The sequence below is a fragment of the Crinia signifera genome, chromosome 4 (assembly GCF_055691185.1).
Source record: "Crinia signifera chromosome 4, ASM5569118v1, whole genome shotgun sequence".
Taxonomy (NCBI): domain Eukaryota; kingdom Metazoa; phylum Chordata; class Amphibia; order Anura; family Myobatrachidae; genus Crinia; species Crinia signifera.
The window spans coordinates 32,369,494-32,645,072 of NC_139220.1; the positions used below are offsets into that span (position 1 = coordinate 32,369,494).

Genomic DNA, 275,579 nt, shown 5'->3' on the forward strand with positions numbered 1-275,579 from the left:
GTTCTGTATGTTTGTGCTCTAGTACACAATGCTTCATGTAGATTAATAATATATTATTTACTATAGCTGTTAATTTGTCATTTTCTCTTAAGAAAGTCTACTTTTGTTTTTGCACCTGCATCGGATCTTTGTAGGAAACAGACTGCAGCAGCATTGGTTAACTCCCCCTGTCTTCCACCCTGGACTTTATAGGCGCTGTGTAAAGCAATGCACTGGGGAGCCTACCTAACCAAGTTCAGGGAACCAAGTTAAAAAAGCATTACTTACCCCTGTGGTTCCACAGCATCTCTCTACATGCTGTCATACAGTCAATTGTTGCCAACACTGTGATTGGTGAATAGATCCAGCCATCCACCAATAGCATGCTGACAGCCATTCACAGTCTGCCCTCAGGCTGGAAGGCAGTTAGAGAAGGGCCCCCCCCCCCCCCACTCTGATTGTGTGACCACCTTCCGCCCCTGCTGCTCGGCCCCTAGACTTCTCGTACCATGTACGCATTGAATGCCAACATAGGGACCGATTCAGGATCGCTTGTATCGATCTGAATTTGGCCCCATCCCCAATGGTCGGGCACAGTGGACCCCCACAAGGGAGAATAGCCATGGCCGCCGGGATTCTGAGTGTCAGGGTTTTAACAGTCGGGATTCTGATGTCGGTGTAATGACTGTCGGAATCCCGACTGTCTGTCAGCCATCCGGTACCCTAGACAGCGTGGTGAGATTTTTTATATATACGGTATATATTCCTATGAATGTGTGGGTGGGAGCCCCAGTGATTGCTTTGCCCGTGGCCAACAGTGCTGTTAAGACGGCTCTGTTCTTTATAGTGCATCAGCTGCAGTCCCCACAAGCCAGGCATCACTGGCATTATACAGTATATTAGAAACAGCTGGCTTTCCACTGGAAACAGGAGGAAGCACCTCTCACCAGGGGAGTCGCTAGAGGGGTGCTGTAGCACAGTTCAAAATTCAAATAGGGGAGCCACACCCACTGCCACCAACTGCCATTCCAATCTGACTCACTGACAGTTTGTCTTTCTCCCTTATTTGAATTTTGAACTGTGCTGCAGCCCCTCCTCTGGAGCTGCCACTGCTTCTCACAGAGGGTCATATGCACTAAGTCTCAAAAGTGATCAAATGGAGAGTGATAAACAACCAACCAATCAGCTCCTGCCTGACATTTTTTCAAACACAGCCTGTGACATGACAGGTAGGAGCTGATTGGCTGGCTGTTTATCACTTCATTTGATCACTTTTGAAGCTTAGTGCATCTGGCCCTCAGGCTGATAATCTGAAATGCTACAACCTGAATACAGGCACAGGCTACAGCCTATCATTCGCAGTGGGAGGTTCTTCATTGGCTCTCCACCATTGGCTAATTGAATCTAGGGGCTGAAGACCTGCAATTCCCTTCACCTCTGCCACAGGTAAAGTCAATCCAAACCAGCATGCTACTACAACAGCAATAAATATCTTTTAATAGGAGACATAATATAGGACGTCATACTAAACATTATGCAAATCACTGGAACTCCAACACACCCAAACTTTTTGCCAGTGACTTTTCTAGAATCTAATTTTTATTTGTTAATTTATTTATTTTTTAATACCCTGCAATGTTTTTTTTACTGTAATATTATATAGTTAGTTATTTTATATTACTTGTATAAATTGTAGTATTCTGCAATCCTGTGTATGTTTTTTATTTTTATTTTGCATAAATATAATATTGTCATTTTACTTAATACAATTTGATTACAGGTCCCTGTATTTTGATGGGATACTTTAGCGCCATCTTCTGGCCGCTGAGTTATAGACCGGCGTTCCCACAAATAAAATGCACGATCATGTAACCTCAACTGGAAGCATCTCAATTCCAGAAGAGAATGAACTCTTGATGGACATTTCCCAGTACATCTTGTAATTATTGTAATTTATTTTGTTAATAATGTACAAAGGGGACTAATCTAGACTGTCAAACCACAGCCCGCTGTGCTTCATTGAAAGATTGATATCATTTAAATCTGGTGAATGCTTGAAGACACCAGTACATTTAATTTTATCTTCGAGATACCATTTATGTACATTAAAATAGCACAAGCACAAAGGAGTCTTAAATATCTTTTAGTCTTAATTGCTACAGCTTAAGGCACAGAATTAAAGTCTTATCTTGTTTTTGGGGCCTGTATTCAATCTTCTCATCAGCTCAAAAAACAAATTTACATGGCTAATCGGAAACTTCCCGTATAAGCCTTTGACAGTTATTAAAAGTGACAATGACTGAGCTAATGAAAGGAGAAGATTTCACTGTTTAGTAAATATTCACATAGAATTCACGTGAGTATTTGAATGCAACATTCTATGATAAGCTATGAAAGCAAATTTATTATCATGAATGTGACATAAACAGAGGGTGTTATAGAGCAGGGATGGCCAAACCGGTTCTCGAGATCCACCACGTTTTCCAACCCCCCCGGGGTTGTGGGTGCAGCGCGCAGTCCATGACGAATACATGGGAAGTAGGTGGTACTTGGGCAGCGTGGGCTCCAGGCAGCATGAAGCACCTGGGGGCTGTGGGTGCAGCGGCGGTCAGAGCGGGCAGTCTACAGTGTCTAGGAAGTGCTGAGTGAGCGGACACTGCGAACAGTGGTGGCAGAGTTTGAAAATTCTAAAGCTAGGCCGGCCGTTGATTGGCTGAGGAAGAGCACTCACCAATTCCCGGACACTGTAGACTGTCCGCTTCACCGCTGCACCCCTGGGCGCTTCACGCAGCCCAGACCCCATGCTGCCAGGTACCACCGCACCTCCCCTATAACAGTCCCTGACTGAGGCCGCCCTTAGGAGTCAATGTAATTACATCAAATCAAATGTGGTTGACTTAAAATCTGTTTGTTTTGCCATCTGGTTGTTCCGCCATCCTGCCCAACCGCAGCATGTTGTGTTTGTATCCTGCGGATATGGCCCCATTCCATTCCTTTTAACCAACCATCTATAGCAGGCATGTCCAAACTGTGGCCCTCCAGCTGTCATGAAACTACAAGTCCCATCATGCCTTGACACAATTTTGCAATTAGGGAATGCTAAAACTATTGCAAAGCATGCTGGGATGTGTAGTTTCATATCAGCTGGAGGGCCACAGTTTGGACATGCCTGATCTATAGTATATCTCACCACCATAATTCCACTGCTATTATATATAATAATAAGTGGCTAACATTTTGGTAAGCACTTGGATATTGTGCTCATCGTTTAAAACTCATTAGCTGCTTATAATGAGAGCTGTATCAAACCTTCTAAAGACTGTAGAACATGCAAAGAAGTTTCCCCTAGCAACCAGCTTCTGCAGTAGTTAGGATTATCAAGTACATTCTATATCAGTGGTTCTCAACATCAGTCCTCAAACAATGCACGATTCCTAGGTGAAATAATTAGCTCCCCCTGTGATCTTTTAAAATGTGTCAGTGAATAATGAGTGAACCTGTGCAACTGCCAGGTGACCTGGAAAACGTGCAATGTTATGGGTCCTTAAGGAACGAGGTTGAGAACCACTGTTCTACAGCATATGATAGGTAGAAGCAGGTTGCTATTGGCAATTTCCCACTTGTCCGAATCTCCACCTTGTTAGAAGGTTTGATACATCTTATAAAATTACAGTAAGTGCTGCTTAAATTTAGACCCATTCTTGATCCCTTATAGATATTAATTAAATACAGTATCAGTGTCGTCGTATCTGGTCGACCGATCTACCATGTATAGAGCAACCATGTTATTAGTCATACCCATCTAGTTAGATGCTTAAAGGAAGCAGACCACGTCTAGAACAACAGTAATGGAAGTTAGACGCTAGTGTAAGAATGACGGGAGCGTGGATGATGGTCACATGGTTGAGTTTTTCACTTTTTTTGTGTCGAATGTCACAGGTCGACTTGGTTCATGCTTTGCTATCCAAGTGGACATAGAGTGAGGTTATAATAGTGTCCAGAGCGTAGCAAGGGGACACTGTGCACATATACACTATCCACCGCGACCGCTTTGACATTCGGCACCAAAAAAACTTGAAAAACTCATGTGGACCATGTGACCATGTACCACGCTCCGTCGCTCTAATACTTCAATTACTGTCAATCTAGATGCGGTTGACTATCTTTGGGCACCTAAGTAGATGGGTTCGACTAAGGGTGGTCAACTATACCATGGTCTTTCTAGACAGCTTCGATTCCCTACACCAGTGGTTCTCAACCTTGGTCTTCAGTGCCCCCCCCCCCCCCGACAGTTCATGTTTTCCAGGTCTCCACACAGAATCACAAGTGAAGTAATTAGCCCCACCTGTGGATCTTTTAAAATATGTCAGCAGGGCATAAAGAGGTCATCCAGAGGTGGGGGAACTCATTTCTCTTTGCCACCTAATTACACCCCATCCCCTCCCCCCATTAGGCAGACACAGGACCAGTGGTAGGGTTTTTGGCCTCCCCCTGCAAGCTAGAATGCTTTTCTGTGAGAATTACTGTGTAGGGCCAATGTGGAGGTTAAAATGTTCCACCTCACCATCAGAGGTGGTGGAACTCAGTTCCACCCCGTTCCCCCTCACTTTAACGCCTGTATGTCAGTGAATGATGTGTGCACCTGCAGGGTGAACTGTTGAGAACCACTGCGCTATGACCTCACCCTGTGTCATACAAGATAAGCGTTGTTTTTGAACTTCAGTGCACATTCTAGTACATTTTTTCCTGAAAAAATAAATGTTAGGTAGAACAAAAACTTTCTGCCATTTGGAATAACCCTGGGCCTACCTATAAAGCATATTATCCTGGCTCACGAATGCTGATGCTCAAAGCCTTTTGTACTGAAGTTACATGACATAAAACAGGGTTTTTGCTGCACGGAACATCCACCGAAGATAAATTATTATGTAGAGAAAAATATTTCAGTGCGTTAACCCCTTCATTCAAAGTTTTCGATGTGATGTCGGATACATGTTTCTCTAGTAACAGCTAACCCTGCTTTGTTCGCTATGTACCGTTTTTCAAAGCAGCACCAAAAAATGAAGCTGCAACAGCAATATGTTGTCAATTGTGTACATTTAGCCCCGTACCTTACCCACAATGCTGTTCAATTCAAATTAGCTTTCGACTCTTCAACAATGTATTTGCTGCAGCAAAACCTCACTGTGATAACTATACATTATTATGTGCATGCATGAGAGCACTCTGTGTATTTTGAAAAAAGCAAAACACTGTTCTGTTTGTATTCTCATTATACAGGTTGAGTATTCCTTATCTGAAATGCTCGGGACCACAAGCATTTTGGATAAGAGTTTTTTTGGGATTTTGGAATATATTTATTTTTTCCATACTTACCTGGTCCCTTGGTGGTGCCCCAATGGTCCCCCGACGTCCACAGTGTCCCCCAGCATCCATTGCAGCCTTCTGGCTCCTCTTCAGCGGCATCTCTGGTCCCAGGGGTGACATCACCGGCGCACTCGTGCAATGCACCCCTGGGACCGGAGATGCCAATGAAAAGGATCCCGGGGGGCCGCCATGGACATCGGGGGACGAGGTAAGTATAAAAAAAGGGTGGGGGAAACAAAAAAAACCCAAAATATTCTGAAAAACCACAGTTTTCAGAATATTTTGGTTTGTTTTGGAATACACGGATAAGGGAGACCTGACCTGTATTGTAAATGTCTAATACCCCTTTCAGATCGCACCTAATTGCTGGGTTCATGTTGGTTGGTTGCCGGTTCGACATGGTAAAACATCTGAAAGTGCAAACCTGCAGAAATCTGGCATTACGAACCTGTAAAAAAAAAAGAATGGTTCTTACTGGTTCGTTGCTCTAATGCTGTGCCTTGTGAAGGAGTTAATCAAGTCAAGCGAGTCACACTGATGGAGGAGGCAGTGCTTGGAGCAGCATCAGCTCCAAACACTGCCTCCTCCCATGCCCCCGATAAAGCTAAGCCACTCCACCCCACCCCCTCATGACGTCAGCACACCGGCAATAAATGGTTCAGAGGGAGCAAAATGCAGGGTTGCATTGGGACGGAACTGTTACATAGTCCCGGTGTGACCCTGCATTTTGCGATTTGTGATATGTCAGCCCATATAAGTTATTAAATGCTACTTTTTCTGTGCAAAATGAATTCCAATTGCTTTCAATTTTATTACTCAACTCTGAAGGGTTGTACAAGACTTTCATATAGATACAGATTGAGCAGGACTTATCTATCCAGGGGATGGCGATGGCAACGCCAGCCGCCATCCCCTGCCCGGCGCCATCTGTATGCCGGAAGGGGACACGCGCGCACAAGGTGGGCACGCGTCGCGCACGCGTCCCCTTCCGACGGTGCTGTCGGCGGTCACCCGGTGTCTACACTGGGTCCCCGCACCCCCCGCAGCCCCCTGAAGCGGGAGGCGGACAGGATTGCGTCCGCCTCACCGCCCTGCCACCCGGATACTGAGACGCGTGTGCGTGGGGGACGCACGCGCGTCTCAGTCAGATGGAGCAACATGCTGCTGGCGATTCGCCAGCAACAATAACACCCGCTCCATCTGTAGTGGCAGATGCTCAATTAGCTTAGTAATACCAGTCAGGTGCCTGGAAAGGAGGGGTAATACTGAGTAATACAGATGGAGCCGGGCGTCCCCTTTCGCACAGTTCACCCGGGTCCCCGCCGGCTTGTCGGCGGTCACCCGTGGTCCCCACCGCCTCCCCGCACCCCCCCTCCCCCAACCCTGTCCGTCTCCCTGAAGCGGAGACGGACACGGTCCCGTCGCCCCGCCGCACGGAAAATGAGACGCGCGTGCGTCAGATGGAGAACCGGGCTGCTGGCGAATCGTCAGCAAGAGGGAGCCCGGCTCCATCTGTAAGTAACAATCCATGGTTTCCCCAGCTCACTGAATGGCATTAGTAACCAGTCTAGAACACTACATGATAATAGAATTCAGAGATATTGGTTACACATATTTGCGCAAATTATGTATATGCCCCCATGCACCTGAATGCATACCTCCCAACATGACCCTCTCCAGGAGGGACACAATGCTCTGTTTCACTCTGGACTTCGCTCTTAATGTGTGATTGCCTCCATCTGTTTTATACAGGTTCATGTGTAAGAAAGGTATTTCCACACAGATGATAGCAATCAAGAATTAAGAAGGAAGTCCAGAAACAGAGCATTGTGTCCCTCCTGGAGAGGGTCATGTTGGGAGGTATGTGTTTTCCTGTGTCGTGACCTCCGACAAGTGGGAAGCCGCTGACTCAAAAACACCCTACTATACTATTGCACACACACACACACCTAAACAACACGCACCCACACCTCACACCCACAAATGTCACTGTACCCTCCACACTATCTTACTCTGCAACCGCTTTTTAATTAAACAAAACAATACACACCCCCTTCCAAATCATATGCTCTCTATTCAACACGTTTCACCTATAACTCAAGTTGCAATACAGGGCATCTTTCATACAATTCTAACCATATTTCTCACAATACAAAAGTTCACAAATTAAGGGGGCGCCTAGTAAATATATATTTGCTGGCACTCGGTGGTCTCATTTTTCTTTTGCCATGGTCTGCGCCGTCTCGGGTCAGATCAGTCATATTGGCGTCTCTTACCACCATACACCCAATTGTAAACTCTATGGTCCTCATAATCGGTGACGACCGCCAGCTTTTTACTTTTCTTGAATTTTATCAATTCCACTCTGTATTGCTCACATTGGTTTGATGGTGAATTCTTTGTGCAGCGTAGGGGGTGTGCCATGGGTTCTTCTGTGGCACCCTAATACGCTAACGTTTACATGTTTGCCCAGGAGGAGGACCTGTTTTTTCGAGATCCACTAATCAGTGGGCATGTCGCTATGTACACAAGGTACATAGATGACGTGTTCCTGATGTGGACCGGGGGGGAGGAACTCTTCCTGGAGCTCATGCATCAGATTAATGAAGCTAGTCCTCACATCAAGTTTACATACACTTGTAGTCTTGTGCAGGCAAATTTTCTGGATGTGACGGTTACAGTTAAGGATGGTAGGCTGTCAACTGGGGTATTTGTTAAAGATACCGATAGAAATACGTTATTAAGAGCCTCTAGCCACCATCCTTCCCCACTTAAGAAGGGATTGCCACTATCACAGATGATGCGGGTGGCACGCATCACCAGTGATAGGAACTGCCTCGATACTGAACTGGATAAAATGGTTGTAAAATTCTTGAACAGAGGCTATGCTCATCATAGTCTTCTGGAACTTAAAAACAAGGTGCTGAATATGTCCCGTGAGGAATTGTTGAAGCCGAAAACACATAAAACAGATAATGTCATTCCCTGGGTGAATGAATTTTCACTCTCTAGCCCTATTATACATCGGGCCACCAAAGCACTCTGGCCTATAGTGAAAACGGATAGGGAACTGCCAGTCTTTAACAATCAGAGACCCCTTATTGCCTACACTAGAGGTAGGAATTTAAGAGATAGGCTGGTTAAGGCCGATATTACTGATACCATTCCTAAACCTATCCCTAATGTATATGTAAAACCGCCAGGGTGTTATTGTTGTAGGAATTGCATCACCTGTAAATTTATGACAACTTGTAAAACATTCAAACACCCCCATTATGATAAAATTTATAACATCCGCTATGTACTGGGGTGCAATTCCTCATTTGTGGTATACGTGATTGTATGCCCGTGTGGTCTGTTCTATGTAGGACAGACCACAAGAAAGTTCAAGGAGCGGATGGCTGCCCACCGTTCAGCCATCTGTTGGACATCTAGGGGCAAGGATATAGATCAGCCGGTGTCCAGACATTTTAAAAGTGCTGGACACCCATTAGATACCCTGCGTTACTTTATCATAGACCATGTCCCCCTTAGTCTTAGGGGAGGTGACAGAGCCAAGACTCTGTTGCTCAGAGAGTCCCAATGGATTTTAAGGCTGAAAACAATCAATCCCATGGGGCTTAATGAAAAACTGAACTGGAACAGTCTTCTTTAATTGGTATAACCTTATGTAGTGCTTTGTGCATAGTGTGCTTAAGACATATATAGTACGTATGTTTCCGTTTCATAGCAATTGATTGTATTCTATTTGTTCTCATCTGTTCTCTTTTGTATTTATTTTGTGTATGTATGTCTCTTATATATTTCCACTTGTATGCCCCCTAGGTGCCTTTGGTTCCCTCCCTCTTCGGCTAAGGAGTTGCCGGGACAGCGCTGCTGCAGTTTCGCATCAGCAAATTGGATAGCCAGGTGGAACGCGGAAATGTCCAGCTGGAACGCATGCATGACGCTCCGGAGTTGAGCGCATGCGCAGTAGTGACCTGAATGGGACACCGCATCCCCCGGAAGTCCTAGACCTGTGGATTCCGGTAGCTGGGGTCCCGGCGCTGAATGGCGGAGGAGGTATGAAGGCTTCAGGAGGTATTTAACATGGGGTGCTGGGGGGAGATGTTTGTTACACTGTTGCTTGTAATTTGTGGATTGTACCCTGAGGAAGGGGCGCCGACCCCGAAAATGTATCAGGGTTGCCTACTTGACCACCTCCTTCAGGGAGAAAATGCTCTGTTCCTGGACTTCCCTGGTAATGTATGATTGTCATCACCTGTGGGGAGCTAGGTAATTGATAAGAAAGGTGTCACCACAGGTGATGGCAATTATACATTACCAGGGAAGCCCAGGAACAGAGTATTTTCTCCCACATGGAGAAGGTCAGGTAGGCAACCCTGATTTGATATATATATATATATATATATATATATATATATACACTAGGTGATTCATCGCGCCCTACGGGCGCTCTTCACACCGTCGTAAGGGGCTGCGCCCCCTTAATTTGTGAACGTTTGTATATGAGAAATATGGTTAGAATTGTATGAAAGATGCCCTGTATTGCAACTTGGGTGTCCGCGAATTGCGGGAGGGGGGGTCGCGGGGGGTGCCGCGAATTGCGGGAGGGGGGTCTCGGGGGGGTTCTTTTTGCCGCGAATCGCGGGGGGGGGGTGTTTTTGCCGCGAATCGCGGAAGGGGGGGTCGCGGGGGAGGGAGGTGTTTTTGCCGTGAATCGCGTGGGGGGTGTTTGCCGCGAATCGCGGGAGGGGGAGTCGCGGTGGGGGGGTTTGCCGTGAATCGCGGGGGGGTCGCGGGGGAGGGGGGTGATTATAAGAGATTGGTCACTAGTTTGACAAGCATTAGGTCGATCATGACTGAAGGTCAACATGTATAAAGGTCGACATGGGTCAGGTCAACAGGGACATTAGGTGGACACAAGATTACATAATATTAAATAAATTCAAAGCTAAATGTGACGTAATAAACTGCTGTGATTCTGATACATGTATTGGAAACAAATTATAAGCACAGTATATACAAAAGTAATTTGAAGCGCATGATAACACCACAACTCATTTTCCTCTATCTCAGGTAGATTGTACTGTACTTAGGAATTCAGCTCTTACAGTACATCTGTTTCCAATCAAGGCGTCATTTAAATCAATTCTGTGAGGACACTTTCCTATTATTCCGCCAAATGTTATTGTTTTTTCAATGCCCATTCACACAGCAAATTCCACAGAATTTGTTTTGCTCTCTCTATAGATCCCCACAGCAAACTCCGTCTTCTGCTGAGCACAAAAGCAAACACAAACACACACTAAAGAAAAACAGTCCATTTTCTTTCAGCAGCTAAAGTTCATTAAATACGAATTATAGCCGCATAAGCAATTCCGTGTAAGGATTAACCAGCGATGGCTGCTCTTACCTCTGTGGAGGCGGCTGGCTGCAATGCCACCCTCACCACCCCCCCCCCCCCCTGCTCTTCCTTGCTGCCAGTCCCGACCCCCGCCCAAGTCGGGACTTACTTCGACATGGACACCATTTAAATGTACTGCATTCCCTCACATAGCTCGCTATTTTGTTTTCTCTCAATGACCTAGGGTATTTATTAACAGTTATTTACTACCAGTTTCTTCTTTTTTTTTTGCTACACATATTAAATGCCCAGCTAATGTACACAAAAGAGTCATAACGCAGGCACGCAGAGCCACCTTTTCCTCTTTCCATGTACGAAAAGCACAATATATTCACTTGTCTCGTTACTCTGTAATTTCCACCCTGCCTCTATTTCATTATGATAACTTAATCCTTCCTTGCCAATATCTTACTGCGCAAAGACTTACATTCACAGAGAAAAGATGTTTCAGAGACAAGGCATAAAATCCTCCATCGACACCACAATATTTTTAAAAACCAATTACTCTATCCTAGAGATGAGTGAAATTTGTAAAAAGTTCTCTGTGTGTTATAATTTCTCTCCTTTGGTATTTGGCAGAGAAATTGAAATTTGTTGTAAGTGTTCCCAGCCAATACGTAGTACACCGCACAACAGAATGAATGCAACAGCCTCCTCACAGATCTGTGCTTAGACAATCCTAAGTGCACAGATATAGGGGGTATTCAGTCTCTGTCAATATTAACCATTTTTCGACAATCTGAGGCCGTTTTCTATACACTTTCCAACACTTGACAGTCAGAACATTAAATTCCGACTGTAGAGTTAGTGGATCAGGCGAAAAAGGCCGGAGATTCCGACTGTCATGAAGTCCGCTCCTAGATTGAATACCCCCCAGAGTTGGGAGTAAAATAGATGTAGAATATGTTGCTCCAAAAAAAGCAAATCGTTCAAAAACTGTATTCCTGCTCAGGGCAGTCGAGAGCCGTAATGGGCCTGTGTACTAAGGCGGATACAATTCAGCCACTCGCTGGGAAGGGTTGCAAATTCGTCCTCCTTGGCCAGAGTGAAGATCGAGATTGGGGGCATGTTATCAGTGCGAGTCCAATGTCATTGCTACATCTGTTCAGGACTACTGGGGTTCCAGACTTTGCCCACGTTGTGTACAAGGCTGCACCGTAGCTCAGGTCACCCTTATTCCCAACAATAATACATGATGGGTTCTTTGCTCTCGTTCCTTTGCTTTGAAGTTGTCAGTCACTGATGTCAAATTCTGGGCAGCCTGACAGTAACGACTGCCGCGCGTAGCCCATACGGGTCTATGCATGAGGAATTACTTCATTTATAAGAGTTTATGTGGTAAATTTGCTAAGATGGGAGTTCTATTGTAGTTGAGATGTTGCCCATAGCAACCGATCAGATTATGGCCCTTTTTCTGATTGACTCGCAAGGCTGCAAATTTGCAGCCTTGTGAGTCCCCCAAGCGCCGCCCGCCAAATGCCGCACCCCTCCCCCTCGCACGCCGGGGTCGTTTGCACAGCCTGCAAATGGATGTTTAACATAAACATCCATTCGCAGGCCAGGGGGGACACCCACATCATTCGATGCTCGCCGACCATCCATTGATGTGGCAAGTGCACGCAAATCTAAGTGACTCTCAGGTCACTTAGATTTGTGTGCACCCTCAACAGGAATTGGCCTGGCAGCTGTCACCCAGTGATATCAGCTGCCCGCCTCCCGCACCCGCACAACGTTTTTATGGGAATGCCGCCCCATGCCCCCCGTCCCCCATTCCCAGTCTTGGGGGCGAGGGGCAAACAGGCTTTTCACCATGGCCACATGCACCCGGCACATACACAGAGCAGCCTGCCAACATTGGCTCTGTATAATAGTAATTTCCTCGCCTCTGTGCTGTGTACACACATAAAGTAAGAGAACAGAGACCGTATATTACCCTCTCTCGCCCATATCTTTCTCCAGACAGGCGACTGATCGGGATTTCTGTACATTTTTCATACAGTATACGTGTGCGGCTTAATGTAGAAAGTCAATGCTGCATGAAACAAATGGTTTGCATAAATCAAGAGCGATGCTATCCATTTCATTTGCAATGTCATCGATTATGTGCCCTGAGAGGTGTAGGCACCGCATTAAGCGGCTATTACGCATATTCATTCTTATTCCATTTCTGCTTCTGCCAACCCTGTGCATCGCAGTGTCAGATTCCATATTGCAGGCGCAATTCAAGATTGCTTCTGTACGCTGCTCTGAAACACAGCTGTTCCTGCAAACCCTAGCTCTGGCAGTTACAGCATGCCAATTAGTAGCGGAGAACACATAACCATAATTATTTACTGTCTTCGAAAGGTGTGGGAGACTCCAGATTTTTCGCGCGGTCTCCCGGACCCCTGGAAGAGTGGGTGGATCTCCCACATCCTGCCCGGTTCCTAATAAAGTGGAGAGAATGGCGAGATAGTACCAAGCATTGAAAGTCTGAATGAAGGGCTTGTTAGATTGACACATTTTGCATTTTATTTCTGCACCACCTCTACAGACCCCTTGTTCGCAGAATTTTGTCAAGACGGGGTGAGGCCTAATGACGTGAAGAGCCCCGCCTCTTAAGTGGTCATCTGCGTCTCATCTGCAGACTTCTCCCGGAAAGTAGAAATCAAAAGACTTGAACATTGAGCTTTACAGTATTATATAGGGACTGTGGAGAGCATTGGGGCCGACAGGTATTATTTTTATTATTATTATTATTATTATTATTATTATTATTATTATTATCATCATCCTCATAAAAAAGTCAGCAAAAAAAAAAAAAAAATAAACTATATAGGATAGGTAAATGGTATATAAACAAAACTGCCTCATACCCCTTTCACACCAGCCTAAATTCCCAGGTTGAGCCATGACTAGTGCTGGTTTGTAAGATTCCTGGGCCAAAATCCCAGAAAAATTTGCTGGGATTTCAACCGTGCTATGAAGTAGGGTTGTTCGGGGTCCTGCCGGTGTGAAAGGGGTAGGGGGACTCACCTGGGTTGCCGATCCTCGGTGCGGGCGGTCAGGCCGGGGACCCACACAGGCGGTGGACGCTGATGACAGGACAGGCGGCGGTTGAAGATGACGCAGCTCTCCGGCGCCCTCACTGCAGCCGGAGAGCTATGTCATATGCGCCGCCGGTTGACCTGTCATCTGCGCCCGCCGCCTATGTGGATCACCGGCCTGCACTGTGGACCCTATTCTGCCTCCTGCCCGCCTCCTCCCCACCTCCTCCATGCCTCCTTCCCACACCAGAAAATGCAGGGACTTTTCTGGTGTGAAAGGGGTCAACCCTGGAATGCCCCGGCATGATTCCTGGGCCTAATTCTCGGATGGGTCCCTGCATTTTCTTGTGTGAAAGGGGTATCAGTGGTCAGAAATGGAAGGTTAGGTGCCATTGTAGCGAGTATGGATAAGAAGGTATTCTAAGTAACAATAGGAAAAGCATATTAGGGGAGAGGACCCTGCTCGTGAGAGCCTACATTAGTCGGTAGGGCCGCTGAGAGGGAGGGGGAGTGGGTACTGATTACACAGGCCTGGGCTTGCTGCCAGGGCACGATGGCGACCCAGGTCCGACCCCCCACTCCCTCTCTGCCACCCGGGCAGCAGCATGAGCTCTCACACTGTCAGTGTTGACAGTGTATGGGACACATGCTGAGCCTGTCATGTGGCTGAGCAGAGGGGAGGATAACACTCTCCCTCAACTGAATTAGACGCTTTTCAGTTTTCCACTAAGAAGACATGACCACGCCTCCCGTAAATAGGCCACTCATCCGCAATTACGCCACGCCCCAAATATTACCAGGGCCTGGCATACCTCTCTATGGCCCTGTTTGAAAGGGGAGGGGCAGATAGACAGGGGTAACACAGGGGTAGAAAGTGAGCATGGAACAGAGAGGATGAGGGTTGGCTGGATTTGGTGGATCTTGAGAACCTGTTTGAAGTTATGGAGAGATACTGTATGTGGAAAGTCTGATAGGGAGAGGTAGAGAATTCCAGAGGTAAGGAGCAGCGTGGCAAACTCTTGAAGGCAGGAAGGGGAAGAAGTAATTCGCTGGCAGGAGAGGAAGTATGGATTTGTAGAGTGAATAGGGAGATGTAAATGCCATGTTACAGGCTGGCTTTGAAAAATGAGAGGTAGGAGCTGATTGGCTGGCTGTTTGTCACTATCCATTTTATCACTTTTTTGAATCTTGATACATTTGGCCCTTAGGACACTCCCCTCTGCCAGATTATATGGGGCGAGAGACTGGGTACTGTTCCCCCCTCACAGTGAGACACTGTGGTACGCTCCGTACCCAGACAGCTGTGTGTGTGTGAATGCTGGCCGGTGTCCTGACATAGGTGGGCAATGATAACAGCAGACTACCACTGAAGTTTCTGCTCAGGCTATGTATGCCCGGGCTGAATGGAGGCGAGCACACTGCTATACCTGTCCGGAGTTTAGAGTTGCCTATTCTGATTTTAATTTACTTGGAAAAAGTTCAAATTATGTGTCCACAATAATTGGGAACCAAACAACAAGCTGGCTGACACATTATATAATAACACCTCTATATCATATTGACAATAACATTAAAGTGGATGGGGGCACCACAAGTCACTTGCCCTGGGGCTACCATATATATTAATCAGCCCCCTGACCAGTGGCGTAACTATAGCTCCGCGGGGTAATAGTTACCCACTGCTGTCTGCGGTACCTGCCTGCCGTGCCGTGACTGCCGTCACAGTCCCGTCTCTCCTAGCGCTGGCTCCTGCTTCTATAATGAAAACGGACACTTAGAAAATGGTTGCCCCCATACTGCAGACAGTTTTCTGTCTGCAGTATGGGGGCAGCCATCTTCTAAGAGTCACGTTTCATTATTAGCAGCAGGAGCCAGCGCTACGGGACCGTGACGGCACAGCAGGCAGGTACCGCAGACAGCAGCGGGTGGGCAGGTATGGGCATGGGGGGGAGGGAGGCTGCCGAGGGGAGGGGAGGGGGAGTGGGGGCAAATTTTTTTGAGCGGCGGGGGTGGGGGGGGGGGAAATTAAGTAGCTACGCCACTGCCCCTGACGCTTCTCCATCTTTGGTAATATAAAGATTGGATTCTGAAGATGACAGGACAACGAGCTGCGGATGTACATTCAGCTTTATCCGACACCCCGGCTGACTTACATTCACATCCCCAATCCTGCCGGCTGCGAGCAGGATTCATCAAGTGCGTCCATGCGGCAGAGTGTTGGCGTGAACTATAAAAGTGCGGTTCACTTCTGCTGACCCTGTGTTATAGAGTTAGCGTAAAAGGGTCACGCTACTTCTGCTTCTGTCTTGCTGCAGACTTAAACTTCTGTTCTGTCCTAGTTCTCTGCTAGAACATTGGGGTAGATGTATTAAGCTCGGTGAAGTGATAAAGTGTCTGGTTTTTATCACCGGCCAATCAGCTCCTACCTGTGAAGTTACAGGCTCGGTTTGAAAAATGACAGGTAGGAGCTGATTGGCCGGTGATAAAAACCAGACAGTTTATCACTTCACCAAGCTTAATAAATATGCCCCTCAGTTAGCTATACTCTACCTACCCCCAGACCTCCCAACTGTCCTGATTTTTACGGGAATAGATGCTGTGAAGTTCTGAGTGCATGGCCAGCACTAGCTATGCCCCCAATGGCATCAAAAACAGGAGTGCCGTGATCGTAGGCCACGCCCCGTGACCATGAGGCCAGGCCTCTAATTCCATCTCGCTTGCTTCCTCAGTAAAGTTGGGAGGTACGTTCCTGACGTACTTTCAGCTCATCGGTCTGATCCAGCATGGATCCCAAAAGCAAACCCTTTCTCTAAATGGCGAAACCATGTTGCGCTGCAGGTGAGGCAGGTTAGATTTGTGTAAGTTATTATGTTTCTGTGCAGGGTAAATACTATAGATGAACGCCTGGCCGAAGATTTTTGAATTGGATTTGTCACCGGGATTTGGATTTGGCTTTGTCAGTGGTGAAAATACTTTTTTTTTTTTAAATGATCGAAAACGCACAAATCGCGTAATTTTTGCGTGTTTTTTTTGTCCCTAGAGTAATATTAACCTCAATAACATTAATTTCCAGCCCTTTCCAGACAATTCTGACCACTTTACACCTCACAATATTGTTTTTAGGGCAAAAGGTTGCACCAAGGTAGCTAAATAACTATGCTAAGCCACACAAGTGTGCGGCACAAACACGTGGCTCATCTAGGAGTGGCACTGCAGCAGCAGACAGGATGGCAGTTTAAAAAAATAGGCCTCAAAAAGCACATAATGACAAAAAAGAGGTGGTAGATGGAATTGTCCCGGGGCCCACCCACGCATCCTTAGCTTGAAAAAATGACTTACACATTGCACACTTGAACACAAACCAGCAACGACTTTAGTATTAGTAGTAGCACCATGTTGTCACCATGAATGATGGCAGCAGCTGGTGTGGGAATATTTGGTCCAAGCTGTTTGTTCTCCATTTTTAAATTAAATTTAAATTAAATTTAAATAAGAGCAAAATATTTTTTTTCTTGTTTTTGAGGACAGAGCTTGTATAACAATCACACACCCACCTTCTGACAGTATATTCTATGGGTGCACTACACACAAAGAATGAAGAAAGACGAGCAAAAATTCATTAGGATTTTTTTAATTTAATTTGTTTTTAATGCACAGCTGCATGAAGGCCGAACAATCACACACCCACCTTCTGACAGTATACTATGGTTTCGTCCTCGGTACTGCGCATGTGCAGATCCCGATTTATGAGCTGCCACTGTAGCAGCCCATACAGGCATCCTGAGGGGAGGTAACACCTCCCAAGGGGACTGCCTTTTGTAACTGGCAGGTCAGACTTCCAATAGGAAGCCACTGCCAGACATAGTGAAGCCAGTGCAGTCTCACAGACTGCATTTGGCTTCACACAGTGGCAGAATTTACCTGGGGGAGGGAAGGGATTTGCAGTCCTGCATCCCATAGGTAAAAACCACCACTAGTTAGATGTAATTATGATGAGAGGCTTCAATGATGATGTTTAGTACGTTTTATTCCTCAGATACCTCGTGCATATGAAGCACAGTCCCAGCTGATGAACACAATGCTACAGATATATTTTCTAGTGGCTTACTACGAAGATGAATGATTTTGCCCTATGTCCTACTTACTTACATGTAACTGAGAGCTGCAGAAGATACATTGTTGCAATTTAGAATCCGGGCACCTCCCTGACAAATGGACGGCCGCAACAAACATGATGGATAATACATGGGGAACGGAAGCCAATCTTTAATGGAAAGGAAAATGGAATAATTGGGCAAAGTGATGCTTTCCTGAATGTTCTATTTAGGCTGTCGGTACAGATGGCTTTACCTTCATGGGATCACTGACAGTGTGTCAATTTAGAAGATGTTTTTTCCAACATTTGCCTGCGGTCCTGACGCTCTTCCTGCTGCTAATGAAAAATGCCTCCAACAAAATGGATGCCCCAAACACCAGACCGTTTTTAAGGATGCTAGAGGAGGCCGCTGACTCTAGCATCAGCAAAACCTGTCTGCTGTAAAAGGGTGGACATTTTGTTAGGGACATTTTTCATTAACAGCAGCACGAGGAGCGCCGGGAGTCTGGACTGCAGGCAAATAGATCTGCAGGTTCCGGCAGGCAGCAGCGGTGCAGCGATAGACCTACAGACCCCCGGCACCGCGGGGTCTGCAGCGGTATTGTTACACCACTGACTAATGGATAGAACGTTGTGGGTTATGTTTTAGTACATAGACTATGGGTGTGAATTAAAGTGTGCCCCGACTTAGGCCTGGTAGGGTAGAGGTGCCCGCAGGGGAAACCAATGTTACGTTTACAGCATGTTACGCACTCTATATCTGAAGACACAGCATGGGTACACCAATCACATCAGCGGGGCCGTCAATAATGTGTTATAATGCCACCACAGCCCATGCAGAGTGGTGGAGCCATCGCCACAGGAACGCATGGTCGTGGCAGATTCCATGCGATCTGGCCATCCGCATGTAATCTGCAGAAAATGTCCCTCCATTGTCTAGGATATAGATCATGCTAGAGATCCTAGTGGACCACTAGTGTCTGTCAGGGTAGTGCAGAGCATACAGCGCTACCCCACAATAGTACAATGGCCCCCACAGTAGTAGAAACACATTGACCCCCCCCCCCCCCAACCACACAAATCTAACAGAGGAGCAGCAGCAGCATGGAGGACTACCAGCAGGGAGCAGCAGTAGACGGGCAGCCACTCCAGGCGTGAAGACAACATGGCGCAAGTGACCTATAAGTCACCACTGGTCATAGGCCAGCCCAGAAAAACACAGCGCTTCTAGAGCCGGGCCGTCCGGCTACTGATAGCGACGGTAGCCCCAGGCATCTCAAGCGTTCAACAGGCATCTCCTAACGGATAGCAGAACACCTCGCAACTGTTCACATCGGTTTAAAATGCTGCTCTAGAATCAACTAGATAAATGACAAATAAAATTAGGGTTACCAACTCATTCCTTTCATTCTGGACATATATTAATTACACATGTTCTGTGGATGATTAAATTCAGGTGAAATGGAGTCTTGAAGTCAGCCAGCCACAGAACCTGTGTAATTAACATGTGTCCAGAATTAAAGGGATGAGGTGGTACCCCTAACGAAAAATTGGTTGCTATTGGCAACATCTCTCACTTCGAAAAACTAGTCCCTAGAGTGAAAAAGTGCATTCATCTACCTATGACAAGTCCACTTTAAGAACATTTTTTAATTATTCTGCTTATTTTCATTTTATGCATTTTCTCTGTTAGATTGGATTGTTTACCTTTTAGCTATATAGCCGTAATAGTATAAAACTCATTGTAATTACATTTTTCCTTTCATAAAACAAGAATTGACATTTTATAAAAGCATTCATTTTCGGAAAAATATTCCCAGACAAAAAAATATATAAATCATCCTTTTGTGTCAGAAATTCCCCAGGGCGGTGAACATGGTCAGGAGCATTGAGGGACTGGTTTTTAATGAGAATTAACTTGTTCGGTGAGATGAGATTCTTGAAACTTATCAAATCATAAATGTTCTGTGCCTGAACCACAGAGTTTCTCGGGCCCCATGAAATGTCATGCAGTTTTATTAACCGAGAACGGTAATGTTGCTGGGCTATTCCTTGCCATATAGTATAGATGAGGCATAGTAAATAAATCAAAGACAAATAGGTGAAAATTCACACAGTACCGTAGCACAATTTCAAATATAACTGATTTTAGATATCTAATTTGGTAATGGTATCTATAGTCCACTAAGGATAAAGGGGCCCCATACATATGCATGCTCAATCCCCCGATCTTCTAACCTGATGTTCCACCGGTCAGTGGCCATGGATGATCGGCGATATGTCCATAGGCAAACGCATGGGGGGTTTCTGGTTGCCCGGAAATCCCCCTCCTTACGGCAAATGCCTTAAATTATGACAACAACAGCACTGGTACTGTATATAATATGATCAATAGAGCTGCCGCTACATCATGCAGTGTAAGGGACAGAGCAGAGCTGTTGCAAGTGTCTAGTGTACCAGCTTCTTCTACCACATTTACTGTATGTGTGGATCTGAGACCTGAAGCATCACAATGGACCAGAGAGCAGCTGTCAGGAGGAAGAGACAGGAGCCTTACCATGAAGTGGGAGATTGTGAGCTCAGAAATGCAGTACTGGTTCTATTATGTTTGTGTATATATTTATTATGTGAGGTTTAACCTTTTCCTGACCACTTATCTTATTTAAATGTTTGAAACTATACTATAGACCAGGCATGTCCAAACTAAGGCCCTCCAGCTGGTGTGGAACTACAAATCCCATCATGCCTTGTCACAGTTTTGCTATTAGGGAATGCTAAAACTATGGCAAGGCATGCTGGGATGTGTAGTTTCACAGCAGATGGAGGCCATTATTTGGACATGCATGCTATAGACCATCTGTACTGTTAAATATTAATACTCTATTTCATACAAGACCAAGACCAATTTTTAGGACTGTTACGGCTCCCCCAGATTCCCATACTTACCCAATTCACTGCAGATTGAAAGATTTTGGATTACATTTGGAAACCCCCCTCTAAAAATCCTGCATTTGCCACTGCCGTCAGAAGATCAGGGACATAAAGCATGTAAAAAAAAGTCTTAATTCTGAAATTCCCCCAGGATCGGGGAACCAGGATTTTTACGTATGTTAATTTCCCCAATATCCCGGAGTGATCGTCTAGGGATCTGGGGATTGTCCCAATGCATGGCAGGTGTATGGGCGTCTTTACTGAATGCTGCCTATACCTGATGGCTCACAGGTGCCTAGTTTGTTGAAGAAATATATTTAATGTGTTAGTGTTATTAGGGATAATATTTCTATAAAATATCTGATTGATGTTATGCTCACCGTAAGGGAGACAGGAGCCAGGTGTCACCGACGGGGACTGGAGGACTGAGGTGAGCCAGTGGACATGAGGAGGGCCCTCCCAGGACCTATGGGAACTCGTGGATGAGAGCTTGCGATCTTCCTGGAGTCTTCTGGGTAGTCACCCAGAACCCCCTCCAGCTCAGCCCACAGAGCACACCAGCGAGCCTTCTTGCCTATAACAGCCCTCTTCCCTTAAGACTGACTGTGATTACCGGTACTAGTATGCCGACAGCACTTTCATCGACAGATGACAGTATGGGCTGAACCGGGGGAACCAGAGTGAGCTACCGGTAGGTATTTGTGGGGACTACCCTAACTCCAGGACTAAAGAAATGACAAGGGACAGAGGAATGGGCTCTTTATCTCACTAAAGAGGATACTCAGTGTAAAAGACAATAACAAGTGCTAGATTGGCGAACCACACAAACACACAGGACATACAGTATAAGTGAAATAAGAGAGCACACAAATGACAGGCTAAGAGCCTTCTAAAAGGGTGATGGCCCTTTAACTAAGGCCTCTGCAACAACTCCCTAATTAGAGAAAGCTGTAGAAGCAAAGGACACAAGCTATAAGTGCCCATCGCCTAGGCATCCACTGCAGAAGCGGATGTGCAGGCGGAGGGAGGCGTCCAGGTTGCCCGGCAACTGATGCAGCTGCGCCATCCCCCATCATAGCAATTGACAGGTGTTGGGTGTAGGATTCGTCATTTAGGATTGCATGGGAGGGGGGTGGAATTATATAAGACATTAAGGGTTTGACCTAATTTTTCCTCCATGGAAACATGACTGATAATTGTACTTACAGTGATTTAAAATGGGATGGGTGTAAGTCCCGACATTGCAGAATATAGCTCGGTACTCTTTACCTAGAACGGCGCCAGCGATTGAAATCGCGGGCGTCGGGGGTAAAAATCGCGGTGATCGCGGGCATCGCGGGTAAATCGGGATGGCCGCGATGCCCGCGATGACCGCGATCACCGCGATTTTCCCATAGGGAACAATGTTAAAACGGCTGATTGACCGCGATTTTACTGTTAAATGCCTCAATGGACCCGATTTGGGGCCAAATAGGCCAAATTAACCCTTAAATGTCCCCCCAAATGTTTAACGCCACCCCACGATCCACGCCAACCCGAAGCGTGGCGAGCGCAGCGAGCCCGCGAGGGGCGGCGGTACGCGTCCTCCGACCTTTTCATGCCCTACTATCCACTAGGGCGTGGTGTGAGAATATAATAGTGTGGCGAGCGCAGCGAGCCACCGAGCCCGAAGCGACGGACACCTGTGAAGCCCGCGAGGGGACGCGTCTACCTGTGAAGGTATCCGCGTCCCCTCGCGGGGCTCGCTGCGCTCGCCACGCTTCGGGCGCGGTGGCTCGCTGCGCTCGCCACACTATTATATTCTCACACCACGCCCTAGTGGATAGTAGGGCATGAAAAGGTCGGAGGACGCGTACCGCCGCCCCTCGCGGGCTCGCTGCGCTCGCCACGCTTCGGGTTGGCGTGGATCGTGGGGTGGCGTTACAAATTTGGGGGGACATTTAAGGGTTAATGGGCTCTGTGGCCCATTTAACATTGATTCCTATGGCCAAATCGGGTGGATTGAGCCATTTAACAGTAAAATCGGGTCCATCGCGCCTTTTAACATTGATTCCTATGGGAAATCGGGAGCATCGCGTCGCGGGCATCGCGGGTACATTTATGGACGGCCGCGACGCGACCGACACGATTTCAAAGTTTAACATTGGTTTCAATGGGAAATCGCGGGCATCGCGTCGGTCGCGTCGCGGCCATACATAAATGTACCCGCGATGCCCGCGACGGGCGCCCTTCTAGGTAAAGAGTACCTATAGCTCTTATCAAACGAACTGTCCTTTGTGATACTACTTGCATAAGTTAGTACATATGCGATTAGTATGGTTGCAGTAAGTGGCAGAATGTACGACGTTGCAAGTGTAATGCTTATTACATCCCACTCAATGAGTGGGCGTTATGTTGTAGCTCCTACTATGCATCGAACTCGAAAGTTTCTGTTGACCTTGAGATGTACTGTTAAGATTGTATGTTGAATGAGTTGGAGCAATGGTGGTTCCACAGGTTGATTATAATTCGTTTAAGGGCTATTGATCTAGGTAAGGGATCTGAAGTTGGCCTTGAAGGCTACAGTTAAATCTTGGCAGAGTTTATGGGTTTTATTTGGATCATCTGGCAATATAGTTATGCATCTGATGGTTAGTTTGTCCTTGATAATGGTGGGGGTGTTGTTCGTCCTCTCCACTACTTTATTTCAAGGACTCTTGTCTACTTATCCAATGGTGTTTCTTTTGCTTGGGGGTTTGATTTTCACTATGGCATATAATTGTAGATTTTTTGGGTATCGTCTTCAGTTCTTTTAAAACCTGCTTATGTTAGGAAAGCATTACTTATGAGCAACCGCAGTGCCGGCCACATTCCATTTCCTTGGGCGAAGTCTCTGCCTTCAATGGAGGACCTCCACTTCTTCATTTGCTGTAACTTGGGCCCAGATGTGCTAAACTACCTAACTGGTGACTGTTTAAGGTTACTGCTGGGTGTTGCGATGCGGTCTTGTCCACTCATTTGTTTATAAATTACATTGTAAAATAATGTCACTCGCGCTGTATGTGCACTCAATTCTGTTTAAGCTTTAATGGTGCCCACACACGCACCGATCCCGGCGTGCGTTGTGGGCTTAACTAGCACACATAGCATTGCATCGTATGCCTTGTGCATACGAAGTGCATGCGATGCGATGCTATGCTAGAAAAAGCTAGTACAAAAAGTATGTGCAGCACATACTTTTTGTACTGTACGATGAGGTGCCGCGGGAGCGCGCACCCCATCGTACAGCATCGCACCGCCGGGATCGGTGCGTGTGTGGGCACCTTAAGGGCTTAGTAATGTTCTAGGTTGGCCAATAAATATTCTCATCAATCTGAACTTTTAATTAGATTGTAACCAAAAGTTCAGCATGCATGTGGTCGACATTCACAGTCAAAAAAGTTTAAACAATGTGTCAACATTATCATGTGTCGAAATTTTCCATGTAGACCGGTTGCTTGTGCCGTGCTTTTGCTAATGTTGACCTACTGAATGTCCAATTTATGGTGTCGAACTATTGACTGTTGACCCAGACTTGATTGTCAACCCTTTGCAGTGCACTGCAGAGGTTTCTTCATAAAAAGAGGTTTCAAGTAAAGTGGCCAATCCCGGGATTGAGATTGGTTGGATCCCGGGATTTAGCCCTAAAAACGCTGGGATTTTAATCCCGGAATTGGAGTTTCCAATCCCGGATACCAAGATTAGCCTGTGTATGCGCAAAACTAATGCTGGGCAGCGATGAGAACCAGCTCAGACGCTGCCTGGCTGCTCTAGACCCTGGCGCACGGTTCTGCGGCTGTGCGCAGCATGACCTAATGTCAGAGGTCATGCTGCATGCAGAGGTCAGGAGACCCACCTATTTCTTCACTGCTGCTCTGTTGGACACCCATTGCCAAACTTTGGACATACAATATACTGGACACAATACCAACTCACCATCTCCACTGAACTGCTAATAGTACGACCGGAAAACCTCCAGTGGCTGTGGAACTTGATTTCTTCTTTCCGAGGCCATTTCCTAGAGAGGATCCAGCGTTTAGGAGCCATTCACCCTCCTATCTTCATAGATAATAGGAAAACTGCATTGGAAATCATTGGTACATTCATTCCCCACAGCCAACTGGCAGGAGGACTCCTATCACCAACGTCACATATCATCTTTTGGAGTGGTAATTATATCCATACAATACTAACTGTATTATGTCCATCCAATCGTTTTCCATCTTGGGTCTATTCACTAATGTCCAACATGCAAAGTGTGCAATATAATGTTTAATATCATGCTTTTTAAGTATGCAAATTTTTAACCATTGTCTATATTTTAATAATACCAGTTTATTAAATTAAGAAATTACATCCATTGTAATAGATCATCCAATCTGTATTTTATTCTAAACATATTGCATTTTTGAACCATACATATCCCAATAGCGCTGCTCTAGAACCTTGTGTTCCATTTTCCTACTCATGCTGCACAGGCCGCCTGCCACTCTCTCCCCTCCCGCCACACCACCACCTTGCTCACAAACCGACTCCCTCACCATCGCCGGGCTCCCGACCACCGAACTGCTGCTGGGCTAATGACCACTGCACCACCACTGGCCTTCCATACCACCGTCCGGCTCCCAAACCACTGCCTGAGTAAGTGGAATTGGTTTGTGGGGGGGGGGGGGGGAGTTAATGTTCATTATATTGACAAACTCATTACCGGGTATCCCGGGAATCTCGGGATTAGGCATTTTTCAATCCCGTAGGAAACAATGTCTAGGGATTGGCATCCCTAGTTTCAAGGAGACCATTAATGTACGTAAGGATAACGGGGTGGAGCAGACTACAAGTGAAATGAAGACGTCCTTTTAATAAACCCATGTAGCTGTTCTTGGCAGTGGCAGGGACACTTAATATTGAATGCCCAGTAAAATATCTATTCGGTCTTAATTATATCACGTAATGGAAGTAGAGGCTTGAAATCTTCAGCAAAGTATCCACTGACAGAGGTCTTTGAAGGTAACAAAAAGTCGAGGTCCCATCTGGCCACAGAAATTTGTGAAGCAGTAACATTAATAAAGCTGCAATATACATACTAATCGTCTTATTAGAGGCAGCTGTTTTTGTGCATTCCCATTAATCATCTCCGAGGTTTTGCTGCAGTTTTTCTCTACAAAATATTTGTTCTGACTAAACGTCTATATTCTACTTAAATACAATGTTTTTTATCCAGGAACCTCCTTTGCCAGCAGCGAGCAATTTGGAGATTTTTTGGACAATGTTGCGAGCGTGTGTGCTTTTGGTTTACCTGTATGTGCTGAAAGCTTGTTTATATTGTCTGTGTGTAATATAATAAGGTTTAATTGTATCTGAATGCTTTGCAAGCTGTGTGTGTTTGGCTGAAAATCACAGCTCGTGTTTACTGGTAAATGCATTTTGATATGGTCTTCTGGCAGTTTAGGGCCGTGTTCAGGGGCGGATTTAGGGATGATGGCACCCGTAGGCACAACAATAACGGCTGCCCCCCCCCCCCCGCCTAATTGTATTATTTGATTACTTATAAGCCCTCATTTGATAATAGCCAATTTAATGGATTAATTTAAAAAAAGACACCAACTGTGACTTTTTTAAAATTATGTATACATATTTACTAAGTAGGACAGTTTACAGGGGCAGTGTCTGCATGTCCAATCCATTTGCACTCTATTCAAGATGGAATATGGTACAGTACAGTGTATATTTTGCACTTACGGGTACATTTCAGGTTGATAGTACTATCACAAGCATACAAGTGCCGCCCCCAAACATGTGCCGCCCCTAGGCACGTGCCTCGCGTGCCTAATGGGAAATTCGGCACTGGCCGTGTTGGGATGGAAATGACAGAAATACTTGTTGGGGTTACCATAGAAAAACAGACAAAAAGGTATTATGAACAGTGGCGGCTCCTACCTTAAAGTAGGAGGGGGGCTGCCGCTGGCCGCGATACCGGCTCCCCGCTTCCACCGCTGCTCCTCCTGGTCCCCACCGCATTGTTCCCAGTGCTTGTAGAATAATGACAGGCACCGGGACTGGTGCATGCTCAGTACCAACCTCTGTACTGCGCATGTTGCCAGCTTCTATGGACTGCTTCGGCAACAGCCGTAGAAGTGAAATCACAGTTCCAGTACAATACAGATGACAGGCACCAGGACCAGTGCATGGACAGTACTGACGTAGGTACTGCGCATGTGCAGACACCGGATTTTATGGGCTGCCCCGCAGCAGCTCATAGAGGCATCCCAGCGGGCAGGGGTACTTTCATGGGCATTCCCATGATAATGCTGGGCGTTCCCATGATAATCGCCCGGTGACGTGTGCGAATAAACCAGAATAAACCTCAGTATGGAGAGTGTAAGATAACACCAAGTAATGAGGCAGATGTGTTAATCCTGGTAGAGATAAAGTGGAAGTTGATCAGGCACCAACCAATCAACTCCTAACTGTTATTTTTCCAAACATAGCTGATTGGCTGGTGCTTTATCACCTTTTACTTTATCTCCATTTTATCTCCACTTCTCTTCACCATGCTTAATACATCTGCCCCATGGGAGGTAAAGTTGAAAGTAATATCTAAAAGGGAAGAACATCGCTTTGACGAGTATCATAGCAACATTTGGATGGGGATAAGCAATACCATTGTAGCCTCCCAGGTTCAGAGGCTCTTTTACATCAGGTATTGGCAAAACCGGTACTCAAAATCTACTAATGGTTAATGTTTACCAAACCACCTAGCTGGTGCACAGGTGCAATCATTAAATCACATTACCAGATCATCTAGCTGGGGTGCAGTCATTACTAACTGTCACATTATCAGGCCACCTAGCTGGTGCTTAGGTGAAGTCATTACTAACTCATATTACCAGACCATCTAGCTTGTACACATGTACAATCAATACTAACTGTTACATTACCATTACCAGATCACCTAGCTGGTTCAGAGGTGCAGTTACTAACTATCACATTACCAGACCACCTTGCTGGGGCACAGGTGCAGTCATTACTTACTCACATTACCAGATCATCTAGCAGCTAGACAGGTACAGTCATTACTAACTGTCACATTACCATTACCAGATCACCTAGCTGGTTCAGAGGTGCAGTCATTACTAACTATAACATTACCAGACCACCTAGCTGGGGCACAGGTGCAGTCATTACTTACTCACATTACCAGATCATCTAGCAGCTAGACAGGTACAGTCATTACTAACTGTCACATTACCATTACCAGATCACCTAGCTGGTTCAGAGGTGCAGTCATTACTAACTATAACATTACCAGACCACCTTGCTGGTGCAAAGGTGCAGTCATTACTTACTCACATTACCAGATCATCTAGCAGGTACACAGGTACAGTCATTACTAACTGTCACATTACCATTTCCAGACCATCTAGCTGGTGCACAGATATATTCATTACTAACTGCAACACATGTGTAGAATTCATTCCTAACCGACACATTCTACAAATCCACAGGTGGCCTGGAAAATATGTACTGTTTGTAGATGGCAAGGACCGATTGGCAACCCCTTCTCTACATTCTACAGTGCTGGTCAGAAAAGGCTAAATATATAATTAGATTTTTCAATAGGTCAACATTTTTATATTGATTTTTAAGTGTTCGCAAAGTTGCCAGTTAGCAATGACCACGTCCCAAACAAGGCTCAATATGTAAACCCTGCCTCTGGCTCCTCCCCTTTCTCGGCATGGATGCCAGCCCTGCCCCCTGCTTCTTCTAGCCACGCCCCCATTTTCCCTGCTGTGGGGGCCTGGCCAGCGGCTCTCTATTTCTCTACATTTACTGTATATCTACAAAGATAACATGATTAATGTTTAGAGTGATCAGAGGACCTTATTCTGGTCCGTTTGCAGCCAGCGTTCTTTCGTACTGAGAGTCACTTAGATACGCGTGCACGTTCTACATCATTCGATGGTCTGCGACCATTGAATGATGTGGGTGTTAGCCCACAGCCTGCGAATGGATGTTTATGTTAAGAATCCATTAGCAGGCCCTGCGCTCGAACACACGCTGTCAGGGGGGGCGCACCACCATTCACAGGGCGGGTTCTGGTTGACTCGCAAGGGTACAAATTCGCATCCGAGCGAATGAACCACAATAACCCCCTCAGTGTTGACATCCTTTACCCTCACGCTGGCTGTTACATGATTCCTGACAGCAGATGGGAGAAGTCACTGCAGTCAATCACAATGATTGACCTATGTGCCTGGGGAGATTTGCGAGGGATGAATCACACGCACCCTCTTCAATTAAACTGGTTAATAAACAACTCCAAATGTGCCTTGTATGTATACTGTGAGATGAGAAAGTATCTGTATTCCTCAGCCTTAGACACTTGGGGAGCAGCATAAATAAGTAAGTCTCAGGCTCGGTCTCTGTGTTATTATCCCTGCTGCAAAGAACAGAAAAGACCTTGTTTTAAAAAATTTAAAATAATTCCTGCCCGTGGCTTTTTTTAAAATCCGTTCAGTATTCTGCAGTGGGAGAAACATGGTTCTGCCATTGGAGTCAAAGGCTTTAATTAGCTACAGTGAAGGATGAAGGGAATTACAGCACGCAGGAGAAACAAGGGCAGAGGGAAACGGAGTGATGTATAGTGTTGCAGATAGGGATAAACAAATAAATGAAGATTAAGGGGGTTTGCTGGAGTGCGGCCACAACGGAGGGTGGGCGGTAAGGCAGCAACATCGCATAATGGAGCGGGGAAAAGGGGTCAGGGACTGAGGCCGTGCTGGGGATAACATTGTAGCAATACAAACAGATTGGAAGAGGGTAAAACCGGGTATTAATTATTTTCCTCTTCACGGTGCTGAGTGTGCGGATAACGCGATAATATGAGTATTTTTATATATGGCTGCGGCGGAATGTGAAAGCAGCTGTTCGCTTCTATATAACTTATTTAGGAAAATGCAGCTTTGGGAAAGGAGCTCAGAACAGGACTCAATAGATATGTATCATGGGACTGCACGGTGCAATATACTGTATGGTAATGCAGGAGAATTAACAGCTATGGGAGAATGCAATACTGTACAGTAAGGTGTTTATTTACTGGGAGTTATGTTGAAGAGGGGATGTTGCCCATAGCAACCAATCAGAATCTAATTCTTATTTATTTAGCATGGTTATTGCCAGGTTGGTGACATATGGGCCCTGGTCGAGGTGCAGTGTAAAAACACCATGTTTATAAACCCGGGACAACCATCCTGGGAATTTGATCGGGGCTATAAGAAGGGTTAAACCCTGGTTGCCCTTTGTATAATGGGAGACCAGGGATAAGTGTGAAAGCACCGGACGTGGTTCTGAGCAGGGTCACACCCAACCGCGGGATGGACAGGTAGACAGTCTCTAATTAGCAGGACCGTCCCGCTGTAATTGGGACAGTTGGGAGGTATACTCAAAGTAATGGTTGGAAGTGGAACCCTAGCTGACTGGAGGTGGTTTTGAAGCTTTGCTGGACCGGCCCTCGAGTCAGCAATGGATCAGTAATGTGGGGGTGGGGTCTGCCAAAAAGGAGGCGTGTACCCCTTTCCATCCACAACCCTACAGCACACAAGGATGCAACACCTCCTAGCTCCTGGTGGAAATCAGAACGTCCCGATAGTGGGACCTCAGCCGGTCTTAAAATAAGGGACTGTCCCGTCAAAAGCAGGATAGTGGGATTCCATTGTACTGGACGCAAAATGTTGTTTTATACTGTTATAACGCCGCGGTAATACACTTACCATAATGTGGCCAGTGGGAGGCAATGAAGTCATCTGCCGCCGGGCTCCTGCTCCCAAGGGGGCACCTCTCCTCCCCTGCCAGTTTGAATTAGTTAACTAAAAGCCATCAATATCATTTCTGTGGCTGATTCCCCCTCCTAACGTCATCTTTGCAAGTGTCACATCCTGTATTAGAACCCGAGACCTGTCTTACTGGACAAAGACACCGCATTGATTGAGCTATTTGGGGAGCACCAATATTTATCTTGCCTCCAGGCAACTGGGATGAACTTACACTGCTGAATGTGGCTAGTTTTTTTTTTTTTGCAGAGACCATGATAAGTCCTAGACCAGTTTGTAGCTCCATAGTTTTAGCGAAACGTCTATTAATACTGCATAAAGCAGAATCGTCCCCTTTGAATGTGTCCCCGCTTCAGGGCCTTCTAATGCACTACATCCAAAGAGTAAAGGAACAGCTGCAGAATATAATATAGTACATAGCAAGGTCATCACCTTACACGGAACACTTATAAAATGCTGTATGACTTTATAGTGAATGACTCCTCAGAGAGCAGCAGAGTGTTTAAGGGGAAGAAAAAATGGATAGGAGCAAAGGTCCCTCTCAGGCCTTTTCCTCCGGTAACCCAAAAAAAATCAGTAAAAAAAAATCTTTGAAGATTTTCATTCTGTTCTCGCAAAAAAAAAAAAAAAAAAGGCTTATGTTTATATTTAAGATGTCTCCTTGGATGTGTTAATTGCCTACAAATTAGCACATTCACTTGACATCAAATGTTGAAATGTATGAATTAAATGAGTAATTTAACTGCATGTATATATTTTCTGTCCGAGCTAGTTTATAGTCTTCACTATGATGGTTTAGAACCTAAATATATTTGTTCTTGTTTTTTTTTTTTTTTTTTTTTTTTATGCCGCAGACAAATTGTAGGGATTTCTGTATGAGGCGAGATGGCCTTTGTATGACACAGCCGAGGACCAACACTACCTATCAAAGATTTAATGACTGAAAATATTACATCTATCACAATAAAAATCTCTGTTGAAGTAACACGAGGACTCGTAGTTCCAGGATCAGAAATACAGACAGAAATGACAAAAACTGACTGCTATATGGACAATGGTGCTTGAGATGAATTGAGAATTATAAATGGTTTAATGGGAATAATAAAAACGAAATCCATTTTTGTACCGGGGATGTTACGAGGGTACTTGTGTATGATCACGGCGCCCAGGTTTTCTACGTACGGAAGCGTAGTGAAATTGCATCGCAGTGCATCGCATGTATGCCATACAATGCGATGGGATGCGATTTTATATCACACTCTATCTTTTTAATGGTCTATACCACTAAATGATATAAAAATGCCATTTAGGGTGGCCCCCCACTATCCACGTCCCCCCCACTATCCACGTAATCCCGAAGCGTGACGAGCGGCGGCGGAGCGCGTCCTCCGACTTTTTGTCATACCTCCACTATCCACGTCGGTGTGGAGTTGATTTTATATAGTGTGGTGAGCCCGAAGCGTGGCGAGCGGACGCGGATTACCTCACAGGTATACCGCATCCCCTCGCCATGCTTCGGGCGCGGTGGCTCGCTGCACTCGCCACACTATAGAAAATCAAGTCCACGCCAACGTGGATAGTGGGGGTATGAAAAAATTGGGAGGATGCGTTCCGCCGCCGCTCGCCACGCTTCGGGATTACGTGGATAGTGGAAGGGACGTGGATAGCGGTGGGGGAAGTGGATAGTGGTATAGAATGTGATGGGTGCTTGTACAATTTTTTTATCTCATCGCATCTCATGCCTGTATACAATGCTGTAGAATGCTGTACAATGAGACACAATTTTTAATCGCGTCGCATCGCATTGTACACATCGTACAGCATTGTACACGGCATGCGATGCGACTTCCCTAGCGCAGAATAACACTGTACGCTAATAGAGCAGTGGGCGCCGTGATAATACACAAGTACCGTTACGAGTTATGCATATAATGGTAGGCCAATAGCAATAGGCAGGCTACTGTAGTTGTGATTTTTTTTACCTTTAGAACTCATGAGGGCTCAGTTAAAGGCCAAATTATGGCTTGGGGGGCCCAGGGGCATCTAAGTAGTGGGGCCCCCTACAATAAAATAATTTCCTACTCTGTTTCCCTATGGGCCAATCTGACCCTGCCTCCATTTCTGAAATCTACAGTACTAGTGAGTGGAGAGGGAAAAAAAGGTTAAAAGGATAAACCCAATATTATGTCCAATGTTAATGCACCAATATTTTAAAAGGCAAAACCTGCCAGTCACCCGCAGTAAGGCAGTTCCATCGGGAGTGGTTTGCTATCTCCAGGACTGCCAGTCCAGGCTGTGATAAGCCGAAAGCTGACCTCCTGTCGGAAGCCACTCCCTGCCTTACCTAGCAGACCTAGTCAGCTTCTATGGGCTGCAGCAGAATGCAGTCTCAGTCTAAGGGCGGTTTGTAATGGTCAAGAATCTTTGTGGGGATGGGGCTATGGATGTTGTGAGACTTCACACACAGCCGCTGCTTTCCAGACCAGAGGTAGCTATCAGCACATGAGTAATGGCTACCAAATGCTCTGGAAGTGAAAGCCAGACATGGGTTTCCATGTAGAGATTCAATCAAAAAAATACTTTGTTTATAGAAAAAATAATAATAATAATAAAGCCATGTTTTCTGGTAAACACCCTCTCTGAGATGACGACCGCTCTTTGTGATGAAGCTGGCTTCTCCATGGTGTAGAATGGAAGGAACCCCCTCGTGAAGGCCAGCATCAGAGATAGTTGGAGATAATCATCACCAGGAGGGGGACGATAATGAAGAGACATAACACTGTACTATGAAAGCATGACTACTTCACAGGACATGGGGCTTATTGATAAATAGAGCCCTTAGCACTGAGTGTGCTGAGCATTAGCAGGCTGGTAAGTGTTGATGGTGATCTGTATACTATTGCGGAGACTGCTCACAGTCTAATGTCGCCATTTAATCTCTTCACAAGAGCGTTAAACAATTAATCTCATCCATACAGATTAATGGGACAGGTGATTAATTGCTGATCCCAAGAGAGGTTAAGTGAATCAATTGAAATAAAGAGGATACAGGCTTTTGTTTGTTTGTTTTTTAATTCTTTCCATTTGAGCCATTAAACTTATTGTAGCATTTAGTGTCCTATTCATCATTAAGTATAAGTGGGATTTTCCCCAATCCAGCTATTTTTAGCGGATGTTCACAAATATTAACTATACCCAAGGTGTGCTATGTAGACATATCTCTGATGTCTACTGCTGTTCCTCCAAGTGCTGTTCTGACCGTTTGTACCGGCCGACCTAATTCATGTCAACTATATGATGAAGACCTATTGACCTTTTAACAGTAAAACATTTCCCTTTAAAAGCAATACAGGTGCAGTTTCATCCTTAATGAACCTACAATGTAATACCTTCTTTCCTAGCGTGCTTTAATACATTACGAGGTCACCGTGTTCTAAATAAAGAATAAAAAGAGGAATGAGAGCTCGTGGACAATTCCAAAGCCGCGCTGGGCAAACACTCATCTTTTATCCAACTCAAATTGACACCGCTGATCTTCCCTTAATGAAACAGTTGACCCTCCCTTGTACATATTACTCTGCCTGTGAATTTTTCTTCCTAATCAATACAAATGTATGCGCTTACTTCCTCATTAGCTCCTTGATCTAGTCAGAGGCTCATTTGCGTATACAGGACATCAATGATTTGTATTGTAAGGCTCACGGCACATTCCATCTGTTGATCTTCTGTTTCCAGTTCTGCTTTTATTATAGATTTTCTTTGCTTTATATGTTATTTAATTCGCAGGCGCAGGGGGGAAGAAAAAAAAAAAGTGAAGCAAAGAGCAGTTCTTGTTTGCCCTTTGCTGTCATTTATAAACATTACATAGCATGACCCGCGGGCCTCCCTGCAGATGTGCTGTTGATATTTCTAATTTCCCAGGCCCGCTCTCTGGTTTTATAGCCACTGTATGGCTGAATATGCTGCTACACAATGCGTGTCTTTTCATATATACACAATACCGTCCGGCTTATCATAGGATTTTACAAGAAAGGCATATAAGGGCCTTGAGAGACAGTCACCTGTATTTCTGTATCTGCTGCATGAATTAACCCCTTGAGTGGTGGGTTTTGCTGGGGTAGGACAAACCTGTCCTGCCCCAGAAATACCCACCACAGCACTTAGGGCAAGCCGCCACCCCTGTCACGCCCTCCCCCCCCCCATTTGTTGCTCACTGCAAGCCAGTCATGAGTTCCCACCCCAGATTGCTTGGTTTCTCCTGCCACTGTCCCCGTGGCCATTCACAGTAGTGACCAGGTGGCAGGCTCGAGGATGTTTGGGGTGGACTTGGGTGTCTGAACTCCACAGCGCTCCCGAGTCCCCCCGAGCCACCAGGAACATCCCCGAGTGGAGCCTGCCTCCTGGTCACCGCCATTAATTGTGGCGGGGGCAGCAGCAGGGAAGCTCCAGCGTACGATCGCCAGAGTGATGCTGAGCAATGGGGGGAGAGTGGAGCAACAGGAGCGGGGGAGCAATGGGGGGGGGGGGTGCACCTAGAAGTGGTGCACAGCTAAAGGCACCACTGGTACGCACCTACTGTATCCTGGTATGCCCGGGAATACCACCGAAGTGGTTAAATAATTTTAAATCATTTATATTGACTTGTGATTATTTTATTAGCAGAACTCTCCCAATGATTGCGGAACAGTTACCTTTTTTGGGTGCTTTCCCGCAATGGGAGGAAGGGTAGCTATGAGACCGTCTGTCACTTGCTACTCTGCTTAGCATCTGTTTTTCCATCCAAAGCTTTAATCATCATTGTTATCATCATCATCATCAGTATTGCACTTGCTCATGACCCTACTGGACTCAGGAAAGTCAACAGAAACAGGAGTCCCTGTTTAAGTCTCTGTTTCTGAGTCCCCGGACTTAAAGGTCATGCTTATTAAACTGCAGGTGTATGTTCTTTGCTTAGCTCTTTAAAAGACTTTGCATTTGCCCAAGCCTGTTGCTGTGTTATTGGAGAAAAACGGCTGTACATTATTTGGCCCAAGAGATATTGTTACCTTATCATAGTGACTGCTTTTTAACTTCTTGTGCCTGTATGCTCCTATATTTATATATACAACAATCTATTTTGACATTGGATACAATGAGTGGACTAGCTTTGTTGCTCAAATTTGCTCTGCACCTACCAATTTGTAGGCATCTGCCAATGAAAATGACATGTTTAATCCGTAAACAATTACTGTTCCTACTGAGCCTGATAATGGAATGCCTAATATCTCTGTTTAAAATAAATAAAAAAGGAGACAAAAACACTGTGCATACTTGTTTCTGGAGAGGTTGCGCATTTATCGCTGGCATAATAAAATAAACAGCGACTTGTGAATGTGCGCTACATGTATGAGCCATATGTCGTTTAATGAACGGTCATTAAAATGAGCAATCCTGATTACGGTGCCCTGCGTACCAAACCCAAAGCTATTTAAATCTGAGCCTATTGTTTTGCAGATGTTGAGAAAACCATCAGAAACCGAAACAAAGGTTCTGCAAAATGACACCGAAAAAAGATAAGCACTCACACAAGCAGAATATATTATAAATGTATCAGTGTGTGTATCAGTTAGAAGAAAAAAATAACATTTATTTTTTAAAAATAATTATTGAGAAATGTCAAAAATAAATTGCTAACAAAACTGTTGCGGAAATAAGTTATGTAAGATTAACACTGATTGCGTTCCCCGATATGCTTAGCTTCTGTGCAGCAGATTTTCCAGCCTTATGGCTTTTTACGTAATGGTATATACACAGCAGTATCATGGGAAGCATATTTGTGTAATGTATGCTAATTACGTGTGCTGCACAGGGCATATTTGTGAAAATGAATTTCAGAGCTGTAAAACCTACAGTATATCTCCTGTATTTTCCTTTCCTACTGGATAACATGGCAGGAGACTATGGAAACGTGTATCCCATGCATTGTCACATACGGTATATTGTGTGTGTCAGGCATGTCCAAACTATGGCCCTCCCGCTGTTGTGAAACTAAGGCCCGTATTCTAGTTGACTCGGACGGATGTGTAATTTCAGACGGCCACCGAGTGTTCTTAGTCCCGCCTACCGTACGGATCGCTCACACCGTCCGAATGCGGTAAGACACCGAGCGAACGGACCGTGAGTGGATGTTTCATGTGAACACCTCCTCCATCTGTGGGAACCTCCCCCTGTCTCCGATGGTCGCCGACCATCGAATGATGGACCGAGCGGTCAGGCAGCACAGAGTGCTCCAGACCACTCTTACATTTTTCCGTATGAAAGCAGGGATATGGGCGGGCAGCTGACATCCGGCTATGTCAGCTGTCTGCCCCCCACACGTGCGTCACGGCCGGATTACCATACGTACACCCAGCGTTTTCATGGGAACGCCCATGAAATGCGGGGCGTATGCATATGGTAATGAGCCCAAACAGCCCTTCACGCCCCTCTCCACCCCCTGTTTGGATTGTTCCGACCGATCCTTTTCTGTATGGAATTCAAGCCGTATTTGGACGTGCGCAGGGTACGCACATGCGCAGAAACGCCTCTGCACATGCGCAAACACAATACATTGGCCGTCCGACCGAACACGCAGCCGTCCGACTCAATTATGCTTTACCACAGATTTGCTATTAGGGAGTGACTAGTTAATATGGTACTTGTATATTAGCACGGCAGCCATTACGCAGTTAGCGTAGCTGTGCTGTCAGAATCAGCGTAGGCTGCGCAAATAGCATAGTCAGTCAGAAGTAAAACCCCCACTATCCACGCCAGCCCAAAGCATGGTGTGCTCTGCGAGGGGATGCGTTACGCGTCCTCCCGACCTTTTCATACCCCCACTATCCACGTTGGCGTGGAGTTGATCTTATAAAGTGTGGCGAGCGCAGCGAGCTACCGAGCCCGAAGCGTGGCGAGTGCAGCGCAAGGGGACGTGGATTACAAGGGGGCGCAAGGGGAGCTGGGTGCAGGGGACGCGGATTACTTTACATGTATTCCGTGTCCCTTCGCCAGGCTTCGGGCTGGCGTGGATAGTGGGGGTGACCTAAATCCCATTGCATTGCATCGCACGCGATAAAAATAGTATATCCAGTGCTTTACTGTATATATTGCAGTATATCTAGTGCTGTTCATCGCATCGCTCATCGCATTAATCGCACGGCCTGAAAACGTGCCATGCGATGCACAATGCGATTTCACTACGCATACGTACGCTAGCGTAGTGAAATCGCATCGCATGGCCCATTTTTGTGCCATGCGCCATGTGATGTACGATGCGATTTCAGTACGCAGAATTGCCCACTAAGCAAATAGCGTAGTGGGCGCCGTGCTATCACACCAAGTACCAAATATGTTTTTATCCTTAATACATAAACATCATATTAATTGACTTAATAAATGGATTTCTCAATTTTAACGTAATAATGTAGGAAAGCTTCTCCCCAGCATCATTCTCCTCAAGCCTGAACATCGCTGTGCATCCAGATATTATATGTAGGAAATGCATGGGTACAGTATTAAAGGCGGAGATCATTAGGAGACACTCAGCAGGTGACATCTCACATATGTCCATGTGATACAGACAATCAGAGTTTGATGAATATTAAAGTTTATTTTGCTATTTCGGTCCATATGACCATCATACCAGGATGTCATTACATCTGATGTATTGTAAACTACTCTTACTAATGATCTGTGTCCAATCTAAGTCAACTGACTGACACTTCTATGTCACTGCGCAGGAGGTAGACTCAAGGTGATATCATTAAGTGTTTCTATGCTTTCTACAACTAGATAGGCCGTCATGCATAGCCTGTAGGAATCTGTACACAGCAGAGACATCGATGGAGCATGTTCAGTGTAAACTAGCTGTGGTACCCAGCTCTGCTCTGGTAGAAGGCGGTGATAATGGAAGTGGGTTATCTAGGTTTTGGTAATATATATGGTGACGTGGTGGGTGTTAAGACACTTACCTATGAATAAGTATATCCAGAGCCGGCCCTAGCCTAAATGACATCCCTAGGCAAGATTTTGTATAAGACGTCGTATAACAAATTCATCACGTTTTGCAAAACCCTGAAGTGCCATGCTTTGGAGGGACAACAGGATCTCCATAGCACCTACATACACACACACACACACACACACACACATATATATATATCCATCTAAAACAAATAGAGGGGGCGCTTCATAGTGTAATACCGTTTATTTAAAACAGGTGGACAATGCTAACAGCAAATCTCCTATTAGGAAGGTAGAACCCGTACCGAGGTGTTCCTCCGGTGTGGGCTGGCTACCACAAGATATATATCAAATAACCACTGGCACAAACTGCAGGCACTTGTAGCTCACTCACGGGACCTCTCACTGCTCCAGGAGCACTATGTCAATTCCGGAACCCAACGCCTCAGCGTCTTTGAGCAAAAGCAGCCACACAGCACGATCTCCAGCGGCACTCAATGCGTCACACAGGCCACGCCCCTACGCGTTTCGTCATAGGACTTCGTCAGTGGGGTCCTAATAGGAGATTTGCTGTTAGCATTGTCCACCTGTTTTAAATAAATGGTATTACACTATGAAGCGCCCCCTCTATTTGTTTTAGATGGAAATGTTCTGAAGTTCCCGTGGGAATCGGGTTCACCAGAGGGGAGCTGCTGCCCTAAACAAGTTAACCCATTGGACTGAGTGTGGATAAGGATCACTTTTAAAGTATTTCTATAAGGACAGAAAAAGTGTCAGCGCACCTATAATTTTATTGATATATATATACTCTCTTATGCTGTATGGGAATACCTACCTGACTGAGCAGATGTGGAGCCAGTATCAGATAAGCAATGATTTTTTTAAAACATTGTATGCATTCTTGTTATTGATGCATTGATAATAAAATTATTTTAGCAATATTATACTATTCTGCATTCTTCTATCCTTGTCGTTGTATGTAATGGTGTTAATACACGTGGAGGAGAAATATCCGTTAAACCTGGTTATTTGGTATATACGTTGTGACAAGCTGAAATAACAGTGGTGGGATACCACTGCATACAGTACTACTATATCTGTGGGGTGCCGTAACTTCCTATAGTGGTGGTGGGAGCCACATTGCACTATAATACTACACTAGTAGGCGCCCCTTCTCACCCTTTTTATTTTAGATTAATCAAAAGGGTTTCTTGGAGCAGAAACCTTCAGGAGAGGAGCTGCCGCCCTGAAGAAGAGGGCCTGTGTTAAAAAGAACTTTAAAACACAAAAACTGTGTTTATTTGGACAGCATCGTGAAACTATTAGTATCAGGGTTTTCAGCGCTAGTACCACCCCCTGTATTTGGATATATATATATATATATATATATATTTCCACATCCAAGTATTGCAATACTTGGATATGGAAATATATTATTACTAACCGAGCACAGACCTATTCACTGCAAGTGGGTGCGGCATAACTATATATATATATATATATATATATATATCCGCATGAGGCCGCCGGGAATTTTTTTTTGCCGTTCACAGATAAAACTTGAGAAAAAAGGTACCTGATATCCACAGCGAACTCACCGTCTCAGCCCAGGATAACACCAAGAAAAAGCTTCCACCACAAGTAGCATGCTAAGCCTACCTATTAGTCATCCTTTAGGGTGGTGATTGTCAACATCAGTCCTCAAGTAACCCCAACAGGTTATGTTTTTAAGATTTCTATATGTGGAAACAGCCCATTTAGTTTTGATCAGCCGTCCAAATTTGCTATCAAAGACCTGATATATGCGCTGTTTTGATCTTTTTCATGTGAATGGCCTGTGAAAATGAAAAACGTTGGAAGTGTTTTTACAGTACTGCACTATGGTTTTTCTTTTGTGTTCCGAGTTTTTCAGATATTAGTTTCTGATCCACTTGTTACCAGAAACACCTAAAGGTGCAAGCCTATAATCCAGTCTCGCCAGTGGGTATACCATTATTTTATCGTTCACAGATAAAAGACAGTCTGAACTCTCTTGCCCGCTGATTGCCGAATTAGGGGCGGCGCTGATGTCAATTGACATCATTGCCTGCCTCTAGCAGGTAAAAAAGGTAAAAAAAAAAGAGCTGTGAGCCGTCAGTAAAGCTCTGAGCGGCCAGCGAGATATGAGCCGCAAGAGCTGAGCCGGGAGAGCAGAGTAAGGAGAGCCGGTGGGAGGAGTCCTTGACCCGTGAATGTGACTGAGCAGAGGTTCCTGGAGCAAGATAGTTCTTCCAATCACTGACAGTCAGTGATTGGAAAAGAAGAACTTTATCACTCCAGGAGCCGCCGGTCAATTCAAACAGCTCACGGCCCAGTCGGCTCATTTCGAAGATCCGTCTCTTTGAGCCGGTTCAACTGTGAGGCCCCTAGTACATTTGTCTAAAACGTGGCAGTTTTACATTGCGCAAACAGAAACCTCTTGTTAGCGGCACGATCATTACAGCGCTATTTCCTGAGCACATTGTCCAGCAGTGTGAAGATACTTCAAGATTTCTCTTCCGCAGCGCTGCTGTACTCATTGGCATTCTGTGCATGAGGGAATGAATGCATTTTCAGATATTCAACTAATACAAATGGGCTTGCAAGACAGAACAATGTACGAGCCTATGCTCATTTATAGACTAATATATGACCCTTTCAATACACTGTCCCACCAAAAATTAATTGAGCTGAACAAAGTACTCTCGAGATTTAAGGTTTATCTCTTCCGCGTGATCTATACTTCCCACATTGCAGCGTCAAGTTGCGGAAAGTGGCAATTGTCAAGATATTAACAGGAGGAAAGATTTGTTATAGATAATACCGGCAGCCTATTTTTATTGAACGCTCAAAAATATTCTTAAGATGCATATTCATTAACATCATACAGTAGGTCACACTTTTTTTCCATTAACAGAAGAGATCATTTATAAATGAAAGCTATGCTTTGCGACGTTAGAAACCGTATCCGTATGAAAAAATACGATAAAATCGGGTCTCGGGGTACAAATAAAGAGAGTGAGGTTTCAAAATAAATATTTCAGGAGAACAAATAAATATCAAATAAATGAACAAGAGAAATAAGGATGGCGTTTAACGTACTTGTAAGACTATATTTCAAATGTATTTGATTTATTTATCTATTTATTTGACTATTTATTTGTTTATTTATTTATTGTTGAACCAGTGAATGCAGAACACAGATATCTGCAATTGCCGAAATCTCCCAAAAGCTTAATTCAGTTATACAAGTTTATTAGATCGTTTATCAAAGTCTTCTTGTTGTAGCATTCCCGAATTACTAATACAAAGAGGCAATAGATTTTTCAGAGGAATAAAACTAAATTAAAAAAACAATGTTTCTGTTTGCATTTTAAAACAGAGATTGTGACAGTTAAATCTTTAATGCTGCAGTAATGCACCGTAACAGGCGATTGTGCTGGGGCTCAGCAGTCGCAGCTGGAGCCCTGGATGACATCACAACCCTCAGTCAAGAAATTGCTGGTTGTGATTGGTCACTCTTACTGAAACACCCCCCCCCCCCCCCCCTCACACACACACACACACACACACACATACGCCATCACCACCACCATTATTTAAACGCTTATGACCCACTGCATGTTTTCAATGTATCCGATTTATGACGATGGTAAAGTGGGCCCTACTGTACATAACACCAAAAAATATATGATTTGGTCATTTTCATTTTTTAATACATAAAGCAGTGCAGCTCGGACACGAACATTGCGATTCATTCTGATTCGTTATTTTGAAACTCTAGCGGTATTTTCTTACATTTGAACAGACATTGGAATTTGATTGACCACTATCATCCCAATACAGTATCATTTTTTTATTTTTTATAATGTCCATTTAAATGGATAAGGGGTCATAATGGTTAATATTGTATAACCAGATTCAGTAACGCAAACTGCGGTAAAAATACTCTTTTAGTGTTTTTACCGCATTTTTTTATGTATCAATCGCCGGCCACCGAGTTTTTGATGCGGAGGGTAACGGTAGATTTTTCTGGCATTACCTTACAGAAGCCTATCGGCATCCCGCTGACCTTCCTCCATCCCACATCGCCTGCCCAGGACCTTCTCACCTCCTGTCCGGGTAGGCTCCTGGTGTGCTCCCCAGACCCTCCTCCCATCTTCAACTTCCGGTGCAGGGAGGAGCCCGTGAGAGTCACTGCAGCCATCTGCAGCAGTGACTCTCACCTGACACTGTCGACGTTGCAAAGAGCAGCTCTTTTTGCAAGAGATATCCTTTGAGATACTAAGCGCATATGTGACAAGTTTCGTTGCGATGCTTGGTGGGATGTATTTTTCAATGATAATACATCTCGCTCTATATGTTTAAAAGGCTATGGTGGAAAGTTACTAAAATGGGAGCATAGGCAAATCTAGGGGGTGGTCCGGCGGTGCACCGGACCACCCATTAGACCGCTGGCCGCACACAATTTAAAGTAGGGATGGCCATCGACTATCGATGATTTAAAATCATTAATGGTTTGTGGCCAATGTCAAATACTTTTGCCATTAATGTGGTAGTACCAGATAGTTTCCCTTAATCGATGGCAAAGGAGAAACAATGTTTTCTTTTCTTTTTTTTTCTCAAGGTGCCGGGATCACAGAGTATAACTCTGCCCCCTGATACATATAAGTCCCGCCCCCTAGTTCTGATTGGCCCACGGGCCATTCAGTCAAATATAATGGATGATCATTGATAGCTAAAACTATTGATGGTTATCCATCAAATAGTTTGCCACTATCGATGGCTGGGTGCAGAATCACCATTGATGGCGTCTGCACCAATGGCCATCACAAATTTAAAGCAATTACAGCTGGGCAGAGAGAGCTGTGTGCTGCCTGGCTGTATATGTTGAAGAGGTGCGCTCTGCACCTGGCTGTTTCCCAGAGCGGCAGTAGGCTGTTGCAGCTTCAGAGCAGCCCACAGGCTGATTTGTCCCTCTATGCCTCCCGTCCCCTGGTGTAGGTGGTCCCTGTTCCCCCGCGCGTCAGTTATGCGCGCCCTGTGATGTTAGTGTCAGTGCAAAGCCTGAGGGAAGCCCAGGCGCCCAGTATAGAGTGTCCGCAGCGTGTTCTGACTCCAGGCAGCTATCCCCGCTGGGAGCTGCCCAGTTAATCACTGCCTCAAAGCTATTGGCTCGCGGTCCAGCATAGAAGAGCCACTGATAGGACTGGCTGACAGGGCACGGTGGCAGCCGGGAGGTGAGCGGTGCAAGGCGGAATTAAAGAGGCAGCGCACCTGACCTTTACCCCTGGGCGCACCCGCACGGAGGGACTGCTGTTGGCGGTGCCTGGCCCAGCATAAGCCAGGCAGCAAGGGTTCATGGGAGTCGGCCACACCACCAGCAGGACATACCTGGCCCTGATGACCCAGGAGAAGTGGGCAGTGACCAAGGTACAATCCAATTCCACTTGGCATCGAGCTTGTGTTATGATCCGCCTCCAACGGATCGGTGTTATGTACTATTCACATTTTCTGTGTGTAGTTCATGTTCTCCCTGGGTTTATCTCAGCCTGGGTGTGTGTGTACTCGCTAGTGGCATCCAGTGGTCAGCCTGGGCCATTGCAGGTTACTTTCAGTACTGTGTGTGTTCTGGACTCAGGTGTCTTGATTAGGCTCCTAGCCTGCAGTGCACACCTTCAGGCTATGTGTAATCAGCACCACATTGTGCTCTCTATATAAACCCTCTGGTTGTTCAGTCCCATGCCGGTTATAGCTTGTACCTCAGGGTCTCAGGTGTTCCTGGTTCCCAGTCTTCCGTATTCCTGGTTCCTGTTCCCAGTCATCCTGCATCCTGTCGTTGATTCCCAGCTGTGTCCCCCATCCAGTCTCCTGTCCTCCCGGTGTCCGTGTGTCGTCCTTTATCCGTCTCCCGGTCCCTGCAGCTCCTGTTGGTCTTTGTGGGATTCCTTCTCCAGCGTGGTGCTTCCTTCGGCTGGTTCCCTGCCTTGTCCGCAGCATCTCAGTTCCAGCTAAATTGATATCCCTCGGTTTCAGATAAGTTGGGAGATTCCCCCTCTTTGTCTCCTTACTAATCATTTGCTTATTGTGTCAGCGTATAGTGTATTGTTACACCTGTCAGCAGTACTTATTGTGTCAGCATATTGTGTATTGTTACACCCGTCAGCAGTTCTTAGTGTGTCAGCATACTGTGTATGGTTACACCTGTTAAGCATTAGCACAGCGGGTGCCTCTTTAGAGTGCTATCCACTGGCACCCCTCTCCGCAGGGCAGGGTGGTCCTCGCCTCTTTGTTTATAGATAGGTTTCCCCTTGTTCATCACTGGCCTTGGCGTGTGTGTTGTCCTTAACATAAGACCAGGTGGCATCGAGGTGGGAGCCTGACTAACGGGCTCCCACGAACGCGGCTATTATTGGTGAAGCCTAGCACCCCGCACACACACGTCAACTCCATCTGAGTACAACGGAGGTAGGGTAGGCGAGATCTCCCTGTTCCTAACATTATAACCGGCCATACAGCACTCTGGAGCTGAGTTCTGCCCTCTCAGTCCAGAGATTTCCAGTCGTGTCAGTTTTTTGCCCGTGTCAGTTTTTTGCCCGTGTCAGTTTTCTGCCCGTGTCAGTTTTTTGCCCGTGTCAGTTTTTTGCCCGTGTCAGTTTTTTGCCCGTGTCAGTTTTTTGCCCGTGTCAGTTTCTTGCCCGTGTCAGTTTTTTTTTGCCTGTGTCAGTTTTTTGCCCGTGTCAGTTTTTTGCCCGTGCCAGTTTATTCTTGTATCAGTTTTTTCTTGCTGGTGTATAAACTTGCATGGCCATATCATGCAGGCCATGCAAGAGTCATTAGCGGCTCTAAATTTGGCATTCAATGCCGTAAAACCTGGGCAGTGGGAGATTTTGCAGCAGTCTCTTCTGCAGCTGCAAAGACTCATCACTGATATTTTTCTGATCCTCCCAGAGGTCACTGGGGTTCGTTCAGCCCCTAATGAGGCCCTGCCTAGGGAAGTATTAGGCAGCAAGTCCTCAGACCCAGAGGGTCAGGTAAAGCATAGAAGTTATCTACGACCGAAGCTTCCGTTAGAGGAGCGTCAGCGGCGTAGAAACCTTAATCTATGCTTATACTGTGGAGATTCTGGCCACTTCTTGCAGACGTGTGGCTTGCGTAATTCCGGTGGTGCCGACAGGGTATCTCCTCTGGCCAGGTCTGAGCAGGTTGTCAGATCTAAGCCTGTCTCCACTGTGGCAGAGGAGCTCTCTGCCGAGTCTCCCAGTAAAAGCACTCTGCCTTTTTCTACTGGTTCCAGTGCTGATGTTTTAATGACCAGGGAGTCAGAGTTGCAAACCCTTGAAGGGAAAACCCAGGTGGTTGACTCAGATACCGGGGGCCCGCTGAGCCAGTCAGATGCCGGGGGCCCGCCGAGCCGGTCAGATGCCGGGGGCCCGCCGAGCCGGTCTGATGCCGGGGGCCCGCCGAGCCGGTCTGATGCCGGGGGCCCGCCGAGCCGGTCAGATGCCGGGGGCCCGCCGAGCCGGTCAGATGCCGGGGGCCCGCCGAGCCGGTCAAATGCCGGGGGCCCGCCGAGCCGGTCAGATGCCGGGGGCCCGCCGAGCCGGTCAGATGCCGGGGGCCCGCCGAGCCGGTCAGATGCCGGGGGCCCGGAGGCCGCAGCCCCGAGTGGGGGCCCGGAGGCCGCAGCCCCGAGTGGGGGCCCGGAGGCCGCAGCCCCGAGTGGGGGCCCGGAGGCCGCAGCCCCGAGTGGGGGCCCGGAGGCCGCAGCCCCAGAAGGGGTTCAAGTTGGTGTCACCCCAGAAGGGGTTCAAGCCTGTGTCGCCCCAGAAGGGGTTCAAGCCTGTGTCGCCCCAGAGGGGGTTCAAGCCTGTGTCGCCCCAGAGGGGGTTTAAGCCTGTGTCGCCCCAGAGGGGGTTCAAGCCTGTGTCGCCCCAGAGGGGGTTCAAGCCTGTGTCGCCCCAGAGGGGGTTCAAGCCTGTGTCGCCCCAGAGGGGGTTCAAGCCTGTGTCGCCCCAGAGGGGGTTCAAGCCTGTGTCGCCCCAGAGGGGGTTCAAGCCTGTGTCGCCCCAGAGGGGGTTCAAGCCTGTGTCGCCCCAGAGGGGGTTCAAGCCTGTGTCGCCCCAGAGGGGGTTCAAGCCTGTGTCGCCCCAGAGGGGGTTCAAGCCTGTGTCGCCCCAGAGGGGGTTCAAGCCTGTGTCGCCCCAGAGGGGGTTCAAGCCTGTGTCGCCCCAGAGGGGGTTCAAGCCTGTGTCGTCCCAGAGGGGGTTCAAGCCTGTGTCTCCCCAGAGGGGGTTCAAGCCGGTGTCGCCCCAGATGGGGACGCTGTCCATCTAGTCCCTAAGAGGGATTCTGATTGTCCTGTCTCTGAACAGAGTTCCAGCCATGTCGGTAACATGGAGGAACCATCTGTTGGTCTTTTTTTTGTTGCCCAGCCAGAGTTTCACTATAGTGCTGCCCACTTAGAAGTGCGTCACAGTGATGATCAGCCAGAGACTCATCATAGTGCTGCCCAACCAGAAAGACCATCAGACTTGGAAGAGGTCATGACCTCTAAGGGGGTCCCTAAAGTCTCAGCCTCAAGGGCCATAATTCCAGCTATACAGTCCAGTCAGTTAGCTGATAATGAAGTTACTGTTGATGCTTTGAACGATATCTCTACATCTATAGTTTTTGATGGGGACCTAACCCAATTTGTTGCGCTCACTAAATATTTTATCACTATTTTGGAGTCTAGACCATTTTTAGGTATCACTTCAGATAATGTGGTGCTCTATTTAATTTATTGCTTCAGAGGTGAACCTTTCAAATGGGCGTCCAAATTTATTGAATCTGAGGATCCCATTCTTAAGAATCTCCCAGCATTCAGTGATGCTGTATTGAAAAAATTTGGTCCCAATAAAAGTGGTTCACCTGCCTCTGGACTGACCATCTTCTCTGCAGAGACTCCATCATGCATAGGAAAGTCAGTACAAAAGTCCCAGCCCATAGCTATGGTCGCTGGGTGTGCTCGTTTTAACAGGAATGCCCCTGGAATCTTAGCTTTTACAGCAGTGGAATCCAGGCTTGATTCTGTCTTGAATTCCGATTCAGAGATCGATGGTTGTCCAGTGTCTTGTCCAGTGTCTACTCAATCTGTCAAGAGTCCTGCCTATGTTCAGTCATGCGATACTACTTCTTCTCCAGTGCCAAATGTTACCAAGATTGAAACCATAATCCTTCCCTTAGATGCGGACTCCAACTCAGATTACAACTCTGAAATCGATGAAATGCCTTTAGTTGAGGGTACCGTTAGTTCAGACAATATTTTTGGTATTACTGTGTTTACTCCCAGGCAACCTGGGAAGAAGAAGAAGAGGAAGAAGAAGAAGTCTTGTCGGAGACATTGAGTCTGTTTTTGTTCTTGGTTCCCCTTGATCAAGCTGGGGTGTCCGGAGTCCACCTTTTTTAGGGGGGGATTCTGTTATGATCCGCCTCCAACGGATCGGTGTTATGTACTATTCACATTTTCTGTGTGTAGTTCATGTTCTCCCTGGGTTTATCTCAGCCTGGGTGTGTGTGTACTCGCTAGTGGCATCCAGTGGTCAGCCTGGGCCATTGCAGGTTACTTTCAGTACTGTGTGTGTTCTGGACTCAGGTGTCTTGATTAGGCTCCTAGCCTGCAGTGCACACCTTCAGGCTATGTGTAATCAGCACCACATTGTGCTCTCTATATAAACCCTCTGGTTGTTCAGTCCCATGCCAGTTATAGCTTGTACCTCAGGGTCTCAGGTGTTCCTGGTTCCCAGTCTTCCGTATTCCTGGTTCCTGTTCCCAGTCATCCTGCATCCTGTCGTTGATTCCCAGCTGTGTCCCCCATCCAGTCTCCTGTCCTCCCGGTGTCCGTGTGTCGTCCTTTATCCGTCTCCCGGTCCCTGCAGCTCCTGTTGGTCTTTGTGGGATTCCTTCTCCAGCGTGGTGCTTCCTTCGGCTGGTTCCCTGCCTTGTCCGCAGCATCTCAGTTCCAGCTAAATTGATATCCCTCGGTTTCAGATAAGTTGGGAGATTCCCCCTCTTTGTCTCCTTACTAATCATTTGCTTATTGTGTCAGCGTATAGTGTATTGTTACACCTGTCAGCAGTACTTATTGTGTCAGCATATTGTGTATTGTTACACCCGTCAGCAGTTCTTAGTGTGTCAGCATACTGTGTATGGTTACACCTGTTAAGCATTAGCACAGCGGGTTCCTCTTTAGAGTGCTATCCACTGGCACCCCTCTCCGCAGGGCAGGGTGGTCCTCGCCTCTTTGTTTATAGATAGGTTTCCCCTTGTTCATCACTGGCCTTGGCGTGTGTGTTGTCCTTAACATAAGACCAGGTGGCATCGAGGTGGGAGCCTGACTAACGGGCTCCCACGAACGCGGCTATTATTGGTGAAGCCTAGCACCCCGCACACACACGTCAACTCCATCTGAGTACAACGGAGGTAGGGTAGGCGAGATCTCCCTGTTCCTAACAGCTTGAAGCCCCAGGCATCAAGCAAGAACCCCTAGCAATGAGCATGTAGGTAAGTGATACTTATGTGTCAAACATGTAATGGGCATTATGGTTTGTTATATAGTATGTAATGGGCATCATGATGTGGCACAATGTGTAATGGACATTATGGACTTGTGTGTAAATGGCATTACGGAGTGTGGCTTTATGTGTAATGGGTATTACGGAGTTTGGTAAAATGTGTAATGGGCATTATGGTGTGTGGTCTAATGAGTAATACCAAATACCATATCTTTTTGTGATAACACGCCTCCTTTTCATGAGACCACGCCCCTATTTGCCTCCCTGCGCAATGGTCCCACATACTGAGTGGTTGAGCCTTGGACCACCCATTACCATATTTCTATGAATGGGACTTCTATTTCAGATGGGATGTTGCTCTGGGCAACCAATCAGATAACATCTATTATCTTCTAGAAGGTGCTAAACAAATAAGAAGTAGCTTGTGATTGGTTGCCCATAGCAACTTCCCATGTGAAGTAGAACTCCTATCTTAGTAAATTTCCCCATATATGCTTAAGGGCTATATGAATTCTATCAGATGAGCTGAATTTTCTCTTTTTAAAAGCACGCTCCCATTTAGCTACAAAAAACACAAACCCCTTTTCATAACTAAATGAAGGGGGTGGTGCCAGTGGTGGCTCTTACCTATGAGGAGGAGAGGGCCTGCGGCAATGCCGGCCCCCTCCACTGCTGGTCCAAGCCAGTCCCAGCTACTGCCATCGCCACCTGCTGGTCCCGATCTCCACCGCGGGACCGGTGCATGCGCACTTGCTTTTTCGGTCCCCAGTCTCTATAGGCTGTTTCAGGAGCATGTGCTCTGGCGCATGTGCAGTATCATCCGTGGAATTGTGCATGCGCAGAGCCCGTTTTTATGGGCTGCCCCACATCCTGGAGGGAGGGAACACTTCTCAATGGGACTGCTTTGGTCGACTGGCAGGTTGGACTTCCAATAGGAAGTCACTGCCAGTAACAGTGAAGCCAGTGCAGTCTTACAGACTGCATATGGTTTCACACAGTGGTGGACAGTGGTGTATCTAGGTGCCACAGTTCCTGAAACAAGGGCATGCCCCCCCCCCCCACCCTCCCCTGATTTGCAGTAGACGGGGCTCCTGTGCGGTGAAAAGAAGGCGGGCCTAACATTATACAACACAACGTAATGCCTATTGCACATATTACCAAACTTCGTTATACCCATTACACATAAAGGCACATGCCGTATTGCCAAGGCCACAAATGATGCCCATTACATACTACAGTATATAACAAACCATAATGCCAATTACATACTATAAAACAAACCATAATGCCGATTACATACTATATAGCAAACCATAATGCCCATTACACATTTGACACATAAGTGCCACTTACCTACATGCTCATTGCTAGGAACTTCATGCTCGATGCCAGGGGCTTCATGCTCAATGCCAAGGGGAACTGAAATTGCTCGTTGCCAAGGGGGAATAAAATAACTTGTTGCCAAGGGGGACTAAATACTGTAGCTCATTGCCAAGGGGGACTAAATAGCTTGTTGCTAAGGGGGACTGTAGCCTGTTCCCCGCTGTGCCCAGCTGAGCTGCCCTGTCCGCCGCTATTTTTATTTAAGTCTCCCTCTGGACCACTAGCCAATAGGCGCTTGCAGTCCAGCACCAATCAATGCTGCTTCTGATTGGCTGCTGGACCGCAAGTGCCTACTGGCTAGCGGTCGAGTGGGAGACTTAATTGAAAATAGCAGCGGACAGGGCAGCTCAGCCGCTGGCGGGCAGAGCAGGGAGCGGGTGGGGGAGCAGGTGGACAAGCCAGCGGCACAGCTACTGGGCACGGCTCCAGCGCCCTTTGATCTCTCGGCGCCCGGAACTCGTGCTCCGCCCTCCCTACGCCCCTGGTGGTGGATTTTACCAGGGGGAGCTGCAGCCCATAGGAAAAAACTGCCACTGGTGGTTGACCTCTTGTATATACACACACACACACAAGCTAAAGATCAACACGCGTATACTGAACCTCTACTGAGAAATTATCACTGACATAAGCAGTAGTATCCTTTTTATCCCTTACACAAGCCAAAATAGATGTTTTGTATGAGCATAAGCACTTGTACGCAATTGTGACCTCTAGGTTCAAATCCAATAAAATAGGTTCTGCAATAACTTTTATTTGTTGTGAAGGCTCCTAGATTATAGGATAGAAAAACAGCAAGTCAACAAACGTAAGTAATTATAAATCACAGCTGTTTCTTGTCGGCTGCGGAGTAATTAGTTTTCTTGGATCTAATGGCCTCTGGATAAAAAAAAAATCAATAATTAATAACCCCGAATTTGGCAAAAAAAGAAATAAAATAAATACTTTTTCTTTCTAATTCTTGTTACACTCTATATTAAATTGTAGCGGAATGCTCTTGAAGTGTTTTTTAACAGTGATTTTTTTTTTGTGTTTTTTTTTTACAGATTTCGGCATTATTCTTGTGTTTTAAAACTTTTATTTTCTAAAGTGCCACTTTTTCGTTTTGTGTTTTTTTTCTTCAAGCCTGGTTACTTTCAAAAAATAATATCCCCCCCCCCCCCCCAAAAAAAAACATGACCTTTAGACATGGCCACCATTGAGAATAGTAATTTGCAACTCTGGGTTGGAAGCAAAGCCTCATTATTTCATCAGTTTGATATCGTACCCTTGGTATACTGATAATAAAAGTGACATATTTCATTGCAGGACAGATTTATTCCATGCAGAAATCAGGGCTCTTTTTACATAGTTTTGTATTATTCTGCACCAAATGTAATGTTCAGTTTTATGGCTATTCTAGATTATTTTAAATTTTTACGTACTGCACTGCATGATTTTTGATAAGTCTAGCAGGGCCTATTACTATATATGTGTAGCAATATTCCTGATTATTCATGCGGTACTGTGGGAAATAACGGCGTACTCATATAGAATTCTCACTTATCTTCACCAGCCATTAATTAAAACAAGATATCTCTCAGAAAAAAAAAAAACTTCTTGTTTAATTCTGTACAGAGAAATACAATAACTAGAATCCATTTATACGGGTGGTCATAATAGTTGTCATCCAAAAAAGGGTAAGTACAAAGAACTTTGACCCTGATTTCACTGGGGCCCCACGGTTACCAAAAAGTCCTCATCATATCCCATGATGGCATAGGAATATATCATCAATTCACAGAGGCAACTGATTGTGCATCAACAAGTGTTTCAGCCAGGGCTGTTGAGAGCTGACAAGGGCTCGGGTACTGCAGTACCTGGGAACTGACGACACTGGTTATCTATTGCTAATATAGTCCCTTTCTAGTTCATTTCAGAGCAGTTTCGGATGGTGAGATTGACTCTGTGACCTTTTTGTTCTAGAACACTAATGACTATGAGATTTGTTCCCTTATCTGGTTCTTAAAGTACATTTTGGATCTTTGTAGCTTCGGTTTTAGCTTAAATTTTTAAGTGGGTAGTGACTGCCCCAATGTGTGAAATTGTAAGCACTTCATTTGCAATTAATTTAATTGTTATAGGATCACATGTGGCTAATGTAGGTAACCATTGAATGCCTGTTAGCACCCGGGTCAATATACCAGCAATCTTTTCTGCATCTGTCTGTGATACTGATTTGTCTGTGCAGTTGCACTTCCTATTATGCATAGCATTTACAGTCTTCTGCTTAAACTCAAATTACCTTCTTCTGTATACCATATAGCACTTTTACTTGAATTTTCTAGGCTTCTTATTCTAATTAGGTGTAAGTATTTGCCCGCACATTTTTTTTTTCCTGTATGTGCATTTCCAATACCCATAGAATCCAATTTATAACAATGCATGGTTTTCAACTTTGAAAACCTAGTGGTCCTAAAAGAAAAGAAAAAAAATTCTCCTGATCCTGGGGTGCAGGGTAGTGGTGGTAATGTCACATAGCGGTTGACTGAAAAGCAAAAATGTAATACCTGCGGAAAAAAATCTTGCAGGTGTGAACTTTTTGCTATTATATATATTTAGTGTGTAATGCAGTATTCTCATTCAATGTTCCGACTGTCGAGTGTCAAAAAGTCCATGGATTGGCGGAAACGGCTGCGGATTGTCGAAAAACGGTCATGAATATGACAATCCGAGGGCGAGAATTTGACAACGGGAACATTGAATAGGTGAATGATGATATTTCCCCTGTCGGGAAATAACAGTGCAGATTAAATAGCTCCCTTGGTCTGAAAATATATTTACTTAACTCAGGTATTAAATTCTGCAATATCGCTATGGCGGGCCCCTTGTCATCCACCTAGACTCCTACAGATGTTTTCTGCTGGAATACGGACATCATACTGTGAATTCATAACACTTGGTTTATTATTATACATGCCTCAATTAAACTGCCCACATGTATTCTGCTGTCACAATGCACACATTGCTCATCACTTAAGCCAGTTGTTCCCATCCTATAGATTGTAAGCTTGCCTATAGATTGTAAGCTTGCGAGCAGGGCCCTCCTACATTTTGACTGTCTGTAAATACCCTGTTTTGTTGTATCACTGTCTGCTATTGTAAAGCGCAACGGAATATGCTGCGCTATATAAGAAACTGTTAATAAAAAAATAAATGTCTCTCTCTACATCATCTGGGTTTGGGTTGTCACCACGATCAACTGAAACTTTCCAATGTGTGCTGCTGGGCAATTCAGATGCATAAGGCCTGTTTGCAAGGCACTTGTACTCCTGGTGAATCTCAATAAGTGGGCATATTTGGGTGGATTGAAGTGGAGTTAAGGCAGATCTGGGTTCGGGCTTAGTTCTGATCTCACCTCTCTATATGGTAGAGTAGAATGTGCCAGAAATTTAACTTGTTGCCCATAGCAACATCCCATATGAAATTGAACGCCTGTCTTAGTAAATGTATGCCAATGGGTTTTTTTCCTCATATTTTTGACCAATTATTTTCATATTAAAACAGATTTCCACCTTTAGGGAAATTCATGGTTTAGACCAGGCATTCCCAACCACGGTCCTCAAGGAACACCAACAGTGCAGGTTTTGTAGATATCCAGGCTTGAAGCCTGGATACCACTAAAACCTGCACTGTTGGTGTTCCTTGAGGACCGTGGTTGGGAATGCCTGGTCTAGACAAACTAGGGTTCTAATTGCCATTGTATACAACAGGGGTTCTCAAACCATTTTGCTCTAGACCACTCAGACAATAGAAAATTATTACAGCACCCCAGCAAGTTACCACAGAATGGCCGCCATTTGTGGTCAGTGAATTAAAGTGACCGTTATTGTGACAGGGAGGAAGTGGGTAATGGGGGGATGGAAAAGGGTGACAGGGGGATAAAAGAGGGAAGCAGTTGGTGCTAACTTAATGAGTTTTTCATTAAGTTTCCCCCCCTCATAAGATACATTAGCCAGATGGTCGTGACCCCATGCTTAGGTGGTCGGGACCCACTTTGGGGTCGGGACGCACAGTTTGAGAACTGCTGGTATACAACAACAGATCTAACAACTATTTTTGGATACAATTGTTTTACATCAGCTGTATTATTTAACAAAAATGTACATAAACAATTCATACCAGACAATGGGATCCGTGTAGTTTTCCCTGGAATTCATCTCTATTACCCCCAATACTACCAAAATCCTTGTCACAACTGAGTCGAGCAGCTTGTAACCCCGGTTGGACTCAGGTTGGTGGTGGGTCTTCCAGATGACACCACCTTCAAATGCCGGTGAGCCGCCTCTCCATAGGGTTTTAGCTTGATCCTGGTCACTCATTTACACCGCAGGCTATCCGGTAGCTTCCAAGGGTTGGATTCCTGGATAATTGGACCATTTACACCAAACTGCAACTAGTGTTGACCTGGCAATATCTGGGTTATTATTGCAGCAGTGGAAAGGGGTATAAAGTTAGTAAATACTTGTGGTTCATTCTTTTTACAATCAATGAGGTATTTTAGATATTGGACAAAAATTTCCAGAAAAAGTTTATGATGAATACCAATTTTTATTTCCTTATATACTGACAAACCATTATTTATTATACGTTACATTACAATTCGTTCTAACTGCCGGAATGAGTCACTTAGACAGTTCCCGCTTTTGTTGTTTTTGATTCGTTAAAGTATTTTTCTTTTTCTTTCATGTCCTGCCCTATTCGCTTCCTTTGTGCTGTCTTCTTATCTCTGCATTTTAACTTTATATTTCCACTCATCAAATTATCTCAGGAACGATTCAAACCGCTCTGGCTTTTTTTTTTTTTTTTTTCATTTACCATAGGTCTAAAAAAGCATCTGATTGTCTGTCTCCATTGTTCTACACCTTTGTATCATTATCTCCATCTCACTCCTGTGCAGTCTATTTTCACCCTGTCGTTCAGCTCTTCCGCCATCCCTCTCTTCATATCTCTCTCCTGTTGCCTATGAGCAAACGGCAAAGTGTGAAATAATTAGGTTTGGAAAGGTCACGGAAATTGGCGGAGGGGCTGTTGTTTCTGTAAATGCTATTTTCTAGCTCACTGCCCTGTAACTCTCTATGACTGTTGTGTTTAAGTAAAACAAACAGTGCATTTTAATCACACACACACCGATGCTTTGGAGACACTTAACTCACATTTGTGCGGTTTAATATAGAAGACAGATATCGCTTATTTTTTAGCTCAGATGGAGAGAAAAAAATGACTCATTGGAACATTATAATTTTCTTACTTCTCAATGTACAAAATTGTTTGGACTTGTAAATGTCAGAACATATAATGTGGTTCGATAGAGAGAGCAAAGAGCATCTAAAGGAGAAACACCAATGCCTCTTGGAAACCTTTAATGCAAATATCTGATTGCTATTTAATTTATAGGAAGATTTACTCTTCTACAAATGCAGCTATTATGGAACTGCTGTAGATCTTTAAAAAAAAAGTCTTTCGCCACCTGCTGGCCCGAGAAGGGCCCCGCCGCCATGCAAATGGATATATTCGCATACACATCTATTCGCATTCGAGCATGTGGGGGAAAAGATTATTTGATGGTCGCCGACCATCAAATGACCCCCCCCCCGTTCCCAAATAACAGTCAATTTATACCCAAGAATAGGACGGCACTGTGGTCATGTGATGTCACCCGTCCAACCCGTGCAGGCTTCGCCATGTCTTCGTGCACATGGGGACCCCCAGGGCGCATCCACCATTTTTGTGGGTATGCCCAGGAAATGCTGGGCATCCCCATGCACCAGTCACATGTCCTCCCCCTCGATTCAAGTGAATACCTCTGCGACTCTGATAGTCACCAAAGGCATTCGCACAGGGGGCATGCGCAGTCCCCAAAATATCGGAACAGGCCAAATTCATTAAAAAAAACGAATGAAGAATAATCACCTCCAGAGTGCTGGACTGTCAGTGATCACAGCTTACGGGTGTTGGCTCAGCCTGCAGTACTCACCTGAGTTTGTCGTGCATGTGACCCATTATGACATCAGACTGAGAGGAGCCAACCGGTGACAATCAGTGAAGATGGTGAAGCTGTATCTGCTTGTGGCATCATCTTTCTTGCACCAATCCTGGGAGGGGAGTGGGGATGTCATACTGACTGGGGGGGGGGGGGACTAAGAAATAGTGCAGGTCACCTGGGTGCCACTCCAAAATGAATGCTTACACACTGCATTTGCATATAGAATCGCTACTGGCACTGACTAACACTGCCATGTAAAGTTCTACCACTAGTAATATGCATTGGAATCAGCTGTGTTAAAGTGCCCATACACTGTGCGATGATCCATCCGCTATGGGCTGGATCGCATTGCATCGCAACGCATGCGTTCTGCATGCGATTTGCGTGCGATGTGATCTGAGTGCAGCACACACTTTTTGTACTGCGCGATGCGATGCCTGCGGGAGTGCGGATCGTATTGCACGGTGCTATCGCAGCGTGTATGGGCACCCTTAGGGAAAGTGGGGACAGTTGCTGTTCGGAGCATCCTTCCTAGCTCCCGGAGCAATCATGAATTGCTTCAGTAACATGGTATCCAATTTGCGTCCAGTTGCATACCAAAGAATCTGGGCACGTTGGGGGCTTATTAGTAAACTCATACAGTATGACCGGAAAGCCATGATTAAAAATTGGTCCGTAAAAAAACAAAAGAAAAACGCAAAATTAATATTTTGTAAATACGGTGAATTCATTTTCTGTTTACATTTGAAAACCATTTAAAATATCAGATTTTATTTTTGATTTGAAAACGGTGGTAACAGGTGCTCTACCACCGCATCAATTCCCAGAAGCAGCTTCAGGAGCGCAGTTCTCCTTTCTCTATAAGTATCTATATAAATGTCTTTTTAGCTATTATTGCAGAGTGCCCTTTGTCCATATTGCAATTTCTTCCATACTGTACGTCTACATCTTATTTCCCTCCCTCTAGCTCCTCACAGATCCATTTATTTATCCATTATAAATTCACTCTGTGTCACTTCACCCGTTTCTTTATGATTATTCTAAATATGGCTCTACATAGCCTTCGCGGAGAAAGCGCAACTTTCCAATCACTCAGAGGAAGAAATGCAGGACACCTGAGGCTTCTGCAGCAGATGGACAGAGAATACTTCTTCAGTATGGCCCTGATTCTTATTTGAGTGGTCCCCCACGTGTTGGCACGGGGGGGGGGGGGGGGGCAATGTTCAAGCACTGCTCATAAGCATAATCGGTGATGCGCCTGTGCAGGGCTTCTGTGCGGGCTCCTTCTCCGAGCTGCACTGCCGCACAGGGTGGGGTGGGGCAGGGGGATAGCGGACAGGGGGCGGTGGTGGCGCACCGACATGTGGACACACAGTGTTTCACTAGGCGTTCACTTGTAAATTTGGCTGTGACGCAGTGTGCCGAGGCCAGGTGGCTAATGTCACATGACGTCAGCTTTCATGATATGGACCCTTATGATCTGTCTCACAGGGGCAGATTTATTAAGCCTGGTGAAGTGATAAGGTGGTTGGTGATAACGCTCCAGCCAATCAGATGCAATGTTACAGGCTGGGTTTGAAAATTACAGTTAACAGCTAATTGGCTGCTACATTATCACCTTCCACTTTATCACTTCACAGGGGGGTTTATTTTCAAAGCTGGGAGTTGTGCTTTTCATGGGATGTTGCCCATAGCAACCAATCAGAATCTACTTTGTGTTCCAAACCGATCTGGTGCACAGCTGTGGACATTACTAACTGTCACATTTTCAAACCTGCTGCATTCATTCCTACACGAGCTGTTGGTAGATCTTGAGGACAGGTTTGGCCAACCCTTGAGTAGGTGGATATGGGATGCACATTTCGGATGCATAGTTTGTGCCTAGCATGGAGTGGGTGGAAGAACAGAAGATGGTACAACTACAGTAGTATACATAGGTGCCGATTTATGCTTTTGCTGGTGGGTGCTCAAGCCAAAAATATAGGGGAGTAGCTTCATGGGAAAGGGGCGTGGCCACAAAATAATACTGATTTATATTACACAGCACAGATGTCTCCAATATTCAAATTATGGCAACAGTGCCAAATACATAAATGCACACACAGTGCTGGTACAAAAATCCCCCCCCACACACACAGTGCCAAATACATAAATGCCCCCACAGTGCAGGTACATAAATGCCCACACAGTACCTGTGCCAGCGACGAGGGAGGGGGAGTGCAGTGGGACACGGGTGGGTGGGGCGCTGCTGAGCGGGTGGGTGCTCATCAATTTCTGTGGGTGCTCGGGTCCTCAAGCACCCACAGAATCAGCACCTATGGTAGTATATATAAGACAGATGGATTCTCCCATTACCATAAGGAAGTAAGGGATATATGCACTTAGCCTTTGAGAGATATAAAGTGGACATAGATAAAGTAACAACCAGACAGCCCCTAACTGCAATTGTTTTAAACAGCCTGTAACATGACAGTTAGGGGCTGATTGGCTGGTACTTTATCTACGTCCACTTTATCTCTCTCCAATGCTTAGCAAATAGTCTCCATGGTCAAAATTTACTAAGATGGGCGTTGTATTTCATATGGGATGTTGCTATGGGAAACCAATCAGAAACTACTTATTTATTTAGCACCTTCTAGAAGATAATACAGATGTAGCGCCTTTCAGCCGGCCCAGGGAATCGCCAGATTCCCTGAGCTGGCAAACGCTGGCAGAGAGGAGCTGCATCTGACGGGATGCGTGAGCATCCCATACGCCCGTGCGTCCCCTTTACATGGTGGCGGAATGTCCCCTTCACGGGTGGCGGAATCCCTGCCTGCCTACGATTCCGGGATGGGCAGGTTTAGGGGGTTGTCAGCATCAAGCCCTCAGTGAGGGCCGTTTAAAACAAAAATTCACAGACAACTTTAAATATATACTGGATACCTTGATCCACAATATGATAATCCTAATGAAAAAGTCACAGAGAGGAACAGGAAACATAATTCTCTTTTAAGCATGAGAAAACATAAAAAAAAAATTGAGGAGAATGTAGATTTTCCGTAGCAGCATGTATACGATACAATGCTCCCAGTCGCGTTATCAGATATAAAAATGTAATTTATCCGGAGCAGCGAGCTGTATTTGTTTTGCTAATTAATGCCTGTTCCTGTGAAGACATGGAGCCATTAGACTGACAAGAAATATGCAAAAAGAGATAAAAAAAATGAAAAGAAGGAAAATGCATATAGATAAACTGCCGCTGCTAGAGAGATTTAAGGGGTTTTGGTAAACACAAATGTTGGGATAGGGAAAACCACACTGTTTTCATTTATATTTGTATTGTTTTCAGCTCTATATCCAAGTGCCTAAAAGTCATTATAAACAGAAATGCATTTAAATCTGAAGAGGCTAAATATGACAGGCGTGCCATACAATCTGCTTTTTCATACCATCCAACTGTAACTTTTTGGCTGGTACAGTCTTCATGGCCTGTACCTTTTTTTGGGGTCTCCAACTGCCCATTGTAAATATAGGAAAGGAGAAGTGGCCACGCACCCTTTACCTGTGGCCGCGCCCCTTTCCAAATTTGTACCGGTTTTTGCTCTTCAGATGTTGGAGGGTATGATTTTGATCTACTGTAAATGAGCCCCAAAGCATTTACATAACCGACCTGTTGCTGGCTGCAGGAAAGCCGGCGATGACATCACAGTTGGTCGGGGGACATTTAAATGCACTGCGCCGATATTAGGAATGTCTCATGCGTCATGTTGCAGTATTAGAGATGTGTGGTTTGGTTTTCCAGAGGCATCACACCTCTTGCTGCATTACTGATCCGAGCAGCATCCTGGTGTGTAGCATCTGCAACACTATTGGCCGGCTGCGTGGTTGCGCAAGCTAGCCCATGTAAATTCTATCTAGAGGCTGGGAAATCTCTTTCCTCCAGCGGGAATCCTGGCCTCATTCATTACTCCCCTGCAATGATAGTGATATAAAGGAGGTTGCTGCCCTCTCCCTGCTTACCAAAGGCATCAGAGCAGGGGAGGCTTCAGAGGGGGGAGCTACATCGAGTTCAAAATTCAAATGGGGAGACGCAAAACTTCCACCAACTGCCATTCCAAACTCACTCACAGGTAGTTGCTGTGGCTCCCCTATTTGTATTTTGGACTGTGCTGTAGCCCCTCCTCTGGAGCCGTCACTGCATCTGAGTGATGCCACCCTGCGTCCATGTTTGCAGGACCAGTTTGCACATGCTCAGAACGAGTCCTGCAGTTGCGCAAAGTATTGATAATCAGTTGGCGATGGACAAAGCTACTTTAACCAAATCTGTATTATTCATGTTGGTATGTACCCAACAAGTGGTGGGAAGTACCGCTTCACAAATGCGATGCTTAGTAAATCCCACCCGTTGGGTCTAACTTTATTGCTATAAGTGTTCTTGACAAAAGAGGATACATAGGTAATTTTTCAGGTGGTCATTGTGTTGTGTACAACAAAGGAATGACAGGATATTATAACACTACAGGAAGTTGTAATGTCAGACATACTGTACCTGAGCTGTAAGTGTATAGATGGTGAATCAACAGCTATTTACTCCGAAATGGTATGACAAAGAATGTGCAAACTTCACTTGCTGTGTCCCCCAAACTCTCCACGAGGCAATGTCAAGCAATAAGTGGTCCGAATGGAAGTCTGCTGTAGGAAAGGACAACTTTAGATGGAAATCGCAATCTTGTAAACACGACAACACACTTTAAACAACAATTAAAGGCAAATAGATTTTCTGTAGAAAACGAAATACAGTTGACCATTACAAGGCTTGGGTTGACGCAAATGAATTTACTCAGCGGTATGAAACTGACTATTGTAAAGTAGGAGGATTGTGTCCGGTGTCAGCTAAGTGAGATGGTGTCTCTGCTGCACTTGAGACACCGTCTCACTTAGCTGACACCGGGCAGAGACATAAGTCCCCGACAGGGATTTATGGGCACAAGGGGATCTGTTGATACCCCCATTCCCACAAGGGCTCTCCCGGACAGCCAGGAACCACCCACCAAGTGAACACTCCACACTGTTATCCACTAACTGGTGGCAACAGTGCAACGTTGCAGCTAGACATTAACCCCATGGTCGTTGGTAGAGACATACTGTAAGTCCACTCAGGATTTATGGTACAAAGGGGATCTGTTGATACCCCCATCCCCACAAGTAGAATTGTCTCATTTGGAACTCATCCAGGCCGACTGCCCCTCACAGGTCCATGACCCCCTCCACACAACTGTGTACCAGCTTCTTATACCACATTTACTGTATGTGTGGATCTGAGCCCTCTGTAATGAACCAGAGAGTAACTGCCAGGAGGAAGAGACAGGAGCCTTACCATGAAGTGGGAGATTGTGAGCTTAGAACATGCAGCATAACCTGACCACTTACTGCAACTTATTTAAATATTTCAAACAGCCTATACAATAGACCATACTGTATATACTGTTATATAGTAATACTGTATTCCATGCAGTATCCAGTGTATAAAAATACTAATTTGCAGTGCTGTTACCGCTCCCCAGACTCCCGTACTTACTCCAGTGCCCTGCAGAGTGGGAGATTTTGGATTATATTTCGAAACACCCCTCTAAAAATCCTACGTTTGCGACTGCACATCTTAATGGTGAAGTAACTGAATAGAGCCACCAGAGAGCATTATGATTTAACTATTTGTCAAGTAAGAAAAGTTTGCCTATTTAAGAAGCAGATGTTATAACATCAAACTAGACACTGTTGCACTGCATTACTAAAAATGGACTTTAAAAGATCAAAAACCGATGATTGTCTATACAAAAAAACAAAAAGGAAAGCTATTCTTTATCTTTGTGTACAGTACGTGAATAATTTGCTTCTGATCAAGAAAGTCATGCTGAAAATGGAAAATGACTTGTAGGACCTAGCTACTGGGTATAATGATTTAGCAAAATCTAAAAACAAACTATCACTTCACCTACCCATAGCTGCTATAGGTGTCAAGCAGATAACGCTGATATATACCATTGCTTGTGGGCATGCCCTAAAGTCTGGGCATTTTGGTTTAAAGTACACAGGTATGCCTTCGATAACTTAGGGGTAGATTAATTAAGCTCTGTGAAGTGCTAAAGTGTCTGGTTTTTATCACCGGCCAATCAGCTCCTACCTGTCATTTTTCAAACCAAGCCTATAACTTCACAGTTAGGAGCTGATTGGCCGGCGATAAAAACCAGACACCTTATTACTTCACTGAGCTTAATAAATCTGCCCCTTAGTAAATGATGTCCCTTTTACTTCAGAATGGGGCGATCTTAGGCATTTTACCACAGGGACAACGGGTATCAAGAGGATGCCGGATATTATTGTTGATAAGTTCTGCTGCTAAAAAGACTATTCTGCAAGTGTGGAATCATTCAGAAATACCACCGTTTTCTCTATTTAAGGAAAAACTATTCTTTCTGTTTAGAATGGAGTGGATAGAAGCATTCATGACAAAATAATTAAAAGTGGAAGAATTTTTTGAACTGTGGGAGAGCCACATATCAATCCTTCCCATATCCACTAAAAATGTATTTAAAAAATGTTTCTCAAATACTTCTTGGTGTATTACAAGATTAGAGGCCAATGATCCACCAATATAATACGAGAAGTGGCGGCGCGGTATGTCCCACAAGCAGGGGTTAAATAGATGGGAAATTTGGGGTATAGAAGAATACGAATTTTGATAGATCATAACATGGTTTGATTATGTTTTTCTGTTAATGTACAATTAGGAAAGATGGAAAATATTGTATTTATTAAGCCACTAGATCACTAATAAAGAAATAAAAAAAAATCAGTGTAGATAAACAAAACTTTATTGAAACTGCTAAAACTTGGTAGGTCAGATGCGAAACCAGTGCGTACATCTGTCCACAAAAGTTCAAAACTAACTAGTACGCACATCTGTCCACAAAAGCACAAAACTAACTCGTGCGCACATCTGTCCACAAAAGTTCAAAACTAACTAGTGCGCACATCTGTCCACAAAAGTACAAAAATAATTAGTGCACACATCTGTCCACAAAAGTACAAAACTAACTAGTGCGCACATCTGTCCACAAAAGTACAAAACTAACTAGTGCGTACATCTGTCAACAAAAGTACAAAACTAACTAGAATAATGACACCGACTACAAAATCTGAAATCAAGGAGATGAGAGCTATCCCATATCAAAACGCATTTGGGAGTCTGATGTAAGCAAGTGTTGGAAGTTACCCAGACATTACACTTACTGTACTGTCAGCCACGTTATCCAGTTTTGACTGAATCATGGAAAATATAATTGGTTATTTGGTTAATAGGATCTTGAGATGCCGAAAATGTACTAGATCATAAAAAAATGAAAACTCCTTGAAACATTGGGCAAATTCAGGTTGGTTTGCAAGAACAAACTCCTTTAATGGACAAAACCATGTGCACTGCAGGTGGGGCGGGTGTAAAATGTGCAGAGAGAGTTAAATTTGGGTCGGTGGGTGTGTTCTAATCTAATTTGCAGTGTAAAAATAAAGCAGCCAATATTTACTCAGCACAGAAATAAAATAACTCACCCAAATTGAACTGCAGCATAGTTTTGTCCAATAAAGAAGGAATTTGCTCTTGCAAACCATCCTGAATCACCCCCATTCTGCAATGAAGATTGGGTTGCAGATGAATATGACGGACATTCTTATTATAGTTATGTGACAGCCCTAGAGAGTGCCTTGTAGATATAGCTTTGTATATGTATGTGTTTCAAGGTAAACTGGTGTATGTGCTTATAGTGCTGATAATGCTGTGGACTCAAGTGGTCTACATGTCCCAGTTATGGCAGAGACATTTAATGACAGGGCACGGAACTGTTGCCCCACGCGCAGGATGGGCTGTAATGCCGGGGACACTTGCCAATAAAGTTATGGAGCGCAAGGGGTCACCGGTGGTACGAAGCGCGTGAAGGGGGTTAATGCAGGAGCCGTTGAGCGCTCTGTCGCAGTCGGAGATTGAAAGGATTACCGGGCAGAGCTACGCAGCGGGTTAAGGTGGCTGAGAGGGAAGCGGAACAGACTTACCGACTTGGGGGTTGTCCCGGCTATGAGGATCAGTCTGCCGGGTCCTTCCGCTTCTACCGGTGGTCGGTGTGGAGTCGCGGTGCCGAGGCATCCCAAGCACGACGTGGCGACATCAAGGAGGCGGGACTGGCAGCCGGGAGCTAAGCCGGAGATAGCCGCAGCAGTACCGTTGGGTGGTGTCCATTACGGAAGGCCAGACCAGAGTGACGCAGCAGCGACCTGACAGGCCGGAGGCTTATGGAGGCAGACCTGTCATTGTGGTGAGTCCCGCCCAGTTATCTCTGCCATTGAAATAGTGACAGCGCCACCTAGAGGCAGGCTAACGGAGTTAGTACAGAATACACACTACAGAGAGGCAGAAAGTGTAAAAGACTAGGCAGTTAAAGTAGCTTCACCCTCATCAGCGGCCCAGCACATTGTTTAGACTGTGTCCCGTTGCAGCTAGGCTGTACGCTGACAGTTCACACCAGCTATAAATTGTCAGTCCTAAGGAGTTGCACGGAGAGGTGTCTCCAATCACCTTCAACGTTAAGGAGAGCACATTCCTGAATCATAGGGGCTACTCACCAGGGCTAAACCCGGCGTATGCCAGGGGACGCCCCTGCGGTGGCAAGAGGTAACCAACCGGAAGTGTAGAATCTGCATAGACAGTGTTATCCCTGCTTAAACTCAGGTGTACCAGGGCTAAACCCGACCCAAAGGTCAGGGGACGCCCACAGGGGACCCAAGATTCGCAGCATCGTAAAGAAAGTACAGACAGAGTACTCAGTAAAGCAAACTATTTATTCATCGCTCACACTGCAGGACAATTCTGGTTTCCTGTATAACAAAGCCTGTGCACAGTGAAGAATACAGCAGGACTTATATAGGAACTCATATATACAGCCAGGACCAGTTACGTATATTTAGGAATAGTTAAGTGTAATAGGATTGTATGGTATTCAGGCTTACCTGTTAATAAGGAGTAGTAGAGATGTAGTACCCGTAACCTAAGGGAAAGTAATACCGTTGGTTAGAAAGTTATTATATACTTACATAAGGGCAATATTATTGCGCAATAATAGATTAGCAAGAGGTGGAGCTTAATACAGGAGCTTATAAACGTCTAACTGTTTGAAACTATTGAATTGTTGTTCACATTAATGCATTATAGCCATTAAGGTAAGGTTGTTGGAGTTAAGAGTAGCGGAATAAGAAGAAGGATCCGGTTCCCGATATTGGATTCACGTTCCGGTTAAATAAAGATTGAATTGTAATCTAACTGTTCATTTAATGGGCATATGTTTGCCACTCCTATGGTCAATGTGATTACTATGATATATTTATGATTGTTGAATGTTTACAATAAAAACCTGTTATACTATACTTACGTGTGAATACCTGTGGAGATAAAGGCATCAAGTCATCAGCTACAAAGGAGAAACTTACCTGACCGTAAGAAAGGTGACAGTTATCTAGTTGAATAGCAGGTGCGGCTGTACGTTGGTCAAGTAAGAAATGACCAACAGTTGCTTTATCTTGAACAGAAGCAGACTGTTGCCCTTATTCAGATCTGATCGCAAATATGTTCTCAAAATGGGATAAACCATGTGCACTGCAGGTGGGGCAGATGTAACATGTATAGAGAGAGTTAGATTTGTGTGATTTATTTTGTTTCTGTGCAGGGTAAATACTGGCTGCAATATTTTTACACTGCAGTTTAGATTTCAGTTTCAACACTCCCCACACATATTTAACTCTTTCTGCATGTTACTGTACATCTACATGATACTTTTCTTTTGATTGATGCTACTGTATAGGTTTTTAATAGGAAGTTTGGGATTTTCTGGATCATTTCTGGATTAAAAACAAGAGGCTCTTCTAAGCAAGGGGGGATGTTGACATGTAGTGAAATAGTTCAACCTAGCAAGTTATATGTTAACTAAGTTCTATTGTGTATGACCCACCTGCCTAATTGTTATTATTTCCCAAACTTCAACACGAGAATGTCTAGACAGAAAGTGCATGTTGCTTTATTTTCTCTATCAAAGGATCTTCATTTGCCCAAGGCTGTTAATATGTTTTTGGAGCATGAAAGTGCTGCATGGATGTATACTACTTAACCCAGTACGGATAGATACCTTATCACATAGACTGCAGATTATCCTTTATCACCTTTATCCTCTATGCTTTAATAAAACCTACTCTGGATTGAAGTCATCTTGTGGACCTACCTACTTGCTCACATCCACTATGTATCCACCAACTTCATCTGTCAGTAATGTTTGATTTATCTGAAATATACAATTGCTGTTGTGTGATTTAACAGTACTGATGATGATTAGAATCACAAGACTGAAACGTACCTGTCTCTTGCTTATATCCATATCCAGAATGGCCAAATAAAGTTGTCATTTAACTCTTACCTGTCAGCCATAATCACCAAGAAAGCTGAGTACAGTTTATATTAAGGGAATAGGAGGCTATTTATATCTGCAATAATAGTTGCTAGAGGATCAATGCTGCTGCTTGTTGTTTATACTAAATATTTAGCATAATACATGTAAGTTCACCCATCAACATTTACAGCCCGTTATTTATCAGTCCCATACACACACATATACAAAGACTGTCCAAGGTTTCTTGGCTCAGTAATTAAATATGGTTTTGATAGCATTTACTTGATAATGAGCCCAATTGTGAGTTCTTAGATTGAGAAATAAACACAATCTGCTGGATCTTATAAACAGCAGGCAAACATTTAAAAATATCAGTTAAAGTGATAAATAAAGTATAGCAAAAAAACAACCACACAAAAATAGCAACAAAAAAACAGCAATAACTAAAAAATTTGTACAGGTTGAGTATCCGTTATCCAAATATCTATTATCCAAATTATTCCAAAAACCATACATTCCAGAAAGCACTTTTGGGGAGATCTGTAAGAGCATTACTGGGGACACGATATTTAACTGGCACTACTGGGGACACGATATGTAACCGGCACTACTAGGGACATGATATGTAACTGGCACTACTGGGGACACGATATGTAACTGGCACTACTGGGGAAATGAAATGTAACTGGCACTACTGGGGAAACGATATGTAACCATCACTACAGGGGACACAATATGTAACTGGCACTACTGAGGACATGATATGTAACCGGAACTACTGGGGACACGATATGTAACCGTCACTACAGGGGACACAATATGTAACTGGCACTACTGAATACATGATATGTAACCGGCACTACTGTGGACACGATATGTAACCGTCACTACTGGGGACACGATATGTAACCGGCATTACTGGGGAAACAATATGTAACTGGCACTTCTGAGGACATGATATGTAACCGGCACTACTGGGGACACGATATGTAACCGGCACTACTGGGGAAACAATATGTAACCGGCACTACTGAGGACATGATATGTAACCAGCACTACTGAGGACATGATATGTAACCGGCACTACTGAAGACATGATATGTAACCGGCACTACTGGGGACACGACATGTAACTGGCACTACTGGGGACACAATATGTAACCAGCACTACTGAGGACACAATATGTAACCAGCACTACTGAGGACATGATATGTAACAAGCACTGCTGAGGACATGATATGTAACCGGCACTACTAAAGACATGATATGTAACCGGCACTACTGGGGACACCATATGTAACAGCACTACTGGGGACACGATATGTAACCAGCACTACTGAGGACATAAAATGTAACCGGCACTAATGAGGACATGATATGTAACCGGCACTACTGGGGACATAATATGTAACCGGCACTACTGGGGACACCATATGTAACAGCACTACTGGGGACACGATATGTAACCAGCACTACTGAGGACATGATATGTAACCGGCACTACTGAATACATGATATGTAACCAGCACTACTGAGGACACGATATGTAACCGGCACTACTGGTGACACGATATGTAACCAGCACTACTGGGGACACAATATGTAACTGGCATTACTGGGGACATGATATACAACTGGCACTAAATATGTGCAAGAAAATGATTGCTTGGCATTGAAATTCAGTATCTGTACACAAACTTTGTTTAATGTTTTGAAACCTTGTTTTATACACAAATAAAATATATTTTTGTGTATTATTTTCATGTGTTTGATTTGTTTGTACAACATAAATGCAAGATACCTCATTGAAATATAAAAATATTCTGAAATACCGAATAATCCGTTATCCAAAATTCTTCCGGTCCCGAGCATTTTGGATAAGGGATACTCAACCTGTAGTAACAATTAAAAGTGAATCAGAATATATAAGCGGACTTAAGACCAACGGTCTGATTAAAACCTGCTCGCTAAGCAGAGTTCTTTCGCTGCTTAGCAAGCGGGTCAACGCAGACTGCCTCCATCGCTGCCCACGTCCCCTCTGTAAAATGCAAGAGGATGTGTCTGAGACCACATTCCCTTTCATGTGGGGAACAGAAATCATTTAGTGGACGCAGTTCGCCAAATAGGGGCGGGCACTGATGCCATGTGATGTCAGCCACCTGCACTGAGCAGGCATCGATCCGCCTGTGTTCCCAAAGGGATGCCCAACGTTCCCCTGCTCCTGCCCATTGCCCCCTGGAGTGTAAAACTCGCCAAAGCCATTTGCTCCCTGGGCCTCCACATGCACATGAGCAGGCCTCCCACTATCGGAACGGGACGAATTCGTCCCCCGTCCAATGAAAACTGAATCACCCCCTCCCCCCCCCAAGCAACCAGTAAAGATGACAAAATATATAAAACTAAAAAGCCCTAAATAAGCAATGCTGGTCCCCACAATAAAATAGCGAAGGATCCAATAATAAATGAAAACATAATATGCCACTGACAATAATAGATTAAGGAGGAAAAAAAGCTGAGACGGGGGATAATTTAGAACCATAATAACCACTGTCCATAAAATACTGGCTGATTTTAGTCTTTTTTTCCTGCTTTCCTTAGAAAATAGAGAAAAAAGTTTGTTCCCTGTAACTTGATTTTCTTCTGAAATGCAATTTGCTACTGAGTTTTTCTCTGTGGCTCGAGCTGCCTTCATTTTTCACCTCTCTATTCGATTAGAAAGATAAAATAAAGGGAGTTTTTTTCCCCCAGCTCCCTCCCACGGAGAAATTCTCAATCAGCTCAGCTTCGCAGGATTGCTGTTGGGGTCATTTATTCCTCATTACTTCACTTCCCTCATCTAGGGCCTCCAGCTGGGAAGAAGACCCACAGCAGTGCCCTGTCAGAGCCTAGTAAAGCCATTGTGGTAAATATTATAATTTCATCTTGCATAACGCTGACACTGTGCGCTTCAGGATTCATGATCTAGATGAGAGCGGAAGAGTGATAGAGACGATGTCTGTGTCAGGCAGTCGATTTTAGACTTTGCTTACAGCTTGAAAGTAGCAAGAAGTTTCTCCGTAAACTTGGTATAAATCTCATTTCTTGTAAGTAAAAAAGAAGAACAAACCTGGATGATTAGGTTTGGAGTCAGGGTGTTGCCTGGTGGACAGAAGACATATTGGATATTGGATCCATATTGGGAAACACAAAAATAGAATTTGATGGTACAAAATAAACTAGTTTTTATTTTTGTGCGCGTGTTCTATGTCTGATGTTTACTTTTTTTTTATTTGTGCGGGGTTGTTTATTTTATGGCATATCTATCTCCAGGCTCAACATTTCTATCTAAAGGCCCCCAAACATTAGGCCAACTTGTCCTGAGGACAAGTCGGACCCAATTTTTCTTGAGCTCCCCGGGATGGCTCACTTACAATTTGGCACCGATGTGCCATTTTTGCATGTGATAAATTGCATGTGATTTATCGCATGTAATGTAGACTCCCGGGAGCTGCAGCACCGGCGGCGGGGAGCAGGAGAATCAGTGGCCGGCCAGTCTTTTGACTGTTTTTTTTTTTTATTTTAATGCCTGCCCCGCTGCTCACCGGTTGCCTCCCACCCCGACCTCAACAGCTGCCACCGGACCTCAGCAACTGTCGCCTGACCTGCCACCAGACCTCAGCAGCAGCCGCCAGCCCCACCGCCGGACCTCAGCAGCTGCCGCCAGCCCCACCACCGGACCTCAGCAGCTGCTGCCAGCCCCACCGCCAGACCTCAGCAGCTGCCGCCCACCCCACCACTGGATCTCAGCAGGTGCCGCCATCCCCCTACATAGGATATATTGGATCAAACCCAAAACTTTGCGGGTGCTAAAAAGCACCCATGTTGTGCTGCGGATGGAATAGATCCTAACATGTTGTGCTGCGGATGGAATAGATCCTATGTGCAGGAGGTTTAATCTCTAGGGTCCGATATGATGCATCGGTTTGGATGGGATGTCAAACACATGCAATTTGGTTTGATTTATCGACGAGCGACAACAGGAGAGGGGAATCCTGGCCATGTTGGGTAGATAACCTCACAAAGGAGCAGATGAAGAGGCAAACCCACTCAGAAGCAAGTCATACTTCCTTATTCTCCCTGATCCCGTGGGAGACACCAGCTTTTTGGGTAGTCTCCCGCAACCCCAGAAAAAGTCTCATTACATGATTAGGCCTGGTCACTACCCTTCTGATTCTCCGCTCCGAGCATCTCCTGGAGAGGAAAGCACTAATGTCAGCAAGTACGCAATAAGTGCACCCAAATCGTGCCCAAAGAGAAAAATGTGGAAGATCGCTATTATTAATTGTACGCATCATCTGATCGATCACAGTATTACTTCCCATAAGCTTCATTCTTTGCTGTCATCATTTTCAGTGCGCTCTAGTACTTGTCCTTTCTTAGTGCTATAGATCTGTCTAAAAATGCAGAAGGTGTGACTTCACAGAAACCCAACCGCATTGAAACACCCTTGGCCACAAATGTTCATCTTCCTAATAAGACAGTGGGAATGGAGGATGTAAAACTTTATGAAATGTACAGATTTCTATATTCCATAGAAAAATGTTCATAAAATATGATACTTTTTTTAAAAATTCATAGACGAGTCATATTTTTGGAGAGCATTTTAGCAACGTTGTCATACTCAGTGGCATAACTAGAAGAACGTTTCTACCTACCTGTTATATGCTCAGTGCCAATGGTTTCTTGGTCATCGCCAAGGGTTTCTTGTTTGCAGATGTGTAAGCATCAGCTGCACTTTCAGGTAACGCTGTACACGCTGTGCTCCCCTGACAGGCACTAGAGGTTTAGTAAGACTGCTAGTATCCATCTTCTTCAACCATTTTGGAGGGTCATTTTCAGCAGATTCCATGAAGACACTTAGACCACAGGGAATATGCTAAGACCCTATTGACCCCCCCCCCCCCACCACCAATGGTGCCACCTCCCCCAAGCCACCACTTGGACTGCGCTGCGGTGGCATTGTTATACCACTGGTAATACTTGGAAAAGTAAGTTTGACTAGGAATTGCCTGAAGAAACTACGGTCTATAGATTTTATCTTGCAAAACTTTTTTTTTCTTTTCTTTTCGGAATACTTTTTCTTTATTCCATCCAGTTAACAAACAAATTAACTTCAATCAATAAGCATCAGTGTTCTCTGCGTGTAATCTGTACACAAAAATATTGATTTTATTTTTCCACAATGAAGAAACTTCAAGGAATCTGTCACCAAGAAATAATTATGACCTTTGGGCTACACAAGGAGTTAACCCAAAACTCAAGTTGATCAGTTTCTAAATTTACAAATAATTCGCTGCAGGGTCAAACAAGCACATTCAAGTGAAAGTACTAATCCTGCCCCTAGACAAACAATTAGACCGAGTCAGCCACCCCAGGGATTAGTTCAGAGTCACAGCTCGCTGGTAACATTGCGCTCTGCCAGACAGAGAGGGCAGGCTAGGTTGTGTATTTATTTCTAACGCTTGCACATGTAGGATTCAGGGGTCAAATTGGTCAAATAATTTGAGCAACTAAACAACAACGCTCATAAATATAAAATCTATTATCATCTTCCATTGTTCCAAATTATTTCTGATTTGTATTCTGATGCAACCTGAAATTCTAATTGGATGTACAGTATATATTGAAAGAGCTAACCAATTCACAGTTATTAGCATAAAGTATTATTAATAACAATAGTAATAATAATAATAATAATAATAATAATAATAATAATAATAATAATAATCTAATAATAATAATAATAATAATAATCATAACAACACATAAATAACATTAATAATAATAAATCTAAAAATAAATATAATAACAAATGCATTATTATTACTATTATTATTATTATTATTATTAATAATAATAATAATAATTTTAGTTCTATAGTGTTCTTTCTCCAATATGACTCAAGATAGAATAAACATATATTGCACATAAACAATAAAGAAATGTAACTGTTTATGAAATGCAGAGACCATGGAGACACTGCAAAGGGTGTGGCAGCCATTTTTGGTCATCAGATGCAGGATTGTTTACCCGAGTCATGCAGAAACAAAATGAGGCAGCCATTTTATGTGCGCTAAGTAGGATTAAAGCGGGGTCCCTGCTGTCCTCATAGGGCAACAACACTTGCAGCTACTGTATCAAAATCTATAGGGGCAGGCGCCCGAATGGTCAGTGCTACTGCTCGATCAAACATTGCCCGCCATATAGGCATTCTATATTGTAGACTGCAGTGCCGATATAGGCAGAGTGCGTAGCACCCCCGTTACCTTGCACACATACATGGGAGAGCAATAGTATCAGTGAAAGGAAGATCATATATCTACCCCAAAACTGTGCAGGTTTAATTCTACACAGAGTACCATATGAGGCAGCCATTTTGGATGCACTACATTGGTTATAATGTGCGAATAAGTATTGCAGGGACTATAGGACATACTAAAAGAAAATAAACATGACTTTAACAGAAGGCCCCTGCGTGAATAATTCCATGGGTTGCTCATCCTGCTCTTGAAGTACCAGATGAGGCAGCCACTTTGGGCGTTGCTACATAAATCCAAACTAGGGTGGCCAATCCTGGGATCAGGATGAAGGGATCCTGGGAATTGGCCCCAAAACTTCAGAGATTTCAATCCGGGGATTGGATTCTGCATGCATAGTCTAATGCCGGGCAGCTTCTGAGCACCTGCTCAGAAGCTGCCGGCTTTCCCAACCCCGGCGTGCAGCCTGTGCAGTGTGACCTCTGACCGTCACGCAGCACAGGCCGCACGATCCTGTCGCAGCTGACCACTCCCTGACTGTAACTCCTGGCCTCCCCTCCACTGCTCTCTGCCCCATTCCCAGCCACCGCCCGCCCATGGAAATAAATCTGTGGAGCAGCACCAGGCACCCTCGCAGCACTGCTCACTTCCCCGCTCCTGGCCTCTGTGCGCCCGTTAATGTAAGTAAGTCTGTGGGGTGGATAGGGAGTGGGGATTTTTTTAAGGGAAGCCAATCCCGGGATCCCGAGAAATCTGGGATTGAAAAAATGCCCTGGTATTGGCATCCCTAATCCCAACTGTCCTGATTTTTGTCATGCAGTTCCGTTTTTTGGGGACGGCCCTACGTTCCAATGCTGGGCAGCAGTGTCATGCAGTGGTGGGGGAGGTCAGTTTGGAGACCCCCCTTTCACTCGCTGCTCTGGACTGCCCTGGCTTTTTCGTTATGGGTTATACATGCCTACAAGGCATTGGACTCACTCCCTTCATGTCTCACAATAGGCCCTTGATCATTTTCAACTCCAGACCCAGTAGGCCACTAATCCGGTCCTGCCTCCGCTGAAATAATCTGTCCAACATCCTTGCTAGCGAACGCCGGCAGAATGGGCTACACTGAACTGGGACGTGTGTGCATTTCACACGTACGCGCGTCCCAGTCTCTCGGCGGGGACGCTGCGTGTCCCTGCCCGTCTCCGCCTTCATGGAGACGGGCAGGGTTAGGGGGGCGCTCGGGGCGGCAAGGGGTACCTGTGGCGACGGGCGGGGAGACAGCAGGGACCAGAGGCTCGCGCGCCCCCTGGCAGGGATGGTGTGGTGGCAGGGCTGGCGTTAGAAGCGCCAGCCCTGCAAAGATGGGATGAGCTCCTGTACCTGTACCTTGCAGTCAGTGGTATTTTGAGAAATAAGGGGGCTCATATGTACAGATTGAGGCCCTCTCATACAGCGCTGGGAATGGCCAGAATGCCCCCTCTGGCGATCGGCGACGGAAAGGCACTCCATCTGACTGGGGCACACGAGCGTCTCACACGCACACGCTCCCCAGTCACTCGGTGGTGGGGAGCGGAAAACCTGTCCGTCTTTACTTCAGGGAGACGGGCAGGAGACAGGAGGTGGCAGAGAGCTCCCTCGGAACATTGCTCACAAGCGCCTTGTGCACATGCGCCCCCTTCCTGCGGATGGCGGGGCTGGCGAAGGCTAGCAGCTGGTGGCTCCCAACTGAACAAATCCCGCTACATCAGTAAGTTTTTGTGTGTGAAAATGACATCAGCACATGTGCAGGAGTACACCATGACAACGCTGACATATTTATTAAGAAATCACCCAAAAAATGGATTGCAAAATGTATGATGTGGGTTCCTGTACATCCAGGTTGATGAGATAGTCTTTATGCAACCGAAAAGGTATAGGAAGTGTACGTTTAGGTTCTGTTTAATAATGTTCATTACTCAGCGAGCCCCTTGCTCAGGGTGCAGGTTGTTTGTCTCATTATGTTTTTCATAATCTCACCAGTATCTATATGAACTAAACCACTTTATGATATAGGTCAAGATTGTGACATAAGTGTTATGCAGCCCACACACGCACCGATTCCAGCGTGCGTTGTGGGCTTAACTAGCACACACAGCATCGCATCGTATGCCTTGTGCATACGATGTGCATGCGATGCGATGCTGTGCTAGAAAAAGCTAGTACAAAAAGTATGTGCAGCACATACTTTTTGTACTGTACGATGAGGTGCCGCGGGAGCGCGCACCCCATCGTACAGCATCGCACCGCCGGCATCGGCGCGTGTGTGGGCTGCAGAAGTGTTGATGGCTTATACTTTAAAGTAGACATGGGGACCTTGTTATCATAAACCTTCCAAAATTTTTCAAAAATACATACATATAAAAATGTATGACCATAGAGCAATGCTCATAGTAAGCTTACTTCATCCCCGGCGCAGTCCTTTTAGATGTTCTCATGCATGGACTGGGTTGCGGAACTGAATGGCCACATTGTGCTTTATAGACTAAAAATAAGTATAAAAATAATATATATTTAAAAAAAAAAGATATTTTAAAACATTTCAAATACTCCTGCAATACGAGAGTAAAGTGTTTTTTTTTTACACTCCTCGGTTCGGACGCCCGGCCAGCCGGCATTACTAGAGATGAGCTAAGAATAACTGGAGAGGAACGTCTTAATAATTGTTTAAAATATGCAAATTTATATTTTTCCCCATTTAATGGAAACAATATTTCAAAATAAATGATATTTTATCATTATACTGACAGTTGACGTGTAATAATTACAGCCATGTTTTCTGCCATTAGCCTAACCCTTTTTTAAACTCCAATTAATAGTAAGCAGCTTTACCATTAAACAATAAACCAGATTATATAATCAGTAATAATAACAGGGGGGAGGGGGGCAATTACGAACACCTCTGCATTAAAACAATTTGAGCACAAAGGCGAATCGAAATGAATCAGTAATTAAAAGGACAGAAAACAACGTGCATAATCGTAATGATAAACAAAACAAAAACGATCGCAGTTGTAAAAAGCTTATCATTATTTTCACATTAATTACATTTTCTGATATATGTGAATCTGACTTTTTTTAATCTGGGTATAAAACAAATGAAGCAATGTTTTAATACAGCGGATACATTTTCTCAATTCATTTTCATCTAACATAACTGATTGATAACCATTTACGTGACTCACTTCTGTATAAACCAATTATTGTATATAGAAAGAAAGAAACTGGTATCCTGCTGAATGTACCATTCATATTGTATTTTATACTAGGTGATTCATCGCGCCCTATGGGCGCTCTTCACACCGGTGTAAGGGGCTCCGCCTCCTTAAACTGTGAATGTCTTTATTGGGTTGTGGAGGAGAAGTGGGTGTGGAAATAGTGCGGGTGCGCGAGGGGCGGGTGTGGTGTTTTTTAAGGTGGAGGTGTGGGTGCTGCGGGTGGTGGAGTGGCAGGTGTGGTGTTGTGGTGGGTGGGTGTGGCAGTGGTGTAGGGGGTGAGGGTTGGGATGCCGTGTGTGGGAGTGGTTGATTGGTTGTGGTGTGGGTGGGGGAGTTGCAGGTGTGGGGGTGCCCCATGTGGGTGGGTGAGGGGCAGTTGTGGGAGTGCTGGGCAGCTAGCTCTTTAAGTTGCAGCGGCGCAGCATTTTAGCCAGGGGCAATCGCAGGTTTTGTAACGGGTGTTTTCCAAGTAAAAGAAATAATAACAATGATATGCATTTGGCGGCACAGCACTCTCCTGCATAAACCAGCGACCCCAATGCCCATTGAAGTGAAGATAGATAAATGGAGTATAATAAATGGGTGGAGTCTGAGGACATTCTCAAACTGGGTGTATTTTGAAAGGCTAAAAATGTAGAAGTTTTTTTTGCATTTTTAGGGTTTGAAAATTATTTTAAAAATTGCTCAGAGTACAACCATTTACTAAACTCCATTGAGAGAGATCTAGGCTGCGGGGGTGGGGGTATATAGATAGGCTTGGGGATGTATAGTTAGGGTGTGGGGAGTATAGGTAGCCGGAGGGGGTGGCAGGTGTTTTAGTTAGGCTGAGGGGGTTGGGGGTGTATAGTTGGGGTGTGGGGGGGTGTATAGTTGGGCTGCGGGGGTTGGGGTGTATAGTTGGGCTGCGGTGTGGAGGGTGTGAGGGGTGTATAGTTGGGCTGCAGGGGTGGGGTGTGTATAGTTAGGCTGCAGGGGTGGGGGGTTTATAGTTAAGCGGTGGGGGGGTATAACGCATAGGGTTTGGGGTGGGGGGTGTATAGATAGGCTGTGCAGGTGGTGGGTGTAAAGTAATACAGGATATTAGGCTGTGGAAGTGGCGTGGCTGTGTTTGGTGCAGACCCCGGCGGCCTGACTACTGAGCAGCGGCAGAGTAGGTGTGCGAGACGCTGAAGGGAGGGCCTGGGCTGGCTGACAGATACGGCTGTGCAGGCACCAGGGGTTGTGGGTCACATGGTGTTTAGCTGGGTAATAGATCCGCCCCTTGCCTATGAAAGCGGAGACTCCTGAGGCATGCAGGCATGCAGGAGTGTGCCCCATGGATGGGCAGTGACACATTTATAGCCACGGAGGTCGGAGGGTAGGGGCAATGAACAAATGGAGACAGCGCTGCAGATCAGCGGCCAGACCCAGTGCCAGCGGGTCTGTAACGGTAACGCAGTCTCCCCACTATAGTTTGTGTGCCTGTAGGAAGTAGGGTGCGCATTTATCCCTGGGCACTATTGGGTGGTTTGTAGGAGATGGCATCCTTTCAGCACTATGGTGCGTCTCTGTGACTTTGTGTTGGCAGAGTCAAACAGGCGCTGATAGGCTATTAGCCTATGACTCCGCCCATGACTCCACCCAGCGTTATACACACATGATTGACAGATCTGGCTAAATATATAGGAGATGAATGAATGGTACATATATTTAATTTTATATGTATATACATGCATGCATGCACACATGTACACACGTGTTTTTATTTTTTGCAGGCATGTTTGGAAAACTAACATTCAGATGTCATGGTGAATGACTATTGATTGGACTCTCCTGATATTGTTATATTACAAGGAGATGTCCACTTTTCATTCAGCTACGCTTCCTCGATTGATATTAAGATCATTTGCAAACATTTAAATCATTCCCCGTTGTGTTCTAGCTTATAAACAGAATAATCAGTTCTCAGCAACATTTGGAACTAAGCGCTTTGTTGCTGCAATTTGAGAGAAAAAAATTTGTGATAACAGTAGGATATTTTTCTTCCATAATTATAATCAATGAAGAAAGAGCTTATCTGTCCTATGGGCGATAAAAGAAAACTGCAATTTTTTTTTAACAATTAAATGTTTTGAAAAATGAAAATTTTAATATGTTTGATACACAGGGCCAACGGGAGATCTTTTGAGCCCTGTTACTTTTGGTGCGGTCGAATGTGAGGGGTGTGGCCACCAGAGGAGGGGCCGCAGCACAGTTCAGAATTCAAATAGCAACAGCAACTGCCACCAACTGCCATTCCAATGTGATGCAGTGGCAGTTGGTGTAGCTCCCCCATTTGAATTTGGAACTGTGGAGCTGCCACAGGTGGCTACAATCCTTTCTAAATCCCGGGCAAGTTTTACTGTATGTACTTGCACCAATAAAGAGGAAACAGCCCAGCGACTGTGGATATACTTAAACAAGCTTAATTGTTGGTTCAATCTAAAAATAAAATACAGGTTGAGTCACCTTCAGGATCCTCTTCAGCACATACACATATTGTCCACAGTTGTTCATCTTAACTTTATACTACATACGCCATGCCAGAAGAAGAAGCCGTTGGGACAAGATTTTCTATTAGAATTACTGTTCAGGACTGTGGTAGAGGTGGAACTCAGTTCCCCCTACCATTAGAGATGGTGGAACTCAGTTCCACCCAGTTCCCCCTCACTTTAACCCCTGCTCTCGCGCAATGCACAATGCTCACCTGGGACCGCATGAAACAGCAGTATCACTGGCAGTGGTTGGCTGTCGCTGAGGAAGTGGAATCACTGGACCTCACCGAGGTGATAAATAATGTTTAGAACCAATGGCGTATTCCGTAACATCACTGCGATCCTAAATGAAATAAATACTTTATGCGATTGGTAAGAAGTCTCGTTATTGAGAGCGGCCCATTATTTCAGCATGTGAAAAGGACAGATAATATAGAAGTTCAGAAATGTTCTCCTTCTACCTTTACTTATTCGCTGATACAGAGAATCCTGGCAAATGTCTTAGATATTGACATCCCAATGTGATTGCTATTTAATATCCAGATTGCTCCAATTGTGCTTAAAATTCTAATGACATTTTGTGATAGGATGTATGAGGAGGCTTATGACTTGATGAGGGTAGTGACAGAACATTTTATTTCTGACTTCATTCATGAGAAATGAAATAGTATCTTTTCGCCGGTTAATATACTTTATGAGACATTCAGAATATGTTTAAATAGGAAGAGTATGACAGATGTTTTTCATTAGAACATTTTTTTTTCTGGCAAATCTTTTTTTTTTTATTATTTTTTGTAAATGAAGGAAGGAATGACTCTGATTAATGACATGCCCAAAGGGAGAGGATGTGCCATCATCGTCTTTTACAATATAACATTTTATTCTCGCTGCCAGGGAGTGTGATGCTGTGATTCAGTATAGAAAGGTACCAAATTACACTCAGGAAATGAATGCATTGCTGTCCAGTGGCATCGGGGAAGTCAAACAGTGGCCCTTTTTCTGGTTGGCAAGCAAGGCTGCAAATTTTGCAGCCTTGTGAGCACCCCAGATGCCGCCTGCTGACCAAACGGCGGACCGCTGCTCCCCCCCCCACCCCCACCCCCGCCTCACACGCCGCAATCCCTCGCACGGCTGCCAATGGATCTTTACCGTAAACATCCATTCGCAGCTTTGGATGCGGGGGAAAAATCATTCGATGGTCGGCGACCATCGATTTATTTCTCCTGCGCTCGCAGATCTGAGACACCTCTGTGGTGTCTCAGATCTGCGAGCGCCCTGCGTGGGATACAGACGGGCAGCTGACAGCCGCTGATGTCAGCTACCCACCCCCCACACCCGCGTCACGAGTCATTTGCATGGGAACGCCCAGCTTTTCATGGGTACGCCCATAAAAGCTGGGCGCACCCATGGACTGTGTCCCCCTGCCGCCGCTCCGCCCCTCCGCCCACACTGCTAGGTGCGAGTGGGACGGCGAACATGCAGATAGAATAGTTAACAATATTTGTATACAGAATGCAACACTTAGAGACGAAAGGCAAATCCTGTAATGATCCAATGGAAACGTCAATGCAACACTCAGCAAACACAATACATCGTTTGGAGCGTTGAAGCAATTATGCTGGGTACACACCAGGACGACTAGGGCCCGATTCTGTCAATTTAGATCCAATTCCGACCGGTTGTATGCAGATTGTATGTACTATCGTGTGTTTTTGACATTTATTTGATCCGATTCCGATCCAATGCGCGTTCACGCCGCTCGTTTGGTCGCATCTTTGGTCCTACGTGCTGCAGGTAGGATCCGTCAATCCCAGGCCGACCGACCGTCAATCGTATGCAGATCGTGAGTGTTTTTTGCCGCCTCCGTCGTCCGTCCGTCGGTGCGTCCGTCGTTTGATCCAGCCTATTTGAGTGGCATTTCCTAAACACTCCCCCGGCGCCATGTTTTTCCACATAGCAAACAGCGCTGGCGCAGCAGTTGGACTCTCCTTCTTGTCTCATCTCCCAGAACAACAACCTGGTATGTTTGCACTCCCAATGCTCTTCTATGCATGCCCACTGATGCCACCAATGTATATAGTGTGTATAAAGCACTGGTTTGGCAACCGTGCACCCGACCATGTCACTGTTTTTTTTGGGTGGGCCCCATGTGTGTGTGTATACATATAACCAATGTCCACCATTGCAGTATTCCAAGCACTCCTCTCTGCTAGGCCCCATTCACCTGTGTGTGTGTGTGTGTTTGTGTATATATAGATATATATACATAAACCATTGTCCACCATTGCAGTATTCCATGCACTCCTCTCTGCTAGGCCCCATTCACCTGTGTGTGTGTGTGTTTGTGTATATATAGATATATATACATAAACCATTGTCCACCATTGCAGTATTCCATGCACTCCTCTCTGCTAGGCCCCATTCACCTGTGTGTGTGTGTGTGTTTGTGTATATATAGATATATATACATAAACCATTGTCCACCATTGCAGTATTCCATGCACTCCTCTCTACTAGGCCCCATTCACCTGTGTGTGTGTGTGTGTGTGTGTGTTTGTGTATATATAGATATATATACATAAACCATTGTCCACCATTGCAGTATTCCATGCACTCCTCTCTGCTAGGCCCCATTCACCTGTGTGTGTGTGTGTTTGTGTATATATAGATATATATACATAAACCATTGTCCACCATTGCAGTATTCCATGCACTCCTCTCTGCTAGGCCCCATTCACCTGTGTGTGTGTGTGTTTGTGTATATATAGATATATATACATAAACCATTGTCCACCATTGCAGTATTCCATGCACTCCTCTCTGCTAGGCCCCATTCACCTGTGTGTGTGTGTGTGTTTGTGTATATATAGATATATATACATAAACCATTGTCCACCATTGCAGTATTCCATGCACTCCTCTCTGCTAGGCCCCATTCACCTGTGTGTGTGAATAGCAATCTGCACAATAAAATGTATAGTGGTTTTCATAAAAGTTTATTAACATTTTAAATACTTAAAACATAAGAACTAGGTAAACTGGTAACTATAACTATAAAAATTTAAATATGAAACAAAACATGGGTATAACTATAACAACTAAAATGGTTTTATCTTTTTACAGTCCCAATGTCCAACGCAAAGGAACAAGAGTTTCTTGAAGGGTTTATTGAAAAATATCGTTCACACGAATGCCTGTGGCGAACAAAATCCAAGGAGTATTCAAACAAAATGAAAAGAAACCAAGCCTTGGAGGACTTGGCACGCTACAGTCTTCCATTTCACCCAGAGGCCAATGTTGAATGGGTGAGGAAACGCATCCAGAATCTGCGCACGGTGTTCTTAAAGGAACACAAGAAGGTGGAGGCTGCAAAGAAGTCTGGTGCTGGAGTCGACGAGATGTATCAAACATCGCTCTGGTACTATGACCGGTTGACATTCACCCTCAGCCAGGAGTCGATGAGGACAGGAGTAGTCCTTATGGTAGAACATGAAAACCAAGAAGTCACGGCGCAGGAGGAGGAGGAGAATTCGCAGTCTGCATCGGTGAGTCTATTTTTTTGGCTATCTAATTGATTCCTCCTGCCAATCCACAGCGCCCTCCCCATTAAAGTAGGCCATGTACTGTTCCCTCACCTGTTTGGCTCGTGCACTCCCTGTGTAGTGTTGTGTTGGGGTTTGCAAGGAGGATATCTGCACTACCTCCTCTGGCAGTTCTTGGTCTTCTTGGAGTGCTGTGCCTGTAGCCCTTTGCTGTGTGGCTTTTCTGCGGAGCAAATTGTGCAGGACACAGCACGCCGTGACAACCCAGTCAATTTTGTCCACCCTCAGGTTAATGGCAGTGTGGAAAATGCGAAACCGGCTTGCCAGGATGCCAAAAGCATTTTCCACAACACGCCGTGCCCTGGATAGCCTGTAGTTAAAGATCCTTTTGTCATGGTTCAACCCCCTTTGCGCATATGGCTTCATGACATGCTCGTGCAGGCCAAAAGCCTCGTCAGCCACAAAAACAAAGTTAAGCCCCTGTTTAGTTTCCTGGACAGACGGCAAGTGAAGGGTGTTCGCTATGAGCCTTTCGTAGAACTTTGTGTCCTTGAAAGTGCCACCATCCGATGCACGGCCATTCCTTCCTACATCCAGGAAGATAAACTCATAGTTCGCATTAACAACAGCCATTAGTACAATGCTAAAATAGCCCTTGTAATTAAAATAGTAGGAACCACTATTGATAGGCTGGGCTATGCGGACATGTTTGCCATCAATGGCTCCACCGCAATTTGGGAAGTTCCATCGCTGTTCAAACTCCTCTGCGATGACTTTCCATTCATTCACGCTGGTAGGGAACTGAAATTAGAAGTAAATAGAATTGATTAGTAAACATGTTCAATTTTTTTACAGCTTGGTGACTACCCACCTGCAACCCCAGACCTATCTGTCCTATCTGAGAATGCATGCACATCGAACGAAGTTCCTACTCCGGCACGCACTCCGCCACCCACCCTGGAACCCACTCCACCACTCCCCCGTGCCAAAAAAATGCGTGGCAAAGGAAAAAAAGGAGAAGCAGCGGCACATGAAGAATTTATGATGCGGGCACATCAAGTCCTGCAAAGAAACCCGGACAAACATGACAACTACTTCACTTATGTGGCAGAGTGTGTTCGCAACATGGCTCCTAACCAGCAACTTACTTTTGAAAAGTTATGCATGGAGTTGGTGTATAATGGCAGTTTAGGGTATCTCAACAGTGGCACTAAAATAGTTGGCATTGGTAGTGCACCAGACACACCACTGTCATTAGAATCACCAGTGCCTACTCCGCCTGCCACCGTAGCAGGCCAGTCGAGCACAATTCCAACACATACCCAGTCAACACCTACACAGCCTTCTCAACCCCCCCAGTACCGTCAATTCTACAGTTCTTTACTGATAGAAGATCCAGAGTGTCCTGTTTTTGAGGATCTGTCTTAAAAAATAGGCTACTTTATCATTTACCATCGACATGGTCTCAGCTGCAGGTATGTGATGGCCACTGCTCACATGGCGTATGGCGCACATCAATGGGGCCGGGACCATTGCATCTGCGCCATGCGCCATGTGGGCCGCAGCCTTTACATATCTGCAGCAGACATCCTCTGCCACACAGTAGCCCGTACTTATTGGGAAAGTTTAAACTGGGTCATACATACTTAAATCTTTATATATAGTGTGTGTTTTTGTACAATATCTTTTATATATGGTATTATAATATATTTGTGTTGACACAATCTATTTACTATTTTACATGTTTTAACCATGAAAGGCCTAAAAAACCTGTTTCTGTCCTAGGCCTAAATTATAAATAAAAATATTTTGTTTGCACAATAAAGTGTACAGTGTATATTTCATCCTTACCTTGCAATACTGGTACTGCAGCACCTTCACAATGGCTTTGCAGGTCTCCGGGATGATGAGGCCCAAAGCTTGCGGGGAGATGAGGGATCCAAACTTTAGGTCAGCAAGAGACCGTCCTGTCGCCAGAAACCTCAGGGTCACCACCAGCCGTTCCTCAGCAGGGATAGCCATGCGATACTTGGTATCCTGCTTCTCGATGTGGGGAGTCACCAGACGCAGCAATTCCTGGAATGTGGCATCATCCATCCTCAAGAAGTTACGAAAATCGTCTGGGTTATTCTCCCTGATGTCCCTGAGCAGTGGCATGTGCGAACGAGTCTGACGCTGAAGTAGCCACTGCTTTGTCCAGCATGATCTTTCTCTCCTGCGCTGGGCTCTCTGACGCCTGAGCTTCAAAACTGCATAATAGAGCAGGTACTGTTGCTGGTGACTACCCATCACTGCATTCTCCATAGTGCAGGGTTAAAAGACACTTTGTAATGGCAGGCAAAACAAAGTAATGTGTAAATAGCTATGTCCAGCAGGTATAAACCAAGCCTCACTAGTAACAAAGCAGAAATACACTGGTTTAAAATGGCTGCTGCTATTCCTATCCCCCTCTGCTAGTCCTCCCCCTCTGCTAGTCCAGCCCCTTCATTACAATTTCAAAGGCCCATCTGACGACGGTCGCATGTGTTCTTGCAAAAAAAACAAAAACCAGCGATCCGACCGTCTTAACGACCATCGCGGGCACATCGGGATCGGATCTAGATCGTTCCGCAAAAAAACCCACAATTTTTGCTAATCGTTTGCTGGGGACTGCCTGGGAGCTCCCGGGAAGTCCAAGGGAAATCGTTCCATGGTCGTCTATCGGTCGTGAACGACGGTGGTCGTCCTGGTGTGTACCCTACATTAGACTGTGTATTGATAGAACTCCAAATGGAATATTGATAAATAAGGGTTACCGACAGGTTATTGCATATTAGAAAATCCCAGTTGCTACATAAACAGCATATTAAACCACTGTTTGACTTTAATATATATCAAAGGCTGTGTATTACTGAATTGAATAAAACAGCTGCGGTGTTAATACTTAACTAGATACAGTAGAGTAGGCGCATCTTGTTCTCCCATTTGCAGCATGTTACTGAGTCAGGAGGAATATCAGCCAGCACAGACCTGCAGTGCATTAATGTGATATTCTCTATGGTGAATGTATGAGGGTGACCCAATAAATAAGGTAATAAGGCATTGTGTCCATTTAGAGTCCAGTGGCGTAGCTACATATGCGGCAGACCCTGCAGTGGCTATTGGGAGCAGCGCCAGCAGGGTCTGTGGTGGGCGACGCTGGCTGATCTGACAGGTGACCCAGGCAGCAGTGAGCACTGAGCTGGTCCCGCCCTGTACATATCTAATGAGCGGGACCAAATGCAGTGCATATTGAATGAGCGGGTCCCCACCCGTGCATATGTAACTACGGCTACCATAGTCCATTGTTTCACTCTTCTTGGGGGGGGGCGCCAGAATTTTTTTGGGCAGGGGGAGAAAAATGTATAGCTACGTCACTGTTAGAGTCAATTGTACTTTTGCGAAACTTTGAGGGGGTGCCCAGCACAAGGCAAGGCTGTCCGCTTACCGAGTCCCTCCCCTTGATGTGCCCACAAAAGAAGCGCTTCTCTCTGCAAACGGGTCCCGGCTTGGATGCACTGGGTTACCCGTTTAAACTGCCCCTGAACACAGGTCTCACCTGTGTTCTACCTGGGACATTTTTGAGCCTATTGATTTATATTGTTTCTGTGCATGGTAAATACTGGCTGCTTTTGCATGTAACTAAGGAAAAAAACTTTTCATGCGCTAAAGCATCCAAGACTAAATAGCATCCAATATATAAATAATTAGCAATGAGCTGCAGGGTTTTAATATGCCTGTGATAGCATCTAAAAAATCCCCAAAAGGGTAAACTTTCAGAGCCCGCATAAAGGGAGTAACTGCGCTGAATATCAGCAGACCATGCGCTTGCACAGACCCAATAGGATGTACCCGCGCTGACACTACTGCCAGCTTAGCCCAGAGGTCTAACTTAGGATGGCTCCGGACATCCTGGCTCATTCGGCTTTCATCCGACTTTACTGGGTATTGAGGAGAGGTAAAACAGGTTATAAGACCCAGCTGGCCAACTCCTGCCTCCCGTAGTGGAGTTGAGGAGCACCGTGAAAGTATTTGCACATGACTCATTTATTATATACTGTATGGCCATTTTACTGATCTCAGCAGGACATATAGGGGGCAATGGCGTAACTATGGTGTGGCAGCCCCAGCTGTGGCTTGGGGGAGCCAGTGGTCTTGGAGCACACTGAAAAATACCTGCTGTCCTACACAAATGCACAGTTTGCTATCACTCAGTAGTAGTGGGCGGCGGCGACTGTGTACTGTAGCTGCATACCGTAGGTGACAGCCCATCCCCCCTCCCCAGTCTCCTTGCCTCCTTTGCGCCTGGGGGCGGCCGCTGTCATTACCCGTACGCACTTCCGCTAGTATCCCCGGTCAGTCCTTGGAAGCTGAGGCTGGTGACGGAAGGCTACCGTATCTCAGCAGATGGGATATCCTATATGTTACGCCTCATGGGCGCACGTCACTCCTGGGGAGCTGCAGCACTACACATGGCGGCGCACAGTGCCCCAGGTAACCAGTCTGCAACATTGTCATTATTTTATTAAAGGAGGGGGGGGGACTGGGGCGCCACAATTTTTTTTGGCAGGGGAGCTAAATTTATAGTTACGCCACTGATAGGAGTAGATTTATTAAGCTCGGTGGAGTGATAAAGTGTCTTGCTTTTATTACTAGACAATCAGCTTCTACCTGTGAAATTACAGGCTTGGTTTGAAAAATGACAGGTAGGAGCTGATTGGCCGGTGATGAAAACCAGACACTTTATCACTTCACCAAGCTTAAAAAATTTACCCCATATTTTTTATTGATTTAAATGGAAGCTTCCAAATGATTTTTATTTTAAATTTTTAATGCATGATCCACCTCAATTATACCCCTTTTCCACTAGCAACCTGGGTCGGACCCGGTAATTTGTACCCGGTTCGAACCCGGGTGGGACATGGGTATGAGACACATTTCCACTACAGTGCTACCCGGTAAATTGCCTGATCATCCCCTTTTACACTTAACCCGGGTAAGGCCTTTTTTTCCCTATAGATAAACATAAGAAAAAGCCTTTTTAAAGGGCTTTACCATGGGAGGTCACAAAATAGGGCCACCATTACACCAAAAGGGCCACCATTAAAAATTAAGACCATTAAGAAGAGACCACACTCATTCCTTTTAAAATAACTTTTTTTTTTACTGGCAAATATTACCACACTCATTTCTTTTTAAATAACATTTTAAATATTTTACTGTAAAATATTAAATATTTGGAACTTTTAAAAGTTTCTTCACACAATACAAGAAAAGACATGCCAAAAAAGGGTAACAAACAGAGTCCTGGGTGCTTCTTTCTGGTGTTATGCTGCCTTGCCTTAACCAGTGGTTCCCAACCCTGGTCCTCAAGTACCCCCAACAGTGCATGTTTTGCAGGTCTCCACACAGAATCACAAGTGCTATAATTAGCTCCACCTGTGGATCTTTTCAAATGTGCCTGAATAATGAGTGCACCTGCCAGGTGACCTGGAAAACGTGCACTCTTGGGGGTACTTGAGGACCAGGGTTGGGAACCACTGGTCTAAACCTGAGGGCTATTCCTTCTTCGCCCCAATAGAAGCAATGCAAATAGGTATTTTGGTAAGGAATCTGATGTAGCGCCTTATTCCTTACCAAAAAACCTATTGACAAGAAAAGACATGCCAAAAAAGGGTAACAAACAGTCAGGTAAAATGTTTGCCGTACACCTGAGCCTTTGGCATACATAACAATGAAAAAAGTGCACGTAAACATGTTAAAAAACAAGTGCCCATAAGAATTTTTAAAAGTGCAAGATGTAGGCTTTAACCAAACTGTGCCCACAAGGCGACTGAATGCTATAAATGTATTCAACATTGTTATTGCAATAATGCAATAGCACCAATCACCAATGCAATAGCACCAATAAGCACCAATCAGTGAAGATTTTTACATGCTCAGTCAAATAACCCGGTTAGGGAGCGTTTTCCACTACCCTTGAAGCCGGGTGCGAACTGGGTGCTACCCTGATCATGACCTGGGTAGGATTGCCGGGGAATCCAAACCGGGTTATTTGAAAGGGAGCATTTCCACTAGCAGCAAAACCCGGGTAGAAGCGCGTCCCCGCGGAGATTACCGGGTTATTTCTTCTAGTGGAAAAGGGGTATCACTTTGATTGTGCTGTATACATTTTGTTTATTGGTTATTGTGAACGTTTTAGCAAATAATGAATTTCTTTAAAACAAATTGTGGCCTTTTATATACCAGTCTTGTTCTTTACAATTTTTTTTTTATAGAAGCACAAAGTTTACCTTTTATTTTTCTTCTGCATGTAGCACACAGATAATACACAGGGGTATATTCAATTGATGTGGGATCCATTCCGAAATTCTCAGGTGAGCACGGTGGGAGGGTGCGGGAGGCACCATGTAAGCTGCTGCCGCTCACACGGTGCCGTCCTCCCTGCCTCAGTCTGACATATTTTCATGTCGGATAGAGATTGCTGGAAACGTGGCCAAAACCTTTCGGATTTTCCTGTGTCAAAAGCAGGTGGATTTGCAGCTATTCCATCAATGCACCTGGTTTCAGACAGGTCGGAACAGTCCGACCGATTGAAAAAACAGCTCGCATCAAATAGGTCGGAACCCCTTCCGACCTATTCTAGTCTACAACTGCTGTCTTTTCGGCAAGACAATAATTTCAACATCAATTCAATATATCCCATAGCCTTCTTTTTACACTGCAATTTATAATTCAGTTTAAACACCCCACCTAAATCTAACTCTCTCATGTTGCATCTGCCCCACCTGCAGTGCAGCATGGGTTTTGCCCATTTGCGTGTTTTTTTGCTTTGCTAACAAATCCAAAGCCGGCCCTGTATCCAAGGCCTGGCTGTTAAGACCTTCTTCGACATGATAAAATTCAACAAAACTTTCGTACTGTAGATGTATAATGCACAAAGCATTAGAAACTATTTAGGAAACTTATGAATACTTCATTTATTCCATTCAGAGGTCTTTTTCTTCCGTACTCATCTTGAGCAATGATCAAAGGCAGCGGCTGAAACAGTCATATAACGCGGTGGCACCTTATTATTAGCACTAGGCTGTAAATTCAGCAATATAAGCAAAGTTTCCAGAGAATATTGTCCATTATCGAAGTTCCAGCACATTTTCATAAATATTTATGGGGATTTTCATTTTCCTTTATGTTTTTTATATTCCAAGCTACTGTATATAAAGTGCAAACAGACTTTTTTTCCGTCTTGTCATCTATTTTACTGGTCTGTAAATTGTATCCGTTCCTAATGTACGTAGAATATCCTTTACGTTGTCCCCGAGTCGTGTGTCTGTCGGCAGGAGCCCCATGCTGATGTTACTAAACACCTTTTAGAAAACAGGACGTAGGTATAAGTCTGATCTTGTTTTTGGGCTTCCTTGTTTACGATTCCAGGCTCCAGCGCTTGCATAGTGTGAATTATTAATCCAACACTCCTGACCCCTGGATGCCATCATCTCCGTTGATTTTCACATATTCGTCTCCTAATTTCAGATATCTGCAGTATTTCATTTTACAGCTTCCCACATCTAGACATGATCTGTAACCAATCCCAGTGATGGCTTTGTGTTTGCTTTATATTGACTGTTTATGTGTGGAACTGGTCATGTAGCAGGGCACCTTCCTAAAATAAGGCTGCTGCAGGGCAATATCTGGGTATCCGGTAAACGGAACTACTGTATGATGTCTAGATTGACCATGTTATAGTCCACCATGCTTAGTTGATCCCGTCTAGTTAGCCTAAATATAGTCGACCAAGTCTAGTTTGGTAGTAGCAGAAGTTAGACATTAGCCTTAGGACGACGGGAGCTTGCTCGACATGAGTTTTTGACGTTGTTTTGGTGCCGAATGTCACAGGACAACTTGGTTCATATTTTACTATCCAAGTGGACATAAAGTGAAATTATAATAGTGTGCCGAAAGTAACGATGAACCGTGCCCGAAGCAAGGGGACACTGTGCACATATATAGTGTCCACGGGGAACCCCGTGACATTCAGCACCAAAAAATAAAAAAAACTCATGTCAACCATGTGACGATTCTGCCTCTCTAACGCTGGTGTCTAACTTCCGTCATTGTCAATCTAGACGCGGTCAACTATATTTAGGCATCTAACTAGATGAGTTTGACTAAGTGTGGTTTCCCATAACATGGTCAATCTAGACAGCATAGATCCACTATACCATAACCCTATATCTAGGGGTGTGCACCCAGCAGCTCAGGCGGTAGCCATAGCATCTTTTAGAAGCTCCAGGTAGGCACCCTGTACACCCCCCCTGAGTATACTGAGGACACTTCAGGCAATGCTGTACTCCCAGGCACCTGTGGTCCAGCCCCCTTTGTGATGTCATCTGTCCCAAGGGGCATGGCCAGCACCTTGCCTGTGCTGCTGTCTTTAAGATCAGATATTTCCCGAATGTTCTTATCAAGAGGCTCTTATGCTGGGTACACACCTTTTTTTCCGGTGGTGTGACCCAGCAAAGTGATGTGCAGTAGTGATGCATCACTTCTGCCATACACACTGCTGTTTGGTGTTAAACAGAATAATTCCTCCCTCTCCCCCTATGTCAAGGGGAGAGTTTTGAGTTCAGAACCGGCAACCGGACATTAAAAACCCAGAAACAGAAAATCCAGTGACGTCTATATCTGGTTCGTGACCCACATCCACTGGAAGTAGCGGTAGATGGAGTGCAGCCCAGAAGTGCCATATGCCACACGGAATAGAGGAGCATCACAACGCAACTCCATTAGGCCCCAACCCCACACTGAGAAATTGCTTCGATTGGATATTATTTGCACATGGGTGGAGCCAATATTATTCTAATAGCATGCAGTCACGTCATTAGGATACACCCTGTCCACCAGGGCAACGGCATTCTGCCCACTTCACTAAAAAGTGGGCAGAATTCGCCGGGAGGGGTGTCCTCTTTATTTCTCTACTCTCTCTCCAAGATTAGATACATCTACCCCTGGAGCACACCCACGGCTAGCCCTGAATACTCTTAATAATATATTACAATGTACTATATTTCAGTTAAGTGCAACGATTTCTGCTCCGACTGTGGATTTACACATATATACATTTTGAAATACATAATGCACATAACTCCATTTAACATTGTTTAGTGACTTGCCCAAGGCTGGTTACGCATAAGGCAGAAGATAGGCCCAAAACATGTTCTCCCAGATTGAATGTAATTAAGTTTGCTCTTTCAAGGGGAAAAAAAAACTTAAATACCCTACAAGAGCAGCTGAATTATATTGTGAAGGAGAAGTACTTTAATGCGCATCCATCTTTTCCTCTGGAGAGAAGGAAAATGGGAATTAGTAACTTCTGTAATTTAAAATTGGAATAACAGAGGACAGTCGATAATTTGAACGGAGAGAAAAAAAAAAAGAAAAAGACGGTTAAAAAAAAAAAAATAATAACACCTCTGTCTTGCACAAGCGCCAATGTAATTCAAATGGATTTTTTGTGTAACCTGTTTTGCTATGAATTATAATGATGCAGCTTGGAGCATCGAGACATGCTTCTGAAATAAAGTGCCACCACCACTTTTCCTATTGCGGTTAAAAATCACAATAAGGCAGACAGAAATGAGAAAAACACTCATAAGCTATAAAAACATAATACTGTGCAGGTTTAAGGTCTCCGTTATTGAAATTGATTTTCTAACATCTTGTTAAACAGTTTCTTAGAAGCTTTGGACAGAGATTGTGAAGTTTTTTGTTGCGTTTTTTTTTTTTTTTTACCCTACCGCATCCAATATTCCTCACTAATGGTTTGTTATTGACCTGGTCTAGGATAGTTATAGAATTCTGCTAGACCTCAGCTGCCCTCTAGTTAACAAAAGCCGTAGAGACTGCCAGTCCTCTAACACATATACCGATTTACTAAAAAAGATAAATACAGACCTGAATATTGTTGATCAATTCGGCGATTTGTAGGAGAGATGAAAGGAATCATAATATAAAGTACGTTTGAAGGAATTTGGCTATTTCCCTGAGATAACAGCTTTGAATGCAGAGATTCCATGTAGACTTGCGATGACAATGGTCAAATCTTTTCAATGTGCCAGGAAATATTTCTACCCACATAAAACCATTTTTTATGTATTGCCTGAATCTACTCATCGCACTTTTGGTGATAGAGGATGCTGGGACAATGGGATCCAAGCTGTATTCCCACTGTTATCCATTAATAAATATTTATCCAAATTTCAATGGGGGTTTTGGTATCTGAAAAACTCAATTGAAATGAATGGACAAGTGAAATGAGAAAAGGCCTCCAACCACCCCCTCCCCCCAAAATAAAAATGGATGTCTAGCGCTATATATAGCCTAAGATCTTGCAAAAGTGTAATAGACAAGGGGCAGGGCCATCTTAGTGGCATTTTGGGCCCTAGTCAGAGCAATGCAGTGAGGCCCCAACTGAAGTTAATAAAAAATCATAACTATAAATGTCTCTCCACCTGCAAAGGCACCAGCTAACCCCTGATCAAAGACCCTTAGAAGTGTGGGGCTTTAGGGCAGCTGCCGTGTAAGCCCAAGCACTAAGATGGCCCTGACAAGGGGTCATCTGATACCCTTTTTATACACCTTTCAGATATACTGTACAGCAAAATCCCAGGTGTTTGCCTGTGAACGCACATTGACCCTGGTTTTGTGTGTGTGAACAAAAACTACTTGGGTTGAAGTCCTGGGTCCCCGATCCTGCCATGTACTAGGGTTTCTCCCGAATGTGACCCGAGTCTTTTGTAGTGTGAACGTATCCAACCCTGGTTGGAAGAAAAGTGTATGATTGGTTTTTAGCGTCATCTTTAAACACACACCAAATTCCAGAGCAGAACGGTGTTCAGTGTGAATGCATCCAACCCTGGAATTTCCTGGGTTTTTGTTGTAGTGTGAACGGGGGTCTTGGACTGAGATTCTGAAAATACCTGGCTTGATTGAACTGGGATGTTTTTGTGTATTTCAAGGGTCTAATGTTTGAAAGTGCTATTACTGGCATGGAAACAGGGACCAGAATTGGGTTCCTATACATAGTGAGGATCAGCCGGATTATCCTGGTCCTATAGCCTGATTATCCTGATACTCCCTTTCCTGTGGGTATGTGGTAAGGATATGGAACTACAGTAGCTGGCACTGGTAAAAACTGTTCTGGTTTAATGGAAGAGTACAGTATGGGAACCTTAGCAACATTTTTGCCGTGTCAGTGGCAACAGTAATATGGATGGAGGTCCATACCAAAATAGTAATATATTTAAAAAAATTAAATTGCTCTTTGTTATTACGTATATTATACAATAAATTTCTTCTTGAGCCATCTAAACCCAATGGGAAATTTATATTTCTTTGAGCGTGCCCACAAACAGCGTTGGGTGCGTCCATAGAAAAGCTGTGTGAGCCCCAGGGAATGCAGGCGTTCAGCTGCCTGCTCAGGGCTGATGGCTAACATCCCATGACGTCAGCGAATGCACCAAACCCAATTTGTACAGCAAGGTGCCGCCGAAAAAAGTAAGACCTGGGCTACCATTCAGCTGCAAACAGAGGAAAATAAATTTTCCTCTGTTCGGGCGCTTGTGAGCGGATGTGTAAGCGTACACATCTACTCGCAGCGTAGCAAGGGGATTCAGGTGGCGGGGCGGCGTTAATTTACTTGTTAGGCTTCGAATATATGCAACCTAGCAAGCATCATGCAGTGTAAGGTACAGAGCGGAGCTGCGGCACTTGCCCAGTGCACCAGCTTTTTCTATCACATTTACTGTATGTGTGGATCTGAGCTCTTAAACATCACAATGGACCAGAGAGCAGCTGCCAGGAGGAAGAGACATGATCCTTACCATGAGGTGGGAGATTGTCAGCTTAGAAAGTAAAATACCGGTTCTGATATGTTTGTGTATTTATTTATTATATGTTAAACCTTTTCCTGACCACTTATCTTATTTAAATGTTTAAAACAGCTTATACTATAGACCATCTGTACTGTTAAATATTAATAATGGGTACTCTTTACCTAGAACGGCGCCCATCGCGGGCATCGCATGTACATCGCATGGCATGCGATACGACCGACGCGATTACCGCAATTTTACATAGAGAACAATGTAAATGGCCCACAGACCCCAAATAGCCACCCTGAAGTGTGAAATGGCCCCCCCAATTGTTAACGCCACCCCACGATCAATGTCAACCTGAAGCGTAGCGAGCGCAGCGAGCCCGCGAGGGGCGTCGGTACGCGTCCCCCGACCTTTTCATACCCCCACTATCCACGTCGGCGTGGAGTTGGGAATAGAAAGTGTGGCGAGCGCAGCGAGCCACTGAGCCCGAAGCGTGGCGAGCGTACCGAGGGATTGTGGATACCTGTGAAGCCCGCGAGGGAACGCGTATACCTATGAAGCCCACGCTTCGGGCTCGGTGGCTCGCTGCGCTCACCACACTTTCTATTCTCAACTCCATGCCAACGTGGATAGTGGGGGTATGAAAAGGTCGAAGGACGCGTACCGCCGCGCCTCGCGGGCTTGCTGCGCTCGCCACGCTTCGGGTTGACGTTGATCGTGGGGTGATGTTAACAATTTAGGGGGCCATTTCACACTTCAGAGTGGCTATTTGGGGTCTGTGGGCCATTTAACATTGTTCCCTATGTAAAATCGGGTCAATTGGCCCATTTAACATTGTTCCCTATGTAAAATCGCGGTAATCGCGTCGGTCGCATCGCATGCGATTTTTTGGCCGCATGGTATGCGACCGACGCGATTTTTTACCTTGCGATGCCTAAGATCAAAATTGTTGGCGCCTTTCTAGGTAAAGAGTACCAATAATGTATTCCATTGCATATCCAGTGTTTAAAAAGACCAATTTTTAGGGCTGTTACCGCTCCCCAGTACTCCAGTACTTATTCCGATACCCTGCAGAGTGGGAGATTTTGGATTACATTTGGAAACCCCTATCTAAAAATCCTGCGTTTGTCATCCAGTTTGCTTCAGCCTTCTCCCATTCCATTACAAAAGTATTTGCATTTTATTATACAGAAAGAGGAAGATTTTGTTTTAGAATAATGTGACGATTGAGCTTTTCAATTAAACTTTAATTAAATTTGCTGTTGCTGATGTGATGCGATATGGCCCAGGATGACTGGCAGGTATTGACTGGAAGGGCATGCCGGTGCGTGCGGATCAAGGGGCACCAATATGCCATGCAAGTCAACGATTGCCAATGCTCTCTGGGACATCTACATCCACAATAACAAATCAGTTTGTAATAAACATTTTAATTGAACAAAACTTTCTCCAGGCAATCACTGTCTCTCTCTCGCCACTTTATTGTAAAACTTCTGATTTAATTTTTATACAATTAGTTAAAATCTCATCAAAATGACCACTCTTATGGGTAAATTCACTAATGTTTCCTATAATTAAAAAGTGGTGATGTTTCCCACAGCCTTCTATTCTGCCTAGATCCATGGTTGACTCCGCTCCTGTTTTAATGGGAGTCTCCAGCTTTTTTATTCTTTCTCCCGGTCCCCGGAAAGTCCCGGTTTTGAAATTTAAATGAACTGTGCAGGTGCTAGCTATCATACCCGGCGTCATGGCGTCGCTGTCCTGTTAAATGATGGCCGCTGCGGAGACTGGAAACATGGAGAGGAGACCGTGAGTGGTAACGGTAGTGGTGAGTGACGGCCACCACAGGGCTCTGTGGGACTGGTAGCACAGAGAGGTGAGCGGCTGGAGCGGCAGTGGTGAGTATCTTATTTGGTTAGTCCCGCCCATGCATCCACCCTCTTTTGTGTCAAGCCTGCCCTCTACTTGATGGAGCTGGCTGCCCTCTCCCGAAGAGGGCAGCTGAAAAGTCGGCAACCCTGCCTATATCTATAATGCAACAGAGAAATGATAGACAGAAACTAATTGGTTGCTATGGGCAACATCACTTCTTTTCCTTTTTAGAAGATAAAGTAAATTTACCCCTTAAAGGCGAATACAATTACGTGTGAAAAAAATAAAAGGTATTTGTGTATTATCACGGCGCCCCCGATATTGATCGTGCAATGTTTTTATCGCATCGCATGCCATATACCCGATGGCATGCGATGCAATGCGACGCGATTTGAGACCCCTATTCGATTAAAAATTGTATAAGCACCCTAATGGGTGCTTTTAAGCATTAAGTATACCTGTGAAGTTATGCGCGTCCCCTCGCGGGGTTCGCTGTGCTCGCCACGCTTCGGGATCGGTGCGTCGATGCGCTCGCCACACTATATAACATCAACTCCACGCCGACGTGGATAGTGGGGGTATGAAAAGGTCGTAGAACGCGTACCGCTGCGCTCGCCACGCTTCGGGTTTACGTTTATAGTGGGGGGTGGCGTGGGGGTGCATTTAACATTGTAAGCACCCATCAGGGTGCATTTAACATTGTAAGCACCCATTAGGGTGCTTATACAATTTTTAATCGCATCCCATCGCATTGTATGCCATTAACAATGTCATACAATTTTAAAATTGTATGACATTGTACAACATTGCTCGATATCGCATCGCATACCATCGTATGCCTTATGGTATACGATGCGATGGGCGCCGTGATAATACACAAGTACCCAAAAAAATATATGTATATATATATAAAGAGAGAGAGAGAGAGAGTTTAGGCAGAAAGGTGGCACTCACGGATTTAGCAAGTGAAAAAAGGCAATTTTATTGCTGGTAGGTGTTTCGGGCACAATCCGCCCATCCTCAGGGATCAAAGTACAAGTGGCAAACAACCGTTTTAAATACAGACAGGAAACCCACCCCCAACAATCATTAGTGTACATTCTACTCACCTGTGTTCCCCCAGGGTCTAGCTCCATGCCTAGCTCCACACGTCTCTCAGCGCTGTGGGTGACGCTAGGCTTAGCGCTTCCTCATCATCGGCGCACCGCCATGACATCATCCCGCACCCCCGCTGCTGCGTATCAGACGCCGGCATCCAAGCCTCGCTCTGGCTTCCACAGGTTTCTGCAAAAAAAATCAGAAACATAACATTATAAATACAAAGTGCATAGTGCATAAATCTAATCATGAAATATACGATGTACATGACAGCCTAATAAGACAGTAAAACACTACTGATATGTGCAAAAAATATGTGATAAAAAATTATAGTGTTAAGCTATTGTAAAAAGATGTGATTAAAAAAATGTATATGCGGCACCATTATATCAGATCCATTTGATTTACATTACAATTAATTTCAGGCTGATACTGATAACCTCATTGTTTCGTGTACCTAAAATTTTTAAATAATTAAATTAGGGAACACATCATTTACAGGAGCACCCTTAATTTTGGTGTTCAGAAAAAATGATGTAATCCCAGTTGCTCATTCAAGCCTCTAGGCGAGATGGTATCAAGAAGGAAAATCCATCTTGATTCTGCCTGAAAGAGCATCCTACCCCTGTTCCCTCCTCTTTTGGGAGCGGGAATATGGTCACTGATTTTTTACCTGATGCTGGCTATGCTATGTCCTTTTAATACACAATGTCGGGCCACAGGTTGATCACTGTCACCCGAATTAAGTGCATGGCGGATGGCCGAGCGGTGGTTGGCCATCCATTCTTTGAACTGGCATTCCGTCTTGCCCACGTAAAAAAGTCCACATGGACAAGACAGAACATAAATCACGAACCGGGTAGTACACATAACCGGGTACCTAATCTTGATCTTTCATCCTGTGTGCGGGTGAGCAATCGTATTGCCCACCAACATAGAGTTACATGTGGTGCACCCAACGCACTTATAGCACCCAGATGGTCTGCTCAAAAAGTACTTGGGTGCTACCTCCTTGGTCATCTCCGTGACATCCACTTTATCTGCCAGGTTTCATCCTCTCTTGTATGCTGGCATGATCTTTTTGTCCTACCAGGTCCTTATCTGTTGAAACTAGAGGCCACAACTTTTTGACCTGTTTGGTGGTTTCATATATATATATATATATATATATATATATATATATATATATATATATATATATATATATATATATATACAATGTGTGTGATGGGACAGCACTCCAATCGTCGGTAATAACTTGCCTCCGGTGCCCGCCAGAAGACCAACAAGGTCCCCCAATATAGCAGCAAAATTCGGCGGCACCTGGAGTTTAGAAATGAAGAGTCTTAAGTGGTTTAGTGATCAAACGTTTTCAATGTTATTGAAACATCTTCATCAGGATAACAACGTGATATGACAAACATACCTATATAAGCATCAAGAACCCCACGTGTAGACACCCCCACCGGAGCCGGTCCGCTATGCCAGTAGATGACGTCATCAGCCGGTACCCCCAGGGGAAATGTACCCAAAAGTACGTACCAAATAGACATAGTGAAAGGTACATGTTACATAACACCATAATGACATATATATATATAGTCCAGGTTGGTATCCTCGGATACCCTAGGGCGGCACTCAACGGTTTATTTATGTTGTCTGTTAGTAGCTGTCGAACCCTTGTAGCGCAATCTAAATAAACTATAATAATATTAATGGCGGTGAATCAATTTACAAATTATTATATTAATTTTGTAATGTAAAGCAGGGTTATTTTAAAGTTGATATGTTATATTATTGCACAACTTTACACCTAATATTTGTTTATTTTTATATATACCCCTTTCAGACCACAAATAAGGGTCGCACCGGGATTGGGAGGGGCCCTTCATTTGTGGTCTGAAAGCTCCCGGCTTATTGCCATGTTGCTGACTCGTGTAGTGGGTGGAGTGGCGGCACATCATCGGGAGGTGGGGGAGGAGCTAGCGCTTGGAGCTGACGCTGTCTACAAGTGCTTCCTCTTCCATATTTGGAGTGGCACAGCAAAAAGGGGCTTTTAATACATGCTCTTAGATTTCTATACACTGAACTCATGATAAATACACACACACACACATTTTATTTATAATATACACACATTTTATTTATAATATTGGCATGCAGCAATAGTGATTAAATACCGTACTTCTATCTTTGTATTGTGTAATTGTCCACTATGGAGGGTACTGGTGTAGTAGATAAAAGGGTTGGTTATCTGGCTTCTTTACAATTTTATTGACTTAAAAAGACCAGTAGATTCACACAGCATTACAAATAGTCCGAGAGACCTTGACTGCAGGGTTAGAGAATAAAACAGACAGCTGGGCTGTAGACAGAGAATACATACAAATTACTGAGCTGTCATTGGGAGAAAGGTATTATTCAGTAGCAAACAGCAGGGCATCTCCGCTGCACCTTCCTGCTACAAGATGGACATCTACTGTATTTAAAGTGAAACAATCGCCTCTGTAGCTTCAATTATTTTATGTTGTAGTATTTTATTTAAGTCGGTATACAGTATGTATTAAACTTGCACAAGTTAATTACATTTGCCAACTACTGTACACAGTCTTCTTTGTGCGATTGGATGCGATTCTCATTGCATCCGATCACATCTCAAGTGCTTTTTTCCAGCATCTGCGATGACACATCGGGTGCTGGAAGAGGGCTGGCAGGCGTTGGTGCAGATGAGCAGGTGGCAGAAGGACTGGCGGGCGGCGGTAGTCAGCGGCAGGTGGCAGAATTTGAAAAAAAAAAAAACATTTCAAAACACCTCTCAGCCAATCAGAGGCCTCATGTTCAGGCGATCGCTGATTGGTTAAAAAAGCTCTCTCTCAGCCAATCTGAGGGTCTTATGAAATGTTTTTTTTTTTTTCAAATTCTGCCTTTCCGCTACCGAATACTGCTACCCGTCAGCCCTCCTGCATCCCTCTCCGCTACACCAATGGTGCCAGCCCTCCTGCCACCGGCTCCGCTACACCAACACATCCCAGCATGCCTTGCCCTAGTTTTAGCATTCCCTAATAACAAAACTGGCAAGGCATGATGGGACTTGTAGTTTCACAACAGCTGGAAGGCCATAGTTTGGACATGCCTGGTCTACAGTGACTACTGTAGGTCAACGCCTTGAAATGGTCGACATACCCAGGGTCGACATTGACATGGTCAACATTACCAAGGTTAACGTGAGTTTTTCACGTAGTCCATAGTTTTTTTTTTTTTTTACCCTCTGGCAATGGCTCCTGGTCATTCTCCATTCGCAGACCCAACAGGAGCATGCATTAGCTTCCTTGTTCTCCAACCCTCCCCCATGACACTCTGGCAATGAAAGTGCAAACACGTGTGATCAGTGGCGTAACTAGAAATTATGCTCCCCCCTGCCAAAAACAAATCTGGGTACTTGTTTCCTAGCACGGCCACACCGATTTATATCGGGGTGGTCGTGTCGGAAAAATCGGGTCGATCGCATCGCATGCGATTTGGTCGCATGCGATGCGATCGACGCGACCGACCGATTTTCGACCCGATTTTTTCATTGAATGAAATGTAAATCGGGTCCCTGGGACCCGATTTGACATTGGATTCAATGTAAAATATTCCCAACCCCCCCAAATTTAACGGCGTACACCCCACCCCACGATAGACGCCAACCCGAAGCGTGGCGAGCGCAGCGAGCCCCGCGAGGGGACGCGTATACCTGTGAAGTTATACGCGGCCCCTCGCGGGGATCGCTGCGCTCGCCACGCTTCGGGCTCGGTGGCTCGCTGCGCTCGCCACACTATTCTATTCTCAACTCCACGCCGACGTGGATAGTAGGGGAATGAAAAGGTCGGAGGACGCGCACCGCCGCCCCTCGCGGGCTCGCTGCGCTCGCCACGCTTCGGGTTGGCGTCTATCGTGGGGTGACGACGGGGACATCTATAATGTGAAATGGGTCATATTGGCCCATTTCACATTTTTCACATTTTTTCACGATTTCAATGTTTTAACATTGAAGCCTATGTAAAAATTGGGGGCATCGCGTCGGGACCAATGTTAATGGTCCCGACCGACGCGATGCCCCCGATATTTTACCTTTCCCGACACGATTTCAATGTTAAAATATTTTTTAACATTGAAGCCTATGGAAATATCGGGGGCATCGCGTCGGTCGCGTCGGGACCAATGTTAATGGTCCCGACCGACGCGATGCCCCCGATATTGTGTCCTAGCCGGCAAAATGGACCTGATTTCAAAGGAAATCGGGTCCATCTTATGGATCGTGTACCTTAACTTAAAGGTACACGATCCATAAGATTGTGGCCGTGCTTGGAAACAAGTACCCAAATCTGCCCCCCCCCCCCCCCCTTCCCGACTGCAGAGGATATGTCCCAAGCGCCGCCATATTAGGTGATTATGTGTATTTCTTTTTTCCAAATGCCAGCAAATAGCTGGCGGAGTAAGCAGTGCCTCATTGGGATCAGGGGAAGGTGGCTGGCTTGGAGCTCCCCCTCCTTCTTACCGTGTCCTGCCAGATCCTGCCCCTGTTTTTCACCTGCCACGCTGCTCCTGGCCACAGTGATCACACAGCCTATCTGATAACTGTGTCTAGGAGCGGCGCAGCAGGTGGAAAAACAGTAAATTCTCTGTACTGTCCCGCTAACTGCCCTCCCTACCCGCCTTCCAGTACTGCACCTTACATCTGATGCCCCTATCTGCCAGCGTATAGCAGGCAGCCCCACTCACCCACTTGCCCACACACAACTCCAGTCACAAGCTGCAGACCCCATAGTCCAGTGTATATCTATGATATTGGTGCGATATGTCAGGGGATTCAAAATTTTCTATTTTAAAGAATTTGGAACAAAATAGTACACTGATCTTCATGTGTTGGCCAATGTATGGAGTATAAAATAATCTTTTTGTGCAAGACCACGCCCTTTGCAGCAAGGACATGCCTTAATGCATTAAGGGCAAGCCCCTTTTTGCAGGTGAGCCTACGGTGCATGCAATTTATTTCTTTAAAATCTCAAAAAATTGGAGCTGGGAACACTCATTACAAACTTTACTTTCCATTTTCGCCTATGCATAAAAGCCAAAGGAACAAACAAACCTGACAAACTTGGGTGACTGTCAGGTCGGACTTCCGTGGCAGTCTCACGGACTGCACCTGGCTTCACTTCAGTGGCGGATTTTACCGGTGGGCGCTGAAAAAAGCCACTGCTCTCAGGGATGGATTTAAGTGACTGGCCGCCCCTAGGCACCCCATTATTTGCTCCCCCCCCCCGCACGCACGCACCTATTATAGGGAGATAGGGTGGGAGATGTGGGGTAGCCGCACACAGGGTGCTTACCTAGGCTCAATAGATGGCTGTCTGAGAGGCCCCTCCGCGGACTGCTCCCATCCTCCAGCGGGTCCCGGCATCTTCAGCGGCACTTCTCCCCGACATCCACCGCTGTCTTCAACTGCAGGAGGGTTCACTGCAGCCGTCTCCCTCTCTGTCAGCGGCTCCCAGCGTCTTCAGTGTAGCGCGCAGCCTGGAAGCTACACCCGTGGCCGGCTGCCATCTTCACCTCTCGGGTATGTTGGCGGGTCCCAGGATCCCTCGTCCATCAGCCACTGGTGTCTCTCTTCCGCCAGCCACCTGGAAGCTGCAGCTGTGGCCGTCGCCATCTTTGCTGGTCTATCAGAGCCCAGGGACATCAGCAGCTACGGGATCTCTTCTCCGCTAGCCACCAGGTCTGTCACTCTACCAGGGGCAGATGTAGACCCCCTGTTTATGTCCCTGGTCTTCAGCAGCTGTCAAACCCGCAACAGGGTTTTTAAAAGAAAAAAATCACGGCACTACTTGCCGCCCCCAGCAGGTGCCGCCCATAGGCCCGTGCCTCACGGGCCTAGTGGGAAATCCGGCCCTGACTGCTCTGTATACAGTGTTTGTTTGTAAGCGTGGGAGTGTACACAAGTTCTACAGTAACATTTCATTTCTTGTATATTATGTTGTATTAAGCCGCCTGTGTGACAGATAGATCCTGACTTTCAGCTAACCCAGCATTGTACACTTGCCTCTCTGAACTAATGACTGATCCAGCTAACTCACAAGTAATTCTCTCTACAAAGCCTAAGTGACAGTGTTATGACAATATCTACCATTTTACCAGCTGTGGCTATTGACAGATATTCCTTTAATAATAAATAAATCTGGACACCACTCCTTAGACATCAGACAGTCAGCAGTTTTTGAGATGTCCGGTGTTTGACAAAATGAATTTGTCAAAACTTAAAAAATTTAGTTTGAGAGGCAGAACATTCAGTAGAATCTCTACACGATGACATCACAGAGTACTGCGGGCCCTATTCAGACCCGTTCGTTAGGCGGAGTGTTTTCAGAGTCTAGCGAGCAGGTTATTGCCGTACCGCCGAACGTGCACCGCCCCCTACCCCATACGAATCCCTGTGCAGGACTGTGAACGCACACATCTGTTCGAGAGCGTCTGCACAGAGGAAAAATACTTTGATGGTTAATTACCATTGAAGAATTTCTCCTCCTCTGTCCGATGCTCGCAACAGTCGCGTGACCTAGGGGTCATTTAGCGGGTGCATGTGCATGCCAAGCAGGGAGGGGAACGCCTGCGTTTGCTGGGGCCCTCCAATATTTCTATGGGCGTGCCCACTGTTTTTGGTCTTTTAAACACCAGGGGTCCACCCTGGAGTGCCCCCTGCCTGTCGATCAGGATACGAGTGCCTCAACGAAGGAATGTACATGTGCAGGGGCCGTATTCGGACTTGTGCGCATAGGACTGAATCAGCTCCTGTGAGAGGCTGGGAAGAATAAATGAGCAAAGACTGGCACGAAGTAAAGCACGTTACTTCTTTGTGTCATTGTTCTGTATGGGGTAAACTTACTAAGATGGGAATTCTATTGACGATGGGGTGTTGCCCATAGCAACCAAACTAATTCTATCAGTTATCTTCTAGAAAGGGCTATATAAGTAGGAAGTAGAACATGATTGGTTGCTATAGGCAACATCCAATCTTCAGTAGAACTCCCATCATAATAATAGTAATGCCGACCAGCAGCCAGACACAGAGGGACCTAATTCCTGACCGCACCCTACTCCGCCGCTACTCCTTAATATGAGGACACGCATTCCATTCACTTCCACTCCACTCATAAGTACTGTGGATATTACATATTGACAGGAGGGGGTACTCATAAATGAAAAGCCTAATCAAGGGGTATGGGAGAGAAAAAAGGTTGGGAACCGCTGTTCTAGAAGGTTCTAAATAAATAAGAAGTCGATACTGGCCCATCTTCAATAGAACTCACATCTTAGTAATTTTACCCCTAAGTATCTGCACCGTTCCAAGACCACCATAAAGATACTAAAAAAAGTTAGATTTTTTTTTTTTATGAAAAATTTATATATGACGCGTTTCGTTTATGGCACTAAAATCACACAGCAGAAAGTCTTGGCTGCCTTGACTATATAGTGCAGATCTGCAGTATATAGTCAAAATTGCATGCCATCGCATGCATGCAGTCAGGGATCGCATCGCATGGCACATCTAACCGCGTGTACACACCAAAAATCAGAGTTTATTTTATTTTGCATTTATATTATTTGCTGCACTTTAAAAAAAAAACTGTCAGTGTTTTTTTGTTTCCTTGCTAACGTCGTACTTCATGTCCCATTATAACCACCATCCGTTTACTCAGGGTAGGAGACTGAAGTGTCCCAGCATTAATCAAGTCTTAAAAACTAGTATTTAATATTCTAAAGGAAGTATTTTGATCATTTCTATGGTAAAATGCTTTCAGTTGTGCAATTCATCATCTATGTTAATTTTATTATAAATTATTATTGAACAGCTCATTAATTTAAAAAAAAAAGTTTATTTTTTGCCGCGAAAGGAAAAAAAAGAGTTAACTACTGAGAATTCTGCAGATTTTCTGCCGGGGAAGAAGAGATTAAAAAATAAGTGTTAGATTTTTTTTTTCCCCTGTTACTCAGATGTCTGGTTTTTTTTTTTTTTTTTGGAAATCAATCCAATGCAAATGACAAGATAGATGAAAGTAAATGTGCATTTAATGAAGTAGAACAAGCAAAAATCAAGAAATCTCAACTTATACAGTTGTGTGTCTCATAGCCTCGAGAACATATGTTCAGAACTTCTTCTGTTTGTTAATAATCATTTGTAAAATGGTGATATCAGTAGCGGCTCATCGCTCCACTTTCCGCTGCTATTGAAGATCACCTGGCTGAATTTAATATGGATTATATTAATTTGAATACAAAAAATATTCAGGATGAGATACCCCCTGGTGAAACGCTGGCAGAAGTATAGAGCAGATATTCTTAAGATATTAAAGGAGAACATCTAAAAAACAAGGAATAATCAATGTGTTTACTTCTGTGCGTGAAGCATCCATTGTTCACACTTTCTCTAATTAACTTTCTTTTGGTCAGAATACGCGTTAGCCGCAGACAATGGGGGTTATTCAGACCTGAACTCAAAGCACTTTTTTTTTTAGCAAATTGGCAAAACCATGCTGCTCTGCCGGTGGGGCATATGTAGCACGTGCAGAGAGAGTTAGATTTGGGCGTGGTTAGGGGCAGCAACCCCGTTTGTATCATTTTTGGGGGTGTGCCCAGCGCTCTCCTAGCAGAGAAGAACAGCAGTGTCCTCTGCCCCCCACACACACACACACACACACAACTGCCCCTCCACCCGCAGGACACTGCCACTCATGGGAGGGACAGTGGGACAGTCTCCAAATAATTGTAATTGGGACAATTGTGAGGTACGGTAGTGCAGAGGAACAATCTCATGTGCCATGCTGCATGTTACCAGTGAGTAAAATACAATCCCAGTTTTGGACTGGCCCACTGCCTGTGGGCCCACCTTAATATAGCTGGTCACACCCCCTGTGGAAACTGGCCACACCCCCTAAAGGGGTCCCCTATAACTTCATCTCCCGGTGGGCCCTTCATACCCCAGTCCAACACTGTACAGTACAGTATATGGGAGAGCTGCTTACTCTTCAGGGGCTGTGAGGGACTAACTGAAAAGTCGGGAGCCTCCCGCAGATTCTTGAAAGGTAGGCAATCGTATATATTATATATATATATATATATATATATATATATATATATATATATATATATATATATACACAAATATAGAAAAATTGTTAGAGAACAAGCAAAAGTATGCCGGCACTGTCCTTACAAAGTCCATCATTCACCATTGGAAATGTTGGATGATTTAGCGGAATCTGGAAGCCATAAGCTGAATTGGCCCTTAATTGGACTTGCCTGTACAGACACCTCACATGTTCCTTAATGTATTTAAAATAGAACTCTTAGCAACATTTCGTTTGGCAGTAAAATTGTTTTCCCCGGTGTATTCAATAGTTTGTTGATTTCTTATCCATTGTAATTGAAATAAACAGGTCTAAGTGGGAGTGCTACTTTTATTCCTGGCTTCTGTTCTTTCCAATAGATATCCACAGCCATCCGCAGACACCCTCAAAAGCAGCTGAATCAACAGAGTTAATCAATACCATCAGCAAAACATGCTGCTAAGTTCTTATCAGCTCAAGCACACTGTCAAATACAAGCTTGTTTCCTACTCGGAGGCTCTTTGTACTCGACAAATTTGCTTGAATGTTTGTTTAACCACAGGGGGATAGCTAACCCACAGATTACCTTTTTTTACTTACCAAAGCAGCAGCGGCAACAGCATGACCATTCATAGCAAGCAAACAGCACACAAGAGTTCAGCAAAATATACAGAAACTACTTAAACATACTTTCTGCTTTCACTGATTGCGTGAACTAAATTCAAACGGATAGGGCTATTTCACACGCTCCGGCTCCTGCCGGGTGGCGAAACCCCGCACGGCCAGGAAGCCGTGCCGCACATAGCAGTTTACAATGGTGGAGATGGCCACAGCCCAGCAGCCGTCTCTTCCAGTGGTGGGATCCGGCTGCAACCGGGCGGCCGGGCCATGGCCGTCCCGTGTCAATGGACACAATCGTGCCCATTAACAACTACTGTGTGCAGCAAGGCATTTGGCCGTGCATGGTTACGCCTCCCGGCAGGAGCGGGAAAGTGTGAGCTAGCCCATACGGTCTAGTTGTCCAGACATCATTTGGCGTGCAGGCCAAATAGGTAATTTGCAGGAGCGGATTGAGAATTAAAAGTGGTCTTGGAAAAAATGATAGAAGTGGCCACAAGTGGGTGGCACCAAATCAATTCTAGGCGGGGCCAAAACCAAAATAGGCGGGACCTATGTGGAAGCCGTTGGTTTCATTATGTTTGGCAGTGTAGTTGCCCCGAGAACTTTAAGCTACTGTGACTGACCTCAAACCTCTAAATTTCACATAATACCCAATGGCGGGGATGACCTGACGCTGCCAACAGGAGTGTGTGGACGCTGCCGGCAGGGGTGTGGTGCCGCATGCAGCTCTTTTTGGTGTCACCCTCCAGTGGGGTGACACCAGAAAAAGCCGGGTGTGGGCTGCACCCCCCCTTGTGATGCAACTGAGCATATGGACCACCAATTAGTGTACTGCGTCTCAATGCACGGCAAGTGGGCTGCCACTGTGCGCGCCACATTTTACCATTCTCATTTGTAGTCCACATGGATAGTAAGGTATGAAGTTCAAAAAATTTAAACAATTAGGAAAAACTCACTACGCCCATATTCTACATCTACTTTTTGACCCTTTTGACCTAATGCATGTTGACCAATAGTTGTCAGCCTATTGACTGTCAACCTTATTATTGTTGACCTAAAGTCCAATTGCCTAGTCGACCTACTTATACAGATATAGCCAAGGCCGTCGGTGCCACAATATGGACGCTTAGTGCCCGCTTGGCTTAGCAAGTCGCACCCGCGGCTCAGAAACACCGCGCTGCACCGTGTGCCAGCTAATGCTTTTCAATGAGTCATGGGTGCGACTTCGACATAAGAGCACGGCGGCTGATGCGCGCCTTCCGTCATGCTTTCTACATGTGCGGCATGAGCTTGGTGATCATGGAAATATCTTTATGTCTGCAACGGTTGCATTTGTTATGTATTCTGTCTCTGAAATGAATGAGCACTTTGTTTACAAACAATAATAATCCATTTTCGAAAAAAGAATTAAAATTGGTGGATAAACTCATTTAACGGTGTCATTCTTCAAAGCAAAACATAGCTTTAATGCCATTTAATATAACTGTAACAACTATAGCAGATTCCGTGACTTGGTGCTAAATGAAGTGCAGTATACACGAGGATGACCTGCTTTTATGTGCCCATATTTGCATAAAATTAAGTTTAACTTTTATCTCATGTCCTGTAACATTAACCTGATCAGTCAGAGCCTTCTCTGCCACATTTGGCTAGCTCAGTCACGTTCGACATTCCACAGCCCCCACGCTGCGTTGCTGCTTCTTCACACAACATCAAACAAAGTGCGATACACAGCTGGAGATTACTCCATGGCGGCAGAAGATGTAAAGTGCTTTGACAAATAGGCATATTTCCTATGTTGCATCTTGCAACCATATTTATCAGTGATATTCTGTAAGACTAGAAATGGAATATAGCTAAAGGTTCAATCAATACCAACCACCAATTAAAAATTCATAGAACCCCCTCAGTGCTTATTTTGATTTTCAATAATCTGTTGATTAGCGTGGAAAAAGCATAAGTCATAGTCTTTCATTCAATTATTGAAATTACAAATAGCATGAAACTACTATGAGAAGTGTCATGTTTGTAAAAGCTCAAACCAAGAGTAAGTGTGTGATACTCTAGTGACTGTGGCACTACAAATCCCAACATGCCTTATCTTCACATTTGTGGCAGGGCAGGCTGGGTGGTATACTGTAGTTTCACAGTAGCCGGAGTGCCACAATTTGCCTTCCTCTGGCTTGACCCAAAAGCCATATATGGGTTGATGATGAGCTTATTACACAACAACTTACTGTAGATGTTGACAAAGGTCAATTCATTTATTTAAGTCAATAATAAATCCAACTGGCCGATTGGCTGATGAAAAAAAGCATTTCAGCCAATGATTGTGGCCTATCAGTACATTTAATGCACAGGTGGAAAATCAACTCCCAAGCTCAAACAGGCTCCTCCTAATGGTCTGGATTTGACATGCAGTACGTTGATGGCATGACTACAATAGATGCCACCTCAAGAGAAGGACATCTTGCCTTACTTCAATCCTGTAAACTCAACTACTGTATGCCCACTGGAGACCAATGTTTTTCAAACAACTTCCAGATTCTTTAGAATTACAGCCCATCACCAACTGACCTTCACTAGCCAACTACAAGAAAGAAAAACAACTGTTCAATAAACAAGACCACTCACTGAAATACAGATGGAGCGCCTCTCATATAGCCGGGTCCTGGCGATTCTATCGCCAAGCGCCAGGACCCGCCATTAGACGAAAGGCGGCGCGCACGCACGAGACGCGGCTTTGAACGCCCCATTTCATCAGAGCCCACCGCCGCCTCCTGTTGCTTCCCCGCTGCTCCCCTGTGCCGCCCCGCACCCACCTAACCCTGCCCATCTCCCTGAAGCGGAAGCGGGCAGGGATTCTGCTCCCCACCGCCGAGAGATGGAGACACGGGTGCATGTGAGATGCTTGCGCGTCCCCTTCAGATGGAGTGCCTCTCCGTCTGCTCTCGCCAGCATAGGGGATCTGGCATGGACTGGAGCTATATAAGAGGCCAGTTGGCATTGTACAAGCCTTCGATGGCACAGTTGTACAGGTGCCAAATCATAACACAGTCTAAACTAAAATTGACTAAAGTGTGCATTTTGAGAATTGAAAGAAGTTGCCCATAACAGCCAATCGGATTTTACTTATCATTTATCTAACACATTCTAGTGGATAATAGCTAGAATCTGATTGGTAAAAACTCACAATTTACCGTAAGAGCATTAACAACCAACTGGGGACTCCTCATCACATAAAACTCAAGCGCACCCATGTTCACAAAACCTTCCAAAAAGAACACCCTAAACTACAAACCAACAGACGAGCAAACCCAACATGATAAGCGTTGACACCCACTCCAATAAATAAAAGAATGACCAAGAAAAAATACCAACTCGAGGGGACATACATGACCTGTAAAACAAAAATGCCATCATGTTAACAAACAATGGCCAACCAAACAAAGTAACAAAATAGCAATAACCCTGCACACTACATTTAGCCAAGGCTTATCCTCTGCTCAAGTCATCAACGGTATGTTCTATCAAAGAAGTCTGCCTTGGTCACCTCCGCTGATGCGTTTCGGTCTTCTTATGCTTCTTCCTCATAGCTTCATGAGTAAAGATGAGTAGAAGGTTTAAAGCTGCAACAAAACAAAATCTACCAGAGGGCAATTAGCATTTATATGTGTAATCCAAACTACATTTCTGACATTGGGGCAGATGTATTATGCCTGATGAAGAAATAAAGTGGAGATAAAGTAGAAGGTGATAACGCACCAGCCAATCAGCTATGTTTAAAAAATGAGAGTAAGGAGTTGATTGGCGTGTGCATTATCACCTTCCATTTTATCTCCACTTAATCTCTTCACCAGGTTTAACCCTTTGCGGTACAATTTTTTTTGCAATTAAAACAGTCTGGTTTAAATGTTTAAATGAATTGTAATTTTTTTTTTATTAAAAAATGGTCTACATTGAATGTTGAACTACGTTAATATTCTTATTTTAAAGTGGCTCACCAGTGGATCTGCTATTAGCTCTAGGGCTGTTTAGCCTGATCAGGCGTTGGACCTGAAAGGGTTAATACAACTGCCTCATTGTCCTAAAAATGACCATTGGGTTTATGATGGTTTTCAACCTTTTTTTTTCACCTACTCAGATGTCACATCGTCATCTGGATGTAATACTGTAACTCCTTCCTTTCTAGACGGCACTTGAGTGACAGTAGTAACAGTTAAGTAAAAAGAAAAATCTGTTAATTGCAATACTCATTGATCATGTAATTGTTTTATTAGTTTCAGTACATATATGTTGTATTGTAATTTTGTCCCAGATGGTGGATTCCCTAGCTTCTGAAATGGGCCAGATCCTAATGCTGGAGAAGAAGACACCGCTTTGGAAAGTGAGCAATTACAGACTGATTAAGATTATTGGATACTTCATCCGCTGTCAGGATACCTGAGCAAGTCCCCGACATTTTTTCTAAAAATAACAATTTTCGGAAAACAATAAAAAATGTAATTAAAAAAAAAAACAATGTGGTCTTTTTACATTTTACACCCTCTATTTAATTCTCCCATAAGAAGATGGATCCTGTGACTGATTCTGGAAAGCCCTGGAAAGTCACTTGAGCATATGATATACTGTATTTACCATAACATGTACCTAAAAATCACTTTCGGATAACTGGAGCCATTTAGAGCACATCCTACAGGTAGAGCCATCCTCATCTAGCCCTCCGGGCTGGTGTTTAAGTGAGCCACAGCTGTTGGACTTAATTCTATGCTAATCCCCTACTGTATTGGCTATCCAGAAAAGGCCAGCTGAAGAAGGCTCCATCTGAAATTCCCTCAGCTACACCCAGGGCCCATGTTAGATTTCACCCTAGGCAAAACTTCAACCTACTGCCCCCCTCCAACCCCACACTGACACCAATACCCACTTTCTAGATCCCTCCTCAAGTCAAATATTGGAGGTGGCATCAAAGAAGTTGAGCTACAGCACCAATTGCTTTAAATACAACAATTATTCCTCCTTATGGTCCCTACACACGAGCGGACGCAATTTCAGTGCCCCTACATCTCCCCATGTGTAGGCCCCAATCAATTCAGATATAAATTCTGGAAATCGAATTTTAGACAATTGTACGATATTTTGGGCTAAGCCTAATCATATCTTGGTTAATGCTATTAGTAATTGATTCCATTAACGAATTTACTTTAACCATTTTTTTTTCTTGAAAATACATAACGCCTTCAGCGTATGAGAGTTTTTATGGTTTACTTGTTAATTTGTTAGACAGATAATTATACAGCGTTTAAGTACTGTGTATAGATCTTTAAGTATTTTAATCAAGCATCTCATTAGATGGAGATTGGATGACATCATTTAAGATCTCCCCATTTATCTTCTCATTACTTGTCTACCACTCATGAATAGAGGTCATTTTATATTTGACAACATCAACAACATTATCTGCTATAGAAAATATACTTTTTAAGGGTATAGAGAAACCATAAAATAATCATTTTAGTAATTATAGCTTTTCCTGTAGCAGTTAATTGATGCCTTCCTGCTGTAAACATAGTATTAAAAAAAAACCTCTCTGTGGATCTATTTTGTTTTAATAATTGACAAATCAGCTTACAGCTGAAAAGAAAAACGTCAAATATTTTTTTCTATATCATTTTTCTGGAAGAATTAGTTATTTTTACAACCCCGTCCATGCAATGGGCAGTAGGACTCATGTGATATGCTGAAACTGGTACAATTATGCTTTAAAAGAGAACATCATTCTACAAGGAAGCAATCGGAGTATTCAAAATGTGAACACCTCAGGGTTGCCTACCCACCCAGAATGGTCGGGAGGTTCCCGAAAATTGGGTCCTCCTCCTGGCCCCCCGGAAAGGTGGGAAACCCTCCCGGATTCCGTGGGACCGCTACGCCACCCCCTGATTGTGGCGTCTTCCCCCATACCTTTGGATTTAAATGCGGCAATCTGCGGGTCTCAGAGGAGGGGGCGGAGCTAAAATGTCCACAATCGTGTCATTTTAGCCCCGCCCCCTCCACGGAGATCCGTTAATTGGGGTTTTTTTTACATCCTGGGGGTGGGGCTTAATGATGTAAAGCTCGAGCCCCGCCTCCCGAACTACAGCTGGATGTCTCCTCTCAGGGCTTCTCCCGGAGAGGAGATAGAAAAAGTCGGCAACCCTGGAACACCTATAATACATAGTTGCCTACCTTTGATTGTGTCTCTCCGGCGAAGCCCACACATGGGGGGGGGGTAGACGATGAAGTCACCAAGCCCCACCCCGCACAAACTCTGTGATTCACTGGTCCGTAGAGAGGAGGTGGGGCTTACATGATGCAAAATAAAGATATTCACTTCATTTTAGTCCCACGCCACCAACCGTGAATTACGGCATTTGAATTAGCGGCTCCAGGAGAAAGCACGGGCTCCAGGCACACACGGGAGGCTTGTCCATCTTCCCGTGGAGCCAGGAGGGGACACAATTTTCGGTAGCCTCCCGGGCCATTTTGGGAGGGTAGGCAAGTATGCTATAATATCAATGCAACAATGATGGTCGAAATGTTGACATAGAACATGTTGACATCTGCAGACTGTTGACCAATTCACAACATCAACTTGTTGAAATCATCAACATATTAAAAATGTCAACATTCCACACAGAATGTAAAAACGCATCTTTCCAGGTATATCATTTGTACCAATAATAGGACTGTTGCAATCTAATAATAACCACTAGTATCAGACCTAGAAATGTGTCATTCAGAAAGATATGTACAGCCAGGGGTGTAGCCAGAACTTTGTTGGGCCCAAGGCAAGATTTTGAATTGGCCATGTCCCAAAGTTTATGGAGAGACACATTAGGGGGGTTATTTACTAAAATGAGAGTTTTTTTGTAGAAAAGTTGTTGCTATGGGCAACAACTCATTTTCTATCTATCTATTATCTTCTAGAAGGTGCTAAATAAATACGAAGACTCTGATTGGTTGTCCTTAGCAACATCCCATCCTGCCTTAGTAAATGAACCCCTAGTTGTTAGTTTTATGATCCATAATAGTGCCATAGTTCATTTTATGAACCATGTTAATGCCTTAGTTAATGTTCTACCCCAATGTAGTGCCCTAGTTTATTTTATGAGTAGTATCCTAGTTTGCATGATGCCACACAGTGCCCCCAATTATACATACAGTGTCCCCAAATGACATACATACAATAGCCTTCATTCAGCAGAGGACGTAGAAGTAAAAATATTGCAAACGGGCGAATTTCTGACTATTGCCCATGTTTACAGACTGTAGCGCACGTGTGTGTGACCTTTCAAAATGTGATTGTATCTCTGAAGAATGCAGTCATACTATGATTAGCGGTGGCAGGCAGAGGGGGGGGCAGTATTTTTGGAGGTCCATCACACGCAGCAGGTACAAGTAGAAAGGATTGCGCTATTTGCTGCAGATGCGGCAAGTCCTGTGATACATTTGCAATTACAATGCGTCTTAGTTCATATTATATAGCATTACATTACCCTCCAGTTCATTTTATACCGCATAATAATGACCAGGTCCAGGGGCGTAACTAAAAATATGGTTAACCCTTAGGCACCCAATGATTAATAATGAACAGTATATAATACATGTAACCATGACAGCTAGGTGCCACGGCGCCCGGTGCAAGGGCATGTTTTGCGCCCCCCCCAAATTTGTAGTAGGTGAGGCTCCTGCGCAGTGAAAAGGGGGCGTGGCCTAACATTACACCACACGCCGTAATGCCCATTACACGTTATACCAAACACCGTGATGGCCATTACACATTATGCCACACACTGTAATGTCCATTATATATTATACCACACACCGTGATGCCCATTACATATAATGCCACACACTCTAATGCCAATTACACCTTATGCCACACACCGTAATGCTTATTACATATTATACCAACACACCATCATGCCCATTACACATTATGCCACACACTGTAATGCCTATTATATGTTATGCCACACAAATGCGGCTTACCTAAATGCTTGTTGCCAGGAGTTACATGCAATGCCAGGGGTTTCATGGTCGTTGCCATGGGAAATTCATGCTTGTTGCCATTGGGGATCACATGATCCTTGTCCAGAGGGTTATATGTGTAATACCCCCATAGTAGATACTCCTTTTACAGACTTGTGGGGGTATCACTGCTCTAATAACCCCATTATGGTTGTGGTTGTTACCCCCATTTCCCCCTTGGCAGCAGCAGGGCAGACAGGTATACACTCATATTCACCTAATTACAGGCCAGCAGAAGAAGGGGAGCCCACCCCCTATGTTTTCCAACTCCGAGTTATTTTATTAAACTAACAGCAGGGCAGGGAGGATAAAGAGGGGAGCCCAGCCCGTATAATGTGTCCTGAATTTGCAGAGTATTGCAGCGGAAGGGGTAACAAGGGCAGAGTGGTGCAGCAGAAGGGCATGTGGAGTCTTACCCTCTGTTGTGGTGCACGTGCCCCCTTCGATCTCCAGCTGCTGTGATCTTCAGCGCTGCCCGGGATGCCAAGCACCACTCCAGGCTGTGCACTTTGTCCAGGACTTTCCTTCTGCTCCAGACGCTGGGGTGAGGTCCTTCACGGAACTCGGCGGTTTCTTCACTGACTTGCGGTACAGGGAAGTGCAGGGCTGGCGGCGCCCTGCATGTCACCCGGGCCCTGGCACAGCGGTAAATGTTGAGCGGGCGGCAGAGCAGGTAGGGCTGGCGGCGCCCTGCTTGTCACCCGGCCGACACAGTGGTAAGCGGGGAGGCGGGAGTGACTGGGGTAGCAGGTAGGGCGGCTGGCGGTGCAGGACTGGGATGCGATGCAGGCAAGGCTCCGGCCCCTCTGCTGGGCCCCAAAGTAGCAGCACTTCCTGCACCTATGGTAGCTACACCCCTGTATATAACACACATAACTGTGACAGGGAAGGTGGCCCCTCTCAGCTCTGGGCCCCATTGCAGCTGCACCCCCTTCACCTATGGTAGCTACACCCCTGTATATAACACATGTAACTTTGACAGGGAAGGTGGCCCCTCTCAGCTCTGGGCCCCATAGCGGCTGCACTCCCTGCACCTATGGTAGCTACAACCCTGTATATAACACATGTAACTCTGACAGGGAAGGTGGCCCCTCTCAGCTCTGGGCCCCATAGCAGCTGCACTCCCTGCACCTATGGTAGCTACACCCTTTATATAACTCCTGTAACTGTGACAGGGAAGGTGGCCCCTCTCAGCTCTGGGCCTGATAGCAGCTGCACTTCCTGCACCTATTGTAGCTACACTCACTTTTTTTATCAATAATGAGCCCAAAAAAAGCCAGAGCTGTAACAGGTGCGTAACTACAGTAAACATGAACATTTTTATGCAAGAAGAGAGATCTCCGCATGCTATGATATAAAATAATGCTGATTAGTTTGTAAAGTCGGGGGCCTGCAGTGACTTGAGCACAGGACACTCTGCAGCAATTCCTAATTTAAATTTACCTTGAGACCAGGGTAATAGGACTGTAAGTTATCACAAAATATTACATGTGGTATTTAAGAGGAGCGCAGGACTGCTCCAGTGTCTGTGTTCATTAAAGCTGAGATCTTTATCTAGGCTATGACTACATAATTACCTTCAAATTATTATCTCATCTCTGTTGAACTGTGCTCATCCCTAGGTCTGCGTCTTAAAATATTTAGAGGACGATTGTAGTAAAGTGCAGCATTACAGTGTATTGCCATTTGCCGGGATGTCTACGATCTGCAATAAAAAAAATGTTGTTTACGGTTCCGGAATAGAGTTTAAAAAAAAATTGTCTTTTTTTTCCTTTGGTTATATGTAGCTTTATTTAAACAAACATGGAAACGAGAGTTTATTTAAAACGTAGATGAGGCTTCACTAAAGTACCAAAAAAAAAAAAAAAAACACTCATCCATAGAGCTATGTATTTTATTTTTTAATTTTGCCATTCCCCAGCCCTCCTGATTTTCCTCTCATCCCATGACACATGCAATGTTGACATCTGGTTCTATGAAATTGGAAGTGACAGCCTGGGTACATTATGTGTCAGTCCACTGCAGGAACAATTATCTTCTATTCCATGTTCCTTCAGTTTCATTCACACGGCGACTATGAATTTGCTTTCAAATTTTAACTCTCGGCAAGTGTTGCTTGCTTTATAGATTGCTTTGTAGACTACATTATCTCATTTTCAGCATTAACTTCTATTTTTGTAGCTTTAAGACAATAGGGTTCGTGGCTTGGGCAAAGGTCTCTTTTTTGTTGTTGCATTGCTTTGTGGGCTTGATTCGGATCTGGTTGGTGATGCCGTTGCAGTGTCTTCCTTTTGCCGCCATCAATTGCAATTATATGCCAATATTATACCTCCCAACTTTGGTTGTTTTTTTTTTTTTTCAAAATTGGGACCTGCCACACTGAAGGTGTGGCTGGCCCAAGAAGGGGGTGGAGCAACTGACAGGGTGAGCGTGGCCTTCCTTGAAAAGAGGGGTGTGGTCTAGCACTACCAGAGCAGCTGGTCCTCCAGCTCCCTTCCTGCAATGAAGAGATGCTGTGTGCATGTATAAGGCGTCTCTTCAGCAATCACTGTTGCTCTGGACTGTAATGGGGACAGTTGGGAGGTATGTAATATGGTCATAACATAAACTTTCTATTGGCAGATATGTATTGTGTGACATCATTGCACAATAATCTTATCACTAATTAACTAACTTAACTAGAAATAATCACACAGAAAACTGAAGCGCCTTTTAAAATTGGTCAACCAGAATTTATTAAAATCTTTAAACTAAATCTGGTGGCAATAAGAAAGAACGGCCAGACCCACAGTGACACTACGACTTAACGCCGACACTCATGTCCACGACATGGTATTCTTTAATTTATTGGCAACGCCAACCAACGCCGGGTCTCCGACTCTCTCCCCAATACACCATAATAGAGCCGGCCACACAGCCAAACCCCAATGACCCCCCCAGTAGGAAAGCCATTGTATACAATGTATTGGGCAAAGAGCGCACCCTAAAAACAGCAGCGCAATAGCCACTGTAACTGCCGTTCTTTCCCGCCACCAATAGGTTGACAAACCCCAACCGGCAAAGAAATAGAAAAAAAGCGGTTGGGGACAAACAGGTGACCTGGGGAGGGAGGGTGGGGAAAATTCCTGAGAAAGAGATGGAAAAATTCAGTGCATCATACAAAATGTCTATTAACCCCTCACTAACACACCCCTTATTTAAATTACCTACATCTCTAGCCTTTTAACTGTTTCCCTACCGGAACAAAACAATGCAAAGCTCACACAACCCCTCAGCCTAGAACAGGGATGGGGAACCTTCGGCTCTCCAGATGTGGTTGAACTACACATCCCAGCATGCCCTGCAACAGTTTCAGTATGGCCAAATAGCAAAACTGTTGCAGTGCATGCTGGGATGTGTAGTTCAACCACATCTGGAGAGCCGAAGGTTCCCCATCCCTGGCCTAGAAGTTTATCATCGCTTGCACTATTTGCACTCGCTTTTCAGAACCTGAACATAGGGACGCCCACTGCTGTTGCATAATTTCCATCTGACGGCATATAATTCGTGAAACATTGCTACCGTCTTTGCAGACTAGGTCAGAGGTGCCGATTTATGTTTTTGCTGGTGGGTGCTCAAGACAGTTGAAAGGAGGTGTGGCCTTGTGAAATGGGCCGTGTCATTTGGGGAAGGGAAATTAATGCACCCAGTACTGTTGGCCAGGCACTCTCAGCTGTAATGGTGCAGAGCAGCGTCTTGTATGTGCAAATGCGTATGTGCCAGCCACTGGTTATGGTGAACTAAGGAGCCTGCCCTCGTCCATGTATTATTCCGCGGATGGAATACACTCCTCTGAGTCCCATTATACTCCCCCGCCATACTGTCCCCTGGGTGGTGGTGCGATTGCTGCAGCATCACATGAACAAGCAAATACAGTGGCCCGGCATCGGGACTCAGGAGTTACGGGCACGTGGGTGCTCATTAATTCTTGTGGGAGCTCGGGCCCTTGAGCACCCACGGAATCGGCGCCTATGGACTAGGTAATGTTGCAGAAATATATATATATATATATATACATATATATATATATACATACACACATATATATATATATATATATATATATACACACACACCTGCTATCTCCCTGTCCCCCCAGCTTCCCATGCCCCCCGCTATCTCTCTGTCACCATTGCCTCTCCAGTCATCCCAGCTTCCCCAGGCAGTCACCCGCTATCTGCGTTACCCCAGCTTCCCCAGTCACCCGCTATCTGCGTCACCCCAGCTTCCCCAGTCACCCACTATCTGCATCACCCCAGCTTCCCCAGTCACCTGCTATCTCCATCACCCCAGATTCCCCAGTGACCCACTATCTGCCTCTTCCCCAGTCACCTACTATATCCTGGTCATTACTTCATTACTGCTCCTGGCATGTGGTATACTATGTAATGGGTGTGTGACATGTAATCGGCATTACATTGAATTTTTTTGTCCTTGTTGTCCCTACTTTACAAAAGCATTTGAGTACTGGCATCATAACGAGTAATGGGCATAATGGTGTGTGGCATAATGTGTAATGGGCATCACAGTGTGTGGCATAACGTGTAATGGCCATTGCGGTGTATGGTGTAACATGTAATGGGCATCATGGTGTGTGGCATAAAGTGTAAAGGACACTACAGTGTGTGATATAACGTGTAATTGGCATTACGGTGTGCAAAATCAAGAATGGAATTGAAGCAAAGGTTAAAAAAATTATAGGGCGGGTCAAGGGGAGGGGCTTGGGTGGGTCAAGGGGCGGGGATGGGGGCAGGGATGGGGGCGGGTCTAGGGGCGGGCCACTGTCCGGAAATCTCTAAACACAAAGGTGGTAACCCTAAGTGCACTTGCAGGGGTTGCCTGGAAAACATGGCCTGTGTGGGGTCCTGAGGACCAAGTTGAAGAAACGCTTGGCCTAATTTAAACCTGATCGCAAAGCTTCTTCTTCTTTTTTTTTTTCTTTTTTTTTTATCAAATGGACAAAACCATGCTGCACTGCAGGTAGGACAGATGTAACATGGTGAGATATTCTATTTCTGTGCAGAGTAAATACTGGCAGCTTTGTTTTTACACTGAAATTTAGATTTCAGTTTGAACATGCCCCACACTAATCTAACTCTGCACAGGTTCCATCTGCCCCACCTGCAGTGCAGCATGGTTTTGACTATTTGCTAAAAAAAAAAAAGCAGCGATGCGAAGTCTGAATTTGGCTACATTGGGTGTTGAAATACTATATACATACAATACTGTGAGAAATTAATTTATTCATAGTATCGGATGGAGAGCGTTATATTTTTCGCCCTATTTTTGTATAAATTAGATTTTTTTTTTCTTCCTTTTCTATTGCAATCAGGCCCATAAACACTGGGCGATTATGCCAAGCATGTATGGACAGCGATGATCGCTATCATCTCTGGGTGGGAAAGCCGCACACACACTGAGCGGCTTTCCCCCTGCCTGGCGCGGTCAGCAGACGGGCGGACTGGTTTGCATAGTGCAGAGCTATGCGAAGCTGTCCTCAAAGCCGCTCATCTGCTGGTAATACAAGCAGATGAGCGGCTTTCCCATGATGATGCGGGAGCACGCATCACCGCTCATCGCTGGGGCACACACACTGGGCGGCTTTGAGCTGAAAGCCGCTCAAACTTGGTGCTTTGAGCGGCTTTCAGCTCAAAGTCGCCCAGTGTGTATGGGCCTTTAGATATTGTTTAATAGCACCAGTGTGTTAGGTACCTTTTTTGTACAGTGTCAGTGTACCTCCCAAATATCCTGATTTTCGCAAGACTGTTCCATTGTTTTGGAACTGTCCCACCCGTATGTTACAATAGCATACGGGCTGTGGGGGAGATTCTCTAAGAATCTCCGCCCCCCTTCGCAATTATAATTATTGCATATGTTGTAACATATGCGATAATTATAGCAAAGGACAGCTCTTGCGTTAAGAGCTGTCCTTTGCGGTGAGAGTCGCCGGGTCCCAGCAGGTCCCGGCGGCTCCCCCTTCCCTCCCACACCCGGCGCTGCTGCTGCGCCGGGCTCTCCTTCTCCCTGCACCCGGAAGAAGATCAGTGCAGGGAGGAGGTCACAGGTCCGAGCAGCACAGCTCTGTGCTGCCTGGACACAGGTGAGGGGGCGATGCGGGGCGGCGGGGGGTCGGCGCGGGGCGGCGGAGGGTTGCGGTAGAAGCCCATTGGCTTCTATGGGGCAACGCCAGATTTTTCTGGCGATGCCCCCCGCCGCGATAACCCGGCTGGGGATGCTTACAGCATCCGAAAATGCGGTAAAAACCCTGATAACAGGGTTTTTACCGCATTTTTAGCTTAGAGAATCTCCCCCTGTGGCCTGAATTCTGTTATAGCACAGTAGAATAGCGGATCCACTTTAAGCATATGAAGCCTAGACTGTTGCATAGAACTCCGGCTGGCAGTATGGGTTTCCGTGTTCTATAGATCTGACTAATGCACCTTTGATACATTTGTAGATATCAGTAATCCCGATGCCCAGTACACACAAGAAGACTGGAAAACCACAGATCTGCTGGTGATTGTGATTTCTCCTGGCTCTGCATGAAAGTGCCCAGTCTGGTTTCAACTACTTCAAAGGCCAGCCGAGCCAATTATTTTGAGCCAGTCTTTTCACAATACTCACCTGTGGAACAGTGACACATTTCTAAAGTAAATGCTCCTTATTGTAATCTAAAGCACATTGGAGGCCACTCTAAATTCATGCCTGCAAGCTTGCCCTTATTAGATGTTCACATTTAAATTCAGGCTGCGGCCGCGGAGCTGTTCCCCGCTGCCGAACTGCACAAAATGCAAATGTTGAGCTAGTTGGATCTATTAAAAGAGAAAGGAAATGCCAGGCATTGTCCTGAAGAGTACGGGGCTGGAAATTAGAACGTGTTCTTCTTCAGGACCATCTGATTAACTAGAGGGAGCATCTACGAGGATAGTTTGGTGCATGTTTCAACTGCCCCCTCCAGCTATCCTGGGCTCATCTCTCTCCTCCATGTAATCACAGGCACACCATAAAAGGGTTAGGATGGGCTTATTACAGAGCAGCGGTGACATGTAATAGGGTGCGATTTTCTGACTTTTGCGAATTTTGGTAAAAAAAAAGTCAGAATTCGCTGGTTTTCATACATATAACAGGATGCAAATTGCGGTATAATTCGCACTTTTTGCTGGTGAAATCGCACATTTTGGCTTGTCAGGGTTTTTTTCACACTGGAAGCACATCCAGATGTTTTTTCATTATAAAGTATACAATTTGCATATGTAATAGGGTGCAATTTTTGGTAAACGTTACCAAAATTTGCAAACACAATAGACCAGTTTCAGATGGTTTCATTTGACAGAACCATGCACAGATCAGTGATATCTGTGCATGGTTCTGTAAAAAAAATGTGTTAAAGTGAAAATGTAAAAAAAAATTGGCATGGGGTTCCCCTTTCCTGAGCCAGACTAGCCCTGGACTCATTGAGTCAGTCCTGGTTCCAAAAATATGGGGGACAAAAAAACATGAATAAACATAAATAAGCGGTCTCCCGTATTTCTGAAACCAGCCCCAGGCTCTTGGACCGGTCCTGGTTCCAAAAATATGGGGGGGGGGTCAAAAATCCCCCGTATTTTGAAACAAGCACCGGTCTAAGAGCCCGAGGTTGGTTTCAGAAATACAGGGGGGCCCCTAAGCTTTTTATCGCCCATATTTTTGGAACCAGGGCCAGCTCAATGGGGGCTGGTTTGGTTCAGGAAGGGGGTCCCCACGCCATTTTTTTTTAAATTATGACTAAAAACCATGCACAATTTTGCACTTGTGTAAAAAATCGCACATTTCCGTGACCAAAAATCACCATAAATTGAATGCAAATTCCATTTCTACCCATAAAACCGCATCCTATTACATTTTTGATTTGGGTAAAAATGTAGCGATTTTCAAACAATAGATTTAATGCGATTTATGGAACCTTACCAAAAATCACATCCTATCACATGTCATCCCAGGTGTCTATTTTGAACGTTGTTCTACATTCCTACATAGCATTGATATTACCTACTTCACTTCTTAAGTTATAATAGACCCTTGAACATTTCCAGCTCCAGACCCATTAGGCTCTAAATCCGGCCCTGTATCACGTCATGTTATGACATCACATAGACCTGCCCACATGCCCAAGGTCTTTGTGATGTACTTTGATAGGATAAAAACAAAATGCTCTCTTCCACTGTATGCGCAGTCAGTTTACTTTAAATATTACATACTTTACATAGATATTAGGCCTATTTCCTAGAGCATGATTCAGATTTGTACGCAGTGCCGATGTTCACGCAGCTGAGTATTTCTCAGTAGACTGTGCACGCACTAGAATAGGCGAATCTAGGGGGTGGTCCGGGGGTGCACAGGACCACCCATTAGCCCATTTTGTAGCTGAGGGATGTGACTTTCCAACGAGCCCAGCCCTGTGTCTCTAGCCCCCTGGGAACCGGAGATACGGACAGGCAAAGCTGGAACGTTTTCCCTATAGGATAACATGGGACAGCTAATTCCGACCCCCACCCAGTTCAACGGCTGCCAGTTCCCCCTTCGGCATCACTGAAGCTTGAGGTTGATCTCAGTCGAACCCAAATCGCTGGGCCTTCAATCTGATACCAGGCTGGATCCATATGTCTTAATTGGTTTCAGGGATATTGAGGTTAAACCATTTTTTTTTTCATTTCTTAAATGTAATTTCTTGACTGTTTATGTTCTTTGAGGGCAGATTTCTCTGGAATCAAACAGCCCAGTTTCACGGGACCAAAATCATTCGAAGCCAACTCAAAAGTTCTTCAATATGATACTGGTCTCATGTAAATGGGTCAGTTGGTTCCGAAGATATACTGTAGCTGGTTGGTTAAAGGGGGGGTAGGGAGAGGGAAGTGGTTGTCTCTTCCCCTCACACCAGAAAATGCAGGGACTAGGCTGGTGTAAAAGGGGTCAGTCTGGGAATGTCCCTGCATGATCCTGGGACCATATTCCTGGGTAAATCCCTGCATTTTCTGTTGTGAAAGGGGTATTATTTCAAACAGCCGTGACCTGCAGTGCTCTGAATACAGCCGGGCAGCCCCCTGCTCTCTGCCCAGCTGTCAATGACTGTCACCCCTGCAGCTTCTGCTCCAATTCTTCTCCCCGCTTTCACCTCAGCCCGCCCCCCCCTTTAATCATGTGGTGCCGACGCCAGGCGTGCTCCCCCGACGTCACGCACAACAACAGCGCGCACAATATTTCAAATGTCCACTCGGCTAGAGGAGACACCAGGAGGGGAGTGGGAGCGTGCTCTGCGCTGCGCTCTGCTCCTCTCCCCATAGAAGCAGCTGCACCGCTCTCCATCTCTCCCTGCAGCAGCGAAGGCTCATATAAAAATTTACAGTGGCACGCTACAAGTGGCGGTATGTGGGGGCATTACGCATAATGTGTGGCTTAATGTGTAAGGGGCATTACGGTTTGCAGCATCATGTGTAAGGGGCATTATGTGTGCAGCATCATGTGTAAGGGACATTATGTGTGCAGCACCATGTGTAATGGTTACTATGGTGCTCGGCATCATGTGTAATGGGTACTATGGTGTGCGGCATCATGTATAATGGGTATTATGGTGTGCGGCATCATGTGTAATGGGTACTATGGTGCCTTCAAGCAAGAACCCCCTAGCAATGAGCACGTAGGTAAGCAGCACTTATGTGGCACAATGTGTAATGGGCATTATGGTGTGTGGCTTTATGTGTAATGGGTATAACGGAGTTTGCTAAAATGTGTAATGTGCATTACTGTGTATGGTCTAAAATGTAATAAGTTCGGCCCGGTCCCGATGTTTGGGGACTGTGCATGCGCTCAGCCCCCTTTACAAATGGCTTCGGCGACAGGGGCAGACGGTGTCGGGAACAGGGCTCACCCATGGGAACGCCCAGAAGAGCGTCCCCATGAAAACTCTGGGTGTACCCATGAGTATACGAGCGTGGGCCGATGCCTGCCCTGTCTTCATTCAGGCAAACGCAAATAAAAGTCAGTTTTCGCTGTCTTCTATTTGGGAAGGCAGGAGAAATTATTCGATGGTCGGCGACTATGAAATGCTTTGTCCTACAAGGTAATGTTTTCGTTACACATCCTCTCGCATGATACTGAGGGGAATCATCCTCAGGGGGAGATGGGCATTCCGACAGGTGGGAGCGGCGTCTCAACCTAAATCGGCTCCTTTCTTACTACTAGGAATAACTGTTACAATAATGCTGGAACATTTGAACCCAAAGATCACAAACACGTAAACCTCGCAGCCATGGAGAATTGGAAAGAACCGGGAATGACGAAGATGGTGCTCGTCACACATGGAAGCCAAGAACTGCCTATTAATGAGTATGGAAAACAGAGGATGATGTGGTAGATGGTTAGGAGGTATCACTGTTGGCTCCCGGTACGTTGATGAGCATCCAACCTGACAAGCCTATAGAGATGATCAAGAAAATAGATGATGATTATTTAATCACAACCCAGCTGGATGCGCGCTATATGCATAAAAAGTTTTTGTCACTTCAAAAAGAGAGTCTGTGATTTTGCATCGCTGTGATATTCTTACACAAACTTGTCAATTGTTCACACAGCCAGACAAAAAAGAACTTCTGGAGAGAAAAAAAGATCAGCAGGTTCACAACAAACGCACGATGCTCAACATGCTAATGAAACTCACCTGTGACCAAACTTGGCTGTCAGGGAAAGAGGACAAAATCTATATGGGTTGTAAAACTGCAGGACGGTTTTGGAAAACACAATTGTGCAGCCTGTAGACAGTGAGATGCAGTAGGGTCAGTCAGCGGCGTAACTACATTTTGGGCGCCCCCCCCCCCCGCCGTTAAAGGGAGGGCGCCCAGTCACTCACCCGCCCCTCCGCCCGCTGGCCGCCGCCCGTCGCACCAACGCCCACAGTCTTACCTAGGTTCAGTACTCGCTGGTCCCGGCTCCCTTCTTCTGCTATGAGGACCACCACAAAATGTCCGCCCCCATACAGCAGACAGTTTCAGAGAACTGTGTGCTATATGGGGGCGGCCATTTTGTGGTGGTCTTCAGCAGAAGAAGGGAGCCGGGACCAGCGCATACTGAACACAGGTAAAGACTGGGGATGGGGGGGTTTGCGGGGGTTGGTGCGGCGGGCGGCAGGGTGTAACGTAACTATAGCACTGCAGCCCCCGGCGCCCGCACATGCATAGCGACCCCCGCGGTCGCGGGGGCTGTGGTGCTATAGTTACGCCACTGGGGTCAGTGGTTGGTTAGGCACTGGCTAATATGGCGTGGATTAGTTTTGGCTAAGAAAATGATTTGAATAAAGATCTATGTTCTAAATGTATTCTCTGTATTACCCTAATCATTTTTAAAGTCTCAACTCTGGCATGTCTTGGGTATGAGAGGTGAGGCTCTGCCTCCCCTGCTTCCCCTGATCGCATCTTAGGCCAAACATGCTAATAAAAGGGTTGGAGTCATTAAGCTATGAGGACCGATTAACCAAATTAGGAATCTTTAAATCTTTATGCTGGAAAAGAGATGTTTATGGAGAAATTAACTTTCAGACACCCTTTTTAACTTAGGGTCAGGGCAGTAAAAGTATGGAACTCTCTTCCAGAAGAAGTGGTGTCAGCAGATACGATAAATACATTTAAATTAAAGCTGGACAAACGTTTATTGGTTAAAAACATCCAGGGGTACAACCGATAAACATAATTTAGGCCAAAGTGGAATCGAAGTAAAAAATCCAAAAGGGAATTTAACATCTAGATAACACCCTCTAAGTCAGGGGTGGTCAAACCGGTCCTCCAGATCTACCAACGGTCCACGTTTTCCAAATCACTTAGCTGGTGCACAGCTGTAGTCATTACTAACTGTCACATTCCCCAGATCACCTGTCCTAGCTGGTACACAGCTGTAGTCATTACTAACTGTCACATTCCCCAGATCACCTGTCCTAGCTGGTGCACAGCTGTAGTCAGTGGCGTAAGTTCGTTCCAGTTGCCCGGAGGCAAGTTATATATATTGGTGCCCCCCTACACACACAGACAACCCTATATAACCTTATATAAAATATATATTTCTGTCTAGATAGATAGATAGATAGATAGATAGATAGATAGAGAACACATATATATTTAAGAACTCAGCCACAGAAGCAATATCGTTGGCTTTTAAATAACTGATTTAAACTTCCAGGGGGAGGAGAGGTGCCCCCTTGGGAGCAAGAGCCCGGCGGCATATGACTCCATTGCCTCCCAGAGTTCTGCCTCTGGCTGTAGTTATTACTAACTGTCACATTTTTAAACACCTTGCATTCATTCCTACTATAGATCTACAGGTTGCCTGATATACATGAACTGTTGGTAGATCTTGAGGACAGGTTTGGCCACCCCTGTTCTAAGGGGTCCTGCAAAAAGTTGAAAATCGATGGATGTAAGTCTTCTTTCATACTAAACCAGGGTTGCCTACCCTCCCGGAATGGCCTGGAGGGTCCCGGAAATCAGGTCCCCCTCCCGGCCCCCTGGAAAGAGGGGCAACCCTCCCGCAATACTGCCTGGCTCCCACGACACACACACACACACCCCCCGCCGGCACCCACGACCCCCGGGTGAAATGACGCGAATAGCGCCATTTTAGCCCAGCCCACTGTAGTGCAATGCCATAAAAAATGGCAACCAACAAGTAGCCCCCAATAAGTAGCGGCCCATGTGGATCCGCCCCCTCCCCAACCCTTTTCCCTCCCCCCCTGAGCTGGCTGCCCTCTCCCAGAATGGGCAGCCAGAAAGTCGGTAAGTATGACCTAAACTACTGTATTACTATGTTACCCCACTGCCTGTAGACTTGAAATGGTGGTTGCATACCTAAATGGTGATATTACTACTTGATTGTGATCCTTTTAAATACTGGCATAGTAAGCATGGCCAGGGGGCAAAGTTTTCCATATTTGTACAAGAAACTCCTCCCTGCCCATGGTGTAGTATACGCGTAGGATTTTATCGTGCAAATTTAAATTTCAGGCGTAAAAGTAGACCACGCCTCCTGCCGCATTACTGGTACAATCTGCATCATGGGGCACAGATATAGATCATGGGACAGATGCACTAAGCTTCAAAAGTGATAAAATGGAGAGTGATAAACAGCCAGCGAATCAGCTCCTACCTGCCATGTCACAGACTGTGTTTTAAATATGTCAGACGGGAGATGATTGGTTGGTGGTTTATCACACTCTATATTTTATCACTTTTGATGCTAAGTGCATCTGGCCCCATCTTCGAGACCATTAGCCGGCTGTATGACCTATTATCGTGCATTCCGGCCACCACAGACGCTACCTAGAGCCAAGGAAATCTCTGTCCTCCGAAGGAGATCTTGGCCTCTTCCCTGCAATGGCGGTAACAATAGGCAATCACTGATGGTCTGATGCCGATCAGCATCTGTTGTCGCAGAACGGCTCCGGCACACACATTACCGGTAATTGACACTTTGTGATGGACAAAGCAACTCTGACAACATCTAAATTACCTCGATCCAGCCCCTGCAATGCGATTTACAGGGGTATGGGACATTGGGTTGACCAATATTAGGTTGAAATGCCTAAGATCGACGTAAGGTTGACACAACATTAGTTTGACAATGGCTAGGTCAACTGTCAAAAAGTCGACATTGGGTTTTTCACTTTTTTTGTCCCAAATGTCAACATGGTCCACATGGACATTGTATCGGTGTACCAGGTCCCCTCCCATGGGTTGCTATGCTAGGCACACTAATATTCTCCTTCCTTGCCCTAGGGGATAGTAGGCCATGAAATACCGCCTGTCGGCACATGTCGGCTCAAAAAATAAGTGAGAAACCCATGTTGCCGTTTTGACCTTCGACCTAGCCATTGTCGACCTCAAACCATGTCGAACTTAGGCATGTCAACCTTCAGTAGTTGACCCAATGCATGTCAATCTTATATGTGTCGACCCAAGGACTCTATACCGATTTACAGTCCAGTCAGTGATACATACAGAGCTTGCTTGCGGACATATTACATAAGGCTACCGTAACTTATAGGGCCTACACACATGTCGAAATGATGGCATTTTCGAATCGACTGCTTAGTTTGGCAAAGTCTCTTAGAAAATGCCCCTACATCGGTGTGTGTGTAGGGGCTATAGCGAGAGCATTGCGCGTCCCTGCGCATCGCTGGCTGAGATTGATAGACAGTGTCCATCAATCTTACTGGTTGCCAGTGTCCTCCACCGGAGAACACTGGCACTGTCAGCTCGCTCAGCATACAGCGCTCACAGCTCGCTCTGTGTGTGGGCTGTCACCGCTGTGTACTGAGCAACAGCGGCGCAGCAGATCCCGACCTAGCATACCTGGGTCTCCCTGCACACAGCGCTATGTGTGTAGGGCCCGTCAGGCTAATTATCTGTCACTGCTGGTGTGACCACGAGACTAAATATTTATACAATGTTGTTTATTTAAATGATCGCAGCTCAGGCAACATAAACCAGTTATTATTTTGATGTTTGAACAGAATTTTACATATATAATTTCTTGCCTGCGGGTTTACCTTAAGGCTAAGCTAGAAGAAGAGACATTTTCTACAGAAATATCAATTTTAGCCACTTGACTTTGCTGCTGTCAGACAAACATGACAAAAGGCCACAAATCACAGCAGAACAGAAACAAGGGAGCCTCATCTGGAGAACACAAACAAGGAGCTTTGACAGGGATACGGTCACTAGGTCTACAAGCATTAGGTCGACACCACTAGGCCGGCATGCAGGAAGGTCGACATGACTGAAGGCAGACATGACTGAAGGCCGACAGTGGTTAGGTCGTCAGGGTCATTAAGTTGACACAAGCATTATGTCGACATGGAGTTTTTCATTTGAGCCGACATGTGCCGACAGGTGGTATTTCATGCCCTACAATCCACTAGGGCGCGGTGGGAAAAAAAAATGAGTGTGCCAAGCGTGGCAAAAGTGAAAAACCCCATGTCAACCTTTTGACTGTCGACCTTCCCCATGTACAATAAATGCTTGTATTGAACTAATGACCCTGTCTACCTAACCCATGTTGACTTTCAGTCATGTCGATCTTTATGCATGTTGACCTAGTGGTGTCGACCTAATGCTTGTCGACCTAGTTGCTATCTATCCTATGATCCATACCCCCCCCCCCCCCTCCAATGACATACGCCCCACCGCCAGCACCTATCCCCCCACCCCCATCCCCGGCTGCAGCCGCCGCCAGCACCCCCCGGGCTGCTACAAAATCTGTCTTTCCCAGGCTGAATTGCACTCCCAATCCGCTTCTGCCTGGGGCTTCTTCTTTTCAAACATTCTTTCTATGGCATAGTAATATTTATTTAACTGCCATCCTATCTGCCACTTCTGAGCAACAATGTTTCAAAGATGTTCTATATTTTAAAAGTAAATGCCGTGTGTTTGTGCCGCTGCTCTGTTACTTGGATTAGACTACCAGCCTTTGGCCAATATTGGTGAACAATACCTGTGACTGCCGTGTTACCGGAAGTGCTTGAAAAACTACCAGAGCTGATTGGTCTAGAGCTTACTGTATCTCTCACTCCGGTTTATCACTCTCCAAGGCTTAGTATATCTCCCTCAATAACCTTTATTGAAAATACTTCAAATAATGTTTGTAGCTGAACAAAAGAAATGATAAAAGTATATCAGACAACAGTGCATGTGAGGTAAATGTTTTCTATCTAATCCCCCTATCTGTGGGTCTGCGGTTGAGAGGAACAATGTTTTATTTTTGTTAATTAAAAATGTTGTAATTATTGAAGGTTAACGTTGACATTCTCTACAAAAATGTATCGAGTCACCAGAGGAGAAAATTCACAATCCCCCTCCCTACTCTGTCCCTTTATTGGAAATCAGCAGCAAAGAGCAAAGTAATATTTTTAGACTTGTATATCAGTGAATATATCAAAATAATTTAAAAAAAAAAAGTGTTTTATAATTATTATTTTATAAGGAAAATGTATCACTGCTCAAACCAACCTGTTGATTAAAACAAGTGTTGACTTAAACTTTTAGAAATACCATTGCTGATAATCAGAAAGGTATTTGAGAAATAGTTGTGTGCATAGTGCACTGCACCCAGGGGTTAAAGTGAGGGAGTATGGGGTGGAACGGAGTTCCACCACCTCTAATTTTGGTGGAACATTTTAACCTCCACATTGGCCATGCACAGAAATTCTCATGGGGCAGTATTCAATGAGAAAAATTTGCCGTGTTTTATGGCGAGTTTGTGCTTTTCTCGCGTTGGACGGAGACTTTTGCTCTCAAAAAGCGAGCAACCCTATTCAATGTGCACTTCTCACTGTCTTTCTGAGTGATTTTCGCCGTGTCTCTCCGTGTTGCAATTCTCCATCTTTTCATGGAGAAGTGGAATGTGAGCTATTAAAATAAAAGGTTTTTTGTTTTAATTTTGGTGTCAAAAAATCAGGAATTTTATTCTGAGAAGGGGCATGCTATTTTTATTCATGTGCTTATAGCACATGAATATATATTTTAATTTTAAAAAAATATATATTTTTTTTTACACTGAGCAGCCAGCAGGGGGCCGGGAGCCGAGCCGCTCATTAGATATTCATATATTCACTGCACCCGATCATTACATATGCATGATCGGGAGCAGTGAATATACCCGGCCCCCTGCTGTCTCTGGGGGGGGGCAGCTTGTGCTGCCTGGGTCCCGGGGAGCCCACCTCCCCCCACATACGTTCTGGGGCAGGCAGGGAGACTTCAATCTCCCTGCCTGCCACCGTCCCACGGCTCCCTGCCGCGGACGCTCGTCCGCTGCAGGGGTTAAGATTCGCCGCGAGGGGCAACTCGCCCCTCCGACATTGAATACGGAGAGAGCGAGTGGCAGCCAGCCCTCCGGAACACAGCGAGTGTGCAGCAAATCCTAAACAGGATTCGCTGCACACGGCGAAATTTCACATTGAATACTGCCCATAGAACAGCATTCTAGTTTGTAGGAGGATGCCAAAACCCTTACCACTGGCACTGTCTCTGCCTAACAGGGGGAGGGGGGTAATTTGGTGGTTTAGAGAAATGAGTTCCCCCACCTCTGCATGACCACTTTAACCCTGACTGCACAAAATTATTAGGGTTTTCGTTAATAAAATATTTCATGTCTTAATCTATGCCCAGTCCTGGGCTTCAAGGTATACATTTATAAAAGTAAAAACAGTAGAAAAAAAATACAACACTCATTTGAAAAGCAAAGATACATCCTTAATTCTAGTGCTAGATGTCCTCAGTGGCACCACCTGGCTCCAGTGCCCTCGGCATCTACTGAATTGGAGAATGGCATTGACTGTAAGTAGAGATGTGCGGTTCTGTTCTGCAGAAATCTGAATCCACACCAATTTTGAGGCTCTAAACCAAACCATAACTCGGGAGATCCTCCGAGAAGATCCCAGAGGATCCCCTGCAGTAAACCAATCGGATCCAAGTCCTGGTTGGAATCTTACTGAGGCTAAGAATTCAGATATGAATTCCACATTTCTGGATTTGGTTTGTAAAATTTACAAGATTTTCGCTGTTTTTATCAATGATTATCGATTCTTTTGTCAATTTTAAACCAAAACCAAAGCATGATAATGAATTAATACAAAAACTAAAATATAGTGGTCCGCACACATCTTTAATTGTTATGATAAGGTGGCTAACTTTTATCATGTCTGGTAGCCTAAACAGCCATTTTCTCAGGTAGAATCTACCACATTTTTCATATCATCCAGTCACCTTTGAATTGTAATTTTTGTAGCACAGCTGATGAAATGACAAAAGCTAATTGGTTGCAACTCCATTTTATTTCTCTAGAAGGCCTGGTACCACTTCCCCCTAGATGTAGAGAGTAAAAGTCTTATTTTAACTTTTTTGAATCTAGAACTTTCAGTTGCATTTAGGATATATATTTTTTTTTTACCAAACCAAAAACTGAATCTAAACAAAAACATTTGAGGGTGGTTTTTGCCTAAACCAAACTCCAGTGTCCGCACTCATCTTTAACTAAAAGAGATTGGAGTTATTCATCCAAACTTAACTTTATTTATTATGTTAACTCATGGAGTGGTTGGCCAAGGATCAAAAATTGTCATTACCCCATAACTCTTTTGAGTGTGAATTGTTCCTGGACCTCTATATCCTTCTATTTATACAGCAAATTTGTTCATTAAGTATGTGTGCACATAAGTGGGTATTCAATTATGTGCCTTTTTTGACATTTAAAAAAGCAAGACTTTAATTGAATAGGTTGAATGCAAATTTGACTTATTCAATTAAAGGGCCTCTTTCTTTACTATCGAAAAATGCGCCATGATCCAAAACACGAAGATCAGCAAATTACTTGCTGAGCCACGTGTTTTAGTCAAAACTGCGGGTGTTTTCAACTATTATTTAGTTATGTTTCCCTGGCGCAGTTTCAAAACTGCATCAGGGGAACCTGAAGTGAAACTGAATCTGCAAAACATGTCTAAAAACGGCTACAATTAAATACACATTTTTTTTCCAGCTACCCGAAAATAACGGACTTAATTGAATCCCCCAATAGTATATTACTACATATATAGCAGATTTCCTTAGGACTTGGTTTGGGAGACCCCTGAACCAAAAAGCAGTTGTTAGAGGGGAGGTAATAAAATGTGCCACTATGTATACTTGTACGGTATGTATACTTGTACGTATCCAACGTTGTGTTATATCACTGTAGTCCAGGGGTTTCCAATCTTCTTTGAATCACGGCACCCTAGAGTATCAGAATTTTTTCACGGCACCCCTAGGCCAAATATTTTTTTAAATTCGACTGGGTTTATATGTGATTCTTAGAGTCAGTTATGTGGTAAAGGGCAGGGCTTACTTCTGTTTGTACACATGTTATGATTGGCAGCCACCAGCACTGGTTTTGCTCATAAATAATTAACTATTAATAATTTGAGTTGGTCCTGGACCACCAACCCAGGGCACCCCTGCATGTGTCCCGAGGCACCCCAGGGAGCCACGGCACACAGTTTGGGAACCACTGCTGTAGTCATTGAAAAGTTTAAATTTGTGCCGATATCATATTTTATCTAATGTTCTACTCTACTAAAACCATTTCGGAAAAAAGTGATAATGGATCTTTAGAAAATATAGCTTTATGAAATACCATTTTGCGTATTAGTCATACAACCACTTATCATCCACTAACTAAGACAGTGATAAACTGATTGTACAATGTACCAGTAAGCCTGAACATGATTCTATTTCCCAGATTAAGAGCAAAGCATCATATTCCTGGAAGAAGCATTAAATTGAAGTCGTATACTTACAACTATATTTATCTGCAGCAAAAAAAAAAAAATTGCCCAGGGTAATAAAAAGCAATTATCCTAAAAACAGCCATATTAAATTCATTACATATAAACATTATGAATCATGATGAATGTAATTATTACTTTTGGAAGATCATATATGATGTATATCTATCGCTAGGTTAGATTCCAAATTCTATATGCGTACCTTTACTAAGCCTATTGCAGTAGTACCGGGCCTAGAAATGAAGGCATTTAAATTTTAATTTTGGATTTAGAAGTTTTATTATCTACTTCAACTTAGAAATGACAACAGTTCCAGAAATAGTTGGGCAAATCCACTATGCAGTAAAAAAGGCCATTTTGCATAGGTGCAAAGTAGCGGTAATACAGACTAAGGGTGGGAATCAGTAAAGCAAATGAGCAAGCAATTTTTTTTTTGGGACAAAACATGACGCTATGCATGATGATAAAATACTTTTATATTAATTCTGTGCAGGGTAAATACTGGCTGCTTTTGCATGTAGCCCACAGATGTTACACAGCTTTGTTTTGACACTATAATTTAGATTTCAGTGTGAACACACCCCACCCTAACAAAATGCCTTTCCGTCCTGTGTTTGTAAATCTGCATTTCCCAGAAATTATAGTATATAAATTAGAGGTAAACGTATGATGTATGGAGGGGTTTCCAGGGAGAGGGTTGAGACAAGCAAGGGGGCTAGACACATTATCTACCAAGTCTGCAGCAGTTGGTCACTGATTGCAGCAGTACCTTGGTGCACGTGCATCATGTCATTAGGCCCCACCCCCATGCTGTGTGATTTGTGGGTCTTTAAAGAGGGGTGGGGCCATACACCATGAGGGGGCATGGATAATATATTGTGGAGTGTGGCGTCGTTTCCTTGCAAAAAAAAAGTGGTCTGTCAGGTAGGGTTTCTGGGTACCACTGTTCACCCCTGAAAACTGGTGCTGTTGGAGTAAGAGAAAAGATGCATTCGTCAGCACATCATTGTCACAGCAATACATAAAAAAGCTGGAACTCACACAATTGCTCTTGTTTTGATATATCAGATTTATTTCCTATATTTTTCCAACTGGGAAGTGATATCTGTGCTCCTCTGCACATGATCTATGAGGGTTATGTAACAGGTGCCAATTTTGCAGAATCAGTGGGACTTTTGTGCCTTGTGCCTTGTGCCTTTAAATTTAAACCAACAATCTGCTAAACCACCTTACAGCTTATTGCCGCTTTAAATGTAGCTGCAATCTTTATGAAATCTGACAGGTTCTGTAAAATTGGCACCTGTTACGTCATATTCTATGTGTCAGACATGCGTGCACAGTATTGCAGTTTAGGGGCCAGATTTTCTAAGCTTCAAAAGTGATAAAATGGAGAGTGATAATCAACCAACCAATCAGCTCCAGGGCCGGTGCTAGGGGGTTCGGCGCCCTCCTGCAAACTAAAAAATTGCGCCCACCCAAACTTTACAAAGGGAGGGGTTTGGCCACACAATAATGCTCCCACTCCAAATTACACCACACAGTAGCACAATCTTATTCACCTAACACAGCACCAGTGCCGTAACTAGCGATTTTGGTGCCATGTGTGAAAAAATAGGGACAGTGCGCGCCGAAGGCGCGTGCAAAATTGTAGAAGCGTGGCTTCATGGGGAATTGGCGTGGTCACATAAAAGTACCAATAACACCATAATCCCCATAACACATTATGCTTCACACCTCAAAGCCCATAACATATTATAGTAACCACACACAGTAATGCACATTATTCGTAATGCCACACATCATGATGCCCCTTGCACAATATGCAGAACACCATAATGCCCATTACACATTATGCCACACACTGTAATTCCCCTTACATAATATGCCATGCACTATAATGCCCATATGACATTGACACACATTATGCTACACATAATGCCCCGAGTACTCCTGCATATGCTTGTAGCGTTGCTTATTCTTAACACCCACACCAGTTGCGAAAAGTAGTTGCTCTGCTTACAAGTAGTGCCCACATCAGTTGCCGACAGTAGTAGCGCTACGTAACCATACACCCACTCCAGATGCTGACAGTAGTACCTCTGCTTATACATAACACCCACACCAGTTGCCAAAAGTAGTTGCTCTGCTTATACACATGCCCACACCAGTTGCCTGAAAGTAGTACCTCTGTTTATACGTAGTGCCCACATCAGTTGCCGACAGTAGTAGCACTGTGTAACCATATGCCCACACCAGTTGCTGACATTAGTAGTGCTGCCTGTACACATGCCTACACCAGTTGCCGACATTAGTACCGCTGCCTCTACACGTGCCTACACCAGTTGCCGACATTAGTAGTGCTGCCTCTACACGTGCCTACACCAGTTGCCGACATTAGTACCGCTGCCTCTACACGTGCCCACACCAGTTGCCGACCGTAGTAGCACTGTGTAACCATATGCCCACACCAGTTGCTGACATTAGTAGTGCTGCCTGTACACATGCCTACACCAGTTGCCGACATTAGTACCGCTGCCTCTACACGTGCCTACACCAGTTGCTGACATTAGTAGTGCTGCCTCTACACGTGCCCACACCTGTTGCCGACAGTAGTACCGCTGCCTACACACTTGCCCATACGAGTTGCCGACATTAGTAGCGCTGCATATAGACGTGCCCACACCAGTTGCCGACATTAGTAGTGCTGCCTATACACGTGCCCACACCAGTTGCCGACGTTAGTAGCGCTGCCTATACACATGCCCACATCAGCTGCCGACATTAGTAGCGTTGCCTATATGCGTGCCCACACCAGTTGCCGACATTAGCAGTGCTGCCTATATACGTGCCCACACCAGTTGCCAACATTAGTAGCGCTGCCTACATATGTGCCCACAACAGTTGCCGACATTAGTAGTGCTGCCTACAAACGTGCCCACATCAGTTGCCGACATTAGTACACTTACACTTTACAATGGTGGCAGCTCATCCTCTCCTGTTTCCTGGTGTCTTCAGCCAGCCTTGCGCCCTTGTAGCTCCGCCCCTTCTGGTCCGTGTAGCCACGCCCCCTCCGTCCGTGTAGCTCCGCCCCCGTTCGGACCCTGCCGATGACTGTCTGATAATGAGCCAGGAGGGATCTCTGTGCCTCCGGCGCTGCTGCCTGTGATGAAGTGTGACAGGCGCAGCAGCAGCAGCCGCCAGGCACGGAGGACAGCAGAGGATGCAGAGCAGGGACAGTGGCGCCTCTCCTGCACGGCGCCTACCTGCTTTGCATCCTCTGCTGAGTGGGTAGCGCCGGCCCTGATCAGCTCATACCTAACATTTTTCAAACACAGTCTGTGACATGGCAGGTGGGAGCTGATTACCTGGCTGTTTATCACTCTCCATTTTATCACTTTTGAAGCTTAGAGAATCTGGCCCTAGGTCTGGGTATAATATACAATTTCAGTCAGTGGTGTAAGTTCGTTCCTGTTGCCCAGAGGCAAGATATATATAACCCCCCTACACACACACACACACACACACACACAACCTGAAATCATCTGTCTATCTATCTATCTATCTATCTATCTAGTGAGAACACATATATATTTCAAAACTCAGCCACAGAAGTGATATCAATGGCTTACAATTAGGTTTTTAAACTTGCAAGAGAGGAGAGGTGCCCCCTTGGGAACAGGAGCCCGGCAGCAGATGACTCCATTGCCTCCCAGAGTTCTGCCTCTGATTTCAGTGCAAAATAGGTATTTCACTCGCTGGCTATAAGTTGGAGAGATGCCTATTTATCAAATTATCACTGTGTGAGAATTGCTTGGTTTTGTTGCATTAAGCAATTTTCTTTCACAGCCAAATAAAAGGGTCTCAGTGGTCCTTGCGTATTGCTGGTCATCATTCATCACTGCCTCAATCTCAGATCATATGTGCATAACATATTCCTAATTAGTACTGCCAGTCCAAGACAGCGTACTGAGAGCAGCCCTCATTCTTCTTTAGCAGCACCAGAACCACATAATGCTCTCCTTTGGTGCCCCAATTAATGCCCACAATATGCCTAAAATACTTACCCATTGTGAGACTGCTCTCTTTGCCGTAGCTTGTGCAGAACGAAAACATGCACAAAACCTTTCTCAGAATAATAAGAAATTGCCCTAACATCTAATTCTATGTGGACTATTGAAGCTGCATACACTTCTGTGCATTCTCCATACTGACCCCTTCCAAGATGGCCGACCATGTATTTCTGCACATGTGCAGCGCCATCTTGTGATTGTTTAAAGCACCACAGTGCTCTCTATTCCGTTCAAGCTCATCTCCCTGCTGAAAGTCTATAAAAGCAACTATGGGTGAGGCTGAACAATTCACATTCTAATAAACCACCACACTGGTTGAGGACTGGGCTGGTCCCAGTCTCAGGGCATCCTGGAATCCTGTACTTACCACAGAGGGGCTGCTGTGACTGAGATCAGATAGTGAAGACGAAGATGAGGGGCTGAGGAAGGTCATATGTGGGTGAGGATGGTGATGAGGAACAAAGTAAGGTTATGAGGGGCTTCAGTGATAAGTGCAGTGGAAGGTGAAGACAGGCTGAGGGCCCGGGTGAGCGAAGAAGCTGGACCAAGTTCCAAACCACTGGACTCTTTGGCGGGAGGCACTCACGGGTCTGGATCATCTAGTATGAGACACTCACTGGTCTAGAGACTGGTCTTATTCCATTAGCTCTGCAGCTATCTGTGACAACCTAGATGTTGCGGTCACTCAATTTTCTTTAGGGGGCTGCGGGGAATAAATATTTGTGTGTTTGTTTTTTGCTGTGACTGTGATGTGCTTTTTTTTTTCTGTGGGGTCCAGTGTGTTTTCTTATTTTCTGGAGGTGACAATGTTTTTTTTCATGTCAGGGCTCATGTGTTTATTAGTTTTTTATAGGGGCCAATGTGTGTGTTCGTTATACTATGGGGACCAAAGTGTTTTTTTGTTGTTTTTTGCAATATTTTTAATCTTGATGGCTGCCTATTTTGTCAGTCCCGGGAACCATGAATTCTGACTGCTGCAGTGGTACTAACACGCCACCTCCTTTGCCACCTGTACACACACATATTAATATACATCGCCGCCCTTCGCCGGCTGTCCGCCGCGATGCCGCCGCATATGTACTAACATATGCGGCTGGCATCGCGGTGCGGTAACGGAGCCCCCCGCAAAACCTGTACTCTGGTCCACGGGGGTCTCCGTCACCTCTCAGCCGGCTCCTGATGCCTACACGATGGGGACAGCTAAGCAGGCTATCCCTGGTGCCTCCTCCTCCCCCCTGCAGCTGGAAGGACATCCGGCTGCGTTGATAGGGGGAGGAAGGGCTTACCTTCCGGGGTCCAGGAGGACCTGCAAGAAGGTAAGCCCAAAGGAGGGGGAGAGGGGGGGTCGGCGAGGCGGCGGGGTTGCAGCGGGCGGCGAAAAAAAGCCCAAAGGCTTCTATAGGGTATCGCCACCCAAAGGTGGCGATACCCTGCCCTGCGATAACGGTGCGGCCGGGTAATAGTACATAGGAAAATGCAGTAAAAAGGGGGTTTTACCGCATTTTCCCTTTAGTACATCCCGCCCACTGTATGAACAACCTTTCTGCAATTAGTTTTTTTGCACGGTTTTCTAATGCTTCCAAAACCTGCCATATTCCAAATCATACCAAATAATCTTCTGTCTTCATAGAGAAGATAAATTTATATTAGTCACAAAAACCATGTAACACACTGAGATATTTTCATAGTATTTTTCAGCAGGATTTATGCAAACAGAATTTCACCTAACAAGAAAAATATAGCAATTGGAGGAGCACAGCAGGAAGTCTCTCAGATAGGATACAATGCAGCATTTTTATATAATTTTACTGGAGGCGACATCATACAGTGCATTGAATATGGCCTTCTTAAGCCATTTGCTCTGCATCTTAAGTTTCTTAATGATGGCAAATACGTGACATATAGTACTGCTCACTATTGGAGTGGGAATACAAGTAAATGCAAGAAGTGGTGGATTTAGGGGGGGGGGGGGGGGTACCAAGACACGTGCCCCCTTGTCATTTTCTGGCTTTTTTTTTTTTTCAAACAAATGCCTGCTGCGCTGCTGGTGAAGCTTTTTTACTGGTACTAGCCAGTTACACAGTAGCTGTGCAGTAGGAGGAGGATGAGAAGCTCCACCTCTGGAGCTCTGGGGAACTTCCCTATTCCCCACTGCTCTATGTGGTGCGTTGAGGTGGACATGTTGCCAAACAGCATCTCTATGGAGCCCAAACAACAGTGGCAGGAAGCACAGCAGGGTTAGTCTGTTAGGGTGCTGCGAAGAGCAAGGGGTGGGGATATACAACCAGGGAGAGCCGGGGAAAGGGGTCCAAGACCCAAAGCGCCCTGGAGGGGGAAGGAAGGAGGATCAGAGGGCGAGGATGTCTGCCACGAGATGGCAGATTGGCTGTTCTAGTAGGAGGATCCCATGTCCGTCCCCGGGTGCCGGACGGGGTCCCGACAGTCGGGATCCCGACAGTCATTAACCCGACGTCGGGATCCCGACTGTTAAAACACCGACGGCTGGGTTCCCGACGGCCGGCGGCTATTTTCCCTCGTGGGGGTCCACGACCCCCATAGAGGGAGAATAGAATAGGTGGCGAGCGCAGCGAGCCTGCAGGGGGCTTTGTTGCGCTGGCCATGCTGTCTGAGGCCAGGCAGTCGGGATCCCGACGTCGGGATAATGACTGTCGGGATCCCGACTGTCGGTGAGTCATACCACACCCGTCCGTCCCCTATCTTTGTGTTGTCAAAGCTCTCCCCAGTCACTTATTTTTTTATAAATATGGCGTATTCATTTGTATGAATTCGTATTACCAGCCGTATATACGGCCGTTAATACGAATTCGTATAGGCAGTCTGCAGGGATCAGTCAGATCCGTGCAGGCTGCAATGTGTAAAAAGTAAACAAAATTTAATAAATAAATTTAAAAAAAACGGCGTTGGGCCCCCCCTCACGGCCGTAACCAGCACCTGGCTCAAAGAGCCGGGTCTGGTTTAAAAAAATCGGGGAACAATTGGCGTAGGGCTCCGCTGACTTTTTAAAACCAGCCCCAGGCTTCAGGGCCGGGTCTGGTTCTCAAAATATGGGGGACAAAATGAATAGGGGACCCCCGTATTTTAAGAACCAGCCCCAGGCCCAACCAGCCAGCATGGTAATGTCACAGCCGGGGGGGAGACTTTTTATACAAGTCCCCCGGCCAAAGCATTCATCCCTACTGACCAGTCAGCCTGGGCAGGGGTCCTGGGGGAGTGGGGACCCCCCAATGAAGGCCCCCCCCCCCAGAACTTACCTGCCCAGGCTGAAGCCTGGTGCTGTCCCCGGTTCCTTTGGGCGTAGGGTACTGGGCTAATTAAAGTGTAAAAAATTTAATGAAAAACCATTATCTAATACTGTGGAACTATGAGTCCCAGCAAGCCTCCCCCACATGCTGGGGCTTGGAGAACCACAAGTCCCAGCATGCAGGGCATTAAAGGGCCCGCTGGACCTTGTAGTTCCACAGTAATAGAAATATTTAAAAAAACACACTGGCACCTAATAAAAATAAAGCTTTATTACATCCAAAGCCCACACATACTGATACTTACCTATCTTGAGCCCGTAGGTAGGTCCCCGGGTCCGGTGTCCTAATGTCCTGTGTCAATCAGATCCGTGCAGGCTTCTGCCAAACATGCCAGGAAAATTAAGTCTATTTTCCTGGCGTATTTGGCCAGCAATTAACGGCAGTTTGCCAATAATTAGCGCCCGTATTTTAATATGGCCGCTTAGTAAATTAGGGATCACCATTCGTTTGAATGGTGATTCCTATTTGTATTTCCCGATGGCACATACATTCTTGTGCCATAAATACTAATACAAATATGTGTATTTTTGGCATAGTAAATACCCAAAATGATATCACTTTTATCACCCAGTGTGTATGGACATACACACCTGCCAATAAAATGAGTGATATCGCTCATTTAATCACCCAGTCTGTGTAGGCTCTCTAGTTGATGTGCACTCCCATTGGTCTTTAACAACCCCTTCCGTGTCTATACATGTACAGATGAGGGAACGGATCTTTATCGAGGGCCATACTGCAGATGCAACACACACACACACATACATCCCCCAGCAACCACAATGCCCCTTTTACCCCTATTCACGGTGCCCCTCGTAATTTTTGGGGGGATCAGTCTCTGAATGCAAGAAATAAGCCATGGAAGTGGTAATTAATATTTACATTGTTTTTGAAGATGGCAGAATAATTATTCTTCAATAACTTTGGGTTTGATGTTGAAATTATTAGAGAAGCGGCACTTTGCGCACTAGACTAGGGACAGCGCTAGGGGTAAAATGACTAATATGGAAAATCTATTGAAAATGGGATGTTGCCTATAGTAGCCAATCAGATTCTATACATTTTTAGGAGGTGTTAAATAAATAAGTAGCAGATTCTGATTGGTTGCTCTGGGCAATGTCTAATTTTCAATAACACCTCCATCAATAAACCCCTTAAGGGGGGATCATTTACTAAGTTGGGAGTTCTTGTTCCCATGGAATGCTGGGAATTCTTTTTGACATGGAATGCGGCTTGGGGCAACCAATCAAATACTGAGCCAGATGTTTTACATTTCTATAGTGATAAAATAAACAACAAGCCAATCAGCCCCTTACTTCCATGTCACAGACTAAGGGATGCACTAAGCTTCAAAAGTGATAAAAAGGAGAGTGATAAACAGTCAGCCAATCAGCTTCTACCTGCCATGTCACAGGCTGTGTTTGAAAAATATCAGGCAGGAGCTGATTGGTTGGTTATCACTGTCCATTTTATCACTTATACAGCGAATGCATCTGGCCCAGTATTTATTATCTTCTAGAAGGTGCTAACAAAATACTGAAGTAGATTCTTACCCATAGCAACATCTCATGTGAACTAGAACTCACCCCAGTCAGGATTCTGACCAATAGGATGCTGCTGTTTGTCTCCTGACTGCTGGCATAGCAACCGCCGGCCATGCATTGGCCTAATTCAGTACTGGTCACTTAAGGGCTAAAATCGCCATTCAGCGAGGGCTTAAACTGTGGTCACATTCTGGCAAATGCAACCACAGTCTAACCAAAAGTGGGGTGGACCATGGCGGGGTTAGGGGCAAGGCTGTAATGTGTGGGTGGTGATGCAGCATTTGGAATTGGGCGCGGTCTGGACAACAGAGGTGTGTCTGGATCATTTTCACGGCGGTTTGTTATGGCAGTCGGATGGCAGTGGGACATCACATGCAGCCGATGTGAAATAAAACATGGCGGCCAGGCGCCTCCCTTTGCAGCTAGGCCGCACAGGCAGAGGCTACCATAGATATGTTCGCACACACATCCCCTCCCAAGCTAGCGAGGGGCATCGGGTGTCAGGGGGCAGGCATTCAGCTAGGGGCGGCAGGCAGCGTTTACCTGTTCGGTAGGCTGCAATTACATGCAGCCTAGCAAACAGGTCTGAATCTGGCCGATTGTTTTCTCACTTAAGATTTGGACATGCCATAAAAAACTATCTACTATTTTCCGGCATAGATGCAAGAAGTGTTTATTCCCACAGAAGTTTGTTGGATACAGAAAATCCTTTTGCTTCTCGCCGGCACTAATTGAGACTCAATAAATGAGATGCGTACGAGATGAAGATCAGCCGTAATGAGGGGAAACTCAAGTCAGGAGGTTTAGATGAAAGGTAGGAATCGGCAGCAGAAAATGGGTTAATCACTGTCTAGTATTACATAACACACATGATTAAAAGAAATTAGGAAAGAAAAAAACTTCACACAGCACTCAGCGTTGCTCTCGGTAACCTCATTCCTGCTGCATTATACCAATGATATATGGCAAGTGAACATCATATTAACCCTCTATAGCTAAACATAAAGCTGGCATCTTGCAATGTCATTCTGTAATCCTTTAAAGGTACTGTAGATAGGTACAATATGTAGTTTCTTATTTCCTCATTATCCAATACTACCTCAATGGTTTCCCACTACCTCAATGGCTTCTACTTAGCTACCCCCTGCCCCCCCCAACCCTTGTTCCCTGCATCCTAATCCCCCTCCCGGCAGTCTAACCCCCCCACAGCCTAGCCCTAGCCTTCCCCACCAGTCCCTAACCATAACCCCTGTACCTAGGGTTGCCACCTCTCCCGGATTTCCGGGATTCTCCCGTTTTGGGTGCCAACCCTCAAGGAGGCTTTTCCAGTCTCCTGGATTCCGGGATTCTCCCAGAATCTGGGTATCTGAAAATGCCTCCAGCCCTATATCCTCTCCCCAGAACAGCCGTGTCCCATCCGCCCCTGCCTCTGCAGCCTGACGCTCACGAGATGATGATGTCATCATCTCGCGAGACTTTGTACTGCAGGCCCGCCACTGCCGACTCGCCTCCGCTCCCCGCTGCGCTGCCTCCGGCCACGCTGCACAAACATCATCCGGACCGCCGGCGGCCTCCTCTCTGCTGCTACTCAGCATAATACTGGTCCTCCTGCCACGGCCAGCGCAGCTCTGCCAAACCAGCCAGCCATTATTAGGTACCATAACTAAAGTTTAGCAGTGTGTGTGTGTGTGTATATATATATATATATATATATAGGGTGCAGAATCCGGCACTCCTCTTAACCACCATGATTGTTACTCCGGTGCCTTTGTGATGCCCCAGCCTCCTGCTGGCCACACAACCCTCCTTCAGCGCGCAAGGGGTTAACATCCCCCCAGGACTTGGCGCGCTTGAAGGTGATTGGCTGGAAGGGGGACAGGAAAGAGAACTCACGTGAGGTGCAGAGCGAGGTGAAGAAAGACGGAGGAGAGGAGAACGCAGCAGCGTGACCCCCGCTGACCTCCAGGCGGGAGACGGCGCCGGAGGATTTGTCACAGCCCTAGCGAGAGGGCACAGGAGCCGCAGCACGCAGCGGCGTGACCCCCGCTGACCTCCAGGCGGGAGACGGCGCCGGAGGATTTGTCACAGCCCTAGCGAGAGGGCACAGGAGCCGCAGCACGCAGCGGTGTGACCCCCGCCGACCCCTGGGAGGGGAGTGTGAAGGCGACAGAGCGCAGGTTCCTTCCCCGCCGCAGGCAGAGATAGCGGCGCCAGTGACGTCAGCGACACCCGCTGTTCCGACGTAGGGACACTGAGTGGGGCAACGCTGCTGCTGTGGCGCCCCCACTAGTGAGCCCCGCCAAGTGGAGAACCCCCGACGAGAAGCTGCAGGAGAGGACCGGGCGCACGGAGCCAGAACACGTGACGGGCGGAAGCCTGCAACAGTGAGCTGCATACAGGTACCCCCGTTCTGCAGACAGACTTCCCCTGCCCATCCGTGCCCAGCACCTGCCGTCCAAGTTACTACCCCAGGCACTCCCCCGCACCCAGCGCCTGGCATCACAGGCAGCCACCCTGTCAGTTCCCAGGAACCCAGACCCGGACACCTCGGGCAGCTAGCCCAGTTATCTATAGACGCTGACCGGCAGCCATTTCAGGTGCTCACCTGTGCCCGTACCCGGAGGTACTCCATAGCTCAGGCAAGATCGCCTTAACCAGAGGAGAGAGACACTAGAGAAGAGTTGTAGGAGCCAGTCGACTCACAGCTCCCTGTTAACTATCATTCCCCACCAGTGTGACCACGCCGCCACCTTGTGGCCCAACCACGGTATTGCACTACCAAAAACTGATTGCTGGACCCCTCAGGAGGACAGCCATTCCTCAGACCCCTGTGCACAGGTTGGCCAGGACTGGGCCTCATACAAGGTGACGTCACCTCAATTAAGTAATTACCCTGGTGCACCAGTTAGTTAGATTGTTGCCTACCGATATAATTGTTGTTATGATATTTATGTACGGTCTGATATATGTTTACACGTTGAACGTAGCCTTCAGTGTTAACGGTACCGTGTCGACGTATTAATCCAGTAGTAACGTCAAAGCGGGGGTGTTTGACCCCGACTGCCGTCACGGTACTTCGAACACGTGAAGCCTGTAGACCCGAGTGGGTACGTACGCACTACTATTGTTTCATTGTGATCACCAATTGTATTCAGGAAAAGTGTTTCGTAATTACCTGTTGTTCATTCCCGTTGCCTTAACCTGCAGTCGCTGCTCCGCCGTGAGGGTCAGTGGGCAATGGTTGCATCTTATTTGTAATAAATCCGAGTTGTACCGTAGAACGTGTCCTCTTCATTGAAGTGTCCCTCTCCTATCCACGGGGAATCCGAAGAACCTGAAGTGCCCGAAGACACAAGGTAAGAGGGGAAACCCCCTCCTTTGCACTCCGGCCACCACATCTCTTTTGGCGTCACGAACAGGATCCGTGTTAACAAGGAGAGCGACAACCCAGTGAAAAATGGAACAGCAACAAGGCGGAGGGGCGGCACAGCCGCCAAACCCACAGAATCAAGAACAGGACGTTAAAGACGCAGAAGATGCGACACCGGCCGCGGCCATCACCCTACCGTACTATTTCGGAGCCCCGTGGCTCCTGACCTATAGCGGAGACGATGACCAGCTACAGAGAACCCCATTTGTGGACTTCAGGAACAACATAGAATCCACGTTCCGGATGTATAAGCCTAGCGAACGGCAGAAGGTGGAAATGCTGATGGGGCAGCTGACTGGATCGGCGCGCAGAGAAGTGGCCTCATGGTCAGCGGAAGATAGAAAAAGTGCGACAGACATGCTAAAGAAAATCTTCATGACATTTGAAACGAAGACCATCCCTGAGCTGAAGATGAAATTGTATGCTCGCAAGCAACAGCCAAATGAGTCCCTACGGGACTACGCCCTGAGCCTACAGGAGACGTTAAAGGCTATCCAGGCTGTGGACCCAGAGGAGGTGCGAAACGCCGACGAGGCCTTAACAGTTCAATTCGTCGAAGGGGTGGCCCAAGAAAATGTCAAGGTCCAATTACGGCTGCTGAGGTCGCAGATGCCTGGCAAGACCTTCCGGGACTTCAAGACGGCGGCCCTCGCTATCATTGGTAACCCTAAAAATAGGGAAGAGGGGTATCCAGAACTGATCGGCTTCAAAGAAGGAGCGAACTCAACCGGAGCCACAGCCAGTTCCACTGACAGGGCAAAACGGACCCAAGACTTGGCGGTGCAAGGTGGCCAGCAGCCCGACAGAGATGCGATGCAGACGCTCCAGAAGCAAATGGAGGAACTGGCCGTTGGGATGGCGGAGATGCAGAGAGAAATGCGTCGGATGGCAAGTGCACCGGCACCGAGCTATGCAGAACCAAGATGGAGAACCGAAAGACGAAGTTCGGCCCGAAGCGGGTGGGAACCGCCCCGAGAGTATGGGCGGCAGCCTCCCGACCGGTTGGATGGGCAGGGACGCCCGACGTACTACCGAAGCCAGGAGGCCGGAAGCACGGAGAGAGACGGCAACCGGGACGAAGATTTAAACCCCAACACCCCGAGGTCGAGGGCCGAACCTCGGGGAGCACGGGAAGCTTAGGTCCAGCCCCAGAAGATGGGCAGGCTTGCTATGGCAGACAATGCTACATAAGCGCGAGCGAATCACCTGCCACCTCGGATCGTTACCCTTCAGCCCGCGTAAAGAACCAGGGAAGGGTGGTCTGGTTCCATGTACGGCGGGGATACGGTTTTATCAATTGTGCTGATACAGAACGGGATGTCTTCGTCCACTTCACCGCTATCCCAAAGAAGAATGCGAGAGATTTGTACAGAAGCCTCGAAGCTGGGGAGCCGGTGGAGTTCGACGTCATCAGGGGAAGAAAGGGCCTCCAGGCAGTCGACGTCACCGGCCCTGGTGGCGGTCCAGTCAGGGGCACCCGATATGCCGCAAGAAGAGGGCGCCGTTGGGATTACCCAAGCCACAGAAGCCACCCACGGTACTACCCCCCGAAAGATCCGCCCCAACGGAGTGAGCCAACGAGGAGGAAACGGCCACACCCAGAAGTGAACCCCAAGCGGGGGCTGAACTCGCATGCAGTCGAATCCATGTTGATAGTGGCGGGTGGCCGGACCTCGAAGTTCGACGGCGCTCCTCCAGCATCGGCCCACGGAAGTCAGCATAGGCTCCGCCTAAGGCCGGACCGGAAACTAAAGGCAGCACCAAAGGATGATGGGGATGAAGAGCCGAAGGGCGAAGCGGTTCTCTCGCCTCCCCTGCCCACTGACCCTCTCGAGCTATTGATGATGGTGGGTTGGTCCACTATGCCACGGCGGGCCCAGCCTAGGTCGCCAGTTGAATTAATCGCGCCTCGCGCAGCCGCGGAGGTGGCCCCCGAGCCTGAGCTAAGGCGCTCCGAAAGGAGTACTCGGGGTACACTTCCCCGGCGATACCAGGATTAGATATTTATTGTGTACGTACTGTGGAATGTAAGGCACTGTTATCCTAATTGTTGTAAATATGTAATTGGAGACAAGGGACACATAGTTATTGTGTTATGATGCGCGGGGACACGCATCCGTTAAAGCGGGGGTGAATGTCATGCCCCAGCCTCCTGCTGGCCACACAACCCTCCTTCAGCGCGCAAGGGGTTAACATCCCCCCAGGACTTGGCGCGCTTGAAGGTGATTGGCTGGAAGGGGGACAGGAAAGAGAACTCACGTGAGGTGCAGAGCGAGGTGAAGAAAGACGGAGGAGAGGAGAACGCAGCAGCGTGACCCCCGCTGACCTCCAGGCGGGAGACGGCGCCGGAGGATTTGTCACAGCCCTAGCGAGAGGGCACAGGAGCCGCAGCACGCAGCGGCGTGACCCCCGCTGACCTCCAGGCGGGAGACGGCGCCGGAGGATTTGTCACAGCCCTAGCGAGAGGGCACAGGAGCCGCAGCGCGCAGCGGTGTGACCCCCGCCGACCCCTGGGAGGGGAGTGTGAAGGCGACAGAGCGCAGGTTCCTTCCCCGCCGCAGGCAGAGATAGCGGCGCCAGTGACGTCAGCGACACCCGCTGTTCCGACGTAGGGACACTGAGTGGGGCAACGCTGCTGCTGTGGCGCCCCCACTAGTGAGCCCCGCCAAGTGGAGAACCCCCGACGAGAAGCTGCAGGAGAGGACCGGGCGCACGGAGCCAGAACACGTGACGGGCGGGAGCCTGCAACAGTGAGCTGCATACAGGTACCCCCGTTCTGCAGACAGACTTCCCCTGCCCATCCGTGCCCAGCACCTGCCGTCCAAGTTACTACCCCAGGCACTCCCCCGCACCCAGCGCCTGGCATCACAGGCAGCCACCCTGTCAGTTCCCAGGAACCCAGACCCGGACACCTCGGGCAGCTAGCCCAGTTATCTATAGACGCTGACCGGCAGCCATTTCAGGTGCTCACCTGTGCCCGTACCCGGAGGTACTCCATAGCTCAGGCAAGATCGCCTTAACCAGAGGAGAGAGACACTAGAGAAGAGTTGTAGGAGCCAGTCGACTCACAGCTCCCTGTTAACTATCATTCCCCACCAGTGTGACCACGCCGCCACCTTGTGGCCCAACCACGGTATTGCACTACCAAAAACTGATTGCTGGACCCCTCAGGAGGACAGCCATTCCTCAGACCCCTGTGCACAGGTTGGCCAGGACTGGGCCTCATACAAGGTGACGTCACCTCAATTAAGTAATTACCCTGGTGCACCAGTTAGTTAGATTGTTGCCTACCGATATAATTGTTGTTATGATATTTATGTACGGTCTGATATATGTTTACACGTTGAACGTAGCCTTCAGTGTTAACGGTACCGTGTCGACGTATTAATCCAGTAGTAACGTCAAAGCGGGGGTGTTTGACCCCGACTGCCGTCACGGTACTTCGAACACGTGAAGCCTGTAGACCCGAGTGGGTACGTACGCACTACTATTGTTTCATTGTGATCACCAATTGTATTCAGGAAAAGTGTTTCGTAATTACCTGTTGTTCATTCCCGTTGCCTTAACCTGCAGTCGCTGCTCCGCCGTGAGGGTCAGTGGGCAATGGTTGCATCTTATTTGTAATAAATCCGAGTTGTACCGTAGAACGTGTCCTCTTCATTGAAGTGTCCCTCTCCTATCCACGGGGAATCCGAAGAACCTGAAGTGCCCGAAGACACAAGGTAAGAGGGGAAACCCCCTCCTTTGCACTCCGGCCACCACACCTTTCCAGGGTATTATGCCAATATAAAGTCCAGAGCTTGCTATAGAAAGCAAAGGCATCATTAGGGGATTCGAACAAGCAGAGATTTATTCAATCATGTGGGTATGGTCCAACAATTGTCAGGGATAACCCTTCAGTGTTACAAGTGTCATGTTTATACCAGCAGTAACCACCTCCTAATTGCATTAATTCATTAACGCTCACATGTATTGTAAGCGTAAAAGAAAAGAGTGGTGTACAGCGCTAGGTTTAACTGAAAGAAATATACACTACCACATGTACATATGTATATAACATTTATTATTACAAGAAAAATAATATTGAAATGAGAGCTCTCATAAAAACATATATAGTAAAATTATGTAATAAAATCAATGATAGGCTAGAGGCTCTCTGATGAGAATAAAACTCCACAGTGTGTGCACCAGCACATTAATAGTTACCAGGGGGAGACCAGAGGTTTTGAACGGTCTCCTTGGTGATGTAACTGCATGGATTATGTGGTTGAAGAAAGGGGGGGGGGGGGGGGAAAGAAAAGAGGGAGGAGGGTGGGTGCAGGAAGAAAAAGCAGATAGGGATGAAGGTGGGGTATGAGTAGGAAAAAGGTCCCGGTCAGCCAAATAGGTATGGGTGGTCCCACCGACTTTATATACCCATAACAGAAGGGAGAGTCTGGTTCGGGTAGGAAAGTCTCCTTTTCCCCTCTAGCAGGTGATCTGCTCCAACTGTCAGCTGCCACTTGGTAAAAGTGGGCTTTTTAGGGTATTGTGGGGGATGTTGCCACCCTTGTAGGGTACCGGGGCAGAAGAAAACAGTGAAAACTGCTCTAGGTGATCCTCTATCGTAAGCGGCTGCTGCCCGGCCTTGTATACCTATGGGCTCAGGGTGGAATACTGTTCCATGGGAGAGGTCCCCCTTCTCTCATAGGACCTTCATACGCCCTGGGCCGGTTACCGTCAGTTTATCGGCGGACCTCAAAGGTATGGCGGGTGAGCGGGCTTACTTAGGCGTAGCAGGACGAGTGTAACACCAGAGCGGTCAAGTGGGGAAACTGCTGTCGGGGCAGACCCAAGGATTCCCCAGCCTGGATAGTTTCCAACGCAGGGTGAGTCGTGGGTACCGTACCCAGATGAGTTTTCCCAGAACAGGGAGTAATGCCCTGATTAGTATATAGTCAGTGCTGTGACAAGTGTGCTTAAGTCCTCCAAAATGTAAAACGTCACTGTTAAGGAGGGTTCTTAGGCAGCACCTATCAATAGGTCAGCTAATGCAAGGCAGTTTAAGTCAGATAGACAAGAGATTAAGTGGAAATAAGGTAGAGGACAGGGGGAGTGAGAAGAGAGGAGAAGAGAAAAGAAGAGGGGATGGGAAGGAACATGAGGATGAATGAGGCAGATTGGGAAGGGTAGCGGGTAATGCAGGAGAGAGTGATACCTGCTTGTGTACAGCGTACACACTTGTGGTATTGGGGACGTCCTCTGTACGGGCTAAAGGCTGCACGAGGTAGCGTCCTATTTTTGACCTTGTTCCTTTAGAATGGCTGTGCGGGCTGCGTTGTGGGAAGCAGGAGGGTGCTGGAGAATCCCTCTTCAGCGTGGTTTCAGGTAACTCGCTGCCCGATACCAACGGGCTTTTGAGCAGACTTAGGTAGCTGCTGTGGGGGACACGCAGTGTCAGTGCTGCTCCCCCAGGATTGCCCGGCGGTCGGATCCACGGGCGGTGTAGTGATCAGCATCGGGGCTGCTTGCTGCTGCGGGAAGCGCTGAATACCGGCGTCTATCCCTGTGTCTCTCGCGTCAGTGCGGCTGCTAAGGGAGGCGCTTGGTAGTAGCGTCACTCCCTCTTACTACCAACGATCGTTTCACCTGTGGGCTTCGTCAGGGCGTATGAAGGTCCTATGAGAGAAGGGGGACCTCTCCCATGGAACAGTATTCCACCCTGAGCCCATAGGTATACAAGGCCGGGCAGCAGCCGCTTACGATAGAGGATCACCTAGAGCAGTTTTCACTGTTTTCTTCTGCCCCGGTACCCTACAAGGGTGGCAACATCCCCCACAATACCCTAAAAAGCCCACTTTTACCAAGTGGCAGCTGACAGTTGGAGCAGATCACCTGCTAGAGGGGAAAAGGAGACTTTCCTACCCGAACCAGACTCTCCCTTCTGTTATGGGTATATAAAGTCGGTGGGACCACCCATACCTATTTGGCTGACCGGGACCTTTTTCCTACTCATACCCCACCTTCATCCCTATCTGCTTTTTCTTCCTGCACCCACCCTCCTCCCTCTTTTCTTTCCCCCCCCCCCCCCCCCTTTCTTCAACCCCATTGCTACTCTCTGGCGGGAGAATGATTAAGTGAATTTATACTGCTACCTTTTTCCGGCTATGGAAATATACTGCTCTTTGAATTTAAAGCAAATATCACTCGTAAATTCAGTATAGCTTCATTTCATGAATCTTGTTACTGTGCGGGTCTCACGTGATCTAGTGAGACAAAACTGTATGTCTGTTGGGGAGGCCAAATAACCAAATACTCACCCTTCCAAGGATAGTTTGGTAAACCAGGCCATAGCAGGCCAGGAATTTCTGTCCTCTTGTATGAGTAACACGATATCTGTATAAGTAATTGTATGGCGCATGGAGTCAATAACAATTTTCTCTGTTTTAGAATGGTATATTGGTGCATGTGGTGATTTGTAAATAACTGCATACACAGTAGCAAATTTCTGCACAAAGGTCATTCCTTTTTGTAACATTGAATTTTGAAACAAATGCAACAGTGTGATCTAATTAGGAAATATCTGCACTGTATTTCCTTTTAGGGATTAAACGGTGTGACTTATGATTTATGCTGGTATTTTCTGACCTCTTTCGCCAAACAAAAAGGCATGTCAATTGATTTTTGTCTATCTATTTTTCAAATGTACCTACTAAACTTTTGACCCCGTTATTATTGTCAAGTGTCACTTGGAAACGAGGGACTTCCTTAATTAGAGATTTAGCCAACATTGACAAGTGACAGAGACTCCAATACGCCACCCACCTCAGAGGGGACTCTTATTCCACCCCAGACACTGTTTAAAGTTGACCTCAGTGGAGGTGTTACAGGAGGACAAAGTGCCCCTAGGGCACAGATATTTGGGTATTACCCTTATTTGTTTAAATGTTTTGTGTCAAATGTTTGTCTGTCTAGTAACTATTTTAGCCTATATTCAATAAAAGTTTATTTTTAAAAACAAGCTCATAACTCACCTTAGGGTGGAACAGTCCACCCACGAATAAACTGTGCGACTAGCATTTATCCACTCTACTCCCCATCCCTGAGCTAGTACCCTAAACCCTCCACATATCCATTTCAGACAGTCTGGTAACCATAATTTTATAGGCTACCAGTCATTATCATTTACTAAGAGTGCCCCAACAAAAAAGAGAGTCGTTCCTTCTCCTTCTTTTGTATTTATCTTGCTCTCTAGGGTGCACCTCCACACTCTTGATTCCCAGGGGAACCTCCTGTTCTCTAAATTTACCTGTATTGTGGATAGCTGTATTATTTGCTTACGTATCAATTCACTATCTTCTGACCTGTGCACTGGTCCATCTCCCTCTCCCCCTTTCCCCTCAACGTCACGTATATTTACAGTGTTTCCTGTAATGCGTTGATTACAATGTTCTCTATGCGCAGTAACATGCAAGCATGTCATTTTATACAAATATGTGCATTTTTAAGAAATAATATATGGTTGTTAATTGATTGAATATATATAAGATGGACTGTAAGCGAGGATAAAGAACAAACATATTGTACATTCTGTATTTGAAATGCTGCTCAACCTCAACCAATTCTTTAGAGTCTCCCATTCGATACACATACCAATGTAGTACCACCTTGTCGCATTTTCTAGATGTAGCGGTGTCCATCCAGAATAATCAAATTATCACAGATGTTTATTATAGAGAAGTGGCGCGCAACACCTTTTTAATGTCTAATAGCCACCATCCACCAGCACTTAAGCGTGGGCTTCCACTCTCTCAAATGATTAGGGTGCTAGATAAGTCAGTGACCATACAGTCTTATCTGACAGACCTATTGAGAAATATTGCTGCAGAGGATATGATTCAGTCCTCCTCTTAGAACAAAAAAATAGAGTGATGCAGATGCCCCGCGCTAATTTGTTGGAACCAAAGACGCGCTCCACTGCTGATGTGATACCCTGGACCATCAACAGCCAGCCCCAGCTATGCCACTAAATCTCTCTGGCCCATTGTGAAATCTGATACAGATTTGCCAGGATTTCATACATCACGTCCTATGGCAGCATTTAAACGTGGCCCCAACCTTAGGGACAGCTTGGTTAAAACAGAAATTACGGGCATGGGCATTCCTAGGGCATCCAATACCACCTTCAAAGCTGCATGATGTTATAGCTGTTCTAACTGTACAACATGTAAATACATGATTACGTGCAAGAGTTCTAAACATCCACATACAGGGAAATTAGCGTTTCACAGTCAGATGCATGTACGTGTCATTCATACCCACTTATCTAAAAATAAAGACTCGGACAACTGCATTTGGCATGAAAGGGGTTGGCTTTTTATTTATTTGAAGAGGAAGGCCTATTTATAACAAACTCTTAATAAAAGGTCCCTTCCTCTAAACTAAGGTGGCGGTGAGAAGAATGGTTAAAATATGGACAAAAATGTATGCAAAAAAATTATATAATTCAAATAAGAAAAAGGGGGGCAACTGCTCTGATGGCCAAGGCTTGACCATCTGCCACTATCCTTGGCCACCCTAAAATGAAGGATCGGCCTTCTGCCACTATCCTTTTCAAACGATAAAATAACACCAACATTAAATTCAATCTACTAATGGGCCAACTGCCCCACAATGGTCAGGAATAAAACATCTGCCACTATCCCTGACCATGACCCAATCGGTAATGGCAGAGCTGATTACTCCACCCCAATAATTGGGCCAACTACCCGTCAATGGCCAGGGATCGACCATCTGCCACTATCCCTGACCACAGCACAAATGGCAAAGCTGATTACTCTGCCGCCTACGGGAATAATAATTGGGCCAACTGCCCCATTCATATAATTATGGCAGCCAATCATAAAGTGGTGCGTGGACCCACCTGGACCGGTGATGCCCACCTTCGTGAGCTGATATACATGCCTAGCCACTTATATGACTAAACTGTCCTTCAACCAATATTTTAAATATAAGCAAAACATATAACCATTCTGAACCGGCCACCAATAAAGCAGACACAATGATTCCAATGTAAGAAACCCAACCACTTAGGGCGGGAGGGTGGGCAACGAATCTGACTTAAAAGAGATAGAACCTTCTAGACATATGCATATATCAGATGTAGAGCCACTCCCCTGATATACCATCAACCAATCAAATCAGTACTCCCTTCACACAACGTTCCTCCCCTTAAAAGCTCAACCCCCACATGCCAGTGTATATGATTCCTTGTCACATGCCCATGCTGGTAAGCTTATGTTGCTTCAGATAAACTAGTTATCCTCTGCAATCTGAGTTTTCAATCAGACATGTGGTTTCCTGCCACACGGCTTTTGGGGTGTACATTATTGTGTGTCCGTGTGGGCTCTATTATGTAGGCCAGACCACCTGTCCATTTAGAGTCAGGATGGCACAGCATAGATCGGCAATTGATCTGTCACTCAAGGACAGAATTGTCGATCAACCTGTGGCGCGCCATTTCAAAACTTTATGCCACCCTCTGGCCTCATTAAAATATTTTATTATTGATTGTGTGCAGGAATCCCTGAGGCTGAGAGATCGGGCCAGGCAGCTACTAAGGCTCGAATCCAAATGGATTCTGAGATTAGATGTCACGCATCCGTGTGGCTTAAATTATAAAATCAATTGGAATGCCATCATGTGATTTAATGTATGTATGTTCTTTTGTATTTTTGTTTGTTATTTATCATGTGCCCTGATTTCTTTCAGGTCCAGCTTCTCCTGGCACCTGTCTTCCGGCTTGCAGTGCTCTTCATTGAACAGAGGTGAGACGCAATGTAATTCTCAATACAAACGTTCTCTTTCATCAAACTTGAGTGCTGGTCTGCTCCTTCCCTAGGATCTAGGTTGGGTAAGTGCTATATATATATATATATATATATATATATATATATATATATATATATATTATTTTTATTTATATACATTTAGTCTATCTATAATACTTTAACTGACCCGGCTTTGCTCCGCCACTCTGGAAACCCCCTTCTGAAAATCCTGCGTTTGCCCCTGAGAAGGGCAACTGAAATGGTGCATGGCCTACATCACAAAACGTACCAGGAAAGACTAAAATATCTTAATATGTATACTTAAGAGCAGAGAAGGGAAAGGGGGGACATGATAGAAACTTTCAAATATATCAAGGGTTTTAACAAGGTACAGGTGGGAGACATTCTTCACAGGAAGAGAAGCAGCAGAACATGAGGACATGCACTGACACTAGAGGAAGGAAGATTCAGGGGAAATGTGAGGAAGAATTACTTCACAGAAAGAGTAGATAAGTGGAAAAGCCTACCATCAGAGGTGGTAGAGGCAAATACAGTAGTACAATTTAAACATGCTTGGGATAGGCATATTGATATCCTTACAAAAAAATAAGGATCAAATATGGTTTGAGGTAACATGTTTAAAAAAGGGGCAGACTAGATGGGCCAAGTGGTTCTTATCTGCCGTCAAATTCTATGTTTCTAATACATGTGGCACAGACTCCGCTGTTACTATAATACAGGTGGCATAGACTCCACTGTTACTATAATACAGGTGGCATAGACTCCACTGTTACTATAATACATGTGGCACAGACTCCGATGTTACTATAATACATGTGGCACAGACTCCGCTGTTACTATAATACATGTTGCACAGACTCCTCTGTTACTATAATACAGGTGGCATAGACTCCACTGTAACTATAATACATGTGGAACAGACTCCGCTGTTACTATAATACATGTGGCACAGACTCCGCTGTTACTATAATACATGTGGCACAGACTCTACTGTTACTATAATACATGTGGCACAGACTCTGCTGTTACTATAATACATGTGGCACAGACTCCGCTGTTACTATAATATATGTGGCACAGACTCTGCTGTTACTATAATACATGTGGCACAGACTCCACTGTTACTATAATACATGTGGCACAGACTCCGCTGTTACTATAATTCATGTGGCACAGACTCCGCTGTTACTATAATACATAATACATTCAATGGCGAGCGGCTTCTGAAGAATTTAGAATGAGGCCCATACTCCCCCCATTGATCAGTTCTACTGCTGACACTTCACAACCAAGTGCTTTACGCAATGTAAGCATTAAGGCAGGGCCGGTATAAGGCTTCCCAGCACCCTAGGTAAAACTTCCACCCACTGCCCCCTTAGCCCACAACGCCACCAATATCCACTTTCCTTGCCCCCCAAGTGAAAGTGTGGAGGTAGCATCTGAGAAGGTTCACAGGCCCCGCTTGCATTAAGTACAACAATGATGTCTTCCACATAGACATCCTTAATTTATGATACTGTAGCAGCAGACTCAGTGGCACCCCCAGATCCCAGCGCCCTAGGCAGCTGCCTAAAGTTCCCTCATTGTAGATTTGACCCCGGCCACGTATCTTTAGTGCTACGAGTATGACAGAAAACCTCTACCATGTCACTCATACAGGAGTATTATTTATACACATTACAGGGGGGGGGGGGGCCCTGGGTGCAACCTGGCATCTCATATAGTGCTGGGCACGCCCCCACATTAATGTAGACAGGGGTATAACAAGGTCCTGCCCCTTTTCCCAAGCTCCACCCCTTTTGGCATCAGTGTCCCGGTTCACTGTGAATATATGTTGGGAGTAATGTAAATATATACCTACAGTACTGTACATACAAGACAGTATTGGAAGACGTATTTTCATGTAGAATCAGTTTAGTCTGTTTTCATAGTTTAGAACTAGTGGGTTTTAAAACTAATCCTGTATCTACTGTGAAATAAATTTTGTTTTTCCTACCAAGGAAACAGACTCATAGGAACAGTGACATTATCTGTAGAACACCAAAGTCTACTTTCAATGGGAAACTATTGTTATCACAACCTACTTTGCACCTTTCATCCCTGATCTGCTTGCAGAAGACAAACTGTGCCAACAAGAGCGTCTGGGAGGCTTTGAAAATAGGCCTAAAAATTGTGCGGCTGTAATACCGGATTAGGCGTTCTTCCTTTAGCAAGGCCACTTCATTTATCTTCTCGCTGACACTCTCCTGCCTTTAATTAACTGTTTTCAGAAAGCTTTTCTGCATTTTTCCCTTTAGAATCACATGCTTACTTCCTTTGTTTGTTTTCTGTGACATTCTTTATCCGTTTTTTTGTGAGGGGAAGGTGGGTGGGAGTTTATTTTAACTGGGCACCAGAACCGTCCCTCGCTTCTGTAACGAATGTGCTCTACCAAAGCTTTATCCATCATTTGACAGAATTTTTTTTTTTTTTTTCGCACAAAATAATTTTTTTTCTCCTCCCCAGAGCTGGATAAAAAATAAAAAAAGGGAAAAAAGATGAAGTATGTGGCTTCTCGGCGGATGATTTGCAATTTAAATAGCAAAGACAAAGAGAGAATATAAATTTGCTATTGGCAAGTAAACAATAGAGATGTTAAGGACGGGACCTTTGAGGGCAAGAAATGGAACCGCGCGATACGCAGTGAAACACAAAGGCTTTTCTTGCACTCTGCCATTATGTTATCTTAAAGGACAAATATATCCAACCATACAAAAGCTTGGGTCGCAGTTAAGACATTGGCTTATTTCCTAGGATTATGGCGAGTTTATCGGAGATATTATTTCAATTATAATATAAAATGACTGGAATCATAGAGCAACCCCAAATAGAACTTAATTACTTCTGAGGTTAAGAGCTTGGTGTATTAAGAGGGGAAAAGAGCGGAGAGGATGCCTGTAGCAACCAATCGGCTTTGAGGTAGTATTTATCAAGTATATGCTGTAAAATGAGATTGGGCGGTTAGGGCAACTTCTTCTATACTTTTATCCTGGACGGAGATTGGCGAAAAGGGGGCGGGCGCTGATGTCATGTGATGTCCATTGTGGCAAGTGCAGGAGTCTGGGGGGGGGGGGGGGGTAGGAAGTATAGGCCCTGAACATTTATATACACACACTGGAGAATCTATCGACCCAATATCATTATTTTTTTTTGGCCTAGGGGTGTCATGCAAAAATGTTGATACTCTAGAGTGCCTTGATTGAAAATAGATTGGGAACCCCTGGTATAGGCTATAAAACCATATGGAACTAATATAAATTACATAAGTGTTCTTGTTAGGGCTGTGTGTTAGCCAGTAATGGTGCCCATTTCATTTAGGAATATTGCTCTGAGAATCCAGACCATAGCTATGTAGAAGATCATGGGCGATACTGTACAACCTTGTCTGACACCAGCTGATACTGTACAACCTTGTCTGACACCAGCTGATACTGTACAACCTTGTCTGACACCATCTGATACTATACAACCTTGTCTGACACCAGCTGATACTATACAACCTTGTCTGAAACCAGCGGATACTGTACAACCTTGTCTGACACCAGCTGATACTGTACAACCTTGTCTGACACCAGCTGATACTGTACAACCTTGTCTGACACCAGCTGATACTATAAAACCTTGTCTGACACCAGCTGATACTATACAACCTTTTCTGACACCAGCTGATACTATACAACCTTGTCTGACACCAGCTGATACTATACAACCTTGTCTGACACCAGCTGATACTATACAACCTTGTCTGACACCAGCTGATACTGTACAACCTTGTCTGACACCAGCTGATACTGTACAACCTTGTCTGACACCAGCTGATACTGTACAACCTTGTCTGACACCAGCTGAAACTATAAAACCTTGTCTGACACCAGCTGAAACTATAAAACCTTGTCTGACACCAGCTGATACTATACAACCTTGTCTGACACCAGCTGATACTATACAACCTTGTCTGACACCAGCTGATACTGTACAACCTTGTCTGACACCAGCTGATACTATAAAACCTTGTCTGACACCAGCTGAAACTATAAAACCTTGTCTGACACCAGCTGATACTTAGGGGGAAATTTACCAATATGAAAAACCTAGTTTTTCGTATTGGTATTTCCCCTCCGACTGCATACGACTGTTTCAGTCGTATGCAAAGTCGTGTTCCGGAGGGGAAATTACAAAGCAGTCATATACGACTGCTTTGTAACCCTCCGATGGTGTAACCATTCGTATTGGCGGCACATATCTACGGCCGCTAATACGAATTCGTACAGGCAGTCTGCACGGATCAGTCAGATCCGTGCAGGCTGCAAGGTGTAAAAAAATAGAAAAATTAAATAATAAAAAAAAAAAAAACAGCGTGGGGTCCCCCCCACAGCTGTAACCAGCACCAGGCTGAAGGAGCCTGGGCCGGTAATTAAAAATCAGGGAACCCGACAAATAGGGGTTCCCCGATTTTTAACAACCAGCCCCAGGCTCCAGGTCCGGGGCTGGTTCCCAAAATACGGGGGACAAAATGACTAGGGGTCCCCCGTATTTTAAGAACCAGGCCAAACCAGCCAGCAGGGTAATGCCACAGCCGGGGGACACTTATGATATAAGGTCCTGCGGCCAAAACATTAACCCTACCGACCAGTCAGCCTGGCCAGGGGCCCTGGGGGAGTGGGGACCCCCCATTGAAGGGGTCCCCCCCCTCCAGGACTTACCTGACCTGGCTGAAGCTTGGTGCTGTCCTCGATGCCCCTGGGCGGTGGGCATCGAGCTGATTCTGGTGTAAAAAATAGAATAATCGGTACTTGTTTCCTAGAACGGCCACAACGATTTAGATCGTTGTGGTCGTAAGATAAAAAATCGGATCGATCGCATCGCATGCGATTTGGTCGCATACGATGCGACCGATCCGATCGACCGATTTTTCACCCGATTTTTTTTTTTTTTCCCCAGATTTGTTTAAATTGCCCCCCCAAATGTTAATAAGTGTGCTAGACCCCACGATAGACGTGAACCCGAAGCGTGGCGAGCGCAGCGAGCCCGCGAGGGGCAGCGGTGCGCGTCCTCCGACCTTTTCATTCCCCTACTATCCACTAGGGCGTGGAGTGAGAATATAATAGTGTGGCGAGCGCAGCGAGCCACCGAGCCCGAAGCGTGGCGAGCGCAGCGAGCCCCGCGAGGGGACGCGTCTAACTTCACAGGTATACGCGTCCCCTCGCGGGGCTCGCTGCGCTCGCCACGCTTCGGGCTCGGTGGCTCGCTGCGCTCGCCACACTATTATATTCTCACTCCACGCCCTAGTGGATAGTAGGGGAATGAAAAGGTCGGAGGACGCGCACCGCCGCCCCTCGCGGGCTCGCTGCGCTCGCCACGCTTCGGGTTCACGTCTATCGTGGGGTCATGGCGGGCACATAAAAAATGTGAAATGGGTCATATTGGCCCATTTCACCTTTTTTATCATTTTTCCCTATGTGAGATGGACTTAATCAAGTCCATCTCATCTTGTGCCATTATAATGGCACAAGACCGACCGATTTCAATGTTAAAAGATTTTTTAACATTGAAGTCTATGGAAAAATCGGGTCAATCGGTCGGTCGCATCGCGGCCGATTTTAATTGGTCGCGACCGACCGATTGACCCGATTTCTGTCAATCAAATGGAAAAAAATGTAAAAAATCGGCCACATCGTGAGGATCGTGTCCCTTAATTAAGAGCCACGATCACTCACGATTGTGGCCGTTCTAGGAAACAAGTACCGAATAATCTATTGTCTAATACTGGGGCACTATGAGTCCCAGCAAGCCTCCCCCGCAAGCTGGGACTTGGAGAACCACAAGTCCCAGCCTGCGGGGCATTAAAGGGCCCGCTGGGTCTTGTAGTGCCACAGTATTAAAAATAGTACAATAAAACACACTGACACACATTTAAAATAAAACTTTAATACATACAAAGCCCACACATACTAATACTTACCTATCTTCAACAACCTATCTACAACCTTGTCTGACACCAGCTGATACTGTACAACCTTGTCTGACACCAGCTGATACTATACAACCTTGTCTGACACCAGCTGAAACTATACAACCTTGTCTGACACCAGCTGATACTGTGCAACCTTGTCTGACACCAGCTGATACTATACAACCTTGTCTGAAACTAGCTGATACTACAGATGGAGCGCCTCTCATTCAGTGCCAGCTCTCGCCAGACTCCCAGCGCTGGCGAGAGCCGGCGGAGGGGTGCTCCATCTGATGGGGACGCGTGAGCATCTCACACGCAAGTACGTCCTCATCACTCAGCAGAGGGGAGCTGAATACCTGCCCATCTCCTCAGGGAGACGGGCAGGGTTAGGGGAGTGCTGGGGAGTTGCAGGCAGCAACGGGTAAGCGGCGGGGAGGTGGCAGTGGGCTCAGATGGAACGGGCGCATGAGCGTCTCATGCGCGCATTCCCCCTTCCATCTGATGGCGGGTCCTGTCGGTTGGCGATAGAATCGCCAAGACCCGCAATAACCAGAGGCGCTCCATCTGTATACAACCTTGTCTGACACCAGCTGATACTATACAACCTTGCCTGATGTCAGCTGAGATTATGAACTGTTGGGGCATCTGGCCTCGATATTTAAGCAAGAATTGTATCAGTGACATTTATAGGATGTCGTTGTTTGTGCAATACATAAACAAAACATAAAAATAAATCCTAGCCAAAGTGGGCACTAACTTAACATAACTTCCCCTCACTCAAAGTTCCCTTCTCAGACAGCTTAAATCAGCCTCTGCAGCCTAATTAGCCCGTTCTCTGGCTGATATCCTAAAGACCCGAACTGGGCCATGTGGTTGGTGAACCCTCCCTCTCTTCAACCATCCAACCTCAGGACCCTTATCCGCCTTTTACCGAAAGCCAACAATGTAATCAAGGCTGTTTTGCAGACACAGACATTTCCTCAGGTTTACATCACACAAGACAGAGATTTGGGCAACACATATCTCCTATTACACAATATCCATACTTGAAAACAGGTGATTTCATTAGTATATTAATTATATTGAATTAATACATGTGCTCAAGCATGGATATCACAAAAATCTGACTGTTGATGTGCCTTGCGGACTAAAGTTGCGAAACATTCATCTATACCCAATACAAAACAGATTGATCAGCAAAGATAATAAACATGTAATAACAAATGGTGTAATCGTATAGTACATCTTGCATAGGAGACTGCTAGAGAATAATGACTTCAATAAATAAATCACAGAGGCCGTAAGCATTGTCCCCATCAGCCCATAGGCCCTTATTCTGATTGATGCGGACTTTACCGCGTTCTTACGGATAGCGTCTTTACGGCGTCTGCGCATGCGTGGAGAACGCTACGCGCATGTGCCACGCCTTGACTCGGTACCAGTTCGGACAAAGCCCGTCCAAAACTGGTCCCCGCAATCAGTCGGGAAATAGGGGCGTATTGTGGGCGTCATGCGGAATGACACATGGGCGTAGTTTCAAAGTGGGCAAAACGGGGCGGAAACATGGGCGGACACGGGGGAGTACACTTATGTTGGGGGGCGTACATTCGGAAACCACTCCGAATGCACGCGAGCAAAAAGGGCTGAAATGTGCGGTGTCCACAAGTGTACTATTGCTTTGCGGACACCACTCGTTCATGCGGTAGGCGAACGTACGCCTAATGACTACAACCATTAACACCTGAACCCAATACAATCTACTCCTTTACTCATTACTCACTAATAGGACGCTTGTCAGTGCTTTAATTGAAACCATTGCTGCTTCAAGGAAACCTTGGCTCCCGGTCGGATGCGGTATTCCCGAGCATACTCTGTAATACTCTGTAATACCGTGCCGAATCGGAGTGTTTCTCCCGCACACGCATGGTTTGTATGTCGTCCGTAAACACGCCCTGTTCTTAAAGAGTGAGTCCGTCCGAATGCGGAGGACACGTGGGCGTTTCTACGGACGATGGCCGCACGCGGCAAAACACCGTGGCGTGCGGACCGCTCCGTAAGAATGCGGGAATTTCCGCACAGATCAGAATAAGGGCCATTGTGTCCAAGGGAAAGTCAATCTATTTCTATAAGTACCAGACTAAATAAAAATCATATATTATACTGTAATCGTATTCACTCCTGTGAGATTGTGTGTTCTGCAGTGCACAAAGTGCACATACCATTAGCAAAATGAGCCACTCTGTATGAAACTATTATATGTCACATCTGCTTGCACACAACCCAAGAAGAGAATTATCCTTTGATGTCCATTTCATTGAATTACTTTCCAAACTGTTCCAGAGGGCCTCAGTACTGAGACCACATTGCACTATTCTCCTCCTTTTTGCAGCTTCCAAAGAACCTTCTTATCAATCTTTTTTTTGTTCCTAGAGAAGATTATTTTGCAGTGAGGTTTGTGTCAACCTGCTTCTGCCAGAGGCACGGAAATGAAACAAAAATGCACTGTGTTGTAAGATTTATTTATTTATTTATTAACAGTTTCTTATATAGCGCATACATATTACGCAGCGCTTTACAGAGAATATTTGAACATTCACATCCGTCCCTGCCCCAGTGGAGCTTACAATCTATATTCCCTACCACATGTACATGCACACACAGACATTCTAGGGTTAATTTTGTTGGAAGCCAATTAACTTATCTGTATATTTTTGGATTGTGGGAGGAAACCGGAGTACCCGGAGTAAACCCACGCAAGCACGGGGAGAATATACAAACTCCGCACAGTTAGAGCCATGGTGGGGATCGAACCCATGACCTCAGCGCTGTGAGGCAGTAATGCTAACCATTATCATCATCATAAGCCCCTTCTGTCGTACTGTCACTGCTCAAATCACATACTGATGTGTGCGCAGTAACGTAACACGTAATAATACTGAGTCATAGAGAAAAATAGTAGAACGGTTATTTCATCAGCTGGAACAAAATGTATTATAAAAATTCTGTTTCTTAGTTAAAAAGAAAGGTAAGAAACAGAATAAATACACATTGCAATACATTTTCGGCCTTATTCTGGTTGGAGCGGCCGGGCCGTACGCGTACGTCCCGGGATTTTTTATGATCTGCGCATGCGTACATTCGCTAATGCGCAGGCGCGAACACTCCACAACGCTTACGGACGGGTCTCTACGTGCGAAAAAACCTATACGCGAGTGTACGGGCATTGGGGGCGGCATAGGGGCGTGATGAGGGGAGCGGCCGAAGTAATGAGGGAAAATGGGCGTAAACATGGGCGTACACGGGGGTGTGCACCAAAAATGAGCGGTGCTACTACCGCACGATCGACTAAAGCACCGTTCATTTCGGACACAAAACAGGCGGCCGCCAACCGACATCTCAAACCACCCCTACAGATACCGCATGCCAGCGTGCGCCTGGGTTAGCTAATTTACGCGGATTACTACCAAACACATACACCTGAATGTAATAACCAATGCTGCAGTCTATTAAGTCCAAACCATGATTTCACTACCTGCAAGCCACACACAGCACTCTAACACATTGGAAGCTTATCTTTCTATACTTCTCTACATTTAAAGGTTTGTTTAATTTAAGGTAAGAATCTTTTTAAGACCTGCTTATATATGCTAAGGTAGGTATTTGTTAAACAGTTATACACATTCACTACGTGCTTTCATAGACTTTACACAGTAGCACACTCAATCTACACAAGTCGACATGTGTCAACGTGTTCACTCTAATACAAACATAGGTTTTGTATTTATGATACAAGAACATAAACCACATCTAACACCTACAAAGGATGTTTCAGCAATGTTTTAAGCCCATGGCCACTATTTTGCACATTAATTATTTCAATCAATTAATTAATTTTCATAATTATAGTTGAAAGGCAAGATTTGCAGGTCCATATATGTGAAGGGTATGTCAGCGTACACGGACGTACGCTCACTCTCACGAGCGGTGACATAAGCTGACTTTTCTATTGAAAACAATAGGGACCCGTCCGTGCAAGCTGGCGTACGCCTAGATAGCCGCAAGAAGTCGGTGGGAAGACGGCCGAGAGACATCCGTAAACGGTGGTGTACGCTCAATTGTACGCCAGTTGTCGGAGTGTAAGGGCTGGCCCGTCCGTGTACGTTGGCGTACGCTCAATTGTACGCCACTCCCCTTTGCCGATGTTTCTGGCCGTACGAATGCGGCTGAGTTGTGGGTGGACCTAACCCCAACGGCCGCGTACGCATAGCGTACGTTAATAGCGAACGTACGCACGTTTGGCCGCTACGATCAGAATAAGGCCCTTTGTTCCAGCTGATGAAAAAACTGTTCTACTATTTTTCTCTATGGCTCAGTATTATTACGTGTTACGTTACTGCGCACACATTAGTATGTGATTTGAGCAGTGACAGTACGACAGAAGGGGCTTAGAATGATGCACATATATCTTACAACACAGTGCATTTTTGTTTAATTTCCGTGCATCAGCTGCCTCTGGCACACATCTATATATACAGTGGGGCAAAAGTGTATTTGGACAGTCACTGATTGTGCAAGTTGACTAGGGTTGCCTACCCTCCGGAAATGGCCAGGAGGGTCCCAAAAATTGGGTCCCCCCCCAGGCCCCTCGGAAAAGTGGGCAACTCTACCGGATACCGGCAACCCCCCCCCCCCCCCCCCACACACACACACACACATATCTTTCCCCCACACACACACACACATACACACACACACATCCCCCCCCCCATGGCATTTCCTTACAGGGGTGGGGCTAAAGATGCAAATCGCAAGGCTTGATGAAGTCTACATCAGGCCCGCCCCCGAAGAGCTGCTGACAGTCTCCTCTCCGAGCTTCTCCTGGAAAGGAGACTTTAAAAGTAGGCGACCCTGAAGTTGGCGCACTTAAAAAAGAGAGAGGTCTGTAATTTTCATTACGGGTACACTTCAACTGTTAGAGAAGAAATGTGGGAAAATAAAACGGGAAATCACACTGTAGGATTTTTAAACAATTTATTTGTATATTTTTGCTGAAAATAAACATTTGGACAATAAAAAAGTTAAACTCAATACTTTGTAATATAACTTTGGTCGGCAATTACAGAGGTCAGACGTTTCCTGTAGTTTTTGACCAGGTTTGGACACACTGTACTAGGTATTTTGGCCCACTCTTCCAAGCAGATCTTCTCTAGATCTGTCATGTTTTGGGGCTGTCGCCGGGCAACACGGACTTTCAACTCCCTGAACAGATTTTCAATTGGGTTAAGGTCTGGAGACCACCCTACACATAAGTTATAACCCAACCAACTGCCCATCAGGGAGCCGCCGTGCTTCTGGGTGGCAAGATCGCATATGATATATCGTACACGCTGCTTTTGGATTTAATTTATTTTATATGATGCCATTGAATCCGTCAAATCCTTAAGCAGCCACGGTGATCTCCGATCCGATGCGCACGGAACCATGATGCAGATGTAAAAACACATACGGTATGTCACTTACATGATTTCTACCAAATGGGTCGAAACCATTTAGAAAAGGGCCAAATCATATCAGTGTATAGCCACCTTAAGACGCCACTTCCACACTTCCACTTGAGGTTCTGGAAAGTGGGCATTGGTGCCGTGGTTTTGCCTAGGTGGCTGAAAAACGTTGCACCGACCCTGCTCACAATATATTTTACCTTCTATACTATTTTTTTATACAGAACGTCAAGGGTTAAAAAAAATCTATGCATCAAATGTTAATAAAAACATTTCATACACGTTTAATACACAAAATCCCGGATTGGCCAGGTGATAAAATGACTAAAAGTGCAAATGTCTTATTTGATGCAGTACAAATGTAATTATAACAACTCAAACGTCCAAGATATGATTCCAGATTGTGTATCTTGTAGGAGAAAATATGTTTTATCTCTCACCCTTCTGAGAAAAGAAAGCAGAGAGGTTAAGGATTATGCTGCTAGGAGGATGGGGATGTGGGGGGGGGGTGGGGGGGGCGGGATTCCTTTTCGATGCTTCCTATATATTTTCGAATGTTTCAAAGAAAATAAATACGCAAAACACATTATATTAATTCAGGAATAAAGAGCTTGGAGCAACGCTGGCCCGTCTCCCACAAATGAAGCCAGTTATTATAACGCAGATAGGAATTGGCAAAACCCCTGGCTTCTGATGATCATCCCAGCTTGAATATTCATGAGACGTTGTGTGAAAGGCACCAGTTCAAAAGCTGTAGACTTAAAACGCTGCAGACATGGAGAATATGCTACGAAGAAGAAGAGGGAAAGGGAATGTAAAGCAGGGTTAGTGACGGAGAGCAACCTGCAAAATTGAAATATCAGACGAGACAGTGGAAAACCAATCTGCTTAAAGAAGACGTATAAAGCAGGGTATTTAGGATCAACGACACGCCTTTACAGAGGAACAAAGGGCCTCAGAAATGAGAAGATTATAAAAAAAATACACTTATGGGCATAATGAGAATGAAGTAACAATAGGGTGGGAAATTCCATATCACTTGGAGAAAGAAAGGATAAAGTGTTTGGATAAAGTAAGAGCAGATAAACAGTATAGTAACAAGAAAGGTTACACATATGTCAGGAATAAAGCAGAAAATTATTAGGAATCATTTAGGGGGGGGGGGGGGGGTTTACACAATGATCTTCCAGTTAAAAAAAAAAACCACAAACACAAAAAAAAAAAACAAGGAATCAAATCAGTCAGGGGGATTTGCAAGCAGAGGAGAACTGCTCTAAAACACATCTCCGCATTTCTCAAATCTGATCACAAGTCATTACCAGCTTCGTGTTGAATCTTGTTATGTTTCTTCTTGTTGCCCTGCAAAATCGTCTTACACGAGAGAAATGTAATGTTTATTTTTCAAGTTAGAGTTAATTAAAAATGCAGCCACGGACTAGAGCCACGGATAATGGACCTCATTCTGGTCCGTTCGCATCGGTCTCTTTGTTCACACGGGGCCGATATTTGGCATCTATGCATGTGGATGCGGGCATGGTGAACAAACTGTTCCCCGTGTGCACGCACCCAACATTACGAGTGGGAGGCGTAGAGGGGCGTGGGGTGGCGGGCCGGCCATTTACATTTGGGAACGCCCAGCGTTTCATGGGCGTTCCCATGCAAATGCCCGATGACATCACAGGATGTCAGCTTCCCACCCACTTCATCGTGAGCGTCCACACGTGACTTGGCAGTCACTTTTATATACGTGCACCTTCGCCATCATTCGATGGTCGGCAACCATCGAATGATGTTGGTGTTCCCCCGCAGCCTGCGAATGCATGTTTATGTTAAACATCCATTCATAGCAAGTGCGTTCGAAGGGGGGGGGGCTGACGTGAGGCCCGACATTCGCCGAGTGGGGTTTGGTGGACTCTCAACTCGCAGCCGTGCGAATCAACCAGAACAACCTCCAATATATCCCTAGAATTATTTGCACAATGGGCCTGAGTCATGTTTGTTAGCCAGAGATAGCATAACTGGTTGGGACCATGTTTCGCTGCAGATGGGGATGATGTAACATTACATTTAACAGCAGATAAGAACCACCTTTTTATTTTTATTAAGTTTTTATTGAATGTTTCAAAACAATACAATTACATAGTAGATACATTACAAAGTAAAAAAATAAACAAGAGTTAAACGGGATGGGGAGGGCATGGGCAGGGGAGTGCACTAAGCAGTCCTAGTCAATAATCAAATATGTAGAGAGAGACTGATGTTATTGAGTCTGCACCATATATAAATACAAAAATACCAAATTTCACCAAGAAGTTTTTCGAAACAAGAGGAGCAACTGGTGGTTGGGCACAATACAGAAGGTCCGCGCATATCAGCATCCAAATCAGTTCAATGGCTTTGGGAGTTGTGTTAGTGTTGATGTTGAAGTTGAATGAGGACCGGAGAAGGAAACAGATGTCCAGGAGAGCCGGTACTCAATCCATTGGTACCATCGTATCAGAGGGTTAGATGCTGATGGAGAATAAGTAATCCCAGCCACCCAGCCATCCCAGCCACCTCAAATTCACAGTGCATCTTAACGTTTGATTCTACCATTTCTATAGTGTTGTTTACCAATGGTATTTTTATTAAAGGTCAACAGAGGTCACACATTAGTACAGAAACAGTATCAAGATGGCCAAGCGTGTTAAGGCACATAGGCCCTTATTCTGGCTGACTCGGACGGATGCGTATTTTCGGACGGCAACCAAGTGTTCTTAGCCCCTCCTACCGTACGGATCGCTCACACCGTCTGAATGCAGTAAGACGCCGAGCGAACGGACCGCAAGTGGATGTTTCATGTGAACAACTCCCCCATCTATGTGGACCTCCCCCATCCTCTGATGGTCGTTGACCATCGAATGATAGACCGAGTGGTCAGGCAGCTTTGAGTGCTCCAGACCACTCGGACATTTCTTTGTGTGAAAGCACTGATATGGGCGGGCAGCTGGCATCCGGCTATGTCCAATGTCCGCCCCCCACACGTGCATCACAGCCAGATTACCATACGTACGCCCAGCGTTTTCATGGGAACGCCCATAAATGTGGGGCATACGCATATGGTAATGAAATTTTTTAAATGAAAAGTGAAGCAGCGCTGATATTACAATGTAACAAATTTATTCACACAATAAAAACAATAATAAAAGACATTAAAAAGAACCAATTGGTGCAGAAATTGATTGACACATATGTATAAAGATTGGACCCAATATTATAATCACCATTGGTGGGAGGTAATGAGACCTGCTCTGATCCGGAGGAATTGGAAGGAGTCCTTTACGGCCACTTGAATGGTGTCCTGAAGCGAAGATGTTATATATGGACTACAACCGATGGCAAGAGTGGAATTAGCCTGATCGGGAGTCCCGCTGATGGAGATGGTCAGGTATCCAAACAAGGAATCTTGGCTTGAGACTCTGAGACTGGTGGGCTTTGGATCAGAAGTTTTTAGCAGGTGGGGCAATCCTTGGTGCAGGTGGGGGTCCTTGAGGTGATAAGGGTCCAGGTAAGAGTATCACCAACGCGTTTCGCAGTTCTCAGACTGCTTTGTCTGGTGGGCTTTGGATCAGAAGTTTTTAGCAGGTGGGGCAATCCTTGGTGCAGGTGGGGGTCCTTGAGGTGATAAGGGTCCAGGTAAGAGTATCACCAACGCGTTTCGCAGTTCTCAGACTGCTTTGTCAAGGTGTCTGTTTGGGTCAATGGGGGCCATTTTTATACCTGACTTCCCATGTGTTGATTTGCATACCACATTGGTTCATAGTACAAAAAATACATAAAACATTAGGTAGAGTTACTCGGAGACAAAAGGCATTAGTCATAATTGTATATCAGTAATCAGGTGACTGTTTTGATTTGAATACACGTGGAAAAACATGTTTATAAAGACTAATGCCTTTTTTCTTTCTTTCACCCTCGGCTAAACATTTTGGGGCGTGGCCTAAGGGCGGGAGGTGCCCACACCCCCACACTTAGGCCACACCCTCAACATTTTACCGGGGGCTCGTCATTCCTCTCGGCTGCCCTGTTCATAGGTACCATAGCAAAAGTTGGTAAGGGCCCCTTATTTACAAACTGATGGTGATAAATGCATGTAAAACATATTAGTTAGATGGAAAAGATGGGCCCCCTTCAGATCTGGGCCCCATAGCAGCTGCACCCCTTGCACCCATGGTAGTTATGCCCTTGTGTCACACACTCTTCTAGCATCTGTGATGGGCACTACACCGTCACTACACATCTGTCATCTAATAGACCTTTCTTCAAACATAAATGTGCAAAGGAACTTTTTTCACTTCAACCCAGGGGCAAACGCAGGATTTTCAGAAGGGGGTTTCCAGAGGGGCGGAGCAAAGCACGGAGATGGACACTTAGGTGACCCAGTATATGCCAGGTCAATTAAAGTATTATAGATAGACCAAATGTATATAAATATAATAATTATAATAATATATACAGTATATATATATATATATATATATATTTATACATACACACACACACACATATCTCCTATATATTTGGCTACATCTGTCACTCAAAGTGTGTGTCTGTGTCTATAACGCTCTGTTCCTGGACTTTCCTCTTAATGGCCCTTATTCTGCATCGTGCGGTACGGCCCGCGTGCGGCCGTACCGCCGATGTTTTCAGTCTGCACATGCGCAGAGGTCAATCTGCGCATGTGCAGCCCAATTCGCCGCAGACGTAGTTCGTCCGCCGCAAAGGGGGCGTATAGGGGCGTGAGGGGCTTCATACCCTCATTTCCCTATGCATACGCCCCGCGTTTCATGGGCGTTCCCATGCAAACGAGGGGCGTATGCATGCTAATGAGGGTATGACGCCAGTGATGGGGGCGGAAAGCTGACGTCGCCGGATGTCAGTTCTCCGGCCCCATACAAGCTATCACACGGACGATTGTCCGTGTGGTCTCAGCTTGCGGGACCTGGTGGGGCGTGCGGCCCTGCCTTCGATGGTCGACGACCATCGAATGCAGGGGGCAGCTCCCACCATGGTGGAGGCGTACGCCCCACCATTTTCTTGCGGATCGCCAGCCGTCCGTGTACGGACGGCCGTGGCGATCCGTATCGTGGGCGGGGATTGGTTTGTGCGGCCGGAGCCCCGTGTGCGGCTCTGGCCGCACCAACCAGAATAAGGGCCAATGTGTGATTGCCTTCATCTGTGCTGAACACCTTTCTGAGAAATTAACCTGTTTAAAACAGGTGATGGCAATCATACATTAAGGGGAAGTCTAGAAACAGAGCATTGTGTCCCTCCTGGAGAGGGTCATGTTGGGAGGTATGTGACAGAGAACCAGCCCAGTGAGCCCACAGACAGTGCCAGACACCCACTGCCTTCCCATGTTGCCCAGCACTGCTACTCCACAGCCACCAGGTGAGCGCCCCCCCTCCCGCGATTTGCGGCAAAACCTCCCCCCCGCGCGCCCCCCCCTCCCGCGATTCACGGCAAAAACACCCGCTCCCCCGCGACCCCCCCTACCGCGATTTGCAGCAAAAACACCCCCGCGACCCCCCTCCCGCGATTCGCTACAAAAAGAGCCCCCCCAGGACCCCTCCCGCAATTCGCGGCATAACCACCACCCCGCGACCCCCCCCCCTCCCGCGAATCGCGGCAAACCCTCCCCCGTGACCCCCCCCCCCCCCGATTCGCGGAAAAAACACCCCCCTGCGACCTCCTTCCCACGATTCGCGGCAAAAAGAACCCCCCCCCCGCGACCCCCCCTTGCACGATTGGCGGAACCCCCCTGCGACCCCCCTCCCGCGATTCGCGGCACCCCCCCCCCCCGCAATTCGCAGCAGCCCCAGGATTAAATGGCACATGCAAAACACTGACATGGCTATGGTCGACAATGAAAAAGGTTGACAAGATTTATTTTTCACTTTTTCAATGTTTTCATATTCATTCTCATGTGTCGACATGGACACCAATGAAGTGGCACACTTATGTCAACATTTACATGTGTTGACCTTTCTGTGTTGATTTTTTTCTTGTGGCGATTCGCGTCACACCCCCCCGCAACCCCCCTCCGGCGATTTGCGGCACCCCCCCGCGACCCCCCCCCTCCCGCAATTCGCGGCAACCCCCCACCGGAACCCCCATGAACCCCGCTCTCCCGCGATTCGCGGCACCCACCCCCCGCAACCCCCCCCCTCCCGCAAATCGCGGCACCCCCCGCAATTCGCGGCAGCCCCAGGATTAAATGGCACATGCAAAACACTGGCACGGCTATGGTCGACAATGAAAAAGGTTGACATGAGTTTTTGAAGATTTATTTCATTTTTTGAATGTTTTCATATTCATTGTCATGTGTCAACATGGACACCAATGAAGTGGCACACTTATGTCAACATTTACATGTGTTGACCTTTCTGTGTTGATTTTTTCTTGTGGCGATTCGCGTCACACCCCCCCGCAACCACCCCTCCCGCGATTCGCGGCACACCCCGTGACCCCCCACCTCCCGCAATTCGCGGCAACCCCCCACCGGAACCCCTGTGAACCCCGCCCTCCCGCGATTCGCGGCACCCAACCCCGCGACCCCCTCCCGCAATTCGCGGCACCCCCCGTGATTCGCGGCAGCTCCAGAATTAAATTGCACATGGAAAACACTGACATGGCTATGGTCGACAATGAAAAAGGTTGACATGAGTTTTTGAAGTTTTTTTTTTCATTTTTTGAATATTTTCATATTCATTCTCATGTGTCGACATGGACACCAATGAAGTGCCACACTTATGTCAACATTTACATGTGTTGACCTTTCTGTGTTGATTTTTTCTTGTGGCGATTTGCGACCCCCCCCCCACAACCCCCACTCCCGCGATTCACGGCACACACACACACACCTCCCCCGCGATTCTCGGCACCCCACCCCGTGACCCCCCCTCCCGTGATTCACGGCACACCCCCGCGACCCCCCCCTCCCATGATTCGCCGCAACCCCCGCCCCGTAACCCCCTCCCGCGATTCGCGGCACCCACCCCCGCGACCCCCCCTCCCGCAATTCGCGGCACCCCCCCACGATTCGCGGCAGCTCCAGAATTAAATTGCACATGGAAAACACTGACATGGCTATGGTCGACACTGAAAAAGGTTGACATGAGTTTTTTCATTTTTTTTTTCATTTTTTGAATGTTTTCATATTCATTCTCATGTGTCGACGTGGACACCAATGAAGTGCCACACTTATGTCAACATTTACATGTGTTGACCTTTCTGTGTTGATTTTTTCTTGTGGCGATTCGCGTCACCCCCCCCGCAACCCCCACTCCCGCGATTCACGGCACACACACACCCCCCCGCGATTCTCGGCACCCCACCCCGTGACCCCCCCTCCCGTGATTCACGGCACACCCCCCCGCGACCCCCCCTACCATGATTCGCCGCAACCCCCGCCCCCGTAACCCCCCTCCCGCGATTTGCGGCAACCCACCCCGCGACCCCCCTCCCGCGATTCTCTGCAATCCCTCCCCTCCCGCGATTCGCAGCATCCACCCCCCCACAACCCCCCCTCCTGCAATTCGCGGCACCCCCCGCGACCCCCCCTCCTGCAATTCGCGGCACCCTCCGCGACCCCCCCTCCCGCGATTCGCGGACACCTAAGTTGCAATACAGGGCATCTTTCATACAATTCTAACCAGATTTCTCATATACAAACGTTCACAAATTAAGGGGGCGCAGCCCCTTACGACGGTGTGAAGAGCGCCCGTAGGGCGCGATGAATCACCTAGTATATATATATATGTTATACACATACATATACATATATATATATATATAGTCCAGGATGTTCCCACAACTGTTCAAGGTTGTGGAATGTCGGGCACTCGCCTCATAAAGAATCCAGTACAGGTCGAGTATCCCGTATCCGAATATCCGTTATCCGAATTATTCCGAAATACGGACATTCCAGAAAGTGAAAAAAAAATTTTTTTTTTGCTAAAAACTCACTGGGGACATATGTAACAGCATCACTGGGGACATGATATGTAACTGGCACTATATATGTGCAAGACAATGATTGCTTGGCATTCAAATTCAGTGCTGAGATAGTACACACATTTTGTTTCACGTTTTGAAACCTTGTTTTTTGAACAATTAAAATATGTTTGTGTGTATTTTATGTGGTAATAAAATATATTTGTGTGTATATTATGTGTTTATACAGCATAAATGCAAGATACTTCAAAATACATCATTGAAATATTAAAATATTCCGAAATACGGAATAATCCGTTATCCAAAATTCTCCTGGTCCCGAGCATTTTGGATACGGGATACTCAACCTGTACAATATGTGTAAAAGTCCAAAGTAACGAATTTTATTTTCAATCGGTCAAGTCGATTTTTACTGACATGCAGATAGGTTATGCCCCGACGTTTCGGTCCTATGCGGACCTTCTCAAGGAGCTTTCTCAATGAAGTTCAATGCAATCAACGTAGCAGGGAAGAAAAAACCCACTGGTGCCTGGACCCAGTGGGTTTTTTCTTCCCTGCTACGTTGATTGCATTGAACTTCATTGAGAAAGCTCCTTGAAAAAGGTCCGCATAGGACCGAAACGTCGGGGCATAACCTATCTGCATGTCAGTAAAAATCGACCTGACCGATTGAAAATAAAATTCCGTTACTTTGGACTTTTACACATATTGTACTGGATTCTTTATGAGGCGAGTGCCCGACATTCCACAACCTTGAACAGTTGTGGGAACATCCTGGACTATAATTGGTTGCATGTTTATTATGTGCACCCTTTGTCTGGCACCCCGTGTTGCACTATATTCAGTGTGAGTGCGGTCTATACATAGACTATATATATATATATATATATATATATATATATATATATATATATATATATATATATATATATATATATATATATATATATATACATACAGGGGCGTCAACAGCAGTGTAGACCCCTGGGCATAGCAATGTATTGGGGCCCCTACCGATCCTCCAGCGGTAGGGGTGGGGGAAGTTTTGATGTCCCGCGGGTGGTAGGGGGTATTATATCAGCCGCTCAGCATGTAGGGCCTGGATCAGTAATTTACACTAATTACCCCTTTACTGCACAGATGGTGGGAGATGGGGTGGGAGAAGGGGGCATTGGGCTGAATGAAGGGGCCCTGATACATAACTTCCAGGGTGGTACAGGATGTTTAATATGCAGAGGAGGGCTGTATAGTGGAGTGGGTTTATTATCCATAATTTTCTGGTGGGAGGACAGCTTGCTTGACTGCAGATATCTCCAGTTTCCGGAAATAGATTTCTTAGATTTTAATGGAATAAAAAACTAGAGAGTCCCACCTACCAAATGGTACTGGGGACTAGGGGATCAGACTTCAGGAGGCAGAGCAATCTGTTAACAAGTATATAAAACTACATACCAGGTATGTGGAGCTGGAGCAGTAACCAGCTACTGGAAGGCCGATATCTCTGGTTCTGAGAATAGTAGAGACAAGCTACTAGTGTTCTTCAAAGGGGGAGAGTCCCAGCTTTTGGAATAAAAACTCTGTCAGACAGAACATGAAATATCTGACTTGGAAGAGCAATTAATAGAATGGATGGGGACCACTGTTTGAAGTCAGATATCTCCGGTTCCCAAGGGCCGATTTTTTAAATTCTTATATCCATGGAAAGAGGGAACCTTCAGCTTTCAGACTGGGGCCCTTAGACTCCTTGGGGGGTTTCTGGGTACTCAGAAACCCCCCCTGCGTGCGCTACTGCAACCCCTGGAGCCATGGTAACAATACAGACTAAGAGCTCAGTACATGTTGGAAGGCACGGTACCCGCACCACCCGATATTACTTGTCTGCAAATAAGTCTGCTCCATTTGCAGGCCTTAGATGCTTTTTATACTGGTACTTACATGTTAGTTGGGTGCACACTATAGTTAGTACGATCATACCACCACTATCCATGTCGGAGTTGATGTTATATTGGGCGGTATTCAATGAGAATACCTGCGAGGTGCAGCGAATCCTTTTTAGGATTCGCTGCACATTCGCCACGTTCCGGAGCCAGCGGGCTCCGGTATTCAACGTGTCAGGGGCTCGCTGCCCCTGACAGGCGAATATGAGCTCCTGCGGCGAATGCCGCAGGGAGCCTGAGGAGGGTGCCAGGCAGAGAGATGGAAGTCTCTCTGCCTGTCCCTGAACGTTTGTGGGGGGCAGGTGGGCTCCCCAGGTGCCAGGCAGCACAGGCTGCCCCCCGGGGGTGCCAGCAGGGGAGCGTATATTCACTACAAACGATCGTAACGATCGGGTGCAGTGAATATATGAATATGTAATGAGCGGCTCGGCTCCGGCGCCCCCTGCTGGCTGCTGTGTAAAAAAAAATTAAAAAAAATATATATATTTTTTAAAATTAAATATATATTCATGTGCTTACAGCACATGAATAAAAGTAGCATGCCCCTCCTCAGAATAAAATTCCTGATTTTTAGACACCAAATGTAAAAAACAAAACACTTTATTTTAAAAGTTCACATTCCACTTCTCCATAAAAAGATAGCGATTGCTACTCGGTGAATCATGGCGAAAAAAACCTTCAAATGTATTCGCCATGTGGTCATTGAATAGGGTGATTCACCGTTTTAGTCAGAAATTCGCCAAACAGCACAAATTCGCCATAAAAACCCTGCGAATCAGGCTCATTGAATACCGCCCATAGTGTTGCGAGCGCATCGAGCCACTGCGCCCGAATCGTGGCGAGCGGATGCGGAAAACTAAGCAAATAGCTTAGTGGGCGCCCAACTAACATATAAGTACCCCACAATTTATTTACCAGCAGTCCTGTTAGAACCGTTGGAGGGTGCATTCCATTTGATTGGCTCTCATGTCTATTCAACCCTTCAAATTCAAAGATAATTTATGCGTGTTTTGCAACATGAAAACCAAGGGTTAAAATATACATAATCTATGAAAGCAGCAAATTAAAGTGTTCATAAAGAGCTGGGGAAGAATATTATTTTCAATAAAAAAATATTTCAAATTCCATAGCAGAATCCTTAAGTGTTTGCTGGATTATTCCTATTCAGCAGTTCTTCAGTGAGGAAAAGTTGCCGGCGGCATTGAGAAAACTTTTACACCGAGTGCAGACAATGAGAACTCTGCTTTGCATCCTCTTCCGCGGCGCTCTCCATTGTAGTTGGGGTCTATTCAATGGAGTTTAAAGCTGCCTTAAATCAGCAGTTTTCACTGTGAAGTGTGGTTTTCAGACCCGGCCTAAAAGCTATTGAGAACATTTTAAATGACTTTGGTGCCACACTAAGTAAGATTACCTATGTGTGTACCCAATATTCAGCAGAGGCATCTGGAAACAAGATAACAAGTCCCACTACACAGCGATACACAATTCAGCCTTGTTGTTTTTATAATATATATGCTGGTTGCTAAAAAAAAAAGAAAAGGCCAAAAAAGGAATACAGTACAACAGAATGTAAACTTTTTCCGATTGTCCCACTGGAAGCTTAAAGGTTAAAAAGATTTCAGGTCGAAAAAAAAAAATTCTGTTTAAATACCGTTCAGGAATATATTTCCAGTCCTGACATAGTGATTTGACAAATCAGCAAAAATAGAAGCGGAGTAGCAGTTCTGGGCTTGCCGCAAAATTATAGATTAGTCTGGTCTGTTTGTGTAGAGAACCCCCAAGCCACCAGATTGCTCACTTTACCGGGAGGTGGGTGGTATACGAGGGCTGGCCTACATCTCTATCTTCAAACAGAAATTTGCGAGTCTTCCTGTAGAACATAAGACAGAGATTCTGACCCTGAAATTTGTCAGGTACTTACTCTGTGTGAATGGGTCTACCCAAAATGGTCATGTCCTGTCAATCACGTCTCCATGAAATACTCTTTGAACGTGATTGCAGCGGCACCTTGATGCACGGGCATTGCCATCCTAGCACATGCGCAGTCTGATATTCGTTCCGTTGTGTGAACATTGGCCAGTGTGTACAAACATGAAGTACGCACCCAGCTGCTGTGTCTGCATCTACATTCAATGGTCTTTCATGGTGTTGCGAGTACATGAATTGCCCTTACTGTGTTTGGCCAATCATCTCCACTCCGCCCTTCTTTCCCGATTCATCCTTTGCCCTGACACCGCCGCTGGACTCTGGAGAGCATTAGAAAAATGAGTGCAGCTTGTGCGGTGTGGGCCCCGTGGGACTCAGGGCCCCGTGTACCTTGCACACTGCAACCCTTATAAATATGCTAATGGCGTGGCACCGGTCTGTAGATGTAGATGTTTCTCTTTTATAGGACTCAGAATTGGCCTGATTTGAGCAATATAACGATTGCCGGCAGCAGGTTGGCCATTCAGATTCTACTTCTTATTTATTTAGCACCTTCCAGAAGATCATAGATTGAATCGTATTGGTTGCTATGGGCAACATTTCATCTTTAATAGAACTCCCACCTGCTCAATCGTCCCTGAATTTGTTCTGGTTGACCAATGTTGTGGGTCTGCACATGTGGATCGGTGAAAATATGCATGTGCAGACCCACTGTACAAACACCTTGGGCGAGTATCACACTCCCCGAAGCGTTCCCACAGAGCGAGTGGGAAGAGGGCGGTTAGTGGACTGTCGTATGAAAACGCCCCTGTGTTTCCTGGGCGTGCCCAGAAAAACCTGGGCGTCCCCATGAGAACGCAGGCGCGTCGAATCGGCTGACTTAACATGGTTGGCGGCTGACTTAACATAATGTCAGGGCCCACCCCGAATTCGCCTATGTCCGAGTCAAATAAAAGTCAATCTACAGATGAAGCTCTCTCCATCCAGCCGGGGGGCTGACGTGTCTATCGCCAGCCCCTGCTACCTATCGCTCGCGCGCCCCATTGCAATGGAGCTCACCACCGCCGTCTGCCTCTCCCGCCATCATCTCAGTCTGACGGAGTCCCTCTCCGCCGGTGCTCGCCAGCGGGGACGTTCTGGCGAGCACCGGGCAAAGAAAAGAAGGGGCTCCATCTGTACATTGACTCTTATTTGCGAATGGGTAACAAATAATCCGATGGTAGGAATTTACCCACTCACTAAGCAGTGAATGAATGCTGCTTAGCGAGCAAGTCTGAATCAGACTCTTAGTAAATTTACAGGAACAACAGCAAAGCCAACTGGGATATCTGCAAGCTAAACATGACCCAAAATGCCAAACTACAGTACGAGAATATAATTCTATAAAAGACACACATACAACTTTAAAATAATAAATGTAAAAAAATATATATAATTCCAATTCTCTAAGATAAATTTAAAAAGCGTATTTATAAAAAGGAATTAGTTGATAGCTTCCAGCTTGCAAAAGTTGACAAGGTTCTACATATTTTATGTCATTATTGCTACGGGGGTTACACTTATTGAGTCAGTGACTTGTTTTATCCTGGAATAGGTAAAGCACACGTTGTCACGTCGCTACCTGTGTCAGTAGTAATGTAATACTATCTATCTGTGTCTAACTGCTTGGCGTAAAATCCCCTCTTCGTAAGCTCGTAACTGTGTAAGGTGACTGCCCCACTAACTGTGCGCTCGTCTCCTCCAGACAAATCCCACTGTGTGAGCCCAGCACTCCTCCACTTCACTGTGCAATCATCCAATTAAAACAGTTGCAGGTTGAACATGATGTTCCCAGATGCGCATACGGCTCAGACTTCATCTGGGTGACACACTGAGCTGCTGTGCTAGGTTGCTGCATGTACGTATGACACCGAGGGAGTATTAAACGCTATCAGAATATACTTAGATAATTATTATGGTGGTAAAAGCAAATCTGAATGCTGAAAGCAAAAGAAATCCTGGCATAATTAGTGACTCGGAGCTATTATTAACAGATCATTTTCTATTGCCCTGCTGATAATGTACAGTACTTATACAGTGATGTTGGGCATATGCTGCTCCTGACACAGTTAACGCTTATGAGGGGAGGGGGCACAGATGCACAGTGGCGTAACAAACAGATTTGCATCCCCCGACGGAAATTTCGGCAGCGCCCCCCCCCCCCCCCCCAAGAAAAGTTAATCTCCTCCAATAAAGTTAACAAACCACCATCCCCGTGCCTTAGAAACCCCTCCCCCTTCCCCGAGCGCACAGCTTCTGTAGCAGGGACCCGCAGATCTTGGCTGCCACCTCCTCTAGCATCCTCAAAAACGTTCTGCTGTATGGGGGCGGACATTTTGTGATGGTCCTTTTTCATAGCAACAGAAGCCAGGAGGGGAGCCGGGAATTCGACAAGTAAATCTGCGGGTCCTGGCCACAGCACAGACACGGCACCAGCATAACAATAACCCTGCAGACCCCAACCGCGCTTCCCCGCCACCGCAGGGTGTGCGGGGCTATTGTTACACCCAGGGCACTTTACAGGAGGGTGCTGCAATCCCGGACCCTACGATTCCTAATGGCAGCCCTGGTTACGCCACTGCAGGTGCAGTCTCTATGCAGGCCCCCTCCTCTCCCGCGGTGCAGTTCAAAATAGGCTCGCTACTGCACCTGTGCTATTTTCTGGGAAAATGGAAGTCGCGCCATCTTTTTTTTTTTTTAACACTGGCTGTGGAGAACTGAGAATAATCGATGGGTGCCGGCCAAAGCAAATTGTTTATGTAAAAATTTGTGATCACAATTTTTACATGCACCACTGTTTGCCTTATGCAAACTGTAACTCCCAACTGTCAAGGTTACATTGGAACTGTCCTGCTTATTGGATACTGTGTCGCTGTCAGAGGTGTCACCGGGAGTGGTGACAACAGGTGCGCACTGATGCCATGCTGAAAACCCAAAAAGGGCCTTTTTCAGAGGTGCTTGGCCTTGCGGGAAACACATTTTTGGCACACCAAGCGCGTTACAAGCATCCACAGAGATGCTGGCTGCCCAAAGAGATTGGGATGTCTTCAGTGGTGAGACTTTGGTGTCATCCCTTTTGAGGGTGACACCCGGGCCGCACCCCTTGCACCTGGGTAGTGATGTCACTGCCCGCTGTCCCACCTGCGGGTCGCAGTGCCCTGTGGGCTGGGGAGGTTGGCTGAGCCGGTGATCACTGAATAGATGCACAAGGCCATGACCCCAAAATCCCCAAAATGGGGTTGTGGCATGAGCCCAAACACCCTCCACCCAATGTCTCAGCCACTCCGCAGTGAGGCCTTGATCCTCTTCTGATGCTTGACAAATTATTGAAACAAAAAACATTACCTGATTTTATATGAGATACAGGGCCAGATTCTCTAAGCTTCAAAAGTGATAAAATGGAGAGTGATAAACAGCCAGCCAATCAGCTCCTGTTTGATATTTTTCAAACACAGTCTGTGACATGACAGGTAGGAGCTGATTGGCTGGCTGTTTATCACTCTCCATTTTATCATTTTTGAAGCTTAGAGAATCTGGCCCACAGTTTGGAAAGTATTTAAATGAGGGATGAGTATGTATCATATCTATCTATCTACTATCATACTTGCCTACTTGCCCATAGTGAAACGCCCCCTTATGGGGAAATTGCCAAGATTGAATACAATTTGGGGTGAGGTTAGCATTTACAGTCAAGTCATTTAAGCTACACAACACCAGTGCCTTCAGCAGTGGCACAACTAAAATTTGTTTGTCCCCCGCCACTAAAATGAATCCCCCCCCCCACCACCCCCACCCTCCACCAGACAGATCCTCCTGTCTGCAGTCCCTGTGCTCCTCCTATTAAAATGTCACTTTCAAAATGGCCGCCACCTTACACCATTATTTAGGACACAAGAGGAAGTCGCTGCCTCCTCTAACATCCTTAATAACCATCTTCTGTGAGGGGGGCAGCCATTTTGTGAGGGATATTTATAATAAAAATGAGGAGCACTGGGACTGCAGACAGGAACCTTCACTGGTCCCGGCGGGCCGGCAGCAACAGATTTGTCGATGGCTTCTCCATTAACAGAGCAGCAATAGCTTTCGCAGACCCCTTACCCACTTACCTAGTGCCTCCAAGCCACCGTGAGGTCTGCTGGGCTTTTGTTAAGCCTTTAGTGTAATGCCTCCAAAATCGCTGAATGACAAGTTGGCTGCACTTAGCTGCAATATGCTGCAATCTGTTACTATGTTCCTCTATAAGGCTTGCTCAGATGATACACTTGTATAACTGGTAGAATGTTTTGGGGCATTTAAAAGTACTGCATTAAGCTCAGTCTTTCTTACTTCTATGCCAGTAATATTGACTTGTTTGTATAAAATATTTACTACATCACTCATAAACCCGTATGTTGTTGACAAACTTACCACTGCGCTTGTCTTCACCCCTGTATCACTCAAATATAGACTGCAAAAGAAAAAAAAAACAGCAGCTATGGGTTCGCCGACTTTACTTTACATACTGGAGAATGAGAGAAAATAAAATTCCGTATTTTGATATCTTAGGTATCTGTGTGAAACGCACTTCCTCTGATGCAGCTGGGAGCCAGACTCTACAAGAATACAACATAAAGCCTGTTAAGAGATGTTGCTCTTCTGTCATCCTCATGCTGTTCACCTTTATCCCAATTCAAGAAAGAAAATACTTCGAATTCCACAGAATATAGATAGAAAACGCTGTCTACATTGACTCAAGCATCTACTAATGGCATTTATCAGACATTCTGTTCAAGCCAAGTTACATTCCTTTTCTGCAAGCATTTTATATAAGGGACTAACTAAAAGCACATCAAAATGACGGCTTCTGCGGTGTACTTTCAGTTTGAGCTGTGACAGTTTTTACTTTCACTTTGAGCTGTGACAGTTTTTAGCCCACAAACTCTCCAACCCACCCTAAGTTCCTATCTGCTCCTACCTGTAATATCTGTCTTCACAGCTCCCTCTCTCCGTGTCCAGTAAGTCTGAAACAGATTAGCGTCCCTACAAAAATTGCTTTTACTTTCTGTTGGGACATCTTTAAGCACAAAAAGGAGTTATTTAGCCCATTGAGTGGCCTTCACCTCATAGAGGTGAGGAGTAGTGAGCCTTTTATATACAGTATATAGATGTCGAAGAATTCGTATTCATCATCTTAATCACTTTTTATATTGGGGATGCATTTAACATTTGGAAAGGGCATGTTTTTTACACCTCTCAGTACGGAGCCTTTTCAGCATCGTGGGCAGGGGCGCAACTATAGCACCGCAGCCCCCGCCACCGCGGGGGGACGCTGTGCATGTGGGGGCGCCGGGGGCTGCGGTGCTATAGTTACCTACCCCCCAATCTCCCGCAGACTTACGTATCTTGCTGGTCCCGGCAGCTCCGTTCTTCTGATGAGGACCACAACAAAATGGCCGCCCCCATATAGCAAACAGTTCTCTGAAACTGTCTGCTGTACGGGGGCGGCCATTTTGTGGTGGTCCTCAGCAGATGAACGGACGGAGCCGCCAGGACCAGCGCGATAGGTAAGACGGCGGGGGAGGGGGTTAGCATAGGCGGCGGGGCGACGGGGCGGCCGGGGGGGGGGGGTATGGGCGCCCCCCCCCTAACGGCGGGGGGTGCCCAAAACGTAGCTACGCCACTGATCGTGGGGCATCCATTTCTGAGAACCAGGCCCTAGAAGTGCCGATGTACAGTATTTGGATCAATTTGCAAACTGCTCGCATTGGTTGAGGTTGATGAGAGATGGGGCAGATTTATCAAATCTTGGAGAGACATAAAGTGGAGAGGGATAAAGTACCAACCTGTCAGGTTCTCATATACAGAAGGAGCCACATCCATCTTTGCCGCTGGCGCGCCCGAGTGACCCTTCTTTGTAAGCTGATTGCCGAGACGGGTATGGGTGCGCATCCCACATGCTCACGTTCGCAAGAATCTCACAAGCATGCGCGCCTCAATCGCGGTGCGCAGAGAGTGGCATAGATGGACGCGACTCCATCTGTACATATAGGTTCCAACTGAGCTTTATTTTACCCCATATCTTTGCAGATTACCTAAAAAGATAAATGCACAGTCATTAACATATTTGACATTTTGGCACATTACACTAGCTTGTCAGTGTTGACGTTGCATGACTAGCCATGGATAAACTGTGTAACATACGTATATATATATAATATAAAATAATTTTTACTAATAATATACATATTGGGGATTATTCTGGTTCATACACAGCAGGGCTGCGTTCGCCAAGGACCAATGTTTTTGTTCTGTGAATGCCAATGGACATTTCTGAGCATATGCATAAGCAGGGCAAGTTCACCCATGGTGAACAGGGTGCATGTACCCAGGACAGGGGTCCAGGGCAGCCCCATTAGTATATGGGAATGGCTAGCATTTAGTGGGCGTTCCCATGCTAATGAGGCCATGTCAGCTGCCCCCCCATTTCCTTTCCAGTGTGCACGCATATGTAAGAGACTTCAGAGTCCCTTCACAACCGTCGAATGATGTGGGTGGATCCAACTAGGCTGCAAATGGACATCCATTTACAAGCCCCTGAAAGCGAGTTGCCCTTGTGAATGGGGGGGCACCAGCCAATTATTCGCAAGGCGGGGTTTGGTGGACTTGCAAGCCTGCACATTTGCTGCCTTGAGAATCGACCAGAATAACACCCATTATTTATTCCATACATTGCTACAATGGGCAGTATATATAGTGTACATCATACTTGCCTACCCTCCCGGAATGGCTGGAGGGTCCCGCAAATGGCGTCCCCCTCCCGGCCCCCCCGGGAAGGTGGGCAAGTCTCCCGCATTTTCGCAGGAGCCCCTGCTCCCCCCTTCCCTGCGGTAATGAACTCTGAATTTTGTGAGTCCGTGGGGAGGGGGCGGGGCTAATATGATGTGAGTCGCGTCATTTTACCCCCTCCCCCATCCAAGGACTTGCAAATTGATGCTGGTGCCTGTCATGGGGGCGGGGCTTGGTGACGTCAGCCTCACCCCGCCCCCAAAATGTATCCTCGCCCCGCCCCCTTTCACTCCTCTCCGGGCTTCTCCCGGAAAGGAGTTTTACAAAGTCGGCAAGTATAGTGTACCTACAGTATATGTATATACATACTGTACATAGGTGCCAAAATGAAAAGGAGACTATGGTTGTACAGTATGTAAAGAATATTTTAATTATTTATATTATTTTAATTAAAGAAATAGATGGGTCAAGCAAACACCCATTCTCGCCAACGTCTGATTCTCTGACAGATGCTTGGGCACCCACTGTGGACAAAGCTTGTAGTGGATTATGTGATGCACTTTATAGACAGTGCAGCAGCAATTTCACGTGTGGTGATCTGACCATTCCGAGGAATGAGATCCTCCACAGCCCAAATCATGGCAACGTTGACAACGTGCGCCTGCCCGGGCAGTGGCAAGTCCTTGATGCTTTTGTGTCCCATCTCATAATGCTGACATCACCGGAATATGGTGCACCATGCGAGACACCGCTCTCCCTACACCACCTTCACCCTGCCATAAATCTCTGTAGCATGCTTGCCTTCTGTGCGGCGAAATTGGAAAACAGCTCTTTGTGCCGATCTGGAGGACTCCATCATGCATCCGACTGCGCAAAACAACTTTCCAGGAATGAAGAAACTGAGGCAAAGCCGTTCACTACACATGCGCAACTGGGAAAAACGCCACACCATCTGTCGGCAAACACATTAACCAATGGAGGCCAATAGGCTGCAGGACGGCAGACTCCCCAGGTAAAATCCGCCACTGTAGTGAAGCCAGATGCAGTCTGTGAGTCTGCACTGGCTTCACTGTGACTGGCAGTGACTTCCTATTGGATGTCCGACCTGCCAGTCACCAAAGCAGTCCCATTGGGAAGTGTTCCCTGCCTCCAGGACACCTCTATACGTTCCACCGAGTGTAAGCCCCTAAAACCTGGGAATTGCGCATGCGCAGTACCTATGTCAGTACTGCGCACGTGCCGGTCTTGATGCCTGTCATCTGTATTATGCAGGCGCCGGGGCCTGTGCTAGTCCAGGTATCTATCATCATAGTACAGGCTCCAAGAATGCAACGCCTGAGGCGGGGACAGGGAGGAGTGGTGGTGGCTGCGTTAGGGGTGGGGGGTGCCTGCATCATGGCCAGAGGCAGCCACCCTCCTGCCAAAAGGTACGAGCCGCCACTGACATTAACCCACTGTGATCAGACACAACGCCACGACAGAAAAAAAAAATATATATATATATATATATATATATATATATATATTACCCATTGTAGGAAAGTATGGAATAAAATAATACATGTTTAGCAGAACAGGATAACTGATCTTATAGATGCGTCGATGATTAGCAGAATGGTGCAGGCAAGTCCAGCATTTTATAACCATTTTAACTCTGATTTAAATGCACTTTGGTTCCTGTCTGTTCTCTCAATTGAATTGGATGATTTTTTTGTGTATTATAATTTCATTTCATTCGGTTAAGCAGGATAATTGAATTGAGGCTGAACAGATTATTGATTTGAACCGGCAACTGTAACAATTATACGTTCAATCATCTTTAACTTTGTTTGCAACGATCTTTATACATATTCTTTTTGTCTTATGAGCCGCGTTTAACAGCGATGGTACGTATGAAACTGAGCGTCTACCTTTTTTTTTATAGAATGTACTTGGTGGAAGCTTCAAACAGTGATATAATGGAGAGGGATAAACAGCAAGCCAATCAACTCCTAATTGTCTGGGTACCCATCATTTTTTAAACCCATTACTGGCTGGGTTCGAAAAATGACAGGTAGGAGCCGATTGGCAGTTTTTTTATCACTCTCCACTGTATCACTTTTTGAAGCTTGATACACCGGGCCCTTAGTGAGGTTTTATGTAGTTTATTTATTCCCATGACTCCTAATTTAAACAATTAAATCCCATAAGGATCTTCAGTTACCAAGAGCTTTCCAGCACTATTTCCAGTGGCGGAAAGAGGGGGGGGGGGGGATACTTCTTGCCCGGTCCCGGGTCCTGCTCCCCCTCCCCCATTGCAGGAAGCTGGGCAGTGGGGAAAGAGATGGCAGGCTGCCGCCACTGCACAACCAAGCCACGCCCCCTCACTGAGGAACATCTGACAGCTCCTCCCCTTGTGCTGTGTTGTGCAGCACAAGGGAAGGATTTCACAGGATTTCACAGCTTCACATTTCACAGCTCAGCACATGCTGTCCTGTGAAATATGCTGAGCTGGGGAGAAAGACAGCTACAGCAGCAGCCTGATATTTCTCTCCCTTTGTGTGTGCAAGGAGGAACCCGCACAAATTACACAGGGCATGGCCTCTGTGAGGGGATAAGCTGGAAGCGTTTCACCAGTTAAACTGGTGAAACGCATCATTGGCCAACTTACCAGCCTCTCCTTGGTAGGCGGATATCCGACTACTATTGGACCAGGATCATCCGAATCCAGACCCCTGGACCCCATATTGGGCATAAGAATTCCCTCTGGATAAAGAATCTCCACTCCAGGAACTCATTGCTCTATTTGAGTCAACTACCAGTGAGATCTGCATATATTGAAACTTTGGGGTATGTTATAAGGTCAAAGGTCATTCTCGGAACGGGACTATACCATATAATCATTCCACAATGTTAGAGACTGCCTAATCTACCACGCCAATGAATCATGGTTACAATACAAGCCTTAACTCATGCTTTTCATTATTTTATTTATTATTGTTTTAATATAATTTTTAAAGTACATATTCTAAGTATTTGAAATATCCCATGGTATTTTAATTTGATCTCCCTCCTCAAAACAAGCGCTGTGTTTTCTTGTATTTTTGTTTTTAGCCTCTGTCAGGGGCTTGAATGTTGTTGTTTTTCTGGAGGGATTTTTATGGGCCAGAACTACAGGCATTCGTTCCCTTCCTTACCAGTTGGGGCCATGCCTCGAGGCCAGGCCACACTGACTCGTGGCACACTCCTGTACTGTAAACCATGGCCTCTCAAACACTCACAGAGCACTAAAGCAGCAAGCTCCGTCCCTGGCAACCTGTAGGTTCTATACAAACTTGTGTTTGTTCCAGGTGCTCCAGTTCATACTGACCTACTTTGTAAAAAGAATACTCCAAATGATTAGAATAATACAAAGATATTTATAACCGTTAAATTTCCTCTAACCGATAAACATCATCACCAAATTTCCTGTGCTCTTCTGGAAATACCGGGACTGCCATGGAGAGAGCAGTGGTGAGTCAGTTATGAGCTCAACCTCCCCTCTGTGACAGCCATACACTGCCTTCAGTCGTGGAGCGGGACCTCACCATGGCCAGTAATGCTGAAAAACACAGCACAAGGGGAGGAGCTGTCAGATGTTCCTCAGTGAGGGGGCGTGGCTTGGTGCCATGGCAGGTGACCTATTCAGGAAGCAGCAGGATGTATAGTGGTCTGAGCACCCTGTCAGAGTAAGGGTGCTATTTTAAAGTGGATTTAATTTGTAATAATAATTCTTATATAATAATATAAATCATCATATTATTATTAATAATAATAATAATAATAATAATAAAAACACATAGCTGTGTGTCGTGGGAGCAGTGTTATTCCTCGTAGTGTATCACTGTACAGTCCCCAAACCCCTTTATAATAATAATACCGAATATCAATGAGAAGTTTTTACTCATAGGTGTTTAATTAAAGCCAATATTTATTGCGATGGTGCTATTACCCCCGATCGCTGGCACTTAGGATCTACAGTAGTTCCCAAATTCTCTCCGAGGACTGATGTTGCACATCTGTGCATGTGTATTGACGAAAATACACATGTGCAGATCCGCTGTGTGAACGCCTTTGGCAAGTATCACACCCGCCGAGGTGTTTACACAGAGAGGGGCTGGTAGGGGGTGGCGGGGGGCTGTCACATGGGGACGCCCAGCATTTCCTAGGCGTGCCCACAAAAATGGTGGGTGCGCCCAGAAAAACGCTGGGTGTCCCCATGCGAATGCAGGCATGTCGAAGCCTGCACTGGGCGGGTGGCTGAGGATGGATGTATCAGCGTGCACATTCATTGGAATGCCGGCACGCACATTCGCTTGGCAGCGGGGGGCGGGCAATCAGCCGCACCAGCGGGCGGAGTTTAAACGCTCGCTAAGCAGCAAAAGAAAGCTGGTTAGCGAGTGGGTCGGATTCAGACCCTTACTGGGGGTTTGGGCCCTTATTCTGATTGACTCGCTCAGATGCGAATTTGCCTCCTTGCGAGTCACTCTAACCTCGCTTTGTGAATGGTTAGCTGGTGCCACCCACTCACACGCGGGATGCGTTCATAAGGCTTGCGAACGGATGTTATACATGAACATCCATTCGCATGCCAGTGGGGACCTCCCCATCGTTCGATGGTTGCCGACCAACGAATGATGGTGAAGGCGCACGTTTATGTAAGGGTGGTCCAGACCACCCTTACATATGAGAGTAGAATTCCAGGGAATTGGGCAGGCAGCTGACATCTGGTTATGTCAGCTGTACGCCCCCTGCACGTGCGCCACGGACTATTAGCATATTTACGCCCAGCGTTTTCATGGGAACGCCCATGAAACGTTGTGCATTCACATGTACTAATTACCCAGGTCAGCACCCCACGCACCTCTCCACCCCACGCTCGCAAGTCTGGATGCGTGCACCCGGTAAACAGACTTTTTGCCGAATTTGCACGTACCCACCGTATACACATGTGCAGAAATGCTGCTGCCCATGCGCATATACAAAACATTGGTCCCCGTGCGAATTTGCGGCTGAGCGAGTCAACCAGAATAAGGGCCTTGGTTCGTCTTCCAAAACTGTAATAAGTGCCCTATTTCTGCAATAATTGTAGCAAACGCTGTAGTCGACAACAATGAATCCAATGGAAATAATGTAATATAAATGAGCAATCTGCATGACGGACAGGGCGTATCGTGATATTGCAGTACAGAAAAGAACACTATTATGGCACACAGTGTTCTAATCACACGCTGCATGTTTCTCATAACACAACTGGAGCTACTGTACGTCAAACATTTCCTGAACCTATGATGCTTTCTCAAACTAATATCTGTGCAGGGGCCATGCAACCCCAGCTCATTATCACTATGCAAATTTCCCAGCAGCTCTAGCGCCTCCCCTGTCTCAGCCCGTCAGCTCTCGGCAGTAATTGGCTGTTATTGTCAGACTACATTACGCTCACATCCTAGGCAGGGGGACAAACAGTACTTTTGGTTTCTTATTGAAACATAAATCTACCAGCTGGTCAGCAATCAGCACTCTTGTAAAGCTGCCCACGTGCCAACCCGCTTCTTCCTGCCAGGGAGGCTAGTCTTCCTCTGGGGTTATCGATGGAGATGTTTTACCATCTCGCTGCCATCAGCCCAGCTGTGTGTAATTTCCTAGTGATCTCCTTAGCATGCAGCGTGTTGGTGTTTGCTGCAAAATACAACTGTGTTTTACTGATTGTTTGCTCTTTTGCAGCGCATAAACCCCCAAATGCAAAACCGCTCTGCAATACTTTATTGTATTGTTGTTTGTATTGTCTAATGACACGTCAAAGTGTAATTGTGTTTTTTTTTTTTTTAATTCCTAAATTCACTTATCATAATCACATTTACTCTGATGTAAAAGTAATTGAAGCTGCTTTTCAACACAGGAGAAATACGTTGTTTTACAAAATGTTTCTCATGCGGTTTTCTTCTTTCAAAAAAAAATATGAAAGAAAACAAGAAACGCGGCAATTCCATTTTATGCGGAACACAGGTCTGATTGCGTTCTAAGGAATTCATGTGAATCCATATTTAAACAGTATTTACAGTGCAGCGCAAAATAAAGTGGGCCTGATTCAAGACTGATTGGAAGGAGCCGAATCCAGTCCCGTTCCAATGGCGGGGGTCTGCGCATGAGTGCATTGGCGTATGTGCGGACCTCCAGTGCGAACACCTTTGGCAAGTATTACACTCGCCGTGGAGTTCGCACCGGGGAGGGAGGGGGAAGGAAACGTCCAGCGACATAAAAACCGCTGGGCGTACCCCTGGGAACATAGGCGTTCCCTGCTCAGGGAGGGCGGCTGATGCTCCCTAAAAAAAAAAGACACCACACTGTCTCCCTGGGCCGGGCAGCTCTGCTAAACACTATGTCAGCTGCTTCCCTGCCCCGGCAATACGCCTCTGCCCTTGGCAACCCCGGCGTGTCAGAACCTGGTGCCGCAGTTTGTAACGCAACAGCCAGGGGGCGGAGTGAGGAGAAGGCACGGTGGAGGAGAGGGAGGGAGTTCAGCGATCAACTCAGCAGCAATGCCCGGTGCTAAATAGTGGCAATCCCGAGAATTTTCTGGGTTTACCAGTCTGGGCACTGAGGTATAGTCCGGATAAATTCTCAGGATTAGCACTGAAGGGGTTAAATACCAAAGGGGAGATAAATTACTCCATGGTCAGAGTCCTCTTCGGCCACATACAAGTGGATGTGATCTCAGACACATCCCCTTGCATGTTACCATGGGGAAGAGAAAGCGGGTGGCACTGGCTGTGCAAGGGGGTAAGTGTTTGGCATAGCAGTAGGAGGCACTTACCCGCTAGGCAGCAAAAAAATGCTGCTTAGCAAGAGGGTTGCCTAACATGATTGGAGCTCTCAAAAATGGTTACTGCTCCTGATCAAGGGTTGCTGCCATTATTGAGTCTTCCTGCATCGAGGTAGGATGAGGCTGAGGTCACAATTTTATTGGCTTGGTAAGTACAGTGCATACCTGTAAATGCAGGGAATGGAGGGGAGGGGGGTTTGTGATGTAATAATGTGTGACATAATATGTAAGGGTATTACTGTGTAGCATTATGTGCTACTATTGTTTTGCATTAGTGGTGCTACTACTGTGTGGCATTATGTGTATAAGATGCACTACTGTGTTGCATTATATGTATAAGACACATTACAGTCTGTGTAATGTGAATAAGAAGCAATACAGTGTTTGGTATAATGTGAATTCAGATGGCTACTGGATGGTGTAATGTGACTTAGAACATTACTGTGTGGTGTAATGTGAATAAGGTGCAATACAGTGTGGTGTGATGTGAATAAGGAGCAATATGGTGTTTGGTGTGATGTAAATAAGGAACGATACTGTGTGGTGTAATGTAATATTACTAAGAAACAATACTATGTGGTGCAATGTGAATAAGGAGCAACAATGTGTAGTTTAATCTGAATAATGGACACTACTGTGTGACAAAACCAGAATAAGTAACACTATTGTCTGATGTAATGTGAATAAGGAGCAGTACGGTGTGGTGCAGAGTGCATAATGGACATTACTGTGTGATGTAACTAGAATAAGGTAAACTATAATGTGATTTAATGTGAAAAGGGTTTCAATACTGTGTGGCATAATTTGATTTGGGGTTCTATTGTGTGGCCCTTTTTTGGTATGTGCCTTCAGTGCGCCCTGTCATTACTTCAAATATGGGGCTGCTGCTGTGATATATGCTGCTGGGTAATAGGTGCTGTGCTGGGATGGTATTATGACGGTCATTAGACTCCGGCAGGGATGCGAGCGCCACAAAGCCCCATGCTGCAGGCCGGTGGCTCGCTGCACCCACCACAGGTTCTATTCTCCCTCTATGGTGGTCAAGGGAGAATAGCCCCTGTAAGTTGTCATCCGGCACCCGCTGTGCTGGGAGTCTGGTGTTTGGTCAGTCTGATGCGGAACTAATGGCAGGGCTAGGGGTCACCAACCAAAATCTTCCCTAGGTCATCAAATTGGTTAAGGCTTTCTGGGTACTTCTTTACTTTCACGGCGCCAGCATGGCGCCGCGCGTCAGAGTCCCCTTGCGGGGCTCGCTTCGCTCGCCCACGCTGCGGGCTCGGTGGCTCGCTACGCTCGCCACGCTAATTAAAATCAACTCCATGCCAACATGGATAGTGGGGGTATGAACTATCCATGTTGGCATGGCGTTAACCCCGTTTATTTAACTTAATTAGTGGCGAGCGTAACCCGGAAGTACGCGCGGCGCCATGCTGGCGCCGTGAAAGTAAAGAAGTACCCTTTCTGAGATATCAATAACAACAAAATAAATGTTAAATGAAAATCATTGCACTGTTACACATGACCACCTAAGAGAAAACTAGAACAAGTCTCCTTTCAAATTTCGAGAAAAAGACAGTCAGTAATTTTACTGACCCAATTTTCTGTTCCTTATTTCCAGTGAAAATAGCGGATTCTATTCTTAATGGTCTGAATGCATCGCTCACGCCAGCAAATTACCATAGGCTTTGTTGTAATGTGTGCTTGTTTTGGACGGGGCGATGTTTGGAAGGCTTTGCTGGACATTGTAAAAAAAAAAATGAAATTTACAGTTTGTACGGAGAAGGTCAGCTGTTTACTAGCACATAAAACTGTGCATTTCCATAGGCTGCTTCCCATGTGGGACAGACTGGCTGCGGAGAGGGAACCTGGCTGGTTTGTATCTCAGCTGCGTCCTTCAGTTCTTGCCAGGTTTTGATGGGATTTAGCAAAGGGGAAAAGCTCAAGTAGTTTTCCTAATTAAAGAGGCTACATTGCTCCGGGACACTGTAAGAAGGAACAGCCAGCATTTAGGAAATTCGTGGAAATACACTACAAGTCCTAGTACACTTCCCCTGCTCATAACACGCCTCAACAAGCATCGCAAGGGCAACAGGATAGCGGTTGCCAGACTTTTCACAAATAACGTTTGGCTGTTCACGCTTCATTTGATGATGGGACAATGAGAACATGGGTTAGCCCGCCAAATCAACAGACTCTTTTATGGTGCCACAGGACATGTCAATACATTGTATACACCAAAGACTATTACTTAGACACCTGGGGCCACATTACTTTTAATTCGTTTCAAATGACGTGGCGACATAAATGCCTGAAGTAAAGACTGCTTGTTCTGATCATGTCGCATTAGATGTAAAGTGGTAATGTCTATTGAATTTACCCACGTGGGCGGCACTTCCTGCTGTAGGTAGGTGACGCTTCATCTAGCAATTGGCATCGACTTTGCAGATACTGTTACGAGGCCGGGAAGATGAGGCACCAGTGTGTAGGGCATATTTGATTAATTAAACATATTAGGAACATAATCCCAGACTCTGCACCTGAGTATCATTATTATTTGGCTACGGGATGATAAGAATTCGGATAATAGACATTAGGATTATTATTATTATTATTATTATAATTTTATTTATAAGGCGCCACAAGTGTTTCGCAGCGCCGTACAAAGGAACAATACAGGGAAACAAAACTTGGCATAACATTGAATAAATAACAAAAATACAGTACAAATAAAGAGCGCCACAGATCAATACACATTACAGCTTGGGTACAAGTAGTGAGGACTCAATCAACATACAACTAGAGGCTTGAGGCCAATGATGGAGAGGAGTATGCAGACGAAGATGGTCACTGAGTGTTGGAGTAAAGGAGAGCTGTGAGTGAGATGTGAAGAGAAGTGGGCTTTGACAACAGGAGGGAAGAGGGCCCTACTCGGAGGAGCTTACAATCTAGTAGGAAGGGGAGACAGACAGATTACAAGAGGATGTGTAATGAGTCCAGCTATCAGGGACAGAATATTACCAGTAGGGAAGGGCACTCATATTGGGGGAGCCTTCTGCTCTAATGTGGGGTACACACCAGGACGATACGGCCCAAAACGAGCCAATTTAGATACAATCTCGACCGGTTGTATTTAAATCGTCCGTGTTTTAGGCCATTTCGATGCCCTTTTGATGCGATCCCGATCCGATGTGCGGCCCCGCGGGTCGGTCTTTTACGAGATCCTACTTGCTGTGCAGCGTAGGATCTCAGAAACGACAATTGAAGTGGGTGGGGGTCGCGATCGGATCACGATCATATTAGGGGCATTTTCGCGGCGGGTCGGCGGCGCCGTCAGCTCTTGAGCGGGTTGTACGTTCCTGTGACGACCCGCTCACGAGCGCCATCATCCTGGTGTGTACCAGGCATCAGGATTTCTGGATCAGTGACACTTTTGAGAACACTCATCGGTACTTATGTATTATCTGGGCTCCCATGTTAAATGCACCCCCATTTTTTCATACCCCAACTATCCAATTACGCATGGAGTTGATTTTATATAGTGTGGCGAGCGCAGCGAGCCACCGTGCCCGAAGCGTGGCGAGCGCAGCGAGCCCCGCAAGGGGATGCGGTCTCATAAGAAAAACGGGAGCCCAGATATTACATAAGTACCCACTCATCTATTGTGAGTGTTATATATATTTGATGGCTGGGGAATATCTCCATTTTCTTTTTAGCATATACTCTGTGAAATGGTTAATGCTTATCACAGTGGCGGGTCCAGTGGATGGGCTGCAGCACAGTTCAAAATTGAAATAGAGGAGCCACACCCACTGCCATTGAGTCAGTTTGGAATGACAGTTCGTGGCAGTTGGTGTGGGTCCCCTATTTGAATTTTGAACTGTGCTGTAGCCCCGCCTCTGAAGCCTCCCCTGCTTATCAAGGACCATTTCAAGTTTGTCCACCTTATACTATGACCTGCTGGTATGTGTAGATGTATTTAACCCTTTGAATGCCAAGTGAATATGACAAAATAGGTGTGAAAATTGGCAAGCAAAAATTTATATTCATCATAATAATGACCTGTAATGTTTACCTTATATAGGAAATATAATCTTTTTTGCACAACATTCTTTATTTGAATTTATATAACAAATGGCATTTTTAGCTGATATTTTGCACATCTCTCACAGTTATGTTGGCATTAAATGGTTAAAGCCCCTCTGCTCTAAATAAATGTATACTAACCTGCTCATTAACCCTGTATTGTTTGCAATATAACCTCCATGAGCTGTTCAAACTGAGTTATATTCCCCATAAATCATAAATCAATGAAAGGGATCTGATAGGAGTGTGCCCCTTAGCTTCACCACAGGTGCAGATCTAGACTTTTTGTTTAGAGGAGGTGGTTTAACAATTAATCCTGACTCACAGCACAGCAGCCACTGCACAGGGGTCTAATGCTGGCCACACATCAGACCAACTTTCCCCCAACCATCCAACTAGTTGCTTGGATGGAACAAAAATATGGTACTGGATGGGCGCAAATGTAATATTTACTTCAGAAATAGACGCTCAGACACTGTACTGTAGTTGAACCTGTTTGATTTAAACAATTTTACTGAATGTTTTTGTCCATTTTCCTGGGTTTGTGAGCACATTTCTGATTGTCCTTTGCTCCCATCCAGTACCATATTTTTATTCCATCCAAGCAACTAGTTAGATGGTTGGATGAAAGTTGGTCTGATGTGTGGCCAGCATTAGAGTGCCCAGGTTCATCATCACCTCAGCGCTCAATAAATCCTGGCAGAGGCAGGTTTTCCACAAGGCAACTTAGGCAGGTGCTTAGGGCCCAGTAGGTCACAAGGAGCCACATAAAGATATACTGTTCACCCAAAACACTACCGGAGGAGCATTAGGCAACTACCCCATGACGTCATGACATCACATGGACCTGCGCACACTCTCAAAGTCCCGTTGATGATTTTGTGATAGAATAAAAAGTGTTTGGACACAATAGTGGTTTCATCCACTGTATGTGAGCAGTCAGTTTCTTTTTTTTTTTTTGCAATATTCTTTATTAATTTTCATTTTACCAAGTGCAAAAACCAATCCATTCAATCATAAACATACACTCGATGGATGGGCAACATTGAAATACAAAAAAAAAAAAACATACAATGTACTACATAAAACTTTTAGAGGTCTGGCAACAAACACCGAGGGCTCTGTTCAACTCAGTCAGTTTCTTTACATGTAATCTACAGATGGAGCGCCTCTCATTCATCGCCGGGAGTCGCCAGAATGCCCCCGCTGGTGATCGCCAGCGGAGAGGCGCCCCACCTAACTGGGAGGGGTGAGCATCTCACACGCACGTGCGTCCCAGTCACTCGCCGGGGGAGTGAAAAGTAAACCCTGCCTGTCTCCGCTTCGGGGAGATGGGAATGGTTAAGGTGGGGGTGCGGGGAGGCGGCAGGGACCCGCGGGGAGGCGGCAGGGACCGGCAGAGACCCGCTGGCAGGCGGCGGAGAGCTCTGTTGGAACAGGGCGCACGAGTATCTCATACGCGCGCACCCCCTTATGGTGGCTGGCGGAGGCTGGCGGCTGGCAACTCTATCACCTTTTGAACCTGGTAAAGCTGCCATACAGGAAATACAAACAGCCGCCACACAATGCTAGGGAGGGTGGGGCTATCGCCCCAGTCACCACCCCCTTGATCTGCCCAAGCTTCCATATGGGCTGGCTGATGGCCACACATGTGTAGAAGGACTTCCAGGTCATAAACTCGGAAGTCCTAGCATCCCAAAGGATAGTTCTTATCAGAAGAGCTGCCCTCTGCATAAATAATCATATATCTTTATGCATACAGACAGTGCCAGATTAAGCCTCCTCGGGGGGCCCAGGGCACTTTAGACAGGGGGGCCCCCTTGCACTTGTCATTGTGATGCACTTTTGTTGTGATATCTTCTGGTCCTGACGAAGGGTTAAATACCCGAAACGGCGTAGACCATGGAGAAGTAATAAATCTCACTTTGTTGTTTCACTAAAGTCCCGGAGTGACGCCCATTATTTGGAGGATATATATATATATATATATATATATATACACACATACATACATACATACATACATACCACATGAAAAGCCTGTGTTTGTCCCTCTGCACCTTACTCTGTAGGCGACCTCACAGTCCCAGTGCTGCCTCTGATTAAAAACCCTCCCATGACTATGCTGCTGCTGTTATCCATGGGCCTGAGAAGCATGTAATGAGCTACACCAATCAGAGCTCAGCACAAAGGTCTCAGCCTCTGCCCTCTGGTGCAAAGTGTCATGGGACTTAGTCAACTCCCAGTAATGCACTGCACACTTGGTTCCCAATGCTCAGCACCATTAATCATTGTCACATTGGCAGATAGGTGAAGCTGCAGCATTACCCCACTCCCATGCACAAAACCTTTAGCAAAAAATTTTTTTTTTAAATACATGCCAACCACAGGGGGCCCCTAGCTAGAGGGGGGCCCAGGGGCACTGACCCCTTGTGCCCCCATTATAATCCGGCCCTGCACACAGTGTTAATATAAGTAGGGGAGGGGGGTGTATCACATTCGCACTTTTTTTGTTAAATACAATTTGTTTTTAGAAAATTACCTTTAAATATAAATTCAGGAATTCTTCTGGAATATACTGAGATCCAAAACTATTTTTTTATTTTTACAGTCACAGGATTTTATCAAAACTCAAAATGTATGCAGTAAAATATATTATGTTAATGTAAGTTATAAAACATGATGAATGGTGCATATTTGTAATGACGTAATGAGGTGGTTCCCAACCCTGGTCCTCAAGTACCCCCAACAGAGCACGTTTTCCAGGTCTCCACACAGAATCAGAGGTGACATAATTAGCCCCACCTGTGGATCTTTTAAAATGTGTCTGAATAATGAGTGCAGCTACTGGGTGACTTGGAAAACGTGCACTTTTGGGGGTACTTGAGGACCAGGGTTGGGAACCACTGGCGTAATGGTTAGCATTGCTGCCTCACAGCACTGAGGTCATGTGTTCGATCCCCATCATGGCCCTAACTGTGCGGAGTTTGTATATTCTTCCCGTACTTGCATGGGTTTCCTCCGGGTGCTCCGGTTTCCTCCCACAATCCCAAAATATACTGGTAGGTTAATTGGTTTCCAACAAAAAATTAACCCTAGAATGTCTGTGCGCATGTACATGTGTTACGGAATATACAGTAGATTGTAAGCTCCACTGGGGCAGGGACTGAAGTGAATGGTCTAATATTCTCTGCGGAAGAAAGAAATGTATATAAGAAATGTAATTAATAATTAAATAATAATGTACCATATGTTAATCATTAAAATGAAAATGAGATATTGCAGAACTGGATTCTCCTGTATTAGTTATTATAACAGATCAATAGCATTTAGGTTCCGGAAATCATTAATATATCTAATCAGCTCCCCTATGACCAGAAATATTCCTACATTGTGGCCAAGTAGGAACCCCCTAAGGTACGGATTGAGAATCAATACCGTACAGCAATCATGCATCGTTTAGTAGTTTCATATGTATGAGATACCACAAATAGGGCTTCCAAGTGTATAGTGTATAATTGGAATAGTGGAAAGACACATGAGGAAATGGATTTCCATTTCTTATCATGTGCTGAGCTTAATATAGGTCGTAGAGGGTTCCCGGCTTTCCAGCACGTCTCCATTACCGAAGACAGTCTACCCGTCCCTAGGGGATGGACTCCTAGTCATCATATTTGGTAGGAAGACAGCTGTCACTGAAAGCTGCTCTAGTACACTTAACTACCCATGCAACAATTACACCTGGGACCAGCGAGTACATTGTCATCTCGGCTATTAGCTTCAATCAAATGAAAAGATGCAATTGGCCCCCCAACCTTATGACAGTAGAATCATTTGTATTCTCTACTGAGTCAGGGAAAAATGAAAGTTCTGCTGGGGCTATGGTGGGCTTCTTTCTGAGCTCCAAAAACTGCAGCTAGCTCGAGATTTTCAAAAGAAATCTATTTTATTCGGTACAATAGATACATTTTGATATTATATACACTTTTATATATAGTAAGAATCTGAAGCTGCAGTGTTTTAAATGGAAATATATGGGCAGATTCGGAGTTTCGGTAGATGCAGCGATTTCATGATGTGTAATAGAAGCAGAGACGGCCATTGCGGTCATTGTGAGTGACAGGTAGGGGGTATTTGAGGGAAGTAATGGGGTAAATGTCTATTCAAATGCAGATGAGTCGTGACCAGTAAAGGCTCCAGAGGTAGAGCTGAAGCACAGTTCAAAATTCAAATAGGGGAGCCACACCTACTGCCACCAACTGCCGTTCCAGACTCACTGGCAGTGGGTGTGGCTCCCCTATTTGAAATGTGCTTCAGCCTCCCCTCTGGAGCCACCACTGTTTGTGACCTTTTCATGACTGCGAACCAGTGCAACTCAAAAGGTTGACTATTGACCAATGTGCAGCAAATGCCTGAGTCTTGGAATACAAATTGCAGATCAGAGCAGGCGCCTATTAAGAGAGAGAAGGAGGCCGTGAGCAGCCTCCTCTGGCCTGGCCCCCTCCTCTCGGCCAGGAGCAGAGCTGTGTAGTAGGGTCTGAGCACTAGAGCACTCAGACCCTACTGCATGCACACATCTTCAGAAAAATGGAGCTGCGGCCATTGTTCTGGTGAATTTGCATCTCTGAATTTTGTGCTTATCAGATCACTGGTATCAAAATAATGGCAGTAGGGGTCTCGATGGTCAGAATGCCAGCTGAAACCCAGTAAGGATTTTAAACCTACAAGAACCCTAACCCACCCCTCCCGCAACCTAACCCTAACAATTCGTCAGAGCCAGGAACAGAAATGTTGGGTATACAGAGTCTGTTCTGCTTCTGTAATTGTGCCGGCAGAGGTGCCAGTGGGAGGCTGGACACACACACACTTGCTGGACTGTCTTATGAATGCTTTGCAGATTTGGCAGCGGCAAGAGACAAGAAAGGGCCAGCATGGGGTCTGGACGGACTAAATGACAGTGTGTAAGAGGCATGGGAGGGAGAGATTTTTGCGGCCAGACTGTTACATTTTTTTTACTTCATTTGCGTTCAGGCAGGCCAACAGTTTTAAACAGTTTAAATGTTACTAATAGGTGCTGCGGCGGTATTTTCTGTATCTGACCGGTATGGGTTTCTGCTTTGTCCCCCCTATGGCCAAACCTGCCATTAACTCGCACAGCCTTAACCTAAGCAACAGCAGACTAACCCTAGCCCACCCCTCACCCACAGCATAACTCTAACCACTTCCTCCCACAGCCTAACTCTTAATATTCCCTCCTGTAGCTTTACTCTAACCACTCCCTCCCTGAGCCTAACTCTAACCACTCCCTCCCGCAACCTAACTCTAACCACTCCCTCCCCAAGCCTAATTCTAACCACTCCCTCCCGCAGCCTAACTCTAACCACTCCCTCCCTGAGCCTAACTCTAACAACTCCCTCCCGCAACCTAACTCTAACCACTCCCTCCCCAAGCCTAACTCTAACAACTCCCTCCTGCAGCCTAACTCTAACCACACCCTCCCCAAGCCTATATCTAACCACTCCCTCCCGCATCCTAACTCTAACCACTCTCTCCATCAGCCTTACTCTAACTTCTCCCTCCCTCAACCTAACTCTAACCACTCCCTCCCACAGCCTTACTCTAACTTCTCCCTCCCTCAACCTAACTCTAACCACTCCCTCCCGCAGCCTTACTCTAACTTCTCCCTCCCTCAACTTAACTCTAACCACTCCCTCCCGCAGCCTAACTCTAAATGCTCCCTCCAGCAGCCTTACTCTAACTATTGCCTCCCTCAACCTAACTCTAGCCACTCTCTCCCACAGCCTAACTAATCACCCCCTTTCCACCCCGTAACTCTAACCACCTTTCTCTAACCACTCCCTCCTGCAGCCTAACTCTAACCACCCCCTCCATCAACCTAATCCTAGCCCACCCCTCTCCCACATCCTAACAGTCACCTCTAGTGCTTATTTCTAATATAAAACTGACCCTAACCCTAATATTGACCATGGACATCTCTCTGCAGCATTGGGATGCCGGTGCCAGGATTCTGACAATCCCAACCGCTGAAATCATGACTACATCCCATTTACAATTTACCCAGCTGCTTTAATAAACAATAACAAAAGAACTCTAATAGGTAGCATGTATGAGGAAGCAAAATAGGATTAATTTTAAATTCATTTGATAGCGTTTAATACATTAAGTACTTTCCATCCAGCAGATGGTGATACAACAAACACCAATGATGTTTTAGAAACAATGTCATCATGCATTGATTGATATATCGTATCTTCATGTTTCCATCGGGGATGAAAAAAATTCAGTTTCGTCTTAATGATTTATGTACAGGATCGTACACACAAACAACGAAAAACAACACCTGTTAAAAATAATAAATAAATAAATGGTGTATTCCATCCTGGCTTTGCCATTTTATACATACATGCATTTCTCAATGCCTTCCTGCAGCAAAGCCTATTATTCCCTTAATAAATGCTCATATAGAGCACTTACAGATGGAGCAGGCTCCATCTTTGCAGTGGATGGCAATTCTACCGCTATCCACCGCCGGCGACCGTCTCAGTGTCTATTGACAGCGCCGGGCAAAAATAAAGCCGGCTCCATTAGCACTGCAGGCAATGTTGTAATGAGTGCAAAAGTAAGGGCCCATCTGCTTATTGTTTTCACCATTATGGTTCAATCACGTTTACCATGCTTCAAGTTTTATTATTGCCTGTACATACAAGGGTGGATCAATAAGTAGACAGGTGGCGTTGCTGAGGAAAGCTCTTCGGGGGTGGGGCTTGTTCATGACATCATCAAGCCCAGCCCCCAGGATGGCAAATAACCCGATCAGCAGATTTCCATGGAAGGGGTCGGGCTAAAATTATGCAATTAGTACATTTTAGCCCCTCCTTGGAGACACATGGATTGCAGTATTTTAACGATGCGTTTGGGGAGGGGGGGGGCCTCCACGATCGTTGGGAGGGGGGGCAAAGCCGGTGCGTCTCAGAATCCGGGAGGGTTGCCTACCTTTCCAAGGGCCATTCCGGGAGGGTAGGCAACCCTGAGTTATCTTCTTAACATTTTAACATATTCCACAAATAATTGTAAAGATTCCCCCTGTCTTTTCCTTACACTGTATACTGCCATCCAGACGGAGCCATGTTTGCTTGCCAGTGCTCCTTGTGGAACAGCACTAATACAGTATATAACACTAACAGTATACTGTATAACACAAATACTGTGTATAACACTAATACAGTATATATAACACCAAAAACAACACATATATCTACATGAATTCAAATTTTGTGCAAACAATACTGAATACCTAATGAGCAACTGTCCACAGAACTGAAGCATCTATTGTATTTCAGTATCCAATTTGAACTAATTTGGCATTATTGTGATGCCATCTGTGGCTCATGATACTGTGGGGGAGATGTACTTGGAGAGTGGTAAAGTCATACTTGCCTACTTTTGAAAACTAGTTTCAGGGAGATTATAGTTGGTAGTAGAATTTTGCACAGCGCCCCATGCTCCACCCAAAGGGCGTGTCTTCTTCCATATATGGAGAGATAGTGAACGTGGCACCTAGAAGCGTAGGTGTGTATCTTTTAAAATGACTGATATCCAAATGTAGATGAGCCCCAAAGCAGTTAGTAAGAGCTACTATACTTGGTAAAGTGCTAGGAAATGGCGCCGATGATTCACTGTAATTGTATCTATCTCTCATTCCTTTTTCCCCATAAATGTAACAGTGTAATGTGGGCTAGGTGACATGAGGGAGATTGCTAGACTAATGAGGGAGAGAGGGAGATTGCTGCTATTTCAGGGAGTCTCCTGCAGAATGAAGGAGGGTAGGCAATTATGGGTAAAGTAGAGGTAGATAAAGTGAGTCAATCAGTTCCTATCTGACTCATTGCTGCCCTTTATTCCAGTCCACTTTATCTCTGTGCAAGGCTTAGTACAATTGCCCCTGTATGTGATAGGAGGACGCAATTGCGCTCTGCAGCCTGGGACGTTCTGCAGCAGATTAAAAGGCATTATTTAAAACCTAAAGATTTGCCAAGCCTCTGTGTGTGTGTGATGGAAGCTGTACTGTGTACTGCATGCACACTGCTCTGTAGTTCTCTGCATTGCACAAAGCAGCCTGGCCTGTTTCCTTACTGTGATTAAAAACAATCTCTTCTAGACAGGCTCCTGATCCAGGGAACCACATGCCCCGTGCCCAGCACACTACATTATCTGCAAGAGACTTCCCTGCCATACAAACCTGTCTTAGCTGTCTTTTCTCTGATGCAATCATTTCCTCGTTAATGAAACGAGTCATATTCGCCACCATGGAGGCAATGAAAACATGATTTCGCTGTGTAATTTAAGACCCTGTCAGTTGATTTTATTGTATCATTAAGTGGTGCTGCAGAGTTCCACGGAATCTATTTTTCATGGTGCTACTTTGTTCCTAGATGATTTGTACTCCTGAACCTCAGTCTTGACCAGTATTATGCCATGAAATTACTGCAGTATCCCCGTGGGATGTAATAACCGAGCATCTCTGATATGCTGTGCAAAACAAGAAAGTAATCATTCAGTTCTAACAATTAACCAACCACAACAGGGCCCTTGGTGGCACATCAATAACCCATTACAACAGAAACCCATTCATAATGTACAATTGGACTGGCCCAGGGATACATAGAGGACTGCAAAATGAAAGCCCCAACAACTGATTAAACATACATTCGATTGTGGCCAACAGACCCCATTTGTCATGCAATAAACACGAGGGGAGCTAGATTCCATCTCACATTAACCGCCGTCCCTCGGCTCGTTATAACAGGGAAGAGTACTGTAAGACACGGGCTGTAGTCTTGTAAACGGTATCAAAAACTCATTAGTGCCCTGCACTATAGTTTTGAAGGCAGTCAGAAGCAGAGGATGATGGGTAATGTTTATGGTTCATTGTCACCTACTCTGGAAAAAAATTACCGGATGTCCTGTCTCTTTTATTATACGGTTTTGTTAATTTACTAACAGCTCCCGCTCTTATTTTACAAGAATTGTGTACAGACTTGTACTAGTGTTTGTGGTTTTGGATTTAGATAGTCATCAGGTTGTGGTTTTGGATCTGTATTGGCCACATAGGCCCCTGAGTCACAGACACACACTGCACCCATTTGTTTAATACTTGTCATCCAGAATCCAGCAGTGGTGGCAGCAGCAGCGCTGCAGAAATAACCCAAAAAATGGCAGCAGAGCTCAGACTCCACAGTGTTGCACTACGGCCGGCAGAGAGGAGGGGCCCGGAAGGAGGAGGCTGCACACGGGTCTCGTCCTCTCTTAAAATGCCCCTGCCCTGTCTTCAGGAGTCACAAATCAATTGGATATCGGTATGCAGTCCGGAGGTCAACTGTGACGTCACAATGGCCCTTATTCTGATTGAGTCGGACAACTGCATCTTTGGTTGGACGGCTGATGTATTGTGTTTGTGCATGTGCAGAGGCGTTTCTGCGCATGTGCCAAAGCTTCGCATGTCCAAGCACGGCGTGAATTCCATGCAGAAAATGATTGGTCGGAACCGATCGAGCAGGGGGTGGAGAGAGGCGTGACGGGCTGTTTGTGCTCATTACCATATAGAAACATAGAATTTGACAGCAGATAAGAACCACTTGGCCCATCTAGTCTGCCCCTTTTTTTAAACATGTTACCTCAAACCATATTTGATCCTTATTTCTTTGTAAGGATATCAATATGCCTATCCCAAGCATGTTTAAATTGTACTACTGTATTTGCATCTACCACCTCTGATGGGAGGCTATTCCACTTATATACTACTCTTTCTGTGAAGTAATTCTTCCTCACATTTCCCCTGAATCTTCCTCCCTCTAGTGTCAGTGCATGTCCTCGTGTTCTGTTGCTCCTCTTCCTGTGAAGAATGTCTCCCACCTGTTAAAACCCTTGATATATTTGAAAGTTTCTATCATGTCCCCCCTTTCCCTTCTCTGCTCTAAAGTATACATATAAAGATCTTTTAGTCTTTCCTGGTACGTTTTGTGATGTAGGCCATGCACCATTTTCATGGGCGTTCCCTTGAAAATGTTGGGCGTATGTATGGATATTTGGCCATAACGCACGTGTGGGGGCGGACAGCTGACATAGATGGATGCCAGCTGCTCGCCCATATCCCTGCTTTCACACGGAAAAATATCCGAGTGGTCTGGAGCACTTGGTGCTGCCTGACCGCTCGGTCCATCATTCGATGGTCAACGACCATCGGAGAATGGGGGGGTTCGCACAGATGGGGGAGGTGTTCACATGAAACATCCAAGGCCACGTCTTACCGCATTCGGACGGTGGCCTCGGTGGCCGTCCGAAATACGCATCCGTCCGAGTCAACTAGAATAATTGCCTATATGTGATGCTCACTATGGCCCTTATTCTAGTTGAGCTGGCCCGGGCAGCTGTCCACAAGACACCCCCCCCCCCCCCCAGCACACAGCCTCTCCCCACACCGGCACCGGCGCCAGGCATGCACAATACACAGTGCAGCCTGCAGAGCGCCGAGCCTAGAACACAGAGGGGCTAGGCGCTCTGCAGGCTGCACTGTGCAGTACGCGCTTCGGACTGTGGAGGGTAAAGGAGCCTGAGGACGGTGCCGCGGGTGATGGTAAGTAATCGTAATGGGGACAGGGTAGGGGGAGGCAGGGTGCTGGCAGGCAGGGGCCAGTGGGGGCGGGGGCGGCGCGGCAGAGATATGGCGCTGTGCTGCTGGGGGCCCGGACTGTAGGTCAGTCCCGGGCCCCAAAATTGCTAGTGGCGGCCCGGCCCAGTGGTTTCCTACTCATGCCTGCGTTTTTCTTAGCACTCCCACTAAAGGGATGACTTCCACCCCCAGACGCCTTCTTCCTGTCTTTCCTGGCGCTGTAAGCGGAGCAATACGCATTTAGCTGCGGCTGCTGAGGAATAAAACATGAAAACAATAATAGGAAAAAAACCTTGTGGACAGCTTGCATATAGAAAAATAGCAGGATTACATCGCAGCACGGCTTTGCGCATGCATACTGCTGGCCATACACATGCACAGTGTATCGATAACCAGCCTCCGTGCAAATTTGCGGCCATACAATCAGGCCTGAATTACCCCCTACGTTATAACTAACCCATGTTAAAACCATTGATGGTAACCATTGATGTAGGGTGGTATATTGACAGTCCATTTTACCCCTGGGCGCACACATTCTTCAGCTTTCCCGAAGTGGTGCAAGAATGAACAGCAGAGAACAGCAAACAAACATGATTACAAACAGCAATCTGATATACTGTACCTGGTCGTTTAAATCACAGTAGCCATATAGTAGTTAACATGTAGTGTTCTGATTCCCTGTTTAATACAATGGGCATTTCCGATGCATGTTTGCTAGGGAGACATGTCCAAATTTTGATCGATGCCTCTCACATGACTGACAGGTATAAGACGTCCCTGGTCTCCCATTGATCACTTTCCGTTTGCTTCACATTCTCCTCTCTCTTCAAAATTCTGTTGTATTTTAAAGAGTTTTCATGGCGCTGTAAGTGGAGCAATACGCATTTCGCTGTGGCTGCCGAGGAATAAAACATGAAAACAATAATAGGAAAATTTCGGTTCTCGCCCCGAGAGGCATCTTACGCAACTGATTATTTTCAAGACTAAAATATAGCACTCACAAACAAGCATCTCCCTCTGTCTGCCTCCATCTCTCGCCATGTTCTCCCTTCACTCTCCGGTCCCTGTAGTCTGGGTTTATTCATGCACAGAAAGGCAAGCAGCTGCTCTTCACACTCTGTTGATTAGAATGGATCACTCTTACACCAATGGGAAATGGTTTATCAATACGAACTTGCGAGCCTTTTACGAGAACAAATTGTACATAGCAGCACATGAACTGCCAAGTACACCATTTTCATACACATCTCTTGTCTGATCTCCGGAACTGGCACATAGGATATCTGGCAGCTCTTTTAGTTGCAGTGACTTCTGTTGGGGATGAAGAGTGTGTGTTACCAGAATATTTTTGGTTTCAGTTGTAATACAGGGGGAGATTTATCAAAGATGGAGACCACGGCAGCTATGGTACAATACTAGGGGACTGTGTATAAACCGGACCCGGACTAGATCCCGGACCGCCAGACCAGACATCAAAATCTGCAGTCCGGAGCTTGTAATGTCCGGTCCGGGGGGGGTGTCCCATCCAGGGGTTGTCTTGTATGGGGGGTCCATATGCCTCCCAACAGTCCCGAAAACCGTGGGAATGTCCGGGTTTTCGGGGACATTCCCGCGTCCCTCCCGTGGCTGGCAGTGTCTGGCCACGAGGGGGGGCTGTTGGGAGTCCCCCTGTCGGCTGCTGAGCACGTGCTTGCATTTGCACAGCGTCTATTCCCGCAGCCAGGGGGCATGGCTAGAGGCTCACAGAGCCTCTGGGTCATGCCCCATAGCGTCAAAACGGGGGCGTGGCCTCTCGGGTGAACCGCGAGTATAGGCCACGCCCCCCAAATTAGACCATGCCCCCTGAAGATTTGCGGCGCACAGTCCCCTGTACCTCCTCCGGCTCCCAAGAAGTTGGGAGGTATGGGTCTCCATGTGATAGCTTTCACCAGGGATATGGGAAATGGGAGATCATAGCCTCCCAGTGTGGTCCGGACCATTCCGGTTTTTACTACATGCCAGGACCATACAGGGAGGCTCTATTTTCTCCCTCCTCCTCTCCCTGGTGATAGCTGTCACAGGCAGCCCCCCAAATATGACACCGCCCTCGTGCGCGCGCGTCCCCTTTCGCAGATACAGATGGCGGGTGGCGGGGATGTCGGCTGGCATCGCCACCGCTGTTCCCTGCAAAGAAAAGACCCGCTCCATCTGTACATGTGTAGATGCCCGCAGGCCCTATAGCAGGAGCCTCCTCTGCTTATGAGGAAAGCTAAAGAACATGTTGTCCAGGAGGAAGTTTCTCCAGCCTTGGGTGAAAAAGAGCCCAATCTGAGCTCTGTGGCAGAAGCTTGGTTGCCCATAGCAACATCCCATGTGAAAAACAACTCCAATCTCAGTCAATTTCCCCATTGTCTTTAGCCTATGAGCAGATAAAAAGCTGTGGTGTTCTTTTGTTTCTTTAAGTGGGTGCATAATTATAGTTTGTAGGGTAGGCGCTCGACACCTTAGCACCGGTCTTGGGTAGAACTTTCTGAGTGTAGAGTAGATTGCACCGGTGATCCTACTTTCAGAAAGTTATGGAGTGAGATTAATCAAATTAAATAAAGTGTGGAGAGGGCACATTGTTATTGTTATCATTGCTGGCTTATATTTTTGATGCACTATTTTCCATGAAAAAAAAATTCAAATATTTAAGTGACCCATTAAATAACAAGAGTGCAAATATTCCCATGTCCTCATGACGGCTCATATAAAACACTAATGAGTAGAGACAGGATTATATGCAACATAAAAAGCTTGAAATATGCATGCAAATATGCATAAAAAATACTTAAAATATGCATGAAAAGTGTTAAAATATGCTAAATTAAATAATAAAAAAGTACTTTTTAACTTATTTATTTAAAAATCTGCATACAATTAGTTGCAAATAAACCTCAAAAATAGGCCCACAGCATCTGCAGATGTCTAGTGCTGTACACAGGATTTTTTTCCCTGGCTGCTACAGCAGACTGCAGCATCCTAGGCTCTTCTGGGATCAACTACACGGACCCTCATCTCCAGCGCTGATGGATCAAATGTCAGCATAGCGTGTGAGGGCAGCGCAGTGGAAGGCTTCCCTGCGCCGCATACTCACTGTGACACGGCATTTTCTCCGCGCCGCGTGATGTCACAACCCTTCTGCCTGCCTCCTCTGCTGCAGAAGTCTGTCTCTTAGTGTAAAGTCCCAGGCCAGGGGCAGGCAAAGGTTCAGGAGCTTCGTAATGGCATCCGCCCGAACTGACTTTTATCCACATGGATTGGCAGCCTAGAGCAGTGTCAGACATAGCGTACATCCAAGGTTCCCCACACTGCGCACATATTGCCCGAGCCTGCACACTCTACCACTACCTGGCAAGCAGCAGCAGGGAAAGCAGTGCTGTGACTCGCAGGTGGAAAGGGGGCGGGGCATAAAATATGCACCATCACTAGATTATAGGTAAAATATGCAATAACCAGTGAGAATGGGCAAAATATGCAAATGCATATGCAAATATGCAAATGCATATAATCCTGTCTCTACTAATGAGGCTTATTGTAGGAAAGAACCTGAAAAGTTGTATTTGCACAGATGTCTCTGCAGAATTTCTGACCTCCCTTTAGTGCCAAAGTTTCTAAAAAATGAAAGAGGTGATATTGGCCGTAGCAACTGTCTATTATTTCTCTGTTGCATCTTTGAAAATAACCGATAGAATCTGATTCGTTGCTATTGGCAACATCACCTTTTCTTATTTTTGGAAGCTTTGCTAAATTTGCACCTAGAACCAGTGGCATAAGTTTATCCCAGTTGCCCGGAGGCAAGATAAATATTGGTGCCCCCCAAATAGCTCAATCAGTAAGGTCATGGGTTCCAATACAGGGTGTGGCACTAGCAAATATTATGCTGGGAGTGGGGGTCGGCCACAAAAGCAATATCTACGAATTTCAATGAAATGATTCAAACTTGCAGGGAAGGAGAGGTGCCCCTTTGAGAGCAGGAGCCTGGCGGCAGATGACTTCTTTGCCTTTCCAGAGTTACACCTCTGCCTAGAACCTAGGTAGACTTCTGTAGTGTCACCCATGTGTGGAGAACAATCCATCTAAAGTGTAAAGGCCTCGCATCTGATACCTTGGCTACTTCCTGCTGGGGAGCCGCTGGGCTTCTCGGGCAGCAGGATCCCAAACGACACATCAAATGCAGGTATATTGCATACAAAGTATCGTATGCGATCCAAGCAAGGGCTGCGGGATCCGACAATCCTACGTGCAGCCATTGCGATCTCAGACTCTTATCCGATGCACACAGAACCGCGTATCAGAATCGGAGTCACGTACGATTTGGACACTTTTTAACTGATTCATCAGCCAGATTCGTGGGAATCGGGTGAAAGTGTTCAAAAAGTATAAGTGTATGGGCACCTTAATGCTGCACTACGTATATCAGCTCCATTGAGTTTATATATGTATCTCATGACAAGTGATTGCTGCAGTGACTCAACAAAGTCTAAACAAAGGTCTGTGCCTGCAGCTGAAGTATAATCTGATTTGCAAGGTGTCACTGAGCCGAGAAGTAACAATACTGTGGATGTGACGAATACCAAGAAAAAGTAATATTCTGTAATCTCTTCTGCAATGAGTACAAGTGTCCTTTGCAACCATCAGCAGCTGCATTTTCGTGCCCTTAGGAGGGGTGTACGGAGTTTAAAGGGACAGCGCTATTTCACACATTACTGTTTATTTGTTTTTTAAGGATTCAAAAAGAACCAAGCGCTCCAATATTTTCTGAAAGAGGTTTAATTTGCACACATAGAAGGTCATCCGTAGTTAATAGTTTCGAGATTTGGCCCATACTTGCCTACCCTCCCGGAATGGCCGGGAGGGTCCCGCAAATTGGGTCCCCCTACCGGCTCCACGGGAAGGTGGGTAAGTCTCCCGCATTTTGACCCCAGCTTCTGCTCCCCCCCTTCCCCTCGGTATAAAATTCTATTTTCACGAGTCTGCGGGAGGGGGCGGGGCTAAAATGACGCAAATCGCATGATTTTGCATCATTGATAGATGACGTAAGCCTCACCCCGCCCCCGAAACTTTGCCTCCTCCCGCCCCCCATTCACTCCTCTCCGGGCTTCTCCCGGAGAGGAGTTTTTAAAAGTCGGATGTGGCCTCATTCACCCATCCAGTTTTATGCCATAAAGCATGAGATGCAATGTATAATTTAGACACTCTGCCATTCCCGGACATTCGTGCCCATTTATTGATTTAGAATCTGTGTTGCATCATAGGTGAATCCAAAGTCACTTAAAGTGTAGCGGTCACTTAGGATTTTGTTGGAGTGGAGCTGGAAAACAGTAGCAAAGTAGGCTCAATGCAATGTGGTGGGAGGTGTGGTGGGAGGCAGAGCATGGATCACCCCTATTGTTTCTTAGGGTGGGTATTCAATCCCGGGTCACGCTATCGATCGTTCCGACAGCCTTGACCCTGACCCATTTTTGTTTTGCTCGACTGCATTCTGCCAGGTGGGATTCAATGTCCCGCCTGCCAATCGGCAAAAAGGGGCGTGTTCACGGAAATGGCCTTGGATTATTGAGATATGGCCGTGATGGCGAAAATTCACAGCCATCCTCGGCAAAACTGTCGGTCCCGTTCTGTCGATCTGCCTCTTCAATGCTGTCAGGCAAGACAGCATTGAATAGGCACCCGCCGCTATTTCCCCCATTGGAAATCGCGGCAGGGATGGAATACCGTCCTTAGTCCTTAGCCTTTTTCCCAGGGTTGGGTCTGAGTCGCACACAGCAGTTGCAAGCAGTGTCCAGAATTCCTGCACATACTCTTGTTGCATTAATAATGCCAGAACCAGTGCTCGAAGTGGAAATTTTAAAGTGGGGGTATGGTAAAATAAAGGGTGCAGTTAAGCGCGCGCCAAAGGCGCGTGCGCTCCGGAAAAGGGGGTGTGGCCACTGGAAAAGGGGGCGTGTCTTTAAGTGTAGTGTACCCCTTATACACATTGTACACCACACTATTAGGACCCCTTATACTATCTAGTACTCGAGCACTGGACTACAGGATGTATAGGTGCAAAAAGGTGTTATAATTTACTTGCTCAATATGGATCCTCTATAATACAGGAAAGTGCAACACTATACAATATTGTATTTAAATATAAAACCTTGTGGAAAGTGGCCATATTGTACAATTGCTACTCACCAGCTCACTGATCTTCATCTATGGGCTCCTTGGGTTGCTGTCTGTGTCCTGAAGTGGAGCACCCACTGGATCAGAGCACCAGCACCCACTGTCCCTCTGCCCCCCCTGCACCTCGCTGTCCCCATTGCACTTCTCCATCCTCCTGTCCCTCTGCCCCCCCATCCTGCACCTCACTGTCCCCATTGCACCTCTCCATACCCCCTGTCCCCCCTGCACCTCTCAGTTATGGATCTGTTGTAAAGGTCTTCCCATGGGCTCCCCAAGTCAGCAGTCAGGGAGAGATGCAAAGTAAATGGACAACTGTCAGGGACCGAAGCTACAAACATGCCAGGCGAGGATACTGTATATGGAGAGCCGTTAACAGCAGATACCAACTGCAGGCATCCAAGCTGGAAAATCACATGGGCAAGATGGCGCTGCCGCCTCCACGCAGCCCATGCCAAAAGGGCGACATAGAAGAGGTTGCAATGAGGCACACACTCACCCGCCACCGGGATTGAAGATGGAGCCAGCGGCACAGGAGGAGGGCAGAGGAGCACGGTCTACACAGCCGTGTTCACAGCAGCTTCCTGCTGCAGACTGCAGATCGGAGGCACAGCGACCCGCAAAGCAAGTCCTACAAGGCAGGGGACCTTCACACTGCCGCACTGACACTGGAGGTATCAGGGGGGTCACCGGGGGTTCAGCTGCACACATTGGGATACTCTCGCCGCTGTACAAATTAGTGGATGGATGTTGGCAGAGGCGGATTGGGGACTAAAAGTGGCCCTGGACAATTTCTGGAAGTAGCCTCACATAGGCAGCAACAAATCAATAATGGGTGGAGCCAGCATAACAGTAGGCGGGATTACTACATCATTATACTTAAAGACACCGGCGACAGGCAAGACTAAAACATCAATAGTGTCTGTCTAACCATCTAATGATTTTCCTCTCTGCGTCCGCATGCGAGCAGGTGTGTAAGCATACACATATGCTCGCATGGTAGTGAAGCAATTCGGGTGGCCAGGGAATGTGCATTCTTCATTAACCTGCTCGCTAGGCATCGAATATATGCAGCCTGGCGAGCAGGTCTGAATCAGCCACTTTGTGCAGTGCAGGGAGAAGCAGCCGGTAATTCAGCTGCAATGTGACTAGAATAGTGGAAAGTGCAGGCTCCATCTATACAGCAGAACATTTACTCAGTAAGAGGCTTACGACCCATTGGTGCCCTTTAAATTACATAATGCCGGAGTGGATGTACCAATCGCCACAACAATTATTATATCAAGTGAAAGATGTGACGCAAAGTGGCATCTCCCCCTGTGTAAAACATACCCCTCCAAACGCAATACGTCCTTTACACATTATGCCACATGGAATGTGCCCCAAATTTACATTCTGACACACGGAATGAGCCCGATATTCACATTCTGACACAGGGAATGAGCCAAAAATTCACATCCTGACACAGGGAATGAGCCCAAAATTCACATCCTGACACAGGGAACGAGCCCGAAATTCACATTCTGATCAACATAAATCAACATAAAAGCACACACTGCAAATATGCACAAATATGCACTGATTAGATCCCTGGCACGGATTGAAATCAATTGCAGCTGGTATTGGCTAGTGGCCGAGCTTTATTTTAATTATGCGCTGCTGCTGGGCTTATTGGCGTTACTTATCTGACATCTACGGTTGTGGGTAAGGTGTGCTGGCAGAGCACTTGATCCCGATCTACCGGCGGGAGCTACATAATCGACTGGTAGATCGCGATCGAACTTTTGGCTAGCCCTGCTTTAGAGTCTCCACTCTGGGAGAGGCCCGGAGAGAAGACTCTGCAGCTTTTCCAGGGGTCGGGCTTACTGTCATGGAGCCCCACCCCTCATCCCGGAAAATGCCGCTCTTCATGGAGGGGGTGGTACTAAATGACGCAATTTGCCATTTAGCCGCACCCCCTCACGAAAGAGGCGCAAATCTCGATATGAGGGAGAGGGTGTAGAGGCCCATGTGAAAGGCGGGGGGAGGAGGTGGGGGGAGGAGGGGGGGGTTGGAAGGGGGACCCTATTTCCGGGACCCTCCTGGACAATTCGGGAGGGTAAGCAACGCTGGAGGAAGCAGGCAGTGGAAGCATAAGAGGGCACAAGCATAAGAGGGCACAAACTAATCTACAACAATAATTCTACTTAGTCAGTGGCAGTGCTGACTTACTTACCAGTTAATTACCACTGCTGTTACTGGTACTCTTCTGTTGCTGCACTGCACCAGCACTGCGCACTGAACGGCAGACAGCACAACACTTTGTATTCAGGAGAGGAGCAGGCAGAGGGCGTGACTTCGGCTGCCAGGCGCTCAGCCATTTTCTGCTGATTGCTGTATAACAGGGGCAATGCTCTCCCCCACATCTCCTCCCCCATCTCCTGTCACACATCTCCTCCCCCATCTCATGTCACACATCCCCCCATCTCCTGTCACACATGTCCTCCACCCATCTCCTGTCACACATGTCCTCCACCCATCCCCTGTCACACATCTACCCCCATCTCCTGTCCCACATCTCCTCCCCCCCATCTGCTGTCCCACACCACCTCCCCCCCCTCTCATGTCACACATCTCCTCCTCAGCACCCCCATCTCATGTCACACATCTCCCCCCATCTCCTGCACCACATCTCCCACCCCATCTGCTGTCACACATCACCTCCCCCCTTCTCCTGTCACTCATTTCCTCCTCAGAACCCCCATCTCCTGTCACACATCCCCCCCATCTTCTGTCACGCATCCCCCCATCTCCTGTCACACATATCCTCCCATCTTCTGTCACACATCTCCACCTACCATCTCCTTCACAGATCACCTCCCCCATCTCCTGTCACAAATCACTTCCCCCATCTCCTGTCACAAATCACTTCCCCCTACCTCCTGTCACACATCAGCACTTCCCACCCATCCTCTGTCACCTGTCCCGACATATGCCTGGCTACACTCACCTGCCAGTTACAGCAGCAATATAGCCATGCAGTTTGGAGAGCCCCCGTCCTGCCCAAGCACATTTTGTGCATATGGTAATGTGCCCGTGACGTCATGACGCCCCGTCACACATTACATATGCAAGAGAAGGAGGGGCTTAGGGGCAGCAGTGGGGTGCTGATAAACGGCGGGGACAGGGATTCAGGGGGTGTTATTATGGAGAGGTGGGGCCACACGGGGACAATATGCATACAGATAAGGAGGCAAGGCGGCTAAGGTCAGGACGCACGCCCTGTGAGGCCCCGCCTCCACCTGGCCGCTGCAAAGAGCAAGCCCTTTTAGCAGCCCCGCCACCTCCTTTCCATATTTACTTGCCGAGCCCCTGTCAGCGCCGCTGCGCCGCACAGTACCCCGCTGGTGGCTGGCTGGCTGCATACAGTAGTCTGAGGCGCAGTTGGAGGCAGCGCAGGCTCTGTAACCTGAGGCACTCGGGGAAGTCGTGCTCGCTCTTGAAGTCATATGTAATTGTGTGGGCGGAGCCAGCTCACTACACCAGCCCCAGCCCCACATGATCATCTTTCGGTGATTATAATGGCCAATCTGCCCCTGGTGGGAGTGATAGCAAAGCGCTGCACACCCCGGACCTGTACATGAGTGACAGCATAGGACGTGCTGCTGATGTGTCAGAGCGCGTCCTGAGGGCTTTTTTTTTTCTCGACAGATAGAAGTGGCGGTATGACATACCGCTGTATACCGCCTCACTTCGACCACTGGCCAGAACCATAACTAGCGAAATGCGGCTGGTGCTGTTGCATAGAGCTCAATATACCATGGAGATGGAACCAACCGCTGATGAAATGTTTATTCTCTGCCTGCTGCATTGTATGCTGATAGCGGTGCACATGGCACAGGAAGTGATGCAATGCAGCAGCATGGAGGGAGGAGCAGGCGGGAGTGACTGAGTGAGGGGAGAGTTATGGCCGCGGCTACAGTGCATTCTGGGTTTACAGGCTGGTTGTATACAGTACTGTATATGAGGAGTAGAAAGACTCCTTCTCCTATACACAACCTGCCTGTAGCAGCTGCCTGCCTGCCCAGAATGCGCCACAGGTGCAGTGCTCCTCACTGCTACCATGTCACATATAAATGCGTAAGGGACAATACTGCGTGTGTGGAATAATCTAAAGGGTGAATAACTGTGTGTGGCATAATGTTTTAGGGGTCAGTACTGTGTGTGGCATAATGTATAATGTTTAACACTTTGTATGGCATAATTTATAATGAGTAACACTTTCTGTGGCATAACGTATAAGGGGTAATACTGGGTGTGGCATAATGTATAAGGTGCAATACTGTGTGACATAACATGAATAAGATGCACTACTATATGGCATAATTTAAATTAAGTATACTATTGTGTGAGGAGGGAGGGGGGTAGCAGAAGCGCCGCTGAGGACACCTCCTCTGCTCACACTGTACCCCCTGTAGCTGCCTGTGCTGCCCCTCCCCCACCACCATAGCTGCCGGTGCTCCCCCCAATATACCTGTCTGTGCCCCCCCGTGTACCTGCCTGTGAAGTCACCACTCACTCTGCAACATTGTAACACTCCCTCCTGGCACAAGATCCTCTAAAACTTTCTGCTACCTGCGGCTCATCCCGGACCTGTGAACCCGCCTGAGCTGCTGCGGACAGGGGGCGATCTTCCATCAGGGGGGCAGATTGAAACTCAGTCACACCCCATGACTGGGCGAGAGAGCTGAAGTTGAGAGCAGCACATGTCCTGGATGGGATCTTCTCTGTGACGATGCTGCTTTCACACCAGAAAACCTGCTTAGACCCAGTAATATGTGCAGTCTGAAAGGGGCATTAAGCCTGCTTTGACCGGTTTTAAGACCCATTTTAAATACCTGGTCTAAGCAGGTTTTGCCGTGTGAAAGCAGCATAAGTGTTACAGATAGCAAAAACAGTGATACACAGAGTACACCGCACAAGTTAAAACACTGCTTAATGTATTGGGCGTTAGAACTCACTCATAACAGGGATGATGACTAATTAACTACAGGTAAGGATGATGTGGACCACCACAGTATTGAGACGGGCACTTTGCGTGCTCCCAGATGTAAGGATCCCAGCAAACCTGTTGCATTGCTATAGAGTAGAGAGGTGTGCGCGTTCAGGGCTGCATCAGAAATTGTGGGGCCCGGGCCGTCCCGACACCCCCTCCCTGACACACTCCACTTCCCTTCCCCTACCAACACCCCTGCCCGCTGTCCACCGTGTATTAAAAGCTTACCTGCGGGCGCTGCGGTGGTCCATCCGAGTCCTCCAGCATCTATCATCTGGCTGCAGCATGCTGTGCGCCCGGACTGTAAGCCGTGCGATGACGCGCAGCTTACAATGCGGGCACCCAGCATTCCTGCCTGTGCAGCAGGATGATCCGGGCCAGGCCCTGGGGACTGTCTATGTGCGGTGTGCTGCGGAGGACCTGCGGCCCGCTGCTGTGTAGTGGGGAGGGTGGCAGAAGTGAATGGGAGTGCTGGAGTGCTGCTGCCCGGGCCCTACTGTCTGTCAGAGTGGCCCGGGACAGTTGTACCCCTAGCACAGCCCTGTTGGCGGCCCTGTGAGCGCTGAGTCTTGATACCCATCTACAAAATTCGGGTGGGTTTTGGATTTCTATTGAACCAAACTACACATCTTTATCCAGCAAGAGTCTGTTACCTTCATCAAGTTGCTTAATCAGATGCAACATTTGGTGGAAGCAGTTTCAGGTTTCTACATGAAGGACCCACACAGTAAAGGCCCATAGGCGAGATGTACTAAGCCTGGAAAAGTGATAAAATGGAGAGTGCCTAACAGCCAGCCAATCAGCTCCTGCCTGACATTTTTCAAATCCAGCCTGTAACATGGCAGGTAGGAGCTGATTGGCTGGCTGTTTATCACCATTTTATCACTTTTGAAGCTTAGTGCATCTGGCCCCATGAAAGAAGTAGGACAGATGAGAGGGTGTGCTGTAGACAGAGGCTAAGAAATCATAGATGCAAATGGTAAAAGATAGGAGAGGTAGAGGTGCGCGTGCAAAATTAGAGACAGACACATAAAGTGGTGGGAAAACAAAAAGTAGGGGGGGAAAGGATCAGGTACAGACAGAGATGGATGTGCACACATACATAAGGGGGGACAGAGTGAGAGGGGCTGGGGTGGAAGGGAAGAAGAGATGGGTTGGCGCAGACAGATAGGCATAGGCTGGTGAGAGTATGAGAGACTGTAGAGTCAAGCTGGTCATGCAGTACATAAGAACAACATGCTAAAACACATACGATCTGCATGCGATCTGCTTACGACCACAACCCATCCCATCGCCATCGTGCCAAAATAACTCATCACAATCGATCAAGCTATCAGCCGAAATTGTGCATCCGGGCCTAGAATCCTTCTGTTGTATGGCCAGCTTAAGTCACAGGATGAGATTAGAGCAGTGGTTCCCAAACTGTGTGCCGTGGCACCCTGGGGTGCCTCAGGAGACTTGCAGGGGTGCCCTGGGCTGGTAGTCTAGGACAAATTCAAATTATTTATGATCAATTTAACAGGCAAAACCAGTGCTTGTGGCTGCCAGTCATAACATATGTGGACAAACAGTAGCAAGTCCTGTCCCTCACAGCAATGCTGACCCGAAGCATCACATATAAAAAACTATTTACTTTAATATTGTTTTGGGAATTTCTCAATAAGAAAACATTCAGCCTAGGGGTGCCGTGAGCATTTGTTTGATGCTCTAGGACGCCGTGATTCAAAAAAGTTTAGGAACCACTGGATTAGAGACAGAAATAATTATTACTAAATTTACAGTTTATTTACTAATACAATAAAGGGGGCATTCATTTCATTTAATAAACTAATAAAAATAATTATTATTATTATTATTATTATTATTAGCACTATTGCATTTTATTTATAGGGCGCCAGAAATGTTTTGCAGCGCCGTACATAAATGGTAATAATAATAATAATAATAATAATAACTTTATAAATTATAAATAAATAAATAATCTGGGGGGGGGGGCACATGACATGATGTATACATTTCGTAAATGGGAAACAGTTTTACTACAGTAAATTGAACATATTTGTTTTTTGCCCCTGGTACCCACCAGAAGGGGGTCAATGCTATCTGGAATTGGTCCAGCATCATATTACCAGAAAACAAGACAGTATTGCCGAATAGAATGAGTCATTGTAGGAGAGTAACTGTTTTTTTTTTTTTTTTTTATCTTTTTAACCTGTTGTCAGCAAGAATCCTTTGGTTTGAGCTACATTATCTGCCACATCCACCTCTGGTTTTTGACTTTTTTGGTGGGCTTAAATAAGATAATTGTATCCTGATCGTGATGTCTCCTGATTCTCCCACCACGCCCTAGTGGATGGTAGGGCATGAAATACCGCCCTGTTGGCACATGTCTGCTCAAAAAAACAGTGAAAAAACCCATGTTGACCTTGCCCATGTCGACCTAATGCTTGTGTGTGTCACCTAATGACCTGTCGACCATAGGCGAATCTAGAATTATGGTAATGGTTGGTCCCAGATCTAGACATAATAGTAGGGGGACCTTTGTGCGGCACAGCCGCGCGTTAAAAATGGGGCATGGCCTCATAGGAAGGAGGCGTGGTATCACAAAAAGGGGTGTGGTATTACACTTTAGACCATACACAGTAATGCTCATTACACATTTTAGCAAATTCCGTAATACCCATTACACATAAAGCCACACACCATAATGCCAATTACACATAAGGCCACACACCATAATTCCCATTACACATTGTGCCACACATCATGATGCCCATTACATACTATATAACAAACCGTAATGCCCATTACATATTTGCCACATAAGTGCTGCTTACCTACGTGCTCATTCCTAGGGGTTCTTGCTTGATGGCACCATAGTACCCATTACACATGATGCCACAAACCATAGTACCTATTACACATGATGCCACACACCATAGTACCCATTACACATGATGCCGCGCGCCATAGTACCCATTACACATGATGCCGCGCACCATAGTACCCATTACACATGATGCCGCGCACCATAGTACCCATTACACATGATGCCGCACACCATAGTACCCATTACACATGATGCCACACACCATAGTACCCATTACACATGATGCCGCACACCATAGTACCCATTACACATGATGCCGTGCACCATAGTACCCATTACACATGATGCCGCACACCATAGTACCCATTACACATGATGCCGCGCACCATAGTACCCATTACACATGATGCCGCACACCATAGTACCCATTACACATGATGCCGCGCACCATAGTACCCATTACACATGATGCCGCACATCATAGTACCCATTACACATGATGCCGAGCACCATAGTACCCATTACACATGATGCTGCACACATAATGTCCCTTACACAAGATGCTGCACACATAATGCACCTTACACATGATGCTGCATACCGTAATGCCCCTTACACATTAAGCCACACATTATGCGAAATGCCCCCACATACCGCCACTTGTAGCGTCCCTTAAGCAATGCCCCCAAAAGTGCCACTTACTGTGAATTTTTATATGAGCCTTCGCTGCTGCTGCAGGAAGAGATGGAGAGTGGTGCAGCTGCTTCTATGGGGAGAGGAGCAGAGCGCAGCACAGAGCACGCTCCCACTCCCCTCCTGGTGTCCCCTCTAGCCGAGTGGACATTTGAAATACTGTGAGCGCTGTTGTTGTGTGTGACGTCGGGGGAGCACGCCGGGCACCGGCACCACATGATTAAAGGGGGGGCGGGCTAAGGTGAAAGCGGGGAGAAGAATTGGAGTGGAAGCTTCAGGGGTGACAGTCATTGACAGCTGGGCAGAGAGCAGGGGGCTGCCCGGCTGTATTCAGTGCACTGCAGGTCACGGCTGTTTGAAATAATACCCCTTTCACAACAGAAAATGCAGGGATTTACCCCGGAATATGGTCCCAGGATCATGCAGGGACATTCCCAGGCTGGCCCCTTATACACCAGCCTAGTCCCTGCATTTTCTGGTGTGAGGGGGAGAGACAACCACTCCCCTCTCCCTACCCCCCTTTAACCAAGCAGCTATATCTTCAGAACCAACTGACCCATTTACATGAGACCAGTATCATATTGAAGAACTTTTGAGTTGACTTCGAATGATTTTGGTCCCGTGAAACTGGGCTGTTTGGTTCCAGAGAAATCTGCCCTTAAAGAACATAAACAGTCATGAAATTACATTTAAGAAATGAAAAAAAACGGTTTAACCTCAATATCCCTGGAACCAATTAACCCATATGGATCCAGCCTGGTATCAGATTGAAGGCCCAGCGATTTGGATTAGACTGAGATCAACCTCGAGCTTCAGTGATGCCGAAGGGGGAACTGGCAGCCGTTGAACTAGGTGGGGGTCGGAATTAACGGGTCCCATGTTATCCTATAGGGAAAATGTTCCAGCTTTGCCTGGCAATCTCCGGTTCCCAGGGGGCTAAAGACACCGGGCTGGGCTCGTTGGAAAGCCCCATCCCTCAGCTACAAAATGGGCACATGGGTGGTCCGGTGCACCCCCGGACCACCCCCTAGATTCGCCTATGCTGTCGACCTAGACCCATGTCGACATAGAGCCATGGTGACCTTGACCCATGTTGACCTAGACCCATGTCGACTTTCCTGCATGTCAACCTAGTGGTGTCGACCCAATGCTTGTCGTCCTAGTTGTTGTAGACAATATGACCGTATCCTTTTTAACGGATATTTTAAGGATCTCCCACAGCACCGTTGGCCCTGAAAGGGTTTAAGAAATGTATCTGCACTGCTGGCAGAGGCAGACAATTCAGAGGACTATCCTATAACTTTAAACGTAATGTTCTATAAATGTTCCCCATCAACACTTTTTTCCTCTCTCTAGATTTTGTAATTTAATTGCACGTTCCTTTTTACGGACGCCTCCAGAATAGCTAAAATAACCTCCTCTCGCTGCCGAACGTATTATAACAGAAATCTCTTTCTTTATCACCAAAGCACTTGCACAGTGTCTTATCACATCACTGAAATGGGCATCTATCCTTTGTGATTGCTTCTGTATCACCCAGCTGTCTTGCGTTCTCCCTATCTCAAAAGCACATCATAGCGTGAAATCTTAGATACTCTCTCAAAAGATGATAAAATAGCTCATATTAAAAGAGAGGATTTAATACGTGTGCTAACCTTATGTGGGGATCTTACTGCTGCTACTACTGAGAAGGAATTAAATCAATATGTTAATTCAAAAATATTTAGAGGCGATAAGAAAAGAAATAACACTGTTTCAATGGCGTCGTCTTTCATTTGTAAAGCAATAATGCACGCTGCAACAAACTGTGTAGTTTAGTAATAATAAAACAAAATTTTTTCTCTACATTTTGCTTAGTAACGGAGCTACAGTATGTGATTGACTATATAATACACATATTGGCTATACATAATATATATATATATATATATATATATATATATATATTTCTAGAGAAATAGAGACGAGCGCTTGATAGTGCATAAATATCGTTTTAAAAGGTTTATTCACATAAAAAGACATGAAACATAGGAATGGGTAAACGTACCGACGGTGGCGGTTCTTAATCACCGCGGTCAAACAGCATGTAAGTGGTGCACGCAGGCACCCACAGACTGGAGCCAGTTACCTCCGTTCCCGGACAATCAGCAAGACAGCAAGTGGTGGTGTTCTCCTGCGCGGGGGCGTGGCCTAGCGCAGGAGAACACCACCACTTGCTGTCTTGCTGATTGTCCGGGAACGGAGGTAACCGACTCCAGTCTGTAGGTGCCTGCGTGCACCACTTACATGCTGTTTGACCGCGGTGATTAAGAACCGCCACCGTCGGTACGTTTACCCATTCCTATGTTTCATGTCTTTTTATGTGAATAAACCTTTTAAAACGATATTTATGCACTATCAAGCGCTCGTCTCTATTTCTCTAGAAATCTCCTACCTGCTGGATACAGGTGCATTTACCTTATAGGAGACGGAGCTGCTGGGATTATCATCCTATGTGTTTACATAGACTGTCCTGAAAGAAGGATTGGACGATTGTTGGACATTTAAAGGTTTTCTCTGGACTTATATGTGTACAGCGCATTGTTTTATTTCTTTTGCATATATATATATATATACATCATACTTGCTGACTTTTGAAGTTGTCTCTCTGATAGAAGCCCAGAGAGGAAACCCAAATCTGCACTTCGGGGGGCGGGGACAAGGCTGGCATCACAAAGCCCCACCCCTAAGCCACATAAACTCTGCGATTCATCTCTCTGGGAGGAGGGGGCTAAATTAAGCAAAATTATGCGATTAGTGTCATTTTTAGACCCATCCCCTCATGCAGACCCGCAGATTCTGGAATTTGTTTCAGCAGATGGGTGGCGAAATGTTGGTATTTTTTGGGTCACCCTCAATACACTATTTTTGAAGAGTCTCTGAGTCCCGCTGATTTATTCACACACACACACATATATATGTATATATATAGCATACACTGCTCCCATAGTTTCATACTCACTTCACTGGAGTGAGTCCCCCACCCAGAGATGCAATCGTACCAAAAATCGCCGCCAAACTGGCCACCGCGCATGTACAGTACTGATTTTAGTATCCGGAACATGGTGGGCGCCATGTTTCCGGAGACTTGCACATGCACTTGCACATAGCATTCAGGCGGTCAGGATGCCGATGGTTAGTATACAAATGGCGGCATCTTGCTAGTCGTGGGGGAGAGTTAGGGTCAGGCTGCTGGGTGGTGGGGGGTTTAGAGTAGGCAGTGGGGAGGGGGTAGGATGCTAGAAGAGAGGGCTATGGTGGGCCAAGGGGAGAGTAAGAATGCTTGGGGATACCGGATAAGTCTCCAACAGTCGGCATTCCCATGGTCGTTACTCCAACATCGGAATTCCAACCTTCAGGAGCCCGACAGTCGGAATCCCGACTTAAACAGTCTACTTTCCCCCGTGGCAGTCCCCATAAAGGGAGAACAGAATATGTGGCATGTGCAGCCCTCAAGGGGCTTCAATGTGCTTGCCCCCTTGTCGGCCTCACGACAGTCAGGATTCCGATGACGGAGAAACGACCGTCGGAATCCCAACTTTCGCTAAGTTATACCACACCGGAATGCTTACCTGAGAGATTCCCTCTTTCAGTATGCCTGACCACCCATCGTCCGTATGTATCCAATAAATTCATCCTTTCAACAATAAGCTTCCTCTCGCCTTGCATTAGCAGAATGCTATTAGGAATATCTTCATAAATGAAGACTTCATTTTTAGTTAATTCACTGTATGTGCAATGCTACTAGCAGATCAATAAAGATGAATCCCTAACTAACCACCAAAATAAGAACAATAATAGCAGCACCAGCAGAATTAGAATTCATCGGAACTGTCTCACCCAGCCCCTTCCCTACAATCCTTTTTTCATCTTTCGCTCAGCAGGATGTTTTAAAAATATAAAAGTACAGAATTGAACAAAACAAGAGAGCGGTTCTTTAATCAGTATTAGGGAAGATATTCTACAGCGGCATGATTTACATTTACCTACGCCTCTAAAAAAGCCATTCTGCTATCCTTGCCCACCCCTCTCTTATTAAACAGTTGATTAGGGAGTACAGAAGCTTCTCTCAGTGCTGCAGACGGAACTTAAGCATGATGGAATCGTTCTGAGAAAAGAAGCAGCCTTTAAGTTGCTAATTTACTTTGGCTGGCGTGCCGGGCTCCAGCCAATATATTTGAAATTACGTCGAGCTTTACAGCCAAATACTCTCATAAAGAGATTTAGGAGTGTGAGTGAGATAATTAAACCACCCTTCCAGGAGTACTGACTACAAACCGAACAGAGACGGGAGAGTGGGGGTCCGGGTGGCGGGGGGTGGCAAGAAAGGAGGACATTTTTCAAAGGGCCTATGAATCACGAAGACTCCGTAGGATATGAGTATCTTCTTCTCTGATAGCTTTTCTTAGTCTTCTTTACTGCATCGTGATCATTTATTCCTGGTATTTGGTTCAATATTGGTTTTATGAGAAATGAGTAGGGAAGGCGAATGGGCTTGTGCAGCCTTACAGGAGACCGATACAAATGTTTTCCTATAAATGTCTCCCCAGATGTTTTCTGTCCAGGAACTACGTGAGCTCGGCTGATCTACTAAGTGTTTTGCTGGCAAATCATGCAATCTAATCCGTAATTCAACATGAACAAAAAAGAACATTTGTAACTATTGTTAGGTCTACTTTTTTTATGTTTATTTGTTATTTTGCACATAGCAAATACTGTATAGGGTATAAAAATAAGTAGAGCGCAGTGTTTTTCAACCACTGTGCCGTGGCAACTAGTGTGCCTTGAGCTGTTCTCAAGTGTGCCCCCAGATCTAGAGATGCCCAAACCAGTTTACAGCCACCACCAGTTCAGCTGTTATTTACTCTCTTCTTTTCATGTAAAGGGCCAATTCGTTTTATTTTTGTTACCTGTGGGGACCAGTGTGATTGTTTTTTGTTTTTTTATGGGGACAATAGGTTTGTTTTTTTTCCTGTGGGGGCCAATGTGTTTTGCACTGTGGGGATCTCATGGTGTGCCTTGGCAATTTTAAATTCTTATTTAGTGTGCCGCAAGGTAAAAAGGTTGAAAATCACTGGTATAGCGGGTCGGAAATGTCTAGATCAACAATAGCATGGTCGACCACTAATGGTCGAACACGTCTAGTTAGATGCCTAAAAAATAGTCAGCAGCGTCTACATCGACAGTAACAGAAGATTGATGCAAGCAAAAGGTTGACGGGAATGTGGTGACAGTGCCAAGTTTTTGACGGTTTTTGTTTCTTTGTCGACATTGGTTATAATGGACACCTTATAAAGATCTTATACCTTATACAGACCCGGCATGCTGACCGCTGAGAATGGGAAGCGATAGCATCTCACGCACACATGTGTCCCGTGTCTTCATCTATGTACAGTGGGATGGTAAAGTATGAACAAGTCAGTTAAAACAAAAAGATCATGAAAAACTTTTTTGACCACGTTTCTGTCACCCTATTGCTTCCATCGATCTGCTGTTGATATCGATCAGTCTAGACACTGTCCACTATTTTTCGGCCTTCAACTAGATGCACTCGACCATTAGTGGTCAACCACATGATTGTTGATCCATTGACCAGATACATAAAAATAATGCATGGGTCATGGACCATATAGACTTGTCCGGCATATGGAATAGGGTCCGAGATTGCTGGGGGTGCGAGATGCCGGCTGATCATGCAGCAATCATTTAAAAGACAAAGCCAACCTGAGGCCGAGTTCATCTGGGCATCCCGCACTGGCTTATTTATACAGACGACCGCCCATCAGAACACACCACACCAAAGGAGAAAATCCCAACAGGAGATTTTATCGCAGCCCATTCGCAGGCTTGCACATGAGCGGGTTTTCACTTTGGCGGAGTGGTGGCTTTCTGATCACAGGGCTCTGAGCTTTAAGCTCCGCAAGCTGGTCCTCTTTTATTTCAACGTTTTCCTCCATGGATCCCACGCATTGGACAGTGAAATTGAAGCTGAACATAAGGCGCCGGTGTGCTCATCTAGCTACACAAATATTTTGCAATGATCTGAAGTATGATATCCAAGGTTGTCTGGTCTGCTTTGTTTATACCTCAATGTAATATAATCAGGCAGTAGTAAATTGGGGTAATTGATAAATAAGGAACAATGGCTATGCTCAGTAAAGGTCTAGCGAGTCAGCAGGTGGGGGCTTGTCGGGCACAGTTGGAATACGGCCAAGGTGAATCACAGAAGTAACCATCTGTATAATTATGTTTAATTCAAAAGGTTGTCAGGTTTGGATTTGGTCCATAATCATACGAAGTACATTACATCCGAGCATTCTAAGGGCATATAGAGAAATAAAGAAGGGCCGCCAATAGGGGGGTGCTGTGGATACAGCTGCCCAGGCCCTGGCCTCTGGAAGGGCCCGGGCAGCTCATTTTGCCCACCGCAACCCCCCTTTTTTTAGCCTATGCACTCACACAACACCCTGTCCATATGCACTATCAGCCCACTCGCCTTCCATTCACCCCCTCCTCTTCTATTCCTGCCCTCATCTTCTATTCCTGCTCTCATCTTCTATTCCTCTCCTTGTCTTTTATTCCTGACCTCTTTGTTCTCCCCCCCCTCTATTTCTTTCTGTGAAAGGAAAAAACAGTCCTGGTGGTGACCCTTCAGAAGTGACATGGACACAGTAAACAGTAGTACAGCCATGTCCACCACCATGATACCCCTTTCACAACAGAAGGAAATTACCAGGTTAAAGCTTTTCAACCCTGGGAATTTTCTGAAAAACACAGGTTTTTCTGTGGTGTAAAAGGGTCAACAGGGTCTTAAATCCCAGCACTCCGACTCTGCTCTTGACCAGGGTCGGAGTGCTGGGATTTAAGACCCGCGTTGACCCTTTCACACAATAGAAAAACCGGGGTTTTTTAGCAAATTATCGGGCTTAAAAGCTTTAACCTGGTAATTTGCGGGTGCTGTGAATTGGTGTCAGACTGCACCCGACAAAATGACCCGGCACTCAAAAATGCTGGGTAATTGCCGGGTGGCCGGTGTGAAAGGGGTATTACTGAACTTATAGATGGCAGGTAAACAGAGTATCTGAATACTTTTTGTGGAGTACAGGTTGAGTATCCCTTATCCAAAATGCTCGGGACCAGGAGAATTTTGGATAATGAATTATTCCGTATTTCGGAATATTTTTATATTTCAATGATGTATTTTGAAGTATCTTGCATTTATGCTGTATAAACACATAATATACACACAAATATATTTTATTACCACATAAAATACACACAAATATATTTTATTTGTTCAAAAAACAAGGTTTCAAAACGTGAAACAAAATGTGTGTACTATCTCAGCACTGAATTTGAATGCAAAGCAATCATTGTCATGCACAGATATAGTGCCAGTTACATATCATGTCCCCAGTGATGCTGTTACAAATGTCCCCAGTGAGTTTTTAGCAAAAAAAAAAATTTTTTTCACTTTCTGGAATGTCTGGTTTTCGGAATAATTCGGATAACGGATATTCGGATACGGGATACTCGACCTGTATAATTGAATTGCATGGAGACGTAGTTCCGGCACCGGAGTCCCTTATTTGTCCTGATTTACAAAAGAGAGTGGATTCAATGAGTGCAGCAGTTATATACTTCATTCTGGTTCATGTCCACACCTATTATAATGTAGTCACATCCCCTGCATGATACAGACTGGTGACAGGACTATTTTTACCCTTTAACCTTTACCTCACATCATCATTTCACACCATTAAACCTCTGTGTGTCTTTGTGTTGGCCACGTTTCTAAATGAAATCAATTTGATCATCTAAGTATAAATAACAATATAGAATAGTGATGTGAGGCTACCGTGGGGTGATTGCAATGAGAAATGTACCTCTGTGTGTTGTCAGTTTAGGCATTTTGCTGAATAGTTTTTTTCTCTACCTTTTGTTTTTTCAGTTGTTCCAATATTATTGTTTCTATGCACAGTATATGTTTCCAGATATATATATATAGCTGATGTCAACACATTCCCAATTCCATATTTGTGTAAAGATAATTGATACCTTATGTGTTTTGCGTCCATCACACAGATGCGAAATGCGTTATTCTTATGGAAGCCCACCTTGAGAGTTTACCAGGGGCCTCCAAGCCTCTAGCTCACCCCCCTAGTAGCAGGGAGCCATCCCAGGCACACAGCTAGCCACATGCAACAGTGCCGCCACGGAAGATCCTGAGATTTGTGCGAATCCACCGCTTGCACGTCCCTAGTTGCAGTCCTGTAAACACTAAAAACTCTCAAAATGTAAAACTAACAAAAGCAAAGAGCTAAGAATGAAAAAAAAACAGGTTAAATACAATATATACTATACAAATATAAAATATTATTTTAATCTTATTAAAAAAAATGAAACCTCTTTACATAAGCTGCAAGACCATCTCAATATTCAGCTCTCTAATATTACACTCAAGTTGGTCTCTGACTTGCATACAGTGAGATAAGCCTGACAACCACATCAAGGTAACCTCAATAAAACAGAGCACTAACTTTCATGCTATTGTCTGATCACGTCTTGTGGGCTCAGTGTGATTCGCTTCTCTCTCTGGCCCTTATTCTGATTGACGCGGACTTTACCGCATACTTTCGGATCGCGTGTTTACGGCGTCTGCGCATGCGTGGAGAACGCAACGCGCATGTGCCACGCCTTGACTCGGTACCAGTTCGGCCAGATCCCGTCCAGAACTGTTCACCGCTATCATTCGGGAAATAGGGGCGTATTATGGGCGTCATGCGGAATGACACATGGGCGTAGTTTCAAAGTGGGCAAAACGGGGCGGAAACATGGGCGGACACGGGGGAGTACACTTATGTTGGGGGGCGTACATTCGGAAACCACTCCGAATGCACGCGATCAAAAAGGGCAGAAATGTGCGGTGTCCACAAGTGTACTATTGCTTTGCGGACACCACTCGTTCATGCGCTAGGCGAACGTACCGCCTAATGACTACAAGCATTAACACCTGAACCCAATAGAATCTACTCCTTTACTCATTACTCACTAATAGGACGCTTGTCAGTGCTTTAATTGAAACCATTGCACTTCAATTGCTGTAAGGGTTAATGTGTGCAATGCATGTGTTAGGCATGCTTGTAAGGATATATTGGAATCTAATTGATTCCAATTCAAAATAAGCAGTTTTTTATGAGGATAGGTAATTGAATAAGTGGGTCATGTGATGTATAGCAGAAGATACTTCATAGTGGGTTGTTTGGCGTAAATACTCCGCTTACGTGCGGTAGCACCGCTTGGCTCCCGTTCGGATGCGGTATTCCCGAGCATACTCTGTAATACTCTGTAATACCGTGCCGAATCGGAGTGTTTCTCCCGCACACGCATGCTTTGTATGTCGTCCGTAAACACGCCCTGTTCTTAAAGAGTGAGTCCGTCCGAATGCGGAGGACACGTGGGCGTTTCTACGGACGATGGCCGCACGCGGCAAAACACCGTGGCGTGCGGACCGCACCGTAAGAATGCGGGAATATCCGCACCGATCAGAATAAGGGCCTTTATGAGGAGAGAATACTCTAAAGAACCTGAGGTAAGTGGCTCTGTCAATAAAGGTAAGGAGGATTTATCCAAAGGAAAGTTTACAGCTTACTTTTCTTACCCTTGGTGAGATGTACTAAGCAGTCGCGGTTTTTACCTATGGGCCTGCAAACACCCCCCAGGTAAAATCCGCCACTGTTCTCTGCCTAAGAGAAGCCAGATGCAGTCCGTGAGACTGCTCTGGCTTCACTGTAACTAGCAGTGACTTCCTATTGGAAGTACGACCTGCCAGTCACTCAAGGCAGTCCCATTGTGAGGTATTCCCTCCCTCCGAGACACTTACACATCCCCTTGCATCTGGCAGCACGGGTGAAATATTATTCAATTGTTGTTGACCATCAAATAATTTTTTTCCCCCGTCCACAGATAGAAGTCAGTCTGAAGTGACTTTTATCTTGACCGGAGTTGGCCGAATTTAGGGTGGGTGCTGACATCTTTTGACATCTTCAAATCGTCAGCACATTAGGGTGGGTGCTGACATCTTCCCCTGCATAATGTAAAGACAAGTGTTTGTGGAGTAATCAAGCGCAATTGATTAAGCAGGGTGCAGCTATTCAAACATAAGAAGGTCCACCATCTTCTATGATATAGATTCCAGAAAAAGTTTTTGTTTGAATCTTAGCGCAACCCCCTTAATGAAGATGTTAATACACAATAAACATTTATATAGGATTTATTGTGACGAAAAAATCCAATAAGCTTATTGGATACAGACTGCCGATCACAGTGCACTTTCACTTTGCACTTTAAGACGACCAGACACTTTAAGGACGCACTTGCACTTTATATTGACGACTCTCCTGCATTCACAGACATGTTGATGCCTGCTCAAGGCATCAACATGTCTGTGTATGTAGGGGAACGCCCAGCATTTTTATGGGCTTGCCCTGCCCCAGCCCCCTGCCTGCCCCTTCTCTCCTCTAACAGTGCGAACGCCTTCGGCGAGTGTGTTACTCGCCTAGGTCATTTGCACATGCGCATATTCTCATGACCCCCACCATCGAAAACTGGGCCGAATTCGTACCCTATCAAATGGGTCTGAATCAGGCCCACTGTACGAATCAGTGAGTTAGTGTCATTTTTTAAACAAAGGCCATAGGCAAATTCCTTCTCAAATGGACAAAACCATGTGCACTGCAGGTGGGGTAGATGTTACATGTGCAGAGAGAGTTAGATTTGGCTGGGGTTTTACTTCAAAGTGAGAACGATATTGCAGTGTAGAAATAAAGCAGCCAGTATTTTCCCTGCACAGAAACAAAATAACTCACCCAAATCTAACTCTCTCTGCACATGTTACATCTGCCCCACCTGCAGTGCACATGGGCCCTTATTGTAGTTGACTAGGACGGATGCGTATTTTCGGACAGCCACCGAGTGTTCTTAGCCCTGCCTACCGTACGGATCACTCACACCGTCCGAATGTGGTAAGACCCTGAGCGAACGGACCGCGAGTGGATGTTTCATGTGAACAACTCCCCTATCTGTGGGAACCTCCCCGATCCTCCGATTGTCGCTGACCATCGAATGATGGACCGAGCGGTCAGACAGCACCGAGTGCTCCAGACCACACGGACATTACTCCGTGCGAACGTAGGGATATAGGTGGGCAGCTGGCATCTGGCTATGTCAGCTGTCCGCCCCCCACACGTGCATCACGGCCGGATTACACATATGGTAATGAGCCCAAACAGCCCTTCACGCCCCTCTCCTCCCCCTGCTCGGATTGTTCAGACCGATCGTTTTCTGTACGGAATTCACGCCATATTCGGACGTGCGCGGCGTTCGCACATGCACAGAAACACCTCTGCACATGCGCAAGCACAATACATCGGCCATCCGACCGAACACGCAGCCGTCCGACTCAATCAGAATAAGGGCCATGGTTTTGTCCATTTGAGAAGGAATTTGCCTTTGCAAGTGAACCAGAATAAGGGCCAAAGCCTACAACTCGACCGGAGCTGATACTTTATCTCTCGCCACTTGATTTACTGTATCTCTCTCCACGGCTTTCCACTGAAGAAAGGAGAGTAGCTTGGCAGACTTCCTGAACGCTTCCTTATTGGCAAATAATCAACTCGGGAACGGAGTTATCTCTGAGAAATGCCATTTACAGAAGCATTCTGAGCAAACGCTTTCCCTGCAGGTGATTAGGAGCACAGTATGGAGAGAACACACACAGATAGAACCTACAGGTAGAACCTTACCTCGTCTGACCTTTCCAAGGGCCATGTACTGTGCAATGTGTCTGACTAATAGAAGGAATGTCAACAGATTTAGGGGGTCATTCAGACCAGCGGCGTAACTATAGCACCGCAGCCCCCGTCACCGTGGGGGGGCGCTGTGCATGTGGGGGCGCCGGGGGCTGCGGTGCTATAGTTAAACCCCCCCTCAATCCCCCCGCAGACTTACCTATCGCGCTGGTCCCGGCGGCTCTGTTCTTCTGCTGAGGACCACCACAAAATGGCTGCCACCATATAGCACACTGTTCTCTGAAACTGTCTGCTGTATGGGGGCGGCCATTTTCTGGTGGTCCTCAGCAGAAGAACGGAGCCGCCGGGACCAGTGCGATAGGTAAGGCTGTGGGGGATTGAGGGGGGGTTTGCATGCGGCGGCGGGGCGGCGGGGTAGGGGTGCTTGGCGGGGCAGCGACAGGGGGGGGGGCGCTCCCCCCCTAATGGCGGGGGGGCGCCCAAAACGTAGCTACGCCACTTATTCAGACCTGATTGCACGGCCGTGAATCCGCAGGACAGGCCATTATCAAAAGACTGCGCATGCGTATGGCCCGCAGTACGCATGCGCGAGGCCGTCCTGTGATAAAATCCAGCTAATATTTTAATGACTGCCCGTACGCGACTGACAGAATGGCGGCGTTTGTGGGTTGTCACTGGGAGCGTCAGAAAAAACGCAGTCGTGTTCATGCATTGGAACGGAAGACATGTGACGCCAGCTCCGGCCCCGATCAGCCTGATTCTATCGCAGCTACCGAGTAAGTCCGGGGCTACGCACAGACTGCGCATTCGATGGTGTGCAGGTCTCAATAACCCCCTTAGAATATACTCTATTTAAGCCAGGCGATCCATGAAAAACAAATTTACTCCCAACATCTTTCCTTTAATTGGGCATTAATTAACACCTACTGTACCTCCAGCAAAAGAACGCTACACGTCACAAAGTCTCTCTTAACAAGATATCATTCTCAATGGAAAAACCAGGATTTTTAGAGGGGGTTTTTCCAAATGTGATCCAAAATCTCACACTCTGCAGTGCATTTGAGTAAGTACGGGAGTCTGGGGGAGGGTAACAGCCCTGTATATTGGTCTTTTTATATACAATATTCAAAATAACAGATGGGCTGTTTTGAGCATTTAAATAAGATAAGTGGTCAGTAAATGGTTAAACATCATTATAAATAAATACATAAATATAATAGAACCCGTACTGCACTTTCTAAACTGACAATCTCCCACTTCATGGTAAGGCTCCTGTCTCTTCCTCCTGATAGCTGCTCTCTGGTCCATTGCAATGTTTGAGGGCTCAGATCCATACATACAGTAAATGTGGTAGAAGAAGCTGGTGCACTGGGCATGTGCAGCAGCTCTGCTCTGTCCCTTACACTGCATGATGTGGTGGCAGCTCTATTGATCATATTATATACCACTGCTATTGTCATATTTAAAGGCACTTGCCAAGAGGAGGGGGGTTTCCAGGCAACCAGAAAACCCCCCTGCGTTTGTCTTTGATTCTGGAGACCCACAAACTTCTAGTTATGTCCAGATTATTAGATTATGAAATACTAAATCTTTAAAATGAATTCTTTACGTATATATTCGTATCACTGTGTTTTATTCTCCAGTAACTTCTTATGCTTTTCCTTCTCGTACTTAAAGCATATTTGATGGCACCAAATCCCCCAGTTTTCTGCCGCCCTTATACTTATGTCAGGCTCATCTTCCGAAGCAACTATGGTTATGTCCAGTGTACTTGTCCTTTGTTGTATTAAACTATAATTCGATGTTTCCTGTTTTGCTTATTCGTTTTTGTACGCTATTATTGGGGGTTGCAGATCCCTTGTGGCTCCATATAAATTAAGGATAATAATAATAATTAATTTCTTAAAATGCTGGTAAAATTATGCTCAATCTTCTTTCTTTACAAATGACTTTCTGCTAATTATTGCTTCATTGATTAGCACTAGCAGCTTATATTAGTTAATTATGTACAATTTTGTGGTGCAAAACTTAATGCAAGCAATGAAATGATTTGTAAGCAAAACCACAAAATGTATTTTTGAGGCAAACAACGAACATTTTATTCAAGTACGTACACATTGGCCCTAATTCTGGTTCACTCGCAAAGGCTAATTCCTTCTCAACTGGACAAAACCATGTGCACTGCGGGGGGTGGGGGCAGATGTAACTTGTGCAGAGAGAGTTAGATGTGGGTGGGGTTTTACATCAAAGTGAGATCTATATTGCAGTGTAGAAATAAAGCAGTCAGTATTTACCCTGCACAGAAACAAAATAAGTCACCCAAATATAAATTTCTCACAAGTTACATCTGCACCCCCCCCCCTCCCCCCAAAATGCAGAGGCAAGTCGACCTCGTACCTACATTTCTTCCATGGTTTCCCAAGTACAGTAGAATCACAGCATTGACATTGAGAGTTATACAGATAAAAGGACAGTGCCCAAGCATCGTGGCCTTTGCAACCTATCATTGAGAAGGATGTATATAAGTAGGGCAGCGGTTCCCAACCTTTTTTCTCTCCTTTACCCCTTGATTAGGATTTTCATTTTATGAGTACCCCTTCCTCTCAGTACTTACAACTGGAGTGGAAGTGAGCGGTATGTGTGTCCTTATATTAAGGAGTAGCGGAGGTCTCCGGGGTTCCTGTAGGATAAATGCTGCTGCTTCCTCTACCCAAGTCAGCATGGGACAGATGAACGCTAATGCTGGAGGGCAACATGTGTAGCTCCCAGTGGATTGCTGGTTGGGCAAAAGCACCAGGAGACACTGATGATGCTACAGATGGAACCAGAAGCGATGCAATGTAGTTCATCTCCTCGGCAACAGCAGACTTCTTCCGCCATTGGGAGACTTCTTCTTCCACCAATTCTAATATTATTTCAAAGTACCCCCAACCAGTCTGCAGGGTACCCCCAGGGGTACATGTATCCCAGGTTGGGAACCACTGAAGTAGGGGGTGAGCTATTGGGCCCAATTCAGACCTGATTGCTGCTGTGCGAATTCAGACAGTGGACGACTATCGATACACCGCGCATGCATATGAGCCGCAATGCGCATGCACTATGTCGGGCAGCATTGAAGTCCTGCTAATTATTTCACTAGCCGTATGCAAGGTGGTTGACAGGAAGCCAGCGTCTTAGGGTGGTACCTGGCCGTTTAGCGGGAGTGCTAAGTAAAATGTAGGCTTGCCCAAGAGTTTTAGGGGAGGGTGTAACGTCAGTTGGAGGCCGGATATGTTTGTTTTCATCGCCGCCGCCCAATGGAAAACTCATACATTGGTGAGCAGCTGACGGATGGTATTGGCCATTTTTCGCTTGGCTGCAAAATCTTTGTACATATGTATTCGAACACACATGTATTCATTCAGCGAGGGCGTGATGTCACTATAGTTGGGTGGCTACTACCTGATCCTTGGACGCTGCTAATTCGCTCATCAGCGACCATGTCTGAATTGGGCCCATTGCCTCGCAGTAATCATCAGATTCCACCAAACGAGTCCTTTCCTTTCACTTTTTTCCTCCAGGTACGCAGATGACAACATCAATGATAGATAAGTATATAGCTCTTACTATTATTTGATGGGTTCTAAATACCAAAGTTGCGTCCATAAAATCCATATGGGGGTACAGAACATTCATTGCCATATTTTTGGATACACTTTAATCTGGAAGTCTAAATGCTCACAGTTTGATTGTAGAAGCAGCAGCCGATTGGCACTGTCCTTCACTCCTCGTTCCGTATGCTGCAGTCGGCTACTTAGTATTTACCCTAATGAAAGGAGAGCCTGATCTATGGTCTATGCAGCCCATAAATCGTGTTGGACGTCTACACACAGTGATTCCAAATGACTAAAATAGAGAGCCATTCATTTCCCCCTCTTGACATAATAACATTGATAACTGCCAGTACCCTATATTTAAAAACCATAAAACAAGAACATTTTGTTCATGATCGTTTTCCTTTAAGAGGGAAGTAAAGATGCGCATAATTGTCCTATCTGGAGAAGAAGAAAGGACACTGTGTTATTACTTTCCAACAGAGTATGAATAGACTGCCAATGGGCATGTCACACGCAGGTACCCGTCCCTCCGACAAAGAAACCAAAGCGGATAGCAAGTTTCAAATTAAAACGAGCTGACAAGGGAACTATTAATCATGATGGAACACCTAGTATTGTTCTGCACTTGGGCAAACAACAATGGCCCCTTTATAGTCACAGTTAAGCCATTCATGCTGTTTTTCCGAAAATGCTATAAAATTCAGACAGAACAGACTACCTGCCCTCACGAGCCATCCGCGGCGGCACGTAGGAACATTCCCGGTAGCTCTCAGGACAAGATGTGAACGGTGCAGGATTCATCCATTGTCATGTATTATCTGTCATTAAACGTCATCAATCTTAGGTGGCGCGGTTTAATCAAAAGATGACAACGAGCTGAACTCGTTTCACTTCCCCCGCCCTACCTAAAAAAGACAGATTTGGTTAATTAAAAAAAGGTGGCTAATGAATGTTGTTGTTTAATAAACCTCTCAATCAAGCTCTTTTCAACAGGATGAGCGATTGCTAAGAAGATAGCGGGCCGTGAGAGAGATCGAACGTTATGTAAGCAGGTGGGTTTTGCTTTAAGCAGATATTGGGGCGATTCAGACCTATTCGGTCGGGTTTGAATTAGGCCATGTTTTCGATGGGGTGGGTTTGCGCATGCATGACGATGTGCGACCGTCCAATGATTTCTCTCCTGTTCGGTCACATGCGAGGAGATATGTTAGGGAACACATCCACTTGCATGTTAGAGAGGGGATTGGCTGGGGCGCCAGGCTCGTTTACATGTTCGCTAGGCTGCAAATATACACAGCCTAGAAAACGGGTTTGAATTAGGCCCATTATTCCATAAATTCTTATAGGAATATAGGAATATGCAGTGTCTGAATGGGGCGAGAAGGGCCCTAAGGTGGATATAGTAGTAGGGACCCATGTTAAGGGGGTGTGATCAGTCTCCAAAGGGGGTGTGGCCATCTGCCACAGAGACTTGGATAACCATTCGAAAGTGCATGGTCTGGGCCCCTTGATATATATTTACATATTAAATACTGCAATTGCATGCAAGGAAATATAAGATATTAATAATAGCAATGCGCTGTAGATGATACACCATAGTCATGTGCAGCAGAATGTAACATATGTATAATGTACAGTGGCGGCTCCAGGGGTGGGGCTGCAGTGCAGATGAAAATTCAAATAGGGGAGCTACAGCAACTGCCAGTGAGTCAGTTTGGAATGGCAGTTGGTGGCAGTGGGTGTGGCTCCCCTATTTTTAACTGTGCTTCGGCCCATCCTCTGGATAACGTATAACTAAACTGCATGGTTAGAAACTGTGGGCCTGATTCTGGTTGACTCTGTAAGCTGCGAAGAGTGCCCACTCCACCAAAACAAACATACGAGGGGATGTGTCATGTAAACACATCTCGTATGTGCCCACAGCAGGAGAAATCATTCAATGGTCGTGACCACTGAATGATATGTGTGGGCTCCGGAAAGAAGACAGGGCAGACAGCTGACATCATGTGACGACAGTAGCCCAACCCCTGGCTCGTGCAGAGGTGGAACTAGCAAGCTGTGGGCCCAGGTGCAAAAATATGCTTCGGGCATATCACACACCCCCCCCCCCCCCCTCCACATCCTACATGACCTCCATCTCCTTTATCTTGTTATGATGGCCCCCTTCTGGACTGGACTTATCAGAACATCGGGAGAGCCGGGCAGGATGAAGTCAGCTGTGGCGGGCAGCCGGGTTCTGTTCTCATTCCTGCAGCCTGCGCGCACTCCCGGCGCAGGCTGCACAATCATACAGACAGCTCGGAAAGCAGCCGTCAAAGCCCGTACTGCGCCGGTGGCTGTGACAGCTGTGTCACTCCACAGGGGGAGCAGTGCAGTGGATCAGATCCACAACTGAGATCCGATCCGTTCCGTCCCCCGTCCCTCCCTCACCACACAACATCCCCAACGTCTGCTTTCCTCCAGGAACTGGCTTGGGCCCCGGTGCACTGCACCATCTGCACCGCCAGTAGTTCCGCCTCTGGGGTCGTGGCTCCATTTGCATGGGAAAGCCCAGTGCTTGCTTGGGGTCACCCTAATTATTTGTGTTGTGCTAATCTAGTACCCAACTCACTGTGAGTAGCAGCGGTGGATACTAAAAGTCCAGAGCAATTCATTTGTGCATCATGAATATACTGTAAGCTGCGATGTTCTGGGGCCATAGAGGACTTACAGAACATCCAACTAATCACCAGAACTTTTGTACTTCTTTGAAATCACAAAGACAAGTCCCACTCACTACTGCAACAGTCACAGAAATATGTAATAACATTTTTGTCAAAAAGAGCTATTTTATAATAAATTATATTAATTGTCCTGTTATATTCATTTATCTTGGGGCATTATCACCATTTTGATCGGTCATGTATGTCTTTTACATTTGTGGATGAAGAAAAAAAAAGTGAAATACAGACATGTTCTTAACATTGCCTATTGTAAACATTGCAATTCAATTGTCTTTATCCTTTCAGACATCTTTTAGAACATGTCAAAAAGTTAGTCATTAGCACTAAACAGTAACTTCAGATAATTTGGTGTCAATATATTAAAGCTTCTAAAAATGAAAAAAGGCGAGGTTACCCTTAGCAGCCAATCAAATTCTGTCTATCATTTTCTAGGATGCAATACAAATACGATAGACAGAATCTTATTGGTTGCTTTGAGCAACCTCACCTCTTTTCATTTTTAAAAGCTTAAGTAAATATAACCCATTGTGTCTCATGCATGGGACTACTATTTGTCGATCCGTCCTGACAACCGCGACCCTAGCCGGTTTATGTTTTGCTGGATAGCACATCGCCAGGCAGGATTCAATGCCGGTGATCGGCGAAAAGAGGGCGGGTCCATGTAAACGGACGTGGATTGTCACCATTCGGCCGTGATCATGTCAATTCATGGCCGTTGTCGATAAAACGAGCCCAACAGCTTTTCAAGTCAGGTCCGTTCTGTTGATCTGCCTCTTCAATGCTGTCAGGGAAGACAACATTGAATAGACGCCCGCCGATACTTCCCCTGTCAGAAATAGTGGCAGGGATTGAATACCTACCTTAATATGTCCTGTTATTGCTGGATATAATAGTCAGCTGGTCTGCTATTGCAATGTGAGGCACCAAAAATGACAAATAAGCTGTTTAAAATCTATGGAATTATTTTTATTGCATTGGAAAAACATGGTTACAAAATAATCACTGCAGGCCTACGCACAGCCATCTGCTTCCTACACTAGTGGAAAGTCCATTGCAAGCCAAACTGCTTGACAGTGATCATCATATTGCTCAGATGACAAGTTGTTATGAGACTGCAATTTGCTTGTGATGATTACAGTAAGTGTAAAAGCTCAACATTTTCAAAGGTCACATAAAGTTATTACCCTAACATACATTATAAAGTTCCTGCAGTCACGATCAGTGAATATTTATTTATTAACTGTTATTTATATATAGTGCTTGCATACTCTACAGTGCATGTACACATAGGGCTAATATTTTTGGTCCAGTCATTTTATTGTTACAATGCCTGACAAGAGTAATGTTCATTGTATGGCAACCAGGATGTTGCACCGGCCACACACAGGGGCCAGTGGGTGTCTTTGCTGTACTCCAATACTATCTCCTGATCTTCGTTTAACACCTTGCTAAACTCCTGCAATCTCTTGTTATTTGTTTTAAGCCACTACTGATTACAGCATAAGACCTGGCGGCATACCAAGTACCGGTTAATGCATAAAGTTCTATAGGAACAGGTGAGAAGACCTGTCTTGTGTAGCTCTAGCATTCTCATTCAAATATAAAGGAGTTTTCTCATATCTAACAGTTAGCACCTTGGTGGGAATTTAACTTAAGACTTCAGTACTGTGAGGCAGTAATCCTACTCTTTAGACCAACTGTTCTGTCTGAAATAACATAAGAAGATACATGACCTTGATATCTCCTATACTGCAGTACTTGCTTCCTGTGATGTTGGGGATAATCACTCCATCAACTCAACAAGATAAATAGGCTGATTTTGAACCTTCTATATAGCAGTTTTCTTTCTAGGGGATAGTCAACACATCTATGGATCTGTGTATACTTGACTTGTATTCAAGTTATATAATACTTTAATATATGCAATTATTCCGTACCACCAAAAGTCCTCCAGGCAAAAAAGGCATTTACTTAAAATTGTGGTTGTAGCCCATGGACGAGGATATAGACAATTGGGGACAATTTTTTACACGCCAATCTTTCATATTCAGCTTCTCGACAGTCGTCCTTTAAATTTATGAGTAGGGTATTTTTAAACACGCTGCTTCATTTGCGTTTTGCATGCCAACACAAAGCAATGTAATATTTTATGGTCTACTATGAAAGATGAGACAAATTATACACTCACAAACACATTCCGCTCTTCAATATTTCAGCATATCCTTTAAAATCAGCTTTCATTCCTTCAACTCAAGTAATGGGGACATTATATTTTCAAATTGTGTGACCTAAAACTTAAATCTCTTCCATTGTCCCCTTATTACAATACACCAAGTTGATATTTGGTTCCATTTACATATTGTTATATATATAAACTCACAACAGTAAAGCTGACATTGTTAACAAATCTCAGATTTATTACAGTGAATTATTCAAATATATGGAGAAAAATGGATGTAAATAAGAGAGGAATGTCTCATACATAACACTAAAAATACCATGTACAGTATATGGAAATCAACTTGTCTCCTGTCTAAAGTATTGTGACAAAGTCTCTAGATGACAAAAAGACAGTAATCTGAAGATACTTTTAAAAGTCTAGTTAGCCTGTAATCTTATAGAATAAGAAGGTCACAATGTAGACAGGGTATCGCTGAAAAGAGGGGAAAGTATACATCTAGTTCCGTATTTGAGAAGCCATTGATCTATTAAAGGGTAAAAGTGTCTACACCCACAATGTGACACACCAATTCTTAATTAAGGGGTTTATTCAGACCTGATTGCTGGCTACTGATGTTTAGTGCCCAGCAATCAGTTAGTCCTACCAGAGTGAAATTCCACCGCTGTGCATGGCTGTGAATGGCATGAGAGCCGTGAGTAAAATCACAAATCCAATTGCATCCCTGTGACCATTGAATGCCTGGACTTACTTGGCGATGGAATGAATCTCTACAGATCGGGGTGGGTGCTGATGTCAGATTCCCTCCCTGAAAATGCCGGGGTTCCGTCTGCGTTTTGCCATATCCAGGCCCCTCCTCCAAACGCCAGCCGCCTGCCAGTCAGCAAGCATACGGCCTCCAAAGAAAAGCCGTCACTGGCATTTTGCACAAGGAGGGCTACCGCATGGGCAATATGTACCGTGCGCATGCACATCCATTCAATAATTGACAGGGCTGTGAACGGATCTGAATTAGGCCCCAAGTCCTGCAGATGCTTCAGCTTCAGTGAGGTCTCCTCCACACACTCAACTTCCCGGGTGCTGTCCATGTCATCGATTATCTCCTCCAGTTAGACATATACTAAGGAAGACGGTCTTACTGACGACATGGTATAATATGGAGATAACTGTTAATGGTACCTGTCCTTCCGATCTTTACAAGGGTAAAGGATTGCTTAATGACCCCCATTTGGGGAAATGAGAAATAAATTGCTAAGATATTCGGGAATGGAATTTAATTTTTTCCCTTTTCTTTTTTTATTTTTTTATTTCTTTAACGGTATATTGTTAGTGGTGGTCTTGTTATAAGCACCTTTTGTACTTAAGATAGAGAATTGAATATTGAATGTAAATACATTTTGAACTGAAATGCTGTATAAGATGTGGATTTTAATTGTAATATTTTCCCAATAAAAAGATATATATATATAAAAGAAATACGAAAACCCCTTTTGCTCAATTAAAATATCTTAAAGTAGGAATCTGGGCTACGGTTTAGATGATAGACAATGTCTAGGTCCACAGTCGTCACTAATGGTTGGCAGTGACTAGGGCGACACCGAAAAAGGGTTGACGTACCTCAGGTCGACACTGCCAAACGGTCGACACACGCATATGGTCGGCATAGGCAAGGTCAACAGTCGAAAGGATAAAGTTCAAGTAATGCTAATTGCACAACCAAACCTGAGCAACAACAGGTACCTAGTGTATATAAATATATAAAATGGCTAACTACTCCTCACCTCTATGAGTTGAAATACCACCAGTGACCACTAGAGGCCACTCACCGGACCATAGAAAGCTATTTTTGCAGGGACACCAATTTGTTTCAATTTGTTGTATGGAGAGAAGGGGTGAAGAGTTTGTGGGCTAAAACTGTCACAGCTCAAAGTGAAAGTACATTGAAGAAGCCGTCATATTGACAGGTTTTGAACTAGTATCCAATAAAAAAAAAGTATAATCCAGATTCCTGGATTGCAATTGGGCAATTGGGCAGATTCTATTACCCAATGTGTTTATTACCCAGTGCGTTAAGTCCCAGCGGGTGCATTTAATCAGTGGCGGCTCGTACCTTCTTGGGGGAGGGGGACTGCCTCTACCGTGATGCAGGCACCGCCCCCCTGTTGCCGCTGCCACCGCCTCTCCTCCCGGTCCCTGCAGAGTGAGAGTTCCCGGTGCATGTGCTATGATGTCAGGCACCGGGACTCACGCATGCGCAGTACAAACATCTGTACTGCGCATGTGGCCAGCTTCTATGGGCAACAGTCCATAGAAGGGAATCATGGTCCCGGTGCCTGTATAATACAAATGACAGGCACCGGCGTGTGCGCAATCGTGGCATTTGCTCGGCAGCACGCAGAAAGGCATCCCATTGGGAGGGAACACCTCCCAATGGGACTGCCTTGGTGACTGGCAGATCAGACTTCCAATAGGAAGTCACTACCAGTCACAGTGAAGCCATCTGGCTTCACTGGCTTACCTATGCAGCCCATAGGTAAAAACCACCACTGCATTTAATGCAGATTTTTTTTTCCCATGCAACTCCTGAAGCAAGGTAAAATCCAAGCTACAGTACGTACACCCTCTTGGGACTTAACAGGAGGAGTAGTGACCCCTAATTAAAGAGCGCAGGGCTGACAATTAGTTAATTGCCCCTTAAAATCTGAAATGTTGATCATCTTATACAATCAAAAAATCTTCCCTGTTTTTTTAACTACAGACAGACTTGGCAAATACTGTATTTTAGTATTCACTTACAGCTGGCTTTAATTATGCCACATATCCAAAGACGAGACAGAGAGAAAACACAGAAGTGGGGAAGATCGTACCTTCTGCGGCTTTACCACCAGAATATAAGCTTTGATTCGTGAGCTTAATGAATGATAATATAATTTGGAGTAGGACGGAATTGTGAAGTATTGTGAAGCTGAGCTTCTAATGCAGAAAGAAGAACAATTTCCACAGCTCTAAAACACGCAAAGTGTATTAGGGTGATTACTTTTAGCAGAGAGTAGGCAGCACTTATTTCCTCTGAATCTCTTCCTTTTAAATTAATATGAAAGGCTACAATAGATGGCAGTTGATATTAAACTTTATATGCAGCATCTAAACAATGTGGTACACAGTCATATAAACTGAGGCTACGGTTTATTTACTCGCAGCACTGTATGTAATGTCTGCAGTAAAAGATGGATCATATTTTATTGTATAACAATGCAACTATCACATACTATTAAGAGTCTTAGTTGACTGAGCTGACTCTGTTATTCAAGAAAAGAGAATTACTGAGATGAATATAGTGCCTCTGTGTGCGCAATGTTTGCCGCAGTTGCATTGAAACCTTGCACTAAAGGGGTTATTCTAATCAGCTCAGTAAGCTGCGATGCTCACAGATTACTGAGCACCTGTGTTACCACCAGTGGCGTAACTAAGTTTTGGGCGCCCCCCCGCCATTAGGGGGGCACCCCCCGCCGCCCCGCCAAGCACCCCCAATCCCCCGCCGCCCATGCAAACCCCCCCCCCCAATCCCATGCAGCCTTACCTATCGCGCTGGTCCCGGCGGCTCCGTTCTTCTTCTGCTGAGGACCACCACAAAATGGCCACCCCCATACAGCAGACAGATTCAGAGAACTGTGTGCTATATGGGGGCGGCCATTTTGTGGTGGTCCTCAGCAGAAGAACGGAGCCACCGGGACCAGCGTGATAGGTAAGTCTGCGGGGGATTGGGGGGGGGGTGTAACTATAGCACCGCAGCCCCCGGCGCCCCCACATGCACAGTGCCCCCCCCCCCCCCCGTGGTGGCGGGGGCTGCGGTGCTATAGTTACGCCGCTGGTTACCGCCCCGCCGAATTCCCACCCCCCGCCACCGCCGTTTTCCCTCGCAACCATGCAAGGGGATGTGTAACAAAGACACATCCCCTCACATGCCGCCGCCGCTGCTGGAGAAATCATTCGATGGTTGCCGACCATCGAATGATTTCTCATTTCTTCACAAATATAAGTCAGTCTCAGCTGACTTATATTTGTGGCTGCTGGTGAAGAAGACAGGGCGCCCGCCTGCCTACCAATGGGAGCTCCCAGTGTTTTCATGGGGGATGCCCATAAAATGATGGGCGTTCCCAAGGCCCAGCGCCACCACCACCCCCATCCCTTCCTCCTCTCTGCAAACTGCCCGACATGTGATCCAAAATTGGCTTCTAAATGCTAGTACAGGTTGAGTATCCCTTATAAGGGATTTTTCCAGATTTGGGAATATTTTTTTTCCATACTTACCTGGTCCCTTGGTGGTGCCCCGATGGTCCTCCAACGTCCATGGTGTCCCCCGGCATCCACGGTGGCCTTCAGGATCCTCTTCAGTGGCATCTCCGGTCCCAGGGTTGCATTGCGCGAGTGCGCCGGTGACATCACCGCCGTGTCCGTGCACTCGTGCAATGCACTCCTGGGACTGGAGATGCCACTGAAGAGGATCCTGAAGGCTGCTGTGGACATCGGGGGATGAGATAAGTATGAAAAAAAGGGGGCGAGAAACCCCCCTTCCCTCCAAAAAAAATATTCTGAAAAACCACGGTTTTCGGAATATTTATGTTTTTCGGATTACACGGATAAGGGAGAACCGACCTGTATAAGCTTATCCCCGGTCTATATGCTTGTGTCTAAATGTGCAAGGATGGAGATGCAAACCTTGTGAGTCTTTACACGTGCCCAGGGCAGGCGACAGGGGGATCAAGGGGGACAAGTGTGACGGGCCCCAGAGATCTGAAGGGCCCCAGAGTTTCCATACCCCGGCACGGCCACTGCCTGTACTAGCTGGCCTGTCAGTGACCCTTGCGGCCCGGCCCTCTACTGTGCACCATCTGTTTTTGGCTGAGTCTTACTGACTTACTGTGTGCCACTGACATCTACTGTGTGTGCGCCCTGCCACTCGGCGCGCAGAGCCATCTACTCTGTGTGTGCGTATGGCCTGGGGCCGCAGACGAACAGCCGTACCCGCCACTGGTGCTGTGGCCTGTCTCTGGCTCCTGTACTTTTACTGCGCATACGCGGGTCGTCTGTTCCGCACTCTGCGAAAGACCTGCCCTGCCTGCTCGTAGTGCTCAGCAGTCTTTTGTGAAAGCGACAGGCCAGCAGCAGCCGGAAGCCAGTAGGAAGCAGCAGCCAGGAACCAAGCCAGCAGGACTGAGAACTAGAGAGGTCCACACCTGAAAGCAGAATCTGGAGCAGCAAAAGGTTAAATGAGGCTCATGCAGAAGAGCGTTGTGTGGATTTGGGATTAGGTGGGGGGGCCCCAGAAATATCATTGTACAGGGACCCAAGATTTCTGTTGCTGGCCCTGCACACGCCCATTTGGTTCACCTTTAGATGCCACCATCGGATGCACCAATGAAACTTGCACCAGCTACCATGCTACTGTTGGTTCAGATTTCTGTGTCAGAGTGTGGCCTCCAGTTTAGGTGATTAGGCATCTGGGTTTGCGACCAGTTCTGCAATGCTCCCATAAGACATCCATAATACAGTCACGTCCACCTCCAAGTCACTGCACAGGAACACCCAATACATCCCACTTTAGCCTGCAACTCTCTGCGTTATTATGATCCCATCTCTTTTCTGATAATTTGCAGAGCTCTGCAATCAGATAGACACCACCCTGCCGGAGCGACAATATTGCAGCTATGCAAATACTGTAGATGCAAATCCATTTGCAACTCATGATTTTTCCCGTGTGTGCAATCTGTGTGTAACCATTCGGCCAATGATATAGAAGCAGGCTGATCAAGTCCGGGGCTGATGTCATACGCCTGGACACGCCCACTACCAGAAAACGGCCGATTAACACCCCCTAACGACGGCTTCCTGTCAAAATGGCAGCGATTTAAAAAGACAAAACCAGGGATCATCATAAAAGCAGTTGGAGCATCTATACTTCCTTTACCTTATAATCAACAAGCAACTTTGGAAATGTTTTACTTGTCTCTTCAAATAACACATTTATTGCAGATATATATATTTTTTAAATCAACTGTTTTTATTTCCGCTCTTCTCTGCACAATTTACAGATACCAACTCTGATTAAATCTGTCTTTCTTTGACCTGCAAAAGGTTACTGCAGAAATCCATTACTTTGGCAAGACATGTTTTTTGTTTTTAGTTATGTTTCAATGTTTATTTTATTATTAGTTTATGTTCTGGTTTATGGTTGGCATTTCTATAATCCTGCTGGAAAGCTGTTTTCATTCAGATTCAAATCGGACACCATATGTTGCCTTGGTAATTTATTAAAATAAGCGGCATCCTCAATCAGTTCAAAAGATTGGGGTACGCATACGTTAAAAACATGAAATGACTTTTATTTATTAGGCTCGGCACAAAGTAGGCTAAAAATAGAAACATTGCAGCTCACAAATCAAATTATAAATAAATAAATTGGCTACACAATTTATAACCATTCCTTTGAACATAAAATATTTTATGGAGAGCATATTTCATAAACATGTACGAGTGTTTTGGATCTGGTATTCTCTGCTAATGTTGCCACCATATACAGTAGCTTCCTCCTTACTGTGACTCTTCTAAATGCAGGTTTCTAGCTTCAAGCTTCCTGTGTCTCTCCAGCCACATGCCCTATTGTACTTTATCTCATCAACCTCATGCACTCCTGTGTTCAGCCTCATTATTGCCCATGGACCTGTTCCAGCCCCATGACTCCTGTGTCTCTCCAACCTCCCCTCATTGGTCTCTCCAGTATCATGTCTCTCCAGCATCATGTCCCACCTGTGTCTATCCAGCATCATGTCCCACTTGTGTCTCTCCAGAATCAAGTCCCACCTGTGTCTTTCCAGAATAATGTTCCACCTGAGTCTCTCCAGGATCATGTCCCACCTGTGTCTCTCCAGAATCCATGTCCCATCTGTGTCTCTCCAGCATCATGTCCCATCTGTGTCTCTCCAGCTTCATATACCACCTGTGTCTCTCCAGCCTCATGCCCTACTGTACTGTATCTATCAGCCTCATGCACTCCTGTGTTTAGCCTCATTATTGCCCATGTGACTGTTCCAGCCACATGTCCCCTGTATCTCTCCAACCTCATGCCTTTTTTGGTCTCTCCAGTATCATGTCTCTCCGGCATCATATCCCACCTGTGTCTCTCCAGCATCATGTCCCACCTGTGTCTGTCCAGCATCATGTTCCACCTGTGTCTCTCCAGCATCATGTCCCACCTGTGTCTCTCCAGCATCATGTTCCACCTGTGTCTCTCCAGCTTCATGTCCCACCTGTGTCTCTCCAGCATCATGTCCCACCTGTGTCTCTCCAGCATCATGTCCCACCTGTGTCTCTTCAGCATCACGTCCAAACCTGTGTTTCTCCAGCATCATGTCCCACCTATGTCTCTCCAACTACATGCCCACCTTTGTCTCTTCAGCCTCATGCCCACCTTTGTCTCTCTATCCTCATGCCCACCTTTGTCTCAAAAGCTTCATGTCCACCTTTGTCTCTCCAGCCTTATGCCCTCCCTGTCCATCCAGCTGCATGCCCACCCTTTTCTCTCCAGCCTCGTGTCCCTCTCCACCCACAGAGCAGTTTCTAGGGTGAGCCATGTTGTGCGATTACCCCGGGTGCATGCAGCCATGGCCACTGTCTCTTTTCAACAGTATTCCATGTGGTCTAGCCATCCAATGGAATACTTTTAAAATATCCCACCCAAAATGTCCACACCTCAGAGGAGACACTTCTGGAGGTTGCTAGAGGAGGTGGCAGTCATTTTGGGAGGGACATTTACTAGACAGTAAAGACACTGGCTGGCATGAATAGAGCAACAGTGCTAGGATCACAGTGGGGGTGGCGGCAGTGGCATCATGAAACCCCTGACAACAAGACAAACAGCTTCATTCTGGAAGTGGGCAGTGGTCACCTTTGCTCCCTGCAGCCCTGGAGGCTGGCTGAGTCACTCCCTCCTTCACTGTGCTAGCATCCTGCAGAGTTAATTGGCTCTGACCACCAGTCAACAACTCCTTCTTAGGAATGGGCACGTGGCTGGCTTCTGCCTTCAAGGGCTCTGTACCTACAATGTGAACTGTGATGTGGAGCATGGCACCAAATTCAAACTCTGCATTATAAACCATGACATTAGTCACAGTGCCAAGCTAACTTTCCTGTGCTCCAGAGTTGATACAGCTGCTTCTATATTTGATCCAGTTCAATTTCTGACATCGCCGGTAGATTCCTTTATTTAAAAGGTTGACATGTTTTTGTATTTTGTTACAAACTTATTGTCACTTCATCATCCTTGTCGGCATAGAGGGAGAATATAATAGTGAGTACGAGTATTGGCCAGCGCAGCGACTAATGTCAACCTTTTCATGTGTCTACCTTTTCTATGTTGATCTTTTGACACTGTCAACCTTTCCCATGTCAACATTTTACCATGTCAACCGTTTGACCATGTCAACCCTTTGATCCTGTCGACGTATCGCATGTCAACCTTTTTGGATCGACCTATTGACTGTCTATCTAGACACTGTGGGGGAAACTGACTAAGATCGAATGGGTATGAATACACGTATTCGTACCCATTCGATGTGGTATATATACGGACGGTGAATTTGCTTTTGCTAATTTTCTATAAGCCAATTTGGCTAATTAGACATATTTATATATGCAAGCTCCACTGAATTCAGCTTTACGAATGAATGCATCACCATATATGGCCATGATTTCTATGGTGGTGTGCTAATATACTATCGGCTGAATTCATCTACTAATTCAGAAAATACGACTGAAAAATACTCCTCATTTTCTAGGCGTATTTGGCTGAAGCCTGCACTATGGGAACCACCCATAGTCGCCCATGGTAAATTCATAACATGAGCGTCTATGGATTGTTTTTTAAACCCGTGGATGCTACATGGAACAAAGAGGATGGGATCTCCACCGGTGGGGATGGTGAGCAGGGCCGTTTCTAGACAATTTAGCTCCCAGGGCGAAGAAATAAAAATGCGCCCCCCCCCCCCCCAATACATAACATGGTAACATAGAAATTGCGCGCGCCGGAGGCACGCGCCGAAATAGGGGGTGTGGTGTAATTTTTAAAGGGGTGTGGCTTAATATAAGGGCGAGGTGTAGCAGGAAGACAATAGGTACTTATGTATTATCTGGGCTACCATGTTAAATGCACCCCATTTTTTCATACCCCTACTATCCAACTACGCATGAAGTTGATTTTATATAGTGTGGCGAGCGCAGCGAGCCACCGTGCCCGAAGCGTGGCGAGCGCAGCGAGCCCCGCGAGGGGACACGGTCTCATAAGAAAAACGGGAGCCCAGATATTACATAAGTACCAAACAATTAGCTTACATCACACTTTTGCAACCTGCATGACCAGACATTGGTTACCGCAGGAATTGTTATTGTCCTCTCGCACTTAAGTTGGCAGGCTGAAGGCCACATAATGACCTAGTACGCCTCACAGATCAAGGCCAAACAATGACAGGCTACTTAAATCATTATACACTATTTATCCGTGATGCCAATTACACATTACGCCGTACACTGTGATGACAATTACATATTACGCCGCACACCGTGATGACAATTAAACATTATGTCGCAGACCATGATGACAATTACACATTACGCCGCACACCGTGATGCCCATTAGACCCCACACTGTGATGGCAATTACACAATACTCCCCACACCGTAATGCCCATTACACATTATACCCCATGTGCCGCTGCCGCACAACTGATGCCGTTTACTAATATGCCCCCACAGTGCCAGACATATATGCCCCCACAGTGCCACAAATATATGCCCCCACAGCGCCACACATATGCCCCCACAGTGCCACACATATGCCCGGACAGTGCCACACATATGCCCCCACAGTGCAACAAATATATGCCCCCACAGTGCCACAAATATATGCCCCCACAGTGCCACAAATATATGCCCCCACAGTGCCAGATGAGCCAGATATGCCCCCACAGCGCCGCACATATGCCCCCACAGTGACACAAATATATGCCCCCACAGTGACACAAATATATGCCCCCACAGTGACACAAATATATGCCCCCACAGTGCCACACATATGCCCCTAGTGACAGAAATATATCCCCCCACAGTGACACAAATATATGCCCCCACAGTGACACACATATGCCCCTAGTGACACAAATATATGCCCCCATAGTGCCACACATATGCCCCTAGTGACAGAAATATATGCCCCCACAGTGACATATATATAAATACATATGTTTATATACATATATATATATATATATATATATATATACACATATGTATACACATATGTGTGTATATATATATATATATAGTTAGGGTCAGTGTGCAACATTTTCAGGGGGCGAGTTTATTTCTAGACATACCGTCTGGGGTGGTAGGGCTCTGTCTGTGCCTTATGTTATGTGGTGGGCACTGGGTTAGGAAGGTGGGCAGGCATGCGGGCAGGCTCCGTCCTGAGTAGCTCTTTCTGCGCGCTGTGCGGCGCCAGCGTCTCCGTCTGACATCAGACGCCGGCAAAGCACTTTATATACCCAGAGGCAGAGCACACGCTGGCTGGCTCCCGGGAAGCTCCAGGCTCCACTGACAGGGGATTGAGCGGCGGGCGGCGGACAGTAGTGTGCACTATTAAAATGTTTGTGCGCACACCTTACAGGGAACATTGCCGGGCGCCCTGGCTGTTTAACAGAGGCGGACAAGCCGTGCAGCGCCCCGGGCTGCTGCACGGCTTGTCCGCCTCTAGAAAAGGCCCTGATGGTGAGTATAATTTAGTTTCACAGGTACGCCTGTGGATTTCGATTGGAAAAGAGCACAGGCCTACGGTGGACCCGGTGTTGGGGACCCGTAGTCATTTTGTCTCCCGTATTTTGGGAACCAGGGCCAAGAACCCGGTGCTGGTTATACAGATACAGGGAGACCCCAGATTTGTCCCCACCCCTGTAGTTCTGCAACCAGGACCGGCTCAGTGAGTTATAGTTTTCTTTTTCTTTTTTACACATGGCTTCTGAAAATCAGGCCAAAAAATGTGGTCTACTGTGAATTATAGTAGATTTGCCAACCACTATAGAACACTATGGACACATACTGTATATCTGTGTTCTATCGATGGTGTACTCATTTGTACACCCAAATTCGTATGAGCTTGCCATTCATAAAAACGGCAAATACTATAAATTTGGGTGAATGTAAATGAACTGTTGGCTAATTTACGTATGTATATGGCTGCATTCGTACCCATTCGATCTTAGTAAATTTACCCCTATCTATCAAATAATGGACATCCATGCAAAAATACTCCAAAAAATGGAGGTTATTCTGGTTCGGGCGGCTGGGCCGTAAGCGTACGTTCCTGGGTTTTTTTTTATCTGCGCATGCGTACCTTCCGCAATGCGCAGGCGCGACGACTCCACAACGCTCACGGACGGGTCTTTCCTTGCGAAAAAACCTGTCCGCAAGAGTACGGTCACTGTGGGCGCCATAGGGGCGTGTTGAGGGGAGCGGCCAAAATAATGAGGGAAACTGGGCGTTAACATGGGCGTACACGGGGGTGTGCACAAAAAAATGTACACTGCTACTACCGCTCGATCGGAGAAAGCACCGTTCATTTCGGACACAAAACAGGCGGACGCCAACCGCCACCTCAGACCACCGCTACAGATACCGCATGAGAGCGGACGCCTGTGTCTGCTAATTAACGCTGATTACTACTCAAACACATACACCTGAATGTAATAAGCAATGTGGGGACACATAGATACTGATTAAAATGCAACATTACAACATAATAAATATACATGTAAGGAGGGGTAAAATGTATTTTTATTAGGCTGTTCATTAAGGTAGACGATTGAGGTAATCTAAAACAATAATTGATTAACAATTAGAATTTAATTTAATTGGCTTTATCATAGTTGAAAGGCTAGATTAGCAGGGCCATATATGTGAAGGGTATGCCAGCGTGCACGGACGTACGCTCACTCTCACGATCGGTGACATACGCTGAGTTTTCCATTGAAAACAATAGAGACCCGTCCGTGCACGGTGGCGTACGCTCAAATAGCCGCAAGAAGTCGGTGGGAAGACGGACGAGAGATGTCCGTAAACGGTAAACCAGTTGACGGAGTCTAAGGGGTGATCCGTCCGTGTACGTTGGCTCAATTGTACGCCACTCCCCTTTGTCGGTGTTTGTGCCCGTACGTATGCGGCTGTTTTGTGGGTGGACTTTCGCTCAACGGCCGCGTACGGCAAACGTACGCTGATACGGAACGTACGTACGCACGGCCGCCGTAACCAGAATAGGGTCCAATGACACGTGCAAGAATGTGCTGGAGACAGAGCAGCTTGGCAGCTTTAGAATCTAGGCCATAGTATTACTAAGACTCAGCACGCACTTTGTTCATCCTGTAGTGTGTCACTTGACTAAATTGTTACCGCTCAGTTCCGTAGAAGGCAGTTGAAGTGCGGGATGCTTATAGAAGTTAAGATTTGAAGAAGAGTACCGCTCCCAGCTCTTCATATAGACTTTTATAACCTTTTATTATCCCCTTTCCAAGCCTCGGACCCTTTTATTCTACAATTTACTTAAATGATCAATGTTTCAAGTCAGCCATATCTCTATTTTTGACTCTTGTAAAACCTTCCTTCAAATTGTGCAATGCCTGTAAATTGGTTCATACAGTATCGTCCTTCTATAATAGTGTTTCAGATTGAATACTGCTTTGTATATCTTTTCAGTTCCTTAAGTGCATACCTTATACTATACATAAAGTACCTTATATAAAACAATGATTTTAAAATGCCCCTCAAACCCCTAAATCAAACCCCTAACTTTGGTGATTGAGGGGGAGATATAATAAACTTCTGAGAGATACAGTATATGGGGGTATTCAATCCAGGTATCGAAATTTTGGATGTTGTAAAAACAATGGACCGCATATTGTTCAACATTAATGCATACTTGCCTACTTTTGAAAAATAGTTTCAGGGAGATTATAGTTGGTAGTAGAATTTTGCACAGCGCCCCATTGAGGGGGCGTGTCATGCTCCACCCAAAGGGTGTGTCTAGTTCCATATATGGAGAGATATTGAAAAGAGATTGGAACGTGGCACCTAGAAGCGTGGGTGTGTACTGCTACATCTGAGAGGAATCTTGTAAAATGACTTATATCCAAATGTAGATGAGCCCCAAAGCAGTTAGTAAGAGCTTCTATACTTGGTAAAGTGCTGGAAAATGGTGGTCATGATTCAATGTAAATGTATCTATCTCTTAAGGTGCCCATACACGTCCCGATACTGCCGATCCGATGTGTGTATGAGACAAGCACCTCCTCCTATTGCAGGCTCCTTTCTGCCTCCCACAACAGACACATACTGTACATACTGCTAAGAGAAGAACCTGTGGCAGATATACACATAGTTGTTTTCCAATTTTTTTCTTTATTCACATATCTTGGACGTCAAAATCTTGAGGAACCACCGTCAAAAGTGTATTATTCCACACTTATCGGTTGTCCACACAGGGGAGGCGCTAGGCTTAGGCTCACCATTTTCCTCCTTTCATTGTAAACCAGAAAGCCCAGAGCAATACACCAGTGAGAAAGTGTTAATAAATGTTAGTAAGTGTTAAGAAGCCAGAGATATACAAAAAAGTGATAAAAAAGTAATGAATGTAATTCAAATATTTAAAATAATTGTGTTAGTGATGAGATTAGTAAGAGAAAAGTGTTACGTGGAATGTAATAGTGAGCGACCCCTGAGCCACCCAGCCACACCAATCCAGGGGCACCGCACACCACACTCATATATTCCCCAATCTGGGTCTATAATGAACTAGTATAATAATGGCTCTTTGATAAGCCACATGATAATGGCTCATTACTTAAATATACCTAAGCTAAGATCTCCCTACCTTGGAGCAACCCCATAATGCTCCATGTGGCATATCAGGACAAGATCCTCCTCCTAATAAAGGCTCCTTTCTGCCTCCCACAACAGACACATATAATATATATATATATATATATATATATATAATTTATATAGGAAATCCGCACACAATTCAAATGTCCATCCAGGTTGTGCTCACTCCAAGGCACAATACCATAACACAGTGGTTCCCAAACTGTGTGCCGTGGCTCCCTGGGGTGCCTCGGGACACTTGCAGGGGTGCCTCGGGTTGGTCGGCCAGGACCAATTCAAATTATTTATGATCAATTATTTCTGGACAAAACCAGTGCTGACGGCTGCCAATCATACAATGTGTACAATCAGAACCAAATCTTGCCCTTTACCACATAACTGAACCTAAGAAGCACATATAAACACAATCTACTTAATTTGATATATATTTTTGGGGGCCTAGGGGTGCCTTGGAAAAATTCTGATACTCTGGGGTGCCGTGATTAGAAAAAGATTGGGAACCCCTGCCATAACATATTCTTTTTGAAGGAGGGCACTCACCATTTCGCAGATAAAAAATGTAGCTTTATTTAATCCATTAAAATATTGAACTCGGGCAACGTTTCGGTCCACATTTCAGACCTTTTTCAAGGCAAACGGCCAGATAGACATGAGATCCTTCTCCACCAGAGATCAGGTCTCTGGTGGAGAAGTCCAGCACTCTGTCACCAAAACAATCAGCTGCTCACGTGCCCACCTCCCAGCAGGGAATTCATACTGTATATAACTGGATGGCTGGATGGCACTCGCGAGTAAGGTCAATTTATACAACATGACACAGTGGTTGAAGGTCAACGTTTTGGGCTTTTATGCCCTTTTGTCTTGAAAAAGGGACGTAACAGCCTGAAACGTTGACCTTCAACCGCCGTGTCATATTGTATTAATTGACATTACTCGCGAGTGCCATCCAGTTATATATGATTGTGATCTTCACGCATCTCTCCATTTTAGCCACAACCAGAGGGTGACCCTTAAAACATAATTATGGGGCACATTCAATCTTAGCCAAGTTTTTCACCAGGTGAAAAAGATGTGCCTTTCAGTATTCCATCAGTGGTATTTTTGCCCTTTTTTAAGAACAATTTCGCCCATGCCATTACACTTTATACACAAGGGGCGAATCGGCATTGGCAAAAACGTTGGCAAAAATGGGCTACGTGAATTTTTTGCAATTTCACTGATACACTTGATTTTTCACCAATGCTCGATTTTTTGCCCAGATGAAAAATCATCACTTGGACTGAATAGGCGGATCGCATTCGCCCAAAACAAAAGCGGAAAACTGTAGTTTTTTCGCCTGACGAAAATTTCATCCGTGATTGGATACGGGCCATAGATTATAAGGGCATACTAAACCCTATTGTAGATTAATGTAAAGTAAAGTACATGGAACATTTCACAGCTATCACACCAGTTATTAAAGTATTTTTTATGATAGAAAGAAATCAACTGAAGTCTTCCCTGCTCTTCTCTACTATGTAAACACAATATTGCATTAATTTTTCAACAGTCCAGGTAATTACAACTTCTGGCTGAGCACCAGCCATTATAGATTTAATATAATCTTGCAGGTTTAGTGAAGTCTTTCTGCGACATAATATGATACTAGCAATTTCTGTGGAACAGCAACGTTTTCTGCCATAAACTCCAATAATTAGGTGCCGTAGAAAAACAGCTGCCTTGAAGCCTTGCTGCCTCTCGAAGAAGCTGAACTGCTGGATAATAGCATCTCGCAATTGCTGGCAAACAATGGGTGTTCCGATCTATTCATGCCAAACAGCTGTGGCTTCTAACTGCTCTTCTACGCGTTCTCTGTATGCAAACGCTGTACCCTGAGAAGAATGGCAGGGATGGAATGTGAATTACTGTAGGCACACATTCGTTTATTGTACACTGTGGTCCGTGGAAACTGTTGGGCATGGTGGCAGTTGCGAAAGCCCATCAGTCAACAGGTGGGTTAATTACTTGCTGGACTGTTAAACTATTGATGATAATACAAATATAACTGTAGATGTTGCGTAGCAACAAAGAAGATTCTTTCACTCACCTGTTGTATCTGGAATGTTGTCACCTCTTTCTGTTCTTAGCTGAGGCAATTGGTATTTGGGGCCCTATTCACCCCTTCATTGCTCAAAAGTAGATTAATGAAGTCCTGGAAGCAGAATTGAGTAAATATAAGACATTGAGGTCCTAATTCAGAGGAGCAGGCAGTGGCGATGGCGGCGCAATTAAAAATATTTTTAGTCTACGAATGCTTTTGATATGAATCCCGATGGTTACCGCTCTGAGACGCAGATTGAAATTGTATGCAGAGAGACAGTATTTCGGTGAGCATTTCTGAGAGGTAACAGGGATGGATAGCCAGACGCATGCATGCTACAGGTCTGTCCAGTGGCGTAAGTTTATCCCAGTTGCCCGGAGGCAAGATAAATATTGGTGCCCCCCCAAATACTGTAGCTCAATCAGTAAGGTGTCTGTATCTAGTAAGACAGGTAATGGGTTCTAATACCGGGTGTGACACAGAAGCAATATGGATGACGGCATTCAAATAACTGAAACTCGGAAGAGAGGTGGAGAGGTGCCCCCTTGGGAGCAGGAGCCCGGCGGCAGATGACTCCATTGTCTCCCAGAGTTACACCTCTGGGTCTGTCATTAACAGCAACCTTGTCTAACATACTATGTCATAATCAGACGGCAAAATTGCACCTACAGACTGTATGTAAATAGGTAAATGTACATATAAATGTATATAAATAGATATTCTATAATAGATACACAGAGATAATAGTGTGTTTCTCTCCTGCAGCCTGGTAAAGCTGAAGGTATGTGAATGATCAAAACAGAGCAGCTGTGATGCACTTCCTTATAAAGGCAGGGTGGGTGTGTCACTTGCCTGTCAGTCTGGGTGGAGTATAAGGGATCAAAGGCTGTCTGGGTCATTGGCTAGGACAAGGTCATGACCATTTGCTGTGTAATGGTTGCTGGTTTGCAGTCATCCTTGTGAAATGAACCATAGTGAAGAAGTCCAGAGTCATAGTGAGCTTTCACTACACACCTTCTTAATCAAAATAGAGAGAGAAAAAGATTGCAAGTTTGAGTGTCATCTATTTCACTCTCTCTCTCGCTACATATAAATAGATAGATTTTCTGTGATTTGCATGATACTCTCTTCAAGGTGTATAATGGTCATACCTGGCAACCATACTAAGGGACCCACCCACAAGTGATGCCGAGCCTCCAGTCATTGATTCACCGCTGATTGTAACCTGTTCTTACCCTGAAAGGTGGTACAGTAAATGAATTTCCAGTGTACATTATTGCAACAAGATGAACTGTGGCATTCAGTGAATGTCTGAAGAGATGCTACAGAAACTCTTAACAATGTCAAGGCACATATCCCACAAACTCACACTTAATTAACTGCATTGTTAGGTTTAAACCTGCTTTCTTGTGTATACTTTAAATCATACCTTCCAATATTTCAAAAGAAGAGACACTTAAATTGGTGCTATGAGACGGAAAATCTTTCTTCTGTCTGTTATAGCAGGTATATTCAACTCAAATAACACCAAGGGTCTAATCAATAGCCTAAAAACAAGTGAAAGCTGCATTCTTTTATTGTGTACTGGATGCACTTACTTAAAAATCAAACATGGGACTGAGAACCACATAGCAGAAAGGTAGGGGCGTATCCCCAAAAAGAACAGTGTAATTGCAAAAGTACAGTAGGCTGGGAGTTGGGGTGTCTGGCCTCTGCTGATGACAAACATTTCTTCTACTCTTTCTTTCCATAGACCTTCCAGATCTATCCATCAACAAATCATCTCATGAATAATTGTGCTCCTTATAAGAGCAGACCTTTGTTATATGAATATTTCCAGGTATATTATGAATGCTTAAGTGTCAGGGTGAGAGGGATCCCTTTAGATTAGTGGTTGCCAACCTCAATCGGACATGAGCTACTAGAGGAAAGTAAAAACTTTTGGGGAGCTACTAAAAATGTTTTTAGAAAAACCTACTAATTTCTCATTTGGTCCGCATACCTGTCTAGCCCATTTCCAGCCCAGGGCCCACAACACTGATATGATCACCACCTGCAGCATGGAGGCTCTCCTGTGGATCCCCTCACCATCTCACAGTGACTCCTGTCTACTTTCTCACTTCCATGTGCTGTGGGAGTGTCAGCTGTGCTGGTGGTATGCATCTTCGCAGGTTCCCACAGCAGCCTCCTGTCTGCTATGGGTCACTGACACTGGATCCCTCTGCAGCTGCCGGCGGCTTCCGGTTTCTCTCTTCCTGCCTTGTGGTGGGTCAGGTTGTGACTAGAGGCACTACATCAGAGTTCACTTCATCCTTGTTGACTTATCAGTTCTTAGTATATTTCACCCAAATAAACTAGAAATAAATAAGTATATGCCCAAGTGAAACATAAACTAGAAATAAAGAGCCTAATTCAGGTTGGCTCGATATGTAGTGGTAATTGTTGACTTAGGGCCAGATTCTCTAAGCTTCAAAAGTGATAAAATAGAGAGGGATAAACAGCCAGCCAATCAGCTCCTACCTGACATTTTTCAAAACAGTCTGTGAAATGGCAGGTAGGAGCTGATTGGCTGGCTGTTTATCACTCTCCATTTTATTACTTTTGAAGCTTAGAGAATCTGGCCCTTAGCGAGGCAGCCACCCACCCTGAGTAGGTATCGGCCCACCTGCGCTCCCAGGGGAACCCCCAGTGTTTTCATTGGGACGCCCAAAAAATGCTGGGCATTCCCCTGCTCTGGCCTGGTGTGCGCCCCCATCCCTCCCCTACCCGTGTGAAGGCCTTGGCGAGTGTGATAACGGAAGAGTAAGTAGGCGGACACTAGCTGGCCCTGTCCACCTACTTTTCTGTTAGCAGAATCGGTGGAGTTGAAGGTTGGCGGCTGCCCCAGTCAACCCTGGAATAGGGAGCCATAAGAAGGAAGTCAGCGGCAGTACATTATATCCTGGTAGTGACCCCACACACCCTATCCTAACAGCAGCTATTCATCCCCCCATTCTCACTGGAGCTGCAACTCTGATTTTGAATGCAGCAGTAGTTGTCAGGGGAGCTGTGTGTCCCAGCATGGGGTGACACATTTAATCCACAATGGCCCCAGAGGCAGCAGAAAGCCCAGAGAGTTGGGAGTGTGAGTGGGCAGCTTTTCTTTTCTTCCACCCTGGCTCCTGCACTCTCATCTGTCCGTCAAGGACCCAGGTGGCAGGGGTGGCTGGTTCTAGGGTGAATAGTATGCCAATTGGATGGTTGGAGGAAAGTTGGTTTGGTGTATGAACCCTTTAAGATCTAAGAAAATTAGACACCCCAAAATTCCCATGGACAGGACTTCTACTCTCCATTGCCATTACCGACCATCCCAGTATAAACTTATACTCAGTGAGGTCGAGATGGGTCAACAACCAACAGGCTACGGAGTTTCCATTCATACTCCAGTCTATGTAACCAGGAGTAGTGCGGACCAGAATGCACTACAAACACCACCGCCTGCAACCTGAGTATTGTACGTGCCGCTGACAGTATCAAGGTGAGTACCTGTAACACCCGGGGCAGCCTCCACTAGTTCACAAGCTTTCATTTATTATATTTTTGTTCTTCTACAACAAAAGAAATATGAATACTGAATCATCCGCTCCGTGGGAATACATCTGTAAAGCATAGGAAGCTTTTACCTAAGAAAATCATACCGCAATTTCCTTTTTCTTTATTCAAGTGTGTTGGTGATTTATGTAGATATGTCAGCCCTGCAATGTTAGTAAATTTCCCTTTGGTCTTACCATTTCCCTTTCGTCCTACAGAGATAGTAATAATGCTTTAATGAAAGCTGCAGGGCCCCCTGGGCAACAAACTAATGCTTTATAATGATTTCATAGAAATCCCCTAACTTGGAGACTGGAGGGTTTGTTAGATGGCTATGTAAATCTCTCTGGAAGAATTTTTTTTGCTGTACTCATAATTATTTTCTAAAGTCGAAACCTAGAATTTCACAATAAAAGACTATTAATTATAAGCAGAATTAGCGCACGTTATCTGTGGAGGTCAGGGGATATGGAAATGGATCATGTAGCCTGCTTTGTATGTAATATATCATATCTAATGTACAAGTCTTATTTAACTTATGTACATTATAAAGAAGTTAAGTATGTTCTCTCATTAAAACTAATGGGGATCTGCATAGGTTATAGTCATTGACAGTATGGATCGTGCAAGCATTACTGCCTCACAGCACTGAAGTCATAAGCACTGTGATACTAGACGTGTTCTATGACAGTGGGAAATATTTGGAATACGGTCACTAGGTCTTCAAGCATTGGGTCCACCAGCGTTGGGTCCACAAGCATTAGGTCGACATGCATGAAGGTCGACATGACTGAAGGTGGACATGCAAGAAGGTTGACATGACTGAATGTCGACATGCAGGAAGGTTGACATGACTTAATGTTGACATGGGTTAGGTCGGCAGTCAAAAGGTCGACATGGGGTTTTTCACAGTTGTTTTTTTTTACAGTATTTCATGCCCTACCATCCACTAGGTCGTGCTGGGAGAATAAAATACTGTGTGGAGCATAGCGAGGCACCGCGCCCGAAGCATGGCGAATGCAATAAGCTATGCAAGGGGACGTGATGCCACGTTTCGGTGTCCATGTCAACTGGGTCGACATTTGGGACAAAAGAAAAGTTAAAACACCCCATGTCGACCTTTTTGACTGTTGACCTTCCCCATGTCTACCTAATGACCCTGTCGACCTAACCCATGTCAACCTTCAGTCATGTCAACCTTCCTGCATGTCGACCTTCAGCCATGTAGACCACCATGCATGTCGACCTAGTGGTGTCGACCTAGTTGCTGTCTGTACAATGATCCATACCCAAAATATTCATGAACTGTGAGAACTGTGAGACGTTTTTGGCAATGGCGACATTTTGGCTTTGGGCTCGATTCAGACATGATCGCACTTCCGTAAATTTGCATCTAATATGCTCGCTGTGCGAACAGACGCTCAGGGACGTTTAGCATTTTCCTGGACACACCAAGCATTTTTTAGGGGCACACCAGCGATTTTCTTAACAAGCCCACTAAACGCCCGGTTTACACCCCATGACGCCTAATTCCTAACAATCGCCTTGCAAACGGTTGTACGTATGTGCGGTGTGTCGACATTGAGGTACCCACAGTAGGTACAGCCAGACATTTAATCTTCCCTTATACATTCTCACTCTCCTGCAAATGCTGCCACTGTTACATATTGGGGGTTATTCTGGTTGACCCGCTTGGATGTGAATTTCGCACCCTTTCCAGTCCACCAGAACCCGCCCTGCGAATGGCAGGCCGCCGCCCACCATTCGCACGGCCTGCCAATGGATGTTTTACATATACATCCATTGGCTGGCCAGTGGGAAACTCCCACATCTTTCGATGCTCGCCGACCATCGGAAGATGTGGTGCGCGCACGCATATAGAAATTGACTCTCAGGTCACTTACTGTATATATGCGCGCACATTCGGGAGGAACTGGGCAGACAGCTGATATCTGTTGATGTCAGCTGCCCACGTCACCCAGCGATTTCCACGGGGACGCCCATGAAACGCTGGGTATTTCCATGGGCGAGAACCCCGGCCCGTCGCCAACCCCCCCCCCTCCCCCCTCACCCACCACCTGCAATGTTGGGCGCAAGGTTGGGTGCAGAAATGCACATGCCCATTGCAAAGACATCGGACCCGTGCAAACGCATACCCACGGCCTGAATAAGGTCCATAGAGTTTTTTTGTCGACCATGATTGTCATTGCCAGGAGAATATGAAATAATAACAATTATCCATCCAGGCTGCTCTGAAACTGGAGATATGATGATATTTGCATATGATCTATACCTGTAATTAGCAGCTTTGGAACTCAGAGACTGTGCTGCTTCTAGCTATGCCGGATGCCAGCAATTTGTCTTAGTTATTAGCTGGACAGAATATACAATTGGTCTCGGGGAAGTGCTTTGGAGTTTTCAAACAACAAAACATCCTATCTTTGTTACATACGTATAATTAAGGATAAACCCTTAGCCTACTTATCAAACTTGGAATGGTCGCGCTGTCTGCTCTCTCCTGCAACTGACATTATTGCTGTCTCGCGGGCAGATCTATCGCACGCTACCGAATTTTATATGGGTGATTTTGACATCCGGTTTCAGGCGGCTCTCAGTAAATTATCTGCACGGGTGCAAAGTGAATTGTTTGCAATGCACACAAGGGGCTGCTTAGCAAGTGGAGCTTATTAAGTTTATTATGGTTATGAGCTGTTTATTAGGATTATGTTTTTTCCGACGTGGAATCAGATGGGAGAACTGAGTTTCAAACTTGTAATCAACCCCAGAGACTTAATTCCCTAGAGAAATAAGAAGAAAGAGGTAGATCTTGGATTTTCATAAGGACGTTCACCTTTGCCTTGTGTCAGTATAATACGGCATTACATTCCTGACAAGTCCACAACAAACAGATAGAGCCAAGCCGGGCAATTTATTGTTACTTGTCATGTGGAGAGGTGCTACCACTGCTTACCAAAGGCCAAGCTGCGCTCTAACACGAGTGTATGCAGGAGAGGCCATCTAATACAACATGCTTCAATGCATTCCTTCATCCAAAGAAGCAGAACAATGCTCTTCAGTCGCTTTCTGTCTGTGATTCCTTTTTCTTTGTAGTATTTTCTTGGATAAATTGGATTTTAAAGATCTGTACCTTTTTCCCTTCCCATCAAATCTTTCCATAAAAGGTGCAAAAAGAAAACAGTTTTATTATACAGCGTGTACCTGTAATATGATCTGGGTTATCCTTGTTTCTCTGCTTTAAGATTATGAAACACAATAATTAGTTCCAGGGGAGGAAACAATGAGATTGAGGATACAATCATCAGATGCTTCTGTCTCCCTCCACTGTGGTACTTAGCATGCCCCCATGTCCAAAAAACAAGGTGGTTGTGTAGAAGTGGTTGTTCTTTATTTATGGTTTTCGCTATCATTTTAATTGAGGAGTTGATGTTTCGAAGGGTGTTTTTTGGCTTGTGTTGGGCATTGGATCAAATTTAATTATTTACACACCCACAAAATAAATGATACATAACACAGTCAATAAAGGGATCGTCAACCAACATCTTGTTTCAGGGGCCCATTCTGAGGACGGTTCTCTGTGCACAGATGTAAACAGTGAGGTTTTGAATATGACGCTTGCGTAGAGGACATAAAAGTGTTGGAATCATCCAAATATAGAAAGGGAAACTACCAGCATCAAATGTGTATCTCCCTGCTCCTCCTGCACGATGGTTCTAGTGCACCATTCCCAACCTTACACATCAGCAAGACAACTGTGTCCATGCCCATGCATCATTATAGTGTGTGCTAAGGTAAGGCCCTTCTAACTGGTTGGGAATACTGGATACAATATACAGATATAGGGGGGTATGCTGCTTTTACGGACAAGGGAATTAACAGCCGTCGTCTATTCAATGATGCCGTTTCTGACAGTATTGAAGGCGGATTTCGATAACAAGTTGGATCTGTTTTGGCAGAAATGGCCGCAGACATTTTTCAACAATCTGTGGGCTTTTTCGTAGACACACCCTATTTTCGCCACTCAACAGTCGGAACATTGAATTCCAACTGTTGAGGTCCTGTCGAACAGGACAAAAAGGGCCTGGTATTCCGACTGTCAGGAGGTTCCGACAGTTGGAATCCCAGATTGGATACCCCCATAGCCTGTTCTGGTAATACAAGCAACAGTCAAAGCACAATGAGTTGAATAGGTGCCCATGCTGTATATACGAAGGGTCTGGATTCAAAGCTATGACACTAGATTTTTCATGATGCATTTTTGCCCTTTGTAACAACATCCAAGGGACATTAATATCAGGCTGCACCTGCGAGTGGAAGCTTATGCCTGTATGATACATTATTGAGACAACACAGAGATTCTGCAGTATGCCAACCTAACCTGCACCAAGTTTATTACAACTTTATAAACTTTTATTGAAACACAATTTTGATTAAAGATTTTACAACTTTGTATTAACTTGCTATCCCTCAGCCTTATTACTCTGAGGACCCCCCGGTTGGTTGCCAGCAAGGAGGGCTTCGATTGTATTAAAGAGAATAATAAATGCTCTATTATAAAGTAGAGTCCAAGGATATTAAAAGTCACCACAGAGATTTGTAACAAGTACATAGGCATTCAGCCTGCGGCGGTGTGCTTTTGTATAGTCTTGGATTACAGCAAAATACAGACAAATTAAATATCCAGGAAAAATAAAATAAAATTAAGTGTTGCAAAAAAAAAAAATATATATATTGTATTTAAAACCAATAAAAGAAAAACTCCATAATAAAATCTGTATATAAAGCTTTTCATTCCAAGCATCTCAGCAAAAATGAGGACAATTCATAAGAGATACGGTAGGCATAGCGGTGTGGATGAAAGCGGAACCTTTTGTTTTATAAATCTCATTGATTTACCTTCTACCTTAGATCTATAAACAAGAACACAGTGCTCATTTAAGGCTTTGACTTAATAATCTAGAGCGGTATATTTTACCATTTAAGTCTTATTGTATATATACAAAGATGTCTCCCTACAAAGAATCACATCACCTAGTTTGACATTCTGGAAAGGAACCTCTTAAGGTTCTGCGGGTGAGCCTTATTAGGAAAAAGACAGTTTCACCCATTTTTCTAAATATCAGTGGTATGGGTCATTGGGTCCACCCATGTTATGTCAACATGCATTGGGTAGACCATAAAAGGTCGACATGGCTTAGGAAGGTCGATACAAACATGAGGTCGACGATTGCTAGGTTGATGGTCAAAAGGTTGACATGAGTTTTTTTTAGTGCAGGAGTGCTGCCATGTGTGCCGTATAATTCCATGCGTGCCGACATGTCTGACGTATCAGTCCAGGGGTGCCGACATCTGTGCCGTATAATTTGTGGGGTGAGCCAAGTCTGCCGTATAATTCCTGGGGTGAGCCATATGAGTACAGGGGTAATTCTATGTGTGCCGTATCAGTCCAGGGGTGATGCTAAGTGTGCCGTATCAGACCAGTGGTGATGCTAAGTGTGCCGTATCAGACCAGTGGTGATGCTAAGTGTGCCGTATCAGTCCAGGGATGATGCTAAGTGTGCCGTATCAGTCCAGGGATGATGCTAAGTGTGCCGTATCAGACCAGTGGTGATGCTAAGTGTGCAGTATCAGTCCAGGGGTGATGCTAAGTGTGCCGTATCAGACCAGTGGTGATGCTAAGTGTGCCGTATCAGACCAGTGGTGATGCTAAGTGTGCCATATCAGTCCAGGGATGATGCTAAGTGTGCCGTATCAGACCAGTGGTGATGCTTAGTGTGCAGTATCAGTCCAGGAGTGATGCTAAGTGTGCCATGTCAATCCGGGGGTGATGCTAAGTGTGCTGTATCAGTCCAGTGTTTGTGCCGTTCACTTCTGTTGCTTAGCTTAGTAATCCATCTACAGTATCTTGGTGCAACCTTTTGGCCCAAGAACAATATTGTGAGGTGTTCAGGATAATCAGGAAATGAGTCGAAATGATCTACTGTACCTAGTTACTGAGGTTAATAATAGTGTAAGAACAAAAAAAAATTCTGTGATTTTAGCGTTTTTTAATGTTGTTTTCGGAAAAAAAAATACAGATCTAAAACAAAACCCGAAAAGGTAGATTGGGCAAAAAAATCCATTCCCAAACACGGAGGGAGATCCAGATCCAAGACCAGAACACAAAAAATTCTTTGTTTAAAGCCCCTCCGACCAGCATGGAAGAACAATGCCGTGAAAGTGAGGAAGAACGGGAAACAAATGAACTCATACTGTTTAGAAACCACTTCCCTCTATGAAATACGTAATTACAGTGACGTTCAACACTTTGATGCGGAATAATCTCTGTCTGTTATATCTCCAACACCCCATCTCTAAAGCATGAACATTATTCCACAACATTTATCATCTTCACCGTCAGCTCATGACACTCCCAGAGTTATGGCTTGTTCAGTGCATCCACGTTCATGGTCCCAATGGGACAGTATTTCATTTGAGTCCCTCAGAAGTTGTCACCTCATGTCTATATGTTTAGTGCACAACTTCCCTGAATGTGTACTAGGATAGGGATTGATTAATACATGTTCTTCCTCAAACCCATCGGTGATCAGATGTAACCACTTTGTTTCTTGACAATAATGAGCTGCATCAATGTTTTCCACTACAGATGGGGAGATTCCTTTTCATCTATTGGTCTAGAACAGCGGTTCCGAAGCTGTGGGTCCTGGCCCCAAAGTTGGTCCCGAGTCTCCAGGACTCTTTTTCAAGGCCCGTCAGTACCCTAGCCCATGGGCATTCTCAGCAGCCCTAAGGGAAGATAGTTAACTATAAGGTGGGACTTTATGGCAGCATTAGGGGCATAGACAAGCTCCATGCCCCATTCCTTAAAACAAGAAAAAAAAATATCCGGTTGCTTCTTTATCATGTGTTTTATGTGGATTTTTTTTGTTCATGTGGGTCCAATGTATTTTACTTTTGTTTCTTGTGGGGCACTCGTGTTTGTTTCTTTTAGCTTGTGGCCGCAAATTGGTTTGTTGTTTTTCCTGTGGGGACCAATGTGTATGTGTTTTTCTCTCTGGGGACCTGATGGTGTACCTTTGGCAATATTTAAACCTTTTTTTTTTGGTGTGCCACAAATTGAAGAAGTCACTAATTGACAGTAATGATTCACGTTCAGTAATTATTTACTAGTAAAACACTGGCACAATGTTTTAAGGAATTTTTTTTTTTTTTAAATACAAAACTCATGATCTAGAAAAAAGTAGAAAAAAAACTTTATTGTAAACTTAGAGGATTAAAGTGAACTCCAAGAAATGCTGTCAAATAAATCCCGTCTAATCACTAATTGACCCGCTCAAGTTTTATGTTCATTTGTTTAACTGGTCATAGATGCTAAAGAAGCTGCTTGTGGCTGATATTCTCAAATAAACTCCTTGGGACCTAGATAAGGCAATATCCCTTAAGAAAAATTACAAGCCGTCTGTTCCGTAGAAATTCCATTTATAATGAAGAGCTTGTTTTCAGAAGAAATAGTTGCTTCAGTGAGAATACAAATGCGGTACAAGCTCACTTAATGGGCAGTATTCAATGAGAAAAATTCTCCGTGTTTTATGGAGAATTTGTGCTTTGTTCGCCTTGGACGGAGCATTTTGCTCTCCAAAAGCGAGCAACCCTATTCAATGTGAAATATTCTCCGTCTTTCTAAGTGATTTTCTCCGTCTCTCAGGGGCGAATTTAGGGGTCAGGCCGCCCCTAGGCACAACATTTTTGGCCGCCCCCCCCCCCCCTATTTTAATGTAATCATTATTAAGTAAAAATCCTAACTAGTATTTCACAGATTTTATCAATAATTGTAAAAGTTATATCTTATTTTTCATTAAATGACTCAAAGCACATTATTGCTTTTTTTTTGGGGGGGGGGGTGTATATATATATATATATATATATTTTTTTTTTTTTTTTCACCCACCTTATTATTTTTTTAAGCAGCCTGCACTGCTCACTGTACGGAGGACCCATAGGGAGGGAGGCCGGCAGTTGGAGGACCTTTATTAGAGGTGTCTCAGTCAGTCTCTCTCACAGTCTCACACTGCTCAGCTCAGCTGCTGAATCCGCCCATTGGATACACAGCAGCCAATAGGCTGCGAGTATAGGGTAGCCAATGGGCACAGGCGGCAGTAAACCTGAGCAAAATGCCAGACACGCAGGAGGACCATTGGACCCTGCAGATTACCGTGATGTAATGTGCATGGCAGAGCGGGTGGGCAGCGGTGGGTGACGAGTGGCACTGCCACCGACATATGATAAATCATGGCGGGGGCGGCGCCGCTCGTCACTCGCCACTGCCCACCCACTCTGCCATGCCTCTATTTAACAGAATGTCAGCCTGCCTGCCGCCCTTAATTGGTGCCGCCCTGAGGCCCGTGGCTCACGGGCCTAGGCATAAATCCGGCACTGCCGTCTCTCTCCGTGTAGAAATTCTCCATCTTTTGATGGAGATCTGGAATGTGAACTTTTAAACTAAAAGGGGTTTTTTTTTTAATTTTGGTGTCAAAAAATCAGGTTTTTTTTCTGTGAAGGGGCATGTTATTTTTATTCATGTGCTTATAGCACATGAATATATATTTAATAAAAAAAAAAAATATTTTTAATTTTTTTTTTTTTACACAGTGCAGCCAGCAGGGGGCCGGAGCGCTCGAGCCGCTCATTAGATATTCATATATTCACTGCACCCGATTTTTTAATATGCACGATCGGGTGCAGTGAATACTGGGTCCCCCGCTGGCTATAGGGGGGGCAGCCTGTGCTGCCTGGGTCCAGGGGAGCCCACCTCCCCTCCACATTCCTCTGGAGCAGCCAGGGAGACTTTAATCTCTCTGGCTGCTTCCGTCCCCCGGCTCCCTAAAAGCTCCCTGCCGCGGACGCTCGTCCGCTGCAGGGGTTAAGACTCGCCGCGAGTGGCGGCGAGTCTTAAATACATTGAATAGTGGGAGCAGGAGGCTCCGGAACAGGGAGAATCTCCGCTAAAACACGGAGAGTGCATGGAGAGCGAAATAAAACGCTCTCCATGCACGGAGAACTTTCTCATTGAATACTGCCCTATGAAATATATTGAATTTGGAGCAAAGTACAGTAATATATTGTATAGTATGGTTCCACTATATAAATGGTCATTTTTAAAGTAAATGATTTCATTTACAGGAGAGAGATAAAGTGACAGAGGTAACGTAGTGGTCAGTCAGCTCCTAACTGCCATGTTATAGGATGTGGTATCTATTTAGAAAGCCTTGGAGATAAAGAGGATGGAGATAAAGAGGATGGAGATAAAGGGGGAAATTTACTAAGAACGCAGATTCCGTGTATGACCCAGATTGGCTGTAATCGGGACAAAATTATGAATGGAGAATACAGCAAAGTTACAGAGCTTCTATGTTCTTATTTTTTGATGCTGAAGTGATTCAAATTTGGCTGCAGAATTTCCAGGCAGCCAAATATGGAAAACAGGAAGCATTGCATGGATCAGTTAGATGTAAAGAGACACCGAATGCTGGATAAGCAATGAGGCTGACATAAACCACGCAGGGTTCCAGCAGGCTACACTTGCTAGATGTCACATGTTATGTTGATGAGGACGGGCACAAGGCCTATCAGAGCCAGGGGGAGGGATTAGCAGGCTTAGAACTGATCACGAGTTAGTGTGATCCTCCTCTGTCTCAGGAAGCCCCGCCCACCCGTCCCTATTTCTCTTCTTCGGTGGCGGTAAAGAACGGTCATCTCTAATAGATCTGTGTGTATGTAGATAGTGGGGTGCGCTCTCCCTTGGCAACGATTGTCATGGGCCACGCTTCTGCACGGGGGATGGCCATTTACCATCTGCCGCGATGGTTGTGCAGGGAGAATAAATCCAGCGATGGTATGCATGAACATCTTTAAACCCCACTTTCCTATAATGACCGTTCTTTGGTGCCGCCACCATTTTATAGTTATCCTAGTTGCTTGTCAAAATAAATTTTGACAGTCTGTTTGAAACGCCAGCACTTGTGTCCGTGTTTTTATTTTAGATAAGTTTATAGATAAGTTAAGCTAAGTTATGGTTTTATGTGATGATCTTGGTGTGTGGCCTGTGGGGATACCCGCTAGTGAGTTTATGATAGAAAAAATACATCATGCAGTCGTCCCCCCCCCCCAGTCCTGGTTCCCAAAATGCTGTGGCAAAAAGAAGTAGGGATCCCCCATATTTCAGAAACCAGCCCAGGGCTCAAACAACCAGTGGTGACAAGCCACAGCTGGGGGACACTTTTTACATAAGTCCTCAGGCAAAAGCATGAGCACCGTGGCTGGTCAGCCCGGGCTGGGTCCCTGGGGGAGTGGGGGCCCCCCAATAACGGGGTCTGATGGTGTAAAAAAAAAAAGATTTGAATGAAGTGTAATAAATAGATATTGGGTTCTGTAGTCGAACTATAAGGCCCGGTAAGCCTCCCCCGACATGCTCTGACTTGGAGAACCACAAGTCCCAGCATGTGGGGCATTAATGTAGTCCTACTACAGAACCAATACCCGCACACACAGAAAATACACAGACACAGAATAAAATAAAACTTTATTGCAACCCACATACATCCATACTCACCTACAGAATTACCCGTAGGCCTGTCCTCTACTCCAGTAGATAATCCATAGGGTGCCTGTAAAAATAAGTTATACTTACCATCCCTCTAGTGTAAAGCAAGTCCTCTTTGATCCTAGTAACATCCACGACTGTGACAAAAAAAACCAACCCAAAGCCTGTATCCATCAGACTAAGGGAGCCACAAGTGGGTTGACACTTGCATCTCCTCCCGAGAATTAGGGAATTCCCAATGACGTCAGTTCTTCCCTCAGCCTATCAGGAGCAGTCTCTGGGAGAGCTCCGCACCTGATAGGCTCCATAGAAGCCCATGTTATAAATTTAACATGGGCTTCTGTGGTGGTAACCGGCAACTCAGGCTGACCGCCTTGCTAAAGTGTACATGTCCTGTTTATACAACATAAGGGTGGGTGAGAGGCCTGAGGATAATTCCATCCTGCACCTCTTTTCTTTGCTCTTTGGAGCATTTTTAAAAATAATTTATAAAGCGGATCCTGTCTGCCGCTGCAGTGCCACTCCAAGACGGGCAACGTGTTTCTGCCACCCACTTGTGTTGCTTAGCTTAGTCATCCAGTTTCCTTGGTGCAACCTGTTGGCCTATACACACTATTGTCATCTGTGAGGTGTTCAGAATAGACTGGAAATTAGTGAAAAAGAATGTTATTAAGGTTAATAATACTGAAGGAACAAAAAAAACGTATGTGATTTTAGATGTTTTATGCTAAAACAGATCAAAAAACAAAACCTGAATGGGTGGTTTTGGCAAAAGCAATCCAGTTCCAAAACATGAAAGGAGATCCAGATCCAAAACCAAAGCACAAAACCCGAAAAGTGTCCGGTTCACATCTCTAGAGATAAAGGGGAAACTACACATAGGGGCATCAAGTACAAATGAGCGGAGCGGTAAGGTGAAGTTCTTTTCTCCAACTTTATCGAAAGTTAGAATCTATCTTCCATTTAAAACATTTATCTGACCATGCTGGAGAGTAAAATTGTCTTCCGAATGTTATAATAAGACTTAAGAACTTGTATTTGGACAAGTTTAAAAATAAGCATTTACTTGGGCCATTTTACTTGGGCCATACAGAAGTACTGCTGCAAATGTAATTGGCAGTAAATCCGTTCCAGCGGGCAGTGTGTATCGATATCGGTGGCTACCGGGACGCATAAGGGAGGGAGGGCGCGGGGGGGGGGTATTGCTCTTGTTCTGACATAGGGCGTTATTCAATACCCTTGGCGAGCGCCAGTGAGGGGGTTTGTACAACGAGGATGGCTTGTTTTGGCAAGGAAAAGCCATCCTCGCTGTCCAGACCCCTCGCCGGCCTCTCCACATATTCTATGTTTCGGGAAAATACTTGCCGCCAGAGGAGGGTGAGGATTCCCCTAAATGGTGAGGTTCACCACAAATGCAGGAAGCCCGCTGCATTTTGTGGTGAGCCTCAATGTTTTGACGGCAACACTCACCGTTTCCACCTCGCTGAAAAGAACCAGTGAGGTGGAAACGGCGAGTGAAGGGGGTTGAGTTGAA

General features: G+C 45.7%; 1 long non-coding RNA gene across 4 annotated transcripts; it reads right to left on the reverse strand.

Moving 5' to 3' along the window:
- Positions 1-55,192: 55,192 nt before the first annotated feature.
- On the reverse strand, positions 55,193-209,958 carry LOC146073920 (uncharacterized). 4 transcript variants are annotated; one of them, XR_014473340.1, is made up of 6 exons: positions 209,711-209,958; positions 209,332-209,604; positions 97,549-97,723; positions 65,650-65,687; positions 61,145-61,284; positions 55,193-55,590 (listed from the first exon to the last, which is right to left on the reverse strand). It is a non-coding gene; the product is annotated as an uncharacterized LOC146073920 (long non-coding RNA). The 4 variants fall into 4 exon arrangements; XR_014473339.1 differs by having other exon boundaries at positions 61,145-61,287; XR_014473341.1 differs by lacking the exon at positions 97,549-97,723.
- Between the last annotated feature and the right edge of the window lie 65,621 nt (positions 209,959-275,579).